General features: G+C 43.9%; 7 protein-coding genes, 1 long non-coding RNA gene and 3 pseudogenes across 36 annotated transcripts; 7 read left to right on the top strand and 4 right to left on the bottom strand.

Moving 5' to 3' along the window:
* Positions 1-3504: 3504 nt before the first annotated feature.
* Positions 3505-27103, bottom strand: ADAL (adenosine deaminase like). 9 transcript variants are annotated; one of them, XM_024232793.3, is made up of 13 exons: positions 26560-26852; positions 25419-25538; positions 24010-24133; positions 22245-22471; positions 21588-21718; positions 20710-20770; positions 17051-17138; positions 14332-14413; positions 11425-11551; positions 10307-10387; positions 8360-8498; positions 6375-6475; positions 3505-5664 (listed from the first exon to the last, which is right to left on the bottom strand). In XM_024232793.3, the coding sequence occupies exons 4-13, from the start codon at positions 22305-22307 to the stop codon at positions 5470-5472; spliced, it is 1068 nt and encodes a 355-aa protein (XP_024088561.2). In that variant the 5' UTR covers positions 22308-22471; positions 24010-24133; positions 25419-25538; positions 26560-26852; the 3' UTR covers positions 3505-5469. The 9 variants fall into 9 exon arrangements, with proteins under 9 accessions (XP_024088561.2, XP_063572677.1, XP_024088560.2 ...); XM_063716607.1 differs by having other exon boundaries at positions 24010-24173; positions 25438-25538; XM_024232792.3 differs by having other exon boundaries at positions 25438-25538.
* LCMT2 (leucine carboxyl methyltransferase 2) lies at positions 26935-29644 on the top strand. Its single transcript, XM_002825370.4, has one exon. It carries the CDS (start codon positions 26935-26937, stop codon positions 28993-28995), a length of 2061 nt encoding a protein of 686 aa, XP_002825416.2. The 3' UTR covers positions 28996-29644.
* Positions 29645-55226: 25582 nt separating this feature from the next.
* Positions 55227-82139, top strand: TGM7 (transglutaminase 7). Its single transcript, XM_002825369.3, has 13 exons — positions 55227-55241; positions 64787-64969; positions 65466-65711; positions 66323-66441; positions 70755-70883; positions 70967-71144; positions 73473-73611; positions 75818-75921; positions 76342-76584; positions 78466-78792; positions 79136-79296; positions 81415-81548; positions 81796-82139. The coding sequence occupies exons 1-13, from the start codon at positions 55232-55234 to the stop codon at positions 81953-81955; spliced, it is 2133 nt and encodes a 710-aa protein (XP_002825415.3). The 5' UTR covers positions 55227-55231; the 3' UTR covers positions 81956-82139.
* A 7847-nt stretch (positions 82140-89986) lies between these two features.
* On the top strand, positions 89987-90472 carry LOC100460083 (ATP synthase subunit d, mitochondrial-like; annotated as a pseudogene).
* Positions 90473-91444: 972 nt separating this feature from the next.
* On the top strand, positions 91445-125979 carry TGM5 (transglutaminase 5). Of its 2 annotated transcripts, XM_002825368.5 has the most exons (13): positions 91445-91533; positions 97824-98003; positions 98109-98354; positions 101740-101858; positions 104263-104391; positions 104960-105137; positions 117584-117722; positions 119314-119417; positions 119524-119763; positions 122739-123107; positions 123629-123789; positions 124870-125003; positions 125219-125979. In XM_002825368.5, the coding sequence occupies exons 1-13, from the start codon at positions 91524-91526 to the stop codon at positions 125370-125372; spliced, it is 2163 nt and encodes a 720-aa protein (XP_002825414.2). In that variant the 5' UTR covers positions 91445-91523; the 3' UTR covers positions 125373-125979. The 2 variants fall into 2 exon arrangements, with proteins under 2 accessions (XP_002825414.2, XP_003778483.2); XM_003778435.4 differs by lacking the exon at positions 98109-98354.
* A 6030-nt stretch (positions 125980-132009) lies between these two features.
* On the top strand, positions 132010-161891 carry EPB42 (erythrocyte membrane protein band 4.2). Of its 7 annotated transcripts, none has more exons than XM_054532681.1 (17): positions 132048-132917; positions 134058-134209; positions 137135-137220; positions 137447-137515; positions 137785-137876; positions 142339-142524; positions 143473-143706; positions 147079-147197; positions 148149-148253; positions 149136-149313; positions 149812-149950; positions 150253-150350; positions 151692-151934; positions 152504-152803; positions 155843-156003; positions 157135-157268; positions 161654-161891. In XM_054532681.1, the coding sequence occupies exons 5-17, from the start codon at positions 137867-137869 to the stop codon at positions 161814-161816; spliced, it is 2070 nt and encodes a 689-aa protein (XP_054388656.1). In that variant the 5' UTR covers positions 132048-132917; positions 134058-134209; positions 137135-137220; positions 137447-137515; positions 137785-137866; the 3' UTR covers positions 161817-161891. The 7 variants fall into 7 exon arrangements, with proteins under 7 accessions (XP_054388660.1, XP_054388659.1, XP_054388658.1 ...); XM_054532678.1 differs by having other exon boundaries at positions 132058-132917; positions 134128-134209; XM_054532685.1 differs by lacking the exon at positions 137135-137220 and having other exon boundaries at positions 132010-132917; positions 134128-134209.
* Positions 161892-163920: 2029 nt separating this feature from the next.
* Positions 163921-174049, bottom strand: CCNDBP1 (cyclin D1 binding protein 1). Of its 2 annotated transcripts, NM_001131130.2 has the most exon segments (11): positions 163921-164396; positions 164662-164708; positions 166320-166380; positions 167447-167727; positions 168070-168146; positions 168722-168795; positions 168969-169065; positions 169840-169921; positions 173123-173202; positions 173477-173536; positions 173726-173898. In NM_001131130.2, coding segments are annotated over 11 exon segments (1083 nt in total). In that variant the 5' UTR covers positions 173835-173898; the 3' UTR covers positions 163921-164281.
* LOC129050478 (uncharacterized) lies at positions 173196-190871 on the top strand. Of its 2 annotated transcripts, none has more exons than XR_008514107.2 (2): positions 173196-173587; positions 179419-190871. It is a non-coding gene; the product is annotated as an uncharacterized LOC129050478 (long non-coding RNA). The 2 variants fall into 2 exon arrangements; XR_008514106.1 differs by lacking the exon at positions 173196-173587 and adding an exon at positions 174236-174387.
* On the bottom strand, positions 174191-222504 carry TMEM62 (transmembrane protein 62). 12 transcript variants are annotated; one of them, XM_054532686.2, is made up of 15 exons: positions 221982-222383; positions 221596-221707; positions 220326-220463; positions 217340-217385; positions 208586-208727; positions 206342-206466; positions 206070-206192; positions 203107-203262; positions 201081-201143; positions 200221-200380; positions 194264-194377; positions 187376-187460; positions 180644-180748; positions 178020-178138; positions 174191-175075 (listed from the first exon to the last, which is right to left on the bottom strand). In XM_054532686.2, the coding sequence occupies exons 1-15, from the start codon at positions 222159-222161 to the stop codon at positions 174749-174751; spliced, it is 1995 nt and encodes a 664-aa protein (XP_054388661.1). In that variant the 5' UTR covers positions 222162-222383; the 3' UTR covers positions 174191-174748. The 12 variants fall into 12 exon arrangements, with proteins under 12 accessions (XP_054388661.1, XP_009248041.2, XP_054388662.1 ...); XM_009249766.4 differs by lacking the exon at positions 201081-201143 and having other exon boundaries at positions 221982-222504; XM_054532687.2 differs by lacking the exon at positions 180644-180748.
* LOC103892498 (farnesyl pyrophosphate synthase-like) lies at positions 214084-215826 on the top strand (annotated as a pseudogene).
* Positions 222505-223796: 1292 nt separating the features above from the next.
* Positions 223797-224973, bottom strand: LOC100431203 (signal peptidase complex subunit 2-like; annotated as a pseudogene).
* Positions 224974-225715: the final 742 nt, after the last annotated feature.

Here is a 225715-nt window from a genome sequence, read left to right as displayed (position 1 = left end):
CTGAGGCAGGAGAATCGCTTGAACCCAGGAGGCGGAGTCTGCAGTGAGCCGAGATCATGCCACGGCACTCTAGCCTGGGCAACAAACAGAGCAAGACTCCGTCTCAAAAAAAACAAACAAACAAAAAAAACCCAGAACCAACCCTCCGAACTCCAGATGAAAAGAATGTGCAGTACATGCTGCCCAACCTGCCATTCCTCAGGATGGAAGCAGCAAAAAATATCTTCAAACATGCTGAAAAAGAAACCAAGCCCACTGTTGGGGAAGCAACAGCATCTCTGCACCTCTAACTTCTTAACATCAGTAAAGCCTTTGTGAGAGAGATGGGGTGGCACGTGCAGCAAAGGAAGCAAAAAATGTGTATCAGCAGAAGCTGGATAATCCTGTTCACATCAGTTGTTTCCTTAGTGCCATTACTTTTCTTTTTCCCCATACTATCACTTTTCCTTTTATTAAGTTTGTTCTCTATGGCCAATGCATAGAATGTAACATATGTTTTTGCCATTTCTCATTTATTGTAATCTGAGTGTAGACTCTGAGTCTTGTCAATGTAGTATAGCACTATTTTACACTACTTTTTTTTTTTTTTTTTGAGACAGAGTCTCGCTCTGTTGCCCAGGCTGGAGTGCAGTGGCACGATCTCAGTTCACTACAAGCTCCGCTTCCCGGGTTCACGCCATTCTCCTGCCTCAGCCTCTCGAGTAGCTGGGACTACAGGCACCCACCACCACGCCCGGCTACTTTTTTGTATTTTTAGTAGAGACGGGGTTTCACCGTGTTGGGCAGGATGGCCTCGATCTCCTGACCTTGTGATCCGCCCGCCTCAGCCTCCCAAAGTGCTGGGATTACAGGCGTGAGCCACCGCACCCAGCCTGTATAGCACTATTTTTATGGTGACCAGGTAAGAAAGGGAAGATGAGGTAAGACTGTAAAGATAAATCAGTTCTTTCCCCATTATTCACTTCAAAATCCAAAACGAAGACTTTACTCCTATATACTCAAATAGCTATGTAATGACATGCATGTCTCAAAATCTTGACATATAAAATGTTATGCAGAATTCTCTGAAACCATGGTGCTTAAAGTACCAGGTGTGTGTGTGTGTATTTTTTAAGAGCTTAAATTATTCCTTTCCTACCACACCCAACATGGTACTCTTTTAGAAACAAAACTTTGGAACAACTAGAAGTCAGGTTAAAGACTAGAAATAGAAGTCCAATGTACCTTAGAGCTCAAAAAGGCTCTGGAGAGCAGAACTTTGCTGTGGTCAAAATAAAAGTAAGAACATTAAAAAAAAAAAAAAAAACCACATTGATTCCCAGGTGACTCAGTTCAACTTGTATAACCCAATAGATAAATCAGGGAAGTAATTTTAAAGTCTTCCATGATTAGTGAGCTCCACAAATTATTAAGTATAATTTAATATACAAATATTTTATTGACATCTTTCTTAAATATAGTATAGAAACCAAAGACACTCACATCATTCTACACAGTGAGGTCTATATTCCAATAACTCATGCTGTGAGTCACCGAGCACCTGAAAATTTCTTAGGCCTCACATATCTCTGGATGCCCAAAGTTGGCATTTGAGAGTTTTTAACAGATATATGCAGAAGCAACATTTGCAGAGACTGGGCCAAATTCTAATGAACATAGTGGTCTTGATGTGGAACTAGTGTGGGCAAAATGAAGCTGCACTCCAGGTCAGTCCCGTAACACTTCACCTCTGGGTTCATTTGATGTACAGATAAGACACAAGCTATATATGGTCTTAGCAACAGACAGAGCGGAAATAGCAGCTATGTTGATGACCAGGTAAGTCTGGGATGGGGCTCTGAAGATGCAAATGGTATGTATGTACAGGGTTACCTGGTATTAACAGTAGGGGACAGGCGTATTTTCCAAAATGCTAGATCACTGAAGGAATCCAGGAAATGAGGTTTCAGAGGGTCTATTCCAATCTACATATGCTGTATACAGTTTTTTTTAACTTTTAATCTTGATATAATTTCAAACTTACAGAAAAAGTTCCAAGAGTACAAGGAACTCCTGTATACCTGGATTCACCAACTATTTATATTTTGCCCATTTGCTTTTCATTCTCTATGTATGTGAATGTGTGTGTATATACACTTTTTTTTTTTTTTTTTTTTGAAACAGGGTCTCACTCTTCACCCAGACTGGAGTGCAGTGGTCTGATCATGGCTCACTACAGCCTTGACTTCCTGGGCCCAAGCCATCCTCCTACCTCAGCTTGTTGAGTAGGTGGGAACACTGGCATGTGCCACCACGCCTGGCTAGGATTTTTTTTTTTTTTGTAGCGATGGGGTCTCCCTATGTTCTCCAGTCTGTTTTGTTGTTTTTTTGAGATGGACTCACTCTGTTGCCCAGACTGGAGTGCAGTGGTACGATCTCAGCTCACTGCAGCCTTGAACTCCCAGGCTCAAGTGATCCTTCCACTTCAGTCTCCTGAATAGCTGGGACTACAGGCATGGGCCACCATGCCTAATTTTTTAAAAAATATTTTTTTGCAGACGGGGTTTCCCTATGTTGCCCAGACTGGTCTCGAACTCCAGGATCCTCTTGCCTCAGCCTCCCAAAGTACTAGGATTACAGGTGTGAACCATGACGCCTGGCCCACTTGTTTACTTTTTTTTAAATTCAATATTTCACCATTAAATCTGATGTTAGCAATAGTTTTTCATAAATGCTCTTTATCAGCCAATCCACATAAATTCTAGAACCTCAAACAAAAAAAACTTATGCCATCCCTACCCTCACTTAAGACTAGCATGACTTTTATAGTGTGAAAACAATTTCATGATAAGGCTAATAAATTAAAATCATACACTTTAATAGCTTTTGTATAGATACTAAACAAAAAAAAAGACTATAAAACTTTATAACCATATTTTCATTGAATATATTATCATGAACACTTTCAGTCATTAAAATCTGTTCTACAACATTTTTAGTGACTGCAATAGATCCACATTTTATGAATAAACTTTGATGTTTTTACTGTGCAATTTCTGTATGAGTAGATAAGGGTAGAAAATAATATAATGCCATATATGATGCGACACAAAGCTACACACACGTTATCTAAGAACTTCAAAAACCACAGAACTTCCCTCTCCCCTGTTCCTTAAAACAAAGTCTGAGCAGAAAAAACAAACTTTTTTCGTCTGCTCTCACACCACAATAAAGACAGAAAACTTCTCTGACCAAATGTGTGGAGTTTTTTCCCCACCACCAAGCAAGCAATCAATTTTGCAGCAGATACCAGCTGGGTGTCCTCCAATTTCCCATGCTATCCCCTAGAGATGGCATTTGAGCTCACAGATTGAGGGCCCAGTCCCACAAGACCGCTGCCCACTTCCAATGCCAAGTTCAAACCCCAGGTGGTTTTACCTGTGCGTCTGACCAACCCTATAAATCAGGGTTCCCATGACCCCTCCTTGAGTTTAATTTGCTAGTAAAGCTCACAGAACTCAGGGAAACACTTAGGTTCACTGGTTTATTATAAAGGACAGTACAAAGGATAGAGATGAAGAAATGGATAGAGCAAGGCATGTAGGAAGGGACAGGGAGCTCCTATACCCTCTTCAGGTACAGCACCTTCTAGGGACCTCCACATGTTCAGTTACCTGGAAGTGCTCCGAAATCTGTTCTTTTGGAGTTTTATGGAGGCTTCATTATGAAGGTATGATTACCACTGGTCACTGGTAACCTTCTGCCCTTCTCCCAAGAGTTTGGGGGAGGACTGAAAGTCCCAACTCTAATCATGCTTTTGTCTTTCCAGTGACCAGCCCCTAGGGGCTGCCAGCCAGCAGTCAACTCATTAGATACAAAAAGCCATCACTCTGGAGACTCTAAGGATTTTAGGAGTAGTATGCCAGGAAACAGGGTCAAAGACCAAATAAATACTTTACAATATCACAGAAAGAAAACCTATCAGAAACCCTTAGTAATTTAAATTAGGGGTGTCATCAGCCTTAACTTCTTCTGATACCAGGCAAAAATACACATTCTAAAGAGCAAAGCAATTCAAGCATAACTTGATCTAATAATCTAATAATAGATCAAAAATCTAATAATTTTGTTTTTGTTTTTTTTTGTTTGTTTTTTTACCTTTCAGAACTATCTTAGTTTGTCCCTTGTCTTCAGCTGAAGTGGCCACAGTATGTGTGTTTATGTAAGCCTGCACCAGTGGTCCACTATGTAGGGGTAGGGTTACAAGAGACCCAATGAACTCTACTTAACACAGTGTTGCCACTACCAGAGGTATCTTTTAGACCGAGCAGAAAGTGAGTACTAAGGTAGAAATACAGCTTCCACAAAGAAAATGTAATGGAAGCTGTTTTAAAACTGAAAGCTGCAGTGATCTGTGATCATGTCACTGCACTCCAGCCAGGGGAACAGAGTGAGAGTCTTTGTTGAAAAAAAAAAAAAAAAAAGAAAGCTGCAGCTATTTCTGTCTTTCTCTCCCCTCAGCCAGTTATTCTCTCCTCTTCCAAAACTGGAGCAATGACTTCAATCACTTTCTAGTACTGATGGAGCAATCATAAAGAGGGCAAAACCAGATCTCAGCACCTAGCTTTATCTGTCACTAGGGTCATCCCTAGGCATTCACATAAATCCCTGGTATACAATGTGGCCTGGTGTCAATGGTCTTGGGATCTTGGAGAATACTTTTCTTTTTTTTGAAACAGGGTCTCACTCTGTTGCCCAGGCTGGAGTGCTGTAGCATCACAGCTTACTGCAGCCTCGAACATCCCTGGGCTCAGGTCTCCTCCCACCTCAGCCTCCCTGGTGGCTAGGACTACAGACGTGCACTACCATGCCTGGCTAATTTCTGGTTTTTTGTTTTTTTGTTTTTGTAGAGACAGGGTTTCTCCATGTTGCCTAGGCTGCTACTGAACTCCTAGGATCAAGAAATCTGCCCACTTTGGCCTCCCAAAGTGCTGGGATTATAGGCATGAGCCACCACATCCGGCTGGGGAATACTTTTAAAAACTTAAAGCAAGTGAAGGGAGTCTGATTAAAGTATGCACAATAAAATATAAGCTGTTTAGAAGGCTTAAAGGTCTCCGCAGTAACCTAATTTCCCCACTTTCCTAACTTTATACTAGTAATTCCAAAACATTTCCTGATGAGAAACTTTGATTTCCCTGAAATTTTATGATCACTAATAGGGAAGGACTGCTGAGTCACAATAATCACTGGTGGAATGGGGATTTAATTAGCAACAACAGTCAAGTCCCACCCAGTAAGCACCTGAGAGCTTGTGAGTCAGTTGAAGACACGTATTTACTGAGTACCTGCCACGTATAAGGTGCTGGTGATAGAGCCCAAGGAACTTGGCTGCTATGCTTCAAAGGAGTGGTGGACTGTTTTACTAAGTGGGATATGGCAGGACCTTGATTGCAACACATACTCAGAAGTAGTTCACCTCATTATAGCTTAAAAATGTAACACTCTGGGCTTCAGGTGATTCCATTTCTTCCTCAGTTCAGATCTGGTGCTGTCAGAAGCAAAGATGTAGTTGATGGATTCATAAGACAGATCCCACACCTGAGACTGGGTCAAATTAAATGTTTCAGCTGCCAGCTGGTACTCTTGAGAAAGGTGTGTTGCAAAAACACCCTTATCATCAGTCTGCCAATGTAAACAAGAATGTTTCAAAATGAAAAAGGAAGGATTTTTCAAAAACAACCATCTTTTTGTTTAGAGTCTATTTTCCTATTTACTATGCTTCTTTCAAGAGTCTAAACAAGGGCCTACAAATTTATCTATGCATAGCTGTAACTAAACAGATTTATGTATACTTTAAGAAAAGATACCAGAGCAGTGTTTCAACTCTGGCTGTATATTAAAATTACCTAAGGAGTTTTAAAGCCTATCTCTGCCCAGGACTCACCCCAGATCAAATAAAACAGAATCTCATGGGGTGGGTGCAGAGCATCAGTTTGTTTGTTTTTGTTTTTAAGTCCTCTCAAGTACCTTTTGCTAGAGAGCCAAACCAGAGTCACCCTGGCCCTCTGTAGCCTCTCATGTCCCAGTCCCTTTTTTTTTTCTCTTTCTGAGAGGAGTTTCACTCTTGTTAGCCAAGCTGGAGTGCAATGGCATGATCTCTGCTCACTGCAACCTCCTCCTCCTGGGTTCAAGTGATTCTCCTGCCTTAGTCTCCCGAGTAGCTGGGATTACAGGTGTGCGCCACCATACCCAGCCATGCCCCGGTCCCTTCTAACTCCTCTACTTGGGCATTATCCTCAGGCATGCAAGGCGGTCAGCTAGATAGTGAACATCTGACTTAATGCAACTCAGGGAGCAAAAAGGAGCAAAGTACTTCACACGGAACGCCTTACACAGATCACAGAAGGATGGGCAACGCTGTACCAGAATCCGAAATGGTGCTGGTCATAAGATGGAACTGTCCGACTTTTGACGTTTGAGGTCAAACAGAGTTCTAGATGAAAAGGGGAAAAAAATCTCTTATTAAAAGCAAATAAGTGAACTCATTCAGTGTTCACCAAGTAGACACGAGAAATATTTCCAAATTTTGCTAAAGTAGTTTATTAGTTTACAAAGTCGACCTTTCCTTATGTGTGAAAATTTGTAGTTCAATTAGTGAAGTTGTACAGGAAGTATGTGCTGCAACTTATGGCAACAGAGGTACCAGGCAAGGAATTAATATCCCTTTTACAGCCACGCACTTCTCCTTCTTTGACCAAAATAGAGAGGAAAGAGGAATGTCATGATGAAAAAAGCAGAGAATTATCAATGATAGGAACAGAAGGGTTTTTTTGAAAAGCTACTGCAATCCCTCCTGGTCTAACGGTGGAAGCCAAAACAAAGGTAAGAAAACTGTAGCACTGTGTGTGAGAGCATTATAAAGAGCTAAGAATGAGCAGAGACTTTGCCATGGCTTCTAAGAACCCCTAAACGCTTTCACCCAGACAATCATCCATTCACTTCCTTCTGCTTCTAGGTAAGTTAAGTCCATTTTAAGAATGACTCCTACTATTGGCCGGGAGTGGTGGCTCACACCTGTAATCCCAGCAATTTGGGAGGCCAAGGCGGGTGGATCATGAGCTCAGGAGATAGAGACCATCCTGGCTAACACAGTGAAACCCCATCTCTACTAAAAAAATACAAAAAAAAAAAAATTAGCCGGGCTTGGTGGCAGGCGCCTGTAGTCCCAGCTACTCAGGAGGCTAGGGAAGGAGAATGGCGTGAACCCAGGAGGCGGAGCTTGCAGTGAGCTATCGCGCCACTGCACTCCAGCCTGGGTGACAGAGCGACTCTGTCTCCAAAAAAAAAGAAGAATGACTCCTACTATTAACAAATTCCTTCCTGGAAATATTACCAGGCTCCCCAGCCAGAGTAAAATACCTTACTGACTTGATTGATGGTATCTGCTCACTTGAGTAAGGCAACCTCAACACAGGCTCACTCAGTTTAATGGATGACAAACCCAAACCGCCCCCTCTGTTGGGAGCAGAGCTAGGCCACCACACCAAGTAAGATCACTATGCCAGTGGTTCCCATTCTCTCCACTTTTGTGGATATTTAAAATTTTCCTTACCAAATCTCGTCCATTATGAATTGCTGAAAACTCTATAGTTAAAACATACTCACACAAGCATTTTTATAAATTGGTAAATATAGCAAATTGATCATTCTGTAAAATGGTTTGCAGTCAACCACTTTTTCCTTCTTTAGAAAGGCCTTTCCTAACCATCCAATCTTAAGTGGTTATACAATCACTACTATATCAGCCTATTTAATTTTCTTCACAGAACACTGATACTTCCTTGTATATTTGTTTACTGTCTTCCCTCTGCTAGAATATGAGTTTCTTGGGAAAGAAATCTTGTCTGTTTTGCGTACTGCTCTATCGACAGCAATGACAACAAAGCAGGCACTTCATAAACACATAGACAATCAAGTGTGTAATGATCAACAGACATGTGAAAATATACTTGGGATTTTCCATGTTTAATTTTTAAATAATGTTACATATTTTCATAACACATGTCAATTTCATTAAAGTCATTTCAAAATTCTAGATGACCCTTTACTCCTTTAAAAAATTCTTATTGAGTTCCAAGCATTGGAGAATGTAACAAATGAATAAGACAAGCAGAGGCCCTGCTCTCATAGAGCTTATATTCTAATGGAAGCTAAAGCTTTCTGTTTTAAATAAGGCTCAGAAAGCACACACTCCATCTTTTAATAGCTAGATGACGTTCGTACTTTTAGAACAGTACTTCTCTAGAATCCCCAGGCAATCTGGGGATTGGGGGAGGGACAGAGAGTCATCTGGAAGACCTGAAACTACAAGCCTTACCCAGTGGTATCCGATGTTGCCTCACAAAGTCCACCAGATCCAGGGATCCTCCCTCACCAGAGTTGAGAAATGTTCCATGCCCGATTCTATCAGGAAGCAGATCCAGGAGTATTTGTGTTTCTTTTTTTTGGTTTGGAATCTAAAGAAAGGGGAGGAAAGGGGATCAATGGCCTCTTTCAGTGGTTCTTGAGTATTTTTTTCTATAGCTAGGTACCCTGCTCCTCTAAATAGTACTTAATGCAGACCTTTTGGAAAACTGAACTACTTCTGCCTTCCTAGCTCTCTTTGCCCTTTTATCTTCTCATTCTTTCCTCAATATTCTTCTAGATTCATTTCGATGATAATAATAAACACTTATTAAGAACCTACTTTGTGCCTTTTCACACAAATTATTTAAGGCCTCACAAGAATCTTAAAAAGTATTAAGATGAAGAAATTAAACCTGAGAAAAATTAAGTAATTTTCAAAAAATAAAACTTCACAACTCCATATGTATATGTGTGTTCTGTTATAGACATGTGTTCATATATATTATAAAAAGTTCTGAAAAAATATAAACACAAAACTGTTAATAGTATTAACTCTGGGAAGCAAAAAAATAGAAATTGGGCTTTTAATTTTTAATTATTTTCCTTCTTGACACTTGGATTTTTTTCAGGTATACATAACTGTTATAGTTAAAAATATAAAGCATTTTTTTAAAAAAGTTGTCCAAGGTCATAGAGCTAGTGAATGGTAGAGATAAGGGTGAAACCTAACTCAGTCTGACTCCAGGGCCCAGTTACTTTCCTCACATAGTGTGCTCATCATGTTTGATTCTGACAAGGCTGGCTATGTACATACCACAATCACCATGAAAATGTCTGGCTGTGCTCTTTATCTCCTAGATAGCCCAAAACACAAATGCTCAGAACATTTTTAAATGAAATGTTTTATATCCGATGGACTGGATGATAAAAGCAACAGAAACTAAGTTAAAGAACAAGTTCTGATGTTGCACACAAGGCCAGAGATAACTGATCACTGTCACACATGCTATTCCCTTATAATGACCAATAGTTTCTATCACACATCAGTTAGGTCAGCCATAGGATGTCCCGTGGATGAAAGGTCTTTTGAGTTAAGAGTGTGGAAACATGGATTCTAGATTTTAAGTCCTGCCACTAGATTACTGACCTTCTGCTATAGACATGAAAGATACAAGTACTGGCAAGGGGTTCTGATTTTTTTCCCTAATCTTTAAATCATGATGTTACTCAACCTTTATACATTACCCCTTTAATACAATAACTGTGTGGTAAGTAGACTAAGTATTATTTTCTGCATTTAAGAAATAATTAAATAGATAGAAGTACTGAGGTAAAAAATAAATCCATTTATAAAATGGGGAAAATTGCAGCAAAGTCCCTCACAAGGGGTTTGCCTCACAAGGATGTGCTTAAGAAAGTGACTACTTCCCAGCAATTATCTGTCACTACGTTCATGCTACCAGTGAGCTTGGGGCTGATGAGGGGCACTGGACCTCTTTGCTGGGCTTTGTAAAATGACGAGCTGCTTCCTTTACTGCCAGTGGATGTGATACAATCAGGTCCCTTCTACTATGAGGACAGGTGAGATAAATTGGGCTTTCCTTAGAGTCAGCTTGCCAATGACAAGACTGATGTTGGAAATTCATGCATTTTCTCTAGCAAGACGTCATTAAACTGCTTTTAATGACACGGCTGGCATTTGAGTCAACAGCCACTCCCAGGAACCACAAAAGGATAAAAACAGTAACAGTAGAGACTAAAGCAAGTCATGTATTTTTAAATTTAGACTTAAAAATATTTCTACTTTCCCTTTTAAAAAAATGTTTTTCCAATCCCGGTTTATTCCTAGTCACTTACAAATGACCCTATTATTTTCTATCACAATCTGTCCCTTCTAGCCTAAGACAATATTATTTACCTCTGAAAGATGCAATGCTAACTTCAGACCTGCTTTCTTAGCTTCTAAAAGAGGTTCCAAGAAGTCTTTTGCTTGTCCTACCTTAAAGATAAAAGTTAAAATGAGGATGCATGAGAATTCTGGGAAAACTGAGGAACTCAGTACTCCATTCCAATAAACAACATAATGGCAGCAAAAAATAATAGTAGATTAATTCATTTGCACATCTTGTTTATAAAGCACCTACAATGTGCTAGCCACTTCGCTGAATACAAAGCTGGCAAAGGCACAGTCCCTGCCCTCGAGAATCTTGTCTAGTATCAGTAAACTGAGGTCAATCAGCTAAGCTGGATACAGTAGTCACCAAATTTTATGCCTGGAAGGACACCTAGATATCCAGAGCTAAGGAGAACTCACTCACTTGACTCAGGAACTCTCATGATTACTCAAAACACTTCTGTTAAACAGGTGGATAAAAAGAAGGGCAGAATACTCCAGGTTTGGACAAAGCCATAAGAATCAATTTCATGGGACTCTCTTATTCAGTTGTTTTCAACCAGGAGCAATTCTGCCCCCCAGGGGATACTTGGCAATGTCTGGAGACATTTTTGGTTGTCATATCTGGGAGAGTGCTACTGGCATCTAGTGGGTAGAGGCCAAGGATGCTGCTAAACATCCTACAATGCATGGGGCAGCCCCACAACAAATTATCCAGCCCCAAATATCAAGATTTCTGCTTGAATCTGACATTCAAGAAGCTCAAGTCAACATTTCTCAACTATCTATGAGATAGTTAAGCCCTAATACCCTAAGACATCCATCCATTGTATGTAATGAATTACATTATAGTGCATATAGTCTGGGACTAGTTGTGCACCATCTTTAGAAGAATGGAGAAAATAGTCATATAGTCAGGCAACTCTTTTTTTTTTTTAGGGTACTTAATTGTTTCACAGAACCTTGGATGAGAGCTGCTCTAGGCATTCTGGTCATCCAGGGCAGAACAGGACTTCATCCACAGAATGGAGTGTCTGCTGGACACTCTGGAGAATGCAATGCAAGATGCCCGAAGCTAGTCCTTATCCCACTAACTGATTCTACCTTTTAGAATTAAAATGTACGCAGGAAAAATAACTTACAGTAGGGTCTCCACTGAGGTCAAGGCCAAGAACTGTACCCTCAGTAGAAAGGAAGAACTCCTCGGCAAGTTTTACAGTCTCCTTGGCTACCAAAGGGCCACCTCTTCTGTCAACTGCTATCAAATACCTTTAACATAAGAAAGACAGAGTTGAAAACTAATATGACACAGATGAAAAAGACAATTCTGAGTACAGCCAGACAGAGATGGCAGACTACGTGTAATACATCTCACTAGGAAAAGTACAGCCTGACTGAATCTAGACAATATGACATTTTACTTTGCCATATGGACTGAGACATGAATTCCTAAATAGCATCAAGCATCCAGTCACTGTTCAGATTTAGTTGTCTTTTGAGGTTTTTCTTCTCCTGTATTTGTTTCTTCAGTTTGTTTGATTCAGGATCCAAACAAGGTCCACACTTTGTGTAAGTCAATGTATCTTCTAAGCCTCTCTTAATCTACAACCACTCTTTCCTCTCCTCCCACCTCCCACTCTGCTTTTCTTGTAACTTATTTGTTGAAGAAATTAAGTTGTTTGTCGTACAAAGTTTTCCACGGTCTGGATTTTGTTGATTGTATCCCTGTGTTGTTAACATGTTGTCCTATTTCTTTTCTTTTTTTTTTTTTTGAGACGGAATCTCACTCTGTCGCCCAGGCTGGAGTGCAATGGCACAATCTCGGGCTCACTACAATCTCTGCCTCCCAGGTCCAAGAGATTCTCCTGCCTCAGTCTCCCGAGTAGCTGGGGTTATAGGCGCGTGCCACCACGCCCGGCTAATTTTTTGTATTTTTAGTAGAGACGGGGTTTCACCATGTTAGCCAAGATGGTCTTGATCTCCTGACCTCATGATCCGCCCGCCTCGGCCTCCCAAAGTGCTGGGATTACAGGCGTGAGCCACCATGCCCAGCCTTTAACATGTTGTCCTATTTCTTATATTTCCTATATAGTCCAGAGGCAGATCAGGTTCCATTTTTTGGCAAGAGTAAACTGGTGGTGGTGTGTTCTTAGGAGGCTGTGATCCATTATTTCATTAGGGGTTACAAAATTAGAAATATTCTCTTTCTAAAATGTATCACATATCTGATAAAAGTTCATTCTTCAAATATTAGCTGGAATTCTATAAGACTTGAATACCCAGAGAATCTCTGTTAATATTTCTTTTTTTTTTTTTGAGACAGAATTTCGTTCTTGTCACCCAGGCTGGAGTGAAATGGCGTGATCTCAGCTCACTACAACCTCCGCCTCCTGGGTTCAAGCAATTCTGCCTCAGCTTCCTGAGTAGCTGAGATTACAGGTGCCTGCCACCACACCTGGCTAATTTTTTATTTTTAGTAGAGACGGAGTTTCATCATGTTGGCCAGGGTGGTCTCGAACTCCTGACCTCAGGTGATCTGCCCATGGTGGCCTCCCAAATTTCTGGGATTACAGTCATGAGCCACTGTGCTTGGCCTGTTAATATTTCTTGAATACCCAGAGAACCCCTATAATTTTTTAAAGCAGTTATCAGTTTACTATTTATTGACAAAATAAATTCCTTTAGCATTTGTTCATTTATTTATTTACAAAATTTAGATCAACTATGTATAAAATGCTGTATCTTTTTTTTCACTTAGCAACTTCCCATGCCATTAAAATAATGTTAGAAAATAGTATAAATCATATGAACATACCATAATGTAATTATCCTCTGAATGCTGGATATTTTAGGCTATTTTCTAATTTTTGTTATAAATAACATTATAATAAGGAATCTTATGCATAAATCAATCTATTTCCTAGGATGCATTTCTAGCACAGAATTACTGGGTCAGAGGGAAAAACTTTTTTATAAATCTTGACATATATTGCTCTTTAGAGAGGTTTTTTCCCCCCTTACCTGTGTACCAGTGCAGGATTTAAAGAGGTTTTATTAATTACATATGCTTACCAGCAGTGTGTAACTTACAAACACTGGCTATTACTTTTTTTTAGCCTATTGAAACAGTATTGTAATATATGATTAATGAATTAAGTAGTTTTCTCTGTATTTCTATACGTCTACCAGCTCTTTGTATGTCTTCTTCTCTGCATTCTATTGTCTTCTGCTTGGTTTTTTATTGGGGTTATTAGTTAAGCTTAATTTTTAGAGTCTTATAGACCGAAACTATACAGCTAGCTTTTTTTCTTTCTTCATTTAGGGCTTTACTGAACCCATACTAGGTACCTACTTTGTGGTAAGTACTAAAGATGTAGTGGTGAATCAAAAAACAAGGTCCTTGGCTTCACTACACTTACACTCTAGTGGGTGGGCATATATACAAACTAACACAAGATAATTCCTTATCTTGTTACAAATAATGCCATAAAGAAAATAGATGGGTGACTAGAGGATTAGTGGGGCACTTTAGACAGAGTGGTAAAGGAAGGCCCCTCTGAGGAAGTAACAGCCAAATTGAGATCTGAATAATGAGAAGCCAGCCAGCCAGCTGGGCAGGAATCTGGTAGAAATGTGTTCTGGGGAATACTAAACAAAGGTGCTGAAGGGAGACAGTCTTTTTTGCTTATTTTAGGAAGAGACAGCAGGCCCACGCATAAGGGAGGAGGAGTGGTCTAGATGAGCTGCTGAAGTAACAGAGGCAGCCAGATCATGTGGGACCTTGTAGGCCACAGTAAGAAGTTCATTTTAGCTTAATGGCAAAGGAACACCATACTTTACTCATGTAAAAATACTCAGAATTTTATTGCCTTATGAATAAATTCAGAATTGTGTTCTCACTTTAAACAACAGGGTTCTTGATTTTATTTTTCTATTGTATAAATCAATGAATGATTAATTTAAAAAAATCCATTACACCCATGATCAAAACAGTAAAAATTCACATTCTGGTTTTGTAAATGTTAACTACTAAGGTACAATTTTCTTACCTAACATCAATGTCCAAGTTTTCTTGTTTGGACTGTTTTATACCTTCAAGTATAGATTCCACATAAGTCTTTTTAGTCATTCCTGGAAAGGACACACAGAAAATACATGTAAAGAGATCATCAACTATTTCATCCCTCACCTTCAGCAGTCCTATATGAACAATTACATTTTCACTTTATGCTATGACAAGGGCATGGTTAAACATGAGTGAAAACATGGCCCTTATGGGTACATTTTAGTAAATGCAAATTATATTTTAATAAAATTGGGGGAAAATGAAGTGTTAGAGAAATGAAATGAAAAAAAATAAAGGCTTTTTTTTTTTTTTTTTTTTTTTTTGAGACAGGGTCTGACTGTCACCCAGGCTGGAGTGCAGTGGCATGATCTTGCCTCATTGCAACCTCTGTCTCTTGAGCTCAAGCCATCCTGCCACCTCAGCCTCCTGAGTAGCTGAGACTACAGGAATGTACCACCACGCCCAGCTAGCTTTTGGATATTTAGTAGAGACGGGGTTTTGCTATGTTGCCCAAGCTGGTCTCAAACTCCTGGGCTCAAAGTGATATGCCCGCCTTGGCCTCCCAAAGTGCTGGGATTACAGGTATGTGCCACTACACCCGTCCTGTTTGTTTTTTTTTTTTAAAAAAAGGGATATTTTCTCTCCTCTTAGTCCAGAAAAAAAAGTCCTAACTTGGATTCCTTTCCCCTCAATCCTGCTCGGGCTTAGTGTTTCTCATCCAGGGAACCAGGCATGTTCTTCCAAGTCTGAGTGCTCTGCTCTCTGGGGGGATCTGCAAGAGCACTCTCCAGAGCAACCTCCTGTAAAATACCTTTTTTTCTTTTTCTTAAGGCTACATTGGGTAAAATAAAATACCCTTTTACCCAGATTATAAAATGCTTATGTTTGGTGGAAAGTCTCTGGTAAAATACATAAAGTTATAAATAAAAATAAAAATAGGGTGTGGTGGCTCATGCCTGTAATCCCATCAGTTTCAGAGGCTGAGGCGGGCCGATCACCTGAGGTCAGGAGTTCAAGACCACCCTGGCCAACATGGTGAAATCCTGTCTCTACTAAAAATATGAAAATGAGCCAGGTGTGGTGGCATGTGCCTATAATCCCTGCTAGTCGGGAGGCTGAGGCAGGAGAATCACTTGAACCTTGGAGGCGGAGGTTGCAGTGAGCCAAGATCCCACCACTGCACTCCAGTCTGGGTGACAGAGCAAGACTCCATCTCAAAAAAAATAAATAAATAAAAATAATCCCACCACCCAGAGATAACTACTGTTTTCTAAGTACACATATACACATTTATTTTATGTATTATTTCAAGAGACCTTTTTCTCTCTGTTGCTCAGGCTGGAGGGCAGTGGCATGATCATGGTTCACTGCAGCCCTTGGAGCCCATAGAGGTGGGGGGTCTCATGATGTTGCCCAGGCTGGTCTCGAACTTCTGGCGTCAAGTGATCCTCCTGCCTCAGCTCCCAAAGCACTGGAATTACAGGCATGAGCCACTGCACTCTGCCCATATACACATTTTTAAATAGAGAAGATACTACTAGGTATATATGTACCCAGTTCAGTCATTTAACATGATTCTGAGTATTTTCTCACGTCATTAAAGTGTCTTCACCAGTATTTGTAACAGTTGCCTAATATTCCATTAGCCTTTATTTAACCATTCCTCTACTGTTGCGTATGTAGGTTAATACCCTTCTTTTGAAACTCCATTAAAAGAGCCCTATGAGTTGGCTCTTCTCTCCTTCCCTTTCACTGCTCTCACCAGTACAACGCGGAACTGATTCTATGGTTCAAAAATGCAAGATGAGAGCCTTCTCCTTATCTTATGTAAACACTTATACTTTACAATAATAGTTTCAAAAGTTTTACCCCCAAATGATTACTGAGCTACACGTATCAGGAAACAAGATGACCTAGGTCTCTTTGGGTCATAAACAAGGTGCTAAGAGGGCCCCAATGTCTCCTGATGCTGCTCTTATAGGAGGATCTCAGGAAATTCCTCCAGACCATAGCCAGATCTCATCTCTATCCAGAGAGGTTTTACCACATCACAGCTTGCTCCTGGCCTAAGAAACTATTCCCTGAGAAGCGACTGAATAACCTACATTTTAGTAACTACCATAAAACATGATTCTGCATCCACTCAATGGCATTGTCTCACAAGTGCCCGTGATGCAGGGAGCAGGAATCAGCCTCTGCTTGTGACAATGCAAACATAAGGAGCAGGTATCCTTTTCTCAGAGTGAAAACAACTAAACAATGAAGAACAAAAGAAACTGGCCTTTGTTTCCTTCCTTAAACAGATAATGCCTGACTGGAATTTTACTACTTTTTACTTAAGAATAACTCACTCATTAATAATGTACATCAGGATGGGCACCGTGGCTCACACCTGTAATCCCAGCACTTTTAGAGACTGAGGTGACTGTTGGGCCCAGGAGTTTGTGGTTACAGTGAGCTATGTTTGCACCACTGCACTCCAGCCTGGGCAAGACAGCAAGACCCTGTCTCTAAAACAAACAAAATGAACATCATTAATGTATATCAGAGAGAGGACTTGGACTGTTGATTAAAGGTTCAATGAAATACAGAACAACACAATAGTATAAAAGTTAGTGCTTCATATTCCCACTCACAAACATGTGAGTGATCAAAGCACATAGGAAAAGGACAGTACATTTGCTGAGAAGTATAAGCTCTACCGGTAGCATTTTCTCTTCTGGGTGTGCTCCTTAGTTCCAGGTACTTGACACCGTCATCTGCAAATTCTTTTATGACATCTTTTGTGACCTGATAATAAAGATAACATACACAATATTGATAATGTTTGTGTAAGGGTCCCAATGAATGTGCCAAGTGCTACAGCTTTATTTTATTCATTAAATTTGATTTGCAAGTAATGTTGGAGTTTCTCACGTGGTAGAGATTATCCATTTTGTCACATCCCTGATGGAGACTATGCAGGGCTGCAATATTTCCAATCGCTCCCATCACCCCTCATTCCCACATTCAATCCCAAGCTGCACATCAGCTACACCGTTTGTTTCTTTTCCCCCTTTTAAACATTTATTTCCTAGTATTTATAATAGCAGATTGATAAAATAGAGAAATGGCGCAAAACTAAAACCAGCTGGAACCATCTATATGTGTAGACTGCTAGGAAATGCACATACAGAAATAAACAGCTAAAATGATTAGGTATTACTGATGTGCTATTTGAAGTCATGGCTTAAGGTTTTTATTCAAGTTATTTAGGAATAAGTTACATTTTTCAATAAATTCTGGCAGGGTTAAATTTTCTTGAGAAGTACTTAGGGCAAAGAAAGTAGGTGATAAATGTGAGTAAAACTGTATCCAATTTAGTGCAAATCTCAATAATCCAAAAGTTCCTGAAGGATTTCCTGAAGGAGGTTTTTCCTTTTTGCCTTCAATCCTAAAAAATCTACAAGAAAAAAAGGCTAGGTTGGCGAAGCTGTGACAAACTGCCGTAATGAGTCCTTACAGTTGGTATCCTAATCTTAATCTGCTTTGACTACACACACACAAGCATGTGAGCACAGTGTCCTGGCAAAGCAAGAGGGGCTGGCTGTTTGTACATACAGTGCCTAACAGTATGGCACTACCTTGGTGAATTCATAGCAATCCAAGTTGTAGGCCTCTTCTTTTTTCTTTTTCCACTAAAGACAAAAATGAACTTAGTATAATGTAAGTGGAATGGGTAGCTCAGTTTCATCAAGAGGTCTAAAGACCCAGATTCTGAGAATACACAGCCAAAGATAATACATCTGCATTCTAAATCACATGAAACACCAGGACCAAGCAAGATACCACTGCTGCCTCCTCCAAGGAGCATGATACTGCAGCCTCCATGCCATCATGAATGGCGTTGGCCCCATGGCACTGCTACTCCAGGAACTCCCTCTTGCTGTCACTGACACCACAAAATTGTGGCCTCATCTTTGTATTAATAGGTTGAGGAATCTGAATCTTGTCACTGCCCCAGAACAGAACAGACCCACACTCAGCTACCCCAGCTCACATGAGACTAATGCAGAAAGCTGTTTGACAGTGAGGAATAGGGTAGAAGTGAGGGTTTGAAATAGTAGTCCTTTTCAGTGACTACTATCCAAGGCTCCCTCTTTCTGAGTGGCTAGGTACCTGTAAAACCAAATGAACAATGAAAAACTAACAAGTATGGAGCAAGAGCAAAGGGAGGAAGATTTATCTAGGCCACAGTGAAGCCTACAGAACCATCCCTAACCCACATCCAAGAACATTTCCCTGGGGTCTACATCTGTGTTTGCCAGATTTAGCCATTTCTGTGATGTGCGGCAGGTAGTGTGGTAGGTACTGAGGACATCTCTTTGGGCTTTCCTCTCCTATGCGCTGGACTGAGAATATCTATTCAAATTCTTTTTCCAGACAAAGTACATCACAATTAGTTAAATTCCTACTTACTCAAACCTCTCTAAGACTGTATAAGCTTGAATGGGAAAGAGCATGAGCTCTGCAACCAGATAGTACTGTCACTTACTCTTTGTGTGTGATCTTAAGCAAGTTACACTTAACCTCTTTAAGCCTATTTTTTCATCTACAAAAAGGGAACAATAAAAATACCTACTCTGAAAGTAGTCCTAAGAATAATGTCTGGTACATGTAATAAAGAGTATCATTTTTTCAGCCACACTCCAATCCTCCCTTTGAGATTATACCCAGGTCACCTTGACTAGAGTTTTAAGTGATCTCCCTCACACTCAGTTCTACATTTACAATCTCTCAGTTTACTCTCATAGACGTTTCATTTATCATATGGGGCACCCCATTGTCACCCTCTGAACCACCTAGTAGCACTAGGTCAAATGCACAGAATCTTATTACTCACCTCATTCAATAAAGCTTTTCAACTTTCATTTTGAAATGAACGTAGCAACAAGCATGCCATTATTATACCCATAGAGCATTAAACTGTCAAAGTTTAAATTTAATCATTTTGCTCTATAACACTCATCAGCAAAGTGAGACCAGGGCCCCTGTGGTGGACATTCTTAGCAATATTCAATGGTATCTTTTGAGACGCTGCTTAGAGAATGCCCTTTTGGTTCCCTATAAATCCTTATGTGTGTGTCTAATGCAGAGCTTACCACACTATGTTGCAGTATCTGCTTATGGGTCTGTCTCTCCAACCTAATTATAAATTCCTCAGGGGCAGAAACTGTGTCAATCTCTCTAAGACTTTAGCACAGTGCCTGGAACACTGTGGGCACTCAGTCAACTTTTGTTGAACGAAACTATTAGAGTTACCTCTCCTCTAAAAGGTGCTTAATTTACTTACCACTTATCATGAAGATCAGTCTTTACCAAAGAGGAAAATTTTTGCTTGATCAGTCAAAAGTTACCTCTCCAGAAACACAGGTTATACTTTCTTTGCATTTTTTTTCTACTGGTTAAGATCACTGACACAATTTTGCTTCTCTCCATTTAGAAAGAGAACATTTTAAAATGCCATCCTAGTCAGATCAATGATACAGAAGACAATCTTCCACGTCAGACTCTAGTATCACGGAGCTTCAGATAAGAGAACACAGTGGTATCCTTTGTGCCCTCAGAGGGAAAGCACAATTTCCCTAGGGATTAATCACTTAATCTCTAAGCTCTTCTTGAACTTCTTCCTTCTCTATAATGTCCACCCATACAGTAAGTCTCCTATGCAATACAGACAATGCCTTATTAAGGATATCCCCATTTGTGGTCTAATATTTCTTTCTTTTTTTTTTTGAGACAGATCTCGCTCTGTTGCCCAGGCTGGAGTGCAGTGGCATGATCTCAGCTCATGCAAGCTCCACCTCCCAGGTTCACGTCATTCTCCTACCTCAGCCTCCCGAGTAGCTGGGACTAAAGGCGCCCGCCACCATGCCCAGCTAATTGTTTTTTTTGTATTTTTAGTAGAGACGGGGTTTCACCATGTTAGCCAGGATGGTCTCAATCTCCTGACCTTGTGATCCGCCCACCTTGGCCTCCCAGAGTGCTGGGATTACAGGCGTGAGATACCACGCCCAGCCCTAATATTTCATATATATATGTTATATATGAAAAACAGGACCAAATTTTCTCTTCCATATCATCCTCTATCCTACAGAAGATGCTCTTCATGGTTCTTTCCTCATATCTTTTACAAGAAACACAGTTTTTCTGTACTAGCTCTTAGGCAAATGACTTACATCGGTTTTGAAAAGAGTTGCCGTAATAGTGAAAACATTTTTCATCACTCTTAATGAGAGCAAAAATGAAAGGCCATGTGCAATAATGGAAGGAAATTACTTCATAATTTTTAAACCATTCTAAAAATTCCTTCATGTCTTACCATTAGTATATCTTCAGGGCTACTAGTAAGCTGATGAATAGTTTGAAACATCTGGAAACATCTGCAACGTGAATGAAAAGTTTTAACATAATCTAGTCATCAAAGAAACTCACTAACTGAATGAACTAAAGTTTAGGCTAATAGTAAATATATATTTATATTTACAAAGAACTACAGAATAGATGTTTCAAAAATTACATTGATCTGGAAAGATAATCAAATGATTGAAAATAAAACATTACTGATATTTTTAAGTGGGAAATAATAGTACCCCTTCTCTAACCCACCCCTGACATGGGGAAATTCAATATGCCTATATTTTCAAATCTAAAGACTATCCCAGGCTGGGTATAATGGCTCATGCCTGTAATCCCAGAACTTTAAGAGGCCAAGGCAAGTGGATAGCTTGAGCCCAGGAGTTTGAGACCAGCCTGGGCAACATAGGGAGACCCCCATCTCTAAAAAAATTCAAAAAACATTAGCCAGTCATGGTGGCGTGCACCTGTGGTCCCAGCTACTTGGGATGCTAAGATAGGAGGACTGTTTGAGCCCCAGAGGTCGAGGCGGCAGTGATCTGTGGTCACGCCACTGCACTCCAGTCTAGGCAACAAAGTGAGATCCTGTCTCAAAAAAAAAAAAGAAAGAAGAAAGAAAAAAGAACGAATATCCCAATATAATTTCACAAACAACAGAAATCACTAGAAATACTGTCAACAGTCTAACAGCTGGAAAAAAATGTTGTATGTTAAGATATATGCTCCACGCCAGATGCCAACCCTATTTCTGTTTACTAAAATCTGAATTCTTACATACTACTTACAATCTCAAAATACTGATAGAGAAAAAAAGGAGTATGTCCACAACCTCCCCACACTTACTCTTCTAAAGTTCTTTTCTTTCCCTTGTCAATCACAGTCATCTGATCGTGGATTTTAAGATCTGGCTTCTGGGCTATTAATTTCTTCATGGTATGAGAACTAATGGATCCATTCAAGTGGGCATGAAGTTCCTAAGAGATACAACCAGTAAAACTTATCAAATATCCAATAGATTCATAGCATCTTACCAGGTACTTAATGTTGGTAGTTTGCAATAGGCAAACTGCTTACTAGATTTAGCTACATAACAAAGTTTACAAATTTTGCCTACAAAATTTACTTTTTCTTTTTTTGAGATGGAGTCTCCCTCTGTCACCCAGGCTGGAGTACACTGGTGCGATCCCAGCTCACTGCAACCTCTGACTCCCGGGTTCAAGCGATTCTCCTGCCTCAGCCTCCTGAGTAGCTGGGACTACAGGCATGCCACCAAGCCCAGCGAATTTTTGTATTTTTAGTAGAGATGGGGTTTTGCCATGTTGGCCAGTCTGGTCTCAAAACTCCTGACCTCAGGTGAATCCACCTGCCTTGGCCTCCCAAAGTGCCGGAATTTCAGGCATGAGCCACTGTGCCCAGCCAAAATTTACTTTGATGAAAAGAAGCAACATCAAAGTCATTACAATTAGCAACCACTCAAGATTTCTGTAGTTGAATTCTCACCACTTTTGGCAATTCAGAATAGAAGTCTGTCTTGCAAGGCTGCTGCTCTTCTGCCTCTATCATTTTAGCAGGAAAAAAAATGGTTCTTCTCCACTCTTATTCTTGGTATGAGCAATATGATGTATTTCAGTCAGTAAATTGTATGGTACTGAATTTCCTTCAGATTGCTTTACTTCCACACATTTTGGTAAGATTAGCTGTATGTGTAGATCTGGGTTCAGCTTCACCTATTTTAACAAATGTTAATATTTTCAGATGTTAAAAGCAAAGAAACGGGATTTTGTTAATTTTTTCTTTAAAAGGCAAAAGCTCCTCTAAAACTAACTTAAGTGTGTCTAAGGTGGGAAAATGATTAGTAAACAACATAAACTGGAAACAGGAAAAGACCTCAAGCTTATAAGAGGTGTACTAAAACCTGACATTTAGTAGAGTATATTCCTTAACTATTGGCACCTTCTATACAACGACTTCAAAAATTCAAAATTTTATAAGGCCTACTTTGGATAAAATATACACATACATATATATATATATATATATATATATATATTTTTTTTTTTTTTTTTTTTTTTGAGACAGAGTCTCCCTCTGTCACCTAGGCTGGAGTACACTGGCATGGTCTCAGCTCACTGCAGCCTCTATCTCCCGGGTTCAAGCGATTCTCCTGCCTCAGCTTCCCAAGTAGCTGGGATTACAGGCGCATGCCACCACACCTGGCCAATTTTTGTATTTTTAATAGAGACAGGGCTTCACCATGTTGGCCAGGCTGGTCTCAAACTCCTGACTTCAAGTGATCCACCTGCCTCAGCCTCCCAAAGTGCTAGGATTACAGGCATGAGCCACCATGCCCGGCCAAAAATAAAATTTTAAATTTTGAATTGTTTAAAATACATAAAGGAAGAACAGAGGTACTGGTGTCAGACGGACCTAGGTTTGTCCTTTTACCAGCTCTACAGGTTAGAAGCTGTGAGGCCTTAGTCACTTACCTTCATGGCTTCAGTTTCTTTATTTACAAAAGTGGCATTAAAAATGCAAAGCAGCAGTGATGATTAATAAAGTATTTTAAATTCCCCTCATCTATGTTCCCACATGAGCCAGTCACTGCCTTTAACTCAGCATTTAATCACACTGATATCTCAATCACTGATATACTTGTCTTTCTCTCTCACCAGACTGTAAGTTCCTTGAGGACAGGTCCTTCGAATTATTCCACCACTCTAGCACTTAGCACAGTGCCTAGCACACTGTAGGTGATAAATCAATCATAATTTCCCTTCACCTCTGAAAGTGGTTTATAAGTGAAGATAAAATTCCAAGTGAAATTTAGTGATTTTCAAAGTGGCCACCTTGACTCTCTGGGTTCTCACATATTAATGAGGATGATGTTTAAGAATAACAGTTTCCATGTATTCAGAACCTAACAGGTATGTGACATGCACTTTTAATAATGTTATCTTTAATCCTTGAAATAACTTTGTGAAATATTACTGTATTGAAAATCAATAAATTGATACTGAGTGGGGTTAAATAAATTACCAAGATATTAAAATGTACAATAAAGAAAGTAATTTGTACAGGACTAAACATAGCCATAGAAATCCATAGGAAGGCCTACTTAGTATGAGATAAACGTGGCATTTCAAAGTAATGCCATAGTAAATGCTTAATAAATAGTAAAAAATGAAAAAGATGGACTATTTAATCAATGGCATTTAATATCTCTACCGAAAAACATAAATGATTTAATTAAAATGGAAAAACGTACCTTTTTTTTTTTTTCTTTTGAGACAGGATCTTACTTTGTTGCCCAGGCTGGAGTGCAGTGTCACGATCACAGCTTGCTGCAGTCTGAAGCTTCCAGACTCAAGCGATCCTCCCACTTCAGCCTCCTAAGTAGCAGAGACCACAGGCATGCACCACAATGCCCGTCTAATTTTATATAAAAATTTTTTTGTAGAGATGGGGTCTCACCATGTTGCCCAGGCTGCTCTCAAACTCCTGGGCTCAAGTGATCCACCAGCCTGAGCTGGGATTACAGGAGCGAGCCACTGCGCCCGGCCAGATTTTCAATTTTACTCCAGGATCCTGACCTTAATTTGTGCCCCATTCAAACCATCCTCCAGACTGACCTTTAACTAGCTGTGAGTAAATTTACTGACCTACTGGCTACAATGTTAACCTATGGAAATTAAAAAGCAACTAAGCAATCATAATCTTTACATATTAAAAAAAATTGTTGTTCTTTGCCTAAAACACGGCTATCAACAATAGCATGCCATGTCAAATTTAACCTTTCTGGACTGGTTTTGGTCTGGGACGGAAGGCAACAAACATTGGGATAAGATCCACATTAGTAATACTTCATCAATATTAGAGCAGGGCCAGAAGTAAGTATCCTGTCTCCCAGGGAACTTTTTTCATGTTCCCACCTACTCCCCTAAAAGGGAACTCAGAATAAAAAAAAATTTGTTACTGTTTATTATGCACTTACCATGAGCCAGGCACTGTGGTGTCTTAGATAGTTATTTTGTTTAAATCCTCACAACAACCCCTGAGGTATTATTATCCCCATTTTATATAAGAATAAATTGAGATTTAACTGCCGGCCCCCCTCCCCCGGCCTAAATCATAAGGCATCGAAATCACAAATTTTGCTCCATTCTCTTTCTTCAATTACTTTTCTTGATCTGGTCTTTGCAAAACAAGTAGTATTTTTGACATAACATCCACATTTTAGGAACTTGTCATTAAATAAATTTGTTTCTATGGTGCTATGTATTTTTCAAAGTCCTTCAACATTTTTTTTTTCTATTTGCCCCTCAATCAACCCTGAGATACCTCACAAAGCAGTACTTAATCTCATTTTAGAGGTGAGGATCCAATGACCCAGCAGGCATAGGTGAGCCCTTCTTCTAATCCCTTCAGAAGCAATTCTCAAACTCCTCAAATGTTCCATCAGATCTGAATGCCTTACACTAAACTGACAACTCTGCCACCAACTTTACAGAGAAAACAGAAGCCATCAGGTGTAAATTCCTTCTTTTTCTCTCTGCCCTACCTCACACCTGAGCTTATGATTATCCATAATCTTTTTTTTACCCCATCAGGAGTCACAGATAAAGGATTCATTCTCCTATCCCCACAACTAATATGTGCCCAGGATCCCATTTCTACCTATTCCAAGTTACTCTACCAGTGAGTTATCTTCTCATTTTTCTGTTCCTTCAACCTCTCCCTCACCACTGGCTGGTTTCCCTCACAGGACCAACACGCATGTGCAATATTTGCTTCCACCTGAAAACAAAACAAAAGACTCTTTTATCCCACAGTATTCTTTAGCCACTGCCCTGACCCTTTTTTCCTTCTGAGTTAAGCTCCTCGAAAGTATAATAATTTAGACTGGATACCTCCTTTAACTCACCTCCTATTCACTGAAACATGGATTCTGCCCTCATTGCTCCACAGAAACTGCTCTCCCTAAGGCCATTAATGAGCTTTTAAGCACCAAATCTAAATGTCACTTTTCAATTACCAAATCTTTATCCTGATCCAAACCTTTTCTTTCTTATTTCATTTTATTCCACAAGAAAACATTGGAAAATACGAAACTTTTTCTTGACTCCAGTATCCAAATCTGCTGGACTCCAAAACTCGCTCTTAACCATTATGCAGTACCACCTGTAGTTAACCATAAAGTTATCTGATTTCCTTTTCTATTTCAGCCAGTCAGTCACCAAATCTCAGTGAACAAATGATAAATTTCCTAAATGTCTCTGGAAGTGGGTTCCTATGGATGACTCCCAGACACCCAATTTAGAAATTTTATGATTATTCTGAAGTCCAACCTGGATTTACTCCTTAAAAACAAAGCTCAGAACATATCACAGGGAACAATCACCTCTCTTCAGTGACTCCCCTTTCTGGGGACATATTCAACACTACTTTAAAATCCACAGAATTCTCCAAGTGGAAGGGGGTGTGATGAGAAAGAGAGGCTGAGGGGTTTATTCACCGTTGGTCTAACATAGGGCTGGGAATACAAGGGAATCAACAGTCTAATATCTGTGGGGAAACGTTTTCTTGTTAGGTGTCTATAAATTATTTGTAAAGGTCGGTTTCTTCAGTTTGCACCCTGGCCTTAGTGACTTGTTTTCAAGTTTTAAATGGGGTTCTCTTTTACAACTGTGAGAGCATTAAATAAATCAGCAACTATTAGCACCCAAGGAAGCTAACTAATCCTTGCCCACTGAAGGTCCGTGGTGCCGACCCTTCTTGGCTCTTACCAGACCCAGGTCGTCAGTCCCCACAGACTCACCTCTTAGAGATTTCTCAACTACGAGGACTTAGGCAAGGTTTCCTTTTTGACTGGAAGGCTTGTAGAAACGTGACAACCCGCCTTCCCTAACACTCATGTCACAGCGGTAGCGGACCGTATTCTGGGACAAACGTAACTCAGGACATTCAAAAGAAAGGTCAGCCGCAAGCGAACTTAGCACTGGCTATACCCTCCTCAATTCTGGTTGGCCAGATGCGCTCTTCCCGGAAGTGACGCACCAGTGCCGGAGGAAGGGGAAGTCCAGGAGTATGGGTGGTTTTTTTCCCCCTACCGAGGTCCGTGAGGTGTGTACTGTGCTAACCAAGGGGCGGCTCACAACCGTGACAGACTGCCATTCCTGAGACTCTTCTGGCCATGGGCCCCCGGAGCCGCGAGCGTCGGGCAGGCGCGGTACAGAACACCAACGACAGCAGCGCCCTCAGCAAGCGTTCCCTGGCCGCGCGCGGGTATGTGCAGGACCCCTTTGCCGCGTTGCTGGTTCCGGGCGCGGCGCGCCGCGCCCCGCTCATTCACCGAGGCTACTACGTCCGCGCACGCGCCGTGAGTCACTGCGTGCGCGCCTTTTTGGAGCAGACTGGCGCGCCCCAGGCAGCGCTTCGCGCGCAGATCTTGTCTCTCGGCGCCGGCTTCGACTCGCTGTATTTTCGCTTGAAAACCGCGGGCCGCCTGGCCCGGGCTGCAGTCTGGGAGGTGGATTTTCCGGACGTGGCGCGGCGCAAAGCAGAAAGGATTGGAGAGACGCCAGAGCTGTGCGCGTTAACCGGGCCTTTCCAGAGGGGGGAGCCCGCGTCCGGGCTGTGCTTTGAGAGCGCAGACTACTGCATTCTGGGCCTGGACTTGCGGCAGCTCCAGCGAGTGGAGGAGGCCCTGGGCGCCGCGGGGCTCGACGCAGCCTCACCCACTCTGCTCCTGGCCGAGGCGGTGCTGACCTACCTCGAGCCGGAGAGTGCCGCGGCCCTCATCGCCTGGGCAGCCCAGCGTTTTCCTAATGCCCTTTTCGTGGTCTATGAGCAGATGAGGCCTCAAGACGCCTTTGGCCAGTTCATGCTGCAACATTTTCGGCAGCTAAACTCTCCCCTGCATGGCCTGGAGCGCTTTCCTGACGTGGAGGCGCAGCGGCGCCGCTTCCTTCAAGCTGGCTGGACCGCCTGCCGTGCCGTGGACATGAATGAATTCTATCACTGCTTTCTCCCCGCAGAAGAGCGCCGGCGGGTGGAAAATATTGAACCCTTTGACGAATTTGAAGAGTGGCATCTGAAGTGCGCCCATTATTTCATTCTGGCAGCTTCTAGGGGAGACACCCTCTCCCACACCCTAGTGTTTCCATCCTCAGGGGCATTTCCTCGCGTAAATCCTGCTTCGCCTTCAGGGGTATTCCCTGCCAGTGTAGTCAGTAGCGAGGGTCAGGTCCCAAACCTGAAGAGATATGGCCACGCCTCTGTCCTCTTGAGCCCGGACGTTATTCTCAGTGCAGGAGGATTTGGAGAGCAGGAGGGGCGGCACTGCCGAGTGAGCCAGTTTCACTTGCTCTCAAGAGATTGTGACTCTGAATGGAAAGGCAGCCAAATAGGCAGTTGTGGGACTGGAGTTCAGTGGGATGGACGCCTTTATCACACCATGACAAGACTCTCAGAGAGTCGGGTTCTGGTTCTGGGAGGGAGACTGTCCCCAGTAAGTCCAGCCTTGGGGGCTCTGCAGCTTCATTTTTGTAAGAGTGAAGATAATAACACTGAGGACCTGCGAGTGACAATAACAAAGGCTGGCCGAAAGGATGATTCCACTTTGTGTTGTTGGCGGCATTCAACAACAGAAGTGTCCTGTCAGAATCAGGAATATTTGTTTGTGTATGGGGGTCGAAGCGTGGTGGAACCTGTACTAAGTGACTGGCATTTCCTACATGTAGGGACAATGGCTTGGGTCAGGATCCCAGTGGAGGGAGAAGTACCTGAAGCCCGGCATTCTCACAGTGCCTGCACTTGGCAAGGGGGAGCCCTTATTGCTGGAGGTCTCGGGGCTTCTGAGGAGCCATTGAACTCTGTGCTCTTTCTGAGACCAATCTCTTGTGGATTCCTCTGGGAGTCAGTAGACATCCAGCCTCCCATTACCCCAAGGTACTCCCACACAGCTCATGTGCTCAATGGAAAGCTGTTACTTGTTGGAGGGATATGGATTCATTCCTCCTCATTTCCTGGAGTGACTGTGATCAATTTGACTACAGGATTGAGCTCTGAGTATCAGATTGACACAACATATGTGCCATGGCCATTAATGTTACACAACCATACTAGTATCCTTCTTCCTGAAGAGCAACAGCTCCTGCTCCTTGGAGGTGGTGGGAACTGCTTTTCCTTTGGTACCTACTTCAACCCCCATACAGTCACATTAGACCTTTCTTCCTTAAGTGCTGGGCAGTAAGGACTGGACTAATATTCAGGACCCACTAAAGTAGACAATAAAGTTTTCCACAAATAGGACGACCCTCTAGCTATAGATACTGCCACTCCTCCTTTCCCCATCCTTTTTTTCCTTTAGCACTATTCAGTGCAAAAAGTGAAAAAGGTTGGTAAAATAGGTAAAATACCTAGAAACAATCACTACAGAAAACAGCTGAAGACAGTGGCCATGCAGTCCGAGAGTAGTAGTGGTCTTCCTCTAATTTTCTAATCTAAGTTCATTTATTGAGTTACAGTGGTCTTTAGTAAAGTAAAACAATTTCCCAATCCCAGACCTTGTGATTTGAGATGGTACCTTAGAAAAAGTTACATGCAGTTCCGTGGTTGAATATATTTGAGATGGTACCTTAGAAAAAGTTTCACGCAGATCCTTGGTTGAATATAGTTGAAGGAGTGTAGTATTGACCTAATTCTTCATGTAGGAAACCTGAAATGAACACAGTCACAGTTTGATTAAAACATTGTCCTGTTTATTGCAACGGAAAACTCGGATAGTTTTAACAACAGGAAACAGGACTTCCTTTAACGACATACTTCTTAAATGTTTTGCTATTGGTTCCATATTTATTTAGATTTATAAGTGTCAATAAAGCAAACTTTTGGTGCCTCAATTCATTTTGCAAGGGGTATAATAATATTTTGTTCCAGATATACTCTCCACCTTTCACTGTTCTGTGCTCCAAGAGGCTGACCTTTATGGACTGCATCAAGGAGCTCTCTTTACTTTTTGATTGAGTTCCACCAGTCAGAGGCACCAGAGGGGAATGGGGGCAAGAAGAAGAGTGAGAGTGAGTTGGTATTTATTCCCAATTCTTCCCCTGTTGGTTTGCAAGTTGGCAGTGGCAGCATTCTTCTGTCAAAGGCTACAGCTCCTGCCATGTAATCCTTTCCTGTAAGATAAGAGTTCTAATTCTGCATTGTCTCAGGTTTCAGTAATTGTTCCTTTACTTCACCTCTTCAGGCCTAGGAGTTGTGATGGCTCTTTGCTAGACCTGAACTGTACTGTCCAATGTGGTAGCTATTGGCAACATGTGACTATTTAAAGGAATTAATAAATTCAGTGGCTTAGTCACATTGACCACATTTTAAGTGCTTAATAACTACATGTGGCTTTGGCTACTGTATTAGATGTAGATGTAGCACATTTCATCGTTAACAGAAATTTCTACTGGACACTGCTGACTGGACACTGCTGACTGGATATCTTGACTTGGTTTCCCTTAACCCTACTCATCCCCTTATAGTTAGCATCCCATTAAACTCAATTATCCCTTTTAAATGGGAATCTGTTGCCTAGTGAGCCATGTGAGATCAATGAAATAGCTATGCATCCTTAAAATTTGAGCCTTAATTTGTCATCTAAATTATGCATACCTTGTGAAATATACACCTCAAAAAATGTAGTGGCTTTGGTGGTACTAAGTGTATTACTTTAGTATTTCTTCTTAGTCCTAGAAACCTTAGTAGTTTTCATTCTACAAGTGCCTAAATGATTATTATGAACCATCATTGATGACAAATTGCATCCTTTATTTCTATTAACTTTGCATATAAATGGATGTGAAAGGTGATTAATATAAAAACCAAGTAGCAAACACAAACCTAAGTGTATGGAGAGGACAGTGTTGGCTCTGTTGGATGAAGGCTCCCCAGGGGAGACCAGCTGAATAAGGGTTGTGGTATAGGCTGGGCATGGTGGCTTATGCCTGTAATTCCAGCACTTTGGGAGGCCAAGGCAGAAGGATCACTTAAAGCCAGGAGTTTAAGACCAGCCCAGGCAACAAAGTCAGATCCCCATCTCTACAAAAAAATAAGTGGGCATGGTGGTCTGTGCTTGTAGTCTTGGATACTCTGGAGGCTGAGGCGGTAGCGAGCTGTGATTGTGCCACTGCACTCCTGCCTGGATGACAGAGTGAGACCCCGTCTCTTAAAAAGAAAAAAAAAAAAGATTGTTGTCTAACTTCAGCTTTCCTGAGACTTTGTAAGAGCCATTTCTAGGGAAAGCATTGGTTATGGCTATGACTGAGTCCTGGGAAACAGGGCTTATTACAGCTGGGAAGGCATCTGGCAAGGCGATCAGTGGGCCAGGTAGTAGAAAACTGGCAGGGAATATGATCAGCAGGAGAAAATGGCTGTTCTGTATTTCCTGTTTCTAAGTTTACTACAGCACACCCCAGCTTTCAGGAGCAGATAAAAGCAGAACACTGTGATGAGGCCAGGCGCAGTGGCACACGCCTTAATCCCAGCACTTTGGGAGGCCAAGGCTGGCAGATCACTTGAACTCAGGAGTTGGAGACCAGCCTGGCCAATATGGTGAAACTCCGTCTCTACCAAAAAAAAAAAAAAAAAAAATTATCCATCTATCTACCCATCTATCTATATATACAAAGATTAGCCAGGGATGGTGGTGCATGCCTGTAGTCCCAGCTACTCAGGTACTGAGGTGGGAAGATTACTTGAGCCTGGCAGGTCGAGCCAAGATCATGCCACTGCTCTCCAGCTTGGGTGACAGAGTGAGACCCTGTCTCTAATAATAACAACACTGTAATGAAATGAGTGTTCTCAGCTATGTAGTAGAGTGTACCAGAATTCAAACCTAGATCTAACTCCAAAGCCCAGGTTACACCTTCCACTATGATGCTGCTTACATCATGCCATCAGCCATTATTTCATTACTTTTGGGGGGAAAGAGGGGAGGAGGGAGGTCATCTAGAGAATGTGGACGTGTGCCAGACCTAAATTAGGAGTGCAGTAGTGCCTATTCTCTTGAGCACTGCCCGGTAGAGCACCTTATGAGTAACAGGGCTTGTTCTCCCGAGAGAAATTACCCACATTTCCTATAAGTGATTACCAGATTAAGCATGCCCTCCACCTCTTAACTGAGCATCATGCTCAGTTAAGGAATTATTCATCTCTCGAGCTCTAGTCATCAGAGCACTTAGAAGTACTGTCAGCAATATTTACCCTGTGCCTTTGGAGCAGCATTCAGTATAGACTAGTGCTGAACCACAGTTTCATTAACAGTAATCTGCACAGTTGGAGGTGTGAGCCAGATTGAGAACCAAAGCTGGATAATAATTCTTGCTTCTCCATTTCAGTTTCAAAGTTTTTGTTCTAAAATTCTGATATGGAGCTCTGGAGTAGTTATGAGAGTTAATGAACAGGTCTCTTCCTCTTTTAGGGATTACTTCTAGACCAGATAAACTACTTAAGGAAGGAAAGTAATTTCTTATTTTGAATCTCCAGTCTGGGTCAGGGTTTCAAAAATAGTGTATCATAATAGTGAAGATGAAAACAGGTTAAGAACAACTGTTGGAAGATATGTTCTTCAAAGGCCAGTGCTGTTGCTTCTTTTTGTACTTTCTGAGTTTTAAAACTGAATGCCCGTTTTTCGTCTTTCTGGAGCTTTAAGTCTTCTTAATGATCTTTGGGAGATGGTATGTATCCAATATATTCCAGGACCCAGGTGTTTCCTTGGTCTTTTTCAGTGATCTCAGACCTTGAAGTCCTACCTTATTCCATATGTATTTTGTGATCCCAAACCCAACCTCAAGCAGCCCTTGCTTACCCTGGGACTTATCCCACATGTCATCTCCTGGAAAACAGCCCTATATGACTGCCCCAAATGGAACCAACCGCTTTCTCCCGGTGCAAGAGAAGCCTTTGAAGAGAAGCTCTTTGAAGAGTTTGGTGAATAAAAGAACTAGTTAATAAGGTGAGGTTTTTTGGGTTTTTGTTTGTTTGTTTGCTTTTTTTTGTTTTTGTTTTTGTTTTGTTTTTTTTGAGACGGAGTCTTGCTCTGTTGCCCAGGCTAGAGTGCAGTGGCTCGATCTTGGCTCACTGCAACCTCCACGTCCTGGATTCAAGTGATTCTCCTGCCTCAGCTTCTGGAGTAGCTGGAATTACAGGTGCACGCCACCATGCCCGGCTAATTTTTTTTTTTTTTTTTTTGTATTTTTAGAAGAGATGGGGTTTCACCATGTTGGTCAGGCTGGCATCCAACTCCTGACCTCAAGTGATCTGCCCGCCTTGGCCTCCCATAGTGCTGAGATTACAGGCGTGAGCCACCATGCCCGGCCTAGGTGGGTTTTTAACCATAGGGACCGTCTAGTAATGTCTAGTTTGACTTTAAGACTAAGCCTTTTAACTTCAGTAATGAAGGAGGGGGTGTAACATAGCATTAAGCCGGCAAATTAGGTCATGTAACTTGGCTAATCACATTAGACTTGATGTTTAAAGAGAGGAGAGTGTGTAGAGCAGGAATTATGAAATTTATAATCAGCTTTAGAGTAGGCTGAGATTTCCTTGGATGTCAATAATTATGAGTAAACAAGAATTCTGTCATCCCACGTGTAAGTAAGCAGTTACAAGACTGCTTACTTATCTGTCTTGGACATTGATAGAAAGCACATGACTGGGAAGGGGCAGTTCCTTGACTGAGGGAAGGAATTGTGTCTGGTTCACTTTTCTACCCCCAACATAGTAGATGCTCAACAAATACTTGTTGGATGGAGGTCCACTCTTGTACTCAAATTATATTTGAATATTACTATAGTTCTTATGCACAAACAGATATCAATAACTCCTGTAATTATTGTATATGCGTGTGTGTCGGGGGGAGGTAAGCATTAAAATTTTAAAGAACCCACAGTTTAAGACTCTGGAAATACATTCAACTTTTCTGACCCATGTAAAGGTGGTAGACTTTCTGGTGTCATTTCTATCTTTATAGAATAAACCTGAAACTTCTCCCTGATTTCAGCTTTCAGCTGATCCTCATCTTCTTTTGCTCAACAATTACCGTATTCTTTGACGATTAAATGAGTTAACTTTGCAAAAGGCTAATCTGAGGGAGTAGGAACATGCAATTAAATGTACTTGTGAGCACATATACACAGGATCTTCCTAGGATGTTGTGATGGTTCACTGGGCATGACTTTGTGTGTAACTCTCAAAGGAAGTTTAATAGAGGAAGAGGAAAGACCTTGCCCTAATTTTTATGTGAAAAGTCATTTGCCACCTAATTGTCAGACTAAAGATAGGAAATAAATTGAAATAATAATGGCTTTTAGGATATTATATGGCATTCTGCTTTTCTCATTCCCCAGCCCTTGTCCACATTTTTAGGCTTTCCATTAGAGCCCCAACCTCTTATTCATATTTAGACGTATTGCTTCAGAAGTTAGCAAAGCTGATCTTTCTTGTTTATGGATCCATCAGCACCTTAACCAATATTTAAGGAAAATAAATGTTGCCATTCCCTTTCCTCCCCCCAAAAAAAACCCTTAGTTAAAAAAGTAGAGTCTAGGCCCCAATCCATTGAATTTACATTTGAACAGTTGAGTACAGTCAACAATAATTTTTTTTTTTTTTTTTTTTTGAGACGGAGTCTCACTTTGTCACCAGGCTGGAGTGCAGTGGCACAATCTCAGCTCACTGCAACCTCAGCCCCCGGGTTCAAGCGATTCTCCTGCCTTAGCCTCCCGAGTAGCTGGGACTATAGGCACACGCCACCATGCCCAGCTAATTTTTGTATTTTTAGTAGAGACGGGGTTTCACCATGTTGGCCAGGATGGTCTCGATCTCTTGACCTCGTGATCTGCCTGCCTCAGCCTCCCAAAGTGCTGGTATTACAGGCGTGAGCCACTGCGCCCGGCCTAGTCAACAATATTTTTATGTTCAGTGCATAACATATAAATACTCAAAAATATTTATCACATGAATGTACGGATGACTGATTTAAGCTCAAATCAGTAATAAATGAGTAGTAAATTGTAATGTTGAAATCAGAGATTACCACCAGAAAATCAAAATATAGTTTAATGTCATAATTAAAAATAGTTTGGTATTGATGTCACAATAAATAAATGAATCGAAGGAATAAAGAATTAAAAACGGACTGTGTGATAAGGTGACATTTCAAATCAATGAGGAAAGGCTGGACTATTTAGTATATGGTCTGGGGTGACCTGTATTTATGAAAATGATGTTAGCACCCTGTTTCTCACAAATCACAAGCATAAATTCCAAAGGGATTGAAGACCAAACACAAATTTCTAAATAGCACACACACAACCTAAATTGGATGAGCATTAGAACAAGTATAAAAGAATATGATTACAACCTTGGTGGTAGGAAAGTCCTTAAAGAACGCAGAAATACAAACAAAATTAATAGAGGAAAAAAACCAATAACTTTAACTATACAGGTATTTAAAACTTCTGGACAGCAAGAAAATACATTACAATGTTAAAATATTAGTGGTCAACTAATATTTTAGTTTGTAATTCCTCTCTTCCTTAGACGAATAGCTCACAAGGTGTCCTTCCCTTCTCCAGAGTCATCATGCCCTACGGAGATTTTGGTTTTTCTTTTTCAATCAGTACCTGAATTAAGATGCACGGAACTCATCCCTCAGTTTCTCAATATTAGCTTCTGAGATACATTAAGAATGGGAAATTTGAGTAATGGAAGATGGAGCTTTCAATCGAAGATATTCATTCATTCATCCATTCAGCATTTAATGGTTCTAAACAGATACATCAGCAAACCAAATAATCCTTTGTGGAATTTACAACCTAGCAGAAGGAGACGAGAGATTAAACTATCAGAATAATAAATACAGTACATAATAAATACAGTTTGTAAGTAAGAAGGACTTGGAAAAAAGTAAAGTAGGATAAGGAGGATCAGGAGTGCATGGGGGTGCCAGTAGTGGTTTACAATACTAACTAGGGCAGATAGAGTCTTTCTCACTGAGAGGTGAAACTTTAGCAAAGACTTGAGGATGCAAAAGAATTAGCTAAGTAGATTACTGGGGAAATAATATTTCAGACAGAGGAAATAGCCAGAGCAAAGCTCCTAATGCTACTCATAAGAACTTTGGCTTTTCATCTGGTGAAAAGGGGAGTTGTGCAGGGCTCTGGATTATATCGTTTGACTTACTTTTTTTTTTAAATAGACTTTATCATTTAAAGCAGTTTAAGGTTCACAGCAAAACTGAGAGAAAGGCACAGAGATTTCCTATATAAAGCCTGCCTCTACCCACGGATAGCTTCCCCCATATCAACACCCCTACCTACCTGATGAACATACACCAACACATCATTACCACTGCAGTTTACATTAGGGTTCGCTCTTGGAGTGGTACATTCGATGGGTTTGGACAAGTGTATAATGACATGCATCTGCATGTATTATAGTATCATACAGAATAGTTTTGCTATCCTAAAAATCCTCTGTGCTCCACCTATTCATCTCCCCCCGCCAGATGCCTGGCATTCACTAATTTTTTTTTTATACTGTCTTCATAATTTTGACTTTTCCAGAATGTGATATGGTTGAAATCATACAGCCTTTTTAGATTGGCTTCTTTGACTTTGACTTACATTTTTTATTTTTATTTTTATTTTTTTTGAGACACAGTTTTCCTCCTGTTGCCCAGGCTGGAATGCAATGGCATGATCTTGGCTCACTGCATTCTCTGCCTCCTGGCTTCAAGCGATTCTTCTGCCTCAGCCTCCCTAGTAGCCAGGATTACAGTCACCCGCCACCACACCTGACTAATTTTTTTGTATTTTTTAGTAGAGATGGGGTTTCTCCATATTGGCCAGGATGGTCTCAATCTCCTGATCTCGTGATTGGCCCACCTCGGCTTCCTAAAATGCTGGGATTACAGGCATGAGCCACCGCGCCTGGCCCACACTTTGACTTACATTTTTAAACGATTCCTCTAGTGAGGAGATTTGGTTGTAGGAGTTCGAGTCTAAGCAGGGAGACTTGTTGGAAGGTTTTGCAGTAATCAAAATGAGAGATGATGTGAATTCAGCTGCAGATTGTAAGAAATGATAAGATCTGGAGGCTATTCTGAAGGTAGACCCAACAGAATTTCCTAATGGACTGGATATGGAGTATGATAGAGATGAGTGAAGGATGGGATCCAAGACTTGAGGCCTCAGTAACTGGAAGGTTGGAGTTGCCATCACCTGAGATGGGGGAGGCTCCCTGTGGCACAGAGTTTTAGGGGGAGTTTAGGATTCAGGTTGGATATGTTGATGTTGGGATGTCTGTTAGATATCCGAATGAAGATCTACTGACTCAAATATTTATTTTATAACCTTCTTCCTCATCCTCTACATTCACCCACTTTTTTCTTTTTCTTCTTCTGCAAATATCCAGACCAAACACAGGAATGGGAGTAGCAAATAAAAATGGTTAAATTGGAAACGCAAATTGTAGCTGAGGAATAGGAGCAAATACCCTGTGAGATGGCCTACGCCTGGCTGGTCCTGGCTTCCAAAGCTGCTTTCATTCAAACTCATTGTCTTGTTTTCTCTTTTTCATGACTTTTCTTTCTTTCTATGTTAATATTTATTACACTGTGTAATTCTTTATTAGCAGTGTTTTCAGAAAGCTGTAATCCTCATCTCACAAGCCTATCCCCTGAAATGCCTCCTTGTGCCACCTCCCCTTACTTGGCATCCTAGTTGCTGGTACTATACCCAGTTCCCAAAGTACATGATGCTGTTTCATGCCTCCATTCCTTTACTCACAATGTTCTTCCTGTCTGGACTCTTAATATTGTTTCTCCTATCCCACTTCCAAGCCATCCCAACCTTGTTCACACAATTCTTATTTGATTTTCAAACCTTAGCTTTGAGGCCTGGAAACAGTGGCTTGTGCCTATAATTCTAGCACTTTGGGAGCACAAGGAGGGAGGTTCCCTTGAGCTCAGGAGTTTGAGACCAGCCTGGGTAACATAGGGAGACCCCTGTCTCTACAAAGAATAAAAAAATTTAGCCAAGCGCTGTGGTGCCTGCCTGTAGTCCCAGCTACTTGGGAGGATCCCTTGAGCCCGGGAGGTCAAGGCTACAGTGAGCTGTGATGACTTCAGTGCACTCCAGCCTGGGCAAAAGAGCGAGACCCTGTCTCAAAAATAAAAATAAAAACCAAAGTTTCCCTTTGGAAAGCATTTCCTGATTCCAACCCTCCCCACTTTTAGGCTGGGATAGGTTGCCCTTCTTTTGTATTGCCATAGCACCTTATAAATGTCATCCATACTGCATTTATCATATTTTGTTTAATCTGTGTTTCAGTCTGTCTTCTCACTTCAGACTGAAGTTCCTTGTTAGCAGGAATAGTATCTTATTCATCTTTGTACTCCTAGTACCCAGCACTCTATAAACACTTAAGTGAACAAGAGTCTCTCCTTATGGGTGTTTAACTTCTTAAAGCCAGGCATTTCTCACGCCCTTTCAATGTAACAAATCCTGTACCACTGGCTTCCTGGGGAAGGATAGGGAAGGATAGGGTAGCACCAGAGAGCAATAATACAGTGACATCCAAAAAAATCACAAGCTTTTGTCATGCAAACCTGTGCCCTTGGTCACAAACTCAGAGAATCAGCCAGCACCGTTAGAACAGAGCTGTGATTATACACAACTGCTTTCTGGAACCCCGTTCTCAGCCCTGCTGCTTCCTTCATCTCCCACTGAGACATCTTGGGGGTAGTGATGGGGGTAAGTAGCCATACAGACAGCGAGTTTTTATCGTTTTAGTAGAAGACTGGTATAGAAATTGCATTTTAACTACTAAGATCCACTCCATTATGACTTCAACCAGCATCCTACTTTCTAGCCTAGATTTTTTCAGTTTTAGTAAGACATCCCTGTGGCCACTGTTGGTTTCAGCTGACCACCTAGACTCACACCAGTGTTAATTTAACTATATGGATTCAGCTAGAACACATAGCAGCTCAGGGTTTCTGCATCCTGCTATGTGTTAGCCTACAGTTAAGTTAAAAACACTTGTTGCTATTTATTGTGTAAGTCCTATGATCATGTCCTCTTTGAAGATGAGGAAACTGAGGCTTAGAGGAGGGATATAACTTGTTCCTGGACATAGACAAAGCAAGACAGGATTCAAACTCAGGATTGAGAATCCTGTAGTAATTCAAGTGTCAAGACAGCTTGGAGGCTTGGACCAAATCTGGACACACTAAACTAATCTTCCTGGCAAGAAACACCACCACATCTTTTTTTTTTTTTTTTTTTTTTTTTTTTTTTTTTTTTTTTTTCCCGCTGGAGTTTCACTCTTGTCACCCAGGCTGGAATGCAATGGTGCCATCTCAGCTCACTGCAACCTCTGCCTCCCGGGTTCAAGTGATTCTCCTGCCTCAGCCTCCTGAGTAGCTGGGATTATAGGCGCCCGACACCACACCTGGCTAATTTTTGTATTTTTAGTAGAGATGGGGTTTCACCATGTTGGCCAGGCTGGTCTCAAACTCCTGACCTCAGGTGATCCACCCGCCTCAGCCTCCCAAAGTGCTGGGATTACAGAGGTGAGCCACTGCACCCGGCCACCACCACATCTTATAGACCTAACTGGAAGAGTCAAGATGACACTTGAAGGAAGTACCTCTGAGAATGTGCTGCTGGTCAGACTGGCCATACCGGTAGGGTTGACTCTGCCCCTGAAATGGCAAAACTCCCTTCTCCACATTGCCAACCCAGCAACCCGAGACCAATTTCTGTTGACTTTGAGAACGAAGCCTTACATAACCCTTTGTTGCCTCTACTTCTTTTACAGGCCCATGATTTCATGCCACACTGAAATCAAATAATCAAGGCATTGGTTTCTGTCATAGCAGTTAAACACAAACCATTAAGGGGAACCATTGTCCTTTTGTCCAGAACAACCAACCAAGCGTGAAACTATGAAAGAAATGTTTGCTATTTCCTGGGGCTGGCGTAGTACAGGCAGCCGCCCCAGGTGCCCAGTCCACAGCTCAACTTGAAAACTAACTGGGTTGATTTTCTGTAGAGATGGGATCTCACTTTGTTGCCCAGGCTGGTCTTGAACTCCTGGGATCAAGTGATCCTCCTGCCTTGGCCTCCCAAAGTGCTGGGATTACAGGTGTGAGCCACCATGCCTGGCTAGAGGACACATTTTAGAGCCTGAATCCACCATGGGGTGACTTGAGAGAAGTCTGGGGACTAACTGCTGGAGATTAAATTAATTTGGAAGTCATTCTGTCATCTAGAAACTTTGCTACTGTTCTGCCAACTGATTTACAAACCAGACTCCCTTTAGCATTTCATTTCATATTCATAATCTCTTTTGCTATAGGTCAAAAGTTAAGAGTGAGCACTAACTTTTAGATCCTGGGATAACCACCCACATGGAAGAAATGACATCTGTCCTGACATTAGACCCTGCTGGGAGGCATCTTTTTTTTTTTTTTTTGAGACAGGGTCTCACTGTGTTGCCCAGGCTGGAGTGCAGTGGCACGGTCATCGCTCACTGCAGCCTCCAATTCCTGGCCTCAAGGGATCCTCCTGCCCAGTCTCCTGAGTAGCTGGGACTACAGGCACATGCCACCATGTCTGGCATGGGAGGCATCTTCTTTACCCCTTCTCGAAACCACAGGAACATGTCATTTTCAGGGGGACTGAATGAATCTCTGGCTTATGGTTGAGTGGAAATAGCTGCTATTTTGAACCTTGGAAACTTGCTTAATGGTTACACTCAGCACCTCACCTACCTCAGCCTTGAAATGTTGCCGAAACCACAGGATAATCTGGGACATCTCATCTCATTCTTAAACACTGTCCAGATGTTTTCTCTCAGGATGTTGTGTTTACAAGGAAATGGGTCTTCCCATTCCCCTCCCTCTGATGAACATCCTGACTTTCTGCCTTCACAGGAGGTTTATTTCACTGATTCATTTGTAGTTATTTATGGGGTCATAAACGGTGGGTCGGGGGAAAGATGGAGGCTCAAGAGAAGGAGACCAAGATGTAAAAGCAGTGAAGCTCTTCCCTGACCCCAAGCCAACACCTATCAGGAGCTGAAACCATCTCTCATTCAGAACTTCTGGTGAAAGTGTTGAAACAATGGCTTAGCCATGTAGCCATCCTTAAATCCCAGTCTGGCCCCTTGCCTAGGTGCAGGGTTTCATCAAGCACACCCCACTTTAATGATTTTTCGCCAAAGTCTATTCCAACCAATGACAATGCAAGCCAGAATAATCATTAACAATACCACAGACTGACGCAGAATGATCTCAACCTGGTGTCCTGTCAGATTCTGAATAAACTTTCCATCACTCATCCTGATTACTCTTCCTTTGGTTTAAAACTTGTTCAGGAAGTTGCTCGGGCTCATTACATGTGTGAACTGAACCTTCCTGAAACAACAGGCACACGTGGAGTCCTAGGGCCTGTGTCAGGAATTTGGAAGCCATAGAACCATGGGATGTAAACCAGGGAAGGACACTTCCTAGCTTTCTGTCTTGCAAGAGATCAGAGAGGGCTTTGGGCCATGGCCAAAGCCTAGACACAGAGACTCTGTGTGCAGTATACTCAGCCAGAGAATGTCCAGTGACCAGAGAGATCAGAGTGATGCACTCCTTCCAGAGAAATAATACAAGCCTTTTTAATAGGAGTGGAAAAGGCAAGACACTTCATGGCAGTCACCTAGGGTATAGAAAGAAAATATATTTTATTTTTATTTATTTTTTAGAGAGAGGGTCTCGCTCTGTCACCCAGGCTGGAGTGGAGTGGTGTGATCTCAGCTCACTGCAACCTCTACCTCCCAGGCTCAAGCAATCCTCCTACCTCAGACTCCCAAGTAGCTGGGACTACAGGTGTATGTAACCATGCCCAGCTAATATTTTGATTTTCTGTAGAGATGGGATCTTACTTTGTTGCCCAGGCTGGTCTTGAATTCCTGGGGTCAAGTGATCCCCCTGCCTCGGCCTCCTAAAGTTCTGGGATTACAGGTGTGAGCCACCATGCCTGGCTAGAGAACACATTTTAGAGCCTGGATCCACCATGGGGAGACCTGAGAGAAGTCACATAATCTCCCTGGGACACTGTTTTCTTATCTAAAAAATGAGTTTGATAATATTACCTATCTCAGAAAGTGCTTGTGAGGGTCACATGAAGCAAGTGTCTTGCATGGTGCTTGGCATGCAGGGCACACTCAAAACAAATGTTGCTGTCCATCTCTCACTCTGCTTTCTGAAGTTGACGTTAATCCCAGATCACCTGGGAACTACCATCCTCAGACCTGGGCAAGTAAGGCCCACACCTCAGAGGGCCTGCACTTTGGAGTGCCTTCCTCAAAGTTTTCTAAACCCCTCTCCAGGAGGACTGGCAGTGCTGTCCAGCCTGGACTTGGTCCCACATGGCCCTCAATCCCTTTTTCACCTCTCCAGGGCACTCTGACTCTCAACACCCCTTCCATGTTCCCTCATGTGGGGTTGATCAGATTCCCTGAAAAACTCTAGGACTCACGTTGATGGGGTTGTCCCTGGGCCCCATGGTCAGGACCGGGTTCCAGGAGGGGCAGCCTGGGAAGCAGATCACTCCCACTCGGCAACATGCTATTTCTTCTTGAGGGATCTTGCAAGATTGAACACCAGAATGGTGCTGACATGCTGACTTTGGGTGGCTTAAATTTTTATTTGGACAGGAGCCCTAGAAAAATATTTTTTCCAGAGACCCTGCAAACTCTAAGGGTGACTCTGCCTCTGGAACTTGGAGACACCTGTCTTCACAGGTGGTTATGTGGGCTTTACTAGCATAGTAATTCTTGATATACCAGCTGTTAACATTAGGAAATGTTTCGGCTTTTAAAATGGCAACAATTTAAAACATTGTCTTTAAGCTAAAAGTCCAGTGTTGTCCCCATTTTCCTTCCCTGTCCATCAGGCTTTTGCCTCCCTCACACTGTCACCAAATAGAAACATACAATATGTGCCCTTTTGTATCTGGATTATTTCATAGCGTAATATTTCCAGGTTCACCCATGTTGTAGTGTGTATTAGTACTCCATTCCTTTTCATGGCTGAATAAAAGGACACTGTCAGCTCTATCTCTATCTGTCTCTCAAATCTAGCCCCTTCTCTCTGCTGCATTAGTCCAGATCTCCAGATCTCCACCTGGACTACTACAGTGGCCTTATGGCTTCCATATTCTCCCACACCATTCTGTTTCCCACACTGACTGGGAAGGAGGAAAAGCCCACATAAAAAATATGTTATGACTCATGGCAGCACTAATCACAGTAGCCAAAAGGTGGAAACAACCCAACTGTCTATCAGTGGATGAATAGATAAACAAACAGGATGTGTTATATCCACAGTGGAATACTATTCAGCCATAAAAAGGAATGGAGTAGGCCAGGCATGGTGGCTCACGCCTGTAATACCAGCAGTTTGGGAGGCTGAGGCAGGCAGATCACCTGAGGTCAGGATTTCAAGACCAGCCTGGCCAACATGGTGAAACCCCATCTCTACCAAAAATACAAAAATTAGCTGGGTGTGCTGGCGTGCACCTGTAATCCCAGCTGCTCAGGAAGCTGAGGCAGGAAAATTGCTTGAACCTGGGAGGCAGAGGTTGCAGTGAGCGGAGATCGGGCCACTGCACTCCAGCCTGGGCAACAGAGCGAGAGTTTGTCTCAAAAAAAATGAAGTATTGATACAACATGGATGAACCTCAAAAACATTATGCTAAGTGAAAGAATCCAGATAAAAAATGATACATATCAAATGTTTCCGTTTATATATAATATCCAGATTAGGCAAATTCATAGATACAGAAAACAGATTAGTGGTTCCCGGTGGCTGGGAGAGGGAGGAATGGGGAATGACAGCTGAATGGGTATAGGGTTTCTTTTTATGATGACGGAAATGTTCTGAACTAGATAGTGGTGATAGTTGTACAACACTATGAATGTACCAGATGCTATTGACATGTACACTGTAAACTAGTGAAAATGGTAAACTTTACATTCTGTGTTAGCACAACAGAAAAAAAATGTGCTACCAAGGTGGTCACTGCTATGGTTACCCAAGGCTCAGTCCAGCTAGGAGCCAGGTAGAATGCACCTCAGAATTATCCACTCTGAGGGCTGCCAGAGGGAGCATTTACTTATCAGATCCTGGTCCCCCATGGTCAAGGATTGCCCCATGTGGTATTAATTTCCTTCCCCTTCTAGATTTGCACACGTGTGAGTGCCCAGCAGGTCAGAGAAGCTCTGGGGCGAAGCATGAGAGAGTGCTAATGGAGTTGAGACACAGGGCTATCAGGTCACACTTCAAGAAGGTGTGCTGTTAAATCACTTTAGCTGCCACAGAAATAAGTGGAGTAAAAGGTGGGCCAAGGGGATGTGACATGGGGCACCATATGTGTCCAAAACATGCTAAGTTTGAAATCCTACAGATGCAGACTCATAGAATTTGAAAATAAGTGGAGAGGAGAGAGAAACAGGAAAGAAGTTTGGTGGATTCGTGTCACTCCCTGATCTTCAGTTGAGCTTCAGGGAGTCATTGTCTCATCTCCTCACAGCCTAACTTCTTCCTCTTCATGATCTCCAATTGCACAAGCTTGCTCACCCAAATTCTTCCACAGATATTTTTCTTCCACTGCATCAGGATGTGCTTCTTTCTCTCCATCTACCAGCATCCTCCTGTCCTCCCTTTTTCCAAATCCAGTTCAGAATCCATGGTCCATAATTTCAGTTACTTTCCCATGACAGTTCTAGACTCCTGCCCGTTGGCATTTTTATACCATTCATCTGAGAAAACCCCAGTCCCTAGGGAAATCAGCTCCCAGGTTTCTCCATGGTCACACTCTGAGATGAGCCCCACTAAAGAACAAAAAGCATAGGACAGGGCAGATCACTGTAACAGAGATTACCAGCTCTGTACTTGTATATTATTTCTTTAATAATAGGTCTCATGTCTAGTTGGACACTCTGCTACCAGGGATAAAAGATTGCATTTCCCAGCTGCCCTTGTCTGCAGATGTGATCATGTGACTAAGTTCTAGCAAGTGAGGAAGAACGTTAAGGGCTGCTGCTGGAAAGGTTAAAGATCGAGTCAACTCAGCTGGGCATGGTGGCTCACACCTATAATTCCAGCTGAGGTGGGTGGATCACCTGAGGCCAGGAGTTCAAGACCAGCCTGGCCAACATGGTGAAACCCTGACTCTACTAAAAACACAAAAATTAGCTGAGTCTGGTGGCGAGAACCTGTAATCCCAGCTACTTGGGAGGCTGAGGCAGGAGAACCATGTGAACCCCGGAGGCGGAGGTTGCAGTTAGCCAAGATCGTGCCACTGCACTCGAGCCCGGGCGACAAGAGCAAAAAACTCCGTCTCAAAAAAAAAAGAAAAGAAAAAAGAAAGAGTCAGCTCAGCAGAAGAGCCCCACTTTTCTGCCTTCTGATGCAGCTCCTCTTACCATCTTGAGCCATGACCTAACCTTGAGGATGGAAGCCATGAGCCAAGATGCTGAAACAAAAAAGTAGTAGATTTAGTGTAATCATATGCCAGCCTTAACTCCATAATTCCTTTCTGTGAAAGAGAAATAAACTGATCTAATTTAAGCCACTTTTACTTTGTTTTTATTTTCTGTTACATGTAGCCAAACTATATCCTACAAAATAAACATAATCACCAATCTTGGCAGGGCTAGAAATACTGTCTAGCTTTTCCTGGCCAATTCATTCTCATATTCTCCTCTGTGGCTATACCAAAACTTCATCAGTCTCAAATATTTGACTTTCCATTTCCCATCCCATAGTCAACAGATGACCTGGTCTTCTGCTTCACTGGTAAAATAGAAGTTATCGGATTAGAAATCTCTCAAGTTCCTGCCACAAACTTTCCTGCCTTCCTTCACCCCCTTACTGCCTCTCCTCTATTGCCATAGAGATCTTATCCCTCCTCCATCAGAGTCAAATCTCTCCACTTGTGATTTGAGTCCCATACCTCCCATCTTTTCAAAAGCCCTATTCTCTCAATTGTTCCAGAGGCCATAGAGCTAGATGTTTGTGTGCTGACCTGGCCCATAGGCATGTTTTCCTTGGCCCACACAGGTTTTTAAAATTTTTATTTTTCTTTTACTTAAGGAATAATTTGCATAGAGGTAAAATCCACTAAAAATAGTGTATAATTCTGTTGGTATTGACAAACATGTACCTTTGTGTATATACCACCATCACAATCAAGAACAGTTGCAAGTCCAGGTGCTGTGGCTCATGTCTGCAATCCCAGCACTTTGGGAGGCTGAGGCGGGAGGTTCACTTGAGGTCAGGAGTTTCAGACCAGCCTGGCCAACATAGTGAGATCCTGTCTCTACAGAAAAAAAAAAATTAGCCAGGTGTGATAGTGTGCACTTGTTGTCTCAGATACTCAGGAGGCTGAGGTGGGAGGATTCCTTGAGCTCAGAAGTTTGAGGTTGCAGTGAGCCATGATCTCGCCACTGCACTCCAGCCTGGGTGACAGAGAGAAAGAGACTTTCTCTTAAAAAGGAATAGATACGGGCTTCTCAAAATCAACCACATATTTTAAACTCAACCCATAATCTGACTCCCCACTCCCCAAACCTCCTATTTTAGTGCTTCCTATTTGAGAGAAAAGCATCACCCAGAGCATGGAGCCAGGAACCTTAGGACTCATGATATCATCTTCTCCCTCACTCTGTCTATCCAATTAATCGCCACAGCCTGTTGATTTCACCTTCTGTTTCTCCAGAATCCACCACTGAGAACATCTCGAATGCTGCTGTCCTGGTCCAGGTCTCCATCGTTTCTCACCTGGATTACTGCAGGAATCTCCCAATGAGTCTCTCCCCATCCACCTTGCCTCCCTCCCCAGCCCTTCTACATACTAAAGTCTGAATGATCTTTTAAAACACAGACATGACATTTCACAACCCTACCTTAACATCCCTAATGGCTTCCATTACCCTTAGGGGAAAAACCCCAAAATGAAACCTTGGGCATGTCTTCATCTCATACTATGCTCCCCTTTGCACAAGGCACTTCAGTCCCCTGACCTTCTCTCAGAAGTGTGAAGGGAACCATTCTCATTTCTCTCCCCACTGGAGAATTAGTACAGATGTTCCCTCTGCAAAGGAAGCTCCTTGTCACCCAGCATCATCTCCTTCTTAGAATTTCCAGGCATCTTTCAAAACAAAGTAAGAAATCATTGCTTACCATCCTTCCCTAGACTAACCTGGCCCCCTGGAGATGTCGCTTCAGAACATTCTGTCCTTGCTGAGTTGGAGCTTCATAATTAATTGTGAGGTGTCTGCCTCCCTTGGTGGAATGTAAACTCTGCGAGTGCAGGAATCATGTCTGTTATTTACTGCTGCACTCAAGCAACCTAGCTGAGTGCCAGACTCATGAACACTCAACCAAAATGTTTGTTGAATGAATACATGAAAGACTGTCTTTGTCTTTAAACTCCTAGGAGCACATTCTGAAAGAAGTCACTCCAGAAACCCCCTGGGTTGCAGAATTACTCTCTGGGAAACAGTAGCAGCCCCCAGACACTTGTTACTTGAGTCGCCAAGGGGCTTGGGGACAACCACTCTTCACTAATAATCATGTGTCTTCCCTGGGGCTGTTAATGGAACTGACTTCTGTCGCTAAATAAACTTTAGAATGCACAGTGCTGACCCTGTGATAAGCAGTGAGGTCCTGCATCAGCCTCTGTCATTAGCATGAGGACCAATTTGAAGTTGCTGCTTTCTAGGCCCACTGCATCTCATAAGATGCATCTCTTTTAGCCCAAAGCCCCACAGCTGCTCATTGTACCTGTGCCTCTGCTGCTCCAGAGGACAGCTATCTCTTTGAGATATTCTCCAAAAGAATTCTCCAAGAAAGAATTCCACAGGGTAGGATAGGGTATCCCACGTAAACCACATTTCTTATAATGTCATCCTAAACATACCTTTCTAATTTGATAAAAATCTGTTTAATTCTATCTGCAGAGCCTGTAACAATGCCTGGCACATGACAGGTACGCATTAAATCTTTGTGCAATGAATAAATGAAATGCATGCAGACTGTGGGAACATTTATCAAGGACATCTTCCAGGAGAAAGGGATGTGTCAGCCAGAGCCCTGAAGAAAGAGGAGCAGTTAGCTAGGAAAACAAAGCAGGCAAGAGCATCTTAAGGAGAGGCACATGAGAAGGATTTGGACCGGGAGAAAACAGGTGTGCCCAAGGAACCAAAAGAACTCAGAGGAAACCCCAAATTCCTAACCATCGTTGACAAAGCTGGTGGCATCTGGCCCTTCCCTTCTTCTCTGCTTCTCCCTCTTCTCATTCCTCTGACACCAACCTCATTCCACTCATACTGCTGCCCTTTTCCTCCTCCAGATCAACCCCCACTTCCTGCCTCAGGGCCTTTGAATTTACTTTTTCCTTTCCCCCATTTTCAAAAGACTATTTTTTCTTGTCACTTAGCCTCAGATCAATATCACCACCCCAGTGAGACCTTTCTTGACCACCCAATCTAAAGCAGCATCTTGCCACCCCAAGTATTCTCTCTCTCATCCCCTTGCTGGCTTCTTTCTTCTTTAGAGCAGTTATCTCCATCTGAGCATATCTTGTCTATTTATCAATTTTCTTGTTCATTGATTGTCTCCCCCTACTAAAATGTGAGTTCCACGAGGGCAGACATCCCACCAGTTTTGTTTACCACTGTATCCTCAGCACCTGGCACAGAGGCTTAGCAGATATACATTGAATGAATGAATGGCTGTGGCAGGGAGAGAATAAGGAAAAGGAAAGCAGGGGCCAGATCATGCAGAGCTTTGGGGGTCAAACTGTACCTTCTGGATCTCATTTTAAGGAGAATAAGAAGACATGGAAGAGTTTAAGCAGGTGACTTATCTGACAATCTTTGCTTTTTTAAAAGATCATTCTGGCTGTTGTGTGGTGTATGAATCGTATGGGACCAAAATGCAGCAATGTGAGGCCCAGACCAGGTGAGGTGATGGTGGCCTGGCCAGCTGGAGGGTGGGACGGAGGTGGAAAGAAGGAGAGGGAATCAGATTAAGTGCAGCCTGAAGAACTAACAAAGCTTGGTTATAGCATAATTGGTAGGTTTAACACATCTAAAGAAAGAATGAGATCATGTTTGGCCAGACAAGCTCAGGGGGTTGTTGGTAGCAGAATTAGGCATTAACCTCTACCCCAGGTTTTGGGTACAGAAGCTGGGCAGAACGCTTCCATTACTCTTTCTCCATCATATTCAAGGGGCAGAAGTGTCCTAGAAAAAAAAAGGGATTGGGGGATCAGTCATGACTACTTTTCTTTGATATACTTTATTTAGTTATTAAAAGAAGTTTGGGCTGGGTGCCGTGGCTCACGCCTGTAATCCCAGCACTTTGGGAGGCCGAGGAGGGTGGATTACGAGGTCAGGAGATTGAGATCATCCTGGCTAACAAGGTGAAACCCTGTCTCTACTACAAATACAAAAAAATTAGCCTGGTGTGGTGGTGGGCACCTGTAGTCCCAGCTACTCGGGAGGCTGAGGCAGGAGAATGGCGCGAACCCGGGAGGCGGAGCTTCCTGGGTGACAGAGCGAGACTCCGTCTCCAAAAAAAAAAGAACTTTGATGACCTGGGATGGTCCAGACTGAGGTCAGACAGGCAGATGTGGGCAAGATGGGTGTGGCTCACCACCAGGAAGGGGTCTTCTGGATGGGAACCTAAAGCTCAACAGCAGGGGCTCAGGAGCTGATTCTAGGTGGAGGGTGTGGCTGATCTCATTATCTCCTCCTGCCTCTCCCTCCTGGCTATATAGCTGAAGGCTTCTGTAATCCTCCCAGGCTTGGGGTCAAGGACATCTAGCCTGGTAGAGCCAGTCAACCTATCCTTGAAGAGTGCTCCTGAGTTTTCATTCTTCAAGCAGGCACCAGCTGGTGTGAAAGCAGAACTGATTTGTGGAGGAAAGTAAGCTACCATGGGGATTCTCTAGGACTTCTGGGGAGGGGACCCTGGGAAATACTCAACTTCCAGCTAATTTCATAGGGGAAGAATTGGTGGTGGTGTAATTCCGGTAGCCTAGAAAGTCAGCTTTATTTTGTAGATGGCCCCGCCTATTCAGGTGGCATCATCTGAGTGACACACAGAAGACAGGGAATCTAGTGGGGAAGAAAAATGATACAAATGACTATTTACAGTCTGATGAATATTGTGAAGGAGAATTGCAGTGCTCCAAGAGAGGAAATATGGGGACCTTGGCTAGCTAGGGAAAGTGTCTGTGAGGAAGTGACATTTCAGCTGAGTTTGAAGAGAGGGCAGAAGGAATGGCCAGGAAAGGGGATGGCTTGGGGAAAGATGTTAGTTTGGGAATTTGGTAACTGGGAAAACAAAAGATCAGCAAGCTAGTGAGAGGAAGAGTTGCAGGCGATGTGGCTAGGGGCAATGGTTAGGGTAAAATAAGGTGGTAGAACCTGTGGACTCTGCGAAGATTATGGACTCTGGAGCAATGCAAGCTATTGGTAAGTTTTAAGTAGGGGCGTGACCCAATCAGTTTCGGTCAAATATGATGTTTTCACTGCCTTAAGAATAATCAAGCCAAGATCACTGAAAAGAATAAATGAGAATGAGCCTGGACGCTGGACTATGACAAATTCTCCCTGGCTATGAATGTCTCCTCGGGTAGCTTAGCAGCAAGTCTTGACAAAAGTTCTCTTTTTTTTTTTTTTTTTGAGATGGAGTCTCGCTCTGTCACCAGGCTGGAGTGCAGAGGTGCGATCTCGGCTCACTGCAACCTCCGCCTCCTGAGTTCACGCCATTCTCCTGCCTCAGCCTCCCGAGTAGCTGGGACTACAGGCGCCCACTACCACACCTGACTAATTTTTTTGCATTTTTAGTGGAGACGGGGTTTCACCGTGTTAGCCAGGATGGTCTCGATCTCCTGACCTTGTGATCCACACACCTTGGCCTCCCAAAGTGCTGGGATTACAGGCATGAGCCACCACGCCCGGATGTCTTGATGTAAGTTCTTTTGCTCATCATGAATCTCACATTCTGAAGGATCATATATATTACCATTATTACCAATGCAAGTAGCTTTTTACCACTTTAAGGCTTCTACGTGCTCTCACAAACATCTATTGGATTCTCAAATGCAAGCCTGTGAAGTAAGCTTTGCTATTAGCCCCATTTTACATGAAAGGAAATTGAGACTCAATGAGAATAACTTGCTTGCGGTCAAATTAAAGCACTAGAGCTCAGAGGGTCAGAGGAATCTTCAACCAGGTTCTCTAACTCAGAAACCTGTGCTCTGTCCATTTGGCCACACAACCTTCAAATAGAGGTTCTAAACAACTAACGCAATTTTGTAATATTTACAAGGATGAGTAAAACATAAAATAAACTGGGGATAGGTAGGTGGAGTGAATGTATTGAATTTAAAATGACTGCTGGATCTTCAAGTGGAGAAGCCAGTAGACACGCATGAGGGTGTGGAACCAGGAAAGGATTATAGTATGTCTATATTTATTTTAGAGTTAAAGGTCCTCAGAACACACTGTCCTGTTGCTGAACAAAAAATCTGGGGGATTCATGAACCCAGCAGAGTTTGGTCTGTTATCAACACAGAGATGATTCTATAGTACAAGACCCTTTTTGTTCTGGAAACTAAATTTAAAACTTGTCTATATCAGGCATTTTTCTTATAGGAAAAATTTACAGCAAATGGCATATAATGTGATCAATTAAAAACATGATTTATAATGTCATGAGGGGTACTGATTATAACTTAATCAATTGATCATAACTTAATTTAAAAATTAGTTGCCCAATAGAACTGATTAGCTAGAATACCAGATAGAGATGACAGTAATGTGTAAGACACCAAAGGAGGGTGGTGGTGTGAAAATGCTAGGGGTAATAAAAATCAATTTAATCAGTGATGTTTAGGTTTTAAAACAAATTACTCATAACCATAAAACTCTAATATCTGAAAGCAGTGTAGGAAAAACAGCATTGATATTGCATGTCTGAATCTCTCAAGCCTCTGACGCTTTTTCTCCCTATTGAAAATAATCGCTTTATAAAGTGAGATTTTGCTTTATAAATTGAGTTGCTGCAGGCAGTCCTGTTCCAGTTTCAGATGAGGTCCTAGCCTTCCCCATTTTCCCCACTTTGCTCCTGTGTGCCTTTGGCCTGGAATGCCTTTCTCACTCCATCTCTCTTCTCTAAAATCCTCTTCATCCTCCAGTGGCACATCACAGATCACAATGCCTTTCTGGAGCTCCTCCCTAGAGCTCCTCTGTCATTTTGAACTCAGGGCAGTTTCCTTTGTAGAGTATGTGTGTATATGCGTGTGTGTGTGTGTATGTGTGTGAGAGTGTGTGTGTATGTGTGTGTATGAGAGAGTGTGTGTGTGAGAGAGAGAGAGTTTGTGTGTGTATGTTTGTGTGTGTGTGTGTGTGTTATGAGACGGAGTCTCGTTCTGTCACCCAGGCTGGAGTGCAGTGACGATCTGAGCTCACTGCAACCTGCAGCTCCCGGGTTCAAGCAATTCTCATGCCTCACTCTCCCAAGTAGCTGAGACTACAAGCGTCCACCATCACACCTGGCTAATTTTCGTATTTTTAGTAGAGTCGGAGTTTTGCCAGGTTGGCCAGGCTGGTCTCAAACTCCTGGCCTCAAGTGATCCGTCCGCCTCAGCCTCCCAAAGTGCTGGGATTACAGGCATAAGCCACCGCACCTGGCTGTCTCTGTGTGTTTCTTATCTCCACCAATAGAGTGTAAGCTCCTTGGGGTTAAAGATCAGCTCATACTTTGTGTGCCTTAAAACTTCTAATATGGTGCCTTCGACATTACAGTCATTCAAGACTTGTAAACTGAATGAAGAAAGGAAGGAATGAAAGTAGAAGTGGAAATTCAGATACTCAGCCCCGTGATGAGGGCCTTAGGATTAACCAAATAGAATTTCTCCAGTTAACCTGGATAATAATATTGCGGTTACTTTTATTTTTGACATGGAGAAATCTCTTCCCATCTAAGCCCTCAAATAAAAACTGAAGGGTTGAAATAAATAAGTAATATATGAGATGTGAAAGGTTATTTTCATAAGGCAAAATTCATTACATCAATAAAGCTATATTTTTAAGTAGGATGGCGAATTGTTTTATATGGAAATTCTCACTTAAAAAAAATCCTGTCTTCAAGTTACAGTATGACTGCAGCTAGGGAAAAAATCCACTTGTGCACAGACAAAAAACAGGAATGAAATTTACCAAAATGTATACCCTTCTCTACTATTAAAAAAAATTCTGTGTTCAGTGGCCGGACGTGGTGGCTTACGCCTGTAACCCCAGCACTTTGGGAGGCTGAGGTGGACAGATCACTTGAGGTCAGGAGTTCAAGACCAGCCTGGTCAACATGGTGAAACCCCGTCTCTACCAAAAATACAAAAATTAGCTGGGTGTGGTGGCACACGCCTGTGGGCCCAGCTACTCGAGGGGCTGAGGCAAGAGAATCAGTTGAACCTGGGAGGCGGAGGTACAGTGAGCAGAGATCGCACCACTGCACTCCAGCCTGGGTGACAGAGCAAGACTCTGTTTCAAAAACAAAAACAAAAACAAAACCAATTCACAATATCTTTAATTTATGAATTAGAACTCTTATTACAAAAAAAGTTGTTTTAAAGACATCTGCCTTCCTCAAAAGAGCATATATTTCTATTACAAAAGATTCTTGGCACCAGTAATCAGGTATTTTTCTGAGCCAAGGTACAGCAATTTTAACAAAATAAAGCCCATAGGGTGTCCACTGAACACCAGGTAATGAGTGAGTTTAATGTGTTCGCCTGACCATCATTTCTTGACTACACTCAACATACTAAAAGAGGTAGAGGATGTGACCGAAAGCTTTGGTTACAATAGGTGCAGGAATTTGTGATGAATGAATCACACAGATTAACTCAGGGAATTAGGAAGCTCTTCTATACGTTCGACAATAATTAGTAAACATGTAAATAGCTTTAAGGTTTTTCTGTCTGCAGCACTTATTCTTTGACCAAACTAAGTTCCTCCTCCAGGAGTGCTGAATGGGCTCTTCTCTCTTTAAACTTTGAATCTGGGAAACACATAGACACATGTCTGGATCTCCTGCCATGATCTTCCTATTCTTTTTCTTTCTTTCTCTTAAAAAAAAATTTTTTTTCTCCCTAATTAAAAACATCTTACACTCCCACTGTGGAATTTTTTTAAAATTCAGTAAAATATAAAAAAGAAAGCACATTCACAATCTCACTGCTCTTAGCCACAGTTTGTTATATTTTCTTCCATCTTTTAAAAATGGGTCTATCTGCATAAATAATGCTTTTTACACTGTTAAACTACACTGTTTTTTAAAAAATTATTTTATTTTTAATTGACATGTAATAGTGTACATATTTATGAGGTACAGAGTGACATTCTGATGTATTTTGATACATGTATACAATGTATAATGATCAAATCAGGGTAATCAGCATATCCATCATCTCAAACATTGATCATTTCTTTGTGTTGGGAACACTCAAAAACCTCTCTTCTAGCTATTCGAAAATATGCAATAAATTCTTATTAAATATAGTCACGCTGCAATGTTATAGAACACTAGAACCTAGTTTTCCTATCTAGCTGTAATTTTGTATCCCTTAACCAACCTCTCTCTATCCCTGCTCCCACCCACCCTTCCCAGCCTCTAAGCACCACAATTCTGCTCTCTGCTTCTCTGATCTCAACTTCTTCAGGTCCCACATGTGAGTGAGAACAACTGCACTGTTTTCCTATCCTACTTTTTCCTTCCAGTTAATCTCACATTATGGGCATTTTTCCTTGTCACTGGAAACTTTGTCAACTTCATTTTTAATCAGCAGCATTAATAATTCACCATTTCAATGTGCTTTGTTTTTCTTCAAGATGCAAAGCTCTCTGGGTCCTGATGGGCTGTGCAAACCTTTCTTCCTCATAGCTCTTTCTTACTCAACACCCACATGGTCAAGGGAAGCCAGACCGAACTGGCTTAGATCGAATTGGGTCCCAGGACTTGAAGTAACAGAGGCACAAGGGAACAGCTTCAAGCCAAGCTTTGCCATTCACATCACTCGGGAGTCTTCTCAGCTCAAAAAGGAGGCCACAGAAACAAATCCCTCAGCACATTTTTACAAGGCTTAAGTCAGAAGCTCCTTTCCTTATGCCAAGATGTACCTGGAACAAGGGGAAATTTAAGAGGAGGAGTGGGAGGAGGAGGAAGTGGCAGCCCCACCTGACTCAGGGATGGAAGGGAAGGTTCTAGTAGGGTGACTGTTAATGCTCAAGAGGCAATTAGGTCTCGAATCGTACTGGTGACTAGTTGAAGGGCCTTGACCGACGGGAGAAGGAGGGAGATGGATCAGGGTGAGTACCGGGAATCGACTTACCTTTTTGGAGGTGCTAAGTCAAGAGAGGGGAGAAGTTTGGAGAGGTAGAGGATGTAGGGAAGCGACAGGAGAGCCTGGATTGATGATTGGTGGCTCACTGTGCAATCCGGCTCCTTCTTCTCACTTCTCCATCTGCATTTGGACCTTGGGGCACAAATCCTACGGCCATTTGTTTTCTTTTCTGAAGCTGTGAACAGCCTTTTCTTTAAAACCTGAGGGGCTGAAATGGCCTTGGGAAGTCTGAGGAGCCCCAAAAAGAGCATGGCCCTTGCCACCAGGTGTCCTTGGGTGCTTGGGAGGCTATTTCTATGGCCAACTCTGAAGCTGTGGGATGATCCCTCTCAGACCCTAGACCTCTCCCTTGTCCAGCTTCTCCCCTGACTTTCATGTCCTCACTGAGAGTTGCTGCCCCCATCCCTGCGTTCAGGCCCCTTTTTCAATCCCTTCAGAACCCTGCCACTCCTCTGCTGGGAGTGAGAAGAACAGGCCCCCGCAGGTTGCACCAGCCTGGCCAACACATGGGGCCTGCCAGGGAGGGCACTAAACATGGGTCATGTATTTCTTTTTTTTTGAGATGGAGTCTCCCTTTGTCACCCAGGCTGGAATGCAATGGCGTGATCTCGGCTCACTGCATTGTCTGCCTCCTGGGTTCAAGGGATTCTCCTACCTCAGCCTCCTGAGTAGCTGGGATTACAGGGGTTCACCACCACACACGGCTAATTTTTGTATTTTTAGTAGAGACGGGGTTTTGCCATGTTGGCCAGGCTAGTCTTGAACTCCTGACCTCAGGTGATCCACCCACCTTGGCCTCCCAAAGTGCTGGGATTACAGGCATGAGCCACCGCGCCTGGCCATGTATGTCTTAAAATAATGTTCTAAAGTATGTATCATGTTCTAATGGCCAGGCACTGTGTCTCACACTGGGCACGGTGGCTCAGGCCTGTAATCACAGCACTTTGGGAGGCCAAGGCAAGCGGGTCTCTTGAGCTGAGGAGTTCGAGACCAGCCTGTCCAACATAGTGAAATCCTGTTTCTACTAAAAATAGAAAAATTAGCCGGGTATGGTGGCACACATCTGTAGTTCCAGCTACTTGGAAGGCTGAGGCGAGAGGATTGCATGAGCCTGGGGGGTCAAATCTGCAGTGAGCTGAGATTGCGCCACTGCACTACGGCCTGGGGGAAAAAGTGAGATCCTGTCTCAAACAAACACAAAATAAAAATAGAGATATAAATGGTTTTTAAATGCAAGACAGAGTTTGATAGAGAAGGCTCAAGAAGCTTGTCATGTGCTAGATTCCAAGGTACTTTAGTGCTAGAGTTTAGCATATCTTTTCCCCTTGGCTATCACCAACTAGAATAAGTCTAAAACAGTTATATTATCTTTTAAAACTGCATATTTTAATTAAACAAATAATACACAAAAATATATACTTATTATAAAAAGCTAAAAGTTCACACAGCATTTTAAAAAGCTCAAGTTTCCTTTTATATACCTATATACTTTCAATCCTGATCCTTTCCCATAGGAAAGCCCCATTAGCAATTTGATCAACTGCTTCCAAATAACACTAGATTACCTAAAACGGTTTGTTTTGTGCAAACGGATTATATATGTTATTTGATGACTTGCTTTTTAAAAACAATCACGTATCTTGAAAATCTTTCCATGTCAGTGCATATTGGTCTATCAAAAATTTGTAATGATTATAATTTTCCATTCTGGGCATATAAGCACAACTTCTTTAATGAGTTTATTAATTTGCTTAGTTTGTTACTATCTCCTTTTGGTGGAAATTTAGATTGTTTCTAATATTTTACTCTTATAAACAATGCTGCAATGATGTCTCTGTTGATATAACTTTGTATACGTGTGTAAATATTTTTTATACATAAGATTTCTAAAAGAACAACTGTTGGAGCAAAGCAATATACAACTTAAGTTTTGATGGATATCAACTGATTGTCTCTAAAATGTCCATATGAATTTACACTCCCACCATCAGTATATGAGACAGTCCATTTCCATATGCCCTCAGCAAAATAGGTTATTGTTATTCCTTTAAATATTTTTGAATGGATCAAAGATGAATCTCATGATTGTTTTAGCTTGCATTTCTTGCTATTATTATAGCAAGACTGTCTTAATATTTATAGCCACTTTTATATATTATGAATAGCAATGCTTTGTACCTAAGAGGTAAAGACTTAAGATTTTAACTTGTGCAGCCAGCTTGAGAACACCTGCTCCTGCCAGCAGCTATTTGAATTGCTGGGTACTGGGTGTAAATAATCGAACAATATAGTTAATCATGTAGACACCATTAAATGAAAATAATGTTTCAAGGAAACACCATAGTAGTAAGTGATTAACTGAATAATAAGAGGTTCAGAGTCTAGGAAATTGCAGAACAGGGCGACAGATCAAGTGGGTCCTGGAGCTGGTTTTGTCCTGACCTGATGAGCTGCGTGAGGGCTTGTGCCCTCCTTGGCATCTTAGACTGGGGAGGCTGAGAGGCAGCTGTGCTTTTTATTGTGTTCTTTGGATCCTTAGGGGTCTGCAGAGAAGCCTAGGGGTGGGCAGAACCCCTGCCCAGTTCTCCCACTAGAGAAGTTCCTCTTAGGTCTTTTATTATGTTTTCATTTGAAGAAAGCACAATATTCACTTACTTGGAAAAAAAAAGTTTGAAAACTTCAGACCAGTACCACTAGCCAGAAGTTAAGAACTAGGTTCTGGAGTCAAACTGTCTAGATTTAATTGCCAATTTTGCCACTTAATTAAGTAGGTGACACTGGCCAAATTACTTAACTTTGCTGATCATCTTCCTACTTATCTGTAACATGGGGCTGATAATATCAAATTGGGTAGTTATAGGGATAGCAAGAGATGATGCATATAAAGCCTGGAGTTCCATAACACTTAGTACTAACTAGATATTCAACTAGTGTTGCAAGTGCAAACATGCCCTATGTTCTGAAATGCTTGGGAAGAATTTTGTGGAGGAGTGGCTGCTGGGTTTTGTTTGAAGAATGGGTACAATGGAGACACAAAGAGATTAGGGAAGGGGCAGGGGCTGTCAGAGGTAGATATGAGTATAATCTATTTGGAGGCCATAGTACAAGTGAAGCAGTTTATTTATGGGCTAGTGGGAGATAGGATTGGAGAGATATGTTGGGACCACATTGTGAAGGACTTGGAATGCTTGGCTAAGGAGTTTGGACTTGAACTTTTAAGTAATAAGACATTTTTATTCTTGCACACTAAAAGAGGCACAGAACACGGCAGTAATCTCCTATAGGAATCTCTTCATATGCTCTCACACAGATTATACTCTTTCACATTTTGTAAGAAGGGAAGAAATGAAAAAGAATAAAGTATTTGTAAAAGTCCTAAAAATGGACAATAATAATGAGAAATGGAAAGAGAAAAGAAGCTAGAATAAATGCAAAAACAAAGACAGAAGAATGGAAGCAGCTGAGTCCACCTTCCACCTGGCATTTTGTGGCAGGTGCCAACTCTGTGCCAGCTGCACTGGATAGAATTTTCCTTTGTTGTCTCCACCTAGAGCGTTCCAGCCTCACCACTAACCTGACTGCCTGGGACTTTGTTGGCAGTTGATTCCTTTAACTGACCCCATTTTTCATCCACCCTAGCTGGGGCCTTAGGAAGCCCTGCAAGTCAAAATATTTCAATAAGTATTTATTAGCCCACCATATGCCCAGGGATTCCAGCCCCTTGCGCACATAGGGTGGTCCTTCTTTTCCTCTTACCAACACCTGTGTTTAGGTCCTCATGAGCCTTTGGCTTAGATAGTTGTGACAGGGCTCTCGCTGCCCTTCCCACCCTTTTCTTCTTCCCCTCTGATCTGGGCTAAATGCCACAGTCAAATTAATCCTAAAGTACAGCTTTGATCCTGCCACTCCTGCTCAAAAGCCTGCCTTTAATCAAAGTAGCCCTTTCCCCTCAATACAAAAAGAATACATGTTCAAAGTAAAAGCTTGGGAAATGCCAAAAAACCTAAAGGAAAGAAAATTTCCAATAATTTCACCACCTAAAGATAATCTGTACATACTAATTTTTAGTCTTTTAAAAAAATCTTCCTTTCTAATGTCTTGTGAATTACGTCTCTATAATCTTTGCTCCTTCTTTTTTGGCTGCTATTTGTGCCCTCTTTGTTGGAATCAAGTTGGAATCATCAGATGAGAGGAATCAAGTTTATGTAGCCAACTCCTATTGTAAGATATTTGGGTTGCACTGAACATTTCTATGCTTAATTTTTGTACGCAAATTATTATTTTTTAAGAAAAAAATCCTAGATAAGAAGTTCATGGGTCAAAGGTATTTATGTTTTAAGGCTTTCTTTTATTTTTATTTTATTTTACTTTATTTATTTATTTGAGATGGAGTCTCGCTGTGTCACCAGGCTGGAGTGCAGTGGCCCGATCTTGGCTCACTGCAACCTCTGCCTCCCGGGTTCAAGCAATTCTTCTGCCTCAGCCTCCCAAGTAGCTGGGACTACAGGCACCCACCACCATGCCCAGCTAATTTTTGTATTTTTAGTAGAGACGAGGTTTCACCATGTTGGTCAGGATGGTCTCGATCTCTTGACCTTGTGATCCGCCCACCTCGGCCTCCCAAAGTGCTGGGATTACAGGCATGAGCCACCGCGCCCGGCCGCTTTCTTTTATTTTGTAATAAATATTGATGAATTGCCCTCAGAAAGGTGTAACATTTTATCTACCCATCAGTGCTAGATCTACCCATAACTACTGAATCAAGCAGCAGCGTCTTGGCCCGGGCTCGAGCCCCTCCTCATCCTGGCCCTGCTGCCCTCACAGGCTCTGTCCCTTCCCGTCCCCTCCATCCCCAGTGCTCTTCTGCAGGATGACTCTCCTTGAACCTCATGCACATGTGTGTCTATCCATTCAGCAAATGTCACCGAGCACCCACCAGGATGGCAGGAGATTGTGCAGGTTAAGGGGGCAGCCTCTGGAGCCAGCCTCCCTGGGTTTGAATCCTATCTCCACCCAGCACCTTCCTGTATGTCAGGAAAAATATTAACAGCTCCATTTCAGGGGGTGGTGAGAACATAAATTACTTCAGACATGCAAAACACTCTAAACAGTGCCAGGCATTGGTAAGTAGTCCATGAACATTAGCCATGCATATCTGCAGTTAGGCACCAGGCTCCTTTCTAGGCAGGGAGATCTGCATTTGAAGATGGCTGAGGTCTCTTGCTTTTGTGGAACAAATTCTAGATATGAAGTACCCTGAAGACAATAGAGAGGGTGTTGTGATAGAAAGTGATCACATGGTGGGAAGTAAAGCATCATGCTTGGTGGCCAAAGAAAGCCCCTGTGCAGTGGTTACTGCTGAACCAAGACCTGAGTGGAGAGATGGAGGCATGAGTGAGGGCAGGGCTGTCTTGGGTTTTGGTGTCAGAGGATAGGAGCTTTGCATCGCGGAGTTCATTACATGCAGATGGCTGTTTTAATGTCGCTTTCTTTCTTTCTTTCTTTCTTTTTCTTTCTTTCTCTTCCTCTCTCTCTTTCTCTTTCTCTCTCTCTCTCTTTCTCTTCCTCTCTCTCTCTTTCTTCTCTCCCTCCCTCCTTCCCTCCCTCTCTCTCTCTCTCTCTCTTTCTTTCTTTCTTTTTTGAGGAAGGGTCTCGCTCTGTTGCTCAGGCTGGAATGCAATGGCACGATCTCAGCTCACTGCAACCTCCCCCTCCCAGGTTCAAGCAATTCTCCTGCCTCGGCCTCCTAAGTAGCTGGGATTACAGGCATGTGCCACCATGCCTGGCTAATTTTTGTATTTTTAGTAGAGACAGGGTTTCAACATGTTGGTCAGGCTGGTCTCGAACTCCTGACCTCGTGATCCGCCCACCTCGGCCTCCCAAAGTGCTGGGATTACAGCCGTGAGCCACTGTGCCTGGCCTGTCTCCTTTTTCTTAAAAGGCTGATAATACATCAGGATATATTTGGTCATTTTATACTCTTGTCTTTGTATTAGTCAAATAAGTGCCAGGAGTCTTGTGGCTGGGGCTTAACTCTCCTCTTACTCATGTCATTAACTCCAGTGGGATTGTGGCCAAGTCAAGAAGGCCTTGTGGGAGCTGACATGTTTTTACTAACTGATTCTGCTTGATTTTCTGCTTTGTTGAGCCTCTTCCTGATCCTCTTGGCTTTCTTTTCCTGCTTTTGAAAACCCTTCCTTTTTGTCTCTTTGACATAAGAAGTCATTGTCTCTTTGACATAAGAAGCACTTCAGTGGAGTGGAATAAAAAAGAAAACCTGAGTGTCCAATGGAGAATGAGTTTTCTCCATGCCACTGCAACCTTGGGCCTCTGGAGAGGAAGACATCTTCCTTCCTCCCCCTCTCCTTTCTTTCCCAAACTAAGAGAAGCCTGGCTCAGGGGAAAATTGAGTTGGCTGTCCCTAGGAACTATGCTTTGAGCTACAAACAGCAGCCAGGAAAAGGCTATCCTGAGTCCTCTTCCCTCCTGTGTGTCCCTGTCTCTTTTGGATCTATGATCATTCAGGGTAGGAGTTGTGTATGGGACGGAGAGGCTTTCTGTGAAGGCTCAGTGGTCCTGCTATGAAAACTTTAGGCCCCTTAGGAACACATGAGAGGCAACCAGTTCCCAACCAGATTGAGGCCAGCTGCTTTCTGACTTTTTTTTTTTTTTTTTTTTTTTTTTTTTTTTGAGACAGTGTCTCGCTCTGTCACCCAGGCTGGAGTGCAGTGGCGCGATCTCGGCTCACTGCAACTTCTGCCTCCCGGGTTCATGCCATTCTCCTGCCGCAGCCTCCTGAGTAGCTGAGATTACAGGCGCCCGCCACCACGCCCAGCTAATTTTTTGTATTTTTAGTAGAGAAGGGGTTTCACCGTGTTATCCAGTACGGTCTTGATCTCCTGACCTTGTGATCTGCCTTCCTTGGCCTCCCAAAGTGCTGGGATTACAGGCGAAAGCCACCACGCCCGGCTGCTTTCTGACTTTTAACTATGATCCATGATTTATATCATGACCCAGCTACACATAAAATTGCCCTTGTTCTTCCTATGTGTGATGCATTGTATGTTTTCTATTCCATTCCATTTTTCTTATTACTGGCTACCTCTCTCTAAATTGATTTCACAAACTACTAAATGAGTTGGAACTGAAGTTTAAAAACTGCTGTTGAATGATCAAAAGGGATCTGTCTTAGATCTTTCTCTAAATTTTCTGGTTCCGATAACATATCTATTTAAGTGCCCCAACACATCAAGAGGCTTAACAACTTTGTACCAATTGATCCAGTAATTCACCTTTGTTGAATCTACCTTACAAAAGATTGCTGTTAAGAGACGGATCAAGGGATCATTGTGCATATTCTGTTTTTAGCCAGACATTTGACACATTTATGGAAAAGATGAAAACTGGATTTGATTTTAGATTGTGAAGGAAATTTAAAAACATTGACTTCAGCTTTATTCAAAGATTAGATGTAGTTAAAGCAGTTGAACAACTACGCCCAAAGAGTTTTTTTTTTTTTTTTTGAGATGGAGTCTCGCTCTGCCACCCAGGCTGGAGTGCAATGGTGCCATCCTGGCTCACTGCAACCTCTACCACCTGGGCTCAAGCAATTCTCCCACCTCAGCCTCCCAAGTACCCGCCACCAGGCCTGGCTAATTTTTGTATTTTAGTAGACGCGGGGTTTCACCATGTTGGCCAGGCTGGTCTCGAACTCCTGACCTCAAGTGATTCACCCATCTCGGCCTCCCAAAGTGCTGGGATTATAGGCGTGAGCCACAGTGCCCAGCCCCAAAGAGTATTTCTTAATGGCTCAGTGTTAACATGAAAGAAAGAGCTGACGATACACCACTGGCCTCCAACTTAAGCTCTAATGCTTAGAAACATCTTATTACTGATTACTTAGATGAAGACTGGAAGATAGTTTAGCCAGTCTAGAGATGGAAAAGTAAAACATTTGGGTCAAAAAATCAGAATCTATCAACCTGAGCAACATAGGGAGACGCCATCTCTACAAAATATAAAAAAAAAAATATTGTGGGGCATGGTAGTGCACAACTGTGGTCCAACCTACTTGGGAAGCTGAGATGGGAGGATCACTTGAGCCCAGAATGAAGGCTGAGGCTGCAGTGAGCCAGAAGCATGCCATTGCACTCCAGCCTGGGCTGCAGAGTGAGACCCTGTCTTTAAAAAAAAAGGATCAAGATAGGTAGGAAAGACGCAAAAACATTAAGAACCTCTGTGGAAGTTCAAAATGGAAATGGCACAAAAACTGGCTGGGAGCAAATATGAATTTTTCCTTTAGGATGCTGCTTAGCAGCCTCTCTTCTCAGTAAAAAATGTCTTCAGACATTGCCAAATGTCCTCCAGGGCACAGAATTTCCCCTGTTGAGAACCACCGAGATAAACTGATGTACTACTAGAGGAAAGACCTGATGAACTTTTGTTGACAGTAAATGCAATCTAAACCTTGCTAGCAAAGGTCGCAAAAGAAATGCAATCCAAAAACGCATGATTCCTACCAGTAAGAGTAAAATAATGACTCCTTACTCTGTACGTGGCACAACGCCAAGGTCCTTCCATAGGCATCCTCACTTAACGCCCCCATGAACCCTATAAGGTAGGAATACAATTTTCTCCCTTTTTCAGATGAGGACGCTGACGTTTAGGGATATTAAGTGACTTGCTCGTGGTCTCACAGTCCAGGCGATAGACCTGAGGCTGTGTCAGTCCAGAGCCTGCCCACTGCACCCTGTGCTATGAGAGTTTCACAACCATATACCAGGTGTGCACACACAGGAAGCAGGCAGTGCCCTCCTCATAGACCTAGAAATGGCTGAGAAGTCAGACCTAAGTTACAAGTGACCCAGAGAGTCTCCAGAATTCCAAAGCAGGGACTTGCCCTATGGCTGAAGTCCCAGCCTCCAGTCAGCTCACTGACTTAATTCATACAAAATCCTAGTATGTTTATTCTTATATCAGTAGGATAATAGGGTGACTTTTAGAAAGATTGTCAACAAATAGTTAAGAGCATGCAGCGGCACTTCAGGGGTTAAGTTTCGGTTATCTGGAATTGTTTCCCTTTTGGGGACCCCAATCCTTGATTATTGCGGCTCCAGGTCCAGACGTGGAATTCACCAGGATCAACACTCCCCCACGCCGACTCCCCGCACAGCCCCTGCGCACACCCCACCCCACCCCCGCACACCCCACCCTCCACCGCACACCCCACCCCCCGCACACACACCCCCGCACGCCCTCCCCCGCACACCCCACTCCCCCCCGCACAGCCCCCCGCACACCCCACCCCACCCCCGCACACCCCACCCTCCCCCACACACCCCACCCCCCCGCCCACACCCCCCCGCACGCCCCCCCCACCCCGCACACCCCACCTCCTCCGCGCACGCCCCACCACCCGCCGCACCTCCCAGAAATGACTGAGAAGCCACAAGGGATGCCTGAGCCCAGGGGGCTGCAGGTGGGCGTGACCTGTCCCCTCCCCTCCCCTAGTGGCAACCTTGCAGCTTGAGTCTGTCGACCTGCAGAGCTCCAGGAACAACAAGGAGCACCACACGCAGGAGATGGGCGTCAAGCGGCTCACTGTGCGCCGCGGCCAGCCCTTCTACCTCCAGCTGAGCTTCAGCCGACCCTTCCAGTCCCAGAGCGACCACATCACCTTTGTGGCTGAGACCGGTGAGTTTGCCCTGCCCCAAGGCCCCGCAGGTTCCGTCAAAATGAGGGCATTTGCAGAGTCTGCCTGCAGGGCCCCTGCCTTTCCCACCTGAGCTGCCCTCATTGGGAATGAGTCCTGGGAGCCCCAGGCCCCTCATGCTCAGGACCCTGTTAGTGCTGTTAAGGAGAGATCTGGTCAACTCGGCAAACTGAGGTTGTGGCAGTTAACAACCAACCTGTAGTTACACAATAAGCACTGTGCTAAAACTTTACACACATTAGCTCATTTAATCCCCAGGACAAGACTTTCAGGTGGTACTATTATGATCCCCTTTTAACAGATTAAACAACGGAGGCCTGGGGATCTTAAATGGTTTGCCTGAGGACACTCAGTGGCAGTAAAAGCCAAAAGCATTAGCAGGTGGTGGGAGAAGGTGACGGTCCTTCCAACCCCCCTGGAATCATATACCACACAGGTTTTTTGAGCCTCACTTTGGGGTCATTGTCTCCTACACAGGACCCAAGCCGTCAGAGCTGCTGGGGACCCGAGCCACATTCTTCCTCACCAGGGTCCAGCCCGGGAATGTCTGGAGCACTTCAGATTTCACCATTGACTCCAACTCTCTCCAAGTTTCCCTTTTCACACCAGCCAATGCAGTTATTGGCCATTACACTCTGAAGATAGAGGTCCCTCAGGGCCAAGGTCACAGTGTGACTTACCTGCTGGGGACTTTCATCCTACTTTTTAACCCTTGGAGTCCAGGTAGGACGTGCCCACAGCTTGTAATGCTAACCTGATCCATTGGGAAGGCCCTGTGAGGTTCTTTGGGAAAAGCCCAGAAAATAAATCGCCACATAGCTATGCAATGTAGCAGCATGTGCTCTCACAAAAATCATCTTTACAAATAATTTCTAATGGCATGAGGAAAGTATTCAAGATGTGATGTTAAGTGAAAACATTGGAACATTTCCTAATATGAGCCTAATTGTATTAAGATGCACAGAAAGAGAGAGTGGCTAGAATACACCAAAACATAATGGCGGGTGTCTCTGAGTAGTGGGAGTGAGCAGTTTCCATTGTCTTCTACCCATCCATCTCTACTTTCTGAATCTCTACAATAAGCCAACCCTACAATCAGTCACTTTTACAATCAAGAAAAGATCGTTGGTTTTTAAAGTGTACATTGTATTTCTGGCTTCTAGAAAAGCACATAGTAGATCTTTAAGGGAGTCCAGTCTTAATTTCTGTTGCTATCAACCCATCAACTGTTCCTCCTGTTTTCCAGAAACACGTTGTCGTTACTGTTTTTTAATTTTATTATTCTTTTTTTTTGGTTTGGGATTTTGCCCGCTCCACTACTCTTAACTGCTCAGAGGACGATGTCTACCTGCCAAGTGAAATACTGCTGCAGGAGTATATCATGCGAGATTATGGCTTTGTTTACAAGGGTCATGAAAAATTCATCACCTCCTGGCCCTGGAACTACGGGCAGGTAACACTATTACCCAGTGTGGGCCTGGGGTGGACTCCGTAAGGCTGGTCCTTACACAACCCTGTTATGTAAGGCTGTTATATTACACAGCCCTCATAGAGGGCCACTAATACAAGCAAGGGTGTAAGGGGCTGGGCCAGCTTCACATCCAGTGAGAGGGGCAAGGAAGGAAGGGGTGGATGTCTTTCCTTTTTAGTTTTTAACGTTTTATTATGAAAAACCTTAAAACATAATCAAAATAGACAGGCTACTACAACAGATCTCCTTGTACCCACCTCTCAGCTTCAGTAATGATCAATGTATCATGAGTCTGTTTCATCAACACTGGGGGTTTGCAAACTACAGCCCACAGACCAAATGTGGCTACTGCCTGTTTAGCCCACGAGCTGAGAATAGTTTTCACATTTTTTACTTGTTGAAAAGGAATTGTAAAAGAATAATATTTTGTGATGTGAAAATTATATGAAGTTCAAATTTCAGTGTTCACAAATAGCATTTTATTGCAAATAGCCATGTTTATTCATTTAGATGTAGTCTGTGGCTGCTTGCACGCTGCATTGGCAGAATTGAGCTATTAAGACAGAGATCTGGTTCAACACACGCAAATCAATAAACGTAATCCAGCATATAAACAGAATCAATGACAAAAACCGCATGATTATCTCAATAGATGCAGAAAAGGCCTTTGACAAAATTCAACAACCTTCATGCTAAAAACTCTCAATAAATTAGGTATTGATGGGACATATCTCAAAATAATAAGAGCTACCTGTGACAAACCCACAGCCAATATCATATGAATGGGCAAAAACTGGAAGCATTGCCTTTGAAAATTGGCACAAGACAGGGATGTCCTCTCTCACCACTCCTATTCAACATAGTGTGGGAAGTTCTTGCCAGGGCAATCAGGCAGGAGAAGGAAATAAAGGGTATTCAATTAGGAAAAGAGGAAGTCAAATTGTCCCTGTTTGCAGATGACATGATTGTATATCTAGAAAACCCGATCGTCTCAGCCCAAAATCTCCTTAAGCTGATAGGCAACTTCAGCAAAGTCTCAGGATACAAAATCAATGTGCAAAAATCACAAGCATTCTTATACACCAATAACAGACAAACAGAGAGCCAAATCGTGAGTGAACTCCCATTCACAATTGCTGCAAAGAGAATAAAATACCTAGGAATCCAACTTACAAGGGACATGAAGGACCTCTTCAAGGAGAACTACAAACCACTGCTCAATGAAATAAAGAGGATACAAGCAAATGGAAGAACATTCCATGCTCATGGGTAGGAAGAATCAGTATCGTGAAAATGGCCATACTGCCCAAGGCAATTTATAGATTCAATGCCATCCCCATCAAGCTACCAATGACTTTCTTCACAGAATTGGAAAAAACTACTTTAAAGTTCATATGGAACCAAAAAAGAGCCTGCATTTCCAAGTCAATCCTAAGCCAAAAGAACAAAGCTGGAGGCATCACGCTACCTGACTTCGAACTATACTACAAGGCTACAGTAACCAAAACAGCATGGTACTGGTACCAAAACAGAGATATAAACCAATGGAACAGAACAGAACCCTCAGAAAGAATGCCACATATCTACAACCATCTGATCTTTAACAAACCTGACAAAAACAAGAAATGGGGAAAGGATTCCCTATGTAATAAATGGTGCTAGGAAAACTGGCTAGCCATATGTAGAAAGCTGAAATTGGATCCCTTCCTTACACTTTATACAAAAATTAATTCAAGATGGATTAAAGACTTAAATGTTAGACCTGAAACCATAAAAACCCTAGAAGAAAACCTAGGCAATACCATTCAGGACACAGGCATGGGCAAGGACTTCATGTCTAAAACACCAAAAGCAATGGCAAAAAAAGCCAAAATTGACAAATGGGATCTAATTAAACTAAAGAGCTTCTGCACAGCAAAAGAAACTACCATCAGAGTGAACAGACAACCTACAGAATGGGAGAAAATTTTTGCAATCTACTCATCTGGTAAAGGGCTAATATCCAGAATCTACAATGAACTCAAACAAATTTACAAGAAAAAAACAAACAACCCCATCAAAAAGTGGGCAAAGGATATGAACAGACACTTCTCAAAAGAAGACATTTATGCAGCCAACAGACACATGAAAAAATGCTCATCATCACTGGCCATCAGAGAAATGCAAATCAAAACCACAATGAGATACCATCTCACACCAGTTAGAATGGCAATCATTAAAAGGTCAGGAAACAACAGGTGCTGGAGAGGATGTGGAGAAATAGGAACACTTTTACACTGTTGGTGGGACTGTAAACTAGTTCCACCATTGTGGAAGTCAGTGTGGCGATTCCTCAGGGATCTAGAACTAGAAATACCATTTGACCCAGCAATCCCATTACTGGGTATATACCGAAAGGATTATAAATCATGCTGCTGTAAAGACACATGTACACATATGTTTATTGTGGCACTATTCACAATAGCAAAGACTTGGAACCAACCCAGATGTCCAACAATGATAGACTGGATTAAGAAAATGTGGCACATATACACCATGGAATACTATGCAGCCATAAAAAATGATGAGTTCAAGTCCTTTGTAGGGACATGGATGAACTGGAAACCATCATTCTCAGCAAACTATCACAAGGACAAAAAACCAAACACCGCATGTTCTCACTCATAGATGGGAATTGAACAATGAGAACACATGGACACAGGAAGGGGAACATCACACACCGGGGCCTGTTGTGGGGTTGGGGGAGGGGGGAGGGATAGCATTAGGAGATATACCTAATGTTAAATGATGAGTTAATGGGTGCAGCACACCAACATGGCACATGTATACATATGTAACTAACCTGCACGTTGTGCACATGTACTCTAGAACTTAAAGTAGAATAAAAAAAAAAAAAAAGACAGAAACCTTATGGCCTGCAAAGGCTAAAATATTTACTATTTGGTTTTTTACAGAAAAAGTTTGTCCTTCTCTGGTCTGTACTCCTCTGCCTCCATCCCTGCTCCCCACTCCACCACTAGATTTTTTTTTTTTTTTTTTGAGATAGAGTCTCACTCTGTTGCCCAGGCTGGAGTGCAGTGGCATGATCTTGGCTCACTGCAACCTCCTGGGTTCAAGTGATTCTCCCACCTCAGCTTCCTGAGTAGCTAGGACTACAGGTGCGAGCCATAATGCCCAGCTAATTTTTGTATTTTTAGTAGAGACGGGGTTTCACCATGTTGGCCAGGCTGGTCTCAAACTTCTGACCTCAGGTGATCCACCTGCCTTGGCCTCTCGAAGTACTGGGATTACAGCCACCGCTCCTGGCAAATTTTTTTAAAGCAAATTACAGATACCATATCATTTAATCCAGTAACACTTCAGCATATTTAATCCAATAGTACTTCAGAATATAGTCATGTAAAAGTTGATGACTCTTTCTGCAAAACTTAATCAGAATACGTGATTGTAACTGAAAAAAAAAGAACAGTAATTCTTTAATAACATCCAATATCCAGTCAATGTAGAGAGGGGGACCTTGGCTCTGGGCAACGTTTCCACTCTCAACCCCCGCAGGTGTAGTTTCTCTCTCCTTCCCACTGCCACCTCGGTCCTGTCCACAAACTCCAAAAGGGAAGAGGTGGGGGAAGCCTTGCTGAGGGAGAGCACATTTTCCCCATTCTCCAACCGTGGTGACCTGTAACCCTCTTTGAAACTGAGACAAATACCTGTGCATTTGGCAGCCAAAGGGTTGTGACAAACATTGTGCACGTCTATCATGAGCCCACCCCGGCTCCTCCAGGGCCTGCAGCGTCTGCTCTGAGTTCCTCTACCTGATTTCAAGACTGGCACGCCTGGCCCTACATTGATCTCTAGACTTTTTCTGCTCTGATCCCTTCCCTGCTCCTTCAAGTCCTCCAGATAGAAGTCTGTCTAAGTCCTTGATACCCACCATGCTCAAAGACCTCAGGTAAATATGCCCACTCTCCTCTTCCTTCCCACCCATTCCATCAAAGCCCATTGGCACCAAAGCCTTCTCTCATCTATTCAGCCAACGGGGGTCTCTCACTCTCTGAATTCTGTTTCCATTTTTCATCAGAGCCACACAGTTTAGTTTTTCAGAATTTCAAACCTAATACATTCCCAATTTGATTTAAAAGCTCTTCAAAGGCAGGACCTTGTCTTATATTTAGCACCCTCCCCCTGCCCCCACATCCCCATATACGTGCCATCCCCAAAAGTCTGTTAATGACTTAAAGTTTCAGAAGTCTAGACATTTGCTCTTCTCTTTTTTCTCCCTTAAAATCACTTGGAAGTTTGAAGAGGACATCATAGACATCTGCTTTGAGATCCTGAACAAGAGCCTGTACTACTTAAAGAACCCGGCCAAAGACTGTTCCCGGCGGAACGACGTGGTGTACGTGTGCAGGGTGGTGAGTGCCATGGTAAGGATGGATGTTTCCCGCCGTCTGAGGACAGTCTGAGCTTCCCCGGGAGCTGTGGAAACCCACCTGTCTGTCCTCTGCAGATCAACAGCAACGATGACAATGGTGTGCTGCAGGGGAACTGGGGTGAGGACTACTCCAAAGGGGTCAGTCCTCTGGAGTGGAACGGCAGCGTGGCCATCCTACGACAGTGGTCAGCCAGGGGCGGGCAGCCTGTGAAGTACGGACAGTGCTGGGTCTTCGCCTCTGTTATGTGCACCGGTGAGTGAAAGATCACTCACTTAGGGGTGTGATTAACTTCATTTCAGAGAAGTTAACTGTGGCTCATAAAGGTTCAGTAGCTTGCCCATGGCCCCACAGCTGGGGGTGGTGGGCACCCAGGCCCTGAGCCAGCACACCATACAGTCTCGAGGGATCCTGTGCATTTATGTGAGAGGGGGGTTGACCTGTGGCAATCACCTCACAGTATCCTTGATGGATCAGTCAGACTGTTAAAACTGTCATTTGGATAGACCTGTTTGTGGTCCCGAAGCAGAAACCAAATGGCTTCTTTCTGCCACCTGCTCAGGCATCTCAGCTCGAGGTGAGCCTGGCATGCAGGGCAGGTGGAAGTAGATGGCGTGAGATAGCTGACCTCACCCATAGGCAGAGCTAGCAGCCCCCAAATGCTTCACTGAGAGATCCTTGAGCAGTTATCATTATAGACTTGCCACCTTGTTGACTACCCTTAAAGAACATCAATGTTTTATGCAGTATCAAGTATTTACAATTCAGTGCAAAGTTGTTGAGCAGACCATCTGTGATGAGAGAAAGATGGAGAGTACTTGTCTCACCCTTGCAAGGCCAGAATCTCTTAGACAGGCCTGTCCTGCTACATGATGGAGCTCGATGAACATTTGCTGAACTAACAGGGTGACTCTGAGTTGGAGAAAGGAGGAGCAGAGAATGGGGAGGACAGAGACAGGTGCCAAAGACAAGGGCAGAGACTTTTTGGAGAGGGGCAGCAGATGCTGGCAGTTATATACAGGTGCTACAGACACAGAAGAGGTTTAAATCTGAGTGTTTGAATCCAGTGACCTCACTTTTCCCAGGTGTGAAATGGGGCTAGGGCTACTCTGGCACTCAGTATTCTCAGTTGTTCCTTGGGCTGGGAAGTCCCCAGGCCGTGCTAGGTAGGTGTTATGGAGGAGGCCTGGGATGAGCAGGAGAAGGACGAGGTCCACCACCCTGCTCCATTTCCAAGCCTCTCCCCACTCCCAGGCGCTCGAGTTACAGGGCCACTGTGCACTGGGGGAGCTGCCCCTGCCAAGCTTCCTCTGGCCATTTCCAGCCCAGGTGTAGCTCCCATGCCTGCTAAGGATCTGTGACAAGCCCAGGAGCTGTGCTGTGAGTGAACAGGTGACTGTAGACAGGAAGCCTTCTTGGGGGCTCTTCAGTGAACCAAAACAAAAGGATTGGTCGCTCTCAATATTCCTTTTACTTTTTGAAGCTGTGTAATCCTCCTGGCAGCCTCAGTAGGCACCGTCTGCCCCTCCTGGGAGGGAGAGGAGTGGGATAAACCTCTCTGAACTCCTCACCATGCTGGCGGATGTCAGGACCCACGTCCCCTCAAGGTCACACCTGGCTCTTGCTGGCTCTTGGCTTGACTTCCTCTGGCTCTGGGCAGGCAGGGGTGTGTGTGTGTGTTTGTGTGTGTGTGTATGTGTTGGGGGTAATGTTTACACTGTGTGACTAGATTTGTGAAATCCTAACTCAGCTTTTAAAAGCCTTTGTAGCAGTATCATGAGAAGCCACAAGAGGGAGCTGCTGCCTTATTAAAGATGGTTGCTGGCTCTGTGGTTTCCCCTTATCTCTGCTGACGGTTTCCACTGTCTCTAGAAGTCTATCTTGTCCCTCCATCTATCCTCGAATTTCTTTCATACCTCCCCCTACCTCTTGTCTTTAAGTAGAATTACAGATCCCAAATTTCAGAGCTAGGGTGGGAGGAGGGTGATGAAATAATCTGTACAACAACCCCCCGTGACACGTGTTTACCTACGTAACAAATCTTCATGTGTACCCTCAAACCTAAAAGTTAAAAAACATTTCAGAACTAAGTTTTCAGCCTCCCTAGTAGCTGGAACTACAGGCATGCGCCACTACACCCAGCTAATTTTTTTTTTTTTGTATTTTTAGTAGAGACAGGGTTTCCCTATGTTGGCCAGACTGGTCTCAAACCCCTGACCTCGTGATCCGCCTGAGCCTCCCAAAGTGCTGGGATTACAGGCGTAAGCCACCGCGCCTGGCCCTCTGTTTTTAACTTGGAAAGCTGCTGAGTGGAAAGACTCCTAAATGATAAGTTGGATTATTGTTAACTGTGGTTTTAAGCGACCCTCAAATGATTCCTTTCTCCTTGTGGGATGTTGATCACTGATGCGGCAGCAGGGCTGTGGGACTGGGTGTGGGGCTCTGGTAATAAAGGAGTTACTGGTGTGGTTCTGTAAGCGTCTTGGCTTTCTCTCCTCCAGCTTGAAAGTTACAAATTATGCATGGAAAACCAATAATTCCGCCTGAAATGAACTCAGCGATTCTCTATATTTTTCTCTTTAGTAATGAGATGCTTAGGCGTTCCAACCCGTGTTGTTTCCAATTTCCGTTCCGCGCACAACGTGGATAGGAACTTGACCATCGATACGTACTATGACCGAAATGCCGAGATGCTGTCAACTCAGAAACGAGACAAAATATGGTGAGAGGCACTGTCTTGAACAGATCTCTGCTCTGTCCCAGGGAGGGCAGAAAAACTTTGACCTGGTTCTCTCTGGCTCTTGAGGCAATATTGCAAGATTGCCCTGAGCATTGCTGCTAATGCTCAGAGAAGAGAAGAATTCCCCAACCCAGGAGGCTGTTCTGGCTAATTAGGTCATCAAATTTAACTCATTTCAGAGGTAAAAAACAATGGGATAACATTCTGAGACCTCAACCAAATGACTAGCTGGGCGTCTTCTGAACACTGACCTCAAAAGTCTTTATTCATCTTCCTTTTCCTTCTCTGAGTCTCTGTTTGTACCATCCAGTTTTCCCAGAAGTCAGACAGAGCCTGGACTGGCTGCTTCTGTAGACCTCTTCTTGTCTCTCTTGACTTCTTCCTCTGCCCAACCCACTCCCTGTCTGCATGCATGTGTGCGTGCGTGTGTGTGCGTGCGTGTATGTGCGTGCATGTGTGTGTGTGTGTATCTCTGTGCATCCCTTTCTTTGTGTATCTCTGGTTTCTTTTCCTGGTTCCTTTGTTCTTCTCAGCTCTACCCGCAAATCTGGTTTCCTGTTTCTCTTTTTCCAGCCGGTTTCCAGATAAGACTCACTTTGTTTGTTCGTTTGTTTTTGAGATGGAGTCTCGCTCTGTTGCCCAGGCTGGAGTGCAATGGTGTGAACTCAGCTCACTGCAATCTCCACCTCCCAGGTTCAAGCGATTCTCCTGCCTCAGCCACCCGAGTAGATGGGACTACAGGCATGTACCACCACACCTGGCTAATTTTTGTATTTTTAGTAGAGACGGGGTTTCACCATGTTGGTCTCGAACTCTTGACCTCAGATGATCCACTCGCCTCGGCCTCCCATAGTGCTGGGATTACAGGCCTAAGCCACCGCACCCAGCCTCTAGGTAAGACTCTTTGAGTTGTGTGAGGACTACGTGCTGTCCTAGGAGCCCCCTCTCTGAGCTTCAGTTTCCTTGTCTGTAAAATGAAGATAACGTCTACTTCACAGGGTTGCTAGGGTGAAATGAGATCAATGCTGGTAAGGAGGGCTTTTCAGCCTGGGATCCACAGATAGACTCCTAGAGGTCTGAATCGTCTCTGATTCAGGAAGCAGTGGTGTATCTGAGGATATGTAACTTAGGCACAGTTCTGTCTTTGAATGCATATCTTGAGTCTAATCATGAGGAAACATCAGAGAAGCCCAAAATGGGGGCCACTCTGGTTTTAAAAAATAGATAAATAACATAAAGACTGTTTTCATTAAAAGCCCAGACTTCACCACTAGGTAATATCTCCATGAAACAAAACTACATTTGTACCCCTTAAATTTACAAAAAAAAAGAAAACGAGAGAGAGCGAGAGATTGTTTTCAAATCCCAATGTAACAAAGAAAGAAAGGTGAAGGAACTGTTCTAAGATCAAAGGAGACAACATGCTGCGTAGCTGAATGCAGTGTGTGATCACAGATGGCATCGCGTACCGCGTGGGAGAAGAATGCTCTAAACAACATCATTAGGTCAACTGACAACATTAAAATATAGACAGTAAATTAGATAAAGGCATCATATCAATATCCAACGTGCTAGGGTTGATGAACTATGCAGGGGTTATGTAAGAGAAGATCCCTATTCTTAGGAAATACACACTGAAGTGTATATGTGTAGATATCTATTCTTGTCCACATTGAAAGAAAGCAAATGGGGCAAAATGTTAACAACAGATGAATTGGGTAGATGGGTGTTCTTTGTACTATTCTTTTTTCTGTTTTTTGAGATGGAGTCTCGCTCTGTCGCCCAGGCTGGAGTGCAGCGGTGCCATCTTGGCTCACTGCAAGCTCCGCCTCCTGGGTTCACACCATTCTCCTGCCTCAGCCTCCCGAGTAGCTGGGACTGCAGGTGCCCACCACCACGCCCAGCTACTTTTTTGTATTTTTAGTAGAGACGGGGTTTCACCGTGTTAGCCAGGATGGTCTCCATCTCCTGACCTTGTGATCCGCCCACCTCGGCTTCCCAAAGTGCTGGGATTACAGGCGTGAGTCACCGCGCCCAGCCTGTACTATTCTTGTGACTTTTAGTACAAAATTACTTCCTAATAAAAAGTAAGGAAAAGAAACAATGATATAAATCACCCCGTATAGTGCCTGGTACCTGGCAAAACCTCAGCTAACATGAGTCCTTTTCTCCTTACTCCCTCCTGCAGGAACTTCCATGTCTGGAATGAGTGCTGGATGATCCGGAAAGATCTCCCACCAGGATACGACGGGTGGCAGGTTCTGGACCCCACTCCCCAGCAGACCAGCAGTGGTGAGTGAGGACCACTGCAACAGGCTCTGTGGGGACGCAGATTAGGGTGACTGGCCGTGGGAGCAGGAGACCAGGGAGGAGCAGCGTCTTCCACGGCACCCTCTTCCCGAGGTCCCAGCCGACACAGCTTTGGATCAGGAATCTAACTCCACCATTGACAGAGTCACCCGGATGGGTCACCTGGGTGGGTCACTGGGCCTCAGTTGTGTCCTTACCTGTAAAGTGGAAAAGCTGATGATGAGCATTGCCACTTCACAGGGTGGCTGTGAGGGTCAGATGAATTAATGGGAACAAAAGTGCTTTTTGGGAAGATATCCCATGGGTGAGAGTCGGCGGTGCCACTGCCTATCCCATCTCCACCTCCCACGGCCACAACCAGCTGCCCCTGGCCCCCATATCAGTAGCCTGTTGCCTCCACAGGGCTGTTCTGCTGTGGCCCTGCCTCTGTGAAGGCCATCAGGGAAGGGGATGTCCACCTGGCCTATGACACCCCTTTTGTGTATGCCGAGGTGAACGCCGATGAAGTCATTTGGCTCCTCGGGGATGGCCAGGCCCAGGAAATCCTGGCCCACAACACCAGTTCCATCGGGAAGGAGATCAGCACCAAGATGGTGGGGTCAGACCAGCGCCACAGCATCACCAGCTCCTACAAGTACCCAGAAGGTGCTGGGCGGGTATTCGGGGAGAGGGCTGGTTTAAGCTTCTTTGTGATGCTCCCTAGCTGGGAAGGCTCCAAGTTGAAACTATCACCATCTAATCACCTCTTCCTCATGGCAAACTCCTAGGGGTCCTTCCTGGATCCCAGGCATGTGGCCCTAGGGTAGGGTTACCAGCAAATAAAAATACAGGATGCCCAGTTAAATTTGAATTCCAGGTAGATCCAGATAAACAAATATTTTATTTGTGTAATATATGTCCCAAATGTTGTATGAGACATACTTATTCTAAAAAGTATTCACTGTTTATCTGAAATTCACACTGGGTATGATTTTTAATATATATGTTCCAAATAGTGCATGGAACGTACTATACTAAAAATCATTTGTTGTTTATCTGGAATTCAAATGTGGTTGGATGTCCTGTATTTTAACTCCACCCAGAGTGGCACCACTGTCTCCCTATGTCCATGGCAAAGGGAGCAGTGGAGTCGGGGGGATGGGCCCCTGGGCCTGTGGATGGGGTGGGCACCCCCACGGAGGGCGCGTGTGTGGAGTCAGGCTGCCTGAGTACTGAACAGGGCTCTGCCGTGCCCTGTGTAAGACTGGACACAGTTTACCACCCCTGTGCCTCCATTTCCTCATCTGTAAAACGGGATAACAGTCCCTCGGACGGCTGTTGAGAGGGTTAAATGAGTGTCTACGGAAAGCACTAGGAACAGTGCCTGTGGAATGCAGCAACTGCTCCAGAGAAGTCCACAGGTGGGGGTAAGTTTGGGTCAAGCTGTTGGAGGCCGCACAAATGTTTCTTATGATTAGGCATAATTGAAGCCTGTCAGTAACAATCTGAACCTGTGATCAATTAAGCAGCTGACCAGTCATTACCTCCTTCCCCTTGCTCTTGCTACCCAAATAAATATGAAGGGCGGTAGATGCTCAGTGGCTGCCTTTGCTCACTAGAAGCAGGGAGCCCTTTTCTTCTTCTCTTCTTCTCTCCTCTTCTTATTCTGCATGCTAGCCTTTCCTTAAAACAGTTTCTTCTGTTTTTTACCATTTCTACATTCATCCCTTCGTTCAGTCTTGTAATGATGGTCTCAAGTAGTAACAGTAGTAACTGTGGTAATGACGGTCTCAAGTAGTAACAGTGGCAGTCAGCCACATTAAGCCTCCATGTTGAGTAGCCCCCATGGGCAAGAGATGAAGCTCTTTTGTTTCTTTTTTGGGCGGAGTTTCGCTCTCGTTGCCCAGGCTGGAGTGCAATGGCGCGATCTCGGCTCACCGCAACATCCACCTCCTGGGTTCAAGAGATCCTCCTGCCTCACCCTCCTGAATAGCTGGGATTACAGGCACCCATCACCATGCCCAGCTAATTTTTGTATTTTGGTAGAGATGAGGTTTCACTATGTTGGCCAGGCTGGTCTCAAACTCCTGACCTCAGGTGATCCACCCATCTCAACCTCCCAAATTGCTGGGATTACAGGCGTGAGCCACTGCACCTGGCCGAAGCTCTTTTTTATAAGTTTTGAGCATATATTTTAGCTGGAGGGATGCTGGTCGGGGAGAGAAGCCTCTGGCTTCATGATGATGATGATAGTGATGCTGGTGGCCATAGTGATGGCAGAAACAGTGCTGAGTGCTTGCAGCCACTCAGCCTGACGTTTTTGGGATCCCTTATAAGGAAAGCAGATATCATCCCCAGGTTACAGATGACAGAACAGAACACTGAGAGATTAAAGGACTATGACAGAGCAAGGATTTGAACCCAGCAAGCAGCACCTGAGCCGCGCCGCCTCCCTGTGCTGCTATTCCTGTGCCTTGTTGCCCCGGGAAAGTCACTGGTCCTCTGACCCCTCCCCATGCATGTCTCTCCTACCTCTCCCTTCTGCAGGATCCCCTGAGGAGAGAGCTGTCTTCATGAAGGCTTCTCGGAAAATGCTGGGCCCCCAAAGAGCTTCTTTGCCCTTCCTGGATCTCCTGGAGTCCGGGGGTCTTAGGGATCAGCCAGCGCAGCTGCAGCTTCACCTGGCCGGGATACCCAAGTGGGGCCAGGACCTGCAGCTGCTGCTGCGTATCCAGAGGGTGCCAGACAGCACCCACCCTCGGGGGCCCATCGGACTGGTGGTGCGCTTCTGTGCACAGGCCCTGCTGCATGGGGGTGGCACCCAGAAGCCCCTCTGGAGGCACACGGTGCGGTTGAACCTGGACTTTGGGAAGGGTGAGTGTGAGGCAGGCCTGAGAAGGCACCTACAGGGAGGGGAGCTGTGGGGCCATGAACACAGTGGGGTGGGCCAACCCAGATCACACACAGACCCCTTCCTCTGACACACACACATTCTGGGCAGTGAAGCTGCCAGCTGCTGCACTTCTGATGCCACCCCACCAGGCGAGACGGAGCAGTGAGCCCTGGGGACAGTGTGTGCATGGTGGGACATTGTCTGTCTCTCACATACACTTTTACCTCTCACATGAAAATTCTAATTTTTCCTCTCTCACATCTATATGTCCCGCCTTTCTCTGGTCCATGTCCTGGACTCAAGGTGTCTTTTGTATGTGCTTAGAGACACAGTGGCCGCTCCTCCTGCCCTACAGCAATTACAGAAACAAGCTAACGGACGAAAAGCTCATCCGCGTGTCTGGCATCGCCGAGGTTGAAGAGACAGGGAGGTCCATGCTGGTCCTAAAAGATATCTCTCTGGAGCCTCCCCACTTGTCTATTGAGGTAGTGTCTGGACACGGGTGGGGGCTCTGAGGCTCTCTGACTCACCCAGTCCAGGGCCTGGGGTGCAGCAGCCAGCAATTCACTGTTCCCACCTCACACCACACCGATGGCTCCAGCACAGTATGGTGTGGTCTAGTGCTCAGTACCAGCCTGGGGTTGGAGGGGCATGAAGGCTTCTCAAAGGAGGTACTATTTTTCAGAGGATGCATAGGAAACTGTATAGAGAAATGAGATGGCTGTGAAGGCATTTTAAGTAAGGAAATCATTTTGCAAAGGCAAAGAGATAGGAAAGGCAGTGACTAGGAGATGAAGTAGAGGAGACATATTTAGAGACTCCACAAAGTCAAATTCAAACGATGACCACTGGCTAAGCATGGTGGCTCATGCCTGTAATCCCAGTGCTTTGGGAGGCCAAGGCGGGAGGATCACTTGAACCCAGGAGTTCAAGACCAGTCTGGGCAACATAGCGAGACCTTGTCTCTACTTAAAAGTTTTTCAAAAGTTAGCTGGTGTGGTGGTGCATGCCTCTAGTCCCAGATACTCAGGAGGCTGAGGTGGGAGTCCAGGGAAATCAAGCCTGCAGTGAGCCGAGATCATGCCGCTGCACTCCAGCCTAGACAACAGAGTGAGACCTTGTCTCAACAAAACAAAACAAAAGGTGAGTATTGACAAGATTGAGGTGACAAAGAGGGAAACAAATGAAAAGTGAACTTCAGATTTTGAGTTCAGATGCCTGAGTGGCCAGTGAGGCCATTACACAAAGAAGGAATTTCAGGCGAAGGAAGGGTGAATGGAAGAGGGCAGGTGCATTCCCCATCTCCTGCTACCAGGGTTTTCCTTCCCGAAAGCCTCGTTTCCCCACCTGCCCTTCCCACTCAGAAAGACTTGCCCACTGCCTAGTCCAAACCTGGCTCTGTACCTGGAGGCTTCTCCAACAGCCTGCCCCTCCCCACCCCAATTGAGAACTGGGCAGCTCTAGACCATAAATCAGCTGGCCTACCCCAGGGTTTTCACCCAGGCACACTGTCAGGCTGTCGGGCCAGCTGACACCAGGCAGCCTCTGTGCTGGGGCAAACAGTGGGCAGAAGTGCAAGTGCAGACATAAGCCTGGGGCTGCGGCCAGGGCCCTGCCGTGTACCTGAAGCAAACATGGCAAATGCCAAGTAGGTTGCTAATTGGTCCCCATCAGTAAGGGACCTGCAGATGATTCCACAGTTATTTTAACCTGTTCTGCTTTGACACCCTCATGAGGGTACAAGGGACTTGATATTTTTGTTTGGACCCCAGGTGAGTCAGGTGTGTTCTTCCTTTTCCTTGAGTCTCTGGCCCAGCCAGAACAAGCCCCTAGTATGATCTGGGTGGTCAGAGCTCATTTCAGTTCAACACGTGCTTCCTGATGTCCATCATCTGGCCGGCACTGTTCTAGGCACAGGGGCTCCAGAAATGAGTAGGAAGGATGCCTGCCTCCCACTCACAGGCCACAGCTGTGCTGCCCCATGACACAGCACTGAACACACCTGGAAAAACTCGAGTGCATGCCCTGCTGATGTTTATGAAGACACAGCAGCCTGGGGAACTGGGCTGGGGTCTGGGACACCTGGGTCATGTCCTGGCTCTACCATTAACACATCATGAGGCCTTGGCCTCATTGTTTCTTCGGTAATGAGCATAAGGGCAGGATGACATCACTGATGGCACATGGGTGGCACACATGACACCACTTCCTTATCCCACACCTGTGTTAGATATGAATCAATTGTGATCCTTTGTCTTCAGGATCCTTTTAACACAGCCTTCCTAGTAGCCACCCACTGGAGCTGGCACTTCCATTTAAATCTTGTGGACATCTTGAACTAGATGGTAGGGAGAGAAACGGGTTTCAGCTTGGTGGCAATTGCTGATTGGTGGTGGCTCCTTGGAGTATTGTGACCTAAGGCAGGCCTGTATATGTGTTAATCTCAAGTACTCTCAGCTCACATTCCTCCCTCGCCACTGTAGCACATTAGCTCTAAGCCGCAGTTCCTGGTGGTCGCCAGGGACCTGGGGGTGGGGGTAACTGAACCAGAGTGCAGAAGCGAGGCCAGTTGCCCGTGGGATCGCTGACTTCTCTCCACACAGGTGTCTGAGAGGGCTGAGGTGGGCAAGGCGCTGAGAGTCCACGTCACCCTCACCAATACCTTGATGTTGGCTCTGAGCAGCTGCACGATGGTGCTGGAGGGAAGCGGCCTCGTCAATGGGCAGGTAGCAAAGGAGTAAGTGACGCTTCTGCCCACCTCCCCCTTGCTGGTCTCAGAAAAGGGGTGCCCCATGGCATCACAGGACCCTCCTCAGTCTCCTGTGCGGTGCCTCTCTGCCCCCACTTTCTCACCCTCCTCAGGAAAGGCTGAGCTCAGTGGTGGTGGCGAGTGGGAGCTTCTTACCCACCCAGAGGGGAACCAGATCACCCCTCCCGCCAGCGGGAAGTCCTCGAGCCTCTCACAGGCCCTTTCTGACTTTCAGCCTTGGGACTCTGGTGGCCGGACACACCCTCCAAATTCAACTGGACCTCTACCCGACCAAAGCTGGACCCCGCCAGCTCCAGGTTCTCATCAGCAGCAACGAGGTCAAGGAGATCAAAGGCTACAAGGACATCTTCGTCACTGTGGCTGGGGCTCCCTGAGCCCCACCCTCCAGCTGCCCTCCCTGGCACCCCTGCCCCACCTGGCTCCTTCCTACTCCTGACTATGTCATCTTGGCTCCACCTCTGTCCTGTCTCCAGCCTGCCTGGGAGTGAATGAAGCTCTGTTAGAAACCCCGTGTGCTTTGGGAAGAGACAATAAAGACGTCTTTATTTATCACCAGCATTCTCAAGCCACTTATTGCTCCTGGCTGATCCTCTTGGCCTGGCTGCCAGCTCTGTGGCTGAACCCTCCCTTCCCCTCCTGTCCTCTCTCTCCTCCCATAAGAGCCTCAACCACAAAATAAGCCCACCACCATCCCCTCTAAAGCAGCCTCTCTGGAATTAAGGATCCCAGGTCTCTCCACTTACATTGTCTTAGTGAGCCTGCAGGCAGAGGATGGAGGGAGGCCTGGGGAGGGCAGCTTGGATGTGCTGGGAGGACAGCGACCCTGTGTCAACTGGCCAGAAGCTGCCTAGCAGGACTGTTCTGCCCCCAGCCTAGAGTATCCTGGGAGGCACAGGCAGCCATCTTTCCGCACACGTTCGTTGACAGACAGGATGACTGGGAAGCGCTGCATAGCTGGCTGCTGTCTAGCAACAGCCTCACCTGCTATCCCTGTCCCCGCCTTTGCCTCTCACTCCCTCACCCTCATCTTGCATTTTTCCCCATCATCCCAACTCTCAGCCTGCCTTCCTTCGTGTGGGGTTTTTTTTTTTTTTTTTTTTTTTTAGACAGAGTTTCTCTCCTGTCGCCCAGGCTGGAGTGCAATGGCGTGATCTTGGCTCACTGCAACCTCCACCTCCCGGGTTCAAGCGATTCTCCTGCCTTAGCCTCCCGAGTAGCTGGGATTACAGGCACGCCATCATGCTTGGCTAATTTTTTTGTATTTTTAGTAGAGTCGGGTTTTCCCCATGTTGGCCAGGCTGGTCTCGAACTCCTGACCTCAGGTGATCCGCCTGCTTCGGCCTCCCAAAGTGCTGGGATTATAGGCATGAGCCACCACGCCCAGCCTCCTTTGTGTCTTTTGTTTTTGTTATTTTAAGGACAGAGGGAGACACTCTTTTGTATTTCTTTCTCCTGTGGTCACCAAAATTATTCCTGCTCATTCTAGACGATATGGAAGGTGGAAAAAAAAACACTAACTAAAGAAAAATCACCAATAGCTCCCCCGTCCCAGAGAAAATCTTTGCTAACATTTCTCAAGAGATCATTCTGGCTTTCAGCCTTGGGACTCTGGTGGCTGGACACACCATCCAAATTCCTTTATTTCCCCTTTTATTGTGTTGTTGAAAAGTCAGCATTACAAATGGATACATCTCCATCATAGATAATTTAGAAAATTCAGAAACATGGGAAAGGAGAGCATCTTCCTGTCAGTCTGCAGGCACGTCCACTCCTCACCTGCTCCGTGGCTCTATAGTTTTGATGTCTTTCAGTCTTACCTTCCCCTCCTCCTCTCCCTCTTTCTCTCCCTCTTCTTCCTCCTCTTCTCCCTTTTCCTCCCTTTTCCTGCTCTCCCTCCTCTTCCCCTTCCCTCTCCTCTCTGTATTTTTTTGTTTGCCCCTAGTCCTCCTTCTCCTTCCCTTCTATTTTCTCTCTCTCTCTCTTTTTTTTTTTTTCTGAAACGGAGTCTGTCACTGTTGCCCAGGCTGGAGTGCAGTGGTGCGATCTCGGCTCACTGCAAACTCCGCCTACCGAGTTCAAGCGATTCTCCTGCCTCAGCTTCCCAAGTAGCTGGAATTACAGGTGCCTGCCACCATGCCCAGCTAATTTTATTTTATTTTTTGTGTTTTTAGTAGAGACAGGGTTCCACTGTTGTCCAGGTTGATCTCAAACTCCTGACCTCGTGATCCGCCCTCCTTGGCCTCTCAAAGTACTGAGATTACAGGCGTGAGCCACCGCACCCGGCCATTTTCTCTCTTGGAGTGGCCCCCAGCCCTGCCTGCACACAGCTGCTTGAGTCAAGAAGGGTAAGAGCCTGCATGTCCTCACTCCGCCTCGTGTGTCAGCTGCACCCATCCCCATGAGGTGCCATTGGGCATTTCCGTGGTGCCCTGTCACTGCCCTGTCATGCTGTGTTCCAGGTAGCTCCCTGCCTGGAGAGGGCCACCTGAGCTGCCCTTGCAGGAATGTGAAACTTCACCTGTCTGCCAAGCACTGAGTCCTCATGTTTAGTCACAGCCCTCCTTTCCTATCCCTGGCTGTGTCACTGGAGAAGAACAGCAGGCAGGCTTCCTACTGGCCTGGGAGAGACCTCTCAGGGGGATGTGGATGTTGGTCATTTCTGCCTTTCCAGCCTACCTTTCAAATTATTTTCCCTGTCCCCAACTAAAAATTGGCTTTAAAAATTATTATACTCTGGGCTGAGCGTGGTGGCTCACGCCTGTAATCCCAGCACACTGGGAGGCTGAGGCAAGCTGATCACCTGAGGTCGGAGTTCGAGACCAGCCCAGCCAACATGGTGAAACCCCATCTCTACTAAAAATACAAAAATTAGCTGGGCGTGGTGGCGGCACCTGTAATCCCAGCTACTCAGGAGGCTGAGGCAGGAGAATCTCTTGAACCCAGGAGGCAGAGTTTGCAGTGAACTGAGATCCCACCACTGTACTCCAGCCTGGGGAACAAAAGTTAAAGTCCGTCTCAAAAAGAAAAAAAAAAATATACTCTGTATCCTCCCCCAACTCCCTCCCTTCCTCCTCCTCCTCCTCCTTCTTCTTTGTTTCACTTAGGTAAGCCTGTCTGGCTTTCTTTTTCCACCTCAGTTGAATAAACTAGATCATCTCAAAGCTCCCTTCCAGCTGGACATCCCCCAGGGCCCGGAACGCTGGAATTCCTTCATGCCCACTGCTATGGTGCCCCCTGAGACCAGCTCCTAAGCCTCCCCTGGCCTCACAACAACACAGTGAGGCTGGCCATCCAGACCAGGCAGTGGCTCCTGCAGACAAACTAGGACAAAAGAAATGTTCCACTGTGGAGCAAGGAAGCAGCACCAGCCAGGCAGCACCCTTGGCTCCTGACTCCTGGTCTTCCCATCCCCCCATGGTGTGCACAGAATCTGTCATCTTCAGGTCCTTGTGGCTGATGGTTTTGGGGTTCAAGGCATCCAGCATAATTGTGTGACACAAAGCAAAGAGCTCTGGACTCCCTCATGGTGTGACCCTGGTACCCCCAGGGATAAAATGATAACAGAACAATAGGAGTGTCAGCCTGACTTTCCCTCATAGGATTGCTGTGAGGATCAAATGAGGCAGTGTATTCTAAAGTGCTTTGTGGCCGGGCATGGTGGCTCACTCCTGTAATCCCAGTGCTTTGGGAGGCCAAGGCAGGAGGATCACCTGAGGTCAGGAGTTAGAGACCAGCCCAGCCAACATAGTGAAACCCCATCTCTACTGAAAATACAAAAAATTAGCCAGGCATGGTGGTGTGCACCCGTAGTCCCAGCTACTCAGGAAGCTGAGGCAGGACAATTGCTTGAACCCGGGAGGTAGAGTTTGCAGTGAGCCAAGACTGTGCCACTGCACTCTAGCCTGGGCGACAGTGAGACTCCATCTCAAAATAATAAATAAATAAATAAATAAATACATACATAAATAAAGTATTTGTATATATAAAGTATACATAAATAAGTATGTATATTTATTTTACATAAAAATAAATATAAAGTATTTGTAAGCTGGAGTCATCACATTATTTAACTTCAAACTGTACTACAGGGCAACAATAACCAAAACAGCATGGTACTGGTACAAAAACAGGCCTATAAACCAATGGAACAGAATAGAGAGCCCAGAAACAAGGCCCCATACCTACAACCATCTGATCTTTGACAACACTGACAAAAACAACCAATGGGGAAAGGACTCCCTATTCAGTATATGGTGCTGGGATAACTGGCTAGCCATATCCAGAAGATTGATACTGGGCCCCTTCTTTACACTGTATACAGAAATCAACTCAACATGGATTAAAGACTTAAATGTAAAACCCAAAGCTATAAAAACCCTGGAAGACAATCTAGGCAATACCATTCTAGACATAGTATCAGGCAAAGATTTCATGATGAAGATGCTGAAAGCAATCACAACAAAAGCAAAAATTGACAAATGGGATCTAATTAAACTTAAGTGCTTCTGTACAGCAAAAGAAACTATCAACAGAGTAAACAGACAACCTACGGAATGGGAGGAAATATTTGCAAACTATGCATCTGATGAAGATCTAATATCCAGTCTCTATAAGGAACTTAAACAAATTTACAAGATAAAAACAACCCCATTAAAAAGTGGGCAAAAGACATGAACAGACACTTTTCAAAAGAAGACATATATGCGGCTAACAAGCAAATGAATAAAAGTTCAATATCACTGATCATTAGAAAAATGCAAATCAAAACCACAATGAGATACCATCTTATCTTACACTAGTTAGAATGGCTATTATTAAAAAGTAAAAAAAAAAAAACAGATGCTGGCAAGGCTGCAGAGAAAAGGGAACACATATACACTGTTAGTGGGAGTGTAAATTAGTTCAGCCATTGTGGAAAGCAGTATGGTGATTCCTCAAAGAGCTCAAAACCGAACTACCATTTGACCCAGCAATCCCATTACTGGGTATATACCCAGAGGAATATAAATCATTCTATCATAAAGACAAATGCATGTGAATATTCATTGCAGCACTATTCACAATAGCAAAGACATGGAATCAACCTAAATGCCCATCAATGACACATTGGATAAAGAAAATGTGGTACATATATACCATGGAATACTATGCATCAATAAAAAAGAATGAGATCATGTCTTTTGCAGGAATATGGATGGAGCTGGAGCCCTTTATCTTTAGCAAACTCACACAGGAACAGAAAACCAAATATCTCATGTTCTCACTTAGAAGCTGGAGCTAAATGGTGAGAGCTTATGAACACAAAGAAGGAAACAACAGACACTGGGGTCTACTTGAGGATTGAGGGTGGGAGGAGGGAGAGGAGCAGAAAAAAGAACTATTGGGTACTAGGCTTAGTATTCAGTGGTGAAATAATCAGTACAACAAACCCCCTTGACATGAGTTTACTTATGTAACAAATCTGCACATGTACCTCCGAACCTGATATAAAAGTTTTAAAAAATTTTTTTTAATTGAAGTGCTTTGTAAATTGTGAAGCGCACTCACAGAGGCCCTCTACCAGTTTAATCCCTTCTCCAGGGTGACTGTCTCTGTTTCTAGGTGTGGGAAAAGAAGGGGAAAGAGGAATCCGTTGGCATCTGCCAGCTGTGGCTTCCCTGTGCAATCGTCTGTGGGGTACCTCCTCACCCTCCCTCAGACCCGGGCACCCAGCCCGTCATGGGCTCTGATTTTATAGGCAAAGAAACTGTCACCTGCTCAGGGGCACAACGGAAATTCATGGCAGGGCCAGAATCAGCACCCAAGTCTCTCTGGGTCTTAGAAAGGTCTGACCCCATCTGTAAAATTAAAGAAAAAAAGGAAGTTCTGGAGGTTCTCCACCCCCACCTAGTGAGCACTGGCCTTCCCCATGCGGATGGCAGATGTGTCCTCACTTCTCTGTTCAGGTGTCCCTCACCTGTGGGCACAGCCCTGCTTCCTTCCAGACAGGAAGGTGCTCATCAACTCTGTTCAGCCTCCCTCTCTCTCCCTGTCTCCTCCCCTGAGCTGAGGGACAAGCTGCTCTATCAGAGCTGCCTCCCTCTCCCCAGCACCCTCACCCACATACCCTCTGACTAATGGCTCACAGAAATTGAATGAGGGGCTGAACCTATAAACCAGCTCCCCAGGCCCAGAGCCCAGGTCTTATTTAGCCCTAGGGTCCAGGCTGAGGAGCTGGCCGGGGTTTTCCTGGCCCTATGAATGGCTTTGTGCCCCTGTGGTGCTTCTGCTTCCTCTCTCGTCCAGTGGCTACCTTAAACAAGCCTTCTCTAAGTGCTCCTGACCATGTGAGGTCCTTTGGGGGAGGCCCAGGCCCTCCAGGATAGGTGTGAGTTCCCTGCCCTCTCCTCAAGGTTGGGGCGTGGGCAAAGCTGCCAAGAATTCAGCCACTCAGGCTGGCACAACTCAAGGGACTTTACTCAGAGTGACTGCCTGATTGCTCCAAAATCTCTCAACTGTTCCCAGATGCTTCGGGAAGCTGGCCTGGGCACCACAAAACAGACTGGTGTCCCGCTGGCCATTGGGCACTTTCTCCTTTGGCCACCACAGTTACCCTAGCTGCACTTACCTTCCTGTTCCCCCTCTCCTGCCTATGTCCCTTACACTCTCCTGCCTATGCTCCTTCCTCCTTCCCAGCTAACCCATCTCAGCATGTGGCAGTGGGTTCAGGCATTCATCCATTTGTTTATGTAGGGATCATCTTTTAATTCATTCACTCTATCAGGCAATAAATACGAACTAGAAAACCAACTATGTTCCAGATATTGCAGCAAGCAAGCACTTATGAAGCACCCAGTCTCTGAAGTCTGACGGCTGCATTCAAAATCTAGCTCTACCAGTTCTTTGTGAATGATCTATTTAGTGTCTTTAAGCCTCGATTTCCTCATCTGTAATGTAGGAACAATAACAGTAACTAACTATAGGGATGTTGTAAGACCAAGTGGGGTCATACATATAAATACCTCAAAATAGTATATGTTATTAAAAGCTACTGCTGGTTGTATTAGTCGTTCTGCTACTATTAGGCACTGTCATTATTAAGCACTGGGAAAGCTGTTAATAAGACACAGTCCATGCCCTCCAGGGTGATTGGGGAAAAGACAGATAAGTATTTATAATGTTGAGGCATGAGTTGGCTAATAGGAAATGCAGAAAAAGCAGCCCCTGATTAGAATCCTGGTGCAGCAGAGGAAGGGTGTCAGGAAGACTTCCTGGAGGGGTGATGCTTGAGCCTGGGTACTGGAGAAAGTAGACTAGTGAGAGGAGGACATTTCAGACAGAGAGGCTGATACATGCAAGAGAGAGGGAGAGAGGGAGAGAGGGAGGTGCAGGAGAAAGGGGGTCAGCCTTCCTGGCCTCCAGGTGGGGAGGGGAAGACCCTCAAGGCTTTGAGGGTGATGCTGAGAAGTCCGGACTTTACCCACTGTGGGATCTTCAGCAGGGGAGCAACCTGATGGAATTGGCACTTCAGAAAAATCACTGGTGACTCATTTGGAGAAAGGGTGAATGGGAAACTAGTTAGGAGTTATCCAGGTAAGCGGGGGCTTCAGTGAAGGCAGAGCAAGGGGCACTGTTTCAGGACAGCATCAGGAATTGGGCTGGACTGATGGGCTAAAGGGAGGTCAGGAAGCTGGAGAAGTACAAGGTGGCACGCAGGTGTCCCCTGAAGTGATGGATGGACATTGTCCTCACTCACCAAGACCAGACGTGCAAGAGGAAGGGCAGGTATTTTGAGAGGAAGGAGCAAGGGGAAGAGTTTCATTTGGGCTCCTCGGCTGTGAAGTGTCCAAGGTTTCCCCCAGCAGAGCTGTCCAGCAGAAGGTGCCTGCAGTACACAGTTCTGGGGGTCCCTAGTGTCACATGGGAGCCAGTGGAGTGAGAAGAGAGGAGATGGGGACAAATCCCTGGGAGGCACCAGTTCGAGAAGGGAAAGTCTGTGATGGGGACTGAGAGAAAGAGGACAGTGTGGATAAGGAGGTAGCTAGACAACCAAGAGAGAGAAGTCACCTAAGCCCAGGAGGAGTGGTCAGTACTGGCAGGGCTGCAGGAGGCCTTGCAGGGTAAGAGCAGGAAAGGCGCCCAGCGCCCGCCCTCAGAGCTAGGTGGTGAGCGTGGCGTTGAGGCAGCTGTGGGACAGAAGGCAGCCTGCAGCAGGTGAGGGGTGGTGGGAGGCAAAGCAATAGGCAAGGAGCTTGGCTGAGAAGTGGAGTTGAGAGAAAGGGCAGGGGCTGCTGGGGAAGCTGGGGATGAGAGTTGAAGGTGGATGTGCTGTGTTAAAATAGTGAACTGCATTTATGCACATATTCCCTATAAGAGGTGAGTGGGGTGTGGACCATGGGCTGCCAGGGTCGGTGAAGGATACCAAGATGGCTGGGTGAAAACTTGCTCTAAAAACCATTGACTGGGTAGCTTTTGCAGAGATGATACCCCAAAACCAAAAGGCCATTGCTAATTACCTGAAATCCTGGAATGAGACCCTCACCTCCAGGCTGGCTGCTTTACCTGAGAATCCACCAGCTATTGACTGGGCTTACTACAAGGCCAGTGTGGCCAAGACAGGCTTGGTGGATGACTTTGAGAAGAAGTTTAATGCCCTGAAGATTCCTGTACCAGAGGATAAATACACTGCCCAGGTGGATGCTGAAGAAAAAGAAGATGGGAAAACTTGTGCTGAGTGGGTGTCTCTCTCAAAGGCCAGGACTGGAGAATATGAGAAACAGCTGGAGAAGATGAGGAACTTAATTCCATTTGATCAGATGACCATTGAGGACTTGAACAAAGCTTTCCCAGAAACCAAATTAGACAAGAAAAAGTATCGCTATTGGTCTCACCAACCAATCAAGAACTTATAAAATTAAGTCCAGGAAGAAGCTCTGGCCCTTATATTACACATTCTGGACATTGAAAATAAAAATAATTATATAGTTTTAAAAAAATTGCTGAGTGGGGACAGAGAGAATTGAAAATACAGGAGGGAGGACAATGCTGGTGAATGAGGTTCCCCAGAGAGAAGGACCCAGAAGGCAGGGGATGTGGGGAGAAGAGCCCCAGAGCACAGAAAGACAGTGTGGGCATGAGGGTCCCACCCACTCCACAGGCAGAGCCCTTCCCCCTCCTGCCCTCTCTCCTTCCACCTGCGCTTTTCTCCCTATGAAAGGGCTTGTGCCTTTCTTACTAGGATCAAGGCCCTTGCTCACCGGCATTCCCACCATCTCACCTATTTCCACACCTCCTCCACAAATCTTCCCAATTTTTCTTCCTCTATTTTATTTGTGATTATTTGCTTTTATTTGTGATTTGTCCTGGATCTGCCAGGTCTCACACAAGACAATGCCACTGCCAAAGCTAAATACAGTGAAATCATACCAAAGGAGATCCAGACAGAGTGGGTTCTGTTTGCATTTAATGTTCAGGAAGTGACTTTTCAGGATAAAAGAGAGGCCTTGGTTACCTAGCAGGGTTCTCAGCTCAGTGAGGTGCTTTAAGCTGTGAGCAGAGTCTTGGGACCCGATGCCCCCTCCAGCAGCCCCCTGCATCCCTCTGGCGGGCCCATCAGCTCGCTTCTCCCTCCTGACTTCTCCACCACAGCACAGCATCTGCCTGGGTATGCCCTATTGCTCAAGAGCTATCAAAGGCCCACACGGCACAAGGCTGTGACAGTTCATTAGCTTCCACACCTCCTCTCAATCCAGCAACACTGCCAAGAAAAACCTGAGGGCAAGTGAGCAAACCAGTTGTGATCTGCTCGGTAATCAGGTGGCAGTGCAGCAGTCCAGCCCCACCTTCAGTTCTCCTGGAGGCTTCCAATGGAAGGGGAAGTAGACACTCTGGCACCAGTTTGCTGAAGCTCCAGACCGCCCAGCTGTTCTGTGGGGAGTATCCGAGGAACCGGAGGCAGCCACCATGGCCCAAGGTAGGGAAAGCCCCTGTGGCAACTGGAGTTCAGGGATAAGGAGGACAGACAGAGACTGTAGGAAGTCAAGGGGTGGAGGGTGGATTCAGAGAAATAAAGAAGTAAATACACAACTGAGGCAGGAAAAGCAGGAACCCCAGAAACCTCAGTATTCATTGGTGGCTTGAGAACCAGGAGACAGTGTAGAGGTAGACAGGTAAACACAGTAACACAGCTGCTTGCTAACATGCCTGCCTCCATAGCCAGGTGGGACAGGGCAGGGCCAGAGATGAGGGGGTCAGGGTTTCTGTCCTTCTCTGCTACTAGCTGACCCTTTGACAATGGACAAGTCACTTCGCTTCTAGTTTCCAACCCTCTTGCCTGAAAAAGGAGGGACTGGACCAGACAATCTTGAAATTGTCTTCCAGCTCTTAAGTTCTCTGAATCTTCATATCTTCTCTTCTTCCTCCATTTCAGAAGGTCTATTACTGATCTTAGCTAATCTTCCCATCACCAACCTTCTCTCTATATCATCCCCCTCTCTCTGGAAAGAGCTGCTGTGAAGATTAAATCGTTAGTTGAAATCATTTAGAGAAATAAGCTTTCAACTTCCTCTACACCTGTAACATCCTTACCTTTATTTATAACTTCTTGTGTTTAAATTTTTGTTTTAAAATTTTCATAACTTTTAATTGCACAAGAAATATGGGAATACATAGTTGGAGTAAAATAAATCAATAATTATAGGTGAAGCTATAGTCCTCTGCCTGCCATCCCCAATGGCAGCCTCATCTCCAGAGTAAACACTGTTACCTGTCTTTTGTCTGCACATTTACATTCAGCCATACATTTACTCAATGTAATACATAGGATTGCCATGTGTGGTCTTTTTTGGTATATCCATGGTATCATCATATTGTATGTCTATTTCTACAACTTGATTTTTTTCACTCCACACTATGTCTGGGAGCTCTGTCCATGACAGTCAGTACCTATAGATCTACCTCAATATTTCTCATGGTATCAGTGCAAGTAATTTCTAATCCTGTCCCCTACTGATGGGCATTTAGGTTGTTTTCAATTTTCCAGTTACACAAGCAATATTGCAAGGAACATCCTTATCCATGCCTCTGTGTGCTCATGTGGGAGTGTCTCTCTAGGATAACTACTAAGATCACTTACTTTAAAAGTTCTTTCTACAATCTTGTGTTTATTTCCTGATCATTTCACCCCATTCTCCTCTCACCTCAAGGAAAACAAATATGCCCAGTAGTCAATGAACCTCCTATTTGAATAGATGGCACCTGGGCTGAAGAGTCATCCCTATCTTAGGCAGAGATTAACATGGCCCAGGATGTCTCTAGAGGATGGAATTTTGCCCCAGTGCTTGCTGCCAGGCAGATGCTGCCATGCCTGCTGAGTAGCCTGCGTCATGTGCCCAACCTGAACTGTAGCCAGTTAGTGCTGTCTAATAAATTGGTCTCCAAAAGGGGCGAGCTTCTTTTTCCACTGTTAGGTAAAAGCCAAGTGCCTTCTTAGCTGGCAGTGGGTGTGGACATGTTTTTGATCATGAGTGAAAGCCAACAGTGGGCAACAGCTGTTGGGTGATGGGAAGAGCACTGGACTGGGCTCAGGAATCCTGGTTTAACCTTAGACAAGATATTTAACCCACCTGAACCTTGATTTTTCTCATCTCCAAGTGTGGATGACATGACATTTTGTCCCTGCAAGGATGCGATGAAGATTAAATGAGATAACTGTCCTAGCGTACCTGGCACAGTGCCTGGCACATAGTAGATAGGCCCTCAATAAGATGTTGATTAAATCTGAAATCTGAAATCTGAAATAAGTACAGGGTGATTTTGCAAAAGATAGAGAATTCTATTCAACCTAGCAAATCTGAGTACCTACGATATGCTGATCATTATGCTTAATTTCTTTTATAATAATAAAAAACTAGTTTATGAAAAAGATGTGTGTTAAAGTAATCAAAAGCACTCAAAGAGATTTAACATAAAGTGTAATACTTATTAGGGTATTTTGGCACAGTCAGTTTGGTTCATATTTGTTTATAACAACTTTATTGAGATATAATTCATATACCATCAAGTTCAGCTTTATAAAGTCCACAATTCAGTGGTTTTTCATATACTCACAAAATTTTGCGAGCATCGCCACTATCTAGTTTCAGAACATTTCATTACCTCAAAAAGAAATCCCATACACATTGGCAGTCACGTCCCATTCCACCTTTCTTTAACCCCTAGCAAACCCTAAATCTACTTTCTGTCTCTATGAATTTGCCTATTCTGGACATTTCATATAAATATAATCATATAATATGTGTCTTTTTATGTCTGACTGACTTCTTTCACTTAGCACAATATTTTCAAGGTTCATCCATATTTAGTATGTTCAGCATTCTTTTTTTTTGCAGCCAGATGATATTCCTTTGTATGATATATCATTTTGTTTATCTATTCTTCAGTTGATGGACAATTGTGTTGTTTCTACTTTTTGGCTATTATGAATAATACTGCTATCATTATTCAGGTATTATGTGAACATGTTTTCATTTATCTTGGGTGTATACCTGGGGATGGAATTGTTAGGTCATACGGTAACTCTTTGTTGAATGTCTTGAGGAACTTCCAGACTGTTTTCCAAAGTGCTGCACCATTTTACAGCCCCACCAGCAATGTGTGAGGATTCCAATTTCTCTGTATCCCCACTAACACTTGTTATTATAGTCATCCTAGGGGATGCGAGATAGTATCTCATTTGTATTTCCCTAGGACTAATGATGTTGAGCACCTTTTCGTGTACTTATTAGCCTTTTGTGTATCTCCGTTGGAGAAATGTGTATTCAGGTCAGTTGCCCATTTTAAATTTGAGTTGTCTTTTTTATTGTAGAGTTATATGAATTTTTTAAAAAGTATTCTGGATGTAAGTCCCTTACCAGATATATGATTTACAAACATTTCCTAACATTCTGTGGGTTTTCTCTTCACTTTCTTGACGATGTTCTTGAAGACAAGAAGTTACTAATTTTGATGAGGTCCAATTCATTTGGTTTTTCTCTCACTGCTTGTACTTCTGCTGTCATATCTGAGAAACTGTTGCCTAGTCTAAGATCACAAAGACTTACATCTATGTTTTCTTCTAGGAGTTTCATAGCTTTAGCTTTTATGTTTAGGTCTTTGATCCATTTTGAGTTAATTTTTAATAAATGGTGTGAGTTATGCATCCAACTTCATTCTTTTGCATGTGGATATCCACTTGTCCCAGCACCACATTTTGAAAAGAGCATTCTTCCCCCATTGAGTTGTCTTGGCACCCTTGTCAAAGATCAATTGACTGTAAATGTGAGTTTATTGCTAGACTCTCAGTTCTATTCCACTGATCTATATGTCTATCCTTATGCCACTATCACATTGCCTTGATCAAGAAGCGCCACTCCTCTAATTTTGTTTTTAACTTTTCAATACTGTTTGGCTAGTATGGATCCCTTGTATTTCTATATGAATTTTGGGATCCACTTGTCAATTTCTACAAAATGGCTGTTGGGATTTTGTTAGGGATTGTGTTGAATCTGTAGAAAAACTTGTTATCTTAATGATACTGCCTTCCAATCCATGAACATGAATGTCTTTTCATTTATTTAGGTCTTCTTTAATTTCTTTCAATGATGTTTTGTGGTATAGGTTTTGCACTTCTTTTGTTAAATTTACTAAGTCATTCTTTTTGATGCTGTTATAAATGGAATTGTTTTCTTAATTTTATTTTCAGATTACTCTTTGCAAATGTATAAAAATACAATGGGTTTTTGTATATTGATATTGTGTCCTGCAATCTTGCTGAATTCATTTATTAATTTTATTTTTTTGGTGGATTCCTTAGGATTTTCTGTATGCAAGATTATGTCATATGTAAATAGAAACAATTTTACTTCTTTCCAATCTGTATGTCTTTGATATCTTTTCTTTTTCTTTCTTTCTTTTTTTTATTTTTGCCTAATAGCCCTAGCTAGAACCTCTAGTAGAATGTTAAATAGATGTGACAACAGCAGACATTCTTGTCTTGTTCCTTATCTTAGCAAGAAAGCCTCCAGTCTTTTACTATTAAGTATGGTATTGGCTGTGGGCTTTGGAGGGCAGTGGCATGATCTTGACTCACTGCAACCTCCACCTCCCAGGTTCAAGCAATTCTCTGCCTCAGCCTCCTGAGTAGCTGGGATTACAGGGGCCCACCACCATGCCCGGCTAATTCTTGTATTTTTAGTAGAGACAGGGTTTCACCATCTTGGCCAGGCTGGTCTTGAACTCCTGACCTCGTGATCCACCCACCTCGGCCTCCCAAAGTGCTGGGATTACAGGCGTGAGCCACCACGCCCGGCTGGAAGTCCCCTTCTATTCTTAGTTTGTTGAGTATTTTTATCATGAAAGAATGTTGAATTCTGTTGAATGCATTGGTTCACTTTGAAAAAGTCTAAACACAACTAAGACAAAGCAGCTAGGTCTCTGTACTTATTGGCTTATATCTAGAGGCAAACGACAGACAAATAGAAAAGTAACTAAGAAAAACATCTGAAGACCTCATCCTAATCCTTACACTAGTAGGTTTGTTGATACAAATGAACAAATGAGCACGGCATGTAAATTAACTTGTCAATTAAGCAGATGAGTGATTCAGTTAAGTGTATATAGCTCAGTAGGTGATGGAAAGAAGGGTGGGCCAATTGAGGCAGGCTTCATGGAGCAGGTAGGTATTGGAGGACAGGTGGAATTTGGTTAGAGATTGAGGGGCCATTGTGTTGGGGCTGTAACAGCAAATACAAAGACAGGGATTTGCTTGGGGTTAGATTGGCTAGAGGAGAGGGCCAATGCTGGGAATGATGAGAAGTGAGAATGCAAAAATAAGCTAAGGCCAAGTATGAAGTTAAGTTATATATGTGTTAAGTTAAGGAATGTGCCTTTTATATGATAGACTGTAGGAGATCTCAGAACTTGTAAAGCAAAAGTATGGCATGATTAAATTGTCTTGAGGAAACGTAATCTGATAATTCATTAAGAGATGGGAGATGGGGAGAGATACAGGAGGCAGGAGACCTCATGGAGGCCATTATGGTGACTAGGTATGAGGAGAAGACATTGGAATTATGTGAATGTGGAAAGGGATGGATAGACACCGGAGATGTTTTAATGGAAGGCATGAAGAGAGTTAGTGACAGGTGAATGGGCATAGGCTGAGAAGGAGATGGGTGAGCCAATTGTGATTTAAAGGCTGTGAGCCCACCAGGTGACTCAGACCATGGCAGAAGCATGGTCAAACAAGGAAAAATCAAAAACAGACCCTTCTGGCAGAGACACACTTGGAGACTGGTGAGGTCAGTCTGTGTTTTAGCAGAGGCTCCAGAAGGTTGGAAATGAAACTTTCTTTGACTGGTGTCAGCATCCAAGCTCCCAGGGCACTGAGCACATGGCCTCTGGTGGTCAGAGAGCTAGCAGATGGCTAAAAGAAGAGCAGCTAGTGGCCGGGCACGGTGGCTCACGCCTGTAATCCCAGCACTTTGGGAGGCCGAGGCGGGCGTATCACGAGGTCAGGAGATCCAGACCATCCTGGCTAACACGGTGAAACTCTGTCTTTACCAAAACAACAAAAAATTAGCCAGGCATGGTGGCAGGTGCCTGTAGCCCCAGCTACTAGGGAGGCTGAGGCAGGAGAATGGCGTAAACCCGGGAGGCGGAGCTTGCAGTGAGCTGAGATCGTGCCACTGCACACCAGCCTGGGCAACAGTGTGAGACTCTGTCTCAAAAAAAAAAAAAAAAGGAAGAGCAGCTAGCCCAAGGAAAGTTAACCCCAGGGCAACTAAACCAAGGAGCAGCTCCCCAGACCTGGAGGCTAGTACAGGGGCAAGTGAGACTGTTAACTTGAGTCCGAGAAAGTGGATGCTGGGGTGAATCTGAAGCCGTGTGAGGCTGAAGGGAGCAATCAAACTTGGCCAGGTCTACAGAAGGACTTGGACAGAGGCAGAAAACCATGCCCCTCCAGAAGGGTGTGAGGGAGAAGAAGACAGAGGGTCAGAAAGACAGGAGAGGAAGGAAAAAAGAGGAACGTGCATGCATGGAACCTCATTAAATCCTCATCCTCATCCTTATCCTGGCAGGCTGATCTTATGGACTCTATTTTACTGATATGGAAACTGAGGCTCAGGCTAAGTTACTTTCTCAAGTTTGCAGAACTAGTAAGTGGTAGACAGGATTGGCTCCACAACCCCACTCTTTTGTCTAACCCTGGCTGCCCCATTGCAGGGCTAGAAGTGGCCCTCACAGACCTCCAGAGCTCCAGAAATAATGTGCGGCACCACACGGAAGAGATCGCTGTGGACCACCTCCTTGTTCGCCGGGGCCAGGCCTTCAACCTCACCCTGTACTTCAGGAACCGGGGCTTCCAGCCAGGCCTGGACAACATCATCTTCGTGGTTGAGACTGGTAAGAACCCCCCTGGCTCACAGGGGCTAACTGTGTGTGTCTGGGAGGGGATTTTCGGGGGTTTGGAGGTCGCCATAGAGGGCCTTAGCTCTACTTCCCTCCTAGGACCGCTGCCAGACCTGGCCTTGGGGACTCGGGCTGTGTTCAGCCTGGCACGCCATCACAGCCCCAGCCCCTGGATCGCCTGGCTGGAGACCAATGAGGCCACCTCCACAGAGGTGAGCTTGTGCGCTCCTCCCACGGCGGCCGTGGGTCGGTACCTCTTGAAAATCCACATCGACTCCTTCCAGGGGTCTGTGACGGCCTACCAGCTAGGGGAGTTCATCCTGCTTTTCAATCCCTGGTGCCCAGGTAAGGCAGGGTGCCCAAGCGGTGCCCTCCTTTCTCTTCTGTCAGTGCTGCCAGAGAGACAGGCTCAAGGGTTTCTAGACCCCGCTCCCGGGCCACCCAGAGCCTCCCCAATTCCCTGCACTCAGCGTCTGCCCCAACTACCACCAATTAGGGCAGGAAACCTTGCTATTCATTTACTTATTTAGAATTTTCAAGTTATAAACCAAATCATCTTTGCTTAAACAGAAAAACTGTTACAATTAAGTTTGATCGTGAATAACATCTACCCTCATCATATAATTTTAAGTTAACTAGAGTATTTTTCGTTATAAAAGTAATGAATGCACTGCGTCGAGTATTTATGGAATGAAGGAAAGGGTTAAAAAAAAGAAAGAGAAAAGTATAAAATAAAAAGTATAAAGTAAAAAGTAAAGCCTCCCAATCTCTAAGTTCCATTCAACAGCAGTTCTATTCTTCCATATTCCATTCACCTTTAACATTTTCTTGTGTAGTTTTACAAAAGTGTTCTATGCTTAATCAAATACGTATGCCTCTGTGTGTGTGTGTGATTCTACAATACATACCATAAGTGAGATTACGACATTCTCCAGCTTTTTTTTTTTTTTTAATTTAACAATTCAACTTTGGGCACATTTTCCTATTGGAGCATTCTTAACAGCTACAATTATTCCACTGTTTGGATGCACCAGATATTTTTAACTAGTCCTCTATGGGCATTTTGGCTGTTTCCAGTTTTTTTTTCTTCTTCTTCTATAGACAAAGTAACAGTGAATATCTCACACTACCTGTCTCACAAGCCCTGACCTCTAAATCTAGTTGGGGGCAGGGCTAGATACATAGGCAGACACAAGGACACGGTGTGGGCAGAAGGGGTCAGGAGTAGAGAATGGGTCTGCTGTGCCTTTGAGCAGAGGCCAGACTCCCAAGTCTGGCTTCTGACTTAGGGGACCATCCCCTTCCCATCTTCCCTCTCTTTCTACCTTCTTCCCCAGCCTTATCCCAAGGGGGCCTCCTGGGTCACATCAGGACCCAGAGCCCTGGATGGGTTCTAACGCCTCTAACCACTTCCCACTTCCCTGTCCCCGAATGGCTCAGAATGCTCACCCGTCATCCAGGTGGAGACACCCTGCCATGGGATCCAGGAGGGCCAGTCGACTGTTTTCCCTGTCTCTGTCTCATCTCTCTCTCTCTCTCAGGGCCTTCTGAGCAGTGGGGAGAAAAGTGTTAATGGTGGGGCCTTCTCTCTTGAGCTTGTGCCACACCCAGGCCCTGGGAGACCCAACACTGGGCCTAGGTTGGTGGGGGCTGAAGTGCCCTGTGGTGCTGCAGGACGGGAGGGTGTTGGCTGGGAAGCCTCACCGAGTAGCTCAGGCCACTGCTGGCACTGGCTGAGAGGAGGGCGCTGTGTGGTCTCAACCATGAAGCTGCAGCTTCTCCACACTGGCCCAAACCCTCAATAAAATACATCTCAGCAACGAGGCCTCCTGTACCAGCCTCCTGTCAGGCTGTGTCTGAGGCTGCCTCTGAGGAGGGCACGTTTCCCTCAGGGTCAGGCAGAGCTTCCAGACAGTTCCAGGACCCTGCGAAGAGGACGTCTGCGCCCATGTCCTTTGTTTGCTTGTTCTTAACTTTAAAAAGATAATTTTTAACTTTTATTTTAGGTTCAGGGGTACATGTACAGGTGTGTTATGTAGGTAAATTGCACACCACAGAGGTTTGGTTTGATGTACGCATTATTTTATTACCTAGGTAATAAGCGTACTACCCAACAGGTAGTTTTTCTTTTTTTTTTTTTAATGGTTTCTTTTTTTTATTATTATACTTTAAGTTCTATGGTATGTGTGAACATGTGCAGGTTTGTTACATATGTATACATGTGCCATGTTTGTGTGCTGCACCCATTAACTCGTCATTTACATTAGGTATATCTCCTGATGCTATCCCTCCCCCTTCCCCCCACCCCACGACAGGCCCTGGTGTGTGACATTCCCCATCCTGTGTCCAAGTGTTCTCATTGTTCAGTTCCCACCTATGAGTGAGAACATGTGGTGTTTGGTTTTCTGTCCTTGTGATAGTTTGCTAAGAATGATGGTTTCCAGCTTCATCCATGTCCCTGCAAAGGGCATGAACTCATCCTTTTTTTATGGCTGCATAGTATTCCATGGTGTATATGTGCCACATTTTCTTAATCCAGTCTATCATTGATGGACATTTGGGTTGGTTCCAAGTTTTTGCTATTGTTAATAGTGCAGCAATAAACATACGTGTGCATGTGTCTTTATAGCAGCATGATTTATAATCCTTTGGGTATATGCCCAGTAATGGGATGGCTTGGTCAAATGGTATTTCTATTTCTAGACCCTTGAGGAATCGCCACACTGTCTTCCACAATGGTTGAACTAGTTTACAGTCCCACCAACAGTGTAAAAGTGTTCCTATTTCTCCACATCCTCTCCACACCCCCAACATGTAGTTTTTCAATCCTTACCTTCCTCCCACCCTCCACCCTCAAGTAGGCCCCATTACTTTCAATGGCAAAAACCACAATTACTTTTGCACCAACCTAATGTTAAGATATTTTTGAACTGGCTTCAAAACCCTCTGTTCATATGGGCAGCATGCATATGTGTGTGTATATTTTATATATATATATATATATATATATATATAAATTCATGCTGTAAACATTGTTCATAATCTGTTCAGACTTCATATATCACATACAGATTTCCATGTCCATGTACACGATTTTGCTGCCTTACATCTCTATGGTATGGGATTCCGTGGTGGAGATGTACTGAAGCTATCTAACTACTCTCCAATAACAGGGTGTGTAGGTGGTTTCCAGCTTTTCAGAATCATAAACAGCACTCAGATGAACAGCTTAGTGTCTAAATCTTTGTGCACACATGAAATGCTTTGCCTAGATTAAGTGCCTACAAAAGGAATAATGAGGTCAATGCCAACCCTTAAGGTCTGGTTTGCTCTTTTCCAACCAAGATTAGTATAGCAGAAAAAGCACAGAATATGGGATCAATGGGCTGTGTTCAATTTCCAGCTCTGTGCTGATGTGTGATTTGGGCAATTTACTTAATTACTCTGAGCCTGTTTCCTCAACCTTAAGATGGGGATAGGATGTAAATGTGCTTTGTAAACCAAGCAATTCCACCAAAGGGAAATTTTTATTATTCTACCTTATGTTCATGTTGAGTCTGTTGCTGGTGTTGGGAGCATGGACTCCCTAAGACCCACTGCCTCGTGACCCTCTTGGTGTCGCCAGGGGCCCTTGCTCCAGAGCTGTTTCCTCTGGGACTGTGGGGATGAGAATGGGGCAGGAAGGGAAAGGTGACTTTTCTGCTTCGTGCCCTCCCACTCTGGTTCCTAGAGGATGCTGTCTACTTGGACAGTGAGCCCCAGAGGCAGGAGTATGTCATGAATGATTACGGCTTCATCTACCAAGGCAGCAAGAACTGGATCCGCCCATGTCCCTGGAACTATGGACAGGTGAGTCTCAGCCCTGCTTGTGGCCCATCCCAGCCCTGAGCTTGTGGGGAGAGGGAGCAGGGCGCATGTGAGCTTCACCTAGAACTGCTGACCAACGCTAACTAAATGGCATGAGGAAGATGTGTGTTGTGAGCCCAGGTTGCCCGAGGAGCAGCCATAGGGAGTGGGAGGGCCTGTCTCTTTGCTGATCATGTCTGATTTGGACAACAAGAGCTAAGGGTAAGGGCAGTTAAAGGCACCTCACCCAGGAATTCCACTGAGCATGAGGGTGAGGATGGAAGGCATGGCAACCACCACAGCAGTGATGATGCCTGGCATTTTGGTTCATTAAACTGTTTTTCCATTGGGGTCCCATTTTCCACTCTCTCACTTCATGCTCACAACCCCTGGTGACTGATCCTAGCATCAATTCTGTCACACCAAGGACAACTTGTCCCCTGAACGTCTCAGCCAGAAGCAGGGCTGATGAGCAGCAATGCATCTCCCTCCCCAGGGCTACTGTCTCTTTATTTCTGTGTCTTTTTGATGATACATCTTTTTAATTATGAAAGCTAATACATGCTTGTTTAAAAAAATTTGCAAAGAGACATTACAAAAATGGATACATGAAGGTCATCCCAAGCACCATCACCAGCTTGGTGTGTGTTCCTCTACATTTTGTTTTCTACACACATTCTAAAACGCTACCTTATATGTAAAAATAATGTCATGTTAATTGCAATGCTCTGCACCTCCTGCCTTTCTAAAAGCCTGCTGTTGCAGCCTTGACCTCCTGGACTCAAGTGATACTCCCACCTCAGCCTCCTGAGTAGCTGGGACTACAGGCATGCTCCACCATGCCTGGCTAATTTTTTTATTTTTTGCAGAGACGAGGTCTCACTATATTGCCCAGGCTGGTCTCAGACTCCTGGGCTCAAGTGATCTTCCCGTCTCGGCCTCCCAAAGTGTTGGGATTACAGGTGTGTGCCATCGCGCCTGGCCCATTTCTGTCTTTCTTCTTCTTTAAATATATATCGATCACCTGCTCAGTGCCAGGCAGGGTGCTAAGTGCTAGAGATATGAAAATGAATACAACGTTGTCCCTGATCTTACAGTGTAATGGGGACTCAGACACATAAACAGGTCACTTATCATGCAGTGGAATATGTAAAGATTGAGAGACAGGAGCAGAGTGTTCTGACAGCCAAGGGGAAGAGCTCTTGGTTGGGCATGGGAGTGTCATAGAAGCTTCCTGGGAGAGGAGATGTTTGAATTGAGTTAGCCAAGTGAAGAATAGTGGGAAAAACATCCCAGGCAGAGGGAAGGCATGAGCAACGACACGAGGGTGGGAAACGGTTTGGCCCGCTGCAGAAATTTGGTGTTGCTGGAGAAAAAATGGTAGGGATGGGGGCGGAGGGCAATTATTGAGACTTGAGGCTGGAGAGGTAGGTTGGGGCCAGATCTGGGAGGAATTTATGTGCCTTCTGAAGGAGGTCGGAGCTTTGATTCTCTAGGCTGTAGGGGGCCTTTGAAAATTTGAAAACAGAAAAGTGAGCTGATCAGACTGTCCTCTGGGGAAGATTGATCAGAGAAGCCTCCTAATTCTGCGTGTTGCCCAGTGTTACACAGGAATAAATGCATTCATTTACACTCATTCTACAAAGAGGTACAGAGTTCCTACAATGTGCTGGGCACCGTGCCAGGCCTAAGGTCCAGAGTTGTGAAGAGAGCTGGACTGAAACAGCCCCGAGACTCAGGCAGGAAAAGACAGACTTGACTACATCACGTAACTGAGTCTCATGAGGAGAGGGGACATACCCAGGGCTGTGGCGCTAAAGCAGGCTCAGGTTCGGGGAAGGCCTCAGAGGCAGTGGCATTCACACCAAGTCTGAAGGACCAGGAGGAGCCAGCCTGCCTTGGGTGGGAAATTTCCATAATTCGCATGCAGTTAGTCAGCCTAGAGCCCCAGTGAATCACGGGTGCCATGGCAGGTTGGCACCCTCACTTCAGCAGTAGCTGCCAATGCTAAGCTGGGTCAGCAGGTGAGTGTGGAAGCAGGGGCAATGTGGTTTTGGCAAGAACACCCCCTGGGGCTCTAGGAGTGTGGGGATTGAGAGGAGAGGAGGAGCCTTTTCAATCAGTCAGACTCACTGGGGAAAAAACCCAAACAACCCAGGAGTAGCAATAGTCATCTCGGAGTGAAGGGGAGGGATTTGGTGTGCAGGGCATATGCACCAGGTGAATTGGGACCCTAGAGTTTTGAAACCCCACACCTGAATGGGAGGAAATTCATGGCTGTTCTGTTTGACACAGTTACCTTCCAAGTGAGTTTATATTCCACTAGGGTTGGGGGGAAGTCATTACTTTTTACATACTCCCACGTGACAAGCATGGGTGCCTTCCCTCTCGGCCTCTGCCCCCGAAGTTTGAAGAGAAAATCATAGACATCTGCCTAAAGCTGCTAGACAAGAGCCTGCACTTCCAGACTGACTCAGCCACAGACTGTGCCCTGCGGGGAAGCCCTGTCTACATCAGCAGAGTGGTGTGTGCCATGGTGAGGTCCCTGGCGTGCCCGGGGAGGGAGGAAGCTGTGCAGCAGGAGCCCTGCCCACTCACAGTTGCCCCCTGCAGTGGGTGAAAGAGGGACCCTCTGGCAAAGCCATCTTGGATGAGACTGATGCCAGAATGTGGTGACAAATTTTCTCAACCGAGCTCTGAAATAGCTGGGTGTGGGTCATCACCTCTATTAATTCCAAATTGCATGTTTTGAGAAAGGGTGAGTGTAGCTCCGGTTTGGGAAATGGTCTTGTTGTTTCTAAATTTCCTCTTTTCTGAAGTGATTTTTAAAGCTCTCAGAGGTAAGCTCCAGCTTTGCAGGGGATGGGAGGACACGGGTAAGGGGTAGATAGGAACATAATAATAAACTAATTCACAGTGGAGCAAAAGTCAGAAGAGTCAACCCCCATCCTTAGCCCTCCCCAGCAGGTCTGGAAGTTCACAGTAAAATGCTGTCAAAAGTCTCTCCTCTGTTTCTCAGGCCCATGGGTCTTCCAAGGCAGCCCACACACGGCATGTTGAGGAAATGGATGTTTCCAACACTTCTCTATATGTCTTCTCTTCAGATCAACAGCAATGATGATAATGGGGTGCTCAATGGAAACTGGAGTGAGAATTACACAGATGGCGCCAACCCTGCGGAGTGGACGGGCAGCGTGGCCATCCTGAAGCAGTGGTACGCCACAGGCTGCCAGCCCGTGCGCTATGGGCAATGCTGGGTCTTTGCTGCCGTCATGTGCACAGGTAGGAGGTAGAAAGGACCCCACGAAAAGGTCAGAAGTATAGCCACTCATGTATGAGCCTTCTGAACCATTCCCATCCCAGTCCCACACAGTTCCCACCAAGGGACATTTGGAAGGAAGCCCTTTTCCTCTCTGAAATGTCTCAGCCGGGCACAGTGGCTCACACCTGTAATCCCAGCACTTTGGGAGCCCAAGGCGGGTGGATCCCAAGGTCAGGAGTTCAAGACCAGCCTGGCCAAGATGGTGAAACTCCGTCTCTACTAAAAATACAAAAATTAGCAGGGCACGGTGGCAGCCACCTGTAATCCCAGCTACTCGGGAGGCTGAGGCAGGAGAATCACTTGAACCCGGGGGGCAGAGGTTGCAATGAGCCAAGATCACGCCACTGCACTCCAGCCTGGGTGACAAGAGTGAGACTCCATCTCAAAAAATAAATAAAAAAATAAAGTGTCTCATCATGGACCTCAGACTGCACATGTCTGGGCTTATGTCAGACCATGGTTCCGAAGTGACAGTCACACATCTCAGGATGCCTGACACGCTTGCTTCTTCTAACCTTAGGCAACCTACTAGCATATTCCTAAGAGCTTGGCTGGGAACTGTCTAGGTTCAAGATAGAAATGAGATGAGAGGCTGAGTAATTAGGAAACTACAAACTGATTAGTGTCCTTTCTGAGCACAGAGAATGGGCTCAATGAAGATGTGTACATGGAAGGGAAATGTGAGTCAGGGCTGTGGTGTGGGCCATGGGGCCAGAGCAAGATGGCAACCCAAGGGAAATGACCTTGAATTTGGAGTTGTTGAGGGCCTGATAGCGTGACTCTAGCCAGAGGGTTAGGGGAAGGGAGAAAATGTGAGGTCAGCTTTTCAGATAAGGAATGGATACTACATTAGTAGAGGAAAAACTAAAAAATACATATGGGGAAAAGACGGCAAATGGAAGTTGGTTTGTGAGTGACAAGAGGAGGAGATGAGGAGGAAATCATGAGGGGAGTGATACTTGGAAATGAGTCACACATGGAGGTGAAAGGAGGAGGCCTTCTGCCTCACCCAGGGCCAAGCGCTTGCTCTGGGTCCTCACCCTCGCCCTGCCCCACACCCAGGCCAGCTCTCGGCCTCTTGGCTTGCGCATCTTGATTTGGGTGGCAATCAGAAGGTTATTTATTGTGTTAAGCTGGGGAGAGAAGCCAAGCAAGGTTTTCGCTCACAGGACTCTTTAGGGGAATCCAGGAATGCCAGATCTGCCCATAACTTGGTGTTTATTGGGGGCTCAGGCCTTCTGGGTAGAATTTCGTGTGTGACAAAGTTTGTTGCATTTCGTGTGCATGTATGTGCCGGGCCCATCTCTGGGCTGTTGGAAGAATGCAACTTCCCTGAAGGAAGCTCAGAGAGCCCCAGGCATCTGTCCAAGGGCACGAGGAGGTGTTGCCACCGAGAGAGAGTGACTTTGCACAGTGGTTGAGAATGAACAGTAAGTCCCAAGCTTACTCCTCTGCAGCTGCAGAGCCAGCTCTTGAGTTGGATGAGTTGAGTTGGATGAGTTGAGTGCCCAGGTATAAGAAACAAGGGATTCCACAGCTTTGAGACTCCAAGTCATGAAGATTTGGGTGAAGTGAGAGGACTGAGTCCTTCAGGAAGCAGGCACAAGACCGACAGGTAGAGACTAGATCTCGTATAAGATAGAGAGGGAACCTTCCAGTGTGTGGAAAAGCCTAGCGTCTAATAGGCCAGGTATGTGTGTGTAGAAGGAGTGAGCCAGGTTTGGGTGTGGTTGTCTAGAACTGCATGATGAGAAAAGTGGAACCAGTGAATGGAGATTATGCAATGACATTAGACCAATTAACATGTTTGTGAGAATCATGGCCCTTTAGTGGCCTGGAAAACAAAGGGTTGGTCAAAGTAGGTCAAACGTGGCCCGGTCCCCTGTAGCTCAATCAGCACCAACCTTCCCCAAAAGGGCTACCATGTTATAAATTAAGAAATACAGCAGTTTGACTATCGCAAGAACAAAAAACCAAACACCGCATATTCTCACTCATAGGTGGGAATTGAACAATGAGAACACATGGACAGAGGAAGGGGAACATCACACTTCGGGGACTGTTGTGGGGTGGGGGGAGGGGGGAGGGATAGCATTGGGAGATATACCTAATGCTAGATGACAAGTTGGTGGGTGCAGCGCACCAGCATGGCACATGTATACATATGTAACTTACCTGCACATTGCGCACATGTACCATAAAACCTAAAGTATAATAATGATGTTAATAATAATAATAATAATAAAAGAAAAAAAAAAAAAAAAAGAATATAAAGCATTCACAATTAGCAAAAAAAAAAAAAATAAATAAAATAAAATAAAATTAAGATGAAGTTCACATAATATTGTGAACCATTTTAAAGTGTACAATTAAGGAAAATTATGCAAAATCTCTTTTCAGAAATTTAGGGCTGATGATATGTTTTATTTGCAGGTTTCAAAATTGTTTTTCTGTTTTTTTTTGTTTAAAACCTGTATATGTTTAAAAATTAAAAACATTTAATTATCAAAAAAAAAAAAAAAAAAAAAAAAAAAGAAATACAGCAGTTTGAAAAACTCATTCCTTCATCCAGCAATACTTACTGAGTCCTTATTCTACACCAGGCACTCACTGTGTTCCAAGAGCTCTTGGATACAAGATGGGTAAGACTCAGCTTCTGTCTTCAACCAAAGTTAAAATTAAAGATTTAGTCAAACTCCTTAACCTCAAACAGTTCCCAAAGCATGTTTTTTGAAAATATACGTTATTACTTCATAGCCATAGTGACTAATATTTATTGGGGACTTCCTTTGTGCCAGGCATTGTGCTGAAACCCTGACAGCCTAGAGTAGTGGAGAAGCTTGTGGACTCTGGAGGCAAGATGCGTGAGGTTGCATACCAGCACTACCATTAATTGGCTGAGTAACCTTGGGCAAGTCATTTAACTTGTGCCTCAGTTTCCTCAGATGTACAATGGGGAAAGTAGTGGTACCTACCTCATAGGATTATTGAAGGGATTGAGTGACTTCATACTGGAGAGTGCTTAGAATACTGCCTGGCTATAGTGAGTGTTCAGGAAGCATCAGCTAGGGTCCTCTTGTCTGATCCCCTAAATGACCTTATGAGGTGGGACCTATCATCTCCATTTTTCAGAAGAGGAAATTGAGTGGCGGAGCCAGTCTCATACCCAAGTCTGGCTGGCTCTGCAAGCCATGTGCTAACCATCAGGCCATACCACCTCATGAACATTGCTAGCAGCTGCCATTAATTCAGCACCAAGTCTCTCAGGAACACACTGGGCACTTTCACTTTTACTAATCCTGACCACCACCTGCAAGGTCGATATATCATTATAGCCATTTCACAGATGAGGAAGCAGTCTTAAAGTGACCGAGGGACTCTGGTCTGACTCAGATGTGCATCTCCCCTCTACGGCCCTGCCTCCCAGTGTGGCCTTTCAACATGTTGACACATTGACTTCAACTTCCCATAGAAAAACCACAAAAGGAGGCTTTGTGTGCCTCAAACATGAGGTTATAATTTTTGGGATGTGCTGTGTCCTTGGCATCCATTTAGTTGCCTGTTACTTGAGAATTTTAGAGAACTCCCTGGCCTACCCTTTCTGTGCCCGGGGCCAGGCACCCTAGAGTTCTAGGCCCTCAGGCTCTTCCTGTTCTGGCCTTTCACTCTTTGACAAGATGGGAACCCTCAGGCCTTGGCTGAGGTCTGGGAAGTAGCCTGGATGCCTTGCACGATAGCAAGAGAACAGAGGGGACAGTGATGTTCTGTTGCCTGAAAACTCCCCAAAAGCCAGCTGTGAAAAAGCCACATAGTGTATAATTTCGTACATATGAAATGTCCAGAGCAGGCAAATTCATAGAGATAGACAGTAGAGTGTGGTTGCTTAGGGCTGGGAGGAGGGGATAGTTGGGAGTGACTGCTAATGTAATGAGGTTTCCTTTTAAGGTGAAAATGTTTTGGAGTTAGACAGTAGAGATTGTTGTACAACCTGTGACTGTATTACAAACCACTGAGCTGTACACTTTACAAGACTGAACTTTACGGTATGTGAATTATATCTCAAGAAAATTATTTGAGAAGAAGCCAGGCATCCTGGGAATATGCCTGGTCTATTCTTGTCCATAACTGCCTGGGGTTGGAAGTGGGGTAGGGGACAGCAATGACTTGGGCTGAGGGTTGGGAGGTACTAATGTGTGACCGTAAGCAGATGTACAGCATCATCCCTCTTCTGTAAAATAAGGTCCAAGGTCCCAGGGGCTGTAAGGGGAAGGGGAGGTGGGAAAGGGTGTGGGCGATGGGATGCTGCCTGGTTGGGACTGGGACTGGGCCCTCCTCTTAAACTAAAGCAACCCAACTTGCATGTCTTTTATACATCAAATCCTCACTTATGATTGGTTTGCATATAGTCTGCTTAATGGTTTGCATATGGTCTGCTTAATACTTTTTTGAAAACCCCTGAGCTAGATATTATCAAAGATTTTTCTAACTCAATTATGTAGGGGCCTTTATAACGTATCTTATCTTCATTTCAATACAATAACTCTTGTTCTCATTGTTTTTTCCCTTAAGTCTCAAAGAAGGAACTGCAGCCAAGGCCCTGGTGCATACCCCAGCCTTTTCTTAGATCCCAGTTCAAACCCTTTTGTGCACTGCCCTGGACTAAACACAAACCTGCCTTATTTTCCATTGATTTCCATTGACATAAGATAGTACGGAATGTTCCCTCATAAGGTTGTTGACTAATACATGGAGAGTAGATAGAAAGATGTCTGGCCCATAGTTTTATCTAAATGTTAGCTATTATAATTAGTCTGGTACTGTTTTAATCTCTGCCTCTTGGGCTCCAGGGCTTTGGCTGGGTCTTATTCAAAAGTTGTTTCGGCGGGGTGCGGTGGCTCATGCCTGTAATCCCAGCACTTTGGAAGGCCGAGGCAGGGGAATCATGAGGTCAGGAGATCGAGACCAACTTGACTAACACGGTGAAACCCCGTCTGTACTAAAAATACAAAAAATTAGCTGGGCGTGGTGGTGGGTGCCTGTAGTCCCAGCTAATCGGGAGGCGGAGGCAGGAGAATGGCGTGAACCTGGGAAGTGGTGCTTGCAGTGAGCTGAAATCGGGCCACTCCAGCCTGGGCGACAGAGCAAGACTCTGTCTCAAAAAATAAAAATAAATAAAAAAAGTTGTTTCTAGCTATCCCTGAAACTTCAGTTCCCCTCTCTCCCACTTTTTTTCCCTTTTATTTCCTTTCTTTCTTGGAATGTTTAGAGCTAACTATATTCCTCATTTCACGGCACTCACCATAATTGGTCTGCTCAGGCCCCTCTTTGTAAAAGGCCCTTCTTATTAAAATTAATTAATTAATTTCCTCCTTTTATCTCATAGCCCACTTCCATTCACCTCTCTGCATGATAGGGAAACATTTTAATGTGTTTAATATGTAGCACTGTAGTTGGATGTGTTTTCACAAAAAAATCATATTATTATCTTTGTGCAGTATTTTATTCAGTATGGTTCTGGTTTCATCTATTGTATTTGTCTTTTGTATGCATATGTATATAATTTTATTTTTATTTATTTTTTAAGGCTAGTCAAGTGAAGCAGTGGGAATGGAAAAGGAACAAAGAAATCTGTAACTTGTTGTGATGAATTAGTTGTAAACACCACTGCACTTGGACCAGTGTGTATTTTTCATCTTTAGAAGTTCCACTGAGTCTTTTTTTTTTTTTACCTTCCATTTCTCTTCTCATTATGTTCTTGTTTTTCTATAACTCCCTTTGGGCATTTTAAGCATATTTATAATATTTAAAATAGCTCTTTGAGGTCCTTGTCTGCTTTTTTTTTTTTGAGGTCAGCTTTTTAAAAAATAATTTCAACTTTTATTTTAGATTTGGGGGTACCTGTGCAGGTGTGTTATGTGGGTATATTACATGATGCTGAGGTTTGGAGTATGGATGATTTGTCACTCAGTGCTAATTTCATTGTCTCTGGCATTTCTGAATCTGGTTCTATTGATTAATTTTTCTACTGGCTATGGGTCATATTTTTCTGTTTCTTTGTGTGCTTGCCCATTTTTTATTGTGTTATGCTGTTGACAACTGGATTTTGTTTTATTCCTTTAAAGCACTTTGTGTGGTACAGCAATAACAAATTCCTTGCAGATTAATTTGAGCTTTTGGAGGATTGCTCTTTTTTTTTTTTTTTTTGAGACAGATTCTCGCTCTTGTCGCCCAGGCTGTAGTGCAGCGGCACAATCTCGGCTCACTGCAACCTCCGCCTACCAGGTTCAAGCTATTCTCCTGCCTCAGACTCCTGAGTAGCTGGGACTACAGGCGCCCACCACCACGCCCAGCTAATTTTTGTTCTTTTAGTAGAGGCAGGGTTTCGCCACGTTGGCCAGGCTGGTCTCGAACTCCTTGAGGTTTGCTTTTAAGCTTTGTTATGATGGCTCCAGAGCAGTCTTTACCCTAAGCTTAATTTAGCCCCACTACTAAGTCATGCCTCTTCTGAAGACTCTTATCAAATGCCCTACGTATTATGAGGCCTCTCCACTCTATTGCTTTATCTGGCCTCCTGGAATTTCATCTCCGTGCTTGCACAGATTACCACTCAGCCAAAGACTTGAAAGACCCCTCTGCAGATCTCTGGAATACTCTCTCTGTTCAGCTCTCTCCCCTCCATACACTCCATCCTGGAAATTTCAGCCATCTTAGCTTCCCTCAATTGTGATCTCATCTCGTTAACTCGATAAGACTGCTGAGTTCTTTCTGGGCTTCCCGAGCCTGTGTTGTGGCCTGGACACTGCTCTAGGAAGTCCCTCAATTGCGATTTGTCTGTTATTGTTCTCGTGATCATACTAGAAGTATGTATTCTGGGGAGGAAGACAACAAAAGTAGTGCTTCCTGCTCACATAATATCAAGGGTACCTGCTGTCAATACGACTTATCACTGTTGATGTTGACCTTGATGCCTGGCTGAGATGGTTCAGTCTTTGCTAGCATGAAGTGGCAGGGGACGAGGCTACAGGCTGTGTCTGTACAGTCAGTTTGTCCAAATCAGGATCTAATTAGGAACCAAACATTGCACCTGGTTGCAATGTCCTCTGTGTCTCCTTTAATATCAAAGAGATCCTTTAATTCAATATGTGACTTTTTTGAAGACACTGAGACAGTTGTCCTGCACAACTCTACCTTTTAGACTTACCCGAGGGCTTCATTGTATTGTTGGTCTTATGCCTCTGTTCTTTGTATTTTGCAACTGGAAGTTAGATATAAAATATTCATATTAAACATTTCAACTAGAGGTCTTTTAAAGCAGTCTTCTGATTGTCCATCCCCACATAAGCAGCTGAAATTTTTGTCTTTTCTCTGTTGGTCCAGGAGACTGACTTGCATGAGGATGGAGGGAGTAGATTGTAGTGCTCATTGTGAAGGGGCCTTTTTTGCCATTTAAGACCCCCCCACACACGCACAGACAGATAACCCTTACAAATCTGCCACAGAGCCACAGAGCAGGTCTCACAGCTCCATGGCAACTGCCCAGTGCCATCTTCTGTGCTGCCATTTTCATCTAATACATGACCCAGGTCCTACATGCTGTGCTTTGCTCCTTCAAGGTTGATATCCTTGTTTCCATTTCCTATTTCTCTGTAAACAGTGCTCATTTGTACTTCTTAACAGGTTATTGCACTTCGATGACTAGGGTTCAGTTCTTAATTGCCCCCACCCCCTTATCAAAAAATAATTTTGGTAGGGCCTTGTCTTAGTGCAGGCTAGAAGACCGGAGATTATCATGGAAAACAGATGGTATACCTTTGCATACTTAAGGTACTGTTAAGGAAACAAATAAGATTTCATTTCCTTGCCATTACGGGTGAGAGAGAACAGTTCAAATATGATCTAGTGATGGCATATCTGAAAGACCAAAGTAATATGATCATCTTGGTCATAAGGGACAATTAAAGGCATGGGATAAAGAGCAGGAAGTGATATATTTATCATTTGGAAGCTTAATGTGTTCAGGGAGAAATTAAAAGGTGATAAAAGTCATCACATTTATACTCAATTACTTTGACTCTGAGAGCTGGAGTTTTGGCCACATTTCTCGATAAAAGCTATGGGAGTGTGGCAGTAAAGCTAACTGAATGCATTTCAATAAATTGAACTCTAACTTTCCACTGAATTTTCTTATAAAATTAGGGCCACGTTCCACATTGGAGCAAAAAGAGCTTTACAGCCAGTCCTGAAACATACTAGATATTTTATTTTATTTTAGACAGGATCTCACTCTGTCACCCAGGCTGGAGCACCCAGGCTGGAGTGCAGTGGCGCCATTATGGCTCACTGCAGCCTCAACCTCCTGAGCTCAAGTGATTCTCCTGCCTCAGCCTCCTGAGTAGCTGGGACCACAGGCATGTGCCACTATACCTGGCTAATTTTTTTATTTTTTGTAGAGGTGAGGTCTCACTATGTTGCCCAGGCTGGTCTTGAACTCCTGGGCTCAAGCAATCCTCCCTCCTTGGCCTCCCAAAGTGCTGGGATTACCAGCCTGAGCCACTGTGCCTGGCCCCATACTCATCATTTTAATACACCATTAGGACATGGTCCACTACCAGTCAAGTGAAATTGTATTCCTCGAAGGCAGGAATGTCTTTCATTTTTGTATCCTCTTCATCTAATTGACTACCTGGTCTCAACACTTATCACTGAATGACTACTAAATGGCTGAATGAAGAAATGTAATTACTGATGCTGAGAATGCGGTGTGATATACCTTGATAACTCTGTGGTCCCTTCCCAACTCTGAGATCTCGTTCACCTTTGCCCAGTTGTCACTGCATCAGTGCATATAGTGTATGCATGTCCATAAGCACAGATGCCACACATGGGTTTCTCTTTCACAAGGGACTCAGATCCCACAAAATCATCAGTGACAGGTCACCTAAATCTCATGTCAAACTGTGAGTCATCAAGACTGATAGTCTGCAGAAACAGGTTAAAGGTGCCTCACTTTAACAGGAATATAATGAGCACCTACCCTGTGCCCAGCCTTGTACTAGGAATGTAGAAATGCAAGAAAAGTCTTATATGAGCTCAACTCTAGGGGGATTTGTAATTTGGCAGACAAGGTAAGACAGACACATTAAATTACAGAGAGCCGAATCCAGTGCTGAAATATGTGACACAGGCGATCAGGGTTATGTGAAAGCACGAGAAGGGATCAGTGCGGTGTGGAGTCATTGGTGAAAACTTCACAGAGGAAGGTGCATTGAGACTGAGGTGTGGCTGGGATGTCCAGTGGAGTTGCAGTGTTGTGGCCTGCAGTTAAAAGCATGAGAGGCTTTGAGATCAGAGAAACATGGGTTTATGTCCTGCCCTGGCTTTTCTCTTTCTGCCCTGTGAACTTACCTCTCTAAACTTCAGGTGTCTCATCTTTAAAGTTGGGATAATCATATGGGTATGAAGAGGACTAAGGGAGATAATCCTCGTGCAGTGCTTGGCACCATGCCTGGTACCTATGATGATGATGATGTCCTTGACTAGAAAGGAAGACCGAGAAGGCTGGAAGACAGTAAGTTCAGTGAGGGATGTGTTCAGTGACAGCAAGGTCTCTAGACAGACTCAAGATTCAAATTCAAGAGTCCTGGGCACAGAAGTGGGAGAGAAAGCCATAGTTGGGATGAGCTCTTTGTGGGAGGACAGAACCAGAAGGACAGAGGGAGCAAGGCCCCTGGAAACATGTGTGTGCATGACTTCTGCTGCACAGATCTGAGTGCCTTGAAGCTGATGCCTTGGCTTCACCCCCCATGTAAGAAATCATTCTTGCCCCTCTGTAACTTCATTCTGTTCTACTGTCACAATCTCCTCCCCATCCATGTCCTCTCACAAGCCATGACGAGCAAAGGGTGAGACCGGATCAGTGCAAATCCATCACCACTCAAAGCTTATGCTCTACGGACAGTTGAGCTTGGTACCCAAAGCATATCCCACAACCATTAGGATAGTTGTGTGTTGAACTCAGAAATCACCAGAACGGGCAAAAGATTCACAAGACATCACTCATCCATCCATCCAGCAAAGATGCAGCAAGATGCAAAATGGGCCTTGCCCTATATTGTTAATAGTTGAGTAATGATAAAGATGAATAACACACAATCCCTGCCCTCAGGAAGACAGACTCGTAAACAATTCATTACAAGCCTCGTACTCTGGTTAATGGAGAACTTCAAAGTGCTTCAGGACCAGTTACCTGTGTTAGGGTGGGAAAGTGCCCATCAAGTCATGTTTAGCAGGAGTTGACACCACTATTGACACTTCAGGTGGCCACTCATGAACTCATCCATCCGGGTGAAGGGCAGGGAGAGGATTGCTCCCTGCTCTCCCTCCCTGCCCTCCTCCTTGGCACATTTTCTTGTCACTGTGTCATCCACCCTCCTGACTGTACTTTTAGCGTAAATGTGCCCCTGCAATGCTGCTCTCTTGCCTCACTGCTGTCTCAGGGTCCTTCAGTGACAGCTTTTCAACCTTCAGCCTCACCTCTGCAGCTGTCCTGTGTCACCTCCACCTACAACCCACTTGTCAGCTCTACCCTCCACCTGCCCTAGTTCTTCAGCTCTGTTCAGACCTGCCACGCGAGCTCAAGGCTCCCTTTGGGCTTCTCCCCTCCCTTTTCTGGTCGCATCCAGAGGCCTATCCCCACCCTGGCCTGGAGAGGCTCTGTGTCAAAGTGCAGAATAAGAAGGTGAGCTAAAATCTATACGCAATTAAATGTTTAAACTAAAAATTATAAACTTTTAAGAAATGACAGTAGTGTGTGTGAAGAACCCTTAGAAATAACCATATTTTTGACTCAGTCATTTTACCCCTTAGAATATGTCGCAGGGGAGGGGGGATATTGATCTACAAAGGTATTTATCACAGTATTTACAACAGGGGGAAAACTGAAAACCAACTAAATGTTTCAAAATAATCACCACTAAAATCTTGCTTTTGGCAAATATTCGATAATATAGGAAAATGCTTAGGATGTAAAATTAGGTAAAAACACTAAGATGCTGAACTGTATGCATACTACCAAGAGCTGGACTCGGTATTGACTGCAAGCTTAGCAGTGAAACCAGGATTTTAGTGGCAGCTCTGCCTCTTACTAGCTGTGTGACCTTGGTCAAGGCAGCAAACTTTCTTAGCCTCTGACTCTTTGTCTTCAAAACGGAGATAATAATAGTAGCCATCATATAGAGTTGTCTTGCGGATACTATGTGTGAAGCATTTAGCACTATGCCCAGCTGGTAGATACTATTATCGTCATTATTAAATTGAGTGGACTGTCATTGCTGGACATGAAGGGACAGGGATCCCCAGAGCATTTCATGGTCAGATTTTCCTGTACTTAAAAGAGCACAGAGGCCGGGTGCGGTGGCTCACGCCTGTAATCCCAGCACTTTGGGAGGCCGAGGCAGGCGGATCACTTGAGGTCAGGAGTTCGAGACCAGCCTGGCCAACATGGTGAAACCCCGTCTCTACTAAAAATACAAAAAAAAAAATAGCTGGGTGTGGTGGTGTACGCCTGTAATCCCAGCTACTCAGGGGGGCTGAGGCAGGAGAATCGCTTGAACCCGGGAGGAGGAGGTTGCAGTGAGCCAAGATTGCGTCATTGCACTCCAGCCCTGGGGGACAAGGGCTGGAGTGCGATTTTTTTGACTTCAAAAAAATAAAAAATAAAAAGCACAGAATGGAAATACAGCAGAGGATAAAGAAAGGAAGTTGGCTGGCAAACAGAATGCATGGTCCCCAGGAATAAAGACAACACTCTACCTTCTTTCAAGAATTTCTCTACCAGGTAGAAACTCTCACTTTTCTAAGCTCTTGTTACATGGTTTTCTTTCCTTCTTGGCTTGATCTGTGAAGCTTTCCTGGAGAGGCTTCCAAGATCATATACCCAGGGAAAAGGGGGAATCCAAGTCACAGAATGTTTTGCTTGAGAATCTGATGGTCTCAAGCAATAATCCTAACCACAGAAAGGAATGGAATTCCAGCTTTGGCTTGAAGATGGAGATTTAGGGCCAGAAGAGAAATGCAGTTGAGTCAGGCCTCTGAGTTTTGCCAAAGGAAAGGCTTGCCAGTCCCACCCTCCTGGCGTAAGCAGAGCTCACAACGTGCTAGACTTTACTGGCTCAGGCAGTGCTTGTCTGAGCAGTCAGCATCCCGAGCTTTGCATAGAATCTCTCCCACGAGCTCCAGAGGTGGGGAAGGAAGTTGGAAATATCACTATTCCAGTGTTCCAGACAGCTCCAGCATGTTCCTGCAGATGGCAAATGGAAGATTTCCCCAGGTCCAGGCCCCAAAGTCCAGGAATACACAGGTCCGGAATCTACAGCTCACAGGTGATTTTTTTCTGCCCTTTTTGTAGTGATGAGGTGTCTGGGGATCCCCACCCGTGTGATCACCAACTTCGACTCTGGCCATGATACAGATGGAAACCTGATCATAGATGAGTATTATGACAACACGGGCAGGATTTTGGGGAATAAGAAGAAGGATACTATCTGGTGAGAAACAACCTCTCAGCCTATTTCTAGGGCCACACATCAGAGCCAAGCCCCATGGCAGGAAGAAGGGCAGGACGATGTCCATGAGCCTGGTCCCTCCCCTTCACCTCCTCCACACCCCTTCACCCCCCCCACTCACCCCCCGCCAAGGCTGCCCCCACACCTCTTGCCAATCTTCAGCTGGGAGACAGCTGAACAAAGCCCATTTGGGGTTTAGAAGTCTCACATCATAAGAGCGTTCTGCCCTGGGTTGAGGTTTTCATCTTTGTCACCTCCATCACAGAACCTCCTGGCTCTATGGGGCCTGGAGAAAATTTCTGCACTGCCCTTTGAAGGTTTGTTAAAAAAAAAAAAAAAAAAAAATCAACTCACAAAATCAGATCAATAGGAGAAAAGGCATACACATTAATTAACGTATACACAGGAGCCTTCAGAATGAAGACCCAAAGATACAGGGGAAATTGTCCATTTTTATGCTTAGTCTAACAGAGTATGGACAGCCACGTAGAAATATGCTTGGACAATTGGTATGACCTAATGCTAATAGACTGAGTGGGGAAACCCAGCCCTGTCTACATTCTGCTTGGCCTCTCTGAGCATGAGTTCCTTCCCTCCCAATATGGGGCAGAACCCTCTCTAGAATGAGGGTCTTTTGACCTACAGTCAAACAAGGTAGGTCAGATAAATTTTTTATGGCCAGTTTTTATACAAAAAGGCAGAAGGAAAGCTAGGGTAATATTTTTAGGTTTTAAGACTGCCTTTGGGGAAAAGGGGTTCTGGTTTCCATGACCTTCCCACCTTGGGGAGGAGAGATTTTAATTTCTATGGCTAGCCATGGGGGTAAATGAGACTGAGAGACAGGAAGACAGGAAACGGTCCAAAAAAACACTTCTGCTTCTGAGACCTTCATTTTGGAATATTGTTTCCTGAGTCCCAACTGTTCTGACCACAGGATGGCCTTACCTCCGAATACAAAGACCACGAGTGCCTCTGTGAGTCAGCAACACACACAAAGGGGCCACGAAGACTGTTTCATGAGATGGTGAAGGATTTTTAACTTCAGTGGACTCTGGAAGCCTTCACTTTCTGTTCACAAGCTGAGTCTGCAGAGGGAAACTCTTTTCTGGGAGGCAAACAGAGGTCCACGAGAGGAAGACCTGTCACTAATTAATTATTTTTTTGAGACAGGGTCTGGCTTTGCTGCCCAGGCTGGAGCACAGTGGTATGATCAAGGTCAAGCCTTGATCTCCCAGGCTCAAGTGATCCTCCACCTCAGCCTCCCAAGTAGGTGGGACTACAGGCATGCGCCATGATGCCTAGTTAATTTTTTTTTTTTTTTTTTGAGACAAGGTCTTCCTTTTTTGCTCAGGTTAATCTTGAACTCCTGAGCTCAAGCAATCCTCTCACCTCAGACTCCCAAAGTACTAAGATTACTGGCATGAGCCATCGTGCCTGGCTATCCACAGAGGTTTTAAGCCCTGTGTGTGCTAAGTCTGTCTTTCTATCCAACAGTTCATTTGCTCATCCCTCCCTTGCCTTGTTCTAGAAAGACCAGGCAGTACAACGTCTCCCTTGGCTCTGTTTGACACAGGAACTTCCATGTCTGGAATGAGTGCTGGATGGCCCGGAAGGATCTGCCCCCTGGATATGGAGGCTGGCAGGTGCTGGACGCCACACCTCAGGAGATGAGCAACGGTGAGGCTCTCCAGAAGAAAGGCAGGCCCCGCTCCCTTGGAAAGCACCCCACCCCCGCCCAGCCCTACAACAAACAGCCCACCGAGGCTCCCCTGTTCTCCTTCAGGCGTCTACTGCTGTGGCCCTGCCTCTGTCAGAGCCGTCAAAGAAGGAGAGGTGGACCTGAACTATGACACGCCCTTTGTGTTTTCAATGGTGAATGCTGACTGCATGTCCTGGCTCGTCCAGGGAGGGAAGGAGCAGAAACTTCACCAGGACACAAGTTCTGTTGGCAATTTTATCAGCACAAAGAGCATCCGGAGTGACGAGCGGGATGACATCACAGAGAACTACAAGTATGAAGAAGGTAAGTAAGTAAGCCAGCCCTACTCAGAGCCCCAGCCCTGCAGGAACCTTCCCCTACCCTAGGGAGCCAGAGAGCATCTGCGAGGCAGGACCCAGCCCCACTGTCTCCTCAGCCATTCAGTTTTGAGGCCCCAGTTGGGGTGGCCTCACGGCCTCACTTCTTCATGACACCCCCACCTCACATCCTGCAGGCCAGCGAGCTCCCGCCACAAGGCGCTGACATGGACTGTGGAGCCCAAACAGAATATGAATCCTTCACCCCTGCTTCCCCCTAAAATCAGCCTCCCACTGAAGACAGCAGGGAATTTAGTAAACACTCTGCCATTCATTTATTTTATTTAGGGTATTATTTAATTCACTGTGTTTCATTGAGTCTTTGGAGGACAGGCTGAAGTGAGCCCAGATGTTCACTCCCACCCCTCCTCCCTGTGGGACCGGCAGGGCCAGAGGCTGACTCTGAGGTGACAGCCCTGGCAGCAGTGCCACAGGGGAGGCTGTGTTGGTCAGGTATAGATAAATGCCTGAACATTGAGAAGCGCCAGCCACTAGGTTCAATTACCAGGGAGCCAGGCAAAAATATCCAGTCCATGAGGGCCAGAGGCAGGGTGAGGGCCAGAGCTGGGATCTGGCTGGGGAGGATCTGAGCAGGCACAAGGCAGGGTGGCTGAAGGGCGGTGGGGAGGGCTGAGCAGTTGCTGGGTGTGCTGGTGAGTGGGTGTCTGTGGTTTGTCTAGGTGGGCCTCGGGGACAGACGCAGGGAGGCTCCAGAATTCCCCACCTGGGAAGGGGATTCGCAGTAGGGGGCAAGTGTTGAACACAGCCCAGCAGTGCCATCACCACCCACTCCCTAGTGCCTCTGGCCTCATCTTGGCTGGGCTGCCCCAGAATTGGATCCTGAGGCAAGCATTCAAATACAAGTGGTTTATTTTTTATGCCATCCTGGAAATCCTGGAGCAGAGTGAGGGAGACAGGGAAGGGAAGGAAGTGGATGTAAGAGTACATTTTCAAGCCTGTTAGCAGTGACAGCTGGCCAGGAGCTCTGGAAGTGGGGTTGCCAGAGAAAATAAAGGGCAAATAATGCTTTAGCGTAAATTTGTCCCAGGCCAGGAGCTGTAAGCTCACACCTGCAATCCCAACACTTTGGGAGGCTGAGATGGGAGGATCACTTTAGCCTCGGAATTTGAGGCTGCAGTGAGCTATGATGGCAACATTGCACTCCAACCTAGGCAATAGAGTGAGACCTCATTTCTAAAAAATAAAAATAAAAAAAGATGTCCCAAATTATTTGTTGTTTATTTGAAATTCAAATTAAATTGCCTTGTATTTTTGTTTGCTAAATCTGGCAACCCTATCACTGATTCAGTGTGAAGTGTAGAACAACACTGCCGATTTATCGCACCAGAGAGGCAGGGGGTTGGGGTGTTTATCCATCAAATCCTGTTGGTCATGAGTTGAGGGCTGTTCCTGGGGGATGTAAATTCTCTAGCACTTCTGGCCTACCCCATGCATGAGCTGAGTCTGCTCTGGTAGCAGAGAAAATCTCAGACAGAATTGCAGGGGCTGCAATTTGAAAAGTAGGGCTTGTGGACACTGAAATGGCAAGTGCCAAGGGAATATGGGTGGGGTTTTGACGGCATTTGCTAGAGAGGCCCACGGGGTCCCCTGTGGACTCAGGGGGATTGGAGCCATACCCCGGTGGGCCTGAGTGCCCTGCTTAGGTGCTCCTCGGGCCAGCAGTATTCAGTCTTCTCCCACCCAGCCTAACAGGGTCTGGGGTCACACAGACCGCAGATGCGCTAAATCAGATTCCCATCTTTCTGGGCCCACTCTTTTTTTTTTTTTTTTTTTTGAGACAGAGTCTTGCTCTATCACCCAGGCTGGAGGGCAACAGCGCGATCTCAGATCACTGCAACCTCTGCTTCCTGGGTTCAAGCAATTCTCCTGTCTCAGCCTCCCAAGTAGCTGGGATTATAGGTGCCTGCCATCATGCCTGGCTAAATTTTTTGTATTTTTAGTAGAAACAGGGTTTCACCATGTTGGTCAGGCTGGTCTCGAACTCCAGACCTCAAGTGATCCACCCTCCTTGGCCTCGCAAAGTGGTGGGATTACAGGTGTGAGCCACTGCCCTCAGCCTGTGGGCCCACTCTTACTGAAGCAAATGTCTCCAGATTCTCTTTTGTCTGGAACTGGCCTTAGAATGAACCCCGAGCAAGGGGATAAACGTGGCTTCTGCCTCAGGATGCTGTGGCAAATGCATTGAAGGAGTACAGCTGGTCCCTGGGAATAGTACGTACTCAACAAAGGCAGCTTCTGGAATTATGAGGCGTGGGCAAGTATTCCTGCACATGCGGCCCACAGGGACCCCCAGGATAGAGCAGGGAAGCTGGGGCCACCCTGGGAACTCTGCACACCTAGACTTCCTCTCATATGTATTTACTTATTTACTGTGCTTCTCCTTTCCCTCAGTTTCCAGGAATTAGTCTATCCCTGACCAATAATCTGGCTCTGGAACAGGACATCACACCATTCCCTGCTGTCTTTAAGAGGTTTATTTCTCTGCATTTTTGGGCCTTTGTCTTTCCCTTGAGGACATCAGAATAGAGTTGAGCGGTCACAAGCACAGGTCTTAGAGTTGGGCAGGTTTGCTTCCCACCTGGGATCTGCTCCTTACTAGTTGTGTGACTTGGGCAGCTGACATGACTTCTGTTAGCCTCCTTTTCTTTATCTGTGTATGGAAGAATAAGAAGAAGAATGCTAATGGTAATACACCTGGCTTGTGGCTGATACAGGAGGAAGGGTGTGAAGTGGCCAGCAGAGCCTGCCTGGGAAAGCACATGAGGAGTGGAGGGAGTGCTTGTTACTGGGAGTGAAGGCCTGAAGTTGCTGGTGGAGATATTGGGTGGGGGATGGCGCTCAGCCTCGGTCTACTCCAGTCAGCCTGGCTCACAGCTGGCGCTGTGCTCTCCCCCACTTCAGGATCCCTCCAGGAGAGGCAGGTGTTTCTGAAGGCTCTGCAGAAGCTGAAGGCTAGAAGATTCCATGGCTCCCAAAGAGGAGCAGAGTTGCAACCTTCCAGACCCACACCACTGAGCCAGGACAGCCCTCGGAGCCTGCATACACCTTCCCTTCGACCCAGTGATGTGGTGCAAGTCTCCCTGAAATTCAAGCTGCTCGACCCGCCCAACATGGGCCAGGATATATGCTTTGTCCTGCTGGCCCTCAACATGTCCTCCCAGTTCAAGGACCTCAAAGTGAACCTAAGTGCCCAGTCTCTGCTACACGATGGCAGCCCCCTGTCCCCATTCTGGCAGGACATAGCGTTCATCACACTCTCTCCTAAAGAAGGTACGCATGTGCACAGTTTGTGTACGCAGAGTTGGTTTTGGCAATGTCAGTGGGGTCAAGCCAGCCAACAGGGTTCTAGGGGTGGACCCCTGAGACACCATTATTCCTACTGTCCCCTCTGGCATGATTCCCCTGCTTCCCTCTTCTCCTTCCCCCTCCCTCCCTCCCTCCCTTCCTACCTTCCTTCCTTCCCTCCCTCCCTTCCTTTATCTCCTCTCTCCCTTTCTCTTCTTCCTCCTTTCCTACCACAACAAAAGTAGCTGGTTTTGCAGGAAAAACCTGAGATTTAGAGTCTCTGAGACCTTGGTTGGAGCCTCAGCTCTCCCATTTCCTAGCAGAATGGCGTTGGGCAGCCATTTTGGCTCTTTTCAGCTCATTTCCTCATCTGAATAGCTGCCACCTGCTTCCCTGGGACTTGGTACTTGTTGACTTTCTCTTCTCTGTGGAAGAGAGACCCCAGGTCCAACCCAGGTCTGGCTGATTTTCTCAGCTACTCTCACCCTGTTGTGTTCTTTCTTTAGCAAAGACCTACCCCTGCAACATCTCCTATTCCCAGTACAGCCAGTACCTGTCAACAGACAAGCTGATCCGCATCAGTGCCTTGGGTGAAGAGAAAAGCAGTCCCGAGAAAATCCTGGTGAACAAGATCATCACCTTATCTTATCCGAGCATCACGATTAATGTAGGCAGGAGTCCTGCAAATGGCTTGTGGGGCCCCTTGGATCCGGCGGGGAGGGGGTGAAGCCCTGTGAGAGGGCAGCCTGGGCCTACTTAGGAGAGCATCCCCTCCTTCCTTTGCCTCTTCTGGTGCTCCAGGAGGGAGAAGTTTGTCTGAGAGGTCTTCATCCTCTTGCACCACTCACTAGAGGCCCTATGGGTGGGTCCTTGAGCAGGTGCCATGGACAATAGGAGAGACCCCCTCTTGTGCCACTCCTGCTGTTGGCCTTCCCCATGGGTCAACATAAGAAAAGTGAGCGCAAATAGGAGGGTCTCTGGTCGGGGGAGAGGCCTGTCTGAAAGTCAGTTCAGACTTGATTTGCCATTTTTTGGCTGTGCATCCTTGGACAAGGCCTTGGGCCTCTGTTTCTTGAACTGTTAGAGAGGGGATTAGGCTAGATGGCCTCTGAGGACCCCGCCTGCTCTGACATTCTGCAGTCTTCCAAGTGGGAAGATTTTAAGGGCTCCCTTCCTTCCCGTGCTGTCTCCCCAAAGTCAACCAGCCTCCTAGACCCTGTTAAGTAAGCCCATGGAGCCCCCTCTGGTGGGGAAACATGAAGATTTGGCTAGAACTTGGGCTTTTGTGGCATCTTAGCAAAGAAGCAATATGTTTTTAGAGAAGTGACAAGAGAAAGGGAAAGGACCTTGAGTCTCAAGGGGTGGCGAATTTTGGGAAGGCAAATACATGGGAAACTCATGGTAGATAAAACTTAGAAAGTTTGTTGTGTAGATTCCTCTGGTGCCCTCTCCAGGCTCATAAAGGTCTGAAGTCATCTCTGGTGATCAGCCTTTGTCCTTCCTGGTAGAGAGGGGAGGGGGGACACCTTTGTAAATTTATGTCCTGCTTTTAGGCAAATAAAGGGAAACCAGAGAGCTTTTCTTATATCTGCTTCTTTTCAATTGTCTTCGGCTCAAGGAATTCTTATGCCAAAGTGGCATATTTGGGGGTGGCATATCCTGCCACCTTACAGAACAGTGCCCTTCATAAATATCTGGTGAGTTGGGGAATGAGAACTAATTCTCCTTCTCCTCCTGGTCTGTTTAGGTTCTAGGAGCAGCCGTTGTGAACCAGCCACTCTCCATACAGGTGATATTTTCAAACCCCCTCTCAGAGCAGGTTGAGGACTGTGTGCTGACTGTGGAAGGAAGTGGCCTCTTCAAGAAACAGCAAAAAGTCTTGTAAGTGCTGCAAGTGCTCAGCCTTCTCTTCTGTTTTTTCCCCCCTGAGATTAGCACTATCCTTCTCCCTGGACATTGGTTCCTGAGCCAGACTCCACAACACCGGGGAAGGGAAAGTGGAAGCACTCCCTCCCACTCAGGAAGCTGGGTGGAAAAGGGCTCCGGGGTCATTATCATGCTTTTGGTTTTCTGACATGCTCCATTCTCTGTTGCAGCCTTGGAGTCCTCAAACCCCAACACCGAGCGAGCATCATTCTGGAGACCGTCCCCTTCAAGAGTGGACAAAGGCAGATCCAAGCTAATATGAGAAGCAACAAGTTTAAGGACATCAAGGGTTACAGGAATGTTTATGTAGACTTTGCATTATAAATTCTGGAACAACGCGCCAGACGTGTGAATTTCAAGCTTCAGGAAAAGAAGCAAATTCAAATGCAAGCTGCGCCATTCCCCACCACAACAGAGGCTTCACAGGGCTCCAGCAAGAGCCGCAGAGGGGATGACGTGTTTATTTTCTATCTCCCCTGACTCCACTAGAAATGTAAGCTCCATGAGGGCAAAGACTTTGCTTTGTTTACTTTGTACCCCTATACTCAGAACTATTTCTGGCATATGCTAGGCACTCAATAAATATTTTTTGAATGAATGAATAGGAGACTCCAGCATCCAGAGAACAGGTAGCAAATATCTATGGATGGATATTTCCCTGGACCATTTGCACAGCTCCCCTGGACTCTTTTCAGGGCCCAAGGATTCCACTGTGTCCCATCCAGAGATTGCAGGATTCCACAGTCTCCTATTCAGAAGTGTGATTTGGCACAGAGGTCAGAGGATACTGGTAGGACTTGGCCATGACTTAACTGCCCCCTGCCCCAGATATCCAGGAAAGAAAAAGACAGGCTGAACAGCTCACTGTTGTTTTGTTGTTGCAAAAGCTAATTCCCTAGTATGAATAAACTTCAGACCTTGCTCTCCTTTGCCTCATGTAGTCATCACTTTCCTATCTGTTCCTTGGATGCTGCAGTCTCCTATTCATTCATTCAAAAATGTATTTATTGAGTGCCTAGCATATGCCAGAAGTGGTTCTGAGTGTAGGGGTACAAAGTAAACAAAGCAAAGTCCCTGCCCTCATGGAGCTTACATTTCTAGTGGAGGCAGGGGAGATAGACAATGAACACGTCAACAAATAAATGAGATACTCAAAAGTGGTGTATCAGCCACGATCCAGCTAGAAAATCAAAAAACTCACAGGTGTTTCTACATACTACCTACCATCTTTGTGTCTTAGGGGGACAAAAAATGTCTGGGAGACCTTTCACCCTTGGCTTTCCTTTGAATCCTTTCCCATATCACATCCAATAGGTCCCTCAGTCCTAACAGTACCAGCCTATTCACTCAAAACTCACCGATGCACTGTGGTCCTGGATGGCCTTGGGTTGGCTGGGGAGATAAAGCCGGCTGAATAACACAATGAGGTAGACTTTGAGTGGGGAATGGAATACTCTCAGAATTTTCTATTAGTTGCAGCCTGTGTTTATGGTCATGCAAACTCCACCCTTTCTGGGTCCTACTGAACACAAAACAATTCTGATCATTATCTCCTCTTGTGGCACTGCACAAAGTTCTGCACAAAGAAAGGCATGATGCACTTGCTCTCTCAGTACTGACTACATGACTGAGACAGCTGTCCTATTAAATACACACACAGTAAATAAAGAAGATGAAGACTTCCAGTATGTATAAACCAAAGGGTATGTGTAGTTAATCAGAGGGATAGAAGGGCATGTGGTAAGAATTAGGGAAAGTAGGGAAATAGTCCTGTGAGAGAGTGGGCTGAGAACCAGGAGCTACTGGCAGGGAGCTGGAAGTAACTTAAAATTATTTCATCTTACAATTATTACCTGACAATCATGAGAAATAGTTTAAGGAAAACACCAGAGAGAGAAACATCTTACAGACACAATGACCTCTGAAACACATAGAAGATTTCAGGAACTGTGCCCTAGGACTCTTTAATGAGTCCTGATTTTAACACCACATTCATTAATTCTTTCATTCAACAAAAATTTACTGATTTTCTACTAGGGGCCAGGCCCTGAGCCAGGTAGGCCCTGAGGACACAAGAAGGACCAGGGTCTGCACTTAAGAAGCTCAAGTCTAAGGATGTGGAGAATGAAAAATAAACAGGAGGTTATAACACAGAGCGGTGAGATCCACTACTGGGGTAAACCCAGAGTGTTATGGGAGCACAAGGAGGGCCAACTAGTCCAGCCTTGGGATATTGGTTCAAGGAAGGCTTCCTGGAGGAAGTGGTATTTAAGTGGAGCCCTAAAAGCTAGTGGTTGGTCAAAGACTAGGAATTGGAAGGAAAGGAAGTGGAATAAAGCAGCCAGGAACTGCAAGTCATTCAGATGGCCAGAGGTCAGAGTGGGAGGGAGCAAGAAGCAGGAAAGAAATGAGGCAAGACCCAGGGGGTGAAGAGCTTCAGGCCGCAGTCTAAGGAATTTGGGTCACAATCATCTTCAGGTGTCTGCCTCCTCTAAGTCTTGGATCACAGTGACTTCTTTCAGTGTCAGTGCTCAGAGCTGATTCCACTTTGCAGAGCTGAGCAGACTTCATGTGATTTAAGAAGCACTTAAAGGACAAATAGTTCTCCACCCTTGTCTGCCATAGGAGCTTGCAATTCCCATCAGAGTCACTTCTTCAAGCGCAAGGCCTTCCTTAAATGCAAAGGTTGTCTTTTATCCATTCGTTTAACATTTTTTGAGTTCCTAATGTGCTGAGTGTTCTAGGTGTAGGGAATAGACCAATAAACAGGGCAAATAAGGTTCTCCCCAACCCATTCCCAATGGACAACCTCACAACCCCTCATCCCCCAACCCCAGTGGAACTCAGTATAATTTTCTTCTGACAACGCTCAGCTCAGCTCCAGGCAAAAAGGGTTTTTGAAGAAATTTCTTTTTCCTTATTGTGTGTAGCCTTGGTGGATCTGCCAGTGAAGAAGCCCTGCCCGCCCATGGCCAAGAGGTGGGCATGTGACTTATGCTGGGACAATCAGACACTTCTCCCAGGACTTTGACTGTAGAGTGAAGTGAGTTAGAGAAGGGAGAAACTTGGAGTTCATCCATCTTGGCAGCAGAGATCCAGAGACAGACCAGCCTCTGTTCCTGCTGCCTAGTCCCTCGAGTTGCCCTGGAGTCCATCATTCTCCTAGTCCTGGCTCTCCTTTTCCCCATCAATCTATGAGCTCCTTCATACTCTTGTTTTTTTAAGTTGACCAACACTAGTTTTGGCTTTGCTTGCATTCAAAGGACAATCATGAGATAAAAGGACTTTATCTAGTTCAGAGAAATTGGGTAATTTATTTAAGACCACACAGCAAAGTCTGTCTGATTCCAAATTCCCCCCATGTCACACTGCCCAGTACTCCCATAGGTCTGCCCTTGGGTCCTAAAGGTGTCTTTGTTAGTGTCATAAGTTAGCCTGAAGTTCAAGGAAGTGTCAGAAGCTCTCATTCACCCCAACCTGGTGAATAACTGGAGAGGTGGGAGATGGCTGTGTGGAAAGGGCAGGCAGCAACAAGAGCTACACTTTGTTTCCCAGAGCTCGCTCCTCCTTTAGTCCCTGGCCCTCCAAGGCCCACTGTTCAGTTTTCCTTCCTCACCACCTGCCCACTGACCAGCAGCCAACCAACCAATGTGCAGCTGGTACCACCTCTCTACCTGTCCCTGAGACCTGACTTCCCAGTATCCAGGAGCCATTTGCTGCCAGTTTTGGGGCTGCTGCTTTTTCAGGAGTACAGACAAAAAGAATTTGATTGCAGAGTGCTGATCTCAGATATACCCAGCTTTCCTCCAACCCCAGAGGATGGGCTTGGCTTCAGACTCCATGAGAGCCTGGAGCTTCCTGAGGGGAGGCAGGCCACGTGCCTGGCATAGCAAGTGTTAGCAGAAGGTCTGAGCTGGGATGCTGAATGAATCTGTGGGAATGTGAGAAAGAACTCTGTGAACATAAATAATGTCAGGTTCTGGATAATGCTAATATCCTCCAGAGAATGTTCTTTCTGGTAGGAAGTTAGGATAGTGGGAGAGTGCCATAATGCAGATTTATTTAAAACGAAGCTTCAGCTTTTTTTTTTTTTTTTTCGAAGCAGAGTTTCGCTCTTGCTGCCCAGGATGGAATGCAATGGCACGATCTCCAGCTCACTGCAACCTCTGCCTCCTGGGTTCAAGCGATTCTCCTGCCTCAGCCTCCCAAGTAGCTGGGATTACAGGCATGTGCCACCACACCCGGCTAATTTTGTTTTTTGTTGTTGTTGTTGTTGTTGTTTGTTTTGTGTTTTTTTTTTTTTTTTTTTTAGTAGAGACGGTGTTTCCCCATGTTGGTCAGGTTTCCCAACCTCAGGTGATCTACCCACCTCAGCCTCCCAAAGTACTGGGATTACAGGTGTGAGCCACCGCGCCCAGCCAACTTCAGCCTTTTATAAGGATTAGTCTATTTCCTACTTACCTCAACTCCTGGGGCATAGCCCTTCTGCAGTCCCAACAGAAAGCCTGGGGTGTTTATTGGGGGCCCTCATCCTTAATGACCCTCAAACTCAAACCCTGCTAGACTGCCAGATTCTCAGGCTCTTATCTGCCAATTATGAATGGGCAAATGCCCCAGATAGAAGAGTGGCAGCCAGTTTCAAGTTCACTCTCTGCTCTTCTTCTCCCCAAGATCTTGATCCCTCAAGTCCTCACTGCCTTGATGCCTTCAAAGAGATATTTAAAATATTTCATTCAACTTTTCTAATCGTTCCCAACAGAGAGGATGGTAACAAGCTAGTCTGCTGTATTTAGATACAGAAATTCTTGAAAGATTTTAAAAGAAGGTTGAATAGAGAGACCTTCTCAGCAGTGGCTTGGATTAAGGCTAATGTGAAATCAAATGTGTGGGGTATGAGTTGGAAGACCTCAGTTTGAGTCTAGGCTTTACCATAAGCTGTGAGATATTGGGAAACCCTCCCTTCTGGAGCTTAGACGTAAGTTTCTCCTGTGTGGAACGCATGTGGATAGGTAAGCTATAGTATGCACTTCTAGCCTCCTCCTTGGCTCTGTTTGGGCTCCATCTTTATTCTTTCATCATTTGCATCAATTTAATGTGCTCTTCTGCAATACCATATTTCAATGTTAGTCTTAAATTCTTTCTGGAATGAGGCAGTATATTAATTGATCTTACATTTGCTAAAATAAATGTTAACTCTCTGAACGTATTTTCTCATCCGTAAAATTGGAATCATGATCCCTTAATGCAGTTTACAAGATTGAGGTTCAGATCATACAAGATAATGTACGTGGAAGTGCTTTGTAAAGCAATGTGCCAGCATAATTAACTTATTTGCACCTGAGAATCATGTTGAGTATCTTTTCCTCTCTGCCCTCCACCCTGATATCCTGTCCATTAGCACGTCATATCCATTTAACCTCTTACATCTCTGTCAAATATGTCCATGTCTTTTTTTTTTTTTTTTTTGAGATGGAGTCTTGCTCTGTGGCCTGGGCTGGAGTGCAGTGGCATGATCTTGGCTCACTGCAACCTCCACCTTCTAGGTTCAAGCGATTCTCCTGCCTCGGTCTCCCGAGTAGCTGCGATTACAGGCGCCCGCCACCACGCCCAGCTAATTTTTGTATTTTTAGTAGAGACGGGGTTTCGCCACATTGGCCAGGCTGGTCTCAAACTCCTGACCTCAGGTGATCCGCCTGTCTTGGCCTCCCAAAGTGCTGGGATTACAGGCGTGAGCCACCATGACCGGCCTATGTCTATCTTTACTAACACCCCCCGGAGTAGACCATCATCTTTCACGTGAGCCATTACCCTAGTCTCTTATTGGTCATCTCTCTTCCCTTTTTGCCCCCTGTAATTTTCCCCCATATTAGCCAGTATTTAAAAAATGCAAATCTGATTGTGTTACTCCCTTGCTTCAAATATCATTTCAATGGCTTCTCACTGCTCTGAGAATAAAATCCAAAATTCTCAGCTCAACTCTGCAAGATTTAGCTCTTGCCTTACCTCTCCCCATCTCTCTCTCTGTGATGCAGGCCCACTGACCTGCTTTCAGTTGCTTCCTGCCTTAGAGCCTGTGCACGTGCTGTTTTCTCTCCTCTCGGGCCAACCCTTGTCCTGTTGAGAGGTGACAGCTTGCTGGCAGCCCTCGCAGCCCTCGCTCGCTCTCGGTGCCTCCTCGGCCTCGACGCCCATTCTGGCTGCGCCGCTGCACTGAAGGGCTAAGGAGCCCTTCAGCCCGCCGCTGCACTGTGGGAGCCCTTCTCTGGGCTGGTCGAGGCCGGAGCCGGCTCCCTCAGCTTGCGGGGGAGGTGTGGAGGGAGAGGCACGGGCGGGAACCGGGGCTGCGCGCGGCGCTTGCGGGCCAGCTAGAGTTCCGGGTGGGCGTGGGTTTGGCGGGCCCCGCACTCGGAGCGGCCGGCCGGCCCTGCTGGCCCGGGCAGTGAGGGGCTTAGCACCGGGGCCAGCAGCTGAGGAGGGTGCACCGGGTCCCCCAGCAGTGCCAGCCTACCGGTGCTGCTCTCGATTTCTCCCGGGCCTTAGCTGCCTCCCCGCTGGGCAGGGCTCGGGACCTGCAGCCCGCCATGCCTGAGCCTCCCCAAGGAGTGCCGCCCCCTGCTCCACGGCGCCCGGTCCCACCTACCGCCCAAGGGCTGAGGAGTGCGAGCACACAGCGCAGGACAGGCAGGCAGCTCCACCTGCGGCCCCAGTGCGGGATCCACTGGGTGAAGCCAGCTGCGCTCCTGAGTCTGGTGGGGACTTGGAGAACCTTTATGTCTAGCTCAGGGTTTGTAAATACACCAATCAACACTCCGTATCTAGCTAATCTAGTGGGTACGTGGAGAACTTTTGTGTCCAGCTCAGGGATTGTAAACGCACCAATCAGACCCTGTCAAAACGGGCCAATCAGCTCTCTGTAAAACAGACCAATTGGCTCTCTGTAAAATGGACCAATCAGCAGGATGTGGGTGGGGCCAGATAAGGGAATAAAAGCAGGCTGCCAGAGAGCGCAGTGGCAACCGCGTTGGGTACGTTTCTACGTTGTGAGAGCTTTGTTCTTTCGCTCTTTGCAGTAAATCTTGCTTCTGCTCAGTGTTTGGGTCCACACTACCTTTGTGAGCTGTAACACGCACTGTGAAGGTGTGCAGCTTCACTGCTGAAGCCCCTGAGACCACGAACCCACCGGGAGGAACGAATAACTGCAGACGCGCCGCCTTAAGAGCTGTAACACTCACCGCGAAGGTCTGCAGCTTCACTCCTGAGCCAGCGAGACCACGAACCCACCAGAAGGAAGAAACTCCAAACACATCGGAACATCAGAAGGAACAAACTCCGGACACGCGGCCTTTAAGAACTCTAACACTGCGAGGGTCCGCGGCTTCATTCTTGAAGTCAGTGAGAACAAGTACCCACCAATTCCGGACACACTATTACCTAGCTAACTCCTATTTATCCTCCCAGTTTCTGAGCTTAAATATCACCGTCTGAGAGAAGCCCACCCTGACCGTCCACACCTGGGTCCAAGAGCACTCAAACTTCTTTTTTACAGCATTTGGCACACTTGACAGAGAAATAGCTAATGATGTACGCACTTAGTATTGTTTGTCTCCCCCTGCTGGAATAAGAAGCTCCTTGGTGGCAGGGACGCGTCTATCTGCTTTACTGCTGTATTACCAGTACCTAACACCGTTCCTAACAGTTCCTAACGGTACCTCAAAAAGTGCCCCGACTGAAATACTGCCAGAGACTGGATCTCTGTGAAGCTCTCATGGGAACTGTACGAGGAAAGAGAAGATTCTCTTTGCTAGAACCAGAAGGAGAACACATTCCCCAAAGGGAGACCAGCCCACAATCTCTCCATTGCCCTCCCAGGTAAGGGGCTCTCTGTGGTGAAAATAGTTCTTTCAGCCAGACTTTTCTTTCCCCTAAAAGTTTTTGTCACTTTAAAAATATTAACACATAAATAAATGTTCATGGCACAAAGATACAAAGGGTATATAGAAAAAAAGCCTTGTGCCTAGGCACTGAGTGTCTCTATCTAGAAGCAATAATTTTCTAGAAATAGTCTATATAAACACAAGCAAATTCATATATATTCTCCCCATGCACACATACCCTTTACACAAAGATAGTATACTATTCACATTGTTCTCTACCTCGCTTATTCCACTTAACAATACAGCTTGGGCTGGGCGTGGTGGCTCGTGCCTGTAAATCCCAACACTTTGGGAGGCCGAGGCTAGGGGATCACTTGAGCACCGGAGTTCAAGACCAGCCTGGGAAACATAGTGGGACCCCATCTCTACAAAAAATAAAAAATTAGCCAGATGTAGTGGCACATGGCTGTAGTCCCAGCTACTCTGGAGGCTGAAGTGGGAGGATCACTTGAGCCCAGGGGTTGAGGCTGCAGTGAGCCATGATTGCACCACTGCACTCCAGCCTGGGTGACAGTTGAGCAAGAGCCTGTCTCAAAACAAACAAACAAACAAATCAAGCTTGGAGATTGTTCCACATCCTTTTATATAGAGCTACTTCATTCTTTTTCACCTTTATGTATTTTATTGAATGCATGTTCCATAATTTATCTACCCAATTACCTTATGCATGGATGTTTAGGTAGTTTCTAGTATTTGGCTATTATAAATATCAATGCCTTGAATATACTTGTATAAATTTTATTTTGCACCTGTTTGATCATTTGTATGATAAATACCTAGAAGCAGAATGGCTGAATCAAAAGTATAGACTTTTTTTTTTTAAGTGAGAGCAAGTTTATTAAGAAAGTAAAGGAATAAAGAATGGCTAATCCATAGGCAGAGCAGCAAAAAGTATAGACATTTAAAGTTTTGGTAGAAACTACTTAATTTCCCTTTGTTCTGGACTGAATTGTGTCCTCCCCAAAAATTCACATGTTGAAGCCCTAACCCCCAATGTGACTGTATTTGGAGATGGGACCTATAAGAAGGTAATAAAGGTGAAGTGGGGTCATAAGAATGGGCTTCAATCCAATAGGAATGATGTCCTTATAAGAAGAGGAAAAGGAAAAGACACCAGAGATCTTTCTCTTTCTGCATGGACACAGGGAAGAGGGCATGTGAGGAAGAGAGCCTTCACCAGACACCAAGCCTAAAGGCCCTGATCTTGAACTTCCATTCTACAGAAGGGTGAGAACATAAATATCTGTCGTTTAAGCCACCCAGTCTGACTTTGCTTGCATTCAAAGGACAATCATGAGATAAAAGGACGTTATCTAGTTCAGAGAAATTGGGTAATTTATTTAAGACCACACAGCAAAGTCTGTCTGATTCCAAATTCCCCCCATGTCACACTGCCCAGTACTCCCATAGGTCTGCCCTTGGGTCCTAAAGGTGTCTTTGTTAGTGTCATAAGTTAGCCTGAAGTTCAAGGAAGTGTCAGAAGCTCTCATTCACCCCAACCTGGTGAATAACTGGAGAGGTGGGAGATGGCTGTGTGGAAAGGGCAGGCAGCAACAAGAGCTACACTTTGTTTCCCAGAGCTCGCTCCTCCTTTAGTCCCTGGCCCTCCAAGGCCCACTGTTCAGTTTTCCTTCCTCACCACCTGCCCACTGACCAGCAGCCGTAGAGCCTGCACCAATTTGGAGAGCCTGCACCAATTTATTATTTATTTATTTATTTCTCTTTTTTTGAGACAAAGTCTTGCTCTGTTGTCAAGGCTGGAATGCAGTGGCATGATCTTGGCTAACTGCAACCTCCACCCACCAGGTTCAAGCGATTCTCATATGTCTCAGTCTCCCAAGTAGCTGAGATTACAGGCGCCCACCACCACGTCTGGCTAATTATTGTATTTTTAGTAGAGATTGGTTTTCACCATTTTGGCCTGGCTGGTTTCGAACTCCTGACCTCAAGTGATTCACCTGCCTCCCAAAGTGCTGGGATTACAGGCATGAGCCACCGCACCCAGCCGAGGCTGCACCAATTTAAATTTGCACTCCCACTAGTATTATAAGAGAGCAACTATTTTCCTAAATCATCACCAACTCAAAATGTTGTCAAACTCTTTTATCTTTGCCAATCTAATAGGTGAAGAAAGAATGATATCTCAGGGTGTTTTCATTTTGCATTTTTATTAAATGAGGCTGAACATCTTTCCACAGAATTGATAGACATTTTTATTTCCTTTTCTGTGAATTGTCTATCATATCCTTTATTCATTTTTCTAATAGTTTGTTATTCTTTCTTATTGATTTATAGGCATCTTTTATATTAAGGAGATTAATTCTTCGTGATATGGGTTTCAAATATTTTCCCCAACTTGTTGCATATCTTATTTTGTTTTGGTTTTGAGACGGATTCTCACTCTGTGGCCCAGGCTGGAGCGCAGTGGCCCAGTCTCAGCTCACCGCAACCTCCAACCTCCCGGGTTCAAGCTATTCTCCTGCCTCAGCCTCCCAAGTAGCTGGGATTACAGGCACATGCCACCACGCTCGGCTAATTTTTTGTATTTTTAGTAGACATGGGGTTTCACCAAGTTGGCCAGGCTGGTCTCAAACTCCTGACCTCATGATCCACCCGCCTCGGCCTCCCAAAGTGCTGGGATTACAGGTGTGAGCCACCGTGCCCCACCTGCATATCTTTTAACATTGTGAATTTTTCCATTTAAAAATTTTTAAGGAATCAAATTTCTCAGTATTTTCTTTATGGCTTCTGGGTTTTGCATAATATTTTTAAAGGTTTTCCCAAGTTAAGAAGAAGTGTCTCATTTTTTCTTCTATTACTTTAAGGATTTAATAAGAATTTTGATCCATCTGAAATTTATTTTGTTGTGTGGCGTAAGATAGGAAGCCAATTGTATTTTGACAAGCTAGTTGTCCCAAAATCATTTACTGATAAATCCTTCATCTCCGCATGGATTTGAAGTGCCACATTTAGCATACATTTAATACATATATTTTGATCTATGGACTTTTCAATTACAGTAATATCATATTATGTGTTCATATCTAGGAAGGCTGGTCACACTTTGTTATTATCTTAGAAATTTCCTTTTGAACCTTAGAATCAGTTTATCTAGTTTCAAAAAACAATCTTGGTGTTTTTATTGGGAATGAATTAAACTTAAGATCAACTTGGGAAGAAATGACTGCTTTATAAAGTTGAGTTGTCCTACCCAGGATGGTGATCTTCCTTTTTATCTGCTCAAGTCTTATTTGGTGTCCCTCCATACCATTTCCAAGTGTTTTACTGAGAGCACTTCACATTTCTTAAGTTTATTTCTAGAAATTTCATCTTTTGTTGTTGTTATTATAGGTTGGGTCTTTAATTACATTTTCTGACTTGTTATTGATTGCAGGCATGAACACTATTGGCTTCTATAATTTTGGTATTAGCCAGCTCACTAAATTACCTTTTATAATCATTGTTAGTAGATTCATGTTTTCCAGGTAAAAAATGACATCTTCAAATAATGAAAAATTAACTTGTTTGTTATGAAGGATTTTTTTTTTTCCTGAGATGGAGTCTTGCTCCATGCTGGCTGTGCAGTGGCGCGATCTTGGCTCACTGGAGTGCGTGGCACGATTTTGGCTCACTGCAACCTCAGCCTCCCAGGTTCAAGCAATTCTTCTGCCTTAGCCTCCCAAGTAGCTGGGAGTACAGCCGCCTGCCACCACGCCCAGCTAATTTTTGTATTTTTAGTAGAAAGAGGGTTTCACCATATTGGCCAGGCTGGTCTCGAACTCCTGACCTCAGGTGATCCGCCTGACTTGGCTTCCCAAAGTGCTGGGATTACAGGCATGAGCCACCACGCTAGTGAAAGGCAGAAGTTTCTTTTTTGTTGTTGTTTTTTACATAATAAGATCCTTCAAATGAGTTCAAAAGTTCAAAGTTTTAAAAGTATAAAAGAGTAAACAGCAGAAAGATAACCTTTCTACCCCACTGCCCAGATCCCCTCCCCACAGGCAACCAATATTTTTGGCAGTGTGTTTTATATCATTCTGTAGACGTCTCATGTATATGCAGCAAGTACAGCTGCCCTGAGAGTGCTTCTGGTAACACAGTTTCACAAGCCCAGGTAACACCAAATATGAGATCCTTCTCTTGTCTCTTCAGGAACTAAAGAAAGAAAAATTGAAAAGACATAGAGCCTGAGTCCCAAGATAGTTCCCAACCTTCTCTGGTAAAGGGTCCCAGACCAGGTAGGCTTGGAAGAGTTGGGGGCCCAGCGTCTACTTTTAAGACATTTATTTTTCACCAAGAAATTCTACTTCCTTATCTTTTTCACACATAAATTCCAGACACACGTGTTCTCTCTATTATCAAAACAGCCTATGAACATCTCTCAACTTGCAGCCCCTGTCACGTTTAGGGCCTGAGATTTGGAGTTGGATATGGGACTCCTGTTTGTGGCCTCCTCTCTTCCAGAGCCTTCCAGTGCAGTCCAGATAACATCTCTGAGAGTCTCTTGAGACCACTGAAGCAAGAGGCTTCAAGGTTTGTTCTAGCCTTCTCCAGTTGGCAGGTCTTCCCCATCCCACCCCCTCCCCCAGAGCTGCCAGGCATATTCCTGCCTGGGCCTCCTGGCACAAGAGATAAAATGAACAGGGTTACTCCCAGCAACTGGTCCAGGAGATACCAGCAGGGAGGGAGTAGGAGAGAAGAAACATGTCAGGGTGCTCACAGGAGTAGTAGGGGGAGGTTTTGCTATTTCCAGATTCTTAAGCCAACAAAAGTGCCTTCATCATTTTCTGTCTGGAAGACAGAAAGCCCAGAAGGAGCCCAGAAGCAACAGTTCGAGACAGGCGCTTCCTGCGGCCAAGTGGATAAGAGGAGTGGCCTGCAACCATGGGACAGGGTGAGTCAAGCCAGCACTCAACAGGGCTTACTGGACTGTATGCAGCCCCCGCAGCATCACCTGTTTTCATTAGAGGAAGTGGGATGGATGGTGGGTAGGGAGATGGTGGTATAACCATGGTGGAGGAGGGGGTACTGGTGATAATGAGGTGGCTGTGGAGGGGGTGTGGTAGGTGGGTGCTGGTAGAGGTGATAGTGAGCTGGCTCTGGAGCATGGTGTGATGATGGGTGCTGGTGGAGGCAGAGGTGATGGTGGGGTGGCTGTGGAGCGTGGTGTGATGATGGGTGCTAGTGGAGGCAGAGGTGATGGTGATGTTGCTATGGGGTGGTTATGGGGTAGGATGTTGGGGTATACTGGTCATGATAGTTGTATGATGATGGTAAAATGGTGATGGTGGTTAACATGGGTTTATATTCTTATCCCAAGGTCATCATAGCATAAGTGTTCACAGCTTACTGATACAAATGAGAGACACCCTGTGATACAAATGAGAGACACCCTGTGATACAAATGAGAGACACCCTGGGTAGCATGAAGGTGTCACAGCTTCTACACCAAATGGGAGAGGAGAGGAGGGAGTCAGGGAATCCACCTAAAAGGGGCAGAGGCAGACACAAAGCAAGAAACCAACAGAGGTGGTCAGAGTCACAGCACTCTTGGCAGGAATTATTATATCCTGGCCTGGGAACTGCCTGGCTGTTTTGTGTCCTGGGAGATGCAAGTGGGTAGGCAGAGGAAAATGGTGCAGAGGTGTGGGGACAGTGGAATGCAGCTGTGGTTCTGTTGCTCTAGAAACTGCCTCACTCCCCTGCCCTGGTCGGCCAGTCTGGTGGGCGGAGGGCAACTGACCCTGAGACCAACACCTGAGAGGGAAAAAAAAAGAATTCTGGGTGAATTAAGTCAATAATCTCAGCCACGTCTTGTGAAAATAGGGCAGACACCAATAAATTGTCCTTTTTTTTTTTTTTTTAAACGGAGTCTCTCTCTGTCACCAGGCTGGAGTGCAGTGCGCAATCTCTACTCACTGCAACCTCCGCCTCCTGGGTTCAAGTGATTCTCCTGCCTCAGCCTTCTGAGTAGCTGGGACTATGGGCGCCCACCACCACGCCTGGCTAATTTTTTGTATTTCTAGTAGAGATGGGGTTTCACCTTGTTGGCCAGGATGGTCTCGATCTCTTGACCTCGTGATCCATCCGCCTCGGCCTCCCAAAGTTCTGGGATTACAGGCGTGAGCCACCGCGCCTGGCCAAATCGTTCTTTTTATTCTGTGGAGACCAGACAAATTAAAAATCTATTCAATCAGAGAAACACAAAGGTATCAGGAGATTGTTTAGTCTAGTCCCAAACCAGAGGATGCCCCTGGGCACTAAATTCTTTCCAGGCAGTGGGTGCAGAAGGCCCAGTAGCCACCAGATGAGAATCACTGAGTATGAACTCATGACATGCTGCAGTGGCTGGAGCTGGCTTGTGCCGACTTGCAAGAGCCAATTGCCAAATTTTGAGGAATCTTGTGAACCAGTTCTTAAACACAGGCATTATTAAAAATTAAATTGTATAAACTTACAAGTAAAAAATTCATATTAAAAAGAAAGATAATAAGTACTCTAAACTCACCACCTCCCACGTATTTTACTCCTTTTTGCCTTTATGTTCTTGAGGGTGTTTATGTCTCCTGTATCTCTGTGCTGGAAAAACCACATGATGTGGCAGTCCGCGCCTCTTCACAGCTCTGCGCTTGCTGACATCATCTCAGTAGCTTCAAACTGGCCACAGGGGGAGTAGTTTACACACAGAACTTGGCAAATGCTGTAACTCAGTACGCCCTTTCCCCTCACCACCCCCTCCCCCCAGCCAGTTGTTAACACATAACTGCTTGAGGGGCACATCTGAGGCAGTTCTGGGGTATTGTGAAAGGCAGAGAGGGAGGAGGGTGGGGTATTGTGCACCTCTGAAGAGCATTCCACGTATCTCCAGGTTAACACAACTTCTCATGGGCTGTGGTACAAATAGGAGATGCTGGGAAAACACGAAGGTATCATTGCCTGAAGACCCAATGGGAGAGAAGGGGAGGCAGGAGTCAATGAATCCACCTAAAATGGGCAGAGGCAGAGATAAACCAAGAAACCAGGCAGACCTAAAGAATGCAGAAACCTCAGGGGCCCTGCGAGGGTCTGGCAGCACAGGTGAGGGCCTGAGGCCCCTGTGATGCATCTGAGAAAATCTCCTTTAAGGCTGTCTCAATGTTCTCATCCATTCATTGATGGAGCAAACACTGATTGGCTATCTATTGAATTCTGCTGGGGCAGAGGATGCAGATATGAGAAAGCACTGTACCTCGGGGAGCTCACAGTGAAAAGGGGAGCAGAAGGCTAGGCAGCTGATGGGTATCAAATGGGATAAGTGCTGAGGAAAGTGGAGTAGAGTACTGTGGGAGTCCAGAGGACTGACCTCTGCCAGGAGGAGTCAGTGAAGGCTACAGAGGTGGGTGCCTTTGGATCTTGGAAGATGAGTAGACATCTGCCAGGTAGAGAAGAGATGGTGGGAGCCTTCTAGACAGAACGAGAATCCAAATGAATTCTAGTGACTCTTGCCATAACACTATGGTCATTATGTGGGTTCAGATACACTGAGGCTCAAGTCATATGACTTAGGATGTAACTAAGGCATTCCACCATCCAATCCAACTCAACCAGTCTGCAGAGGCAGGGCTTATCCTGGGCCCCAGCACAAGCTTTGTGCTAAGCAGAAAGAGGAATCATTGTTGGTTTCTGAGTGCTACTGTACTTCAGTTTACAAATCCCAGCCTCCCCGTGGCCACTTTATATATAGCCATGGCCTGACCAAGCCAAGTGGAGGAGGGGGATACAAGGATGCAAGGGGCACCCAGGGACACCAGGACCAGACACAGAGAGGTTCCTTCCCTCCTCTGCACACTTTCATATTTCTTCATATTCAATGATGTCAGTTCTTTTGCCCTAAATAGACATCATTGGCATCTTCTATCATCCCCATCACTAGTGAAAGAAAAAGTAAAACATCCTTCCCCTCTACTCTTCAGCTCTAAGCCAGAGAGACTGGGAACTGAGGGAAATTTGAAGTAGGAGTATCCTGAATTTGACAAGATATGTCTTGTAGTCTAAAGGACATTGCCATCAGGGTCATATCACTTCCCTGAAGTGGGTTAGACCTCATTTCATACCTGTAAGCAAAAGCCATAGTTTCTCTCTTGTGGCAGTTGAGCCAGTGCAACAACGGCAGGCTGCCTTTCAGACCAAGGAGATTCCCAATGGCCTTCTGCCATTAAAGGAACAAAAAGTACACAATTCCTTTGCTGTAAAAACAAAACAAAACAAAACAAAAAAACCAACTTTTCTTTCCAGCATTGTTCCTTATCTTGTGCTTGCTGAACATATCTTTTGACTTCTCTACTCCTTGTTTTTTTCTTCCCTCTTGTATTAGTCCATTCTCACACCACTATAAAGACATACCTGAGATGGGGTAATTTATAAAGAAAAGAAGTTTAACCGGCTCATGGTTCTGTGGGCTGTACAAGCTTCTGCTCCTGGGAAGGCCTCAGGAAACTTACAATCATGGCAGAAGGTGAAGGGGAAGCAAGCACATCTTCACATGGCTGGTGGGAAAGAGAGAGAGAGAGAGTGAAGGAGGAGGTGCTACACACTTTTAAACAAGCAGCACTAGGGGGATGGTGCTAAACCATTAGAAACTGCCCCCATGATCCAATCACCTCCCACCAGGCCCCTCCTCTAACACTGGGGATTACAATTTGACCTGATATTTGGGCAGGGACCCAAAGCCAAACCATATCACTTCTGTTAAATGAGAATTGATTAACAGACTGTCATAATACTCTTGAGCCACCTCCGTGAAGGGTTTTTCTGGGCTGCATAGTGCTGTGAGTTTATAGTAAGACTTTAGCTCAAAAAGCTACCATGCACAGTCTTGGGTGAGACAGTTCCACACTCAGCCTCACTCTTCTCATCTATAAAACAAGAGAATTGGACTCAGTCATCTCAAAACTAGCTCTAAAAATTATCTGATTGTGCTCTAAGAAAAAATGAGTAGGTGCGAGAAAGATTTGGGGTTTTATTCATTGCTTGTGGATTGGGACCAGAAAAAGGAGGCCAACAATGAGAGTAAGCATTGCACTTATTAATAATAATAACAACAACAGTTTCATTTAATGGGACTTACTGTGTATCTGACACTGTGCTAAATGTATTGTACATCATCTAATCCCCACAACTCTGAAAGGAGGGATGATTATTCTAAGGAAAAGGAAACTGAGGCTCACAGTGGTTAAGTTACTTGCCTGGGATTGTGCAGCTAAAACGTAAGTGGAGCTGAGGATTAGAACCCTGGTCTCTCTGACTCCAGAATCTCTGCTTGTACTTACATTGTCACATTTACTTAGTTTCCATGACTTCTCTCTTTCCCATAACAGCCCTGGGTATCAAGAGCTGCGACTTTCTGGCAGCAAGAAACAATGAGGAGCACCACACCAAGGCCCTCAGCTCCCGGCGCCTGTTTGTGAGGAGGGGGCAGCCCTTCACCATCATCCTGCACTTCCGTGCTCCAGTCCGTGCATTTCTGCCTGCCCTGAAGAAGGTGGCCCTCACTGCACAAACTGGTTAGTGAGACAGGCCTAGACTCCTTTGGCAGCAGGCCTGGGGGGTTCTCTGTTCTCTCCAGCACCCTGTTGGGGAATCAAGGGACAAATGGCCCACACTGCAGCTGGGCCATAAGAAGTCCTGCCCACCTGGCAGGGCAGTCATGAGGGTGCCACGAGATTATGTGCCTGGTAAATATTGTTTATGATGACTCAGAAGCTGCCTAGCAGCAGCATCACCAAGAGCTTCTTTTCGGTTGCAAATATAATAGTAGCTTTGTAGAAAATTCTGGATGGGGCCGGGTATGGTGTCTCACACCTGTAATCCCAGCACTTTGGGAGGCCGAGGTGGGTGGATTACCTGAGGTCAGGAGTTCGAGACCAGCCTGACCAACATGGTGAAGCCCCGTTTCTATTAAAAATACAAAAAATTAGCCAGGCGTGGTGGCGGGTGCCTATAATCCCAGCTACTCAGGAGGCTGAGGCAGGAGAATCACTTGAACCCAGGAGGTGGAAGTCGCAATGAGCCGAGATCGTGCCATTTGCACTCCAGCCTGGGCGACAAGAGCAAAACTCCGTCTCAAAAAAAAAGAAAGAAAGAAAAAATTCTGGATGGAATCGAACGCAGGCTAAATATAACATTTAATTGCTACTGTTTATTGAATCCATACTACCTGTCAGGTGTTGGGCCAAGTAATTCACGTGCAATATTTCATTCAGTCCTCCCATGGGCCATGAAGAAGGTACTATTACAATGCCCATTTTATAGACTGTGATGTGGGTCCATGAGTGCCAAAAGCCTGTGCTCTCCTATCACTCTTTCTTGATGGGCCTCATTTCTAGGTGGGTCACTTTCATTATCCTCCAGAAACAACTTTCACCTGCTCCATCTTTGTAATACCCTGACCTTATTACTCTGAGTTGTGACCAAGAAGTCCCAGTGACGGACTAATCACTGTGTGACTGCAGGAGAGCAGCCTTCCATGATCAACAGGACCCAAGCCACATTCCCGATTTCCAGTCTGGGGGACCGAAAGTGGTGGAGTGCAGTGGTGGAGGAGAGAGATGCCCAGTCCTGGACCATCTCTGTGACCACACCTGCGGACGCTGTCATTGGCCACTACTCGCTTCTGCTGCAGGTCTCAGGCAGGAAGCAATACCTCTTGGGCCAGTTCACACTGCTCTTTAACCCCTGGAGTAGAGGTAAGTTTGGACCTGGACCAGCCTGGGCTGCACGGAGACTCCAGACACTGCAGCTGGGGTGCAGCTCTGGCAGGGAGCACCTGCACCAGGCCCCCGCGGCAGCCCTCTCTAAGGACAGCACCAACACCCAGTCTGTGCCAGGGCTTTCTCCCTGAATGAACCAGCTCTCAGACCCAGGGTCCCGTTTTGGTGTCACCCCTGGGAGAAGCAGGTTGAGCCTTCCCACTGAAAGCGAAAGCTTGTCGCACTACCAGACCCTGGTGCTGGCTCAGGCCATTTTGGTCACAGGAGTTGAGACTCACTGAGATGACCCTGGGAAAGCTGCCCTTCATTATAACAGTGCAGGGGTGAGAACTGGAGAGGGCCTCGGGAATGAGGTGGCCTGAGGATGGGCTTCTCTCTGTCTCCCCGGCTATTCTGTTTCCAGAGTGCACTCAGGCTTTGCGGGACCTGAAGCTGATGCAATCTGGGGGACCCTCTTTAAGAAAAAGAATATACCATTTTGAATTGATAAGGCTCCCCCGCCGACCAGGGCCCCAAGAGGTCTGTGTTATTCCATAAGCTTCTGCTTCCACTTCCCAGGAAATCTACACTTCCCTGTCTTTGCTCCTCTCTTCGGGCTCATTCTGTTCTTGCGGATTGCTGGGCGCTCTCCAGACACCCCTACCCAAGGGTCTGACGGGACCCTACGATTCACCAGCCTATGAGCGGCTTCCCTGGGGTCAGGTGACCTGCTGTGCCCCGCCCCCCCAACCGTGGCCACCTCTAGCAAAGCTCAGCCCTAGCTGCGGCTGGAGCTATGTCGTCTAGAAATGGCCATCTGACATAATACGTGTCCAAATGAGACCCAAAGTAGGACCTATCTTCTCTTTCTCCCCACTCTGAAGATTGTGTCTGTCTGTCTTTGCTTTTAAATCTATCTCACCCACCTTCATCCTTGGGCTCCCTGAAGGGTTTGTTGGGAGAATGAAAAAGAGTTTCTCCCGGCTTTCCTGTCTTTACAACATCAAACGAGTACATAGCCCTTTTCCTCTGAAGAGTTTTGCTGCCAGCCTGAAGGAGGCCTCATGGCAAGGCGGGGCTGGGAAACTGACGGAAACATGGAGAGGTGGAAGAACCTTCCCAGGTTCTTAAGCCTGGCCTCATGTCTGGCCCGCAGCTCCTGACTGCTTTTCTCTGTGGTACCTAAATCCCAGTGGGTTCTCTCTCCACTTCTCCTGTCCAGGGCAGAGTTCTCCCCCACTTCAGGTGGCCCCACCTGTCCTCAGCTCAGGCCCTTATTTCCTGCTGCAAGGGCACAGGCAGGTGGATCAGCAGATGGGAGCTAGTATTCATCCAGGTGCCCCACGTGGTTGAATGTAGATGCAGGGCCCCTGGGCTGGGGGAGGCCCTGTGGCTCTCCACGAATGGCAGAAAGCCCTTCAAGCCGCTTCCCTCCGAAGCTGAGGCGTTGGTGTACCCCCAGATCACCCTGAGTCTGCTTCCAGAGCCAGGCCCTGGTGACTGCCGTAAAGACCCAGCAAAGAGTTCTAGGACAGTGCTTGGCTCAGGGCGCCCACACTCTTGACTCCAGTGCCAGGAGTCCTGCCTTTGTGCTCAGTTTGTAGGGACCTGCCTAGGGAGGGCCTCTCTACCTGAGTGTGGGTGGAGGTCTCTGTCTGGGCAGGGGAGAGTCATTGGCTCTGGTCATCTGGGAGGTGACTGAGAGATTTTCAGATTCCCTGGCATCTCAGTGTCATCTTGCCATGCTTGGAGATGGGGATTCAAAAGGAAATTTTACATCATTTTACATCCTATGATAAAAGTTGGAGCCCTGCTCACAGGCCAGGCACTTTATAAAGGGGGCTACATACACCCAAGCAGAGAGGAGGAGGCTGGCATTGCCTGTGCTCTCATAAGCTACTTCCTAGAGCCCTGCGGATCCTGGGGCCAAACACCTCAGTTTGAAGTAATTTCCAAAAAATAAAAAATAAAAAACAGTGATGCCTAGCTGACTTCAGAGAGTACTCAGGATGGAAGGCAGGAGTGGAGGGCTCCTTGGGCATATGGTTCTGTGATTTTAGGCCCCAGATTTTTCAGGGCTTCCTCATTTCTGGTGTCTTATCCTTCTGTTGCCTTGAGGACCCTCATACTCCAGATGGATCCCTGGAGGGCTCCAGAGAGGTTAGCCTAGCAGCTCCTCTGGATGATTTGGAAATCCTTTTCTCTCTCTAGTCCCCAGAAACTAGTCTAACCCCTGACCACTCCACCTCGGCCATTGGGTCAGAGTGCTTAGCCCTCAGCAGTTGCCCTCCTGCTTCTAGCTTCCCAGAGTGGGTGATGGCCCCCTTAAAAGTTGCCTACCCTCCTCATGATTTCCAGCCCAACCCTAGGATGAGGAAAGCAGGAGGGGCACCGGGAAGAGACCGAGGGAACCCTAGACCCACTTGGACACCCCCGGGGCAGAAATCCAATGTTCTGACTTCCACCTCTCAACCCCGCTGCTCCTTCCAATCCTCCAACCCTGTTTTGCCAAATGCTCCTCTTCTCTCTGCTCACATCCGTCAGCCTATGCTTAATTGTCTTTTTTCTGAAACACCTGTTTTTGGTCACAAATTGAATTTGTGAGAAAGACATACAAGCCATTGGGAAGCTCCTTGGCCTGTTGCCAATTTATCCAGGGACGATAGTGTTCTGGCTGTGAACGACTAGGATTTTCTTTTTTTTTCTTTTTTCTTTTCTTTTTTTTTTTTTTTTTTTTTTTGTGAGACGGAGTTTCACTCTTGTTGCCCAAGCTGGAGTGCGATGGCATGATCTCAGCTTACTGCAGCCTCCGCCTCCCGGGTTCAAGAGATTCTCCTGCTTTAGCCTCCCGAGTAGCTGGAATTACAAGCACGTGCCACCACACCCAGCTAATTTTTTGTATTTTTAGTAGAGACAGGGTTTCACCATGTTGGTCAGGCTGGTCTTGATCTCCTGACCTCAGGTGATCCACCCGCCTCAGCCTCCCAAAGTGCTGGGATTACAGACGTGAGCCACCAGGCTGGTCTCGAACTCCTGGCCTCAAACTGTCCTGCTTTGGCGTCCCAAAGGGCTGGGATTATAGGCGTGGGATTATAGGCGTGAGCCACTGCACCTGGCCAACCAAGTTTTTAAGGTTGTTCTTGTCTTCCTGGCTGACCATAAAGGCCACCCCCTGATTGACCCAGGGACTCTGGGCTGGGTCCCAGTGGGGGCAGTGAAAGAGGGACTTCCTCCTCAGTCTTCATTAGGCCCAGAGCTGACAGGGTGGCCTGCAGCCAAACCTAATCTCGGCAAGGAGGACAGAGGCCTGGATGTGGAGTGCAGACCTAGCACCCCCACAGGCCCTCATCCCTATCCACCTCTCACCAGAGGATGCTGTGTTCCTGAAGAATGAGGCTCAGCGCACGGAGTACTTGTTGAACCAGAATGGTCTCATCTACCTGGGTACAGCTGACTGCATCCAGGCAGAGTCCTGGGACTTTGGCCAGGTACCAGGGCCCTCTAGGGGAGGAGTGTGTAGAGTGACTGTCCCATAACCTTGCATGTTCAGGCTAGACAGAGCTGGTAGGTCCAAAAACCCCTGGTCATGAGACCATTTCTTTAGCCCATTTCAGCCTTGTGGTGCCTCCCGTTCCTCTGGGCCATATCAGAACATCCTCCCGGAGCTCCCAGCATTATTTTCCTTAAAACTGTGGCAAATCAAGCCTCAGTTACATCCCCACTGTCTTTGAGATGAAGACCAAATCCCCCTAGCCTAACATCCATGGCCCTTCCAGCCAGGACCCTGCTTTCCTTTCCCCATGAACCGCCCCATGTTCCAACTCCTCACCATCCTCAGAGCAACAGGCTGAATATTCCCTCTGCCGGGAAGGGCTTCCCACTCTTATCTCCTGGCAAGCTCCTACCCATCTCTCAAGACCTTCTCGAAGCCTTCCCCCACCCCCGAAGGCAGGGGGAGCCTCTCCACTGTGCTGCTCTGTGCCGGCATTTCTACAAGAGCCCTGGCCATGCTGCTGTGCTCTGTAATCTAAGGGGCTGCGCTGCATGTCCATCTCCAGTCCTAAACCGTGGGCTCCTCAGGAACAGGAGCTGCCTCGGTATCCTCCACTCCCGGTTCAGGGCTGGTAGGAGCAGTCAGGGTTCACTAAATGGAAATGGAATGCAGTGCAATGAAACGAAACAGTACAGCATGGGTCCCCGAGAGCTCACACCCTACCAGGAGTCAGACAACAGATAGGCAAAGGACTGGATGCCTGGGAAAAGGAACCCAGGTCACATTGAGAGGTGGGGGGAGGGAGCCAGAGCTCCTCAGAGGGATGAGGCAAGGGAGGCAGGTGTGGAGTGTGGGTCTGGGAGAAGGACGAGATGATGAGGCTGTCCTGCAGGATGAGTGCCTGACCTGGGGACCCTTCATCATGGCCCTGTGTGGTCCTTAACAGTTCGAGGGGGATGTCATCGACCTCAGCCTGTGCTTGCTGAGCGCAGACAAGCAGGTAAAGAAGTGGAGCCAGCCGGTGCACGTGGCCCGTGTGTTGGGTGCCTTGGTAAGCGAGAGGCTGGGGAACCAGAATGGGGCGGGGGTGAGACAAGAGCCCTCTGAAAGACCTGCCCCACCACCGTGGCCTCAGAAACCCCCAAATCACAAATGGCCCCCTCCTCCCAGGGTATGGGGACAGTTCCTACAGAAGGGTCCGAGGAGGACAAAAAGACAGGCAATAGCATCCACAGCGGGGAGAAAAGCAAAGAAATGTGTGATCCCTCAGGATGCAAGCCCGCAGAAGACTAAGCCTCCTTTCCCTCCCCACACCCAGTCCCATCCTGGAGCTTAGGCCCACGGGAAGGAGTGGGTAGGGCCCATCTTACCCAGTGCTTGCTGCTGCGGTGATCGAAGGGACTTGTTTTATACTTCTAAATTATTCGTAAGAATATGCAGACGATGATGGTAACTTGGTGCTTTCCCTTGTCCCTAAAAATCCTCTCAGAGGAGTCACGTGTTCACCATTCCCTCTTTGCCGCTGAAGTCCCCTCTGAAAAGATGGTGAGGGTCCAGGCCAGCCTGTGAGTTGAAAGAAGCTTGGGATAAGTGGCCTCCAGGACCCAGGTGCAAACCACCTCAAACGAGTCAGGGTGGAGGACTAAGAACCCGTGAAACCAGCCCCCGAGGAAGGGCAGCTCTCATGCTCCTCTTTGTGGCTGGAGCCAGAGGACTTGTTAAAAAGAGGGGTCCTGGGCTCCAGCCCTAGAGCTAATGACCCAGGGGCCTAGGATGGAGCCCAGGAGCATGCAGGTTTAATCAGTACCAGGTGGCTCTAATGCTGGGTATGTTCACCATGGTTGGAGTACTGCGATCAGCCCTCCTTACCCATGCCCTGGAAGCTGTCCTGCCCGAGGGACTCATACTGACATCCACACATTTCCCCAAACAGCTGCATTATCTCAAGGAGAAGAGGGTCCTGCCCACCCCACAGACCCAGGCCACCCAGGAAGGGGCCTTGCTGAACAAGCGCCGGGGCAGCGTGCCCATCCTGCGGCAGTGGCTCACCGGCCGAGGCCGACCTGTGTATGATGGCCAGGCCTGGGTGTTGGCTGCTGTTGCTTGCACAGGTTGGTCCCCTTGTCTCCTGTAGAGTGCCCTGCCTCCTGGGTTGTTCCCTGGCCTCCCATGTGGGAAGGACATCTCCAAAAGCAGGTGCTGCCTCCCTGCGGCCGCATTTCCCCATCTCATCACACAGAAGTAGTTGTCCCAGGCAGCTCCTCCAGCCAGCTTCTGCTGCTTTTCCCCTCAGCAAAGTTGGGCTCATTTGCAAACTCCGTTCCCAAATTCACTTACTTCGCTAACCCTGTCCTAGCAGAGCAGCCCCGCAGCGCTGTATTCTATGCTCTGTTGCCTTCTTCCCTGCTATATGCCCCGCATGCGGTGGAACCTGTGCCTTATTGATCAGCCTTCATGCATCCTGTTCTTGGCTGCCACTTCTAGGTTCCTGCACTCCTCTTCTTTCCAAGTTTTCAGTGCCCAGAGGAGACACTGAAAATCCTAGCCTCCCATACGCCCCCAGCCCGGTCTCTCGAGCGCCCCCTGACACTCCGCCCCTCTTCTCACAGTGCTGCGATGCCTGGGAATCCCTGCCCGCGTGGTGACCACGTTTGCCTCAGCACAGGGCACTGGTGGGCGTCTGCTCGTAGATGAATACTATAATGAGGAGGGACTTCAGAACGGAGAAGGCCAGAGAGGCAGAATCTGGTGAGAAGCTCGAGGGAGATGAGGTTCCAGTCCAGAAAGAGCTCCAACCCTGCATGGCACACCTCTGCAGGAGCCCCACCCCCTGCGTGGCCCTGGCATGGAGAGTAGGCTTCAAAACCCTTAGAGGTGGCGCTGATGGTCAGTGATGGTGTGCACGCCCCTTCCTGGGAGTGCCACAGCCACTTTGACACGATGACCTCCCATCCCACTGGAACAACAACAGTTCTGCCAGGCTGCTTTTCCAGAACCTCTTCAGCACTCCTTTTCTTTCCCACTTGAATTTTTCTTTTTGCTACATTCAGGATCTTCCAGACTTCCACAGAGTGCTGGATGACGCGGCCCGCCTTGCCCCAGGGTTATGATGGATGGCAGATTCTGCACCCAAGTGCTCCTAATGGAGGTAAAGCCTAGGGGTGGGTTCAGGACCACACAGGGCTGCACAGAGCTGAAGAAGTCCCCCAGAGAGGACTCGGGAGCAGCAGGCAGTCCCAAGGGGGTCTGCATCCTCGAAAACAGTAGAAGCATGAGGCATGACAGCAGCCAGCAGAAAGCTGACCTGATGCCAGTGGGCTCATGGGAATAGAGGTGCCTGCCATCCTGGCTACAAGGCTGTAGGTAGACAGTCCCAAGGGGATCTGCATCCTCGAAAACAGTAGAAGCGTGAGGCATGACAGCAGCCAGCAGAAAGCTGACCTGATGCCAGTGGGCTCATGGGAATAGAGGTGCCTGCCATCCCAGCTACAAGGCTGTAGGTAGACAGTCCCAAGGGGGTCTACATCCTCGAAAACAGTAGAAGCATGAGGCATGACAGCAGCCAGCAGAAAGTTGACCTGATGCCAGTGGGCTCATGGGAATAGAGGTGCCTGCCATCCCAGCTACAAGGCTGTAGGTAGACAGTCCCAAGGGGGTCTGCATCCTTGAAAACAGTAGAAGCATGAGGCATGACAGCAGCCAGCAGAAAGCTGACCTGATGCCAGTGGGCTCATGGGAATAGAGGTGCCTGCCATCCCGGCTACAAGGCTGTAGGTAGACAGTCCCAAGGGGGTCTGCATCCTCGAAAACAGTAGAAGCATGAGGCATGACGGCAGCCAGCAGAAAGCTGACCTGATGCCAGTGGGCTCATGGGAATATAGGTGCCTGCCATCCCGGCTACAAGGCTGTAGGTAGACAAGGCACCTTAGAGCTGCGGGTGAGGGAGTTGGGTCGCAGTGAAGGGCAGAGGATCTTAAGATGGCAAGTGGCTGTGCTACGCCGGGGGCTTGCAGCAGGGGTTTCTGAGATTCTGGACATGGATGAAGAGGGTATCGCGATAGGCTCAAGCCCAGAAAAGGAAGCTTCAGGACCCACAAAAAGATGGCTCTTCCTCACCCAGGAACAGAAATGGCACAGAGCCTGGCACCTAGTAAGTGCTCAAGAAAGGTAGCCCTATTCCTGTCATATCCGTAGTAAAGCTGGCTTGAGAGCTCCTTGTGCTAAGTGTGACCCTCTGAGCTTCTGCCTGTCCAGTTCCTGAGAGGGCTTCTGCCAGAGGCCATGACCAAAAAGTTTTATCACTAAATAGTTGATTACTAAATAGTTTCACCTCTGTGACTCTCTCAGAAACCCTGCCTAGTGCTCACCTCTGACCTTGGTCCTCGGGGAGGGAAAATAGGCTAGAGGATGGGGACTGAGGTTATGCAGTTCTGAACTAAGCAGAGGTCTAGGCGCGGCTCCCATGCTCACCAGCCTTTCTCTCCCTCAGTCCTGGGGTTCTGTGATCTGGTGCCGGTCAGAGCAGTCAAGGAGGGGATGCTGGGGCTGACCCCAGCAGTGTCAGACCTTTTTGCTGCCATAAATGCCTCATGTGTGGTCTGGAAGTGCTGTGAGGATGGGACACTTGAGTTGACTGACTCCAACACAAAGTATGTTGGCAACAACATCAGCACCAAGGGTGTGGGCAGTGACCGCTGCGAGGACATCACTCAGAACTACAAGTATCCTGAAGGTACGGGCCAGGGAAGGGCCCCAGGCTTCTCGGTACCTGGAACAGCAAGCGAGGGAAAGGGATGGGCCTGGCAGATGCAGCCAGAAAGAGACTGGTCCTTTCCGCATCATATAAAACAGGGTTTCTCAACCCCATTTGACACCATTGACATTTGGGCCCAGATATGTCTTTGTTGTACGGGCTGTGCACCCTAGGACATTTAGCAGCATTCCTGACCCTCAGAGGAAGTCTAAATTCTTTCACATAGGAAAATTCAGTTCCCTGCAAAACTGTCCTCAGAGACAGTGTTGACTTGTCTCCAACCTTGCTCTCTCATCATTCAAGGGGTGAATTCATAGGACTTGAAAAAGAACTTGGTCCTTGAGTGGTCTGGAAGAGACACACTGTATCGGTGGTGGATCTGCCTGACACAGACATTTTTAGGCTAAATATGGCCTTAGAGGCTTGCAGAGCTCTTGTGACTTTGGCATTTGAGCAGAAGTGGGTAAATGGTTTTGATTCCCAGGGTTTTATTAGAAGCGTTTATACCACCCAGATAAAAGGTCAGCTTTGTTTCTTCCCTTCTCCAGGGTCTCTTCAGGAAAAAGAGGTGCTGGAGAGAGTCAAGAAAGAGAAAATGGAACATGGAAAAGACAACGGCATCCGTCCTCCCAGTCTCGAGACTGCCAATCCTCTGTACCTGCTCTTGAAAGCACCCAGCTCCCTACCCCTGAGAGGGGATGCCCAGATCTCAGTGACGCTGGTTAATCACAGTGAGCAGGAGAAGGCAGTGCAGCTGGCAATTGGGGTCCAGGCTGTGCACTACAACGGTGTCCTTGCTGCCAAGCTCTGGAGGAAGAAGCTGCCCCTCACGCTCAGTGCCAACCTGGGTAATGCTCTATGGCCCCACCAGACACCCCCCCACACACACGGCCCCTGCCTTGGCCAGGCAGCAGCCACAGGGCACCCCCTGCAGTCTCTAGAGATGGCTTTGAGCCCCTGCTTCTCACTCTCGTGTTCTCTCTCATTCACTTATTCAACACATATTTATTGGGCCTGAAGCAGGAAAAAAACGTGATGTCAACTGCAGTCAGATAAGTAAACAGACCCTTCATAGCAGTGTGAGAAGCGTTTGCTGAGTTTAACAGAGTACAGTGGCAGGAGAGCACCTCCCTCCAGGCTGGAGTAAGCTGCCCCCAAATAAATTGTACTGCATGGAATCTGGAAGGATGAGTAGGAGAGTAATGGCCAGAAAAGTACGTCTCGGCATTCCAGATGGAAGGAGCAACATGTGCGAAGGGCCCTGCTCATTCCTGAGGTTCTTACTTAATTGGTCTGAGATGGGGTCCAGGCATTGTTTTTCTTTTTTTTTTTAAACACCGTGTGTTATTCTACGGTTAAGATTCCCTGAACCAGAACAATTGTTTTTAAATTTTGCTGCATATTAGAATCACCTGGGGTAAGTTTGATGCTCAGCCTGCATCTCGGGCCAATTAAATCACAGATTCCATGGTGGGCTGGACGCAGTGGCTCACGCCTATAATCCCAGCACTTTGGGAGGCCGAAGTGAGTGGATCACCTGAGGTCAGGAGTTCAAGACCAGCCTGGGCAACGTGGTGAAACCCCGACTCTACTAAAAATACAAAAATTAGCCAGGCTTGGTGGCATTCCTGTAATCCCAGCTACTGGGGAGACTGAGGCAGGAGAATCGCTTGAACCCAGGAGGCGGAGGTTGCAGTGAGCCAAGATCATGCCACTGCACTCCAGCCTGGGTGACACAGTGACACTCTGTCTCAAAAAGAAAAAAAAACAAAAACTCCATGATGGAACACATCAGAATTTTTAAAAACTCCAGTAATTCCAATGTGCAGACAAGTGTGAGAATCAGTTGACGAGAGCTTGTCTACAGCATTGCAACAGCCTTCTAACTGCTCACCTCACCTCCAGTCTCTGTATCACTCTTCCCTTTCCAAGCATGGGAGGAGTGGCGTCGGGGGAGTGGCGTGAGAACTGGACAGGGCCCAGGTGACACAGGGTCTTGTCTCTCTTGCTAAGGAGTTTGAGTTTTGTTCTCTGGGTAATGGAAAACTGGTGGAAGGTTTCAACCAGGGTAGTCAATGGAATCAGAAATTCATTTTAACAAGAAAGAACTTTTGGCAGAATGGAATGGAAGGGGTCATACAAGAAGAGTGCTTCTTAACCTTAGCTGCACATTGAGTCATCTGGGGAACTTTTTTTTGTGGTTGGGGGGCGGGGGGCAGCCTTCTGAGCCAGAGTAGGTTCAGAGACTCCAATCATCTGGGGAACTTTTAAAAATACTGATGTCTGGGCCTCACCGCCAGAGTCTGATGTAACTGATTTGGGGTGTGCCCTGGCATTGGGGTTGTTTTGTAAAGCTCCCCACTTGATTCTAACGTGCGTCCAGTCTTGAGAACCACTGGATTGAAGATGAGAAGGTTGTGTAAATCATCAAGTCAAGAAATGAAGGCCACACTAAGCTAGCAGCACTTAGAGTTAAAACATATTAAGGAGTTGAGATAGATGGAGCTTGTGAATGTGTGAGTGTGTGTATGTGTGTGGTGGGTGCTTCTGGTTTGGGTGAGTCACTAGAATAGGAAAAATGGGGAAGAGCAGGTTTGGGGAGAAAAGGGATGAATTTGGTTGTGGCACATTGTGTCTGAAAGCCTGTGACACATGCATGTGAAGCTGAACAGTAGGCGGCAGGAAACCTTGGTAAGATAAAGTTCTGGGCGGCAGCTCAGATGTGGAAATCCCAGCACAGGGTGGCCAAGAAAGAGTCAGGACATAGATGAGCTCACGGCAGTGGGGAGAGGACAGTGAGGAGATGAGAGGGTGAGGCGGGAACCCAGCAGCAGCAGCATTTAGGGGGCAGTCAGGGGAAAAGCAGAGTGAGGGAGGCCAAACAGTCAAAGAGAGAACGGGGCACCCAGCAAGGTCAGCAGAAAGGGCACAAGGTGTCAAGGCTGAAAAGCACTATTAAGAGAGCGGGCTTGCAGAGAAGCTTCCTGGGCGTTAAGCCGATTGAGTTGGGAAGGTGAGACAAACTGTCTAGTCCTCCCTGGAGGCATGACAGGAAAAGGTGAGGCTGGGGAGTAGTCAGCCAGGGACACTGGGCAGAGAGAGAGAGCTGAACCTGCTTCTATGCTGAGGAAAATAAGCAGGCAAGAGGGAAAGAATGGAGCCTCAGGAGAGATGGGTTAAAATTGATAGTGCTATGCTTGGGGATATGAGACAACTAGAATAATTGTAGCTCACATTTATCAGGCACTTGCTATTTGCCCAAAATGGTGTTAAGTACTTTATATGCATCATCTTGTTAGCCCTCACAACCATGTTCTGAGGCAAGAACCATTGCTATCCCCACTTTACAGATGAGGAGATGAGACACAGAGAGGCTCGATAATTTACTCACGGTTACACAGCTAGTATGATGGGGTCAGGATGGGGCACAGATTTAGAAAGCAGAGGATTCAACTTAGGCGGGGGGGGATACCTCATCCCCTGAGCAGTAGTGACAGTAGGAGTAGATACTGTTTCTGTAAGGTGACAGAGCGAGACCCTGTCTCTAAAACAAAACAAAAACCCTACAAACAACACAAACCATCCCACTAGGAAGGCATTATTAGACAAGGACACTGAGGCCCAAAGAGCTTAACTTGTTCCAGTTCACAGGGACCCTTCCCCAACCCCACTGAGGTGGTCTGCCAAGAGCATTGTCGGGGGTGGTGATGGGGATGAGGGTGAGGAGTGAGGTCTTGAGTGAGTTCCAAGCGTACAATTGCTGGGGAAAATGGTGCATCTTTCTGGCCTCAGTGAGGCCCTGAGTCCTTTGCATTGTGCGTGTAACTATGGCTGTTTCTGGGGTACACACACCTCTTGGCACTGACTCCACCTGTCATGTGTTTCAGAAAAGACAATAACCATCAACCTGTTCTTCTCCAATTTTGAACGAAACCCACCTGAGAACACCTTCCTTAGACTCACCGCCATGGCAACACACTCTGAGTCCAGCCTTAGCTGCTTTGCTCAGGAAGACATTGCCATTTGTAGACCACACCTTGCCATCAAGGTAGGCACCAGTCCTCCCCTGAGTTGCCCTTGTCTGCCACCACTCAGGTCCCCATTTCAGAAGGAATCCAAGCCCCTTCAGAGCAGATGACTGTGCTGCAGGATTACCAGAAAATGCTACATTTAAGAGCTCCTTCCCTTGAAAGACATAGTTTCTTACATACCCTATTAAGGTTTAAATCTTCCAACTTCTTTAGTTAAGTAAAGGTTTCTAAAATTGGGGCCTTCCCAGTTACTGCCTCCTACCTACAGGGATCATAATAGCCTATGTTTATTTAGCACCTCATACACATGCCAGAGGATTTTCACCTTCTTTATTTCTAAGCCCTGTGAGGTAGAACTGTTCCCATTATTCAGATGAAAAAACTGAGCCCTAGAGAGCAACACGCCCAAGATTATAAAAACAGGAAGTTCTAGAGGCTTATGGTTCTTGGTCCAGCCCTCTTTCCATGTGTCTACCCTGGCCAGAATGAATGAGATCTGATCCCTGCCCTCAAGCAGGTTATAGTTTAGTTAGGGAGACACAACATTTGGTCTTCCAGATAAGTGCTTTAATAGATGCACAAAGTTGCTATGGAATAAGTGAAGCAAAGGGGATTAATTCCAGCTGGTGGGTTTGGAGATGACCTTATGAAAGAGATGACATCTATGCTGGGCCTTGAAAAATGGGTACCCTTTCAGTACAGAGGTAGGAGAAAGCCACTGAAGACAGAAGAAGACAGCAAAGAGGTGTAATGGAAGGTAGCCTGAGGGGTGTGTTGGGGATGGAACAGTCCCTGACAGGCTGGGATGTCACTTAGTCATGGGAAGAACAGGTGAGGTGGGAGAGGGAGTTTGGGGACACACCATGAAGAACGTTGAATACAATGTAAACTGAATTCCAAAGATGGTGGGAAACCCTTCAAGGGGTCTGCATAGAGGAGAGGCGACATCAGAAATCGTCAGTGATGGACCAAGGGTGGGAATAAATGCAGGAAGAGCAGGTAGAGCGGTAGAAGACGTCAGCTGTGAAGTTTGAGTCAGCTTGGTAGAGATGAGGAAACTTACTGAGGAGGGTACGGGGTGCATGGGAGGAGAGAGTGACTGCGGCTGTGCCCTTGGCATCCACACCGGACATTGCCTTTTCCCACAGATGCCAGAGAAAGCAGAGCAGTATCAACCCCTCACAGCCTCAGTCAGCATCCAGAACTCCCTAGATGCCCCCATGGAGGACTGTGTGATCTCCATCCTGGGAAGGGGGCTCATTCACAGAGAGAGGAGCTACAGGTAAGTGATGGCAGGCTTCTCATCCTCCTGAAATGTCTCAATGGGTCAGAAAGGCAGGGCCCGAGAGAGAAACTCTCTCTTTGCCATGTCCATGCAGACAGCAGATACCCCCAGAAACTGAACTAAAGGATTAGGGCTACCAAGTGGCTTCCCTCATCCTGGGACCACCATATCTGCAGGAGGATGGGAGTGAGGCAGGCTGTGCGGGCCCCTTGGGCACCCACCTGCCCTGGTTGCTGCCCTGATCCTGCAGGGAGAGCCTGGGTGTTGCTGTGAATGTAGGCGAGGGCATTAGGGCTGGGTATTGGAGAGTAATGAAGGGAGGACAGGCTATCTCTCATTGTGGTCAGAGGGCTACATTCCGGTAGTCACCACCACAATATACAATTTTGTTTAATTTATTCCCTTTTATTCCCATTTTTACCACCACCCTTCATATCCTTTTATTCATACATGTAAAATGTGTACTGTTGTTTTCATGAGCCTATACTTTTAACTTATATAAATTTATATGTAATTGCTTTCTTACTTTTCACTTAGAACTATGTTAAGATTTATGCCCATATGTCTTCTGCTACATAATATTTCATCGTGTACACCCACCACTTTCTACCACTCCACTCCACAGAGATGGGCAGCCAGAGTGCCTCCAACTCTCTGACACTGCAAATAATGTTGCAGTGAACATCCTCACACAAGTCTCCTTATATACTTCTTTGAAAATTTGGTGGCCAGGCGTGGTGGCTCACGCCTGTAATCCCAGCACTTTGGGAGGCCAAGGTAGGCGAATCACGAGGTCAGGAGGATCGCGACCATCCTGGCTAACACGGTGAAACCCCATCTCTACTAAAATTACAAAAAATTAGCCGAGCATGGTGGCGGACGCCTGTAGTCTCAGCTACTCGAGAGGCTGAGGCAGGAGAATGGCGTGAATCCGGGAGACGGAGCTTGCAGTGAGCCGAGATCGCGCCACTGCAGTCCGGGCCCCGGGTGAAAGAGTGAGACTCCGTCTCAAAAAAAAAAAAAAAAAAAAAAAAATTTGGTGGAGTCTGGGGATATATATACCCAGGAATAGAATTGCTGGGTCATAGGCTATGATGTGGTTTGACCAGGTACTGTCAGATTTGCAGAATGGCTGCAAGAGTCTCCACTCCCTCCAGCAGCACATGAGAATTTCTATATTCCTACCTCTCCTTCATTCCTGGCAATACCCAGCTATTAACATTTTCTTCCAGTCCAATAAAAATGAAGTAATATCTTACTGTTATTTTAATTGCAACTCTTCATATGTTTGTTAGCCTTTTATGTTTTCTTCTCAGTAAGTAGTTTGTCTTTATTTTGCCCACTTTTCTTTTGGTGTTTCTGTGCTTCCTTCTTATTGATTTGTAGAAGTTTCCTGTATAGTCCAGGTATTAGTCCCTTGTTGGTTTTAGATGTTGCAGATATCTTCTTTCATTATGTCTACTGCATCCTTAGTTGAACAGACAGTATAAAGTTCAAGATACTTACTCCTACCCTCCCTGAGGTCCCTAACAGGTGTGTGGGTTACTAAGCCACTGCCTCAGCCTCATGAAACTTAATGAGACATTCTTGCCAAGAAATCAAGAGGAGGGACTGTCAACATTTAACCAGACTTTTGTGGTCTCCCAAATCAGTTGTGGGGCAAAGCTCCCCAAAGGTCTGTCACCAAAAGAAGGTTATAGGCAGGCCAGGAGGTTGCTGACAAGGCTCCAAACACCACCTGCTGACATACTGACATCCTCTCAATAAGCCTGCTACATCCACTGTGCTTAGCAATAAGCAAGGGTTCCAAAGCTATAGCTCTTTGTATTAGTTTGTGTTCACACTGCTGATAAAGACATACCCAAGGCTGGGAAGAAAAAGAGGTTTAATTGGACTTATAGTTCCACATGACTGGGGAGGCCTCAGAATCATGGTGGGAGGTGAAAGGCATTTATAACATGGTGGTGGCAAGAGAAAATGAAGAAGAAGCAAAAGCAGAAACCCATGAGAAACCTATCGGATCTCATGAGACTTACTCACTATCACAAGAATAGCATGGGAAAGACCAGCTCCCATAATTCAATTACCTCCCCCTGGGTCCCTCCCATGAGGAATGGGAGATAGAACTCAAGTTGAGATTTGGGTGGGGACACAGCAAAATCATATCATTCCACCCCTGGCCCCTCCAAATCTCATGTCCTCACATTTCAAAACCAATCATGCCTTCCCAACAGTTCCCCAAAGTCTTAACTCATTTCAGCATTAATCTAAAAGTCCACAATCCAAAGTCTCACCCGAGACAAGGCAAGTCCCTTCTGCCTATGAGCCTGTAAAATCAAAAACAAGCTAGTTACTTCCTAGATACAATGGGGGTACAGGTATTGGGTAAATACAGCCATTCCAAATGGAGAAATTGGCCAAAACAAAGGAGTTACAGGGCCCATGCAAGTCCAAAATCCATCAGGGCAGTCAAATTTTAAAGCTCCAAAATGATCTCCTTTGACTCCAGGTCACACTGATGCAAGAGGTGGGTTCCCATGGTCTTGGGCAGCTCTGCCTCTGTGGCTTTGCAGGGTACAGCATCCCTCCCAGTTGCTCTCACAGGCTAGTGTTGGGTGTCTGTGGCTTTTCCAGGCACACAGTGCAAGTTGTCAGTGGATCTACCATTCTGGGGTCTGGAGGATGGTGGCCCTCTTCTCATGGCTCCACTAGGCAGTGCCCCAGTAGGGACTCTGTGTGGGGGCTCTGACCCCACATTTGCCTTCTGCACTGCCCTAGCAGAGGTTCTCCATGAGGGCCCTGCCCTTGCAGCAAACTTTTGCCTGGGCCCCCAGGAATTTCCATAGATATTCTGAAATCTAGGCAGAGGTTCCCAAACCTCAGTTCTTGACTTCTGTGCACCCATAGGCTCAACACCATTTGGAAGCTGCCAAGGCTTGGGGCTTCCACCCTCTGAAGCCACAGCCCAAGTGGTATGTTGGCCCCTTTCAGCCATGGCTGGAGTGGCTGGGACACAGGGCACCAAGTCCTTAGGCTGCATACAACACAGGAACTCCGGGCCTGACCCACCAAACCATTTTTTCCTCCTGAGCCTCCAGGCCTGTGATGGGAGGGGCTGCCATGAAGTTCTCTGACATGGCCTGGAGACATTTCCCCCTTGATCTTCAGGATTAACATTAGGCTCCTTGTTACTTATGCAAATTTCTGCAGCCAGCTTGAATTTTTCCCGAGAAAATGGGTTTTTCTTTTCTACTGCATAGTCAGGCTGCAAATTTTCCAAACTTATGCTCTGCTTTCTTTATAAAACTGAATGCCTTTAACAGCACCCAAGTCACCCCTTGAATGCTTTGCTGCTTAGAAATTTCTTCCACCAGATACCCTAAATCATCTTTCTCAAGTTCAAAGTTCCACAAATCTCTAGGGCAGGGTCAAAATGCCACCAGTCTCTTTGCTAAAACATAAGAGTCACCTTTGCTCCAGTTCCTAACAAGTTCCTCATCTCCATCTGAGACCACCTCAGCCTGGATTTTATTGTCCATATTGCTATCAGCATTTTGGGCAAAGCCATGCAACAAGTCTCTAGGAAGTTCCAAGCTTTCCCACATTTTCATCTTCTTCTGAGCACTTCAAGCTGCTCCAATCTCTGCCTGTTACCCAGTCCCAAAGTCACTTTCACATTTTCAGGTATCTTTTCAGCCATGCCCCACTCTACTCATCCCAATTTACTGTATTGTTTGTTTTCATGCTGCTGATAAAGACATACCTGAGACTGGGAAGAAAAAGAGGTTTAATTGGACTTACAGTTCCACATGGCTGGGGAGGCCTCAGAATCATGGCAGGAGGCAAAGGCACTAATAGGGCGGTGGCAAGAGAAAATGAGGAAGAAGCAAAAGCAGAAACCCCTGATAAACCCATCAGATCTCCTGAGACTTATTCACTATCACGAGAATAGCACGGGAAAGACCAGCCCCCATGATTCAATTACCTCCCCCTGGGTCCCTTCCACAACTCATGGGAATTCTGGGAGACAGAATTCAAGTTGAGATTTGGGTGGGGACACAGCCAAACCATATCACTCTTCCAAACAAACTCCAATACGATTATCAGGAATTGAACCAGAAGGAGGTCACAGATGACAAAAGGAACAACAGATGTAGCTTGGAAGCCCTTAGGATGTACCTCTTCTCAACCATGCAGTTGCTCAGCATTGGGCAGCTCCTGTCTTCTATTCCTTTATAAACACTTCCATTTTAATAGCAAGGTACTTAGATGTTTATTTCTGCATGGTCCACCTCTTCAAGCAAGGAAGGATCAAAGTCACTGGGACCAGCAGAGCAATGAACCTGGGACAGAACTAGCACCTGCCTTTTCCTTTATTTCAGATTCCGTTCAGTGTGGCCTGAAAACACCATGTGTGCCAAGTTCCAGTTCACGCCAACACATGTGGGGCTCCAGAGACTCACTGTGGAAGTGGACTGCAACATGTTCCAGAACCTAACCAACTATAAAAGCGTCACCGTGGTAGCCCCTGAACTTTCAGCTTAAACTTCCAGCTCTATCACCACTCTCCTGCAAACCCTTGCTCTACAATCTAATCCAAACATGTGCTAGGAAGAGAAACTTTGTGTCTCAGTGTTTGTGTTGCTATAAAGGAATACCTGAGGCTGGGTAGTTTAAAAGAAAAGAGGTTTATATGGCTCACGCTCTGCAGGCTGTACAAGAAACAGTGAGGGCTTCAGGCTGCTTCCACTCATGCAGGAAGATGAAGGGAGGCAACATGAGCAGAGATCACAGGGCAAGAATGGGTCGGGGGGCAGGGGTAGGTGCCAGGTGCCAGCCTCGTTTTAACAGCCAGCTCTGGGGTGGGGGAGGGACGTATAGAGCGAGAACTTACTCATTACCCCACCAATGGAACCAAGCCATTCATGAGGGATTCAAACACCTCCCATTAGGCCCCACCTCCAACACTGGGGATCAAATTTCAACATGAGGTTTGGAGGGTTGAATATCCAAACTACATCACTTTATCAGGTAAATGAGTAGTCATTCAGGTTGAAAAGGTGCTCAGATACCTTTAAGGAGTACATTCAGATTGTTGAGGTTCAGGTTTTTCGCAACCATTTTACTGCTCATTAATACATTCATTAACTTACAGGTAAGGGAAAGGACCTAACACTTAAATCATTCTTATATTTCTGATGAAGTGGGATATTATCCCAAAATGGAATTTTTAGGTAATCTTAAAATTACATTGATCAAGCTGGGCTCGGTGGCTCACACCTGTAATCCCAGCACTTTGGGAGGCTGACGTGGGCAGATCACCTGAGGTCAGGAGTTTGAGACCAGCCTGGCCAACATGGTGAAACCCCATCTCTACTAAAAATACAAAAATTAGCTGGGCATGGTGGTGTGCATCTGTAGTCCTAGCTACTTGGGAGGCTGAAGACAGAGAATCGCTTGAGAACCTGGGAGGCGGAGGTTGCAGTGAGCCGAGATTGTGCCACTGCACTCCAGCTTGGGGGACAGAGTGAGACTCCATCTCAAAAAAAAAAAAAAAAAAAAAAAAAAAATTACATTGATCAGTGCTTTCCCTGATTGTTATCCTTAAAGATCCAAACATGACTGAACAAAGTTATACAATATAGGACCTGAGAGAATAATTCAGCTATAGGTAAGTCTTTATATTAGAGTTCTATATTCATTAAGTATCCCACGATTAAAGTCTGATGTTAATAAGATGAATTTGGTCCAGTAGAGAAATATAAAAGTTAAGTATATAAAAAATAGGCTCTATATGAAACGATAAAAGAACTAGACTCCTGTTGTACAAAGTTATTATTTTGTTTACGTTATTTTGTTGCCTTGGCACTCTATCAGTTTGATTTTAGTTCCTTCCCTTTATGACACTTGTTAACAATACAAAATGGCACTTCAAAACAGCAAATTAAAACTCATTTGGCTTAAGGAATTTCAACCCCAAGTATACATTAGTCACTCAAAGAATGACTGCTGTTGCTGATTATACCTAAAGAGAGCAGAAAGGCATATGTGATGAATTACACCTACAGAAGGAAGATGATGGGCATGAGAGGTGGCAGAGACCTGTAGGACATGCATAATGCCCTATTCAGCTCACCAGAATATACATCATTATAGGTTTACACTGCTTTCCAATATGCAGTCTTCTAGACTGATGCAAAAGTATAATTAAGTGGTGATGGTTTTGCAAAAGGATGAACTGAAAAGGCCCTTAAAATTACATAAAATCTCTTACACACTAAAAAATTTTTGATTTATAAAAATTTGGTATTTACATTTGGGGACACACGTAACTGAAGACAACACAAGTATGTATAAGGAAAATAAATCTGTTCAATAAGGTGGGCAAACCTAACAAATGAGCTCAATGCCAATATATTTTAGAGACATGGAGTAATCTATGATATTCAGAAGGACTTCCTGATAATAATATATAACATGGTGAAATACTAAGATGAATTTTGGAGTCATCTTTTATAAATAAAGTGTTTTGTTCTAAATATACTTCTGATTAGAATCAGATTTTTAAACCTACAAACCCAAATGAAAGCAATGTTCTAGTCTCAGTCCACTGTATTTCTGGTAAAAAGAAACTTTGGAAGGGCACTCATTTAATCACTGGCAAGTTAGCATTTTATTGAGACCATCAACATCTTTACAATGAAAACAACATACTTTACTGCAAAAAGAGAATAAGGCAGCTTTCCTAGGAATCTCTGAGAAATGACTCAGAAATGAGAAATCATGCAATTATTTTTCATATATAGCACAGAAAAATATATTATACGCATATGGTTTATAAATAGGTGCCAATCTGGCCTAACCAACAATCTTTGGTAATAGTGTCTCTTGCTAAATATAAATAGTCACTCCCTTTCAATCCAGCAAGCATTCTAGCTCCATTTTAAAAGCAGATATCAGAGCCTGACCATGATGGTGAGGGGGAAGAGAGTGCAAATGAGCCTGAAAAGTCATAATTCAAGTTCACTCTGAGTGAGCTCCTTGATTCTGTTCATGCAATGATCAATGGCATTAATAAGTAAAGGGATCCAACTATCTTCTGGCTGAGGGGTCACATGACTTGCTCTGTGAATAGAATAGGAAAGAAATAAGTTAAACTTATTAGGGTGTCAAGGGAAAACCTATCCTCAGGAGGAAGCACAGGGAAAACTAAAATTTTTTTAAAGGGGAGCTTCTTTGCAGAATCTCAGCTGCCCCACAACTGAAGTTGAAAGAAAATCCCACACCCACCCTTTCCCACTCCTTGAAATGGGGGCTAGGGAGTTGAGAACGTCTGGAAAGCAGTTCCGTTTTACTCTCAAAAAGCTATCTGAGAAGTCTTCATACTTACTTTGTAATTTCAAGTGCCTTCTTTAAAACAGATACAAGTTTCGCAGACTAGAAAAGAAACACAGAAGTTATTCACCGTGAGCCCTACCATAAAAAGGTGAGTTCAAATATTTTTAAAGACCCAAGTAATAAAAAAATTATTTAGAAAAAGGACCTGAAGGAAGTATGCAAAACTAAAAATGCTGATTAGGTTAGGGTGGCAGGATTACGGGTTCTTTTCTATTTAGCAAGATCTTGTTAATACTGTTGCTATAACATTTTAATAAGATTTTTTAGATCTAAAATATTTTCAATTTAAAAAAGGAAAGGAAAATGTAACCTGAATTGGTCCCAAATGCTGATAGCTCAAAATATAAAGCAGAAATGACTAAGGTTCCTTTTTAAAAAAAAAAAAAAAAAGCGCATTAAGAATTTTAAGAACACCAATCTAAGGATAAGATGGGGACATTTAATACAAAATATCAATACATATAAGATGCATATGCAGTACACATTTTTAAATTGCTAAAGCAGATACTATGTTTGGGATAGCTGACTAGGCATATTGCTAAAAATGTTTATTTCTTAGGAAGTCAATTTTTTAAAAGTTAATGCCAAAAAAATGTTAATGCCCAAAAAGATCCTATTCTACTTCAAGGTGTTTGTACATCATGAAGACACATCTGATGAATCTAATTTCCATTATCCAATTTATCAAATATTACTAGAATTGATACATTCAATTGTAAAATATAAGCCATTTGGCAGTTTTACTGCTCTTTCCAGTAACATTAGAGAGAACAGAACTCTCTCTAGTAAAGGGCACAGAACTTCAAAGAATACAATAAAATCAGATTTTTATAAGAAAGTTGACTCTCCATAGTTAAATCACACAATGTGTTTGTATTAGAACAGAGTATGTTTCTGGAACACTTATTTCTGCCTTGACTAGAAATCAGAAACGTGTGACCTCAGCCAGCTACTTCATGAACAGCTGAAGTTCAATCTAATTGCTGCCTAGTCTAGAAATTAGAAACTTGTGACTTCAAGTTGAGAAGTTCCTAAATTACTGTGTAATTAAGACTTTCTTTTCAAAGAAGCATTTTCTTTTTTTTTTTTTTTTTTTTTTTTTTGAGTCAGAGTCTTGCTCTGTCGCCCAGGCTGGAGTGCAGTGGTGCGAGCTCGGCTCACTGCAACCTCCACTTCCCAGGTTCAAGCGATTCTCCTGCCTCAGCCTTCCGAGTAGCTGGGATTATAGGCGCATGATGCCTGGCTAATTTTTATATTCTTAGTAGAGACAAGGTTTAGCCATGTTGGCCAGGCTGGTCTCAACTCCTGATCTCAGCTGATCCACCTGTCTCAGCCTCCTGGAGTGCTGGGATTACAGGTGTGAGCTACTGCACCCAGCCTTAAAGCATCATTTTCTAAGGCCTTTGGGCTTTTCTAAATGATTACCCAGGTGATTATGGAAGAGAGAACTACCAAAGCTCATGGCTATTATAATTCAACTTCAGTGAATATTTATCAACCCCAGACGCATGCAAGAACTGTGACATTACTGTTGTATTTCCATCCAAATGTGACAAATAAATATGTACCCTATACCTTAGAGGAAATACTAGTGATTAGTGAAATTCTGCCCATTAGGTCTGTAGCTATTCCCTCAAAGCCAGTACTTACATTGATTCGCACGGTCAGGTGACACATAGGTGGATATATGCTCAGAGCCAAATCATCCACACTAAGAGCAGAAAACAAAAGTAATCATTAACAAAAAAAGAAACGCAGCCAGGTTGTTTCTAGCACACAATTATGGATGTCAACAGTGAGAAACTGTCCCAGAAATGCCTGTCAGTTTTTAAAATTGGGCAACTGGGCAACCAATACAGAATGAGTTCAACCAGTCTTTATTGAAACACCCATACCCCATCTCACTAGGAAGCTGGGGGGAAAAATTTGCTTGGTTCATAGTAGGGTGCATGATCAATTCAGTCAAAAATGTGAGGATGTGAAACCATCAGTTTAATAACTAATATAGGCAGGCAGGCTTCATCAGTGAAGCTAAAATTAGAGTAAAATATACCTTTACTAAAATGAGCACCACTTTAAGTGATCAAATTTAGTACCACCAATAATGAGGCAAACCAACATCACATGCCTCCCTAATATGATGAGATGTACAAAACACTTAATTATATGATATTCTTGCAAAAATGAGAACTAACAATCCCATGAATCCAGGTTGTTGGATATTTTACGAGACAACTGACCTGGTTTCTTTTTAAAATGTTGATTAAAAAAGACTACAAAGGATAGGAACTGTTCTAGATTTCAAGAGACTAAAGAGATGACAATTAAATGCAATGTGAGACCTTGACAGAGCCCTGAATTTATATGACATTTTAGATAGAGACAACTGGGGAAATCTGAATATTAGATAATACTATTATATTCAATGTCAAATTTCTTGGATGTGATAATAAGAGTAGGAATAAGAGTACTTCAGGAGATACATACTGAAGTATTTAGGGGTGAAATGTCATTGCTGTCTGCAATTTACTCTCAAAACGTTCTGGAATAAATATGAAACAGCTATCTCTTGAGAAATAAACCAATATAGGAAAAAATGTGAACAATAGGCGAATCTAATAGAAGGATGTAGGGGTGTTCACTGAAGGTACTTTTTAAACTTTCCTATAGGTTTGAAAAATTTCAAAATATAAAAAAACTGGGAAAACCTTGAGGTAACAACACAAATTGATATCAGAACGCTGCTGCTCAATGTTTCAAGTGGGGATCCCGCTTACCTAGGGCTGATTTCATCAGAAATATCCACAATGTCGTCCAGCTGTGCCACCTGATCCTTCTTCCCATTCTCTGCCACTAAGATCCGAATTTTCTTCAGGCAGGCTTTGGATGCTCTCACTAGCGCAAGGCATGGGATTATGAGCTCTTGATCGTCCTCTGACCAATACAAGTCCTGATTGCTTGGAAATCCCAACACATCATCCTCATCATTGTGGTTGTCAGAGTTGTTCTCCTCAGTATCATTCAAGAGGCCAGAGTAAGGGTCGCATTCTTCCACAGCCTAAGACATACCATGATGTATGTGAATGCAAAAAAAAAAAAAAAAAAAAGGGCCTATTATTATACTTTTACCACCATGTCTTCGTTGTCCAAAAATCTTAGCCAGCCACTTCACTAAGGGCTACAGAGTTGAATCACTTCATAAACCCTGTTCTCGCTCTCCTTGTCCAGTAAGGGAACACAGAGGAGTAGTACTAAATCAAACACTAACAAGCAGTGGGAGATGGAAGACAGAGGACAGTAGTGAGAATGGGACCTATCTGGTCAATGCTCAGGAAATCTCTCTTTATAATTCTCATCTACTAGTCAAGGAGTTGCCTTCCAATGATGGAGGTCCCCTCACCCGCTCCATTTCTTCATGTGCATCCTTCACAAAATCCACATTCTTGGTCAGCATCAAAAGAGCTGCAGCTTTGTTATCTATGAGTGAAAAATCAGAAGCACTAGAATTAGAGGAGAAATCCAACAATTTTCTTAAGACTGCAAGGAACAATCACATTGTTCCTATTGATGGGAGTGCCAAGGACGGTTGACAAGGGTGGGGGTTTAATAAAAAATTCTCACTACATCCCCTGGTGTCTAGATAGGGGTTTAAAAAGCTTGTATTTTATTCACAAGAAGAAATAAAATGGTCACATGATGTTTATCATCATGGTCCTCTTGGACAACCGCTGTTTTGGCCTAGCTGTCTCTACCTCATAACTGCTTCAGTGTGCTCCATAATACTACTCTTGGGGTACGACTAGGAAAACAAACCATACTTGTTCAACAAGAGACAGAGCCACAGCAAGGGGGAGTGGAATTTAGAAGTATGATAACTAGAGAATGACAAAAAGTATTAATACCTACCTGTTAATTTTGGTAATAAAATATATGTATTTCACTAGACTGTTTATATAAATTCAAATACATACATGTTACAAAGCTGGGAACTAGATATAAGAAGTCTCTTTGCTTTGGCCAGCAGACACGGCCCACTGCCCACTTTTACTCACCTCTTGGTATGTGAGGCATCTGCTGGCACGCAACCCAGACACTGTTGTAGGAAATAAGTTCATTGTTCTCAGGACTGGGGAAAGAAATCAGTAAGGATATATTAATAACCTAGGTTCCTGTCTCCTAAAAAGCTCCTTCCTGCTGGTCATTACTCTCAGCTGTCAGTAACTTTGCTGTTAAAATGAGCTTTTCCCCTCTGAGGCAAGGAACCCCAATAACTGGTAACCTAAACTGTGGCATCACTACCTCTGAGTTGGAGTGATGGAAAGTACTTCCATGAGCTGAGCCATGCCATCCACGATGTCCAGGGTGGCGCCCCGTACCAGCTTTCTCAGGGTGATTCCTGTGGCCAAACCCAAAGAATAAGCAGCCTGGTGTTCTTTTCAGAAGCACCATCTGCTTTCCTGAGTCTAAGCATTACAGAACTATAAGGTAACGTACACCCACATGCTTTAACCTACATGCTAACACAAAACTCAGGTCTTACTTATATCCCCATGGCATTTTCTTGCCCCTCCTGCCATTCCTTAGTGTTTTCTTCAAAAGAGATCTGGAACAAAATCTTTCCGTGACACCATGTATTCATTCATTAAGGACCGTGATCTCTTAACAACTGTAGATGAAACACCTGAAGTTTAAGCCACTTGAGTAACCCTGAAGATCCATGACATGTATTCAGTTATAATTTTGGCATGATTATAATCAATGCATGATTCTACAGGCAGGGCTGGAGGACATTTAACCTATGAAGATGTTCAGAAATAGGGTGAGATATAATATGGGTGGAGGAAAGTAAGGATGGCCTGAGCCTGCATATGGGGCTGAGAGCCAGCTAGTATCTGTGGTGTTAAAACGGGTTAAAGAGGGAGAAACCTTTGAGAATTAAAAGTCTTATGAGTCAGGCAAGGCAGGGGAGATGGGAAGTCATAGGAACAAAGCATCTGTATCTTAGAATAATGGCTTGTTTATATAAGTCACTTATATTACAAAATTATCCTTGACTGTATTTTATGGGAGAAAGTTACATGTTCAAGTTGGGTAAAGGTAAAAGTCACAAGACATAATCCACAATATTAGCAAAGATCTACACAATAAATGCAACACTTATGTGGCTTACCCTGATCCTTTGGAAGCAAATAGTACACTGCAATAAATGCCTTGATGGCAGCATGGACCTGTTCACAGAACTTCTGGGTTTCCTATGAAAAAGGAAACAGATTAGATCAAAGTGGTCAACCCTTCTACTGTGGAATAGAGCAGATATTTCTTTTCTTTTTCTTTTCTTTCTTTTTTTTTTTTTTTTTTTTGAGACAGAGTCTCACTCTGTCACCCAGGCTGGAGTGCAATGGCGCAATCTTGGCTTACTGCAACCTCCACCTCCCAGGTTCAAGCAATTCTCCTGCCTCAGCCTCCCAAGTAGCTGGGATTACAGGTACCCGCCACCACACCCAGCTAATTTTTTGTATTTTTAATAGAGATGGGGTTTTGCCACATTGGCCACACTGGTCTCAAACTCCTGACCTTCAGGTGATCCACCTCCCTTAGCCTCCCAAAGTGCTGAGATTACAGGTGTAAGCCACTGCACCCAGCCTAGGTCAGATATTTCTACAGCATCATCAAACATTTTCTGAAGTCCTGGTACGAAGGCAGGCCTTCTACTATACTCATCACATACTAGAGAGGAGTTAGCTATATAGTAGACACTGGGCTGACAACTCAATAAACCATTAAGAAACAGCAGGAAAAAACTCATTCCTGATACTCTGTATCCCAAGATATTCATGATATCTTAGACCAGGAGCTGGCAAACTGTGGTCCTCAGGCCAACTCAGGCCCCACTGCCTGTTTTTGGAAATGAAGTGTATTGGGACACAGCCATACTCATTGGTTTAAATGTCTGTAGTTGTGTTTGCTCTATAAGGGCAGAGTTGGGTAGTTGGTTACAAAATCTAAAATAGTTACTAACTGGCCCTTTACAGAAAAGAGAGGGAGAGAGAGAGACAGACAGACAGACCAACTGATAGACCATGGTTATTAAACCATTAACCAAGTCTCTCTCTCTCTCTAACAGAATCACAATATGTAACTAAAGGTAACTAGCATGGACTCGACAATGCTCCATGTTAACTATTTTCCTTCTAGGTGGTCACTGGCTTTCTCATCTTCCTTGTCCTCAATTTTCTGTTAAATTCTAACTCAATACTATACAAATGTGGTCCAGATTGGAGCCAGTCTACAAACTGTTTGTGACCAGTCGGGATGAGATAAGCACAGTGACTGTGAGTGTTTAGAAACTTTTATGGCAATTTGACATTTATTCAACATCCAAGCACATACTTTTATTAGAGTATCATTCCATACAGATTGGAATTTAAAAAACAACAACAACAACAACAAAAAAAACCAACAACCACCCATCTTTTTTTTTTTTTTTTTTTTGAGACGGAGTCTGGCTCTGTCACCCAGGCTGGAGCACAGTGGCGCAATGTCGGCTCACTGCAAGCTCCGCCACCCATCTTTTAGTAGGACTAAAGTGGTGAGATCTCAAGAAGGCAATGATGATTCATGTGTATGTATGTGTGTATATACACACATATATACATACATGTATTTATTTGAATATATGTATATACTTGAATATTTGTATATATTTCAAATAAATCCAAATTCTAACTTTTCATCTGTGAGTGAAACTACTGTCCTGAGCATGTATAGAAAATCAGTTCTATGCTGCCTCTTACTTCCACTGAGTTTTAGCAGCAAGTCCTAAGTGCATTTGAAAGAAAGGGGTTAGCAGATAAGAAAAATAAGGTAATATTAACTACTCTTTTTGAAATAAGTAGTCTATTTTCCATGTATCTTTTAAAGTGCTCTCATACAATTCATCTCGTTTCCTCATCACAAATCTCAAAGGTAGGCCAGGCACGGTGGCTCACGCCTGTAATCCCAACACTTTGGGAGGCCAAGGCAGGCGGATCACTTGAGGTCAGGAGTTCGAGACTAGCCTGCCCAACATGGTGAAACCCCGTCTCAACTAAAAATACAAAAATTAGCCAGGCCTGGTGGCAGGTGCCTGTAATCCCAGCTACTCGAGAGGCTGAGGCAGGAGAACTGCTTGAACCCGGTAGGCAGAGGATGCAGTGAGCCCAGACTGTACCACTGCACTCCAGCCTGAGTGACAGAGAGAGACTCTGTCTCAAAAAAAAAAAAAATCTCAAAGCTATGTAGGAGAGAGTTTATCACTGTAAGTGATATTTATGCAGCAGAAGATATTTATATCCTTTCCAAACACCTATATATGTAGACTAAGAAATTAAAACTATTGACTATGAAAATCAAATAAGGCAATGAATATGCCATTTTAAAAGAATCTTACTCCCATATTAAGGATACACAGCTCTAGAAAAACTGAGCATAGAGCATATGTGGTCATAGCCAACATGTTTACTTTCATTAGTTTTATAATAAAGGAATATTTAAAATGCATAAATCTTTGTTCTAGCAATTCTACTTCTGGGAATTTTTTCTACCGATATACACACATACACAGAATTAGGTAATTCATCACGACACTGTTTGCAGTAATTCTAAGTTGGAAACAGCTTAAATGTCCACATAGAGTATGGTTAAATTATGTTTATACCTACCCTATTGAATACCATGCAGTCATTACAAAGAACTGAACAACTTTATAGTTACTGCTAAGAGTTGATTTCTAAGCTCTATTGTTAATTTCTTTAAAGGAAGGTCCAGAACAGTGTTTATGTATCATTTGTGTAAAAAGAAGCTGACACATACAGATAAATGTATATGAATGTATATATGCACAGAATATACGTGGAATAATGCAAAAGGAACTGGGGGAGACAAAAATGAGAAAGTGGGTGGAAAGATAAACTTACACTTAACTTTGATATCTGTTGAATTTTGTACTATCTACATGTTACTGATTAAATATAAAAAATAATATAAAAAGGGTATTATGTAGTATAACAGAATAGGTAGCTTAGACATCAGATAGACCTTGATTTAAATTCTAGCTCCCCTGCTTTTTTTTTTATCTTAACCTGAGCTTCTGAGCCTCCTTGCTTATCTGTCAGATGGCCATCAAGTATGTGAAAACACCCAGCAAATAAAAAGTGCTTAAAAAATTATCAGAAGGGAAACAACCACGGTAAACTTCAGACTGAACCAATATTTATAAGCCCTGCCTACTCTGCGCCAGGAACTGCACTTGGCAATTCGGTCTTCACAACAATCCTGTGAAGTAAAAACGGCAACCTCACTGGACAGACGAAGAAAATAAATCTCCTGGCGTGCGTGCAAAAGGTGGAAAGAAAATTAGAGGATTCCTAAGGTGTAACTCGGCAGCCCAAGGATTCCACGAAAGTGAAGCCCACCTGTGCAGACGGCAGTGGAAGCTGAGAGAAGACTGTGGTCAGAGTCGTGGCTTCCCTTGACACTGTCACAGCTGCCTCATCTGGGGGGTGGCCGAAGAGGAGGCAGGTGCCAATACGTTAGTGCTGCACGGACTTGGAAGATTTCCCTTACCGACCGAGACTTCTCAAAAACACCTCCCGAATGTCGAGGTTAGAATTCTATTTCACCCTCTCAGGTGCTGAGGTGGGTAAGGTACCTCACGGAAAGGATGCAGCGGGGGAGGGCAGTCCCCTCCCTGGGGGACAGCGGGAGGAAAAGGGGTCGGGACGCTGGAGGAACTGAGGCAAGGGGAGACCGGAAGGAGGCGCACTCACTGAGTCTTCTCCAGAACATCTCTCGATTAAACTCCTCGGTGGTCTCCTGGGCTTCGCCGACTTGTGGTTGTGGCGTGTGGGGGCCGAACGGTGGCGAATGGAAAAGCTGAGGTAAGCGGAGCCACCTCCCTCGCCCAAGCCCGGCTCCCCGCCGCCGCCCCAGCCCGCCCTCTCCGTGACCCCGAGCCCGGCCTCTCCCCGACCCCGAGTCCGCCCCTGCCGTCGCCCGTTCTAACTGCGTCAGCTCACCCCGCACTCGAGGCAGGAGCAACCGCAGCTCCTCCGCCAAGTGCCGGAGCTGCCCCAGAGGCGAAGCCAGGGTGGGGACTGCGGCTGCAGGTGCAGTTGCGCTCGCCATTTTAGTCGCTTGCCGGAGGCCGCAAACACAGGCCTCCGCGCCACTGTTGGAGCCGCACTGCGACAGCCGCTCCACTTCCGGGCCACAGCGTCAAGGGCTCGTTTCCGGCAACAAGCCGTCCAGCCCCGTCCCAGAGGCCCTGTCCTGCCTCCTCCCGCCACGACGCCCGGCCCCGTCCCCAGAGGTCCAGCACCACCCATCCCATTATCAGAGACCAGGCCTGGGCCCGCCTCCTCCCGCCCCTCCCTGTCCCTTGAGGTCCAGCACCAACCATCCCATTCTCAGAGGCCAGGGCAGGCCACGCCTTCTCCCGCCCCTTAGGCCAGGCTACACAAGCAAGCCTCAGGCTCACGGTCTTTCTTATTCATCATTCATTCATTTATTTGATTAGTTGAAAACACTTCCGACTAAGGAAGTAGAGAGCCCACAATCCTGTGGGAAAACAGGCCTGGGAACTAATATCTCAGGGGTAGTCAGGGTCGGGCCCAGATCCTCAAAGGTTCCCTGCCCCTGAAATTGCACCTTTGACAGCTGCTGAATTCCAAGCACAGCGGTAAGTGCTTTACATGGGGTAACCCTAAAAAACACACTGGGCCTCAGACACTCCCGTACACACACCCAACCCCTACCCTGTGGGTGTCGTAGATAAGGGTTTTCTCTTCACAAAGGTAAATCAACTCTTTGCCTCCTCAGGGAGGGAAGGAATAAAGGCATTATTTTTGAGACTTTTCTGCAGTCCATTCTGCAGGTATCAGTAGTGGGTAATCCCTCCAACATCCAGGAGTCCAAACGAGCAGCTGCTCCCTAAAGCTCACCCACCAATCCTGGCCCTCCACCTGCTACTGGGGTAGAGGCCTGGGCTACAGACACAGAGGCTGGGCTTCTGCCCAGCTGCCAGTGGGGAGACATGGCCTTCAGGAGCTCAGGTGGCTTTTTAACTGCACCATGAAGATTCCAAACTTGGTGGAGTTCAGTGTCCACACACAGCGAATGAGAACAGGTGTCAGCAGTGTCAACCAGGTCCGCAAAGGGGAGAATAAAAAAGCGAGGGTGCCGTATGTCGCATAAAGAAAGTAGCAGGAATAAACCTGCCAGATGTACAGCAGTAGCATAAGTAGGTGAACAGGCATAATTTTCAAGTATTTTCTTTGATGGAGATGAGACCTGAAGTTGTGACCAAAGCACCGCTGCAGCAAGCTCCAACACATGTAAGCCATCAAGGGGATGTTAAAAAACGCCAGCTGGAAAAGAACAGAACCATAGCTTACTCCCAAGTCCTTGGAATAGTTTGGTCTTAATCATGCATTATTAGTGGATCCTAAGAATATGCTGCTATCTGTCTTGGTGTTAGCTAATTTACTTCAAGCACAGTTGCTTATAACACAACAGCTGACTTGTGGCTAGTTGTGTATTTGCCCATGTCCTTTTATTCATCTTAGAGGCAGGTATCATTTAATTTATGCTGAAGTCCCAACTTGTAGTACAGTATCATATACACAGTTAATACCCAGTGGTGTTAAGCTGGAATTGAACTGAGTAAATGTATACACACACATACAACAACCCCTCTTTTTTGGTGGAGTGAGGGGAGGATTTGGCTATCAGTATTTTTTTTCTTATCTCCATTTTTGTTTGAGGTAGCATGATAAGTACTGGAATATAAATTAGAATATCTAAATTATAATCCAAGTTGAGCTGCTGTATGATTCATTCATTTAACAAATATTTATTGAGCACCCATTATGTAGCAGGCATGAGCTAGGCTCCAAGTTAGGGACACAATGGCAAACAAGTTAGAAAAGGTCCGTCATAGAGCTTACATTCTAACAGGGAGAAGACAGACAAAAATATATATATGTATATAATTACAGATCGTGATTAGTTCAATGAAGGAAAGAACTGGGTCATGAGAAGGTAACTGGGAGAAAGGCTCTCAGAGGCCAGAAGGACAGGAATGAATCAGCGGAGGGAAGTGCATTCCAGGCAGAAGGAACAAATGAAAAGCCCAGAGGTGGGAGAGGTCTTGGCCTCTTTAAGGAAGTGCATGCAGAGCATGAGCCAGGTGGAAACTGGGGCAGTCAGCAGGACCCAGATCACTGCTCTGCTTCAAAGCATTTCAAGCTGAAAAGTAAGTGAGCTGATTGTAAAGTTTTTAAAAGAGCACACTGGATGCTCTGTATTAAACTGAGAGTAAGGAGGCAAGAATATCAGGGAGAAGACCCAGGCAAGAAATAATTACAACTTAGATTAGGATAACAGAAATGGAGAGAAGTGGATGGATTCAAGATATGCATTGGAAGCAGATCAAATAAGGTAGAGCTTGCTGGTGAAATAGATACAGGGTATGAAGGAAAGGGAATAATTGAGGATACATCTTGGAGAAATCAGGTGAATGGTGGAGTCATTTATTAAAACTGGAAAAACAGAGAGGAACAGGTTTGGGGTGGAAATAATGTTCCTATTAGAGAGACATCACATGAAGTTGAGATGCCTGTTAGACATCTGTGGCCACTGGATATAGAGGCACTTGAAGTGCAGAGAAGAGGTCTAGATCAGAGATATAGATTTGTGAGTCATGGGTCTGGATGATACATAAAATCCATTATTAGTGTACTATTTATTAGAATATGAATGTAAACATTTACAAAGGAAAAAACCCTGCCTTTTGGTAAGGCTCAGGATTCATTTGGTATGAGAGAGCTCCTTAGAGACAGCCTCCATCTACATAATAGAAAACTGAAATGAGGCTGGGAGCAGTGGCTCACACCTGTAATCCCAGCACTTTGGGAGGCCGAGACGGGCAGATCACCTGAGGTCAGGAGTTCGAGACCATCCTGGCCAACATGGCGAAACCCTGTCTCTATTAAAAATACAAAAATTAGCCGGGCATGGTGGCAGGTGCCTGTAATCCCAGCTACCTGGGAGGCTGAGGCAGGAGAATCACTTGAACTAGGGAGGCAGAGGTTGCAGTGAGCCGAGACCATGCCATTGCACTCCAGCCTGGACGACAAGATTGAGACTCCATCTCAAAAAAAAAAAAAAAAAAAAGAAAACTGAAATGAACCCAGGACCTACTCATGTATATAATGCGGCTATGCAGAGAATATTCTGGACTTGGGTCAGTGTTTGCTAGGCGGAAGTCTTTCCTACTTGGCTGTCTCTAATCCTGTTGGATCATGTTTTACTGCCCTGTTAGAAGGCCATGAACTTATTTTGAATGTTTTTCGATCTCTTCCAAAACTTCAAATTTTGGTCCACTAACTCCATTAGGTGAGTAAAATAAAGAAATTGTTAGATAAATACTTTTCAAATCTGTTTATGTAGTTTTTCTATGGATCAAGGTTCTTTGTGTGTTTGTTTTAAAGGAATCAAATGTAAACCTAATACATCAGTTTGTTTCCTAAACAAGTACATTGCTAGGAAAGCCCAGGTCTGGTTTTCAAATAATGCAGTTTCCACTGAATAACTGACCCATTTTTTTAACGTGTCTATTTTTTAGTTTCCTCCCTCTAAAATATTTTCCTTCTTCATCATCATAATCAGTTTTGGTTTACTCAGAAATCTAAAACTTTTTCTACCATATCCCTTATTTCATTTTTTTGTCAATGAAAAAGCACAGTGAAACAAAAACAACAAAAACTTCTTTCACCTCTTATAAACACTTCATGACAAAAATGTATTCTAGATTAGGCATGGTGGCTCACGCCTATAATCCTAGCACTTTGAGAGGCCAAGGCGGGTGAATCATCTGAGGTCAGGAGTTCAAGACTAGCCTGGCCAACATGGTGAAACCCTGTCTCTACTAAAAGTGCAAAAATTAGCCAGGCGTGGTGGCGCATGCCTGTAATCCCAGCTACCCAGGAGGCTGAGGCAGGAAAATCGCTGGAACTCAAGAAGTGGAGGCTGCAGTGAGCCAAGATTGCACCACTGTGCTTCAGCCTGGATGACAGCGCAACACTGTCTTGGGGGAAAAAAATGTATTTTAGATGTTTACGTGAGAGTGGTGGAAGGAGTTTAGGAAGCACTTTAAAAGCAAATGAAGCTTTTATTAAAGACTGCCCTGCAAGTAAAGTAGGAAAGATGATCTATGGTACTTAATTCTGGATTTTGGATTTAATTCATAACTGTTATGCAATTAGTCTGACAAGGCCAAGATGTTCTTAAATTGCTTTTCTGACTTCTTACCTGGAGAATTCCAATTATAAATGTTATGCTGCCTTGTAGGAAATGTCCATTAACAAATATCCCAAAGGAAAAGCAGCAACCCAATTTGCCATCAATGATTTCACCAAAAAACCATGGACCTAAAAGAGGCAATGGACAAAAAAGGAGGAGATTAAATAACTATAATTCTGATTACAAATATCATGAGATGCATTTATAGGAATAAAGCAGAGATATGAGACTAGCCATCTATAAGCATTTTATTTCATAGCCTTCCCTCTTTGCTAGTCTCTGTGTTGTACTTGATATCCTTGCTAACCAACTATTTGCTCCTTTAAGCCATATTTTTTGGATTATGAAATTGTCTTAGTAGACACTATACCTGGAACAGATATGTGTCTTATAGATTCTAGAAACAAAAAAAAGCACACTCACATTTTTGAAAATTCCATTGCAATAATAACCTCAATATAATGCATTAACATTTCCTTTAAGATATAAAGAGGTATTCCACAGAAGTTAAATTTCCAGATGATTGAGATTTACTCCTTAAAGCAAAAAAACTTCAACTACTTTTTGAAAGAAATCTTTCTAAGATGCACTCATTAATATAATGAATGTATTTTAACCTCTTCTTGAAGGCCCACAGTCATTACTTTGTATATCAACTACATAATCACGGTTACCATGTAGAAAGTTTAACTTGCTTCAGTTTTCTCATCTGGAATGCCATGCTGACTTTTCTATCCTCTCTATTATTATTTACTGCCCCCTTCTCAGTGTGTGAGTTTCTAGGTATTATTATTATTATTATTATTATTATTATTACTGTCATTTTGTCTTGTAAGTGTGCTGGTCTCCATAAGAGTGTCAAGTTGTTTGTCAAGAGTGATAAGGGACAGTTAGACTTCCCTTCTCAAAATGCAAATACTAGGCCAGGCAAGGTGGCTCATGCCTGTAATCCCAGCACTTTGGGAGGCCAAGGCGGGCAGATCACCTGAGGTCAGTTCAAGACCAGCCTGGCCAACACAGTGAAATCCTGTCTCTACTAAAAATACAAAAATTAGTCAGGTGTGGCGGCACATGCCTGTAATGCCAGCTACTCGGGAGGCTGAGGTAGGAGAATCGTTTGAACCCAGGAGGCAGAGGCTACAGTGAGCCAAGATTGCACCACTGTACTCCAGCCTGGGCAACAAAGCGAGACTACATCTCAAAAAAAAAAAAAAAATGCAAATACCATCATTTGCTGGCAAGAATAGGGTTCAGCTTTAAAAAGTCAGAGGCAATTTTCTCAGATATACTTTATATAAACTGCATTAAAGACATATGAGTCTAAAAAGGTGTTTTTTCTTCAGGTTTCAACTTTCTGAATGGAACAATTCTTCCCTATTAATGTATTTTGTTTTGTTTTGTTTTACAGCCCAGGAACCAAATTGCTTTACCTCATTGTGTAAGACAAGCGTCAAAAACAGCTTCAACCTATCTTGAACAAGAGAACTTACCTCCAAAGGTGATCTGCCATAGCTTACACAGAATCATAAGTGTTATATTTTCATTTGTTCTCTGGTGGGAGTTACTAATAAGCAAAGTGCAAAGGGAGGATAAAAGTGTAAAATAAAGACTAAGACTAGGCAACAAATAGGCTAATGTACTTCTAATTGACTTTTAGTCACTAAGAAACATAAGCAAAAAAGCCTAAAAGAGATTTACGGTGATTTCTGCTTTTATAAGTGTGGCTAAGTGACTTTATAAGTACGGTCATGCATTGCTTCACCATGAGGATGCATTCTGAGAGATGTGTCCTTAGGCAATTTTGTCCTTACATATTATACACAAACCTACATGATATAGTCTATTATATACCTCCAGCTCCACTATAGTCTTATGGGACCACCACTGTATATGTGGTCCCTTGTTGACTGAAGTGTTTGTCATATGCCACACGATAGTACTGGGTATAATAATACAAGAGAAGAGTGCAGATATGCCTGAACTGTTGCTCATCTCAGTTTCTCTCTTTTTTGAGCTGAATTTTTGAGAGCCACACATTAGTAAATATTCAATGAACTACATACTAAGCAAAATAGGCAAAATACCAATGGATAGATATATATACTTTTTTTTTGAGATGGCGTCTTGCTGTGTTGCCCAGGCTGGATTTGACCTCCTGGGCTCAAGCAGTCCTCTCGCCTCAGCCCCCAAGTAGCTGGAACTACAGGCACGAGCCACCGTACCCACCTATCAGTGAATATTTTAATGAGGTAATAGATAATAAACACAGAAGATAGGTATAAATTCTGATAAAGGTAATGATGGAAGTAAAACCTGTGATGAGATATAGACTAAAACTTTAAGACAGACAAAGAAGGTTCCTCTGAGGAGGTGCTATTTAAGCTTCTATTAGGTTTCTACACAAATACTAATTCTGTAGCAGTCTTCTCAGCACCCTTAAGTTAACTTGGTGTTAACTAAATGTCCTTTAAACATGTTAGGCACGAGCTTTATTTTCCAAAACCGTGTCCCAGAAAATGATTTATGAAGAATCCATGAGCCATTTGTTACACCCTCAAGAGTCTAATTCTATTGTCAAAATTGTTAATATATTCTTTGGCAAAATTCCCCATAATCTGTACTAATTTACTTACCCAGCACTGTATACAGGGTCAACAACAACACAGAATAGTAGAAGATGTTTATTTTGCTCAAGACATGAAGAGAAAATGAGGACAGATTTATAAACCCTGAAGGTTCTAAAAAACATAAAGTTGAAAAATCCAGTGAACGCATGCAAAGTTCAGTTTCTTTATGACATTTTCTAGAAGACTTTCATGGGCTATCCACCATATATTCAGCAAATCCTTTGTTAGGTGGTAACTATACAGATGACACTACTTTAAATTCAGAATTTGGCAGGAATCCTGGTGAGACAGTTCACTTAGAATTGCAGAAGGCAGAGAGTTCAAAGAAATGGTGTAGTTGTGAGATATTTTATATATATCATAAGATACATAATTGTTATATTTATATATATCACAGTATATCAAACTCATATATATGCACATATATGTACATATACATATATATATAATAACTGAAAGCAATGGACACACCTACCACAGCACCATACTATTTTATCTTTATATAGGTTTGAAAGATAGTGGTTTGTTCAAAGGATGATCAAGTCTCTGTTTTCTATGGAATTTAGTGTCCAAATGTACAAACTTCAAAAAGGTGTATCAAAATATTTCAAAAGTAAATTAAAAGAAATATCAAAATATCTTCATTCTAATCATAAATATGAGTATCTGTCCAAATATGGTCCTTTCCTGTACATTATACAGTTTTTAACTCACAGCTAACCTCTTACTCCAATGGAAAGGCTTCCCTAAACTTTCCAAATTAACGTGCTTTTAAAATACAGTGCCAGAAAGCCCAAGTGTAAGGGCTTGACTCAGAGAAGCTCCATTCTACGGCCACAGTGTACAGTACCACCGATCCTCAGCCCCAGCCAGCCATGTCACCCATGCATGTGGCTGACCACAAACCAGTCAGCTGAGGACTATGAAAGGAAGTTCAGTATACACTGAGCAACACTACTGGTGAAAAATATTTAAAGGACTAGTCTCAATGAAAGACAGTCTGATGTAAGTTAAATAAGTCACGTCTTTGCTAAAAGACCAGCACATTCATTTTATACTTATAACCTTGCTCAGCCTAACACTTAATTTTATGCAAAGCCTGATAATGCATGACCTTTCCTACTTTGTGTTACTCTCTCAGCTTCTTTTTTGTTCTAGTCTGTATTTCTCAAAGTATTAGCCTACATATTCAGATAGAATAATAATTATTTATTATTTTAAAAAATCCTTTAGCCTTAGAGGCAGCTATTCTTTAAATTTTAAGTGATTATTCTCCATTTTGGCTGCACATTAGAATAACCTAGGGGAACTTTTAGAAAATACTCAGCTTGTATCTCACCCTCCAGATATTCTGATTTAATTTGCCTGGGGTAGAGGGAGATCTTAGGCAGCAACCTAGTGATTCTAAGCAGTCAGGATTGAGAAATACTGCTTTAGACAGAGCCGTGCTTCCCAGTCTTGACTGCACATTGGAATCATCCGGGGAGCTTTAAAAGCTACTGATGCTTAGGTCCCACCCTAGAGATTCTGATGTAATTAGTATAGAATGCTGTTATAGCTATTGAAATTTCAGAAGTTCCCCCAGCGGATTCTAAGGTACAACCAAAGTGGAAAAGTCTTGTTTAGAGGAAAGAACTGACCTGGGGTCAGAAGCCTTGGGTTTGGAGTCTCTCCTCTATCTCTTATTAGCTATGAAACCCTGGACAATTTACATAACCTCCCGAAACCTTTGTTTTCTAATCTTTAAAATGGGGTCAATAGCACCTACCTCACATGATTGTTTTAAGGATTAAGTGAAACAATGCAGGTTAAAATATGTTTCAAATTTAAATAACTATATAAAGATATTGAGAGTCCCCATATAAGAGGCTGGGGACTTCAAATATTTATTTATTTACATTATATTCAGGAAAATACACATGTATAATAATGCTTCTTGAACTTTTTCATAGAATTTTTAAAATAAATATAAGCAGAAAAACATTCAGTAGGATGTGTACTGTACCTATTCAGTTAATCGTGTTACTGTTTAATCATTACTACAATACTCCCCTTCTCTATCATCAGTCCTTGATCCCAGGGATTTCATCCAAATTAAGAAGGGATCAGGAAAATTTGATTCAACAAGTATTTATTGTCTATTATACACAAATTTGGTGCTGGGGGCTGTGGGAAACAGAAGAGAATTAGGAAGCAAGATTTCCTGCATTGAAGACAGGCACAGTGGCTCAAGCCTGTAATTCCAGCACTTTGGGAGTCTGAGGTAGGCGGATCCACCTGAGGTCAGGAGTTTGAGACCAGCCTGGCCAACATGGTGAAACCCCATCTCTACTAAAAAAAAAAAAAATACAAAAATTAGCTGGGTGTGGTGGTGCATGTCTGCAGTCCCAGCTACTTGGGAGGCTGAGGCAAGAGAATTGCTTGATAACCCAGGTGGCAGAGATTGCAGTGAGCTGAGATCATACCACTGCACTCCAGCTTGGGGTTCACAGCGAGACTGTCTAAAAAAAAAAAAAAAAAAAAAAGAGTTCCTGCATTGAGGAACTTATCTGGTTAAGGAGAAAATGTATATACATTCGAAGTGGTTATATAAAGCAAAGTTGCTGTCTAATTAAGTATAGAATTAATTGTGAGAAAGGACTATAGGGATTCAGATAAGCAAGAGCTCATTATGACCTGGAATGGCTGGAGAAAACAGTATGACAAAAGAGGTCTTAAGGTAAGCCTTACAGGAGGCTAAGATTTAGATAAGTTTAGAAAAATAATTTAAAATAGGGATAATACTATGAGTAAAAGTACAGAAGCAGAAATGAGCATGGCATGTATAGGGAACAGTGAAAAAGTATCTAGGCTAAAATACAGGTAACTGGTTGAAGACATGGCTAGTTAAATAAGACTAGATTGTGGAAGATTTTTAGTGTCTTGCAGAGATGTCTGACCTTTATTCAGTGTGTTCTGGAAAGCCACTAAAGGCTTTTGCATACAGAAGTGATCTATGGATGAGATGTCATGAGAAGGATAATTGGCTAATAATGAAGAGGATGAATTAGATAGAGAGACTGGATATAGGAGCAGCAGTTAAGAGTCTATTCAGGAATCCAGAGAGGTGATACTGACATGGCATTGGTGACCTCTCAAAAGGAAAAGGAACATTTGAAGAAATAATTAATGGGTTGTTTTGTTTTTTTGAGATGGAGTCTCACTCTTTTGCCCAGGCTGGAGTGCAGTGGCGCAATCTTGGCTCACTGCAACCTCTACCTCCCCAGTTCAAGTGATTCTCCTGCCTCAGCCTCCTGAGTAGCTGGGATTACAGGCGCATGCCACCACACCTGGCTACTTTTTGTATTTTTAGTAGAGACAAGGTTTCACCATGTTGGCCATGGTGCTCTCGAACTGACCTCAAGTGATCCATCCACCTTGGCCTCCCAAAGTACTGGGATTACAAGCATGAGCCACTGTACCTGGCCTGAATTAATGGGTTTTAATATGTTGCCATTAGGAGTGAAGACTGATGATTACTAAAAAATGACTAGGTTTTTAAGGTAAAAACTGTAGTAAGGTCTTCCTGTAAGGTCTTTATTTTTGATAGTCTATATGTTTTTATTTTTTTAATATCAGTATATGTATATATTTTTCTATCAAAATATAGTGATTAACTCAAATGCCTGAAAGTTCATGTGACTTAAGTAAATCTTTCATAAAATACCTGATTTTAAATTTGTTGATAAAAATAGAAATGTCCTCAGAATTGTCAGCATACATTTTTTTGCCTGGGTTTACTGATCAGATAGTTTTGCATTTGTCTGTGCTAGATGTTTTAAGCAGGATTTGACCAAAAGGTCACAAAACTATATATCCAGCCTAAAATCAGAATGATCTTTGTGTAACTCTTTGATAAGTAAAACTAATTTAATATAGTTGATTTAATGAAGATAGCTGTTTTCAGTTTTTGGCAAAATATTTATATAATTAGCTTTAAGATTTCTACTTAGGTGAACACCCGAAATTCACATGCTGTAAAAATGATTAACAGAAAGATACCTTGACATAATGACTAACTCTATCTAATATCTTAGTTTTCATAAGTAATCTATGTGTAGTTAAAAAATAAGTTAGATGAATGTAAATGGAATAAATTTATAAATGAACTTTCCATGTGATTTTAAATCCTAAAGTTACATTATATTAAATTAACTAATAGATACTCATGAAATGTCTGAGTAATTTCTAAGTAAGATAAAATACTGAAACATAAATTGCTAAACATTAGTATAAGTTGGTTCTTGGTTTCTTAAATTACGTAGAAAGACAAAACATACTTGGGTCTATTAGTAAATAGTAAACTGCACATTCAAAAATTGTTCCATAAAAAAATTTTTTTAGAGATTATAAACTATATATTCATGAGATGTTAATATATAACAGTTCAAAATTACTTACTTCCAGAGTAACCTAAAGCTTAAGGTTACTAAAAATTAGAAGTTTTTATTAAGGCTGGGCACAGTGGCTCATACCTGTAATCCCAGCACTTTGGGAGGCTGAGGCGGGTGGATCACGATGTCAGGAGATTGAGACCAACCTGGCTAACTTGGTGAAACCCTGTCTCTACTAAAAATGCAAAAAATTAGCCAGGCGTAGTGGTGGGCGCCTGTAGTCCCAGCTACTTGGGAGGCTGAGGCAGGAGAATGGCGTGAACCCAGGAGGCAGAGCTTGCAGTGGGCTGAGATTGCGCCACTGCACTCCAGCCTGGGGGACAGAGTGAAATTCCGGCTCACAAAATAAAAAAAAAAGAAAAGTTTTTATTAATATGAAACTATTTTTATATGAGAAAGAATTTTATGTGGTCTTAATATAAAGGAATAAAAAATTTTTAAGTAATTTTTTTGTCTTATGGTAAAATAATTAGTTATTCCAATACAAAAGGGGGGAAAATACAGGACAAAGACTAGTTGTTTAGGAGAATAATGGAAGATCTAAGCAAGTTGTGGAAGGTTTATGAAGGATAGGTCCTGTAATGGAAGTTTTATATCATCAGGATGGCTGGAATTTGAAGGGAACTTTTTTTCTTTTTTAAGGACAGGGTCTCGCTCTGTTGCCCAACCTGGAGTGCAGTGACATGATCTCGGCTCACTGCAACCTCTGCCTCCCAAGTTCAAGCAATTCTCATGCCTCAGCCTCCCGAGTAGCTAGGACTACAGGTGTGTGCCATCATGCCTGGCTAATTTTTGTATTTTTAGTAGAGACAAGGTTTCACCATGTCGGCCAGGCTGGTCTCGAACTCCTGATCTCAGGTGATCTGCCCGCCTTGGCCTTCCACAATGCTGAGATTACAGGCGTGAGCCACTGTGCCCAGCCATAAGAGGTTTTGACTTAATTCTAAAATCTGTTTCTTTAAAATTTAATTTTCAAGCATCTTCTGAACTGCAGCTTTAGAGTTTATAGGCCAGTGTTTTCCTCTGATATAACTTGATTCTGTACTCTTGGCTTTTCTTGATGTTTCTGAATTGTCCATATAACCAGGAAATTTCCCATGCTTTTTCTAAGAGCCCTGTATTCCCCTGCTCAAGGTACTAGTTTTCTTGTTTATGTCCCTCTATAATGTAGTGTGTACATATAACCTTGGACGCATGCTCTTCCTATGTCTGATTATATTTAAGTATCTTTCCATCAGGTTTCACTTCCAGGTTATCTAAACAGGCTTCCCATAAGGAGGAGCAATCACACTTCAGGAAGGTTTTTTTCTTTACTTTTTTGGGAACTGACCTAAAAAACAAAGATTTTACATTTTATCAAGATAATTTCCTATGTTTCATATTATCCTTATTAGTTTTTTTTTTAATTTCTTAGGAAAACTGAGCTTTGAAAGGTTTTTGTTTGTTTACAGCCACAGAACTTTCTGCATTGTTTCTGAAGTCCTTTAATTGTCACTCTGTTTAAGTGAGTGACTATTACTTCACAATGACATCTATTCCTATTCTGACCAAGTGTTTTAAACCTTTTGACATCTTTGGCATGCCTCCCAAGGATCAAGTTATAAATTAAGTCTTTTTTGACCTTGAACTAATTTTGGGATATCTCTTGGCCAAGGGGACCCCAGAGAAACCTTAAAAATTGAGTTCTCAGCCACGATGGAAAGGGAGGTCAGACACACCTTGTTATACTCCCTCCCTTTTAGAGTTTGGGCACAACAACAGACCATCATTAATGTTAAAATAGAGATCATAAGACTGACAAAACAGACTCTGTCACAATAAGATACCAAATTATAAACAAGATCTAATGCCTGCAGGACATCAATCTTGCTAAACAGGTCATTTTTCACCCAGTATATTGTGGCTGACATAGCATCCTTATCTTAACGTAAACATTCCTTTCTGCTGACAACAAGTTTTAGACAGAGCCTCAGTCCTTTAACCAATTGCAAATTAAAGAATCTCTGAATCCCCGTATAACCTGTAAGCCCCCACTTCAAGATATCCCAACTTTTGGGGCCGAAGCAATGCATACCTTCCATGTATTGATTTATGTCTTTTCCTATAACTCCTGCCTCCATAAAATGTATAAATCCCTACTGTAATCCAACTGCCTCAGGACCATTTACTCAAGGCTTCTTGAGTTTGTGTTTTCCCTGGGCCATGGTCATTCATATTGGCTTAGAATAAACCTCTTTAAAATATTTTACGGAGTTTGGTTTTTCCATGAACAAGGCTTATAGGAATAAAAGGAACCATAACTAACCTTTAAGCTCTGGGTATCCTCGATATCTAAAAATAATGAGAATGGTGAGCTGGCTCAGCACAATCAGCACAAAAAGGACCCGGGCCTGCAGGGAAATAGATGTTAATGTGAAATAGATACATGGGTACACTTTCAGTTAAGATTTTTAAAGTAGCCTTATTAACAAAAATGGAAATGGCATCTGTGATATTGTGATATAGGAAATACATATTTTGGTCTTTGTCCCCACTGGTCAGAACTCCTAAAATCCTTGTGATTTTCTAATGATAACAAGGATAGGAGCAGATTGTTATAACATTTGGATTTTGTCTCTGGCTCCTGAAACAGCTCTAGAGTGATAAAGTAAAAGGAATACCTATTGTTATTCATAACAAGCCCCTTTTGGAGGAGGTAGAGCAAGATGGCCAAATAGAACCCTCCAGCAATCATCCACCCCTTTCCCCTCAGAACACCAAATTGAACAACTATCCCCACAAGAAAGCACTTTCACAAGAACCAAAAATCAGATGAGTGATCACAGTACCTGGTTTTAACATCATTCAAGGAAAGAGGGACTAAAAAGGGTAGACAACACAGTACTTCATTGCCTACACCACCCTTCCCCCATTCTGTGGCAGAGATAATCTGTGCACTTGTGGGAGGGAGCAAAATGACTGTGAGACTTTGCGTTGGAACTCAGTGCTGTCACAAGGGAACACAACACAGGGCAGAATTCTGCCAGCACCCACAGAGGGAGCATTTAAGCTGGCCCTTGCCAGAGGGCAATCCTCTGCCCCAGTGGTAGGAACCTGAGTTCCAGCTATCTCCAGCACCAGCTGACTAAACAAGTGCCCTGGGGTCCTGAATAAACTTGAAAGGCAGTCAAGCCACAAGGACTGCAGTCCTTGGGCAAATCTGGGTACTATGCTGGGCTCAGAGCCAGTGGAAATGGAGTGCACACGACCCAGTGAGACACCAGTTGTGGTGGCCAGGGGAGTACTTGTGTCACCCATCCCCCAACTCTCCAGGCAGTGCAGCTCAAAGAGAGACTCCTTCCTCTTGTGGAAAGAAGAGAGAAAAGTAAAGAGAACTTTGTTTTGCCACCTGGGTACCAGCTCAGCCACAGTAAAATAAAGCACCAAGCAGATTTCTGAAGCCTCTGAGTCCAGGCCCTCACTCCTGGATGGCATTTCTAGACTCAGCCTGGGCCAGAAGAAAACCTGCTGTGTTGAAGAGAAAGACCATGTCCTGGCAAGATTCACCATCTGCTGACTAAAGAGCCCCTGGGCCTTGAATAAACATCAGCAGTAGCTAAGCAGTAGTCACCACAGACCTTGGACAAGACCCAGTAAGTACTATGGTGAATTCAGGTGTGACCCAGAACGGTACAAACTGTGGTCACCTCTCCCCCATATCGAGGAAGGCCAGCAAAGAGAGAGAGAGGCTTCTTCTGCTTGGGGAAAAGTGAGGAAAGAAGACAAAAGACTCTGCCTGGTAATCAAGAGAATTCTCCCAGTTCTTACCCAAGCCCACCAAGCCCACGTAAGGCTGCAAGAGTTGCAGTATTACTGGGCTTGGGGCACCCCCTAGTACAGATATGGCTGCAGTGACCAAAGACTTAGATCACAACCCTCAATTCTTTGAATACCTGGAAAGCCTCCTCAAGGAGGATGAGTACAAACAAGCCCAGACTACAAAGATTAGAATAAATACCTAACTCTTCAAGGCCCAGACATTGACAAACATCCACAAGCCTCAAGAACATCCAGGAAAACATGACCTCACCAAATGAACTAAATAAGGCACCAGAGACCATTCCTGGAGTGACAGAGATATGTGAACTTTCAGACAGAGAATTCAAAATAGCTGTTTTGAGGAAGCTCAATGAACTTCATGAAAACACAGAAAAGGAATTCAGATTCCTATCACAGAAATTTATTTATTTATTTATTTATTTTTTATTTTATTTATTTATTTTTTGAGACGGAGTCTTGCTCTGTCACCCAGGCTGGAGTGCAGTGGCGCAGTCTTGGCTCACTACAAGCTCCGCCTCCCGGGTTCATGCCATTCTCCTGCCTCAGCCTCCCGATTAGCTGAGACTACAGGTGCCCGCCACCACACCCAGCTAATTTTTTGTATTTTTAGTAGAGATGGGGTTTCACCTGTTAGCCAGGATGGTCTCTGTCTCCCGACCTCGTGATCCACCCACCTCGGCCTCCCAGAGTGCTGGGATTACAGGCGTGAGCCACCACACTCAGCCTCCTATCACAGAAATTTAATGAAGACATTACAATAATTTTTAAAAATCAAAGCAGAAATTCTGAAGCTGAAAGATTAAACTGACAAACTGACAAATGCATCAGAATTTCTCAAGGGCAGAACTTATCAAATAGAAGAAAGAATTAGTGAGCTTAAAGACCATCTATATGAAAATACACAGACAGAGGAGAAAAAAAGGAAAAAAAAAAAAGAATGAAGCACACCTACAAAATCTAGAAAACAGCCTCAACAGGACAAATCTAAGAGTTATTGGCCTTAAAGAGGAGGTACAGAGAGAGATCAGAGTAGGAAGTTTATTCAAAAAAATAATAATAGAGAACTTTTTTTTTAACCTAAAGAAATATATCAATATTCAGGTACAAGAAGGTCATAGAACACCAAGAAGTTTTAACCCAAATAAGACTACCTGACGGCATTTATTAATCAAATTCCCAACGGGCAATGATAAGGAAAGGATCTTAAAAGCAACAAGAGAGAAGAAACAAATAACATGCAAAGGAGCTCCAATGTCTGGCAGCAGACTTCTCAGTGGAAACCTTAAGGCTAGGAGAAAGTGGCATGACATATTCAGAAGGAAAATAATTTTATCTTAGAATATTATGTCCAGCAAAAATATCCTTCAAACATGAAGGAGAAATAAAGACTTTCCCAAACAAACAAAGCTGAGGGATTTCATCAACACCAGACCTGTCCTATAAGAAACGCTAAAGGAAGTTCTTCAGTCTGAAAGAAAAGGATGTTAATGAGCAATGAGAAGGCTGGGCACAGTGATTCACGCCTGTAATTCCAACATTTTGGGCGGCCGAGGCAGGAGGATTGCTTGAAGCCAGGAGTTCAAGACCAGTCTAGGCAACAAAGTGAGACCCCGTCTCTACAAAAAAAAATGTAAAATTAGGTGGTTGTATTGGCATGTGCCTGTAGTCTCAGCTACTTGGGAGGACCCCATCTCAAAAAAAAAAGAAAGAAAGAAAAGAAAAAAGAGATCATCTGAAGGTATAAAATTCACTGGCAACAGTAAATATACAGCCTAATATAGAATACTCTGACACTGTAATTGTGGTAGGTAAACCACTCATATCTTGAGTAAGAAGACTAAAAGATAAACCTATCAAAAATAATAACCACAACATCAGTTTTTTTAAGAGATGGAATCTTTAAGTCTTTTCTTTTTAAGAGATGGAGCCTTTAAGAGATGGAATCAAACATCTGGTCCGCCAATAAAGAAAATTATAAATTGCTTCAGCATTGCTCTTTCTGAATTTACATACTTAGACCAATATTGAAGCTAAGTAATTTTATACAATTATATTAAGCAATCAAATTAAAATAGTCCACTTTCATTGTACTGGGAGAAGGATACTTTGTTTTGAAGTTGTGTAAGAATAAAAAAACAGTATAGACTACACTGCAGGCTGAGTGAACATAGACTGTTTTCTTTTGCTTTCTTCTCAAGAAGTCATTCACCTGGAGATGAATTCACAATAGTGACATATGACCTGGGTGCTTGTTTCTCAAAGTATGATCCCCGGACCATCATTGGAATCCATTCAAGTCTGTTAGGAATGCAGAATCTCAGTCCCCTTCTCAGAATTGCTAAACCACAACCTGTATTTTTTTTTTTTTTTTTTTTTGAGATGGAGTCTTGCTCTGTCACCCAGGCTGAAGTGCAGTGGCACCATCTCGGCTCACTACAAGCTCCACCTCCCGGGTTCACGCCATTCTCCTGCCTCAGCCTCCCGAGTAGCTGGGACTACAGGTGCCCACCACCACGCCCAGCTAATTTTTTGTATTTTTAGTAGAGACGGGGTTTCACCATGTTAGCCAGGATGGTCTTGATCTCCTGACCTCGTGATCTGCCCACCTCAGCCTCCCAAAGTGCTGGGATTACAGGCTTGAGCCACCGAGCCTGGCCCCAGAACCGTATTTTAATAACATCCAGGTTATTCACTTGAACATCAAAATTCCCCAAGCCTAATTTAGGTGACTGTTAAAAATCCGCAAAAGAAAAAATAACAAATGATTTAAAAATTTTGTAATAATGAGATGCAAATGCTTATTAATAATATGTTTGAAAAAATCATACAAGTAACAAAAGTAAATTAAAATAATAATGATCTCACATTTTAAGTCCGTGAGAATAAACACTAAACCTATCTCTGGGAGGTGAAATTAACGAAGGTTTAAGTTTTCTTCTGAAAATTTTAGTGTATTTCTTTTTTTTATTTTTATTTTACACTAACACCCAGGATAAATGAGATCTGAGGGAACTACAGTATAAATTACCATAGCTTCTCTAAAAGACAATTTAACAGTGTATATTAAAAACTAAAAAAATACCCATTTACTCATTTAAGAAATATTTATTGAGGGCCTACTATGTGCCAAGCATACCAAAATATAAGCCCTCATGGGGCTTATATTTTAATGAGTGAGGATAGGAAAAAAATAATGACGGTTATAAATAATAAATAATTTATGTAATTATATATAGAAATAGTAAAGTATATAAAATAGTGTGCCCACCCTTTGATCCAGAAATTCACTTCTAGAAATTTATCCCAAGAAACTATATTAGAGATATATGCAAAAACTTAGTTACAAGCATTATTTATACAGTAGAGGGGCAAATTAGAAACGACTTAAATGTCCAACAATAGAGAAGTGATTAAAAAAATTAAGGCAGCCAGGTGCGGTGGCTTACCGCTGTAATCCCAACACTTTGGGAGGCTGAGGTGGGTGGATCACCTGAAGTCAGGAGTTCAAGACCAGCCTGACCAACATGGCGAAACCCCGTCTCTACTAAAAATACAAAAATTAGCCGGGCATGGTGGTGGGCGCTGGTAATCCTGGCTACTCAGGAGACTGAGGTAAGAGAATTACTTGAACCCAGGAGGCAGAAGTTGCAGTGAGCTGGGATCATGCCATTGCACTCCAACCTGGGAGACAGAGCGAGACTCTAGCTCAACAACAACAACAACAAAAAAAAAAAAAAAAAAAAAAGGGCCGGGGCAGTGGCTCACGCCTGTAGTCCCAGCACTTTGGGAGGCCGAGGCGGATGGATCACTTGAGGTCAGGAGTTCAAGACCAGCCTGGCCAATATGGAAAAACCCCATCTCTACTGAAAAAAAAAAAAAAAAAGCTGGACGTGGTGGGGGGCACCTGTAGTCCCAGCTACTCAGGAGGCTGAGGCAGGAGAATCACTTGAATCCAGGAGGCAGAGGTTGCAGGGAGCCAAGATCGCACCACTGTACTCCAGCCTGGGTGACAGAGCAAGACTCTGTCTCAAAAAAAATAAAATAAAATAAAAATTAAGGCGTATCTATGGCAATATGATGCAGCTAATATGTTATAATATAAATTGATAAGAGAAAATAGTCAAGACAAATTCCTCAGTGGAAAAAAATCAGACAGCAAAAGAGAATAAAGGTATAATAGTATTTTATGTTAAAATACATATACAAAAAAATACATATACAAGCTGGGCATGGTGGCTCATGCCTGTAATCCCAGCACTTTGGGAGGCTGAGGCGGGTGGATTGCCTGAGGTCAGGAGTTCGAGACCAGCCTGGCCAACAGTGAAACCTCATCTCTACTAAAAAAATACAAAAAATTAGCTGGGCGTGGTGGCGGGCGCCTGTCATCCCAGCTACTCAGGAGGCTGAGGCAGGAGAATCACTTGAACCCAGGAGGTGGAGGTTGCAGTGAGCCGAGATGGCACCATTGCACTCCAGCCTGGGAAACAAGAGCAAAACTCTGTCTCCAGAAAAAAAAAAAAAAAAAAAAAAAAAAATATATATATATATATATATATGTATATGCATGTGTATATAAGAGAGAAAAATTAGAGTATCATAATGACAAATACAATGGTTATAATGGATAGTGTGATAAAAGAAAGATGTGTGGCTGATTTCACTTTATCTATTTCTAAATTTTCCAAGTTTTCTACACTGAGCATATATTATTGATGTGGAAAGAAATGTTCTTTAAACTTAACCCAAGTTAGCATAGTCCCTATAATTCCCTTAGTTATCCTGGTTTTATAGCATCCTTAGCTATAATTCCCTTCGATATGATAACTAATATCCTTAGTTATAATTCCCTTAGTTATCCTGGATTTATAGCATCCCAAATGACTCATCCATGCCTCTGCTTCTTTTAATTCAAATCAACTTAAAAGCATTTTATTCTTCTAGACAAATAACTCACCTTTAATTTTGTAAGATTCAACTTTCTTGTCATATGTTTACAGTAGTCCCCCTTTATCCACAGGGGATACATTCCAAGCCCCCCCCCAGTGGATGCCTGAAAACACAAATAGTACCAAACCCTATATATATTGTTTTTTCCTATAAATACATACCTATGATAAAGTTTAATTTATAAATGAGGCACAGTAGATTGACAACAATAATAAAATAGAACAATTGTAACAATATACTATAATAAAGGTTACAGGACTATGGTCTCTATCTCTCAAAATATCTTATTATATATAATATTTTCAGACCATGGATGACCTTGGGTAACTGAAACCATGGAAAGTGAAACCATGGATAAGGGAGGACTACTGTATATTATTTAGGACTCTGCATTTAACATATGTAATGTTTAATTGAATTCACTTACCATGATGTAGTGATCAGTACGGAGAATAAATGATGCCAGGGGATCAAAACTGAGATGATTATTCTCTTGAAAAGAAAATATGTGGTGAACACTCTTACTTCTTCCAGCAGAATCCTAGTAATAACCACAGAAGAAAAGTAACTTTCATGTACATGGAAATATTTATAATGTTCTAAATTAAAATAAGAATCGGTTTCTAATAACTACACTTTGTTGTTGTTGTTATTGTTGTTGTTTTTCAAGGTTTCTCTCTGTTGTCCAGGCTGGTGTGCAGTGGTGCAATCATAGCTCACTGCAGCTTTCATCTTCTGTGGTCAAGTGATCTTCCTGATACAGCTGCGGGACTATAGGCACACACCACTATGCCTGGCTAATATTTAAATTTATTTTAGAGATGGAGTCTTGCTATGTTGCCCAAGCTGGTCTCGAACTCCTGGCCTCAAGCAGTCTTCCTGCATTGGCCTCCCAAAGTGCTGGCCTTATAAGTACTTTTAATAATATTTCTTAGGCCAGGCAAGGTGGCTCACACCTGTAATCCCAGCACTTTGGGAGGCTGAGGCAGGTGGATCACTTGAGGCCAGGAGTTCAAGACCAGCCTGGCCAACATAGTGAAACCCTATCTCTACTAAAAATACAAAAATTAGCCAGGCATGGTGGTACACACCTGTAATCCTAGCTACTCAGGGGGCTGAGGAGGAGAATTGCTTGAACCCAGGAAGAAGAGCTTGCAGTGAGTCAAGATCACGCCACCGCACTCCAGCCTGGGTGACAGAGTGAGACTCTGTCAAAAAAACAACAAAAAAAGCTTAAAACCTATAATTCTACATTTAAATAGTAAATATTAGCATGCACTCACATGTATTTTCCCTTTAAAAGAAAAATTTGTATTTCCCTCTGTTCCCTAAAAAGGCCTAGAAATAACAACAAAGCTAACAGTAATGAGCTACCTAGGCTGGTGCCCAGGTTGTGGTCTCAAAATAGTATTTCTCACTACAAGAAACCAGTGCTCTTTAGGGAAACAGCTCATTCCAGTTCTTGAATAGGAAGTGTACAAGAAGAAATATCTGCACTCCCATGTTTGTTGCAGCACTGTTCACAATAAGATTTGGAAGCAACCTAAGTGTCCATCAACAGATGAATGGATAAAGAAAATGAGGTACATATACATAATAGAGTACTATTCAGCCATCAAAAAAGAATAAGATCCTGTCACTTGCAACAACATGGATGGAACTGGAGATCACTATGTTAAGTAAAATAAGCCAGGGACAGAAAGACAAACATCGCATGTTCTCACTTACTTGTGGGATCCAAATATCAAAACAATTTAACTCATGGACACAGAGAGTAGAAGGATGATTACCAGAGGCTAGAAAGGGTAGTAGTAAGGGGGCTTTGGGAGGGAGGTGGGGATGGTTAATCAGTACAAAAAACATAAAAAGAACGAATAAGACCTACTGTTTGATAGCACAACAGAGTGACTAGAGTCAATAATAACTTCATTTTACTTTTAAAAATAACTAAAAGAGTGTAATTGGACTGTTTGTAAAACAAGGACAAATGCTTGAGAGGGTGGATACTCCATTTTCCATGATGTGATTGTTATGCATTGCATGCCTGTATCAAAACACCTCATGTAACCCATAGATATATACACCTACTATGTACTCACAAAAAGTAAAACTTTAAAAAAAATTTTTTTAAAGAAAAAAATGCATAAGAAAAGCTTGGAATATCTTGTCAAATCAGAAAGTAAGAAAATGAACAAAGACTACTGGGATTGTGTCAAAGGGCTTAGTAGTCAACATGAAGAGGCTTCCACTAGCCAAAGGTGGAACAATTTGAGCATGGAAAAGAATAAATGCAATGGACTGAAATACGTCAAGTATTTTTTTATACATCAATATATTTTTTAAACTTTGAATTTATAATAATACTAAATGTAAAAGACTCAGTCACCTTTGGCAGATACTAAAGAACCAACTCATTATTCTGAAAACTGGTTTAGTAAAGGGGCAATGGGGAAAGAATAATTTATCTTGCATTTTCTGTGTGAACTCTATATCTGGGTACCAAATAGATGAGATAATTTTTTCTTCATAGGACTGTTCTAATTAATATTCCTATAATAAGGAAAGAAAATGTGAATGTCACCATTTTATAACTCTAATGAAAAAAATGGATTTAGGTAAGTATCATCAATGGCTACTAAAAACTCTTAGGTGAAAAGATAATGGAGGGATGAGCCAGCAGTGTGCTGGAGCTGGCTTGACTGCTCACAAGAGCCAACTGTTAAGTTTTCAGCAATTTTGCAGGCCACTTAGCATGGCATTGGTAGCTTAAAACCAGCCATGGTAGAAATATTTATATTATGGGGATTAGTACAAATCAGGGAAATGCTGCAAATCAGGATCCCCTCTCCTTGACCCCCGTAACTTGCCCCAAGCTGGTTACTAAATATTTACCAGCACACCAGTGGATAAGGCTATCAACAGCTGAATACACTGATCCATCTTAACATTATAGAAAGAGAGACAACCAAAGATTATGTGCATCCTGTTAAAAGCATAAAAAACCAGATAAAGTACTCTTGCCAAAAAACAAACAGATGTAAATCTGATGAAACCTCTAAATCTAACTACGAATTATAGAAACTAAGGGGGAAGGGGACAGGGGAACATGTTAAATGATACCACAGGGATGTAAACAGCAAAAATCCAGAAAACAGGGAACTCCACAGGACCAAAGATTCAGTTTCCAAAACAAATACATTTTAAGGGGGAAAAAAAAGAGGGAGGAGGTAAGGGAGACAATCTATACAGTAAAAGAGACGAAAGAGACAAGTCGGTTAAATAGAATGTATGAGCCTTGATTGGATTCCAATTTGAACCAACCAAATGAAAATATACATATCTATTTATCTATCTATCTGCCTGTCTATCTATCTATGTGACATATTGGGATAACCGAACATTAGCTGGGTAGTTTGATATTATGGAGCTACTGTTAGTCTTCCAGGTATGATATGGTATCATGGTTAAGTTTTTAAAAAATAGTCCTTATCTTTTACTGATACATATTGACATATTTACAGATGAAATGATATCATGGTGCAGGGAGGGGAGATAGGGATAAAGAAGGAACGAGATTGATCATGAGTTGATAATTGTTGAGACTGGCTGATGGATACATGGGAGTTCATTATAATAAAATCTCTTTTGTATATTTAAAATTTTCCCATTATAAAAAAACTTTAAAAATAACAATAAGAACTTAACGTTTGTGTTTTTAAAGCTTTTATTGCTCAAAATGTGCTTATATTAAACTATGTTATTGTTTTAAAGCAGGAATCTAGATTTCTCTAATGTTTGAGATTAGACCTTTCTAGGGTCTACTCTTTAAATTGGCAAAGTAGGCACAATAATCCTAAACTACAGGTACTCAAACTTTAGTGGACATCAGAATCACCTGGAGAGATTGTTAAACTAGATTGCTAGGTCCTATCTCCAAAGTTTCTGATTCAGTAGGGTTCGGATGAGATCTGAGAATTTCCATTTCTAACAAGTTCCCAGATGATATTGATGCCACTAGCCCAGGACCCACATTGAAAATTGATCTAAAGGTCTAGTTGCTACTAGACTGCGGGGAACCTATAGATATTCAATAAATACAATGAGTAGGTAAAATATTAGATAATAAACAAATGTCTTCTCCCACAGATTTTGAGTTTCAAATCTGACTTATCTAAAGTTTACTGTATTTAAAAGGACAGAACTTTCCCATAAATTAATGAGGGGACCAGGTTCCCTATTTAATACTCAGTAAGTTGTTTAAAGTTATACATATAAGAAAACAGAAAACAGATCAGTCCTTGCCTGAGAATGAGGATGTAAGGAAAACAGATTGCAAAGGATACAAGAAAACTTTTGAGGGAAACGTATCATATTGCTTGTAGGCGACGACTTCAAGGATGTATACATATGTCAAAACTCACCAAATTGTATACTTTAAATATACAGGGTTTATTATGTTATTATGTATAAATTATACCTCGATACTGTTGTAAGAAATGTTAAACATACAAAAAGTATGTGATTTTACATTTTTACTAAGGATTCAACTAAGCAGCCAGAAATATTTCAAGGAATATAAGCTATGGTTTTTTTTTCTTCATAAAACTACAGAAGTTGTATGTATATCTTATTAAGAAAATAATACACTGGGGTTCTGAGGCACTCCAGACTGTAGTGACTGTAAAGACAGGGAATAGTTTATTCTAGGTGCACATGAACCTTCAAGTCTCTTTAAAATGATCCAACTTCTTCTAATATGAAAGACCTTAAGGGTTCATCCCCAGCTACCTCTCCTTCTACTTCTTCTGTAAGTTTTTTCTTCCTTCTACACAGAACATTTTAAAGATGGGTGGCGTAGCAGAGTGTCTTCTTTTGTGCAGATGTACAAGTTTCTCCATTTACAAACCAAGGGTAAAACTACCCCCAACAAAGGATTGTTTTGTGGATTGAGTAAAAAATTCTAAGTGCCTAGCATCTCCTTAGACGGAGCTCAGTAAATAGTTTCTTCCTGCTCAACCTGTCTCTGTAGGGGGGATAAAAAAGATAATGAAAATAACTACATACGTTTTCTGAAAAATTATTTGGTGTTTCAAATTAAGTCTTAATATTAGAAGATTAAATAGTTAACAACTGTCATCAAATCATAAAGTTGCAGAAATTGACAGGTGTGTGTGTGTGTGTGTGTAAGAAACTAATTTCTGAGCACAGCTTATCACCTTAAGAGTTTAATGAAACTGCTCTATTTTGGTAATGATTATTACTTTCTACTGTGGCAGGTGCTAATAAATTAAATGCCCTAAATTGAATCAGAATAAGAAAAGGCAAACTGGTACTGCATATGCTAACAATGCTTATTCCTCTAACAAAAAAGTGCCTCTGATGCACTGAAAATTCTGTGTCCTGAAGCTTTCAAATAATGACACAATTGTCCTACAATTAGAGACAGCAGTCAAAGACATGGATACATAATACATGTTTTCTGACTTATTCTATTACCTTTGGGTGTACTGGGGAATTTGCCCCTATTATGAAAGGATTCTGGGCAAAGTTGGAAGAAAATAAAAGAATGATTTCCTAGGGCTAAAAAAAGGGAGTCTATGGCCACTCCTCTTCTCCTCTGCCTAGTTTTTAATCTAATATTAGAATTATTCCAAGTGCCCATTTTCAGAATATACTAAATACAGTGTATTCAATTTATTTATTTATTTATTTTATTTTTTGAGATAGGGTCTCGCTTTGTTACTCAGGCTAGAGTGCACTGGCACGATCAGAGCTCACTATAACCTTGAACTCCTGGGCTCAAGCGATCCTTTCATCTCAGCCTCCCAAGTAGCTAGGACTACAGATGCACGCCAGCATGCCCAGCTAACTTTTATTTTTTTGTTGAGATGCGGTCTCACTATGTTACCCTGGCTGGTCTCCAACTACTGGCCTCAAGTGATCCTCCAGCCTCAGCCCAAATTTTTTCACTTTTTTTGTTTATTTTGAGACAGAGTCTGGCTCTGTTGCCCAGGCTGGAGTGCAGTGGTGCAATCTCAGCTTACTGCAACCTCTACCTCCTGGGCTCAAGTGGATTCTCCTGCCTCAGCCTCCTGAGTAGCTGGGACTACAGGCACATGCCACCGTGCCCAGCCAATTTTTGTATTTTTTTGTAAAGACAGGGTTTCACTGTTTTGCCCAGGCTGGTCTCGAACTCCTGTGCTTAGGTGATCCACCTGCCTTGGCCTCCCAAAGTTCTGGGATTACAGGCGCGAGCCACCATGCCCGGCCCCCAATTTTTTTTTAAACATGGTTTCATTACCAATTGACTAAAAAATTCCAAACCAGAATTCATTGTGGCTACAGCTTAATCATTTACATAGTAAATATAAATTGCTAACTTACCTGGACGATTACTTCTATGTTATGTGTCCCACTATTGTAGTTTCTAGGATTCCACTTCAGTACAAAAATGGGACCAGACACATGAACAGCCTGGCCTAAATGAACTCCATCAATCTTAACTGTGACAGAAGTAATGGAGGATAAGGAAAAGGCCAAGACTCTAAAATGAGAGCATATATAAAACACATGGTTTGAGTTTGTCATTGTTTTTGTAAAGGAGAATAACCTTATTGTAACTTGCAGATATATACGTATAGGCAGAACCATCATATTGTACAACGGCAGGAGCCACTATTCATATGATCTGGTTTCTTTCTGAATGGTGGCTTCTGGAGTTGGACAATTAGCAAAACTGAACTGGTAAGAAATTCGGAACTATTCTTTTACTTTTTAGAAAGAAAAATCAATTTTCTTTTGACAAGTCTAGGTAAGGTAGATTCAAAGTTCTTTCTGAAGAAACTCCAGAAGTACTGATTTTTCTCTTAGGAAAATAATATAGGGTGGAAATCTCATTGTGTTAATCCAATGTCAAGCCTACCATCTACTCATTTGGTACCAGGGTGTCTGTCCCAAAGAAACAGGGTTATAACCAGGACTAGGCTACCAAGCCCTTTCAGAGACTATGACACCTAAACCTGATATCCAGCTCCCACCAAAAAACCTGACTGACACATGTGCGTTACATTTCATTAGTGATGAAAACAATAAATGTAAATATCTTGGTACCATTTTTTACAAGTTAATTAGTAAATACTTTTTAAAATATAATACCCAATAATAATAAGAGTACTGTGAATTTGGCACTCATATTGCTTGGTAATATTATAAATTAGCATCTGCTGTTGAAAGTAATTGGATACCTGATACACTGCTGGTGGGAGTGTAAAATGGTGCAGCCACCATGGAAAACAGTATGGCAGCTCCTTAAAAAATTAAACAGATAATTACCATATGATCCAGCAATTCCACTTCTGGATATATATCTAAAAGAAGTGACAGCAGGGACTTGAACAGATATCTGTACACTCATATTCATAGAAGCATTATTCAATATAGCCAAAAGTTAGAAGCAACCCAAGTGTCCGCTGAACACATAAACGAAATGTGGTATGTGTGTATGTGTGTATACATATGTGTGTATACATATGTGTGTGTGTGTGTATATATATATATATACACACAATGTGCAATGGAATATTATTCAGCCTTTAAAAGGAGGGAAATTCTCACATATGCCACAACATGTATAAACCTTGAAGACATCATGTTAAATGAAAATAAGCCAGTCACAAAAGTATAAATATTGAATGGTTCCACTTATATGAGTTAGCTAGAGTAGTCAAATTCATAGAGACAGAAAGTAGATTGGTGGCTGCCAGGGGCTGTGGGAGAGGGAAGAATAGGAAGTTATTGTTTAATGGGTAAAAGTTTCAGTTTTAGAAAATGATAAATGTTCTGGAAATGGATAATGATAATTTACAACAATGTAAACTTAAAGCAAACTTAATGCTACTGAACAGTACACTTAAAAATGGTTAAAATGGTACATTTTATGCTATGTGTACTTTGTTTAATCATGCTTACCATAATTAAAAATAGTGATTTTAGCTCCAAAAAAAAAGAGATTGGGCAATTTTTATCAACAGTCATAAAAGAATTCAAACTCTTTCACCTAGAATCCCACTTCTAGAACTCTTTCTTAAATTATTCAAGTGAAGGAAGAATATATATGTACCAGATATTCATCCACAATTAAGAAAAACCTTAAAAGTTCACCAATGAGATATGAAAATGGTTAGAAAAACTGCGGTACATTCTTTGTGCTGAAAGAAAACAAATCAGGAATTAGAATAGACTGTGCCTTACGATTATAATGATATAAAAACATCTTAAGAGAGAATGCCTGAGAAGAAATACTCAGAAGTGCTAATAATAGTTCTATTAGAAGTGGAGAAAAACATACTTAAAATCCCATTACCCTATTTTCCAAAAGTTGTTCTGTTGTATTACTTTTCAAAATAAATTGTAAAAGTATATTTTAAAAAGTGCTCTTAAATTTGAAAGAAGTTATATGTCTCTTTGCAAAATGAATGTTAACATCCCATTTGGATTCTATTAATCTATATAATCAAATTCACGGCCAGGCATGGTGGTTCAAGCCTGTAATCCCAGCACTTGGGGAGGCGGAGGAGAGCGGATCCCTTGAGGTCAGGAGTTCGAGGCCAGCCTGGCCAACACGGTGAAACCCTCTCTCTACTAAAAATACAAAAATTAGCCAGGCGTGGTGGCACACACCTGTAATCTCAGCTACTCCAGAGGCTGAGGCATGAGAAAAGCTTGAACTTGGGAGGCGGTGGTTGCAGTGAGCCAAGATCATCAGGCCACTGCACTGCAGGCCAAGCAACAAAGCAAGACTCTGTCGAAAATCAAAACAAAACAAAACAAAACAAATTCACTTGCCAACTGAATTTTCAATTCCATAAGGATTATATATATAGCTTTTGCTTTCTTAGAAGGCTACATAACAAAATGAAAAAAATTTGATATATAATGCAAATTTTAAAAAGTAGACTATAAAGGAATGTGTACATTATGCTTATAGCAATGTAAAAGCATGCAAATAAAAAGGCTGGAATAAAATAAAACAAAAATAATAATGGTAGAATTATGGATTTCTGAATGGTTTTTAAAATTTCATCAGCTTAAAAAAATGATATACTTTTTAACTTAATGGGAACAAAACAGTAAGCAATCTATATATAATGTTTAGGTTGTTGAGAAAACTAAAATGGGGCATCTCATAGCTTTCACATGGGAATGCAATCACAATGACTTATTCTCCATCATTATCAAACTGAAAGTAAATTCTGAAAAATTGCTACATACCGGATGTGTGTTGAGTGAAGAAGTCTTTCTAGTGGTTCATGTTTACCACAACTATAAAGGAGTGATTTAGGATTGGTGATAAGAACCACAGGCCACTTGCCAAAGATCAAATCTGCAAAGCTAAAGAGGTCATGATCAAAAGCAAAAATCCGGTACCTAGAGACCAGATAATGATAAGGTAATTTAGTCACTTCACATTGTAAGAGGTCATGAAGGTAATATACAGAACAAATATAAAAATACATAACTAGGACTTTTTTACATGATTAATTTGAATACAGATTAAGTGATATTTTCTTTCTTTCCTCCCTTACCCCATCACTTTATCCTTCACATTTGTCACATAACTGCCTCTGACTGGGCAATGGATTCAACTGTGCTCTTGAACAACACCTGGTACATGGCATGTACTCTTTAATTTTTAAATAAATACTTGTTGAAGTAACTCATCTTATTCCTGTACTTTAAGACAATTTTGAACCTAAAACATTTATTATAACCCTAATACTTGACATTCTTCTTCCCATCAACAATGCTACATAAAATATTAAAATGGTTGATATGAACAAAATTAGAAATCTTTCATGCTTCTTTTAAACCTTTCTTTTTTTTTTTTTTTTTCTTATTTTTGAGATGGAGTCTCACTCTGTCACCCAGGCTGGAGTGCAGTGGCACAATCTCGGCTCACTGCAACCTCTGCCTCAGCCTCCCAAGTAGCTGGGATTACAGGTGCCTGCCACCACGCCCGGCTATTTTTAGCAGAGACAAGGTTTCACTATGTTGGCCAGGCTGGTCTCGAACTCCTGACCGCAGGTGATCCCCCAACCTTGGCTTCCCAAAGTGCTGGGATTATAGGCATAAGCCACCGTGCCTAGCATTAAACATTTATTTCTATAATTTCAAAGAAATTAAAGTTGTTTTCATTTTCCAAATGCAATAACAAAAGGTATAAAATATTCATTAAAGAATAACCAAAGTTTTATATTTTCTAACTTTTAGAACTAAAAAAAGAAATGATTCACTATGGCAGAAACAATAGTGTTCAAGAAATTCTTTACACATTCCCCTGAATTTCCCAGTCTCCTGGTATCAGGTTGGGACCATGTGAGTAGTTTTGGCCAATGGGCTGTGAACAGAAGTGACACATATCATGCCTGTGGTCCAAAGTACTTAAAAGTGTGTATGAGTTCTCCTTGCTCTCTTCCCTGCCCTGGAATTGACATGTCGAAATAGGAATTTTAAGATGGAGAAAGTCTGAATTACTGACTCATCCCATGGATAAGAGTTGTTCTGACTCATATTGAATTTATACAAATGAAAAACCTTTGTGTTAAGCCACTGATATTTCTGGATTTATCTGCATCTACAACAAGGCCTAGCCTAATATTTCCAATATACTGTTTTTTAAAATTATTCTATTGTAACTAACACAATTTAAGTGTTTATAAGGGCAGGTAAAGTTTAGGTCCTTTTATCTGGAGTATACTCCAAATAAAACCCCAGGGTTGGAACACAGGAAAGCTGGTGGAGAGAGAAAGGAAATGGCTTCATAATTAACATCACAACTTGTAACTGGAGCACTTAGAAGAAATAAAGAAGCTGGTCAAGGCTTAGTAAGACTATCTCACAAAAAGCAATCATAGCCCAGCCCACAGCCTCACAGCCATGAACAGACAACTCTTAGCTCAAAGTAATTATAGTTGCCAAATAATTACACGTTTCAAGCATAACTCATACAGTTTCTAAAAAGTCAACCAAAATGAGGAAGTACCTTCCAAGATGTAAAGTTCCTTTTTAATTAATGGAAGTAGTTAAAAATAAAAAGATAACATATTCAGTTCAACAAATCTTTGTTGAGTACCTATTATCTGAGAGCATAGGGTTTGTGTAAATTAAATAACTGTAATAGTTAAACAATAAGATGATACTCCTCAAAACTTGATAAACTATTTCACTTAAATACTTCTTTTAAAAAAGAAAAAAACATATATTTAACTACACTACTTGCTTTTGCTAAACATATTTTCTCTTAGAGAGACTGTAACCTTAAAAAAGCCAACTATCATCTATTTGAAGAACTTAAATCACTACCATCTTGTAGCAATAACCAGTATGGTAGATACAAAATTCAGGCAGAAAAAAATGACACTTCTAGTCCTAGTATTTCTCAAATTGTCGTGCATACACCACCCAGAGGGCTTTTAAAAAAGGCAGAAAAAGGGTTTAGCAGAGACAGGGTTTCACCATGTTGGCCAGGCTGGTCTCGAACTCCTGACCGCAGGTGATCCCCCAACCTTGGCTTCCCAAAGTGCTGGGATTATAGGCGTAAGCCACCGTGCCTAGCATTAAACATTTATTTCTATAATTTCAAAGAAATTAAAGTTGTTTTCATTTTAAAACCCTGTCTCTGCTAAAAGTAATCCTAGTACTTTGGGAGGCCGAGGCGGGTGGATCACCTGAGCTCAGGAGTTCAAGACTAGCCTGGCAAACATGGTGAAACCCCGTCTCTACTAAAATACAAAAATTAGCTGAGCATGATGGCGGGTGCCTGTATTCTCAGCTACTCTGGGCAGCTGAACATGACTCTGTCTCAAAAAAAAAAAAAAAATGTAATTTGTTGGACCCTAATCCAGACCAACACAATCAAAATCTCTAGAGGTAGCGCCTGAAAATTTTTATTTTTCATAAGCTCCTCCATAATTCTTGTGCACACTAGAGTTTGAGTCCAATTCCTAATGGACATATCTTGAAAATCCAATGTAACATAGTGATAGTAAACGTCACTGCTATGACAGGGTTTCCGCAAAATGACAAAGATTGCAGAGACATATATTACTTTAAAAAAACAGAAATATCACAAGTTTTTCTTTAACTGTGATCACCCATGATATCAGTAAGAAAACTATCATTGCTTTGGCAAAATTTATGTGTATAAGTTTTATTCTGTGGGGAGGTTCCCTTACCTCCTGTTATCCTTCCAGTCTCCCACCTCAAGTTCCAAAGTGCCCTGGAAGTGACGAGTGTGCAAAACAGGCATCAGTCCACCAAGTGTATGGAGATGTCCACACAAATAAGCTATAGCCGAACTAACCAATGAAAAATAAATGAAATAAATGAACAAAGATAACTCGTGAGGCCAAACTAATAAAAATGTCTTGCCAGAAAAGCAGAATAGGTAACAGCAAAATAAAAAAACTAAAGACAAATTAATTCTGATTTTGGAAGATTGTCTCACCTCATTATTGACCGGATTCCTGGTGATGGAGAAAGAATAGTGGATGTTGTAAAGTGTCCAAACCAAATTGTATGGTTGCTCTGACTGCTTTCCTTGGCCAGTAATAAGAGCTCCTCCATCTTTTTCTGAAATGGGAGAAAAATGGAAGAATCTTAAATTAGGGCTCAGGCTAAAATCTAATGTCAACAGATTAGAAAACTCCTCTGAAGATTTATAATAATTATTATATGTGTCTAGGCCTTAAACCTTACTAGTTAATGACCTCTATGGACCTCTGTAAGTTTCAAATTGTTTTCACACACATTATATTTCATTTGATACTAAAAATAACTCTGCAATAGGTAGGGTAGGTATTATCCTCTTTTAATAGATAAGGAAACTGCGAAATGAAGTCATCACTAATCTTTACAGCTTTGTATAACACTTTACGATTAATAAAGAGGATATGGAAACTAAACTCCTAAAATAATATCATGGAAAGACTTCTACCTAAATGTTTATAACAGCTCTGATAATAGCCAAAAACTAGAAACCATCAACAAGTTGTAATACATCCACACGATGGAATAGTAATCAGCAATAGAAAGGAAAGAACTACTGATACACATAATCATGTGGATGGATCTCAGAAACATTATACTGAGCAAAAGAAGCCAGACCCAAGAGTACATACTGTATGATTTCATTTATACAAAATTTTAGAACAAACAAAATGAATCTATACTGATAGAAAACCAATCAGTGATTCCCTAGGAAGAGAAGACAGACTGTACAAGGATGACAAGACTTTAGGATGATGGAAATGTTTTATGTCTTAACTGTGGTGACAGTTATACCAATATATACATTTGTCAAAACTCTTCAAACATTTAAAATGAGGGTATTTTATAGTACTCAAATCATGCCTCAAAAGTTGATTTCAAAAAATAACTGGTACATATGTAAATATGCATTAATATTATATGTAAGGTGCTTACAGCAATACATTTCTGGGATCTACCCTCAGGGTTTTTAATTTGATAAGTCTGGGGCAAGGCAAGGGAATCTGCATTTTGTAACACTCCAGTTGGTTTTCATGTACATGATCCTTGAATTCTACCTTTAAAAACACTATACTAAGGAATGGGATTTAATATAAGTTCATCAACCCTGACTAAAGACACTTGATAGATAAGAAACAAAATAGAACCTAATTAAATAAAATGCCTAAAGTAACACAATGCATTTGACAATATTCTGTTCACTTGATTTCACATTCTTTCGAACTCTTGTATAACCCTGAACCTCTTAGTTCTAATTTAGCAAATTCTGCTCTTTATTATATTTATTTCTATACTGGTCTTATACCTCACCACTAGATTAAATACTCTGAGTCTAAGAACTTGATCTTATCACTTTTGTATTCTTTCATATGAGCACATATGTCTTACTTAGGGGCATATACTTATTAAATAATGAGTTGGCATTTACTGTACCAAGAAATAATAAGAGGTTCTCAAATGAGACTTTCCACACAGTTTAAATCCAGCAATCACCTAGCCTTGTCAAAATACTTGAAAATAAACTTATTGATTTCAATAGTCATCCTTCTCTTGTTAAAAAAAAATATATACCAGCTGGGCACAGTGGCTCATGCCTGTAATCCCAGCACTTTGGGAGGCTGAGGCAGGTGGATCACTTGAGATCAGGAGTTCGAGACCACCCTGGCCAACATGGCGAAACCACCCCCCCTACTAAAAATGCAAAAATTAGCTGGGCGTGGTGGCACGTGCCTATAATCTTAGCTACTTGGGAGGCTGAGGCACAAGAGTTGCTTGAGCCTGGGATGTGGAGGTTGCAGTGAACTGAAATCACACCACTGCACTCCAGCCTGGGCGACAGAGCAAAACTCCGTCTCAAAAAATAAACACTAGTTAGAATTGGCAATTGTGGGAACTTAGGAATAAACCACACAAAGCTGTATGTCCTGTACCTTGCAAAGTGCATCCTGTACTCAGTGCCTATTTAATAAATGTTTACTCCATAAAGTGTGAGGTACTTCGTTCTCAGATTTTGGGACAAGAAAAAGGATAGCAAAAATAGTGCTGAAATAGCCAGTAACTTCTAGCCATACCTGTAACCAAGTTAAATTTCTCTCAAGCATTCCTAGATAACAACTAGTTTACTTTTGATGACTTTAAGTGATCCACATGTATCCATGAAAAAATAAGTAAGCTACAAAGGGAAGTAAGATTTTTACTGCACCTTATCTAAAATTCCAAAGAAATTATAGGGTCTCTTAGGCCCTGGATTTACAGTGGCATCTACACAGATGAACGAATAGTTGCCAAAGGGAGTACTGTGGACATAATGGAAAGAGCCATCTCTACGTACAGCAGAATATTTCCTAAAAAATAGAAGACAGGAGGGTGTTAGTGTAATCATAAAAAGACAATGCTTTAAAATTCCTTCCCTAACACGCTAGATTTTACCTTCCTTTGAAAACGAGATTTGCTGATCTGACAGAGAAATATACTAAACTAAATCCACAATGGATAAACTGATGAAATTTCAAAGTTTTTCTGCCATTGTCCCCAAAGACTCATGCAAACTAATTCAATAACCAAACACAAGTTCACCAAGTTCAGAAGTAAGACGGCTCTTTTAGGGAGTCCATTAAATGTTCAAAAAGAAACAAATCAAAATCCAGTGGAACAGTATTTATCAATCATTTGCAGATTTAGTGAGGGCCTACTAAGTACCTAGAATTCTTGGTGTAGTGAGATACAAAAGCTGTCTACTTCTTGAAACAGGACTACAGAGGCTTAATTCACAAGAAAGCCTTGCAAAGATGAAGTCTTCAAGCAAGGAGAAAAAATATTAGTCTAGGTCTGGGTTGTTAAATCTTTTTCAGTTCCTAAAGATATATTGATAACATACACAGGGTCTATATCCACTAATGAAAGTTTACCACCTTAAGTGTCAACAGTGTTCAGGTGTCCATAAAACTGCAGAGTGAAGACCAGGAAGAAAGGATGAGTAACACAGTACAGAGCAGGCACTCATTACATATGTGTTGAATAAATAAGAAGGAAAGTATAGATTTTATTGGAGGGCATACCTATATTATTCAGATGTCAGAACATTATAAGAAAAGTTGGTATTATCTTTTATCTAAGTGTCTTACATGATTTTTACCTAACAGCATATATTTAAAAATACAAATAAACTCCGGAAATTTAATATGCTAGTGGGCCACAACAGCCATCAAATATAATGTAACCCGAGTAAATATATTATATAGACATTACAACTAATACTCAGAAATTAGTCAAACCCAATTTATACAATGTCAATTAGTTCTATTGCCTTCTTCTTGGTATTTTTTAAATTTCCATTTCAGGGCCGGGCGCGGTGGCTCGCGCCTGTAATCCCAGCACTTTGGGAGGCCGAGGCAGGTGGATCACGAGGTCAGGAGATCGAGACCATCCTGGCTAACATGGTGAAACCCCATCTCTACAAAAAATACAAAAAATTAGTCGGGCGTGGTGGCGGGTGCCTGTAGTCCCAGCTACTCCGGAGGCTGAGGCAGGAGAATGGCATGAACCCGGGAGGCGGAGCTTGCAGTGAGTGGAGATCGTGCCACTGCACTCCAGCCTAGATGACAGAGTGAGACTCCGTCTCAAAAAAAAAATTTCTATTTCAGGGTTTTATTCTAAATTAAAATTTTTACTTATATTTTTTCTTGCTTATTTTATGTTCAGTTATTCCTCAGAATCTTTTTTTTTTTTTTTTTTTTTTTTTTGAGACGGAGTCTCGCTCTGTCACCCAGGCTGGAGTGCAGTGGCGCGATCTTGGCTCACTGCAAGCTCCGCCTCCCGGGTTCACGCCATTCTCCTCCCTCAGCCTCCTGAGTAGCTGGGACTACAGGCGCCCGCCACCACGCCCGGCTAATTTTTTGTATTTTTAGTAGAGACGGGGTTTCACCGTGTTAGCCAGGATGGTCTCCATCTCCTGACGTCGTGATCCGCCCACCTCGGCCTCCCAACGTGCTGGGATTACAGGCGTGAGCCACCGCGCCCGGCCTCCTCAGAATCTTATAATCTTACATCTGTTGTTTCCTTTCCTGCATTTTTGATACATTAAAATCCAACTGTCTAAAAATAAATCCAACTATTTGAAAACACAAGTTAAATATATGATGCTAACATAATATGGGGTTTTGGCATTCTCTGGGGCTTATTTTATTTTTTTGAGACAGGATCTGGCTCTGTTACCCAGGCTAGAGAGCAGTGGCATGATCTCTGCTCACTGCAATCTCAGCCTTCTGGGCTCAAGCGATCCTCCCACCTCAGCCTCCCGAGTAGCTGGGACTAAAGGTACATGCCACCATGCCCAGCTAATTTTTGTATTTTTGTAGAGATGGGGTTTCACCATGTGGCCCAGGCTGTGATGCACCTGCCTCAGCCTCCCAAAGTGCTAAGATTACAGGCATGAACCACTGCACCCAGCCTCTCTGGGACGTTTTTTTTTTTTTGAGACAGAGTCTCGCTCTGTCGCCCAGGCTGGAGTGCAGTGGCGCGATCTTGGCTCACTGCAAGCTCTACCTCCTCTCTGGGACATATTTAAGATCAAGATTTAACTTTAATTTTTTTCTTCAGATTGGTATTTCTGTAATATTTATATTTTTAGTAAAATGCCATTTATTAAATTCAGATAACGTTTAGGTGGCTAAAAACAAAAATACAAAGGTAACAAACTTTAAAGTGACTATTCACTTTACTTTCCCAATAACCACTCAGACCCAAGTCCTGTTAATTACTTTTGAACATGTCTCCTAACTCCCCACAGTCACCATCAAAGATACAAACAGTTAACAGGAAGTGAAAGATTTTCATCTCTGTCCTCTTCCTTTCTCACATTAACAAAAGAGAACAACCTCCTCTTCCAATGTATGGTGACTCTAATCATACAAACTCAGTTAACCAGTGCTTTTTGACCTATCATCCTCAAATTGATGTCACCATCTCCATATCCAAGAACTTAGTTCAGATGGGTATGACTTTTCATATCATGACTGGACTATTGCAGGACCCTCCTATTTAGTCCACATAACTCCAATATCTCTCTTTTTTCCTTTTTATCCCATCTTTTTCCTTTTTTATTGTGGGATTGCCATTTATAAAACACTATTTTAATTATGTTACTTGCCTCCATAAGAACCTATGCTGAATTATGAACTATTACCCATCACATCTCAACTTCTATGCTTGTTACTTAAGACCTCCATAAATTAGCCCTAAGCTACCTATCCAGTGTCATACTAGTCCTCAGTATGAATGTTAATTCTGGTGATACCACTTTTCTTACTGCCCCTGCAAAGTTCAGTTTTTGGTTTCCCAGTCCGTAGCTTTTAAAGATCTCTTCATACCTATCTTTTTGCCTAAAATATCCTCCTTGGCATGTCTTACTTCTTCAAATGCTACTCATTTTTTAAGATTGGACACACTTTTTGCTTCTTTTATAAAGTCTTCTCTATGTCCACTCCCATGCTTTTCTGATTTCTCATAGTGATTATCATGTGTACCAAATAATCTAGCATTTCATCGGCCATTTCTTCATGTTCTTTTCTGATTGTTTCCTAAATAATTCTGATGTCCCTTAACTACACTATCAGTTCCTTGAAGGCAAAAGCCAAATTTTTAACATTAGCTCATGTATCTCTCACACTATCCAACTAGGGATGGACTCTCAATAAATATTTGCTACATGATTGATTGACAATGCAGAACAAAGCTACTGAATACCCCGAGGCTGAAAAGTGCACTGCAACCAAAAGAGGCATCTAAACATAATGAAACTAGAGAATTGGTTTCTAATTCAGAGATCCCTTGCCTTTTCACATTCATGACAAATAAAGATTATTTTAATATTTGTATGACACAGGGTGAAAAGATAAAGCAGCCAGGTGACTAACTGGGCTCTCCAGCCACCATAGAGGCCAGGAGAATCAGTATCTCAGGATTCTGAAAACCCAGTGACCTCAGTGGTGTGGCTGACAAGCTCTGATATAAACGACTTTTCCTATGTATCAATGACTTAAACAATTTTTTAAGCCCCTGTGGAATATTAAAAGTACCATTAGCCAAAACAAAGCATTAAACTGCATGCATATTTCAGAGATATTGTGGTTCCTGACACCACAATAAAGCAAATATTGCAAAAAAGCGAGTCACATGAATTTGTTGGTTTCCCAGTGCATATGAAAGTTATGTTCATGGCTGGGCGCAGTGGCTTATGCCTGTAATCTCAGCACTTTTAGAGGCCGAGGCAGGCAGATCACTTGAGGTCAAGAGTTTGAGACCAGCCTGGCCAACATGGCAAAACTCTTGTCTCTACTAAAAATACAAAAATTATCCAGGCATGGTGGCACATGCCTGTGGTCCCAGCTACTCAGGAGGCTGAGCCAGGAGACTCGCTTGAACCAGGGAGGTGGAGGTTGCAGTGAGCCAAGATGGTGCCACTGCACTCCAGCCTGGGTGACAGAGCAAGATCCTGTCTCAAAAGAAAAAAAAAAAGTTATGTTTACACCATACTATAGTCTATTAAGTGTACAATTATATCATGTCTAGAAAAACAATGCACATACCTTAATTTATAAATACTTCTACTGACTGGGCACGGTGGCTCACGCCTGTTACCCTAGCACTTTAGGAGGCCGAGGTGAGTGGATCACTTGAGCCCAGGAGTTCAAGACTAGCCTGGGCAACACATCGAAACCCTGTCTCTATAAAAAACACAGTCATTAGCAAGACATGGTGGCTCACGCTCGTGGTCCCAGCTACCTGAGAGGCTGAGGTGGGAGGATCACTTTGAGCCTGGGAGGTGGAGATTGCAGTGAGCTGAGATTGCGCCATTGCACTCCAGCCTGGGTGACAGAGAGACCCTGTCTCAAAAAAAAAAAAAAAACCTTACTGCTAAAAATGCTAATGATCATCTGAGCCTTCAGTGAGTCAAAATCTTTTTACTGGTGGAGGGTTTTGTTTTGATGTTGGTGGCTGCTGACTGATCAGGGTGGTGGTTGGGGTGGCTGTGGTAATTTCTTAAAATAAGGCAACCATGAAGTTTGCTACATCAATTGACTTTTCCTTTCACAAGAATTTCTTGGCCGGGCGTGGTGGCTCACTCCTGTAATCCCAGCACTTTGGGAGGCCGAGGTGGGCAGATCACGAGGTCAGGAATTCAAGACCAGCCTGGCCAATATGGTGAAACCCCGTCTCTACTAAAATACAAAAATTAGCAGGGCATGGTGGCAGGCGCCTGTAGTCCCAGCTACTTAGGAGGCTGAGGCAGGAGAATCGCCTGAACCCGGGAGGCGGAGGTTGCAGTGAGCCAAGATCGCACCACTGCACCCCAGCCGGGGTGACAGAGCAAGCCTCCATCTCAAAAAAAAAAAAAAAAAGAATTTCTCTGTAGCATGCAATGCTGCTTGATAGCATTTTACCCAAAGAAATCCAATCCTCTCCAACACTGTCATTGCTTTATCAACTAAGTTTATGTATAATTCTAAATCCTTTGTTGTCATTTCAAAAATGTTCACACCATATTTAGAAGGAGTAGATTCCTTCTCAAGAAACCACTTTTTCTGCTCATCCATAAGAAGCAACTTGTCTTCTGTTCAAGTTTTATCATAAGATTGCAGCAATTTAGTCACCTCTTCAGGCTCCACTTCTAATTCTAGTTCTCTTGCTATTTCCACATTTACAGTTAGTTCCTCCACTGAAGTCTTGAACCCCTCAAAGTCACCCATGAGGGTTGGAATCAACTTCTTCCCTCCTGTTCATGTTGTTATTTTAACCTCCTCCCATTAATTGCAACTGTTCTTAATGGCATCTAGAATGGTGAATCCTTTCCATAAATTTTTCAATTGACTGCCCACATCCATCAGAGGAATCATAATCTAAGGCAGCTATGGTCTTATGAAATGTGTTTCTTAAATAGTAAGAGCTGAACATTGAAATTACTCCTTGATCCATTGGCTACAGAATGAATACTGTGCTAGCAGGCATGAAAATAACATTCATCTCCTTGTACATCTTCCTCAGAGCTCTTGGGTGACCAGGTGCATTGTCAATGACCATTGATATTTTGAAGGGAATGTTTTTTTCTGAGCAGTAGTTCTCAACAGTGGACTTAAAATATTCAGTAAACCATGCTGTAAACAGATGTGCTATTATTATCCAGGCTTTGTTGTTCCATATATAGAACACAGGCAGAGTAGATTTAGCATAACACTTAAGCACCCAAGGATTTTCAGAATGGTAAATGGGCATTGGCTCCACTTAAAGTCATCAGCTATGGAGCAGGAACCCACATCCAGGAACAGAGCCCTTTGATCCTCCCTCAGAATGAATGGAGACCAGAAATCAGACATTTCTGTCCAAGAAAAGCAGGATTTCGTTCAGTGCTTCTCCCAGATTGTTAGGGTGCTGACTGAGGATGAGATGGGGCACCCAGAGACAGGAGATGCTATCACCCAGCTCAAGGAGGTCCTGTAGTACAATGCCATTGGAGGCAAGTATCACCGGGCTTTGACGGTGCTAGTAGCATTCTGGGAGCTGGTGGAGCCAAGGAAACAGGATGCTGAGAGTCTCCAGCGGTCCCTGACTATGGGCTGGTGCGTGGAACTGCTGCAAGCTTTCTTCCTGGTGGCAGATGACATGACGGATTCATCCCTCACCCACCGGGGACAGATCTGCTGATATCAGAAGCTGGACATGGGTTTGGATGCCATCAATGTTGCTATGCTTCTGGAAGGGAAGCATGTACGTACCGCCTGCTGAAGCTCTATTGCCAGGAGCAGCCCTATTACCTGAACCTGATCCAGCTCTTCCTGCAGAGTTTCTATCAGACTGAGACTGGGCAGACCCTGGACCTCATCACAGCCCCCCAGGGCAATGCAGATCTTGGCAGATTCACTGAAAAGAGGTACAAATCTAGTGTCAAGTACAAGGCAGTTGTTACTCCTTCTACCTTCCTGTAGCTGCAGCCATGTACATGGCAGGTATTGATAGAGAGAAGGAGCATACCAATGCCAAGAAGATCCTGCTGGAGATGGGAGAGGGAGAGTTCTTTCAGATCAGGATGATTACCTTCACCTCTTTGGGGACCCCAATGTGACCGGCAAAGTTGACACTGACATCCAGGAAAACAAATGCAGCTGGCTGGTGGTTCAGTGTCTGCAACGGGCCACTCCAGAACAGTACCAGATTCTGAAGGAGAATTTTGGGCAGAAGGAGGCCGAGAAGGTGGCCCCGGTGAAGGCAATATATGAGGAGCTGGATCTGCCGGCTGTGTTCTTGCAATAATAGGAAGACAGTTACAGCCACGTTATGGGTCTCATTGAACAGTACGCAGCTCCCCTGCCCCCAGTCATCTTTCTGGGGCTGGCGCGCAAAATCTACAAACAGAAAAAGTGACCTAGAGACTGCAAGGGTGGGGAAAGGAGGCCCTAAATAAATTATTGTGTAACTTTCTCAAAAAAAAAAAAAAAAAAATCAGCTGCATGGACCTCTAGCAATAGTCAGCCTGTCCTTTGAAGCCAGGGATTGACTTTTCTCTAGCTATAAAAGTCCTAGATGGCATCTTCTTCCAAAAGAAGCCTGTTTCATTTACATGGAAAATCTGTTGTTTAGTGCAGCCATCTTCATCAATTATCTTAGCTAGATCTTCTGGGTCACTTGCTGCAGCTTCTCCATCAATCAGCACTTGCTGCGTCATACTGCATATTTATGTTATGGAGTCGACTTCTTTCCTTAAACCTCATGAACCAAACTCTGCCAGCTTCCAACTTTTCTTCTGCTGCTTCCTTACCTCTCTCAGTCTTCATAGAATTGAAGGGGGTTAGGATCTTGCGCTGGATTAGGCTTTGGCTTAAGTGAATGTTGTAGATGGTTTGATTGTCTATCCAGAACACGAAAACGTTCTCCACATCAGCAGTAGGACTGTTTCACTTTCTAATCATTCATCTGTTCACTGGAGGAGCACTTTTAATTTCCTTCAAGAACTTTTCCTTTGCCTTCACAACTTGGCTCACTGCTGCAGCTCAAGAGGCCTAGCTTTCAGCCTATCTGAAAGCCTTTCAACAGCCTTCCTCACCAAGCTTCATCATTTCTACCTTTTGATTTCAAGTGAGAGATGTTGGGCCCTTCCTTTCACTTGAACACTTAGAGGCCATTGTAGGGTTATTAACTGGCCTAATTTTAATATTGTTTTGTCTCAGGAAATAGGGAGGCTGGAGGAGAGGGAGAGAGATGGGAGAACAGCTGGTTGGTGGAGCACTCAGAACCCAGAACACATACAGCACTTATTGATTAAGTTCCTGGACTTATATGGGCAAGGTTTGTAGCACCCCAAAACAATTACAATAGTAACATCAAAGGTCACTGATCACAGATCACCATAAAAGATATAATGAAAAAGTTTGAAATATTGTGAGAATTACCAAAATGAGACACAAGAGACAGGAAGTGAGCACATGCTGTTGGAAAAATGGCTCCCATAGACTTGCTCAAAGCAGGCTTGCCACAAACTCTCAATTTGTAAAAAACGCAACATCTGCAAAGTCAATAAGGCGAAGCATAATAAAACGAGGTATGCCTGTATATGAAACAGAAAGAATCAAAGGAAAGAAAAACTCTAAACAAAAAGAAATGCATCTGTCACAAAAAGACAAAAGGCTCATTTTTTAAATTACCAGAGATTCTTTATAGAAAAATTTTATCTGTTAAAAAATGTTTTCAGCTAGGCACAGTAGCATGTGCCTGCAGCCCCAGCTACACAGGAGTCTGAGGCAGGAGGATCGTTTGAGCTCAGGCGTTCAGAGCTAGCCTGGGCAAAATAGCGAGACCCCTGCCTCTTAAAATGTTTTTTAAAGTTTTCTCTCATTCATTGAATTGACCACACCCTCCTTATAACACTGACTCTACATAGTGGTCTGTCTTCTGTTTATTACAGTACCTGTAATAATTCTTGACGCTGTCCAGACTTGGAATATTGAATGCATCTAATTAAAAAAAAAAAAAGCAAACATTCATCCACATTAAAAAAAGAATACAAACATTTTCTTTAATGACTAAGGGAAAATAATTCTTTCTATAACAATTCTCCCACACACACACCCAGGGTAGAGCCATTCCATTTACTATTCAGCAAATAGTGGGAGGACTAGGAGAGGGACCCATCCTGGACAACCTCCCATTATTGCCATGGGTTTCAGTTTGCTTCCCCCACCTAGAAGTGCTTAGCCTAAGGAAAGGGTAGACTCAGCCCCTGACTCAGAACAGAGTCCAGATGGCCCTGGCCCTACCACCAACTCATGAACTCCCACCATGGCCCATCTCTCTAGGGCCACTGAGCTTCTCCTAGAACCAGTATGGCCAGACTCTGGGTTGCTAAATCCAATCCAAGCAGGTTAGGCTCCAAGTTCTAGTCCCTAGGCTGGCTAAAACCCTGGAATCTTGATTCCAGGATGTGGGTGGGATGGACTTAGGTCCTAAGCTCCAGGCTAAGCCAGGAGCCTTCAGGGCTGCAGCAGGTAGCTGCCTTCATGGCTAGGTTTCTTGGGCAGTGGAACCTTTTCAGGATAGAGGCCAGGGCTGGAGTTGGGACTAAATCTGTAGAGACAGTCAATATTGGCAGAGCAAGAGTGTAGGCCCAGCAGAGAATGACTCGGAGCAGAAGCAGCAAGAAGCCTATGAGGCGTTGCAGATGACGGCAATGAACACCCCCTGGGAAACAGCTGCCCCCATGACAGGCAGCCCACCCTCAGACCAGCACAGACAGTAGAGCTGCCTCAATGGCAAGGCCTATGCCAAGGTGGGACTCTGGTATGACCAGCCTTCCATGGAGGCTGTCCTGTCTACACACTCGATGATTCCTGGGCAGTGGAGATGTCCACCTGCAGTCTTAAGCCAAAGTACAGCCCGGTGCACATCTGTGAGAGGGTTGGGACAGTGGGATGTTCAGATTTAACTGAGGCTCCAACAGGGGCAACTGGCCCACCCCAAGCTCTCTGCCTCTGCTGGCACAGACTTAGCTAGCCATGGCGTGACCGTAGCAGCCTCTGTCATCTTTCTATAACACTTTTAATGGTAGAATGCCAATCAATTAGATTGATACTTTAAAATTTTGATATCTTAACAAAATTCAGATTATCTAGAAACTTATTTAAGGCACTTAGTATACTAGAGAAAAACAGGTACTTTGAATTCTATACCACTCAGAATAAATAACTTTGAAATTATAAGACTGAACTGTAGTTGCTCTTGTCTTAATCATGTGATTCTAAAAGCCAGCAAGAAGTGGATTCATGCCTGATCCACTGATCAGATAAAGTAGACAAATGAAGTACTTAGCTAATAAAAAAGTCAGCCTTTATGAATCAAACAAATACACTACCATCAGGACTCTTTTGGAGAAGAGTTCATTTCCTTACCAACACAACGATAATCTAAAAAAGGGAAAGGATTATCCATTTCCCTGTTCATGCCTATGGAGATTTGTTTGCAATTTAAAATTTTTAGGCTAGGTGCAGTGACTCACACCTGTAATCCCAGCACTTTGGGAGAATGAGGTAGGAGGAACACTTGAGCCCAGGAGTCTGAGATCAGCCTAAGCAACATAGCAAGACCCCATCTCCACAAAAAAAAACTTCAAAAATTAGCCAGGTATGGTGATGCATGCTTGTAGTCCCAGCTACTTGGGGGGCTGAGGTGGGAGGATCATTTAAGCTCAGGTCAAGGCTGCAGTGAGCTATACTCACACCACTGCACTCCAGGCTGAGTGACAGAGCAAGACCCTGTCAAAAAAATAATAAGCCGGGCGTGGTGGCTCACGCCTGTAATCTCACCACTTTAGGAGGCTGAGGGGGGGGCAGATCATTTGAGGTCAGGAGTTCCAGACCAGCCTGGCCAATGTGGTGAAACCCCACCTCTTCTAAAAATACCAAAAAAAAAAAAAAACAATTAACTGGGCAGGGTGGTACCTGTCTGTAATCCCAGCTACTCAGGAGGTTGAGGCAGGGGAATCGCTTGAACTCGGGAGACGAAGGTTGCAGTGAGCTGAGATTGCACTACTACACTCCAGCCTGGGTGACAGAGTGAGACTCTGTCTCACAAAATAATAATAATAATAATAATAATAGTAAATTTTAAAAAGAAAAAATAAAAGCAAAATTTTTAAAATTTGCACACAGTAAAATTCATTCTTTGTGACTTACAGTTCTATGGATTTTGACAAATATGTAGTGAACCTGAAGTCCACCACCACAATCAAAATATAGACTAGTTCCATCACCACCAAAAATTCTCCATGATGCTTGTTTGCAGTTAATCTCTCTCCCAATCCCTATCCTCTGGTAACTACAATCTGTTCTCCGTCTATTGTTTTGCCTTTTCCTGAATGTCATATAAATGAAATCATACAGTATGCAGACTTATGGGTTTGGCTTCTTTCACTTAGCAAAATGTATATTTATTAAAACATCTGTCTGCATGAATTTTGCTAAAACTCATATTTTTTCCATGTACAGAAGAAAGGACTGGGGGATAGGGGGCGGGGGGAGGGATAGCATTAGGAGAAATACCTAATGTAGATGACAGGTTGATGGGTGCAGCAAACCACCATGGCACATGTATACCTATGTAACAAACCTGCACATTCTGCACATGTATCTCAGAACTTAAAGTATAATAATAATAAAAAAAAGAAGCAGCATATGTCACAAAAAAAGGACCATACCAATTGTCATCTCAAAGGCTAACAATGACATTTGAAGTTTTAAAACCACATTATATAGTTGTATTTCAGAGTTGTGACCTTTAGTATATGTAAATCTATGTTACAATGTCCCACTTTATAATTTTACAATCTAAGTTGGAAAATCTAGGTTCCTGAAGGGGGAAAAAATCTCTTGTCTTTATTGTATCTGGCTCTTGGCTCTTACCATGATTTCCTTTGATATCCAGCCACTTGGTTTTTTCCATGACTCTTGTCTTCTTCAGAATACCCTGGTAGGTTTGCCATTCTACCTCATGCTGCCTGGATCCCAACTGTTCCTTTGTTTTGGCATCTGTCAGGTCTCCTGTAGGTTTACACAAGAATTGAATCACAATGCAAAATAAACTCCTGGGGGTTCCATTTTTTTTAGATATGTACACTGAAGGAACAAGGATACTTAAAGCACTCAACGTGTATAAGCATAACTGCTCACGAGACCACCAATGTCCAAATCGAGCCATCTAAACTAACAAGATTTTTTCAGCAAGGGCTTTGTTTCTTATAGGTTAGCAAATGCCTGTTTAATCTCCTGTGATATTCGAAATGGGTTGTGAAAAAAATCTTTAAAAAGAACAGTACAAAATGCATCAATAGACTCTGATAAAATGAAAATGATTTATAAGAAATTCCAATACTCTGAGTGGGTGCCTAATATCTATGGCAACCATATTTTCCAAACCACAAAATCAGAATATGTGTATTATTTTTATAGCAAGAAGCAATGTGGCAGGTGCAATTGGACAACAAAATACCAAAATTTATAGGGAACTAGACAGAAAACTTTTTATGGGGGCTCATCCATTAAATGAGAACTGATACCCTTTCATGTCAGCAGAGATGCTTCAATAAGGTGGATGAGTGATGAATTCCCCAGTAAGCAAGATAGATAGATGCTCCTTTAGCTTCTTCTCCTCACTACAGTTTGGAAGCAAATAAAGGGTTTGAAGAGTCTAGAAAACTCAAGTCATAAAACTATCAAAGGATGAAGAAAAAGTGCCCTGGGTCACCGGACGCCTCAGACAACTGAAAATATAAGATTAATAATGTAAAGAAAATAGAAAAGTTAGCAAAAGAAGAGAACTTCTGATTCGTGGTTACAGGCTTTTCCCTAATTCTCACAACCAGAACTGTAACAACAACAAGAACAAAAACCAGACACAAATATATCAGACAACAGACTGACATGAGAACCAGGAGCCTTGCTTCTACTGCTTTGACAAAACCTTGCTACGTCAAATCATTTTGCCTGGATCTTGACTCATTCAGTTATCCATAGGCAAAGGGGTTAGACTGTCCAATCTCTTCCACCTCACAGAGCTCATCTGAGGCTGTGGCTATACTGCTCCCAACGTCCCCAAAGTGAAAAGCCACAGCCCTGGCTAGAGTTCTACCATGCGGACCACAGAACACCACCACAGCACGGCAAGCCTCCCTACCTGTTGCTAGGACGAGAGCTGGTTGAATGATGTCAATAGTTTCAGAACAGAATTTCTCTAAGTCTACCGCTCTGCCTGGATCTCGAAACCTGCTCAGGTGAATGTCGGATATCTGCCGAAAACAGGTATTGAACAGAGAGATCTGAGCCAGAAAAAGGCAGCATGGGGAGGGGCGGCTCAGCGGCTCTCTCCGGCAGAAGGAAAAGGCAAAGAGACAGTGCATAACGAACCCCCCAGGTAAGGACAGGGCCAGCACTGGACAGAGCCTCGAGTTACAACCTGACTGAGGTCCCCAGCCTGGAGCGTGGGGCCCAACACCCGCCAGGGTCCCACCGCACTGTGCCCGATCTGCTCCCGCCTCCCGGCCCGGCTTCCCGCCGCGTCACCTGCAGGCCCCAGAAGATGTTGCTGTCTCCGGGACCTGGCGCGGGGTGCGGCCTCCTGGGGGGCGCGGGGCGCGGCAGCGGCGAGGGCTGGCCTGCCAGGCCGTAGTGCTCCAAGAGCATGGCCACCAGCGCTGCGGCCGCCAACCCCGCGACCACCCTGAGAGCCAGCACTGCAGCCATACCGCCCGCCCGCCGGGGCGCGGCCCTAGCTGATACTGCGCGGGACCGCGCGGCGCTCCCGGGAGCCGCTTTGCCTGCACTTCCGGACTCTATTGTCGCAGAGTCAGAGCCGGATGCGGGGCCGGCGCCGGATGCGGGGCTGGAGCCAGACACTGGGCCTAGGGTGCTGCGCCCGTCAGCCGCCGCCCAGCACCTGCCCCTCTCTGGCGGCGCAAGTGACTGGGCTCGTTTTGCATAAGTAATACGATCAAAGAAAAGGGAACCGAAACTCTGAACACCAATGACGGTGGCCGAGTGGTGGCGGGGAAGGAGACCGGGACCAGTGGCCGGGAGGCCGGGGCTAGAGTCCTGGCTCCGCCTTGGTCAGTCACTCCTGACCTCAGTGGGTCGATCTCCTTACCTGTAAAACGGAGTTAATAACACCTTCCGTGCGCACTTTGCAGGGTTGTTGTATCAAAGTGAGAATGTATGAGGACGCCTTTTAAATTGTCTCACAAATGTGTCAGGTGGCTTCCTCTGGCCCCTTCTGATTATTAACGTGCCTCCATAGGTTTTCTTTTATTTCCCTTCCCCTTCCCCTTCCCCCTACCATTCCCCTTTCCTTCATTTCTCAGACAGGGTCTCTGTCCCCCAGGCAGGAATGCAGTGGCGCGATCATGGCTTACTGCAGCCTCGACCTCCCTGGCCTCAAGTAGCTGGAATTACAGGCTCGCACCACCACGCCCAGCTAATTTTTTAAATATAGTTTTTGTAGAGACTGGGGTCTGTCTGTGTTGCCCGGGCTGGCCTCGGAACTCCTGGGTTCAAGCGATCCTCCCGCCTCCGCCTCCCAAAGTGCTGGGACTACAGGCTGAGCCACCGCGCCCGGCAGCATAGGTTTTCTATAGATGTAATTCCTATGTTTTGTGAAAGTTATTTTTCCCTTAACCTGATTTCACATGCACCTGATTAAATAATATTGCAACACGGTGGTATACCATTCATTTAATAAGTATTAAATACTTCCTATGGGCCAGGCCCAGGAGAATTAGATTCAGCCCTACCTTAATTTATCTAACCACTCCCTTATTGTTGATTTTTTAATTGTTTATTATATATTGCTGTTCTGAGTAATTTTTTTCACGTCTTCCTTCCTTTTATTGAAAAAAATTTTAGAAAATGGCAGTTAATAAAAGGCACAAACAAATCAACAGGGATATACTAGTGGAAAACACAATATAAAACTAAAATGTCATTGGCTTCTTTAATTGGTTAAGAGCACAAAATTTAACAGGCAGAAGGTCTGTTTCAAACAAATTAAAAAGCTATGTGTTTTTTAAATTCTCCCCAAATCAGGTATATACACACCCACAAAAATAGTGTGTGAAGGAAAACTGTCATACACAAGAAGTCGTATCCTGAATTCTTCAAGGAAATACATATGCAAATAAGAATTAACAGTCAGCAACAGATTAATTTTTTATTAATTGAGTCTTAAAATGCTACATGGCCCAAAGCTATACTATATAAAGTACTACTAAGTACAAAGGAAAGTCTGTACAGCTTTTAGCAAAACTGCTTTCCCAGAAAAACAAATTAAAATAATGCAATCAGCAGACCAAGGAGACTACAGCTAGACATCAGAGCTACAACTTCTCATATCTGTGTCAGAAAATCCTGTTTATCCAGAACAGACTAAAATTTCAGGACAAAACAGGAATTTTTAAACTTTTTTTACTTTATCCATTTTAAGTTCTTTTTATCTCCCCAACCCCACAAACCAGTAATTCAGCAAGATCCAACAGAAAGAGAGCTACTTTTAGAATTGGCTATTTTATTTTTCTTTTCTTTTTTTTTTCTTTTTTTTTTTTTTAGAAACGGAGTCTCGCTCTGTCACCCAGGCTGGAGTGCAGTGGTGCAATCTTGGCTCACTGCAAGCTCCGCCTCCCAGGTTCGCGCCATTCTCCTGCCTCAGCCTTCCCAGTAGCTGGGACTACAGGCGCATGCCACCACACCTGGCTAATTTTTTGTATTTTTTAGTAGAGACGGGGTTTCACCGTGTTAGCCAGGATGGTCTTGATCTCCTGACCTCGTGATCTGCCCGCCTCAGCCTCCCAAAGTGCTGGGATTACAGGCGTGAGCTACCGCGCCCGGCCCTTATTTTTCTTTCTATGGAGACACTGTCATGGAGCTTGGATATTTCAGGCTCATGTGCATCCATGACCGGTGTCCCGCTGTGGTCAAAAAACTTAGCAATGGACTTGGTGAACTCGGCTTCCCGCTGCTGCTTTGTTCTCCCACTGAGGAAGGTCAGCTTCGAGGTGTATTTGTCATCATACCTTTTAAGACTGGAGGACAATTGCCAAATATTATCAGGATCCATTCCTATAGGATCTTTCCTATGGGCCACGAGAAAGATGCTCCTATCTTTATATGAGATATAAATGGTCAGAATCCCCATCATCATAAAATAGGATATGACGCAGAAAGCCAAAATGGGTTTGGACTATGGAAAGGGGTGCATATAATCCCAAATCAAAGCCACTATGGCAAAGAAACAGGAGATTGTACAGATGGTGAGGCGACCATCAGTGAGACCAAAATTCTCCACATATTTGTATTTTTCCAGAAGTAACTTTGTGGCAGAATCATCCAAAGAGTTTTTCACAGCTGATCCATCCCACTTGTCAATTTTTACAGGCTTATCATCTATCTTCCACTTATCCAACAAGCCACTATGGCCACTGCCTGTCCAGCACCTGGAACCACTGCCAGCCCCACTAATGCCTCCACTACCACTGCTTCTCCCACCCTGATCAGCTGCCGCTGCCATCTTATCCACTTCTGCCTGTTCTGAGTGAAAGTATATATATATATACACACATATATGTGTATATATATGTGTATATATATATACACGTATATATATACACACGTATATATATATATATACGTGTATATATATATATATATATATATTTTTTTTTTTTTTTTGAGACAGAGTCTTACTCTGCCACCCAGACCGGAGTGCAGTGGTGCCATCTCTGCTCACTGCAAGCCCCACCTCCCGGGTTCACGCCATTCTCCTGCCTCAGCCTCCCAAGTAGCTGGGACTACAGTTGCCTGCCACCATGCCTGGCCAATTTTTTGTATTTTTAATAGAAACGGGGTTTCACCATGTTAGCCAGGATGGTCTCGATCTCCTGACCTCGTGATCCACCCGCCTCGGCCTCCCAAAGTGCTGGGATTACAGGCATGAGCCACTGCGCCTGGCTGAGTAAATATTTTTACACAAATAGTGCTCTTTAAAAAAAACTCACTTCGAGTTTTTTCCTTGGGGTATGTTGTCAGTATTGGATTTACGCCAATTTCAATTAAATTGAATTTTCAATTTAAAATTTTCAATTAAATTTTGGAGTACCTTTGGAATGCAATACATTGATCTAATCAGAAAACATAAAGAAACATAAAGGTAAGTAGGCAAAGAGCTATAGTTCATTATCTTAAGAGCTTATGTAGGAGAGAGACTTACATAAGTAAGTTTAATATACAAAGAATATGCTTTTTGCCACAAG

The sequence above is a fragment of the Pongo abelii genome, chromosome 16 (assembly GCF_028885655.2).
Source record: "Pongo abelii isolate AG06213 chromosome 16, NHGRI_mPonAbe1-v2.0_pri, whole genome shotgun sequence".
Classification (NCBI taxonomy): domain Eukaryota; kingdom Metazoa; phylum Chordata; class Mammalia; order Primates; family Hominidae; genus Pongo; species Pongo abelii.
Note: the sequence above shows the minus strand (reverse complement) of the source record. Positions and strands in the feature narration are given on the sequence as shown.

Excerpts from the sequence above, each read along its gene's own strand:
- TGM5 (XM_002825368.5), top strand. Across the intron at positions 105,138-117,583 it reads TGCTGCCGTCATGTGCACAG|TGATGAGGTGTCTGGGGATC; the intron begins GTAGGAGGTAGA and ends CCCTTTTTGTAG. Across the intron at positions 123,108-123,628 it reads CACACTCTCTCCTAAAGAAG|CAAAGACCTACCCCTGCAAC; the intron begins GTACGCATGTGC and ends TTCTTTCTTTAG.
- TGM7 (XM_002825369.3), top strand. Across the intron at positions 73,612-75,817 it reads CAGAAACGAGACAAAATATG|GAACTTCCATGTCTGGAATG; the intron begins GTGAGAGGCACT and ends TCCCTCCTGCAG. Across the intron at positions 78,793-79,135 it reads GAACCTGGACTTTGGGAAGG|AGACACAGTGGCCGCTCCTC; the intron begins GTGAGTGTGAGG and ends GTATGTGCTTAG.
- LCMT2 (XM_002825370.4), top strand. The coding sequence starts at position 26,935 with ATGGGCCCCCGGAGCCGCGAGCGTCGGGCAGGCGCGGTACAGAACACC.
- TMEM62 (XM_054532686.2), bottom strand. The coding sequence starts at position 222,161 with ATGGCTGCAGTGCTGGCTCTCAGGGTGGTCGCGGGGTTGGCGGCCGCA. Across the intron at positions 206,467-208,585 it reads TCTTTGGAATTTTAGATAAG|AAAAAGATGGAGGAGCTCTT; the intron begins GTGCAGTAAAAA and ends CTCCCATTTCAG. Across the intron at positions 201,144-203,106 it reads CTTCACTCAACACACATCCG|GAGCTGCCATACTGTTTTCC; the intron begins GTATGTAGCAAT and ends TAATTTTTTAAG.
- ADAL (XM_054532701.2), bottom strand. The coding sequence starts at position 22,307 with ATGATAGAGGCAGAAGAGCAGCAGCCTTGCAAGACAGACTTCTATTCT. Across the intron at positions 21,719-22,244 it reads ATTCTGAATTGCCAAAAGTG|GAACTTCATGCCCACTTGAA; the intron begins GTGAGAATTCAA and ends TGTATCTCTTAG. Across the intron at positions 5,665-6,374 it reads CCCATCCTTCTGTGATCTGT|ACTGATGATAAGGGTGTTTT; the intron begins GTAAGGCGTTCC and ends TTACATTGGCAG.
- CCNDBP1 (XM_009249763.3), bottom strand. The coding sequence starts at position 174,034 with ATGGGTGGTGCTGGACCTCTGGGGACGGGGCCGGGCGTCGTGGCGGGA. Across the intron at positions 168,147-168,721 it reads GATGCCTCACATACCAAGAG|ATAACAAAGCTGCAGCTCTT; the intron begins GTGAGTAAAAGT and ends TTTCACTCATAG. Across the intron at positions 164,397-164,661 it reads AAGGCACTTGAAATTACAAA|AGCAAGTCATGTGACCCCTC; the intron begins GTAAGTATGAAG and ends TTCTATTCACAG.
- EPB42 (XM_054532685.1), top strand. Across the intron at positions 143,707-147,078 it reads CTTTAACCCCTGGAGTAGAG|AGGATGCTGTGTTCCTGAAG; the intron begins GTAAGTTTGGAC and ends ACCTCTCACCAG. Across the intron at positions 149,951-150,252 it reads GGCCAGAGAGGCAGAATCTG|GATCTTCCAGACTTCCACAG; the intron begins GTGAGAAGCTCG and ends TGCTACATTCAG.